The sequence below is a fragment of the Anomalospiza imberbis genome, chromosome Z (assembly GCF_031753505.1).
Source record: "Anomalospiza imberbis isolate Cuckoo-Finch-1a 21T00152 chromosome Z, ASM3175350v1, whole genome shotgun sequence".
NCBI classification, from domain to species: domain Eukaryota; kingdom Metazoa; phylum Chordata; class Aves; order Passeriformes; family Viduidae; genus Anomalospiza; species Anomalospiza imberbis.
This window is the reverse complement of record NC_089721.1, coordinates 51,664,612-51,952,969: the sequence shown is the minus strand read 5'-3', so window position 1 is coordinate 51,952,969 and position 288,358 is coordinate 51,664,612. Positions and strand designations below refer to the sequence as shown.

The 288,358-nt window shown below is 38.1% G+C and overlaps 1 protein-coding gene and 3 long non-coding RNA genes across 9 annotated transcripts; 3 read left to right on the top strand and 1 right to left on the bottom strand.

Annotated features, from left to right (window-relative positions):
• The first annotated feature begins 29,876 nt into the window (after nucleotides 1–29,876).
• On the top strand, nucleotides 29,877–34,720 carry LOC137464933 (uncharacterized). The gene is made up of 3 exons (XR_010994492.1): nucleotides 29,877–31,480; nucleotides 32,655–32,765; nucleotides 34,390–34,720. It is a non-coding gene; the product is annotated as an uncharacterized lncRNA (long non-coding RNA).
• A 99,908-nt stretch (nucleotides 34,721–134,628) lies between these two features.
• LOC137464579 (uncharacterized) lies at nucleotides 134,629–136,929 on the bottom strand. The gene is made up of 3 exons (XR_010994287.1): nucleotides 136,638–136,929; nucleotides 135,209–135,315; nucleotides 134,629–134,775 (listed from the first exon to the last, which is right to left on the bottom strand). It is a non-coding gene; the product is annotated as an uncharacterized lncRNA (long non-coding RNA).
• Nucleotides 134,699–137,576, top strand: LOC137464580 (uncharacterized). Its single transcript, XR_010994288.1, has 2 exons — nucleotides 134,699–134,862; nucleotides 136,925–137,576. It is a non-coding gene; the product is annotated as an uncharacterized lncRNA (long non-coding RNA).
• A 25,659-nt stretch (nucleotides 137,577–163,235) lies between these two features.
• ZNF608 (zinc finger protein 608) lies at nucleotides 163,236–248,152 on the top strand. 6 transcript variants are annotated; one of them, XM_068176900.1, is made up of 11 exons: nucleotides 164,596–165,365; nucleotides 165,663–165,909; nucleotides 166,865–167,911; nucleotides 201,014–201,269; nucleotides 236,743–236,830; nucleotides 237,306–239,754; nucleotides 241,523–241,940; nucleotides 242,484–242,656; nucleotides 243,563–243,716; nucleotides 244,961–245,042; nucleotides 246,082–248,152. In XM_068176900.1, exons 3-11 carry the CDS (start codon nucleotides 167,027–167,029, stop codon nucleotides 246,086–246,088), a joined length of 4,512 nt encoding a protein of 1,503 aa, XP_068033001.1. In that variant the 5' UTR covers nucleotides 164,596–165,365; nucleotides 165,663–165,909; nucleotides 166,865–167,026; the 3' UTR covers nucleotides 246,089–248,152. The 6 variants fall into 6 exon arrangements, with proteins under 6 accessions (XP_068033003.1, XP_068033002.1, XP_068033001.1 ...); XM_068176902.1 differs by lacking the exons at nucleotides 164,596–165,365; nucleotides 165,663–165,909 and adding an exon at nucleotides 163,236–163,447; XM_068176901.1 differs by lacking the exons at nucleotides 164,596–165,365; nucleotides 165,663–165,909 and adding an exon at nucleotides 163,469–163,803.
• The last annotated feature ends 40,206 nt before the right edge of the window (nucleotides 248,153–288,358 follow it).

Here is a 288,358-nt window from a genome sequence, read left to right as displayed (position 1 = left end):
AATTGAGCCGAACCAAAACTCATGAAGTGCAAAGAAAATAAGCACAGAGAGGGGCAATGGGAACAGTAAGCTAAGGAAAATCAATAATATTTCTGCTCTTGCTAGCAGGAATGAAGAAAAGGTGGAATTGAGCAACGTGCATAAAAGAAAAAATGTATCTTCCAAAACTCTTCCTGCTAAAGTCCTATCCACTCTCACACCTCCCATCTCATGGAAAGAAAGGAGGTCCAATGGAGAGAAAATAATTTTAACCATCTTCACCAAAACAAATAAACAAACAAATCAGGAATCCAAATGTGCTGGTTTGGGCTGAGGAAGGATTAATTTTCTTCACAGTGGCTGGAATGGAGCTATATTTTGTACTTGTGCTGAACACAGGGTTGATAACACAGAGATGTTTTGTTATTGCTCAGCAGGGCTTACACAGAACCAAGACCTTTTCTGCTGTGTGTGCTGCCACACTGGTGAGGAAGCTGGGAGTGCATGAGTGGTTGGGAGGAGACAGCTGGGACAGGTGACCCCAACTGACCAAAGGGATTTCCAGACCATGTGACACCACGCTCAGGACATAAAGTTGGCAGGAAGAGAGAGAAAAGGGAGAATGTTTGGAGTGATGGCATTTGTCTATCCAAGTAAGCATTACACATGATGAGGCCCTGCTCTCCTGGAGATGGCTGAACACCTGCCTGCCCATGGGGAGCTGTGAATGTATTCCTTGTCTTGCTTTGCTTGTGTACATGGATTTGGTTTCCCCTATTAAACTATCTATATCTCAAACCAAGATTTTTCCAGGTTTTACCCTTCCCATTCATTCTCTAATCCCACTGATGGAGGATGAGTGATTGTCTACCTGGGGCTTGGCTGCTGGCTGGGGTTAAGCCACAACACCAAACAAAACCCAAAACAAACAAACAAACCCAACAAAATCGTAGTCCTTTGACTAATCTTTTTATTATGTTGTGAAGTGTGTTACAAAAGAAAAAAGCAATTCTGTCCAGATCAGGGGAGAAAAAATTTCTTTTCTCCCTACAGATTGTTTTCTTAATGTTGTGGGTTTGCAACTTTTTGCAGAATATTTTACCTAACTTTCATCATAAGGAGCTGATTTAAAACAGATTTCCTATGGACAATATGCAATTATAAAGCTAAGCTAAGTATTAAAAAATAGAAGCAATCTGCAGGATTTAAATACAGTTAAAGATGTCATCACTTTTTATATGCAAGTAGCAGGAGATAAAAGAAACAAAGCTAAACTGATGCACAAGTGAGAAAAGTCTTTAGGATATTAAGCCAATTCAAAACAACATGGAAGTAATCAAAAGTCAGTCAACAAGCCAAATAAATCTTTGTAAAAGAAAACTACATATCAAATCTGAGGCAGTTTAAGGAATGGATGATGGTAGATATAATGTGCTTACAAATGAGTCTGTGAGATTATAAAGCAAGATATGAAATAATAGTGTTGGTTCAATCTCAAAAGGTTTGGAGGTATTTTTTGGCTAGAAAACCATCAAAATTTTGGCTGCTTTTTCAAATCTTCTCATGGTTTCAAGAAGTTAACAAACAAAACAGAGCAAAACCAAGAAAACAAAACAAAACAAAAACTACACAAAGGTGGAATATACACAGAAATCCTTGCACCTTCTTATTTCAAGTGTCTCCTTCCGCCTGTTCTGTTATATTTGCTAATGCTTCCCAGAGATACATAAAAAGTGATAATGACTAACATTTCTTTAAACATCTTGATTCCTAGGTAGCATCTCACTTATCAATGTTTACATGTACATATCCTTCCACCAGAACAAGTAGGTCATTTTTAAAACTTCTAGTTAGGGAAATATGTGTGTTATCACCAAATATATTCATATGAAGACATAGAAGATAGTTGATATTGAGGAAAGTGGATAAGTGAGGAAAAGTAAAACATTCAGATTTTTCTTTTTTAATGGGAATGAGGGAACAGGATTGATTCAAATAACAGCAAATTCTTAACTTATTATCAGAAGATGAAAATACAACAAAATGTTATGAATAGAGCTGCACAGGAGAAAAGGAAACCAAATGGATTACATGTTCTGCATCTGATTGAATTATGGGTAACACACAGGTGTTAGAGCTAAGGCTCTAGCACAGCAGCTCTCCTATAAAATGTGGAATTAGACTCTTAGAGGCTGAACCTAGACAGCACTGTGATCAGAAGTCCTGGCTTCCCAATTAACCTCACAACACCTTTTTGGTGCATGCCTAGAATGCTCCCAGCTTTCCTTTGCCTGCATTTTCAGGTCTTACCCCTTTACAGAACACGGCTTACATAGATTCAGATGTAGGAATGTTCTTTGCTGCTTGCAGTGACTCAGCTGAGTTTGGGACAAAAGCAGGAACTAAAAGGAGCCAGTAGGAATCTGAGGATGTCAAGACTGTGCCCCTAGATTTTGCCCCTATTTTTTTTGAGGGAATGGGCTTGGAGATGCCAAAGTAGTTTTATCTTCTCATTTGTCTCCCTTAGAGTTTCCCAAATATTTATCTCTTTTCCCTTTCTGAGATAGAGGCCTAGGTTGCTAAATCTCCAGATGTAGTTGCATGTCTGCACTTCACAGTATCTCTGCATTTTACTGTGTGGAATGTGGACTGTCTCCCTACCTAAAGTAGAGCTACAAGTACTCCAGATACCATTGGTTCTTCCTACTATCTGTATTTATATTTGACATACTGGCCAGAGCTGGTAGCTGCCTCCTTTTAATACTATCCAAGAATAAATTTTAGGATACTTTATGATAAAAGTGTTTATATACAGGAGAAAATTTGTGCACTTTGATGCTGTGTTAGTCATTTAAATTCTTTTTAGAGATCAGTGTTGCATTTGCTTAATGTTAAGATTGCCAGAAACGTAGCTCCCAGTCCATCACTGTCTATATTTTGCTCTTCTGTTCCAGTTGTAACTAGATGACCTTTAAGATCCCTTCTAGTCCAAACTAGTCTATGATTCCATGATCATTTGCTCTGAATTATTCTGTGAAACAGTCCCTCCCTCCTCCTGCTGGCTATGTAATAAATTTAGGGAGATTAACATCCTAAATTCAGTGCCTAAAATCAGTTGTGTAAATGTTGCTCTTAACACTGTTTCTGCTGTAAAGTATGTAAAGCAACTGCAAACACAGGGTATTACTCACTTGTTCCCAAAGTACTTTGTGTCAACAGTGAGAATGACAGCTTCCACTCAGAAGAGAAGGCCCATTGTATCCATCTGCTGTAATATCTAGGGAAACACCTCAAATTGGAAAGAGATGAGCCCTGGTAAGAAGGAAAATGCAGGCAGCAGACAGAAAACCATTGACAGTTTCCATGAACAGGAAAATTATGTAAGCTTCAAAGTGAGACCATGTTTAAAGCCTGCATGTATTTCCAAAGCTATTGCCAGATATCAGTTCTAGGAATCTGTAAACAGCAAAGACCACATCTTAGTTTTGGCTTTGCTAGACATCTCTTTCCGTGACGTCTTTAAAGGACTAAGAAGGAACTTGAAAAGTTTAAAAGGGTTATGGTACATGAGCATATTCTCAAAGTTTCTAGCAGCAAAAGCCACAAATCTAAGAACGTGAATTAAAGAACTCATGATTTCAAAGTGAAAGAGGATATGCAGCCAGTTGTAGCCAATTTAAAGTTATTTTTGGTGAGAGCTGTACTTTTATTGCACTCCTGGATTTACTCTTGTTGCAAAACATGTGTTCCATATTTTGTACGTCTGTTTTCCCAGATGCTTAAAATCTATTTACCAGCCAGACACATTGCAAAAAAAAAAAAAAATCATCCTTTGTAGGTAGAAAATGTGACCCTGTTTTTTAAATATGACATTAGGCATAGCTTTTTGTAATTTATACTTTTCATTACTGAGCATTTCCTTGGTACTGACTGAAAATTTCTATTGTGAATTATTGTAATTTTTTTCTACTTCTATTAACTCAGTTTCATTCAAAATCACTGACATCTATCAAGAGGGGATCACAAATCTGCCTGCTCTCTGCCATGAGTGCTGTACAATTGGCAGGTTATCTGTTAGACTCTTGAAAAAAAACTCAAGGAATTAAAGGTGCCAGGAGTTGCAAATAGGTGAGGTTCAGAGTAAACATCTTGATTCTGAGAGGACTTTAACAAATGTGAAATAGCTGTGCTCCTGAAAAATCTTGAAGAGGTAGAGGATGCATCCAAATGGTATTTAGGTAGAATTTTTCCTAACAGACAATAAGAGGACTCATTCAGTTCAGGTATATTTTAGGTGAAGAGGCCTTGTGAATTGTAATGTCCATGTTTGTAGCACAGCTGTATAGTGGTGGCATCATTCCAGATTTCAGAAAATTTTAGCCCATTTGCATAATACTCAAACACCAATTCTGTGAATCACTGTGGGCTGACTGGAGGCTAAGGGAATTTTATTTCTTGCTGTCACTCAGTTGAAAGAGAGACCTGGCCTTAAGAGAACTCCAGTCATAGAAAAAACTAACCACCACAACAGAAGGCTGATGATTTGTGGCTGATTTTGACTATCTTCTGAAATAAAGAGGATTTGGGAACAAAATTACAACAAAATATATGTTACTAATTTATAAACTACAGAACAAAGTGCAACATTCTCTTCTTTCTATTCTTTCTATTCTCATTTCTTTTTGTCATTTTTGCAGGTAAATATTCATAAAGTATTTATCAACAGCCTCATTATTTTTAACTAGAATATATTATGGAGACAGCTGAGAAGCAAAGAGTTTTCTGTCAGACTGTAGTTCATCTTCAAATGCAGTGTATACTGCCTTCATTACTGAGAGATGATTTTGCTTTTCAGGATCAGTGTGAATAATACCTAATAATAATGACCCATAATATCCAGACCCAGACTAAGAACTGCAGGAACAGCCTTCTATTGTTTTTAAATATTTTTTTTACCCCTTCTCACAGTCTATATTTTTCTAATTTGTTTGATGTTTTAAATATTTTATTATTGATTTAACACTCCTTTCCAAGTAGTGCAGAAAAGTCTCCAAGAGTTCAATGATTGTTTTCCAGGATTGCTCAGATTAGCCTGCTAAGGACAGGTGCTAACTTTCATTAGCCCCTGAAGAGGAAAAAAATTTCTATTTGTTGCATTTCTCACAATCCTCAAAATTGTGAAGACCAGGCATAAAAGTGTAATTTCGCTGGATGTTGCATATACAAATATTTCTATCATGCAAACACTTAAATACATGCTTGGCTTTATACACAGGAACAGTCCTATTAAAGTAATCTATTACTATTTTTATGGTGAAAAAAATATTTGCATTTAGAACTCTCCAAAATTAATGTTACCATTGTATTTTATAACTTAATGAACACGTATAATTTAAATATACTTAAGGTTTAATTGCAGGTTTGCCATTGAAAGAGTCTAAGAGAAGAGTTATAAAGATATTCCAGTAATCTGGAACCCATGGTAAACTCATTATGTTACTTGACATGGAGAAAACTTACGCCACATTATCTTTAATTTGATATGAAACCTACAGTGCATTACAGCATCTAAGTAAAATGAAAGAAGGTAAAGGCTATGCAAACAAAACCAAAGACTTTCAATTGGTCTTAGAAAATTAGTAGCTTTGCACTTGTTTACTAGGGTAAATTAAAAAAAAAAACAATCACCTTGAAACGTGTCTGAGATAAACAGCTGAATCCTCTTTCAGTGATCATAAGATGAGTACAAAATAAAATATGAAGTGTAACTTCAGCCCAAGAAGAAAATTTAAAACATAATAAAAATCCAGGAAATGCAACTGTGAAGGGCACTCTATGACAGGAAAATCTGTGTGACTGTACTATTCTCAGTCAGAGAGTTTTGATGCAAAAGCACATATAAATCCAAATCCAAGTGCATAAACAACTGCCACACTGCCTAACAAAGAGAGGATCATGATAATAAGGATGGATGTCAGTAACACATGCTGCAAACTCCAAAATCAGGTCAGAAAGCACATGCCAATATTGAACCTATGAAACTGCCACCAAAGTGAACTAGGCAGCATGGCAAACAATGATTTATTCCCAAGGTCTATACACTTGTATTCTGGATGCTGATATTTAAACAGAAGGGTTGTGTCAGGCTGGAAGGGATGATACAGCGCAGTTTAACAGCTACATTTCTGTTGTTACAGCAAGAAAGCTAATAACTGAGTATCTGTAAAGGCTTTCATTATTATTTTGGGGGAGTACGGGGATTTATAAAGGTCTTGTTTTAGCTGAAATTTTGAATTACTTAAGTACTTACTTTTTAACTGTTGTTAAGACTTTCTCATATGTTAGCGTAATATGAAATTAGATAAATGGATGTATTATGGGATGATTCAGGGTATTTCAGAAAAGTGTTTTTGTAATGATCACATGCATTGCTTGAAAAGTCTCAAAATTACACTGCCTTGTGTTACAAAAAGCTTATTCTTTCCGTAATGGTCGCTTGATAGCATGTGGGTGGAATGAGTGGTTCCCAGGGCATTAGCAAAGTGCTAGTATAAAATATTTTTGTTTTCTGTAGTTGTTCAGTATATCTTGAAGTAAAAGAGCTATTGTAATTGTAATTTGCATTTTCGTCATCATTCATTAATACCACACACAGTCACTTGTTACCAGAAGCAAAATCAGACACCTCTTTTACACTTAATATACCACATAATATGTCTGGGACAGAATGGTGTTTCTGTTTTTCTGAAACATCTCAGCAAACAGAATGCCTCTTCTTCGAGAATAACAACATGAACAGAGTTGGAAGGTACCTCTAGGTGTTGCCTAATTAATCTCCCTGCTCAAAACAGGGTCAGCTGTAGCAGGTTGTCCCTCAGGATTGTATCTCTTGATATGACAGCTACTCCAAGCCCTTGACCATCTTTGTGGCCCTTTGCTGGACATGCTTCAATATGTCCGTGTATCTCTGCTCTGGGCAGCACAGAACCTGACCAAACACCTTGATGAATCTCTAATCCACTGCTACAAGTTCAATTTAGTGTCCACCAGGAAACTCAAGTCTTCTGCCACCAGTGGATGTTGGTGTCTGGGGTAATTCCACCAAAAGTTCATGACTTTACAATTATCTTTGTTGAAATTAATGACATTTTGATCACTCTTTTTCTCCAGTATTCTGAGCTTCCTCTAAATGGTAGCACAAACATCTGAAGGTGGTCAATTCCCCTGGTTTTGTATCTTCTGCAAGCTTGTTGAGGGTGCACTCAATCCCACCAGCCAGGTCATTAATGATGTGGTTAAATAGTTCTGTCCTAGGATCAGGCCTGAGGGTACACCATTGGGACTGGGCTGCAGCTGGACTTCGTGCCACTGCTCACAAACCTTGGAGCCCAGCAGTTCAGCCAGTTTGCTATCCACCTCCTTGCCTGATTATCTAACCCCTACTTCATCATTTTTTCAATGAGAATGTGATGGAAGACAGTGTCAAAAGACTTGCTGAAGGTGAGATAAACAATATCCACTGCTACCCTCATCCATTAAACCAGACATTTCATTGTAGAAAGCTATTGGGTTGGTCAGGCATGATTTTCCCATTGTAAAGCCAGGGTAATTACTCTCAATCACCTTCCTTAATTTTCTCAGCCGTTTACTCTGAAAAGCACATAAAGGTTTATGAACTTCACCTTCATAATTATGATTAGTTTATAGCTGTTATGACATGGTAATTGTAAAATTCTTACACAAACCAATCTCAGCATTAAAAGCATGATCTTGATGTAAACATGGAGTGTGTGGTTAACAAAAAATGAGAGTAAGATGAAGTCCAGACAAGATTTATACTAAAAGATGGGTTTGGAGATGCTATTTGGAAACCAGTTGTCTATCTTTTCAGATATAAGAAATGTTTTCTTCCTCCTCTTTGCTGTAGAAGTTAAATGATTAGCATGCTGTGTTTGGCTACAGCTCAGCAACAGAATCAGTGAAAGATTATGATCTCTTCATAACATTGCTTCCTTAATCTTTCTAATCAATGTGGCAGTATTCCTGTAAGATTCTCTCTGGGCTAGCAGCTGAATGCTCAAGCAATGTGAGGTTGCAGCAGCACAGAAAGTTACATTGCAAAGAAAAATATTTTCAAATTAAGATAAATCTTGCTTACACACCATGGGAAAGGTTTGGGCAGTTCAGATAGTTCAATTATTAAAGTTATCTAGAACAGGCTGCAAACCCCTTCTATAAAAACATTGTCATATTTTTCCTCTCGCCTTACCAATTAAAACAGAACAATAAAACTATCTCAATGTTTCTTTCCTTTAACTATCTCTAACAATATAGAATATATTTACAGACTGACTGCAACTGTTAATCCACAGTTTGGTGTAGAGCTCTGCTCGCCCCTGTTTTTGCTGACTTCTGAGGAGTCTGTTTTCCAAAACAAATTTCCTTCTCCCCTCTATGTGCTGCATTGGAACTCTGTCTGCCAATGCAGACAGAGTCTACAAGTGTCTACCAGTGTCTACAAGTACTGTCATTAAGAACCCTCTGTTTGGGATTCACAATTCAAATGTTCCCATCATTCTTAAACTGAATTAGAAGCAGTTGTTTAGACAAAGAAGAGTTTCCATAATCCCCCTTGAATAAAGTTTCTTTTCTTTTGAGCACACACAATATTTGGACAAAGAGTAAGTTTTCTGGAATAACAGAAATCTTGAATATTACTGGATTCTTTAGATTCCATTTCTCTATTCTTAAAGCACCAATCAAGATTTTTCAATCTTGATACTTTATTTGAGAACTAATTCACAATGCAAGTCTTAAATATGGTCTAGATAAAATGGTTTGCAATTGCTTAAAGAAATCATGTTCAAAGAAAATTATAAATATTTAAGTCTATGCTTTTATTCTGAGTCCCACAGTTTGAAATTTTGTCTTAAAAATGAGGTAATTTTTTTTTCTTGACAAGGAATATGTAACTTGCTTTGATTAGGGAATATTGTTCATATGAGTTAGAGTGTGCCTCTGAAATTTTGTATCACAGATTTGTTATTAAAATTTCAAGTATCTTTGCAAAAGAGTGTCACTGTTTTGGTGAACTTAGTGTGCTACTGTCTTCCTCCTGATGTAGATTCCACCTTCAGTGGGCACTGGTGGTTCAATATTCAAACATTACCTTTTCCTTACTGGCATCCATCATTTTACGTAGTGCTTCTGATAAAATTGGCCACAATATGTAAGATCTCACATAATATTGTATTACAACTTTTCTTGGAAATTGTGTGTTGTAAAGGGTTTGAGAAGTTCCAAAGAAAAGGGAGCTTACCCTCAACCTTTGGCAGGTGGACATCCCTCAAGCTATTGGACACACAGAGCAGTAAGCAGATGATCTCTTATGCAGTGGTTGCAAATATTTTCTAACTGCGGATTTTACCCCATGTTTGTCATATGTCTTCTGATTTGGTGTATTGTGACATCATGCAGAAAAAAATAGCTGAAACTCAGTACTGTACTGCAATTCTTTACAAAGAAACAGAGTGTTAATAAGAAACAACTCTTGAGACACTGTTGTCATCCTTATTACTGAGCAGAATGTGTATAATCATACTGTACCACCTGATAGTCTTTCCTTGTATCACAGGGTATATCTATACGTTGTCATTCTCTACGACAAGAATAGGCGCTATAAATACAAACTGAGGACCATTTCAGTTCTGTCTTCCATTGCCCATTTGGGTGGCTACAGGCTTTGCTGGAAGAAAGGATATTTTTTGATCCAGAGTAAATATGGCTGAGATAAATTCATAAAAATGCACTGACATGTGAGCTCTAAAGCTGTGCACAGCAAGCAGAGCTGTTAAGTTGGGGATCACCAGGGATGGAGACCAGGCAGGGCAGTCCAGGAGCCAAGGCTCCTGGACTGCCCTGCAAGGCAGGTGGCACCATGCCTGCTCCCAAAGGACTCAGGCATCAGGAGTCCAGGCAGGGGTCAGGTGTGCTTGGGGCACTGGTATTTTTCTACACACAGGCAAAACTCCCTCATGGGTGCATCTCCCTGGGGAGCCAGAGCAAGACGTGACAACCCAGGGCAGCATTGCAGCATTTGATAAGTTCCTGTATATATATATATATATATATATATATATATATATATATATATATATATATATATATGTATGTATATATGTATATATATATATATGTATGTATATGTATATACTCATCCTCTACTGACGTTAAGGAAATTAAAGCAACAAATTAGCAGAAATAGACTAGTCAATGTCTCTTTTTATTAAAACTTATGTCTCCTATTGAAGAAAGGTCATCATCTCTCTGTTACACTATTAGACAAGCATGCTGACTCCAGAGGGCACTTACACAGGTCTGCTAAATTCCAAGCTCTCATTACAATCACCAGTGCATTCAAGACATGTGACAATTTTTATTTCTTTTCTGAAGAAAATGCCTACAGTGATGTATCTCTATAAAATTTTCAGTGTTCAGCAAAATGCATGTTTATTTTTGCCAGACAAGATCTAGCTTGGCTTAATAAATGTTCATGTGTACATATGTGGTTAACTTTTTAGAACAATAAATAAATAAACACAATGAGGCCATATTTTCTAAATTAAATGCCATTTCCTACAGTTCCTTTAGTGGACATACCTTTTTGCACATGAAGAGGAATTCAGACACTATAGTTAGGCAGAGATCAGAATCTCTATAGTCATTTTCTCTGAGCAGAAAACAGACATTTTCTTGTCATATGAACATCAGATGGCTTATTTCTATTTTTTTATTCAAAAAACAAAACAAAACATACCCCAAGCTCAAACATCAATCATCAAAAAAAAAACAAACAACAGCAAAAAAAAAAAAAACCACAAAAAAACCCCCAAAACAACAACAACAAAAAGAAACACCCCAACAAAAAACCAGCCAAATCATCAAGAAAGCCCAAGACTCGGGCTGTGCTGCATTGTTATTTTCACTTGTAACTAGAGTTACTTTTTCAGTTTTTTGTAACATTGTCAACATTTCATGCTCTCTCTCTCTAAGCAGTAAAGGAGACCTTGGAGATATTCGCGTGTGAAAGGTGACACAGCTGTCATAACAGAAAGTTATTAAAGTGTAATGTGTAAGTAAAACATTTAAATAAGTTATAATTTATGTGATTGGAAGGGGCCACTAAACATCAGACACTTGTTAATCATCAGTAATTCAGAACTACAACTCAGACTGGAGCAGAATACTGATAACTCTTTGCCTCAGTAAGCAAACAGGAAAAAACAAACTTTTTAAACAGGGAAAATTCTAAAGCATTAGCTCATAGTTGCCCTGAAGAAAAGAAATAATGACAGGTGATTTTTTCATGTGTGATAATTTCTTAAATTCTGCTAACCTCCAGTGACAAAATTTCATTTTGTTTTCTCAAAGAAATATAAATTCTCATAATTACCCAGAAAGTCTTGCATTTAACAGAAGGTAACTCAATTTGGCTCTCAATCTTGAGAATTTGTGAACTTAAAACTAGCAACTGCTTAGATATCTTTATCATGACCTTACAGTGTTTACTTATGACACTTAAAGTGTTTACTTACAAGAAAACACATCACCAGCCATTGCTGTGTATTTTTAGGGCCAGTTCTTCAAATTTTAAAGCAATGGACAAGGGAAGTAAATTTAAAATGTAATTTTATTCTGTTGGTCCCAGCTGTCAAAACATAGCTGTTAACAGAGAGATATCAATCAGCAACTGTTTCTGCTAGGAGACAAATTCTTAGTCCAACAATAATTTTATGACAAATCTGAATTTTTATACCATGTTTTTCTTGCAAATATTTCAGATGGGATACGGATTGGTCTTGCAATAAATAATAAAGAATGTTGAGTTTTCTGAGGATTTTTCCCCCTGGAAAACTGACCTGAATCAGCTGTTTAAGCAGATAGGGTCCAAGTCAGGTGTGCTACAGCAGATGCATGTAAGGACAGTTACTGCAGAGGGCTACTGAGGGGCAGGAAACCTGCTGGAAAGCACTGCCTCTGGGAGTGCTTTGATCAGGAAGGCCAAGTTTCAGAAGGTAAAGGAAGTAAAAGAGTGTGAGGGTGCCTAGATCTGAGTACCTAGCCACTCATGAGGACATTAAATTCCTTGAGGAGAATGGTGACATTTATTTTATTCCTGCAACCAACTTGTGCCAGAGACCTCATGCAAAAGGAACAAATCTCTGAGCAAATCTATTCAATCTGGGTGAGAAAAGTGTAACAAGTTTCAGTGGCTGGAATTAGGCAATTATAAAATGTTGGAGTTTATCACTAAGAACTTAGGCGAAAAATTACTATCACGAACCTTGGAATCAGTTTACTCTGAAATGATCTAGATGTGAATTTTAACTTGTTTCCAAGAGAAAGTCTATAATTTTTTGGTAAATATCTAAGGTAAGAAGTGGTTTTTGTTCCTTCCCACTTTGGTATCTTTGGAAGTGTTATACTTTGCCTTGAAAATATTCTTTCATGGACCTTAATTGTATCTCTCTCAGCAACACCATGGAGCTCCCTGCATGCACTTAGCAAAATGTCAGCATTTTTAAGACCACTAACCAAATGGACAGGAACACTTTTATTAGTTTTCCCTTCTCCTATTATGTAGTTGACCAACAGGCTTTTGGCAGCATTTTCTGTCTTTTCCTGTCCTTGTGAAGTAAGAAGGCTGGTGGAAGCACAGCCATGGAGAAAATACAACTTAGATTTCTGACATTTTCTTGTATTTAGAATGAAAAGGACCACATTTTTTGAGTGTGAAGGAATGCTTCCAACACACTAATCGATACAGTTTGGTAGGGCTCATCTGTGTAGGAACGTTATGCTTGGTGATACCTATGAAGCCTCTTCATTTAAGAACATTAATAGGACTAGTTTTCACTGTTTTTCCTCTCAGTTGTCAAGAGATATGGAGATCCTCAAACCTGCAATTGATTATTCACAATTAATTGACTCATTATGGAATTACCTATAAGTTAAAGCAAAGGCAAATCTATGGTATTTAGAAAATAAGGCTGGATAACCTCATCTAGAACTGCATGTACTTATGAATCTAGTTTTATATTTTCCATCAAGAATCTTAAAAATAATCTGGAAAGATAAGAAAGTTATAAAATTATAGTAATTTTCAAAGATGAATAATGATAGAAAGACAGAAAGACACTTGCTATAGATGAATTTTTCTGTTGAGAGAGAACTTACTCCAGGATAAATCTTATGAATTTTGACAGCTACTTTCAAATCCAGGCACTGCTTTTAATGTGAGGTTGGGTATGTTAATAAGATCTGATACATAATTTAGGGTTCTTAAATAATGTAAGATGCTTATCTTAATTTATGCAATTCCTTTTAAAAAGTATCAATATTCACAAATGTTTAATTAAACATATGAAAAAAATTGCCATCTTCAAAACATTCTCAGTAATGACAACCTGAATAGCTCTTTGACTGTCGTACCTGCTCTACTTCTCATGTTAAATTTTGAGAGAAAATTTCAGATATATGTGGCAAGGCTTACCACTACAGGTAATAGATGATTAGGACAACATTAAATCTTTGTGGAAATCAAGTGTAACTAATTTGCTGTAGGCAAGAGAAAAATATATGACATAAGAAGGTTTCACTTTACACAATATTTGCAGCTAGGCTGAAAAATGCAGGTTTTCAAACGTAAAAAATATCAGCATTAATAAGAGGCTATGGAATTCATAAAGGATTTTTTGTTGTTTCCCCCCATCCTCTGATATTCTTTCTGCTTTTTTTCCTGCCATCTACCTTATGGTCAAATCAATACCGTCTTGTCTTTAGAAACACAGATTTGTAGAAATCCTGACTAGTTTTCCTTCACAAGTGGGTGAAACTCAAAATAAAACTGTCTTCCAATCCATAAAAGAAAGACAGATCACGTTGGGTTTATAGAAGAAAACAAACCATTTTGTGCCTCTCTAAAGGATTCTTTATCCTGACAGTCCCTGCTCAGAAGTAACTATGGGAGTTACTTCTCACATAGTTTTCTCCACCGCAGGATAACCAGTTGACTTTTATGCCTGTGACTTCCTTTGTTTTAAAACTGCAAGTATGGTGCTTAATCATCACCATTTGCAAGGGTTTACAAAAAGGCATATTTTTAGAACAATTAGCTTCCTATGATGTAATGGGCATTTGAGTAGTGTCATGTTTTGGCCATTACTCTAACTTAAAACCAAAACAATCAGTAGATGATTTATGGCTGTAGGATTTCCTTTGCTCTCCAGAACATGATAGTCTCCCCCGTAATTCACTGGAGATTGGAATTTGTGATTTATAGATATGTTATTTCAATTTTAATTTTTTGTCTCAAAAATGAGAATTTCCAAGAGGGACACAGTTTCTCCCTCAGCTCTGTCAGTGAAAGAGCACTGGAATTACTCTGGCAGGTCGCAGTCATTCAAGAAATGTGTAGCACATTCTCATGAATTAATTTCCCTAATAATGGCTAAACAAATTTCATCTCTTCTTTAATGGTACATATCTGTCATACCTGGAACCACTGCTCTTTGGAAATATACATAATATTGATTCTCCTGGCCAGAACCAAGGGCACATACCTTCTGTAAAAATTAAACAGAAAAAACCTAAAAGGGCAACCTTATTGCAGGATGCTCCATTGTTCTAATTTTGTGTCCTTTATAATTACATAAAGTTGTTTAAACTAATGTGATCGACAGGTTTGTTTTTTTTTTTCTTTAATTATTTGGGTTTTGGATTTTTTTTTGTTTGGTTTGGTTTTTTGGTTTTGCTACTGGTTTTGGTTTTGTTTGGGTGCTTTTTGTGATGTTTGGTTGGTTGAGTTGGTTGGTTGGTAGGTTTTTTTTTTTTTGTTTCTTGTTTGTTTGAGTGTTTTAGTAATGTAAGTAAACCAGCATATTTTCCCTTAGTCTTCAAAAATTTAGTTTTTGCGGTTTTGTACAATGTATGCACACACCTATACAACAACAAACTTCTAGCTGTGGCTACAAGTTTGCACCTGTAACTTATGAAATATAAAACAGTAAATGGCAAGAGCCCGTAAAATCATGCTGTTTCACGTGGATCTGCCAGAGCACAAGGCTGGTGCCACAGGTGCCATCTTAGCCATTGAATTCAGTCCCTTGCAGGCACAGACCCATAAGTCACAATAAAGAGAGACTCCACAGAAACTTTGGATGTGTTGTGACACACCTACAATCATGAATTACAAAACTAAAACCCATAACAAATTCAAGACTGTAAAAAAGGGTTCTGAATCCATACCTGGCAATTATTTCAGAAGTACCAAAATGTTATGAATATTTCAAATAATATCAATATCAACATAGCAGAGAGCAAGTCCCTTCCTCATGTTGCATTCTCCGACAGATTGTAATACATCACAGGCATTAGAATTTGCCTTGCAATTTTATGTTCCATCTTCAAGAATTTTCTTCTATCATGCAATTCTTCCTGTAAACCTGGCTACCTTTTCATTTCTAACAGACAATACACACTTTAGCTGCAATTTTTTTTCTATTACATATATTCTCCTAAAATTTCTTGCTAATTTTGAAATACAGAATTTGAACTGAGTTGAAGTAAATTTTGTTTGAAAAATTGTAAGATCCTTTTCTTACATGTTGGTCCTTTTAATACCTCTTTCATATTGTTATTGTGTTTTAACCTTAATATTCTATTAGTACAACTTTTTTTTTTTAATTATTGGTCTAATATGCTTTTAAGAATTAGAAAGTTGTATCAGAAATGTTTTGAGATTTTTTTTTCCAGAGGAAAACTTTTAGAATGTGTGGAAATTTTCAGGATGCCCTGGAAAGACATTTAAGGCATTGAAATATAACTTATCTGCTTAAGTGGTTACAGAGCTTCTTCTGAAGAATATATGATGTCTATAATGATACCAACACATTCCAGAGGTTGAGGAACAGTTGGTGGCTTGAAGTGTCTAGGGCTACACAGGATAAGCAATGTTTGATTTTGAGATCCTTGGTAAAATTGAAATTTTTGCAACTTATATGTTGTATTTTCATATTTTCAAGACCATAAGATCTATAGATAGGCAGAGTGTTCATGATCTAAAATTATGCAATACACTTATGCTGGTCAAGTATTTAGATGCCGGTCAAGTATTTAGAATAGAGGAAATTTGTAAATACTACAAGTATAATTTCTAGTCTACCGAGTTGAGTAAAAAATTCTGTCTGGGGGTGATCAGCAATAACCCTGGAAAACTACGATGTTTTTGTGGCATAATCCTATGCATAGGCACCAACTCAAGTCAAACATGTTTTGTAATTTTAATGCAATTGTAAACACAGTTTTGCTGTTATTTCCTTTAACTCTAGCATCTGTGTTTGGTTGATTTAAATAATACTCATAATTCTCAAGTGAAACCACTAGCTAACTAAAGCCAGTTTATTAAAATTCTTGTGTTCTTTAAGTTTCTAAGCAATTTACAGAACATCAATTTATATATAGGAGGGGTTTCAAGCCAGGGTTGCTGCAGGGAGCAAGCGAAGATTATTATATACAATATACTATATATATATGCATATATATAAAATTATATATATATTATTATACAATAAATATATTATTATATACAATAATACACAATAATAAATCCACTATTGCTGCCTTTTCTGGATAAACAAATAGACTAAGCTCATTAAGTGTCTCAAGGCCTGTCTTATAGACAACAGACTTTAATTGTACTTATTTTCACAGAATCATAGAATAGTCTGAATTGGAAGGGACCCAGAAGCATCATCAAGTCCAACACTATAGTGAACAGCCCATATGGGTTTCGCACCCACAATGTTGGCATTATTAGCACCATGCATTGTCAAATCTTTTCTAAGTTTTAAACATCATTTTTAGAGAATTGAATGTGACATGCCAGTATACTGCTATTTACCATGTGTACAAATGCCAGTCTCAGTACTCAGATTTAAAATTTTCCCTATTAGGATATCTGCCATTATTGTGGCATTTGCTGTGCATTTTAAGCTGAGACTGAAGTCCTGTGATTTACCTACAATTAGCACATTTTTCCCTTTCTGAAGAAAAATAATACAGCACTCTTGGGACAGTTGGGGTGTTCTGTAGAAGTTCTTTATTCCTACTGTTTTGTGTCCTGCTTGATTTAGAAGCTGTGCTTAATAAAACTGATAATCCATTGCTTGAGGGCCTGCAGCTGGGGTAAAAGTTGTCTTACCCTGCAAATTCATTTGTGCAAATAAGTTGCAAGCAATGTCACTTCTATTTCACTTTTTGAAAAATCAGGGATATCAAGAGTGTTTTGTACCAGCCTTATGGGTTCAAACCAGGGCAGCTTTGCATAATATGGAGATAATAATCCTCTCAAAGACCACAGGTAATATTTGCTGGGCTTAAACTTCTTTAGACATCTTGCAGTGAACCCAGTTAGCATCAAGTACCAATTATGGATAATTATATTTCAGAGATTTTGGAAGAAAAGCTACCCAAACTGTGCTTTGGCTTGGCTTCATAGGACCACTTGTAAGTTCAATGTCTCTAGTTTAAACATAGCAATATAACTGCTAGCTTGTGACTTCCACGAGCCATGGCTTGCTGGAGGCTGGTGGAGCTTTTCACTGTAGACTTGCCTCCTGCTGCTGCATTGCCCAGGCACAAGCCTCAGGGGATAGGATCACTTCTTTCCAACACCTTTCATTGTCACTGACAGAGAAGAGGTGTTGGAAGGGCTGACACTGCTCTTCAGGTCTCTAGGTTGCAAGGAAAATAATTAAAATGTATAATGTCAGTGGGCATTTTTTTATTCTCCCTATTACCTGATTTTTCCACTTTCAGTCAACTTATGACTCTCAGGGTAGGAGAAACTTGTTTGCTATTGCTGTTCCAGTTAAAACAAAAGAACTTAAATAGTTTCTTTCAGTGGCCTGCTGCACAGCCTCCTGTAACTAGCTAATTGGCCTTCTATAATTACTGCCCTAGTTGAAACACATTTACTATTAGATGGTAGGTTTATGTAGGTCATCTGGTTTCTGGAAAAGTTGGAGTGTACTTAGGCATGAAACCCATTTGCCTTATCACTGACCTTTCTGATTGGCTAACATTTTATCAATCAAGTAGGAGAACTAGTTCTAACATATTTAGAGCTTTAATGGACAGTGCTGTGTGAAATAACAATCTTTCTCTGCATGTTCATTTCAGGCAGCTGTTGATGTATGTATGGTCATGCATGGGCCTGTGAAAGTTTGACACCCTCTGGGAAAGCACGGCCTCAAGCTGCAAGTCATGACCGCATTAACAGCTCAAGTGGGCATACACTTTCATTAGATGTATGTTGTTAAATGTTAATTATATTCTGCTGTTAAATGTGAACAACAGAAGTTGTCTTGCTTCTAGACGTTGACTTTCTGCTTTTTGGTTTATTGTTTAAGATCATCTGTCATACAGCATTCCTGTTTCCTCTCTGGATAGAGATACATATCTCAGATTAGAATTATGCCATAGTTTAATTGTTTTAGAAATGAAATTATGTTTACCATTAACCTGTTTTGAGATTAACTGGATGTGTAAAGAAACTTCAAGTTCTTCTGGTTCTTAAGCATTTTATTAACAGGATTTCTTTGAAATACAAAGACCAATTCTTCCATTGTCTCCCAAGATCATTAATATCTAATCTTTTAATTTGTTTTTGTTTGGTGAGAAAAAATAGTCCTTATCAATATGAAAAACTGTTAACTAATTGTTTTCCATTTTTATTTTCTTCAGTTAACTTTGGCTTTAAATTCAATACGAAGTTTTAATCTGATTTTTACCTTTGTCTGTAGCAACGTTTCACTGGGGTGGACCTATCTTAGAATCACAGAATACGCTGAGTTGGAAGGGATCTGTAAGGATCACCAAGTCCAACTCCTGGCCCTGCACAGGGCACCCCAAGAGTCACACCATGTACCCAAGAGCGTTGTCCAAATGCCTCTTGAGTTCTCTCAGGCTGTTGCTGTGACCACTTACCTGGGGAGACTGTTTCAGTGCCCAAACACCCTCTGGGTGATGAATCTTTTTCTAATATCCAACCTAAATTTCCCTGAAACCAGTTCAGACCATTCCCTTGGGCCCTGTCACTGTCACCGCTGAGAAGAGATCAGTGCCTGCCCTTCCTCTTCCCCTCACAAGGAAGCTGTAACTGCAGTGAGGTCTCCCCTCAGTCTCCTCCAGGCTGAACAGACCAAGTGACCTCAGCTGCTCCTGACACGGCTTCCTCTCCAGATGCTTCACCATCCTCAGGGCCCTCCTTTGGATGCTGTCTAATCGCTCCTAGGCCTGCCTGGAAATGGACTGCATTGTTTTTTATTATGTGCCAGAGGGGCACTAGAAGTCTCTTTCCTTCATTGGCAGTTTGAGAGTTAGAGGACTGAGAACCTGCACAATTATGGGCATAAAATAAATGTATCAGAGCAGGGCTCATTAGAAACCTATGTGTATGGCTAGTTGGGCTAGACAGTATTCTACAGTAATTTACAGATTTCCTTCTGTGCCAAGGTACCAGCCAGAAGCCTTGTATGCACACATCAGGATCCCAGTAAATTACACTGAGAGCAATCAGATAATGTTGTTAATATGACTCACTTCAGTGCAATTTCTTTGCTCCTCCCTGTATGATTAATTACAACCAAATTGATGTTGCCAGCAATGATTAATTTACAAGTTGAGATGCAGAGTAAATGAGCTAAGCAAAGCTGAGTTGGCATTGCCCCTCATTTAAGAAACTGCACAAGGGATCACAATTCACAGCTAACCTTGTGACCCATTACTGTATTTGCATAAGAATTGGCTGGGTTGAATAGCTGCAAATGTACAGTTTATTATTTTGCATAATAGCTGTTTAGAAAAAGAAATATTTAGTTTAGCTAAATCAGAAAACAAAGAGCATCAATCAGGCTTCTACTGATAATTTTCTATCTAATTCAAATTCATGATCGGATAATATGAAAATGACAAGCCTTTGATAGTGAACTGAAGATGAAGATCATATTCTTAATGAAATCCCTGAATTTCTCTGAGAAAAAAAAAACAAAACCCATAAATAAAACCACTGAATGAATGAATATATTACAATTAATAACTGCTTTTACTTTGTTGACAATAAATCTACCCTCTAGGAGCTACAATTACTTCCCATGTTGTATCTAAGTCAGAATTATTGTCTGTATTGTGATGAGAGACTGTCCTAGGGTGACTTTGTGATGCTTGTATCCCAATCGTCTGCTCTGTTTATGCTGGATATTATGTTCTGCACTTTTAAGACTGGTTCCAAGAGTGAAGTGGGGGAAAAATAAGCTCGAGTTTGTTATCAGAAACTGTACTTGCTGCCCCGCATTCCTGCTCCTGGGTTGTGTTGTCTGCAGCACAGACAGCAGGAGAGAGCTCTCCTTTGCTTTTAGTTTGGGTTTTTTTAGCTAGCTGAGGCAGGGAAGTTCCCAAACTGTGACTTTTTTCTTGGAACTTAGCCTTGCTCTGGACTGAAAATCCAGAAGAACACTGGGAGTTCCCACCTGTGGCCCACTGGGGCCCAGGATGCTGCATTTTCCAGCACTGGAGGGACTGATAGAGACTGAGTGAGCCGAGATATACCCCACAAAAAGGACTCACTCTGAATTTGCCATCTCTTCAGAACAGCAAGAGGTTCCATTATTTATTATTATTAATTTTTCCATGTTTGTGACTATTTTGCCTGTTAAATAAACTTCTTTTTTTCCACTTTTCTTCAAGAAAATCTTTTCCCAAACCAGGTGGGGGAGGTGCCACTTGAATCTGCTTTTTAGAAGGACCCCATTCAGAGGTTTCCTCAAAAGTTTGCTCTAAACTGGAACAGAGACTTACATTACTGGACATCACCAAGTATTTGAGCATCTTCCACATATAATTAATAAAAGTAGTAGATTTGAGGGGCTTGCAGAGACTCTTATGCCACAAAAATCAGATTTTTTAAAATCAATTTCTCGTGGTGTGTAAAGTGTACATTATGTAGAGGTAATTTCAAAACTTAGTCTTTCTCATGAAGAATTTTTGTCTGATGGCAAGTGTTTCTGATGAAAGAAAGGAGTGACCAGTTGCCTACTTTAGGCTCTTTTTCCGCTACTTTAACTTTTTCTCTTTTTTTAACAGAGATGTTGATTGAAAAATTAAGTACAATTTTACTCATAGCTATTTGTAGATACATAGCAGGGGAGCTCTTGAGGCTTTGAAATCAAGTGTTGAAGAGAGATAAGATCTGGAATGAGAACTTCTGCTCAGTATGTGCCTTTCAGAGAGAAAAGTTTTTCATCCCACCTCATGCAAATTAACTCAAAGAAAAACTCAGTTCAGATTATGAAGGCCTCACAAACCAGTGCACTAGAGGCAGTGCACTTATCAGTTCCTTTGCAAGTTCTATCCTTGAAGCTTCTGTTTCAGTACCTGCAATGCTGCCTGACAGCTATTTTCTAAGTGACTATTAATGCTTTTGAGTGTTCTGTGACAGTCTCAACAAAGGGAGCAATGCTAGGCTGAGCACCAGCAGGATGGATTAAAGATTCAAGGGCATACGTAAAAAGAAAAATATCCAAAAGCTTTGGAAACACCCAAGACAACATCCATGTGTGCTAGTCAACTCTTGCTTCTCTTGCACTCCATTTTTGAAACTGTTTGCCTAGATAAACAGACTGTCTTTGGACCAAGAACTGCTGTGTCCCATGAGAAATTTCTAACCCCTTTTCTGAGCAACTAATGTCTCCCTGACCCACTGGGTACACCCTTTCTTACCCAAAGAGGAATAGCTCCAGTAGGCAACATAAAGAGATGCCCATGAGAAGACAGCTATTGCAGCTATTGTTTAGTGGAAGTCAAACAAAGAATCTGGCCTTGTATGTTTTATACCTCACTAAGTATATAAACCCAATCTGTTTGCTATTTGGGTTTCACATACAGGCTTCCTCTCTCTGACACAGACAAATGCGTACTGCTATGAAATTCCTGGTATATATCCTCTCACAGAAGGGAAAAACTAACATTTTAACCATTGTGTGGGAGGGAAAGGCTACCTCCCATCTATCTCTAAATCTAATACCAAAAAGGATACAAATATCATTAACTGCCAAATCAACCTATAATCAACCTGTATGCAGTAATAAGAAAGCAGGCATTTATAATTTTAGATTTATTTTTAAATAGCTTACACTGTTGAATGCAGAGGGACATAGTACAGCGGAATATCTAGAATAGACTTTTAAAATGTCTTAGAATTACCTGGTCTGGATGGAAACCATGTAAATTTGAGTAGCAAGGTGATAGAAAATTTTTCAAACTGAAAATGGAACTTCACTACTCAGCTCTAGTTAATGATATATGGGACCTTGAATAGCCACACCTTAGTGGCTCCCTCCATTTAATTTTTGGTTGCTGAGAAATGCTTTTTAGTTGCTGTACATCCAGTATCCTAAAATTTGTAGCCCATGGGAGATACAATGCATCAGTTCTTGCCTTGCAAAACTTCTCTGAAGTCATCAGTTACACAGAGCACAAACTCCTATCAAAGATTATTAGGATGTTGACAGCACACATAGCCTACATTAAATTTTCAATTTCTTATTGGTAGTGCTTGGAAAAAAAAAAAACCTATTTTTTTTCCTTTTGCCCTTTTTTTCCATAAAGCAGAGAATCCAAACTGTGTTACATTTTGAAATGACAGTGTGTGTTAGCTCATTGAAATGAAAAAAGGCGTGTTCTCAGAAAACACACCACACACATTGTATGGATATATAAATACCAGGGATATATGCTGGCAATACATGACTCTGGTCGACCCTTCATCCTAGTGTGTGTTTCAGGGATTAAGAACTGCTGAATGAACTCCTATCTGTTAATGCTGGTTTCTGGATCTTTGGAGTTAGGCATAATGTCATTAAAAATAGGCAGACTTTTGTGTTACATCAGATTAAATTACTGGTATTTCTTAGCAGAGTGATGAGCTAGAGAAAAACAGCTGAGTTCAAAAACATCTGGATGTTTTAATAACAGATTTTGAGAAAATATACTTATCAAGTATTTTCGCCTGCATGTAGGAAAGAAATCTGTATGCTTATCTTTACATTCCTCCAGGTCAAATAGAACAATGAACAACTGGATTGAGATTACTGAAATTCAAGTCCTTGTTCAAAGCATAAATGTGTTTTCTGTGTCATTTTATGATATCCATGTAGCAGTTTGGACCTTGCTGACCTCCTTGTGCTGTTGCAGAGGCCATCTGTGCAGGTTCCCTGAGGGATGGGCTCTGCTGCAAACAGTTTGGTACACAGAACTCCCTCTCTCTTTTCAAACCCTAGTGCCCTTTTTAAACAGGATAAAAGTGAAACCCTTTCTTATCAAATGTAGACTATTTTACTGTTTTTCAACACAAGATATTTGCCACTTTCAAATTAGGTTCATTTTGTATATCCCAAGTCTGTCTACTTTCTGAATCTGAAGTGGGTAAATATAAGGTGCTCTCTGCACACACCATGTAGTCTCAGTAGGAATGCAATAACAGGGAGAGAAAAATTGAATCTGTACTAGCATCAGATTAATGTTTCTTCTAAAATAATATGGTATTAATAATTCATCTCTTTCACTATAGTAATGTCCACCTCTCACAAAAGAAACATCACCACAAATGGCTTCTAGTTCCTGATTCTTAGGTACACCTTGCCAAAAGCCAAAAGATTAAGTTCATAATAAATATACATTCTCATATGGGCAGTCAAGATTGAGATGAGGAACTTTCATTTCCTTATCACTTCTGCCAGAATCACAGCTCTGGATGTCAAGTTAAAGGCTTCTCCAGGGTTTGCCATCTATGCTGAGATTACCGTAACCTCTTCTGCATGGACATGGAGTTCCATTCCAAAGTGCTATCAGTTTAGATCTATTCAAAGCCGTTAAATCCTATTTAAATTAATACAGATTAACAATATTTCTCCTGAGGTGCATGTAAGATGCAGACGGAAAAGAATGAACACCCATTTTTGGATTTAAAATTCAGCACACACCAATGTCTTCTTCTTGGGAGCTCAAGAAATTTTGAGACCATGTTGGAGTTTTGCCAATGATCATTTTTTGTTGCATGCCGGGTTGGTTCAGTTAGAGGTTTAATAAATGTTAGTTAGGTTGGTTCTATGTACCCCTATTTTCCCCTCACAATGGTTTGCTCCAAGCTGTCTGCTATAGGAGCTTTCACCTGTCAATCTTGTGACCACTCCCCTTCCCCACAGAAAGTTCTGTGTCAATCACCCCACCTCTGCAATCCCATTCATCCCAGAACTCTGTACCCGCCTCTGTTATGTTCCCATAGGTTGTCATGTTCCGCATCACTCCCCTGTTGTCTGTCCCCATTGGGCGAGGGGGGCTCCCACCCCTCTCTGCCCGCCCCCTATTTAACCCCATGCTTCCTTTGTCCAAGTCGCCATTTTGCCCACGCGCGTGACCTGGGGACACTGCTGTGACCACCACTGCGGCCATGCAGGAAATTAACAGTTCTCAGTGTTGCTGGGCAGAGTGTGCATTCTCTCACCCTTTATCTCATCTCAGTGTGCAGCTACGAAGGCGACAGACCCATGCGGAGGCTCAGCCCTAGAGCTCCGCACACGCAGCAGCCCTGGTCTCACCAAAAAGCAGCGTGCCAGCTGGGCACCCCCAGCTGCCCGGGATCAGGGCAAAGAAAAACCAATGCAGCAATTTTTTCTCTCTTTGTGTTTATAATGCAAAAACACAACAGACCTTTTAGTAATCACAAGAACAGAGAAACAAATCCATAGAATAATTGTGTAAGCAAGCTGCTGAGTTTGTAGAGGTGGACATTCTTAACCTCCATGTATGGATGGCCCATAATGAATGTTTTCTTTTAGAGGAAGAAGGCTTCCCAACTAGAATATTAATTCCTGAGAGAAAATGCAAGGTATTTCTTTTTGTCCTGTCTCTCAGAGGAAAGGCTTATATGTTTACAACACCAGCAGAAAAATTGCTTTTTTGTGCTTTTCTAATATTAATTCAGTTATATGGCTATTTTAAAGAGCACAAAACTGCAAATGTAAAGCAAGGGCTACTTAGAACACTCCTTTTGAAGAACAACACTTCTAAAATTTTGTAATTCTTGACTGAAAAATTATTGTTATGTATTATACTAAACAATTCAGAGTGGAGCAGGTTTGAAATGGCATTTTGTTTCAACTTCTGTATTCAATAAGCAATAGCACCATGATTCAGCATCCACAGGTGGTCTTACAGTGGTCTCTTCACTCCTTGTGCAGCACTTAAATATTGTACATCTCCAACTACTCATATGGGAGTAAGATGTGGACATCTGAGGGCCTTCTATACTAATGTTGATAAAGACTCAGGTTTTTTCCAACAGAGAAATAATTTATACCCTTAAAATAATATGAATGCTACTATTCTTAGTAGAAACTGACTCAAAAAAACTAGGGTAATTACATATACAACAAATTCTACCTTGCTTTTTTCACCATTTATCACCAAAATCTAGTGACATACAAATCTCATTGGGTTACTGTAATCTGGATGTAACGGGCAAATTATTATGTAAAAATATTTCAATGTGATCAAACTAAATTAAAAATAGGCCTACATTAAATTAATAGGTTTATAGTGCACAACTGAAAATTAAGCAACTTCAACATTTTTATTTAAAAACAGTTAAATTAGTCCATTTATCTCATTCAAAGTGTATACTTTTTGCCTCCTTCAAGTACTGTATCAAATTAATTTGCAAACAATTAGCTTTTTTTTTTTTAATTCTGGTGCTCAGTAGGAAAATCAAAAATGTTCATTTATTTCTAAATTCATGTTGAGGTTTCAGCAAGGAGACTGAAGTAACCATGTCCTTGCTGTTACCTTATATGACAAAGCCTTTCCTTTCAGGTTCAGTGCTAGTTCAAGTGAAGTTTCAGGTTATATTCCTGCACTGTTGTAGTTTTTTCCCCTTGGTTCAACCCCAAACAAAAATGTGCTTACACAGCCTTAACTGTGAGAGTATGTAAACACAGAAAACATGACTATAAATATGGGGGTATTGAGAAATGTAACAAGACACATGGTATGGTGATCTGGGAAGAAATACAACCCTTGAGGCCTGGAAAAACTCAAGATTTGCATTACTCCTATTGAGAATCTTTCAAGATCTCTCCATATTAGAGCATCTAAATCTCTATTCTAGTAAACCATTTAATACAATATACAAATGTGGGTCTTTTTTATATTCTCTTGGCTGACATAAATATTAGTTTTAAATAAGAAGTTATGGTCATAATCTTTGGGTCCCAAGACAGATTCAGTCTTTTCTGGGAAACTATAAAAATATAGTTTTGAAATTAACTTGCACCAAGCTATCCAGGGTTTTTATTGTGTCCACTGCTAACAGTCTTGATTTCATAAGTAGAATACTAATATTTAAAACACAGATAAATTTTTCTAGATTATTCATGCAGAACTTTTTCCTCTCATATGAAACTTCATCGGCCCTGCTGGGCTTGTTATACCTCACTTTTAAGTCCTCACTGAAGCTAATGAACCCTATATTATATCGATTAGGTTACTTATCTGCATTAGAAAGTTTTAGAGGCATAATTTCTACTCAGTCTAATTGTTTTTTTCTCTGATAAATGGATGTAAACTGTGTTAAGGCACCGGTAGACATTGAATTACATATCCATCAACCTGTATTGCTCAACTATTTTTTCCAACAAGCTTGGAAAGTCTGCATTCCATTATTGCATAAAGAACCCGAAAGAGGATAGACTGAAGGAATCCTGTTTGAAATTAATAAAATTGAAAGTTTTTTTTTAATAAAAGTTCCTTAAACCTCTGCCTGCAGGAATAAAAAGAAGCATTCTGGTTTTTTATACATGGTGTTTTATTGAAATTATAACCTACCATCCTAAAGTGTGCCTTTTTCTGCCATCCTTAGCATTGGACTGAGAATTCTTCTTTTTTAGAAAGTTATTCTTTATTGTAGCCTCTTTATACTCAGGTTTTACTTATTTTTCTTAGTTCTGAATTCACTGTTTGTGAAACTACGCTCTTCCCATCTCCATGTAAATGGCTTCAAAAATGATGGTTGAATCACAAAAGAAAAGTCTTCCTAGGGCCAGTAAAATACTGGCTGCACAAACTAGCTCCAAATACAGTAAAATAGGCTGCACAAACTAGCTCCAAAGTCCATGAGCCCTCAGTGGCTAGTAATGGGTGAAAAATGCCACAGGAAGAATGTCTGCCTAGTTTTTCCAGTCTCGCCATTGTTAAGAGTCTGTCACATAGACAGAGAGTAGTGGGCTGAACCCAGACTTAGAACATCACATCTGGTTTTATGCTGTTAAACATTTATTTACCTGTTTTCTTAATTAAATGCTCATTCTTTCAGTTTCAGAGCTCCTTTACTCAGTACAGCACCTCTTCACCTCCCAGAGAGGGCCAACCTAGCACTTGATAGCTTGGGTATAAATATCCCTTCAGTATAGATGTTCTCCTTAGGAGGCCTTGTAGAGATGCAGTAAGCTGAAATCTTTCCTGTGCACATGAGAGGAGTCTGTGGCACTTGTGTTTCAGTAGGATGGGCAAAAAATTTGAAGTCAAGTGGCCACCTGTAATTTGATTAGAAACCAAAGTGGGCATCAGCACTGTCTCATTCAGCACAGAACAAGGCCAGCATGAATAGCATATACTTCCAATACTCATGGTGACTAATTAGCCATTAGCCCTGCATATCTATAGCCCTGAGAACTTTCTTGAGCGGTGGAGAATAGGTGTGCTTCAAATTCAGGTGTATGGTTTTGCGCTTCTTTATGTTTCTTCTTCCTCCTTCTGCTCTTTCTCTGTAGAAGAAAAGAAAAAACTAAACTGGACAAAGATTTGAAGATCTTTTGCTGCTACCTAGAAGTTTAGAGGAAAGAATGAAAAATACATGTTTAAACTTCTCCATTTCTTGTGAAAGTAATAAAAAAGTAAAATTATATGTCTTTTCAGACATGTTTGGTTCAGTCTTGTGAATTTTGAACATAGCTATGATGATCTTGATATAAGTCACTTTAAGTGAGAGGGCTTTTGCATTTTATTTTATATGCTTAGACAAAAGGCACACTTCCCATGATTAAACAAAATATCATTATACTTCCAACCCAAGCCATTCTATGATTCAATATATTTTTCTTAGGGCAACACTATGGCACCAGTACATGTAGGAATTTAATGAAACTCTTCCTCATGTAAAAAGGCTTGGTGTTTAGGGTATGAAATGTAATTTACCTTTAGCGAAAGGAGAGGATAAAGACAATTAGACCTCTTTTCTCATTGTTCATATTGCCTCAACCGAGAGTATTTAAGGAACCATCAGCTCTTGGTGAAGTGTGGCTTCTACACTTAGCTAGCATCCTATAAATGCCAGAAGATGGAGGTTCAAGAATGAGACTATAGTACATAAGAAAAGCAAAAGTCATGAAAGAAACCAAGGCCTAAAAGTTAAGCAGTTTGCAAATTAGGTATCCTCATCTATTGAATGCTTTCTTTGAGGGGAGAAAAAAATCTAAAATAACATTTTTAAACAAGGACAGCAGAAATGTAGAGACAAAGAATAAAGTATTTTCTTCTTAGTGTTTCACATCACTATCTCCACACTAATGTAATTTTAGCACCTGACTGAGCTGTGGGTTTCTCCAAAGCCAGTGATGTGGCATCTTGACAGCCCTTGGCTCTGTCTAAAATTCTTCAGTGACCCAGCTAAGCCTGGCAAACAGCATTGAGTTTAATTTCACATGCCACGAAGAGTGGAGGCTCTGTGAGTATTCTCTTTTCTAAGAAAATGATTTTATGATTTGACATCCTTTAGTATGTATGATGAGCAACAGGAACACTGCATTAATAAGTAGGCGTCTATCATTATCTAAAAATTGTTACTGCATCTTCTGCAGTGCCCTTTTTTTTTCTTCAAGACAATATTTAAATCTAATAGTAGCAACTAATGGTTGTAAAAAGATGAATGTAAGGATTTTTGCTAGGACTGTGGAGAAGCAAAAGGAATGAAAGAAAGACAGACCATATGTGTAGTATATTTGTTGTTACAGCTTGTACTCATTAAAACCATGTTTGTCGTATTATACATCATTGTACTTCAGTTGTAGTAAATGTTCCTTGTAATGCACTTTCAAGTACAAAAATTGCCTCAGAAAAGAGCCTTTAGGAAACTAATTCTATTGAAACCAATGAAGTGTTGACACATTGCCTGATGTGGATTTGTTTAAGGAGGCATATTTTGGGTTATAAAAGTACACTCCTTAAGGCAAAAATCAGTGACTGCTTGGTATAGTGACTGAGAGAACACTGCAACAGTATGTTCAGCAAGAAACCCCTTATTAATCCTTTCCTGTAATTCTATCCTATTCACCTTCCTCCTTGCCTGACTCAATAGAATTTAAAACCTGCTGTCAGCACAGTAACTAACCCAGAAACCATTCATTACTCAGTTAAGGCATTTGAAATGTTTGCTGATTTGTCCATGAATGGGAACACAGTGTAAATATGGACTGAGGAGAGTTTTTTATCCCTTGTCAGTTTAATTGCTCCTGTGTGATGTGTTCAAGTGTTAGGAATCATCAGGGGCTTTGACACCCTTGTCTGTTTGAACAGCCGTAGCATTTCACTGCATCCAGCCCCCGAGAAAATCCCAATTGCAGCTGAAAGGAAATATGCATTGTTTACTAAAATCTGTTTATTTGCCTCAAACCAGACAACTATCACTCCCAGCAAACTTCTTCTGCCAAAAGCTTCTTTCAGAATTACACATAAAAAGTAGTCACCCTCCTGCCTTCTAAGAAGGGCTCCAATGTGACAGAATTAAGCACTGTAATGATTAGAGGAGTAGACAATTAATTTAGTGTCTCAACTGCCATTATGGGACTTGTTTTGAATGGACAAAAAAAGCAAACAGCAATTTTTGGAGTATTTACCTGGTCCCTAGTAATTCCAGTCTTAGTGAATGACTTCTCTAGACTCAACAACCAGAAATCCAGTTGCAAGAAAGATGCTCAACTGGACTGCTAGAAAATGTATACATGTCAGTCATTTGCTTGATGTATTAGCACCATTTGGCAATGACATATCAGAAAGGCTGCAGGGGACACTTGGACATCTGTGATGAAGCTTGGAGGGCTGCTCCTTTTGGCAACACTGTGACAGCTTTTTGTACGCATCCTGGCTCACAAGTAGCAATATTTTTCATCTGGTGGAGTCTCTTGCTGTTTGTTACTTTGCCATCAGCAATACAGAGTGGAGAGGGCAGGTAAGTTACCATTTCTATTTTCAGTTAAATAATTAGCTCATTCAAGGGAACATTCCCCTCTTTGACCCCACCATTTCTTTATTTTCCTTCATAAACATTTCTAATTTTTTTTAAATACAACTCTCACTCTGAAAGCCTGTCTTTACACTCTGTATAACATTACCAGTGTTGCTCCTCGTGTTACAATGATGTTCACACACACATACCCACACAGCCCCAGCCTGCATTGTCCAGCATCAATTGCTCATACAAACCATGCAGCACCAATGGATCACCGAGACAAGCCAACAAATGCCATGCTGCCAATAGACCAAATAAATCATGGGGGTAATTTCTCGCATCTCAGGGTAACTTCTCCCAGGCTGAACGTGACTCAAAACCTTAAAGTCCTCTCTATATCAGGCTTCAAGATTGGTAGTGCTGAATTACTTTTCACCTCACCTACCCTGAAGTGGGTGTTTTGGACTGCAGAGGCACTTGTCCCTATTGAGCCTGGGCTTCTGATGCTGCTTTTATAATCCCACCCTCTGAGGCAACTGCAAAAGAAATTTCTGATGAGTCTGTTCAGCTAATGCCTTTCTAACTTCCAGTATAAAAGAGGCAGTACCTGCATTAATTATTGTCTAGGGCCATGCTAAGGAGTTTTTGCACTGCAATTTGGGGTTTCATGCTGATCCAGTTGACATAGCTTGGATCAATTTGACCCACTCCTGCAGTTGCTCTCCTTTGATCCAGAGCAGTTTGTAATTTGACCCATTCAGATGACTTTCTTATAATAGCCCTAGCAAGACAAAACCAAATCAACTCCATTTATCTTAATGGGCTTTTTTTCAGACATGAAGCCTTGCCGATGTTTTGTACAGAAGAAAAAGGAATCTGTGTATCTGATGGGCTTTGAAATGCCATCTGGTGTTTAATGTTATTGTGCTCTGTTCTCATAGTGCCTGTGCTGAATCATATCTTAAAAGTTCAACAAGCATTCACTCACAGTCACCATTCAATACGATTGTGTCATTATCAAAGATTTGGATTTATCGAACACAGCCTGCAAACAAAGTAGATTTTACAGACCCTTCTACCTGAGGCTCTGCTGACAGAAGTCTTCAGGTATGAAACCTATGTGCCTTACATCTTTAGCTGCCATTCAGACATACAACAATCCTCTTTAACCTCCAAAATTATTTTTTGAGACATAATTGTAGATGTTAGAAGAACAGGAAAGGCTTTTATTAGGGTTGTGTTAATCTCCTAGAGACTGAGTTTTTCAGATCCTACCTATTAAGATATAACTAAACTAGATTTCCAACACTCTGCACCTCTCCTTTTGAAATGATGCTTCAGATGTTTTCAATGCTTCTCCATTCATTGTTTCAATGACATTAAAAAAATACAAGCATATTTCCTTTTCTTACTGAAAAAGCTTGTATTACACATAGAAAGCAGAAAAACAGCTCTTCCCCTCCCAAACAAGATTGTCCACTAACAGACAACCTACATATGATAGACAGCTTACTAGCATAAGTGTTTTTAAATACTGTCCTCTGCTCCTTCCTGCCTTTTTATATATTACTACTATTATTATTCTCTGGACAGAATCTTAACATCCTTGAAGCCAGCAGCACAATTCCCAGTGACTTCAATAGGGTCAGGATTTCACATTCCATGTATTTAGTTTTTCACCCTATTTACTCTGAACTCCATTTTGCATTGCTTTTATTTTTGGGGGGTGGGGTTGTATCTGTGGCTTGTGTCTGCTTCTTTCATTTTTTCTTCCACTTCACCCATTTTTACTGAAGCACAATGTGAACCAAAGGACTTCTTGGATAAACTTTCAACACACCATTTCAAAGTTGTTTCATGTGATAGAAACCCAAACTTCTAATCCCTATTTTTAACAAAAATATGTACTTATCTTGTTCTGTCTTTGTACACATGGTCTCCCTACACTTATATTTTTTCCATGTAAATAGACATAGATGCATATTACTAATTTTTTCTTTAAATTAGAATATAAATTAATCAAGTAAATAATTTTTTTCACATTTAGTTAACTTAATAAACTTACAAATGTTAAAGCTCCTTTATATTCATTGTCAATTTTTCCTTTAAAAACACTTTAATTCCTGATCTTAGAGCTTTTAGAAAAACAATGTAGTATTCTGTTTGTATTTAATAATACAAATAGAATAATGTTAATAATGTTTGGGATGCTTTTGTATGGAACACAACTAATATTCATGAACTATTTCCCCTGAAATGCACTTTTGTTTTTATACCTCAGCGAACAGCTCTGTTTGAGTAAATGATCCATCCTTGACTCATTGTGTATACAGAGAGAAGATCTGCCTTTGATTGTTGTTTTAATAAACTGGAAGTCTGCCAGTGTTCTCTGGTAAGAGGAAGAGAGCATTAATGATACCACTGTGAAGCTTGTCCTTGTTTGGTCTTATACTAAATTTAACCCCCACTGATCCTTTTTTCATACTGAAATGGCTGTTCAGGCTAGTCAAAAAGCACAGAGTAGTAATTGCTGTGATATGAAAGCAAGAAAATTTTACAAGTGCCAAATGTAGCACATTTTTAATTCTTCTTATAGCACTTAGATGACAGTGATTAATGAGTTTGTTATCAATCAAAAACCTTCAGTTTGTGTTATCTATCAAAATGCTTCTCTCTTGCTGCCTGGTGCAGAACAGGATTTATGGTAAAGAAAAACCTGCCATCCATCCACAGTATCTAAATTTATCAACTCCACACATTCATGCAAATAGTGCTAAACAATAGATCTGTAGCTATCTGGAGATTTAAAACAACAACAACAACAACAACAACAACAACAACAACAACAACAACCTAACCCAAACAGAAAATAAGATAAAAGAGAGAAATTTTGAACTGCCAAAACAGTGATCTTAAAAAATAGATGAAGTTATTTCCTTCCAGCAGCCTGAGCAATAGAGTGTTCCCTTCATGCAACCAATTTCCTATTAAAACTAAAATATTAAATTGCCAGTGATCAAGAGACTTTGTTAGCAGTGCTCAGTAATATTTCTGATTGTTTTATTTTATTTTGTAGTTCTCTAGAAGTCATCTGCAACATATCTGATAAGGGCTATAGATTTTTATACAGAGAATTCATAATTGCTTTGCTTTGTTCTCTAGCTCTTAAGCTTTCACAGTGAAAACTGCCTGCACCTTGCATAAAGTACACTTCTCTCCATCTGTCAGGCAGGGAATTCTCTGTATGAGAACAGCAAATGCAGAAAGAGGAGAGGAACATATGGCCTGTCTTAGTCCTCCCACCCCTCCCCTGTTACCTTGTGATTGCTCTCTCTCATGCATTTACATTTTTAAATCAATTCATATAATGGTTTACCAACCACAGAACACTAGCCAGGCATTGCAGACATGCCAGTTTCTGCCATGTAGTGTATATTACTTCATGGTGTTTGCCCAAAAGGATGTGAATCACTTTATGTCTCCTAACCTGGTAGGGAAACCATCCGGCTTATTTCTTTTGTTTCACAGTTAATTCAAACTTTGTGCCTTTGACGTTTTTCAGAGCATGAAACAGGTGCAACAAGAGATTTTTGAGCCCCCTATTTTACATATTGTGGCCATGAGGCTTCTGAGGTAAGAACACGTGTTTTTCACAAAAATGCTTTTGTCACTTGCTATTATATCTGGTCAGTTTCCCACTCATGCAAAAATCTGGCCAGCATATCATGCTGTAAAATCAGGTTTACCAATGATCAGCAGCAGTGACTCGGTAAATTTGTCCTGTCTTTTTGCCATGCTGTACTCACATCATAGCCAAGTTATCATCAAGTTATCAACCAACACCCACAAAAATTTTGATATTGAATAAACAACTTGGGGTGGTTTTTTTGGGGTTCTTTTTGTTTCTTTTTTTTTGTCGTTGTTGTTTTTTTTTTTGTGGTTTTATTTTGCTACACTAAGCACAAACATAAGCAACAGCTGTCTTCAGAAGACAAAAATGTGTTTCTGTTTTCCAGGATTATTGGATGTAATCAAATTCATTGAAATTATGTCCTCTGGCATAATTCCAAGCACACATTGGTACAGATGCTTCAGCCATTTTTAAGGCCAGTGTGAGTTCAATATTTGAGGTTCTACACAATTAAGGCTCAGAGTGACCACCAGAAATTTCATGTCTTTTCTTTTAAGCTATTCACTATTTTTGTTAGTGGAATTAAGCAATTATGCTAGTAAAATCCGCTCTCTTTCATGCAGTCCAGAAAGCTTGCAGAAGGTAGTGGAAAAAACTTTCTGACTCAAATCCTAGGTGTGCTACCCAAGGGCAGTGCACTCCTGAATGTGCTGCTCACTGACAGGAAGGAACTGCTTTGTGCCTTTTTCTTAAGGACTTTTGGGAGGTAAGGTGATTATTTATTAGTTTTAAAAAATTACATATTTAAAATAACTTAGCATATTTCCTTGTGGAAACATTAAATTGCTTAGCTATGGCAACAAAGTCATCAAATGTAAGCAATTAATCAAGCATGAAAAGAAAGGGGGAATGGCAATATTAATTCGTGTACCTTTCAATCCGACCATTCCATGATCTTGAAAAAATCTAAAAAAAAAAAAAGCTGAAGCATAGTAACAAGAGATTTTTGTTAAACCCACCTGTAAATTAGTTAGTGAAAACTGACATACAAAGTGCCCTAATGGGTGTAATTAAGTCTAACTAGTCTTGGCTATTTTCTCAAAAGTGCAACATGTACAGTTACATAACATCCCTAGACGTACTTATTTTGTAAGGTGAAAGCTAAAAATGTTCAGAGAGATGATTTCTACTATGATAGCAATATTTTTGATGCAGTAGATTTATGTACTGTTGCTATTCTCTCCCATGCCCTGGTGACAGAAGTCACATTCCCTTCTAGCATTCCTCCTCCTCCACTTTTCATACTCTGTCATTATCAAATGCCTCCATCTTATTTAAATAACTTGTTTCTTAACCCTTGTTTACTGTTGGGAATGTAAGGTGGTTGAAATTACAACTAGAAGGATACGAGAGTGTATATGGATATGTATTCAAAACCATTAACTTTAGAGCTATTCACCCAATTAACTCAGTTGGAAGTTATTAAAAATATCGAACTTTTGCTCAAAAACTTTGCCTAAATTAACAATAGTCGACCTAATATATTAGAAATTATGCATATAATGCTACTAAATTTTCTTTTATTAGGGTTACACAATATCTAAAATATGGGATCTTTCCTGGTTAGGTGTGTGTCTAGATCTTATAGATTAATTTTAAATTAGTTATTTAATTGTCTGCCTAATGAGTAGGTAAAAAGCAGGAAAATAAGAATAAGTATGGATATGTTTGACTGAATACCATGGGGTGTTCAGCAACTAATTTGGAATATGGCTCCTTGGCTTCTATGGTCCCTCGCAGGCAAATATTCAGTTGTCTTGTGAGAAAGAAATGAGATTTTCTGCTAAACAAAACTGTTATTCCAGGACTGTGAGGATGTGGAGCATCAGGAATTGCTCTGAAATTGTTAAGGCAGGGGGGTGAATTTTCCTTCCAAGTACTTTTTCTGTCATATCTCCCTTGTGTTCAAAAGAGCAACCTTTTGAGCCTGTTGCAGAAGTGACATGATGTCACAAGAAGCTTCAGTTTAGACCCTGAACATTTTAAAGGGCAGGATGGAAATTCAAAAATCCAATATTATGGTCAGGAGAGTCAAAGGAAAAAAAACTTCCTCCCTAAGATGGAATCAATAAAACATCTGAACTACACAACAGAGATGAAAGTTGCTTTTCACCATATATTAGCTAAAATGGGTTCTGCTCTATGTGAAGTTTCATACTTGTGACTTCCATTTTTATCCAGCATACATTTTTAATTAAACATGAAAAAGCAATGAAAAATAGAGTACAATTTGTTTTGAAAAGCAGATTCTGTGAACTTTTTTTTTGCAACTAAAAATAAAGCTCAGTTTGCAAACTGCTTTTTTAAAACCTGTAAGGCCACAATTTAAACACACACCAAAATATTTCACACCGTAAGCAATAAAGAGGTTCTGGAGGTTCCATCAAAAACAAGTGATCCAAATGATACAGCAACAAGAAAAGATGGGTGCTGTGCTGAACCTCATACACACCAACAGGAAGGGAGTCCTTGGGGCTGTGAAGGTCAAAGGCCATAAGGTGACCATAAGATTGTCTGGGCTCACTCCCTGATTGGGGTGACCCGGAAAGGTGGAAAAGTCTCTCTTCCAACCCGTGCCTCCAAAGAAAGACTCAGTAGTCTTCAGTTGTCTGGTCTCAAGGTAGTTTATTGTATGTTATCTAAAAGATTTTCTCCCTGAACTGCTGAGGTCCATTCAGCAGTCAGGCAAAGGCACACTCCGACGCCCAGGGGGCTGGTGCCTTCTTTTATATCATACATTACATGTTAAATGTTTATGTTTTTTCCCCAGTGCCCATCACCTATATTGAACAGTGACTTTCTACTCTAAACCAATCTGTGAGTGCCAACATCACCAAGAACATGGAGGTTAGGAAGAAGAAGGAAAGAGGACAGGGCACACCCAAATCCCTCCATCTTAGAACTTCTGACCCCCATGTACAAAGCTCAGACCCCTCTGTACAAGGCCTAAAACCCCCCTGTACAGCACTCAAAAATTCTTCCTTTCACTTTGTGACTACTTCTACTATAATATCTAAACTTTTGTGATTTCTTGTTCTTCCTGCAAGGTTGGTAAATTGTTCCATGGATCAGGTTCAAAGCCACAGGGGTCTGTGGCTGCATTCCAGGGTCTCAGATGCTTCTGACCTGGGCCCGGAACATCCAAGAATGTCCAAGGGACATTCTGGGTTCCGACATAAGATGGTGGAATTCAGGATCCTGAGAAGAAGGAATATTAAATGTCCAAACATTCAAGGTCCGCTTAAATAGTATTGTAAATAACCTGATCTAATTGAAGACGTCCCTGTTCATTGCAGGGGGTTTGTATTAGGTTTTCTTTGGGGGTCTCTTCCTACCCCAATCATTCTCATATTTGACTCCATGGAAAGCCAGTGGAAACAGGCTACTTTTGGTGGCAGCCAGTGACAGAATAAGAAGCAATGGGCACAAAATCAAACACATGAGGTTTCCTCTGAACATCATGAAACACTTTTTCTTTCTTTAGGTAAAAAAGTACAGGAGGAGGCTACCCAGAGAAGTTGTGGGGGTCTCTATCCTTAGAGATATTCCAAAGTTACCTGATATGTTCCTGGGCAACTGGCTCAAGGTGGCCAAAGTGGGAAGGTTGAATCAAACAACCTTCAGAGGTCCCTCCCAACTCCAAACATTCCATGATTCTGTAAATGCAGCAGCTGTAATTATTTCCTTTTTTTTTTTTTTCAGAAGATTACTTATTTGCAAGTTAGTTAAGCTAATTTAATAGTAATAGATTGTTGTCATTTACAAGTGACATATAGCACTAGTTTTGCAAGCAGGTATGGCAATTTTGCTCCATATGTGTATGCAGCAAGCAGCAAAGATGCAGTCAAACATGGTATGAGAAAGACTTTTCCATTTATGACTTGCTATTTATACTGAGCTATTTCAAAATTCTAAATTCAAGTTTAATATGTAAGATATTCTAAATAATTGATAATGTACTTAAATAATTAATCACTGGAAAGATATTTTTTCAAAGAGAGTGTGCATCTCTTTACATTCCACAATGCTTGAGAAAAGGTGGTGGTTGCCTTTGAATTACTAGAGTAATTGTCTCTGGTGACATGCAGAGAAGCTTCACAAAAGCAAATAGCATTAAAAGGTGCCTCCCACTGATTCAGTGTGAGTGAATAACATGGATCACCACGTCAGAAAGAGTTAAAATATATATATTAGGGCATAGGCACTACAGATGCACTTCTCTTCTTAGTCTGCTGATTGAGCAAAGAATTAGCCGTGGGGGAGATGGAAGGAAGACAGGAAATCTTGTCTCATTTTACATCCCCCATCCTCAGCTTGGAAACACTCCTGCTCATAAATGGTTTTCCTATTTTTCATGTTCTGAAGTTGATGGCAAAGAGCTCTCCAGGGGGACCTTACAGCTGTGATGGTGTTTAGGTTGCTCTGGGCTCCCTGGGGAGATGTAGATGGGCATGCAGTGCTGGTGCCCAGATGAAAGCAAAAAATGGAATTTTACTTAGCATCTAGCAAGACTTTTGAAACTTGAAATATGATTTCTCAGCAGGTAACCTCTGCAATATCAAAAGGACAAATAGGCTAGGGGTGTTTTAAGGCATAAAGGTTTGTGATGAGAGATTTGTTATCCCACACAGTCCTTGCCACAGCACAGTGAAAATAATGTCTCTTGAAATTCATCCTACACTAGTCATTTATGCATTTATTTCTTCCACCCAAAGGAATGTATCTGATAAACTACCACATTCACTGTAACTGAAGTAAAGATTGTCTTCAAATTCCTATTTCATTCAAGAAAATGAGGAAATAGAAGATCAGTGCAGGGCAGCTTTGGTTAAGTCAGATGTTTGTGATCCTGATATATTTACAAGTTTCTATTGATGCTCCACCATAGGATGAACTAATGCAGTCTGTGTGTAAAGTAACATTAAGCTCAGAAATAAGTTTCCCCAGTTCAGGGCATGCATATATTAAGCACCTAAAACTTTTGATTACTTACTGGTTCCCTAAAGACCTGTTGAGGTAAAGAGCACACCAAAATGTTTTTCATTTCACCAATGATATGTGAAAACATAGAAATGTTCTCCTTTAGGCTAATTTTTATTCTGCTTTCACAGTTTATTTCTGGAGCTGTTAGAGTTAATTGTCTACTTCCTTTATTGTTCACTATTTTCAGAAATACATCTGAATTAATTCACATAAATAAAAGAGCTTGCAGACTGTATTTTACACGAGTTCCAAAAGTTACATACACAAAAACGTTTGTGCAAAACAAAATTACTGGAGACTGTTATTGTGCCATGCATTCTATAATAATTGCCTATTTTAGTGATGCTTGTCTTCTTTCACAGGCCCTTATGGGATGAATTTTCATTAAGAAATTGTTAAAAATTTTAAGAAACTATCTCATTTTTGCTATAGTAAAGTTTAGCAGGATGAAGACTTTTTTGTTTTACACTTTCTAGTTGGATTCTAAAATATGTTCAGTTTATACTAGATATTCACTCAGCCATAACAGTAGAGAATTCACATACAAGCTTGCATTAATTACTTTGGACTGCACTGGTTCTGGGTTTTGTTCACTATGTGGTTCACTATATATTGGCAATAACATTCAGCAAGATGAGCCAGAAGTACAGATTCATGGAAAATAAAAAGTAAAGCTACATTCTTAATCTAAAGCAAAACCAAAACAAAACCCTAAGAAAAAAAAAAAAAGATATAATGGGTTTATATGGAATTAAATTTTTTCAGATATTTGTATTACTCTTCTGATGTTGAATGGCGGCTCTATCCTGAAGAGACATCAATCCAGTACTCCCAAGGAGTTTCAAAACTAATCCTATCTTACTAGAAGTTTCTTTCACCACATTTCCCATAATTAGAAACATCCACTTCTGCATAATGGATACATGCTTGTGATTTACTGTATCCTTAAAGACACAGGTGTATTTTGTAGGGGGTACACTATCAATTGTCTTAACATCAGACATGTTTCATATAAATACATTATTTGCTGTCTTTTATTGTGTGTTTTACAAACAAGTTGAAGATGACTGCTTAAAAAGAATGATCAGCTGCATTTTTCATCTTAAATCAGCTGAATTCCTTACAATGACAATAACAGCCATGTTGAAGGTGTTGGACCTTGACTGTTGACCTGATAAAAGGATGATAGGTATGTTTTTAATCATCACTTGTCTTCTTCTGATGAATAGACTCTAAACTGATGTGTCCATATTATGTGTGATAAGGGCAGAATGGACTCTACCTTCCTTTAGAGTCTTACACTCCTAACAAATAAACCACCGGATTTTGTCACTATTTTAGGCAGTAACCATATATTCTTTGTCCATGCAAAGTACAAATTCAAATTTACTTCTGTCTATTAGAACAATTACAGTGGGAACTTGGACGTCTGTTAAATTACTGGTAATTGGGAAAGGAGGGCATCCTTCTCAAAGTCAGATGGGCAATGGAAAGCAAATTCCATGCCCTTTACCTATAAATATTCATGAAATTGTCTCACAAGGAGAGGTGAGTAGGGGGAGAAAAAGGTCCTCATAGTTTATAGAAATTATTTTGAAGCTTGAAAAAGATAGGCCCTGTTATGCCATACCCCAGCACTCATGCTCTTGTTGAAAACAAAATTAGGATACAGCATACAATTTCTGCAGGGTTCTGTTGGATGCAATTCACAACAGTCTAGAAACACCCTACAAATCCATTAAAGCCAGCTGGGATGGAAGAGAGCAGCTGATGTGAATGAGAATTCACCTTCAATAAGGATAAAAAGGAATTTTTGGGATTGTCTACAGGGTGTGCCTACATAAACCTAAACTTGTATAAAATCTCTCCATCCTATCTCTTTTCCATTTTCCATCTCAATAATACTGAAGTACTGAAAAATGGCTTGTGTAAAAATAATGGGGATGGTAGGGAAGGGACAAAACCCCAAAGAACAAAATAGAAAGGGTCACACAGAAAAACCTGCTCTGGACAGTCTATCCCTATTCTATATTCTATATTTTTCTGTCTAAACTTAGTCAATGCCAGAATATATTATGGCAAGTGAATTTGCATAAACATAGATGTTGCCCATAAAGGCATGTCCCTATAAAACAAATAAATTTGTTATTTGTTATTTCTAGATGAAAAATTTAGACTTTTTTGTGATTTTTCAACTGTGTAAAATGATGTTGAAAGGAGATTGGTTTTCACTGATGTGCATTTACAAACAAATTTAAAGCTGGTTTACTGAATCTCTAAGATCTACACATTTCAGCAGATGGTCTCTTGTGTGACATTTTTCCCAGGAGTGTCCAGGTGCATTTTACTACAGTGTATAGTATCAAATGAACAACCGCTTTCATGGCTGAGTAAGTATTTTCCAAAAAGGAAGACTGCTTTTCTCACAGATCTGATCTGTGTTTGTGGAATATGACACTACTATCAATTTCAGAACAGAGAAAAACCCACAGAAGCACACAAACTCAAACATGATAAACAGCAAGACTTAATCCTAATCCTATTCCCAATCAGTAAAGCACTTCTGACCTGCAGTTGAACTGAGATTTTCAGTTGAGGCAGAAAACCTCATTTTCTCATTTCTATTATTTTCTTCTAGAGACAGGCTGTTTAGAAGGGCTTTTATACCACTCACAATAACCTACTGTTAAGAAACACAGGCTACAAATCTGTAAAGTTGGAGTGGAAATTTCAATGCTATTATGCCTTTTGGAAAGGAGTGAGGATGTGTTTGGAGAGGTAATGGGTAGCAATTAATATAAATCAACAGTTCTGGCATAGCTAGGAAAGAGGTGTTACAGAACCTCTTCACTCTGTAGGTGACGATCTGGGGTGTTTCCAGAATTTCTTCAGAAGGGAGCAGATATATATGTGTGTGTGTGTGTATATATATATATATAAATACATATATGTATATGAAAATCTTGTCCTGACACACACACTGTCAAACTCCCCAGGTAAGGGCAGTTTTAACTATAAAAGGAAAAAAAAAAAAAAAAAAAAAAAAAAAAGTGTTACTGTTACTGCCATATAATATCTGAGTAAGAGTGATGGTTGTGTTATGAAGTAACCATGCTAGCAATTATAAAAAACAAAGAGTAACTACCAGTGATGTGAAGATGGGTTCTTTCTTCAAATTCATTATTGCCTTTTATCTGTGGACATAGCTGCATTTCTGAAGAAACTCGCCAGATTCACAGAGAAGGGTGTTCTTCAAGTACTACAGGCACACCATTTCTAAAACAAATACAGGTTTGTGAAGGTGGAAATACGGGTTGGCGTGTGGATGCTCTCTTGTGACTGAAATAGCCAAGCAGATTGTCTTCAGTTACACAGGGAACAGGTCTGCTGATTGGTATGGGGAAGCACAGCCCAGAGCAAACTGAAAAGAGGGAAAGAAAAAATTGCCATCTGGAGACTGAGCAGCCTATCAGATAAGTGGAGAGCTATTGAGAAATACGGAGAGCTCTTGTAAAATTACCCCGCTTGGAAATCTGACTGAATAGCTAAATTCTCCCTTGTTCCTGTTCAGACATGCTGAGCAGTTAGTGGTTTTAGAGATCTACAAAAGGCTTGTTTCTTTTGTTCTTGGTTTGTTCCTTATGTTTAAACCAAACAATACTTAGCTTTGAAAAAGTTGATTAATCACAGCTGTTAAATACCATGTATTGAAGAAAGAAATAAACCAAAGAACAGCTGAATAGTAGATTTCAAGGGAGAGCCTGACAAAATGGTACTCAGAAAGATCATCAAGGGTCAAAGATGTAGCTAGGGCAGCTGGTGAGCAACTAAAGCTTTTCAGTAGGACTCAGAGTAAAACAAGGACTCTTGCTGGCAAAAAAAAATCCCAAATAATTTTCATTTCATATGTTGTTTTTTCATTATTTTTATTTATTTTTCTTTTTTTTTAAGTGACACAGAATTGTGCAAGCTTGTGCTGTGCATGCAGCTGACTATGTGAAAGATGTGTAACCATGTACCTTCTCAAATCCAGTCAGAGGCTAAATGGGACAGATTCAGAATGCACCCTAAATCAAACAATTAACTCCAACTTGCTGTAAAAAGTCTGCTGTAAACATGAAATCTTTTCTAGAGCTGGACATGCCACACAGAGACAGTTTTGCTAAGTCCCTGGAACCACTTTTTTGTACTTTCTATTTTCGGAAAAAAGTTTCACCAACAGTTTTCATGTGGGCTAAGCAGTGAACTCCACCAAGGAGGAATCCTTTGAAGAAGACAAGCTGCTTCCCTAGGGAGTTCTGCAGGCAGAGGGGAAGACCCTTATTTCTTTCAGAACTAATATAACTGTGATTTTGCCCATGTGTGAGTGAATATGCAGAATCCAAATGTTTGCCCTTTGAAAATAAACTCCCTTGTCTTGAAATCTATTTATGGTTCCTACATAAATAATATGAAGCCTCTCTACTTATAGATGACTCATAGTTATATGCTGTAAATTGCATTTCTGTGACAATAAAGTGAGTTTGTAGCTGTTCTGTTGGCATACTGCAGAAAAGCTCTTTTATTTTTAAAAAAATCTAAAATTGCAAATGTTCTGAATTGACTTCATCTTTTTTACCTTTGATTTATTTGAGAATGAAATAATGAACTATGAACCTTTTATCTAACTCTAATTTTATCTCAGGAATTATTCTGTCCATCATAAATTACTATTGTTGTACTTTAGGCACAAATACAGCTCTATCTATTTGAGCCCATTTTACTGTCATCCTTCACTACAAAAGAAAACAGTACTGTGAATTTCTAGTTTTTAGCCACTGTTCCTTCAGTCAGTTTTGCTTTTCTTGTTGCCCACAATGCTTGCTTTCAAATCAGCAATTGTGTTGATTTATTGACAAACCACAGTTTACAGTAAATGTCATCCTAGGGTAACATTATCTGAAGCAGAGGTACTGAGTGACTGAGTAGGAGTTGTCACAGTGGATTATTCATACCATACTTCCCAAAACCTGCATACATCTTGAAAAGACCAAACCACCAAGGAATATGTTAATTTTTTTTTCCAGGTATTTATCATCTAGCTATCATCTAGGCTGAAAAGAAGTAAATTAGCAAGGCTAATGACACTGTAAATTCATATTTTACTGCACAGAATGCCTTCAGAATTAGACATGCACAAAGGTGATCTTCACAATTGTTCTTTTTAAGGTATATTCTATCTGAATCTGTCTTTGCATATGCTTGTGCAATTTTATATACCATCTTTGATTGATAATTGAAACACCCAATGTGGATTACATCCCGCTTCTGCTTGAGTCCAAATAGTTGCACCAACTCCAACCTGCCTAAGCTTCAAATGTCCATGTGTTACTTTCAAATATTGATACACTTATACACCGGTGCAAATAAGTAAAAGAGTTCCTTAACCCTTTGCACAAGTTATTGCTTTTCTTTATCCTAAAAACAAAAAATCTTATGCCTGGATAAGTTATATTTTAATAATTGGATTTTGCTCCTCAGCTGTTTCTTGACTGTTTTTAGCTATAGATGCAACAGAAAGAGAGTGCAGCATGAGCTTGTTTTGTAAACAAAGCAAGCTTTCTCCCAACCGTGGCAGTTATATGAGAGGAATTTTAAACAAAAGCATTTCCAGCAGCTAGATAAGCAAGTGTCTTGCTGAGAAAGATGGAAGGCTAATGGTAATTCTTCTGCCAGAAAGCATTGGAAAATAAGACCTGTCATCTAGAAAATGACAAAGCCATTTCTAGTCCCTGTAGACTAGCACTCTATCTTTTGCTGAACAAATATGCTGTTAAAGGTGTTGGCCTGCAAACCAAACACAGAAAAATGTCTCACTGGTATCAGCATGGAAATATTAATCTGTGTTTGAAATGTGTTATAATTACTAAATTGTTTGCATTAGGAATGAGCCTTCCTAGAAACTCTCTTCTTATAGAGATAGACAAAACACTAAATTGCTATAAACAAAATGCTTCTTTTCCAAGGAGCTTGTGAACAAAAGCATTATAAGGTGGCCAGAAGGGCTGAAGAATCTTGACCTGGTGTTGATTAGATCAGTGGCAGAACCAGAGATAAAGCATGAATTTCTCCAGTTCCCCATCTAGTGACCTGTTCACTTGAGCATGGAGGCTGATAAGTGATGACAGTCACATGCAAAATAGTTTGAAATATCCTATTTCCTCTGAATCTTTCTCTGGTACAGCATTTTACCCCTGAAAATCTGTATGCTTCTAACTGGGTAAGATTTTACCACTGCCCTTCTAACAGTACATTTTTTCCTCTCTCATTTACCTGCTAAGCTGGTTATTAAACAGAATGTTATATGTAGCTAAGTCTAAGAGATTAGCTGCCTATGTGGGTTTTTTAAAGTGATTCCCCTGCTCCTTCCTCCCATCTTTTGGTCAAAAGTATATTTTCTATTGATTACAGCTGGCCTCTGCTCAACCTTTTGTACAGGGCTGATTTAGATTTTCCAGTTCAGTCACAGCAGGAAAGATAAACCCTGAACCACATGATCATGTTGGCAGTGTCAGACAGTGGAAATGAAGTCTCCAGGGGATACCAATTGACATTTCAGCACTTTGCCTGCCAAAGAACAGGCTTGCACACATTAAAAAAAAAAAAAAAAAAAAAAAAAAAAAAGTTACAGAGCAGAAAAAAATTAAATTAAACGCCTTGAAAGTCAAAAGCACATTTATGTGTCTTTACGTAACAGATGGATACTGACCTTAGATACTTCCTGCCCTCCAAAAATATACCAGTCTAAGTTCCTAGGAATTATAAGTGACTCAGACATACTTTGAGTGGAGAATTCTATTTAAAAAGGGACTAAGATTGGGGTTTTTCCCAGTAGGAATTACTAGGATTCAGAGCTCTCTTACAAATTTAATTCTACAGTGAGCTTTATAATGCACTAGGCTTACATTTTTTTTCTACATTACACCCAACTTATAGCACCACAGCTTGATGGCTTCTGCTAGTTCTAATTCTCACAAGCAGCAAACAAGAATCTTCCTGAATGTTTTTGACAGAGAGAGGCTTTTTCTCATCTGTCTCCTGTATTTTAATTTTTCTTCAAGCTTTAAGTTACATTTCTTTTTTTCCAATTAGAAACAGAAAGAAAGTGTGAGAAAACAGAAGATCACATTCAAATCATACTAAAACCTCTGTTTGATTTCTCCCACCCCCTTTTCTCTTTCTTCTTTCTTTTCAATGACATTTCCTATGATGAGCTCTCAGAAAGAATAGCTATTGCCTCTCTTGTCAGTTTTGTTTTGTCAGCTCTGAATGCTGGGTCTTGCTTTGCCATTTTCAAGGTCTCTTTCAATCCCTTGAACACAGCTGGTGCTTCAATCAAGAGCTCACACCGTGAAGAAGTTGGCAGTTGATCCCCAACCAACTATGTGGAAGATACATAATATATTTCACAGTACACAGTGGAATACCCTTTTCATTTCATCATTGAGAGAGACTGCTTCACTCAGGAGTTCTTCTATACAAAAATATTAATAATGTCCCATTCTCCTCAGGGATGTGAACATTTGAGGGTTGAACTTCAGTGACCCCTGCTTGTCAGGTTGATGTGACTTTAACAAATTCAGTAAAGGAAGCCCTTTTGAGCCTCAGTTTATGGTTTTGTTAACTTCACATTTGAGAGCAGATTTTTTAATCACCTCTTGGAAGAATTTGTGGGAATTGAAGGCTGTGAAGAAAGCCTGTGGATACCCAAACATCACAGAATTGCATAATTGAACTGTGCTATTGAAGTACTGCTAAAAGAAATTAATAATCTTAACTTTGTTTTTAATAATTATATTTCAGTTATCATAAACACAACCAAGAACTCTTGCTTTAGCTTTTATTAATTGTTTCCTCTTTAGTGTATTAGTTGATGTCATTAGAAATTGTCACAGACAATCCCCACTAGTTAAAATAAGAATTGTAAGTACAAAACTAGGAATGTTGTGAGAATTTTTGCACCAAATCCTCCCTTCAGAAGGTAAAAAATGGCTGTCAGTGAAGCATGATGAGCAGGACTCACAGCAAGCAGGGCTTCTGTACAAGGATGGCTTATGAACCAGTGCCTTTTGCAAACTATCGTCTTGATTATGGAAGAAGGGATTGCAAAGGCCAGCACAGGAAACTTGACAACAGGTCTCTCTCTTCTAAGCTAGAGAGGATCTCTACGTTATCTCTCTCTACTTGCTGTGTTAGTCTGGTTCTGCAAAACACGTGATTCTCTGAGATGATTGAGAGTCTTTAGTTCCTATTAGCCTTGTTGAACTGTATTGCTTAGCACTCAAGCAAGAGAATTCATTCAGCTCTGTTTTCTTCTTATGCAGTGAGTTAAAGGAGTTTCATGAAGCACTTTCTTTCTTGATTTGCACATACAATCAAAAGTGATGTGCTTATTAGCATATTTGCTTTTAAAATGTTCACACTTTAAAGGTAAGTTGAAATATGTTAGAAATGGTCCTAAAAGAGAAACATTCACACTCTTTTTACATAGGATATAAGTATTCATTGTTATAATTCTTTATTTTAGGATAGGGAAAAACAAAGACACTGGGTGCTCTTAGAATTTAAAAGAATATATTGAAAAGAAAAAAAAATCCATCAAAGTGAATCTGAAGCCTGTTTAGGAATGAGTTTGGGGAACACTGAATTTTTGCTTCAAATACAGAAAATCTGCCAGATGGGGTCCGTTTTCTGCAACATCCAAAGTCAGTGAAATGTACAATATTTACAGAAAACAGGTTACTGTAGTGGTTTGATGTGCTTGTAGGACACTTTTTCTTCTTTTAAATTTTTTATATTTTCTCCATTTCTCCACTCCCTTTTTCCTTGCATGAAATGACAACCGTGGCTAGTTTAGCAAGTTAAAATGTCCGTGTGGGTTTCCTTTACTACAAAGAAGACATGCCACTGTTAGCACCTGATCTAACAACAGGCACACTGGTTTGATAGTTGAAAGCTGTTCAAGCTGTTCTTGGGCTTTTCTCTTTCTTCTTCAGCTCTTCAGAAAAATCCTACCTTGTCTGGGGTAGGATTCTCTCCTTATCTTAACACTCAGATACTCATTGCAAACAAATTGTTTTTCTCTTAGACAATTAAATTTCTAAATTTTCCCAATACTAGCCCCAAATATTAGTTCAACATTAGGTGAAGCGTTCTGCACACATGTAACAAAGGCTTAAAATCAGCACTCTAGACAACATTTGTAAGGGTAAGATGCACTGTCACTGTAGTGAGATTTGGTCAGTCTGGGTATGCTTTCAATAAAGCTAATGAATTGACATGAATAATTTTGCAATTACTTGACCTGAGGGAAGACTGTTCCCATCTTCAATTTCTCTAATTTTATTTTGAACATAACAATTCACCTTGTGTATTCAGTTATGTGTTGAATTAATACAGAAAAGATACACTATGTATATTGAAACAATTTAATATGTTTGCATGAAACAAATATTTTGGTTGTTACAGAAATATGTGGTGAATCATAATAAATTAAGATAAATAGTCCACTTTTTCTAATTCTGTACACACAGCTGACACAAATGGAAAATTCTGACTGAGTAGGAATTGCTGATGCCTCATTTCCAGGCATTTTAAACTTTCAGTTTTCAAACAGCCAATATCTGAAATACCTTATCTTAACGATAATAGCTTTCCTAAGAATTTAATTAGGTCATCTACAGGGGTTATCTTTGGCACTCTGAAATTAGCTTTGTTGCAGACACTTGGGAGGACAATTAGGACCCATCTTATTAGCACTGAAGGTTAAAACTCCAGCACTGTCTTGTATCAGGACATAATCTTTCATGATTCACAGCTTTAGTTCTCACAATGAGTTGCATTGGAAACAGTAGAGGGGGGAAGTGAAAAGGGCAGACCTGAAACAGCTAAATAAATATCCAATTTAAGGAAGAGCTTACAGACTTTTTATTCAATGAACCTAATAAGTATGACTTAGAAGAACAAAGAAGATTGGCAAGAATTGGTGAGGTACAGTTAGATGCAGCAAATTCTCTTAATCAAATTTCTAAAATTATGTTCAGATAACAGGGTATTTATCTGATTTTGAAGTACCTGGCTTTTTTGTTTTTTTTTTTTAGTCCAGGAATGTAAACTATAAACTGCATTTAGAATTCTTGTGGTAATCAGATATATTTGCTCAGAATGAAATGGTTTCATTTTCAGTTTGGTTGGGAAATACCATGCTTTGACAGCTGTACTGATATTAAGCATGAGAGTCATGACAATGAGTTTGTGCTCACATGATAACTATGGAAAAAAAATCATATCTCATAAGGCCTACTTTAAAATACACACTATATGAAGCAGATGTTGAACATGGCCTCTTTCTAGATTTAACATAATCAATTATTCGTAAAGATATTTACTTCAGAGAAATAACTATTTCATGAAGCTGCATTTTTCTGTGATAAAAGGAAGTGGTATCTTGCTTGCTGGCTATGCACAGCCTTTTCATCGGAAGCCTTCCCACGTGCATTGTGCAATAACAAGTAAAATGACCCTCCAGGGTCATGGGATAACACTCATGCTTTGCTGCCTTCTGGTTTTTTTTTGTTTTTTTTTTTTTTTTTTTTGTTTTTTTTTTTTTTTTTTTTAGTTGCACCTGCTGTGTGGTTCTCAATATAAATAGGGACTGCTTGCAGCAAATCACAGATGTTTTACACACTGGAAAAACGGGCAGGAAGCAATCACTATAGGAAAAGAGGAGGCAGTGAGGAGGACAAAGGAGGAAAGAAAACCAACTTTACATTTTCTTGGCATTTTCTCAGCATTTTCTCAGTGATCAGGCACTTTGCTGCTGTTGGTTTTTAGTTAAAATCTTGTTTAGCACATGCAGAAAAGACTTTGCTCTTACACTCTTCATGAACTCTAGACAATCAGGAATTGGAGATCTGGGAAGCAGGCAATGTTTGTTTGGTTTTCTTTTTAATCTATAAATAAATAAAAAATACAATAAAACAATGAAATTTGTTCATATTTCTAATTTGTTTTGTGGCTCTTAAGCCTGTCTTCATACAGTTTTATCTGATTTAATTATATATGTGTAGAGTTTAGAAACACAGCAAGCTACAGCAATTTATTTGAAAGGCAACTAACAGCCCTTTTGAGAAAGAGAAAATATTTTGTGAGATGCCTTTCCAAACATTACGTTGCTTTTATTTTGTGCAAAACCTTCTCTTCTCCCTAGTCTCTCCATGTTCTTTCACACAAATGTAGTATATTTCAGCTTTGGATATGGGATGTTACTGAATAACAGCTCCAAGACTAGAAGAAAGAAAGCTTGAATAAAAAAAATTAAAAAAAAAAGGATTTTAAAAATGTTGGCGTTTATGACGTACTGAAAACTGCAGATATGTGGATATATCTTCTGATACTGTAGAACAGAACTTCTCATCAAATAGTTTTCCATTGATCATAGGATCTTACCAGTTTTATTAACTTTGATTAGGAATTCCAGAGACTGATAATTACGAATAAAAAACCAAATATAACAGAAATAGCACATAAAACCAACTTTATTTGTGGATGGTTTTTTTGTTGTTGTTATGAGGGGCTGCTTATTTATTTGTTTGTAGGCTGGCTTTTTTCCTTCATATTCTAAACTTTCCATTGTCTTCCAGAATTACTGAACCATAAATTCTCTGAGTCCTTGCTTCAGGGCTTGTCCTATTCAGATGGGGATCCTGTGCCTTGGTCAAGCCATCAGGACACATTCCAAATACAGATATTTTCTCAGCCTCATTTGTTGTAGATGTCGGCGAACCCAATGGGAAGAATGATGATGTCTGACTTATTTCAGATGGCTGAATGATTTCTTTATTATAATTATGCTATGATACATTAATATACTATATAAAAGGGGATACTAAAAACTACATGCTACTCTCTCTAACTATCATATCTAACTCCCTCACAACTCGTGACCCTGTTCTCCAGAGTCCAGACACAGGTGGATCTGATTGGCCATCAGGCCCAAACAATCCACCGTGATCCAACCAGGCATTCGCTCTAGGTAAACAATTCTCCAAACACATTCCACATGAGAAAAACAAGGAGCAGAAACAGAAATTGTTTTCTCTTTCACTTCTCTCTGTGCACCTTTATAAAAATCTTGGGAGAGAGAGAAATGTGCGTGCCACACTCATTGTCTAGAGGTGCCTCAGAAGGCTGTGGGTACAAGGTTGTGGCTATAACCACCTTTCAGCAGTGACCTCATGGTTAGGTCTGAAGGATCATTGCCTCTGGGATGATTGTTCCAGTAAGTTTTTACCAGGTATGTCTCTTGACAGCACAAATCGCTGTTTGCTTGGAAGTAGCTGAGGAGCAAATACAAACTTCAGAATGGTTTAAGGACATGGACATATTATCAGGTTATCTCAGGTTTAGTAAAGAAAACATGCCACAAGTAACTAATCTCAGGTTCCCAAAGACTAAAGATCTGAAAGACGGGTATACTTCAGTTTTTTCCCCTTCACTGTTTACCATTTACTATTTCATAACTCTTCTGTGACTGTTTTATATTCCTATGGCTAAGATTAAGAAAGTGTTTTGCCTAAAGAAGGCCCTGAGGCAATATATGCTTTTCTTTTCCTTTGTCATGTCAGACATCAAACTATAATGTGTCTGCTTGGCAGGCAGGACTGTTGCATCGTGCAAAGGAAGAACATCATGGCAGGATAAAGTTTAACAATTTATGGCAAAAAATATGGAAAAAAATGGAAAATAGGAAAAAAAGTTGCCACTGTTTTTGCCTTGCAATGTGGTTTCACACATTTAGACATATTTGACCATTCATGCCAGAGGAGTGCTCACCAGAAAATCTAATGTCTTATATGTTGCAGCTGTATATAATGCTGTCTCTCTCAGATTTTTCTTAATCCAGATTACATTATCTACATTGCTGATTTCATTCAAGGCAGAATTTGGAACTGTGTGCTTTGTACAGTAAGAGATAACTATCTTCTGCAGGCTGATCTAATTGACTGGCTGGCTATAGGGCTTTCTGACAGCTGTGGTAAAATGAGTTTGTTTCCTGCAGAATGAGCATTTTGAAAGAGCAAATCTGTGTAATGTCCACTCAAGGGTCTTCCCTAATCTACTAGGGGAGATGTGGCCTCCCTTTTCCAGGACCATTTAACAGTGCCCTTCTCATCATACCATTCATTAGCCCTTTCACCAGCAAGGTATCTGTGCATACATTATCTGTGGGTATAATTTGCGAGGAATGAAGATTACTACTCAGCATGAAGAAAAACAAATATCTATGTGAAGCAAATATTCACCATCTTATTATACAGTATATTTGCCTTTCATAGTGTCTGGTTTCTCCCTTCTCAGCATTCTCCCTGGTTTTCTTCAGCAAAAAAAAAATCAGATTTCATCAAGTTTCTGAGAACTGAGTTAGTAAACAGTTCTCTGTATTTGGAGAAAGTACTGAAAACACAAGGGCAAAATCAGATAGCACTTTGCTCCAAGTAGCTGAGATGATGGCATTGAAAAATTCTTCTGGGAAGGAGGTTTCAGGGAAAAAATGAAAATTTGACATCTTCAGCCACTTTCAATAGAGTACTCTCATAAAAGAAAATTACTGACTGCCTGTATAACTTGCTACATTTCCAAGAATGCACATTCAAACCAGTCAAAAGCTCTTCTGTTAGGTTAAGGAGGCAGATTACTGTCTTCTTACTGACTTGCATAACTCTGGCATTTAACAAGACATGTAACAATGAAATAAAACTTCTTCAGCCTCAACAGCATATCTGTCAATATTTACCCATTTGAACAGTCAGACTAGTTTCAGGTAAATAAAGGAGAGGGAGTAATATCACTTTGAACGAAGAGTCCTACAAGGAAGAGGCCTTAAATTTGTACAGAGTACTCTAAACCTTTTGGTTCATAGAGAGGGCACGTCTTTGTCATATCCTTTAAAACTGCTAATCTTGGGTAGGGAGTGTATAAACTGTGTATTAAAAATATTGAATTATACTTTGAGACTGTAATTTTTTTATTTTAGTGTGGGAAAAGTATAACCATGCTTTGATTAAAGATACTACTTGTCAGTACTTGCATTTTTGTGAAATTTGATGTTGCAACAGAGGATTTTTTTTCTGTATGCCTTTTCGATGCACCTTTTAATGTAGTATGACTTGCCAATTTGTTTCCCAACATTACCTAAGAATTTTAATATACTTTGTAAAAGATTTTCATTCTTATCAATTTTAAGTTAGAATGAACTGGTTTTTGTGTGCTGGGAAGTGACAAAGGGTGGTTTTGTCAGACTGTGTCTGCACAACCGAAAGCAGGCAAAAAAGAACTCTTTCCAAACCAACTAGACCTGAACTTGGTCCAGACTAGAAGCTGTGTAACCACATTAGCATGGCTCTGAGCCCAAGCTAATAAGCCCTACTAAGAGGCACTAAAGCAGTTACACAATTTTTAGATCAGAGCTGGCTTGTTTCCAGCTACCTTGGAGTGTAACCAGGATGATCTCAGATTTGTTAGGAAAAGGCAGTAGAGACAGAGTCTCAGGCCCTCGAAACAAGTAGGCTTAACCTTTTTTATAAATTTGGTTTGTAGCTTAAGGTAAGAAAGAGGTACAGAACAGGCATGTGTGAGAACGGCATAGTTTAGATAGGGATTTAGGGTAGGAAATAAAACAGGACTTGTATACTACAGTTACTACTTATATAGTTACTATTCTTTCAACTTGTTCCATTAACAGATCAATTTGGCAGATGGTTTTTACATAACACTTGAAGGAAGGCCACAAAGGGTATGCTCATAAGACTTAGGCAAAGTTAGTAGAAAAATCCATGTTGTTTAGTTCTTTCATTTTATTTTGTCATTTGTATAAGACATATTTTTTATTTTTCAGCTCTGTTCAAAGGCACCTCTCTTCATTGTCTCCTGTCACTTTTTCTGAATGTCAAAATTCTTTCCCATATTAAATACTTATATTTTGGTGGCTAGATCTTGGGATGAATTTCTACTAGTTTAATAAAATAACTTTTTGCTTGCTTTTCTTGACTTCTTTTTTTTTTCCTGTCTGTCAGAGAGACTCAGTTCCTTGAGACCTCCTTCTCTTTTGATATTGGTGGTGTGGAGATGTGCTAGAGACAACGTCATCAGACCTAGAAAACCCTAAGTCTTCTGAGAGTAATTATGAGTATTCCATCTCTAGGCACCTGAATGATGATATAGTGTTATTCAGATGGCCACAGAACAGTTTTGGAAAGACTAGTTCTCTAGATATATACCAGCAGAGCAGAGCATCAGGCTCCTGTGTTTGTCTGTCATGCAATGTGACTTCTAATATATTTTAATTTAAGTCCTATTCAGTCTTCTATAAAGCAAATTCTTTAATAACTTGTTCTTCACTTAAATCACATTAACATTATACCCCTAAAAGTATTCTCCTGAGTAGTCCCATTTTTTAAAAAATTACAGTTTCTCTATAGAGAGGAAAGAGCATTTGAAATAATGTTGGGTATTTTGCCAAGTCTGTCAAAAGAGTAACATTTCCACTTTCTCAGCTCTGTCTCATTAAAATTGTATTCTAATTCTGTCTCAACTTGGTCTCCTTGCTTCATAAGTCATTGCCTGCTCATTACTTGTACTGTGAGAGATGAAATTTATTCAAACCTGATAGCAAGGATAAAGAATTGAAAGGCAGGCAGCTGGGAAAAATGAAATTAGCTTATTCTAATGCTTTTTTGACAGGATTTTTTTCATTGCCATGGGTTGCTATAAGTGTCAGTTTGGATTTGTGGTACTGTCTTTGTTAGGTTTGTGGGGGATTTTTTAAAACAGTCTTAACTGCTAAACTATGCTTTCCTTTGTCACATCCATTGAAATAATGTTCTGTGTCTGTGATGATAACATGGTCCAATATTACTTGCTACAGTAGTCTGTAATTGTTTTATCACTACAGTTGTCTAACAAAGATTAAATGTTTGCAATTGTTTTATAATAGATTCTTCAGCCCAGTATTTAGATAAACAGGATACATTTAGAAAGGTCTGGAAAAATCATAGACAATGCAATATAACTTACATGAAATTTAATGTGGAATACAGAGGGGAGCTGAGTTTTCTAACCCAAATATTTTTTTCAAGCTTTGAATGTCAAAAGAATACACCTAGGAATTTCTGATTTTGAATATAGAAGAGTATTAGAAGCAAATTGACTTAAAGCACAGCACTTTCCCATTATAAGATTGAGTTGTTAAGAAATTATATGGTCTAATTACTGAACTTGATATTTTTGACTACTTGGATTATGAACAGATATTGTCATTAACTAGCTAATTAAATTGACTGCAATAACAAGCCATAATTTAGAAATATGTTCTAAATTAATTCTTATATGAAAGCAAAGTCTTTGTTGATCTGTGCATGTGATTAATGTCAAGTGTCATGAATTAGCTCAGGGATCTTTGGTGCAGGAAGGGCATCATAAAGAGAAGTATATGTGTATTTGATAGAAACAGATGCGGTCAGAAGAATGATTTATATTTGGACAAAAATTTGATTTAGAAAATGTCAATAAGTATGCATACATGTATTTTCTGGAAGCATACAACATATTGGCTCAGTGCAGAGTGAATTATGTTCTTCTCTAAGGGAAGAAGATGATTTCAACTATGGTGCAACTGATTCTCTTACCCCAGAATCTTTGTGCTTACATTATTTTAATACTCTGCTACTCAGAAGAAAAACAGCATAGGATTCTTAATCTTTATACACTTATATACTACAAACATCTTTAAGAAGTTGGCTGCTAATATCTAAAATGGCCTGTTAATTAGGCATGGTGTTTTAAGAGTTTTAAGAATTTAAACATGGAATGCCCTACATATTGCATTTGGATTTGCAGTTCTGTCTTTGTTAGGTTTGTTTATTGTTGCTTTCAAATGCACACAAACTTAAATGTCAAGATGTACTTTCCTCTAGCCCATTATTTGAAGTAATGTTCAATATCTGTGTTCAAAACATTCACTGGGAGTACCCCAAATGTACTTTTAAGCAGAAAGTCTTGACCAGGATGCTGTGCAGAAAATATATGCTACAGCACCTACAAGCTAGATCAGTAAGTGTGGGGGTCTTTATTCTAAGTTTTCCTTTATTTTCCTATGCAATATTCATGGCACGCTGCTTCTAGAATTCTTGTTTCCTGTTTAGATGTTAGATTCTTTAGACAAAATGATTTACACAGGGAAGTAATTGTAAAAACACAGAAGCTACAGTCATAATAGCAGAAAAGAGAACTGTTATAGATCTTCAGGGAGAAATACATAATAGATGTTCCCATATAATAAGTCACCTGAACTGATTTCTAAACAATATTTGACAACAATGGGATAACAGGAGATGAATCTCAGAGGACTGATGAACTCAGTCTGCAGCAGTCCAAGCATCACCATTCTCAGTAATCTTAGCTAGGGACATTAAAAAAATAAAGTAATCTCAGGTATCAGTCCTCCCTTTAGTAATAAAATCCTGTAGGGAGGCAAGGGAGTGGTAGAACTAGATTTTTTTTAGTGACTTATCTTTGTAGAAATAGACAGATCCTTGGCAGTTTAAGATTTCTAGACTTAATTAAGGCATGGATTGATAGGCAGCTGTAAACTTTCTATTTCAAATATCACCTTAAAATATTTTTAACAGAAAAATTATAATTCTGAAAATCATTTTATATCATGCAGCTGTGTATGCTCACTATCATATATAATAATTCAGGTAGTGAATTATAAAGCTAATCTTATTTATCTTGCCCTGATACGTAAGAACCAGATTTTACATTTGTGATTCAAATAAAATCTCAGTGAATAATTGATTCTTCACTTTGATAATGAAAAATAAAAACATATACCATATACCATATAACATATATAATAAAGACATATACCTAGTCTTAACTGAAATGGAATTAAATTTTTGTAGGAAACAATTTGCTGAAAAATGTTGGAGTTGGACAAAATGTTTCTCTTCATCACATGGAAGCAAATCTCACAGCTATCAAAGTGGACTACACCTTGACCCTTGTGCTTCTTCAGACAAATAGACTAAATACTCTCCATCATGATTCTTACAGATTCTTACAGATACTAGGAAGCTGCAAGTCCTAAGTGCAGCTTACTAAGTGTGTTTTTTTGATATATTAGCCAACTTGAGGGATGGGTGCTGAACAAAATGCAAATTAAAGACTTTTATTTAAGAAGAGGAACATTAAGACAAGAATTAATTTGAAGAACTTGCAAAGCTTTAGAACAAATTCTAGAGGAAGGAATAGATGGAGGAAAAAAAGTAAGAGAGAAGTAAATGTAGTTGGCATTTTAAGTTACTTCCTGCTGGATTAACAACTGTGTCTGTTTAGAAAATTGCATGTATTACCAAAGGATGGATATCTATCATGACTATTAGTTTGCCAAGATGATATAGTCATACAATACAAGTGATATGAGCAAGAATTTTAAACAGATTGATGTTGCATCCCAGGTTTGGGTTCACATTATGGGTTTTTTCTTTGTTAGTTTTCCAGTTCTCTGTACCCTCGTGCATCCCCCGGGTTTCCCCCTACTCCTGTAGTTCCCGTGCCCATCTCCCCGTTCTCGCGGTCCCACTCACCCCAAAGTCTCGTGTCCGCCCCTGCCGTGTCCCCATTGGTCGCTGTAGTACACGTCATCACCGCGATGTCTGTACCCATTGGGCGGGAGGGCTCCCCGTCCGCCCTGTCCCTTCCCTATTTCATCCCACTCCTCGGCATGCTCGAGGCCATTTGCGTCCGTGCAAAGCTGGGATAGGCTGCAGCTTTTCCATCGCAGCTCTCGCAGCCAATAAAGCATCCAGCCGCCACGCGGACGGATTTGGACGAATTCCCTGCCTCTTTGTTTCTTCCCTCATGCCAACGGCAAAGCGCGGCCAACAGCCCACCCCGGAGCGCGACAGCAAAAGCACCCGGAGACTGTGGCGAGCCCCGGCCCCGACAAAAAGCTGAGACGCCCAAGCCGGGAATTTGGGAGCTGACCGGGGCAGACAAAAGTAAAGAGCAGCCGCGAGTGGCGCCCAACGTGGGGCCATGGACAGCGCAAGGCTACGGAGCAGGCGGAGAGTCACCACAGAGCACCCAGGAGCTGCGCAGAGAGAGCGCCGCCGCTGCAAAGCCGCGCCGCCGACCAGCGAGCGCCGCTGCCGAGATGAGCGAGCGCGATCCGCGCGGAAAACCGCCGCTGCCACCGCAGGGTCATGGTCCACGACGGAAAAGTGCTTCATGCTGGACTGAAAATGGGAGCAAGTGCCCCCCTGAAGTAAGTTAGTGACATCTCCGCCACCCACAGGAAAACACGCTGTGTTTTCCCACGTGGGACTGGAAGCACAATCATTCACGGCTACGGAAAGCCAAAGAATGGAGGCTTCCCGGGAAAGAAGACCCTGGTAGCAGCTTTTATTTGCGAAGATTCCGGTTTGGTGAGTGATTAGCCGTGGGGGGTACCCGGCTGATACTTCATGTGGGTGGGCTCTGCCGCGTTTCCGGGGGTACGGATCATGCAGCGCGCAGCGTGTGCGGCAGGCCACCGGGGTCTTTCGCGTTTTTTGCTTTTTTTCTTTCACCTTTTCTGCACCAGGGGTGAGGCTGTGGGTAGAAATAGCATGGGGACCACGCTATCTACCCAACAAAGGGAATTCTATACCCAAATTAAGGGGATTTTATCAGTAAAACATCCCTACCCCAAAAATTCAGTCAAGCAGTTTGTACGATGGCTCTGCTTTTCCTTTCCACGTGTAACTGCGGAGGATGCTCACAGAACAGAGTTCTATGAACAAGTAGGAGCCAGGTTAGCAGAGGGAATCGACAGGGATCCCTCTGTGAAAGATTGCTTCCCAAAGCTCCATTTGCTGATCTCGGAGGTTATAAAAGCGGGGTCCGCGCGAGAAGCGGCCAAGGAAAGGAAAGAGCCATCAGGCAAAACTGTTGTTTCCCCTGAATACATTTCCCCATCCTCTCCTACCCCTTTTTCCCCTAAACCAGGTAGGCAGAGGGGAGTGCTCCGCCGCTCTGAGGCGCAGAGGTTTCTTCTTCCCATAATCCCTTTGTCCCCTTTGTTCCCTGTATCCCCACCTTTGACCCCACCCCCTCCTGCTTCCCTGTGGGTGTGGGCACCGCCGACTCCAAGCATCGGGTTGCCACCCCTCCCCCTGTTCCCCCTCGGGTGGGCGTTCCCTTCTTCCATGTCCTGCCTGCTGCAACATCAGCCCCACCCTCCTCCAACAGGGAGGGCTCTGTCACCTCCGCCCCGCTGTCCCAGGGAGAAGATTCTCCCCGCCCTGTCCACCCTGTCCCTCGTACCCCGCCCCCACATCCTCCTGCTCCTCGGATACCCGGGGGGGAGGGGGCAGTAGGGGAGAGGGGAGGGGACGGGGCCCAATCTATGAAGTCGAGCAGTCGCTCCGCACTCCAGCCTCCTACGCCAGGGGAGGAGAAAACCCTACGTGGACACCCCTTCCCTATGAATCCATAAAAGAGGTCTGCAAAACATCACATGATTTTGGACAAAAAAGCCCCTTTTTTAAAGGCATTTTAAAAGCGACTTTAACGTCTAGAACCGTAGTGCCAGCAGACCTTAAGTGTCTGTTTAGCTGCCTGCTTCTCCCATCAGAATACAGCCTGTGGGAGAGGAGGTGGAAGAAACTGGCAGCAGACCTGCTTCCTGAAATCCTAGAAGGGCCTTACAGCCTGGATTTCGTGGAAGAACCGATCACTTTGGACCATCTTGTGGGTGAAGGAGAATGGAGTGAAGGGCAACTTCAAGCTCGGGGAATTCCAACAGCTGTGCTGGACATGTCCAGGGGTGCAGCAGAGCGTGCGTTCTCCTGGGCATGCCCACCAAGGACCCGACGGTTCCCTATACAGCAATTAAACAAGGTGTCGCAGAGCCTTTTGTAGATTTCATAGACCGGGTCCGGGCAGCAGTCGAGAGATGGGTGGAGAGACCTGAACACCGAGACGGGCTAGTCCTAGAAGTGGTGCACATGAATGCCAACACCATGTGCAAAAGGATCATCCTGTCGCTGCCGGCCTCACCAGTGCCGACCCTCGACCAGATCATCGAGGAGTGCACCCTGAAATCCCACCTGATAGAGGAGGAGGCCCCAAAGAGACCTAAAGACAAAAGCTGGTCGCATCTGCTGTTGCTCCTCCAAGGAACTCAGCTCTGAAGCGACTTCCATCCACATGCCGGTGCTTCCACTGCCATCAGGAGGGACATTTTCAGGATCGCTGTCCACTTTTAAGGACTATACCACCCGGGGCTGCGGGAGGAGGGAGGAGGGATGGGAACCCAACAATCCCAAAAAACTAGGAAAGGAGCACGCACTTGCCTCGCGTGCTGATAAAAATGAGGCAAGTCGTGGTGCTGCGAGAGGAGCCGTGATACACCATCTAGTTCCATCTGTAAGCGGCTGCCTCTCAACTACTGACATCAGGGAGCCTTATTGGCTCCGACTCCCCAGTTCTGTCCACTTTCGTTCCCAGGACTGGCATTTCTTCATAGCAGATGCAGAGCATCTATCACACATCTGCCGCTGTGAAACCAGGAGGAAGGAGGACCTTCTGAACTGCAGGTACCTCGTGGTCGGAGACACAAAAAGCACCCCACTGGAGATAGAGGTTCCTCCGGTAATTTCCACCCTTAATCCGAGGCTCTTCTATCTCGTGGCACACTGTGTCCATCCCCCCCTCTTCCTGCCTAAGGGCCAGGTTATTGCACAGGCAATTCCTATTCCTTGTGCTCTGTGTAATGACCTGGAACTCTCAGTCTTTTATGCTGGGAAGTTGGGAGAGGAAAAACCCCTCGTATGGTGTAAACTCAAGTGCGAGGGGCATTCTGCATACCTTCAGGGGATGTTGGACACAGGGGCAGACGTGACGGTCATCCCACCACATAAGTGGCCGTCACACTGGGACGGCAAAGCGTGGCCAACAGCCTACCCCGGAGTGTGACAGCAAAAGCGCCTGGAGACTGCGGCGAGCCCCGGCCCCGACAAAAAGCTGAGACGCCCAAGCCGGGAATTCAGGAGCTGACCGGGGCAAACAAAAGTAAAGAGCAGCCGCTGTTTCATGCAGCATTAAAAAAATGCCTCCATTTTGCCGTTCTCTTTGCTATTTCAGTTCAAATACACAACACCAAGGTTTTACTCGGTACAGAGATTATAAGCTCAGGAAAGCAGCAATAGGGTCAGATTTGCAACATTATGTACTGTGACAATATTTTTCCTCAAATTCTTTGTGGTAGAATTACCTATCCATTTGATTCTGAGCAGAAAAGTCCATACACTGCTAGTGAAACTGTTTTACTTGAAAGCTGTTATCTTCAGAGCAATCAGGACTTAACATAAAAAGCTTCTTAAACAGTAGCCTTTTTTTTTTTTTAGAATTACCTTCTAGTGAAATAAAACAGAAGAAATGCTGTTAAAGACCTGCTGCTAAAAGCCAGATGTCTGGTTCTATAGAAAGATGGTATCTTCATGTTTTGCACTAAACCAAAGAAGAGATGTGTTGATTAGGGAACCTACCTGATCTTCTTGAAATTTAACTAAGGCTGTCCCCAGTCCTGCTAGCAATATGCAACTCATTACTGTTCAAGCTATGGGCTCAGCAGTCAACACTTCACCAGGAAGACAGGAGCCATTATACAATCTAATCATAGTCTAAAGGGTACAAATGCAAGTGTACTGACCCTACAGCCTTCTTGAGGACAGTTGCCTGATTTCTGCTTGTGCCCATAATGTTGTGCATGTTTACCCACTCACTGACCATATATGACAGGAAGAGTAATGGAAACAGGTGTTGGGTGGCTGAGTAGCTGAGCAGCTGCACAGATCACTGTGACAAAAGTTGGTCTAATACAAAGAAGTGCTTCTGCAAGCAGAAAGGTGTTCTAAGCCGCAGACCATAATTATTGATAGGCCTGTGTATGAAGGAAAATATCCTGTCATCTGTCAGGGGAGGAGGTGTCACCATTGCCACCTTCTCCCATCTCATCTGCATCTTTTAAATCAACTGCATTACTTTGTGATTGATGTGTTGAGTCATACTTGGTTTCAGAAAAGGAAAGAAAAAGAACAAGGCTACAGGTTACCATATAACTCAGGGATAACCTTCAGGGTCCCCACCTTGTTCTGTGAGTCAGAAAAGTGAAGGGAGGGAGAATTTAAGATACCTCTACATTTCATGCCAGTGCCACAGGCAACACATATTCCTAGAAAGGTTTCATCCCAGAGTACTTTTTCCTGCTGCTTGAGGAAATGGTCATCTCTTGCCTTTGCTGAAACGTTCACCTGTCAGTCTTCTGGACATCTCGAGAAGGACAACTGGCCTCTCCTCTGAAACAATGTGACTAATGCTTTCTTGGTTTTACTGACCTCTTCTCAGTTTATTGTGACTTAAATAGACTTCTTTAGTATTGGTTCCTTGCATATTTTCTAAAGGTTCTTGTAGGTGTACATCTTGCTACAATGCCCCAGCCAAATATCATTCATCTGGAATGACAGCAATGTGTTTGCTCTAGCCATCATTCTGTCATTCAAGTCAGCTGCTGTTGCTCCTAAAGGCCACCAGCAGCAAGCGGCTACTCCAGCTGCTGAGGAGGTGGCCAAACCTTTCTCTCTCTTCCTCTCTCTGTGTCCTTCTATTAGCTCCTTTGCTGCTGTTTCGCATTTCAGTGTAGCAGTATAGCAAGACATGTGGTGGAGTTGCCGTTGTCAGCCCCATGTTTTGTTCCTCATTCAGTCTCTGACTTGGAACATGATCTCTGTGCCTCAGTTTTTACAGAGCATTTTACAGCACCCTTTGAGATCGACAGATGCAACAGATTATTCAGATACAACTTAGAAATTTTATGTTTTCAATCAATATATAAAAGACAGATATATATTCTAATATTATTTCTGGAAACCTTTATAAAATATCTTTGGAATGTAATTTGTGACCCTGTGAAAAATGACAGTTGGTTTTAAAGGCAGCTTTTGCTTTTGTCTCTTTAAGTGAAACCCTTTGTGTTGATGCATAGTTATTTAGAGAAATAAATGCAACTTTGTACGAACTAAGCTAAGGAAGCTTTAACATGAAGGGAAAGAATTATAGCACGTTGGGAATTTTGGTAGGAGCAGAAATACAAAGAAGTTGCCACATTTGCCTAAAGTGTGGTTATGAGTCTGGTTTGCGAAAAGACAAAAGGATAAGATTGGATAGTTACTTTATGAATGTGGATATAACAGAGAGAGCTCACTGGTTTCGTAGGTCTGTGTTAGATTCCCACAGCCCTGAACAAACAGCTCTCAGCCTTATATTTTCTAAGTCTTTGTCTTCCCACTTTGGAATTCTGACTACGGGCACATTACCAAGCCAACTGGATTCACTACAAAGCTCCAGTGTAGCTCTTTTTATCACAAAGATCAAGACAACAATTGTGTGCCTACAAGAAAAGAACAACTAAAACCATCAAGCAAACATTAAAAGAACAATTCTAGAGATAGTTGCCTTTGAACTGCAATAATGGGCAACATTCAGTCCTGAGATTTGAATTCAGAGTTAAAGGAATTCATTGCTAACTGCTTTTCCTTGTAATTATCCAAGCTGCTTACAACATATATTTTTAGCAGCATTAATTTTGTGCAACGTAATATTTTGTAGTTGTGCTGAACCCCACACAAAGGCAGCATTGTAAATCTGCTTTATAGAGTTAGTTTTGTTTATTATAGAGTTCGTATATGAAAAAGAAAGAAATCTAAATTTTGTGTTGGCTTCTCCCCAAACCACAGAAAATGGAGTATTGTTTTACAAGAGCTTGTTCTGAAATATCACTTCCCGACTGTAAAAGAAGCACGGTGTATTTACAGATGCATTCCACAAGCATGCAGAATGTCCAGCTGCAAAAATATAGTAGGAGTTGACCTTTTTTTTTCTCTCCAGAATAGCTGTTTCATACTTTTGGGAGACCTGAGGGGTGTGGGGAGATAACAATTTTAAAATAGATGCTTCATTTTGCAATTCCCCAAAAGTAACTTGAGTTGAAATCTGCCAGACACCAGTAATTCAGAATAAACATTCTGCCTGACAATCCCTGACCGCTGTTATTTTAGTCCTGATACCAAAAACTTAAACCAGTTTCATTAAATCATTCTGCACTGGTTTATTATTCTTCCCCCACCTCTGCCCTGCCTTTTTAGTAGATTACCTTTGGAGTCACTGTTAATCAGATGCCTGAACTGTTTTTTTTAATTTGAAGAGTGTTACATGATTTTAAAAGTTCTTCCCAGATATTTTGATCTTAATAATCTTAATAGAAGTATTTCAGAATATGAAGTGACCTGGAAATGCTGAATTTTAAATTGGCAATTTTGGCCATTGCATGAATAGATGATGAAGTATGTATGTGATGTGCAATTTAAGCAAATTAAATGTCATTTGTGACCCATAGCTGATGAAGAGGACAAAATTCGTCTCTCCACTGAAGTATGGACACATTTGCAGTCTTTCTTTGGCATCTTCACCTCCTCTGGTCTCAAGAGGGACGCAGAGATGAAATGGCAGCAACTTCTATGGTTCGGTAGAGAAACAATTAGCTGAGTGATCATTCCCACACTAAATATGTGTCAGACCACTTAGTTTCTCATTCTCACAGTTAAAAGGTTACAGGAACTCAGAATGGCTGTACTCTAAAGAGTTTTCTCTACTGACTTCAGGAAGTTAATACAAACTCCATGAAAGTTCCATCTGATTAATCTAGGAAGCAGATGAAGAAATCACTTCCCTTTGACTGCTTTTAGCCCTACATCAATCTAATATAAGGGAGTCCCTTAAGAATTGAATAAAAGAAGCATTAGTATCCTGGAAATCTGAGGTACAGGAGGACAAATTTTATATTTCCTAGTATTGGTTGTCCTGGATTGTGTAGTTCCATGTGACTCAAGTGAAATTTGGGTTGTATTTTGCACACTACATTATATAAAACAACCTTCTTGGAAAGCATTTCTCTTTTTTGAAAATGTATTTTTAAATTGGATTTACTTGTATCTGTTTATGAAAAAAAAGGAATGTATGTAGTATCTAGAAAATATGAACTATAAATAAATTGTTCATAAGTTTCAAGTGGGAAGCTTGGGAGTGGATATCCTCATTTTCTCAGTTCTGCTCTGGCCAGGCCTTATAAATCATGCTGATGTGCTAAGGTACCAACAGAAAATAAACCTTTCTTTGATTGGACTAGATTGGTGGTGTCCTCTCACTTTGGTGCAGCCTACATGTAGCATTGCCAAAAGCCATATTACTATTATTAATACCAGGAAAAAGTCTATCCTGACATTGCAAAGGTTCTCTGGTACACTCTTTTAGCAAGGACTATTCTGTTCTACTTCTTCTAAACCATTCTCTTTCATAATTGGATTCTTTTCCAGTGCAGTCCAAGAACTACTTTTCTGATGTTACACACTTCTGAGACCTTGTTCATTAGTCCTTATAAAGTTCTGAGAAAAGCTAAAATGAAAAAAGAAACTGAATGTTTATTTTTCCAGCCTGTTGTTTTAAGTTCTACAAATCCCATGTATCAACAAACAATTGGAAAACACACAAAACTGGTGTTTTTCAGGCAGTTAGCCCTGTCCATGAGGTCATACTAAGAATTCAGTTATAGTCTGTCATATTTTTGCGTCACCTGAAACAGCTGCATCACAAGCTTGTGTTTCATTTCAATTTTTCTCTGAAGGTAAGGGTTTCCTAAAAATTACACCACCTAAGAACTAAGCTTTGGGATTCCACTTTAGCTGGAATTTTAGTTCCACCCTGATACATACCTCCCCACGATGATGGGATATCTAGCTTCTTGGAAAACAGTACTGAGACTATCCTCTGTTTTTAAAATTATTTTCATTGGTAAATTACCACAAGTCCAGCCATCTCAGCAAATAATTTGAGTATTTTTGCAAGCACTATGACATGATAATGCAAGTGCATTAAATGTCCATCAAGTGCAATTCAGTAAAGGCAAACAAAATTAAATAATGTAAAATGAAAAGAAGTGGTGAAATCACATTATGTCACCACTATTAGATTTTTAGTAGATATGTCAAGTTTCTTGTTTTAAATTATCTCATGTTAATAGAAAGTTTTTTATTTTGGCATGTCTCCAAAAGCATCATAATAATAGACTAGCAAGGAAATTAAATATTATTCATATATGTATGTATGAGAGGAAAAAAATTTACTGTGACTTTAATATGCAGCTGTAAGAGGGGGAATTACCATCAGAAAGTGATCATATAATCATGCATTATTTATATTGCTATAAGAGACACATTTGGTATCCTGAGGTTTACAGTATTATTACATTATTTACCTAAAACTGCAAGTCTTCATCTTATTAAACATAAAAGCATTGACAGTCATTTTAAAATAATATTATCTCAAGAATACATATCTTTAGAATAGCATTCAAAGTTTTAAAAACCCAAAAGGCAGATATAATTTAGTCAATGTTAATTGCTGCTTTACTAATGGTTCATTTTACTGAAATGAACTCATTGATTTTAAAGCCTCCAATCAGAAATCTCATTAAAATAGTATGTAACCTCCATTTCAAAAATGAGAAGAGGGTGCTTCTGGGAAAAAAAATGAATAGTTGTCTAAATTTTCCAAATGAATTGCAGTGAAAAATCAAGACCCCACAATTCCTGTAAAGATTTGTAGGGACAGTATGTTTATTCAGTGCTGGATGCATGTGAGGGATCTTTTCCTTTCAAAGGACATGCATGCCCCTGAAAACTCCCGATCCTTTTTTATTACTCCGGCTAATTTACATATTCATAGAATTTCACTATAGGTTCATGCATATTCATTCTTCTGATTTCACGTTACACTTACTCAGTTTTTGTCAGGAAGTACAGAGAGAGCTCCTGGGTCACTCTGCACTGTCTGTTTCAAGGTTGGAGGAGTCTTTCTTATCTCTTATCTCTTTAGCTTGGAAATTTACATTCTTTCTCCTTAGCTGGGGCAGTTTTGCTAGTGCTGCAGTTACCAGACTAAACAGCATATTTTACTTATGTTAGCAAGCTTAAAGTGGCACATTTCACCTAAATCCAAATGGATTTCTACCCTGTTTAATTTTTACTGTGTCTCATTCCCCCCTTTCTCTGATGGTAAGTAAATTCTTTTACTTAATGCAAATCTTTACATTAATAAGTGTCCCTTAATGGTTTACTATGTATATTGGACCTACTAGGCTCAATTACAATAGCACAAGGAGTCCTCAAGCATACACAACCTTTACTAGTATATACAAGCACAGTTTTCTGATCAGTGACTGGATGAATCTCAAAGTGGCAGATACTTTGTTCAGTGTCAAGACACACATCTTGACACTGATAGTATTAATATTAATAGTACACATTAATAGTATTGCTTTATCCTAGTTGTTCCCTAGTAGCACAAGATTCTAAGTTTACTGTTTGCCACTTTTTGTTCACCTTTCGTGCCCACACCTTATGTTTTGAGGGGTAGAGCACCATTTTTCATTATTTAAACAGTGGCATTGCATACAGTAAGTACAAAGGCAGTGGCCACATTAGAAACAGGATCATAGGTCACAGATGCTTCTGAGATTTCTTTATATAATCAGCAAATTTACAGCAAATTTACCATAGTCCACCAGGATTGGAACTTTCTCTCAGAATCAATCGCATTATCCCAGACAATCCTTCAAATTTCAGTTGGAAAATTACTTTCACCACCCCCTGTATGATCAAAGCTGCCGTTACCTGCATCCAAAATTGTGCTTGTATAAAACTGAAAGCTAAAGACACGTTATTTTGAACCATACGAAGCACTTCTACTATTAACTTGGTTAATAGTGGTCTTAGACCCTGGCCTTTTAGGGATAACTCTAGGGGTTGTTTTAAGTTTGCCAGTCCACCCGCTGCAGTATTTTGGAGCTGTACTGTACTTAACTTGTTAATGAAACTATGAGAGCTAAAATGTTACTAATTATTTTAATTTCCTCTTCATTTTTGCTTTGTGTTTATCAAAGCACTGCTAGTACTGGTCATTACTAAATATGGGCTAAAGTTTAGACTTACACATTTCTTATTGGACAGAATTTACACCAGATTAGTCAATGGAAAACAATACCTGTATACCAAGCTCTAAACTTTTTGTTAAGAAAGAAAAAAAATAATAAAATAAGATTAAAATGTGTAGAAAGTGTAGAACACACTCAAACCATTGTTTTGTGCTTTTATGCCTTGAAAGCATTTTATATCTATATACATTGCCGACCTGGAAATCCAAAACTTAATTACATCAGGCCTTCAGTGGGATCTGTTTAAATAACAGGATATCCCACAACACTGTTTCTGGCAAGTGATATGGAGGTGCTAGAAGATATTTTTTGCTATGTATGGGAAGAAACAGCTCCTTGTTGATAGTAGAACTAACCCAACTGTCTATCATTTAATCCATTTGTGTCTTTGGATGTTTTATTTATAATATATGTGAAGTTTTTACTTTAAAGCTGATGTGGAAATGGGGGTAATTTCTTTTCCTTTTAGAGTGTAGGATATGAGCCCTGAGAAGTCTCTAGTCTCAGTGCTAGAGAGGACTGAAGGCTGGGAAAGATTCTGCACAGAGACAGATGAGAAGGAGAGCTATTTAATAACTTTTCCTTCATCACCAGTCATAGTAGCAGTAAAGAAGAAAAGAGACCTAGTGTGAAAACATCTTCAGCTCAGAATGAGAGGTCCAGGTACGAGAAGTGGCAAGTGTCATGTAGTCCCCTCCATTCGCTTGCAGTCCTGGATGAGCTACACTGCCTGTAGTCAGGTTAGAGACGAGAACCAGTCACTGTGAGATACACAGGCACCACCTGCCAAATAATCAGTGTGTGCTCACACAAGATTGTTGAAGCTTTCTGACTACTTTCCATTAAAAAAATGCCTTTCTGTTCATGACTTTGCTCAAAGTAAGGGGATAGTAGATCACATTTAAGGGGTGACTACCAAAGATCATTATGGAACATTCAGTGTGTGCATATATCTCCTGTTAACTGGAAATCTACAGCAAGCAGTACCCTCTGGGCTGCTTTAGGAGGAGTTGCCAGCAGGTCAAGGGAGGTGATCCTTCTCCCCTGCTCAGCACGAAGAGAAACACCTGAAATGCTGGGTCCAGTCTGGCCTTCCCAGTGCGAGGCACGGGGGCAGACTGGAGTCAGGGTGGCAAAAGGACTCAGAGTATACAACATGTGAGGAGCAGCCAAGACAGCTGGGATTGGTCAGCCTGGAAAATAAAAGACTGAGGGGAATCTCATTCATGTGAACAAGCACTGGGGAGCAGGGGTAGCTTATAGGGGTGAAGCAATGGTGCCCAGTGACTCTCTTCACAATGGTGCCCAGTGACTGGACCAAAGATATACGGCACAAACTGGAACTCAGAAAATTCCAATTAAGTTGTTTGTTTTGTTGTTTTTCCTCGTGTGAGAATGATCAAACAGTGCAACACGTTGCCTGGAGAGGCTGTGAAGCCTCTGTCTTTGGAGATATCCAAAGCCCTGTGCAATCTGATCTATCTGACCCTGGTTTGAGCAGATGGTTTCAAACTGGGTGATATCCAGAAGTCCCTTCCAGACTCAAACCTTCTGTAAATCTGCAACTTACCAAGAATTATTACACTGTGACACAATATGCTGGGGGAATACTTTCTTTTTTTTTTATGTCTAATAATAATATGATGCATACTTGTTTTGTCATTAAACTCAGAAGTATACAAATCTTCATCTTGACCCTTTTTTGAGCAATATTCTCACAAGACTTCATCTGCTTAACTTCTGGTCCTTTTTGTTTTGTTCCTGTACTTATTATAGGTGAAAGACTTGTTCAAGCAGCTGACCTTTCTCCTTTCTAGGAGAGTGTCAGTCACAACCGAAAGCAAAATAGAGTAAACTTTTTTCTTCCACTTATTTAATCCCTGTGTGGGCCTACCATTGTTAAGAAATAGCGTGACATAGCTTTGAGGCATGAGATGCAAAGGAGATATAGTAGTGCTCTGCCTGTACTACATGAGCAAAAATTGCCTAAGCACAGACTTACGACAGGAGCAGGAGGTGGTACCTTGGAGAGAACAGAAGTCTGCCTTGCCCCCCTCCCAACTTGTAAACCAATGCATGCCAAAGGAACTCTGACATTCAAAGCCAACATTGATCATAATGGAATCAACCAATTTTACCCAAAGCTTGTTGCATCACTTGGAGCTCAGCCTCCCTGCTCTGCATGCTCAGCGCTAATTGCCAACGTCTCCTTTCTAAAAACCAGTAACAGTGCTTGAAGACAGTCCTTTCTGGAATGTCAGTGTGTATGTATACTGTCTGTATAAATTTATCCAAACTACATGTACTGAAGTGACATTTTTAATTAGCATAATGTTTTGCTTTATTGCGTGATCCCAGAGAAAGTATCTCATTAATGTTTTACTTTTTTCCTTTTTTTTTCCTTTTTTTTTCTTTCAAAAATTATCACTCTCAAATAATTAGAAGCACTGTGGTGATCGGGGGATGTGGTGGTTTAGTGGCATTTCAAGCAGGCTATCACTGAGCTGGAGCCCTGTGAGGAGCTTTTGGATGACCAAAAGCTGGCAAGGGGGCAGCTCTAGGGACACCTCCAAAGCTCTCATCCTACCAATATTAAGTCCTGATTCTGTGGTTCTAAAATCCTGAGACTGATAAAAAACAAGCCTTTCTGAAGGTAGAAGGAAAAAATCAAAGATTTGTTTAGCACTTTAAAATCACAAACCATTTTTTCCTATACTAATGATATCTCAGAATAGAAAACATCAGATGAAAAAGGTGCAGTGTCATGATTTCCAGAAGAGTCATAAACACAGAAAGCTTATAAATTCTCTTTTTACCAACCATTTTTTCATTATTCTTTTTTTAAGAAGAGGTTTCCTGTTCACTTCAGGAAAAAAAGTTTACTTCAGTGATTCTCATGGCCTTTGCTTTCAGTTAACATTCCTGAAAATGAAACAAACAAAAAAAATCACTTCAATAAATGTTTATGGAAAACAAATAAAAACATCTCTGAATGCCATCAAAGTAGATACATTATTTTTATTCCAGCATATGTTTATGAATACTTTCTTGATGTATTCTGCCAGCTCTAGCCTTGAATTTGGACTTTATAAAGCATTTCCAAAATTCTTTTCCACTTCCTTCTGAACCACCATGTTTATTCACTCACATTGATTTGTGTTTTCCATATGTTATCTCTAAAAAACAGGATTCCACAAAACCATGAATGCAGTAAATCTCAAGGCAAATAAGTATTTGAAATGTTTTCCTTATTAAAATCTTGTGATATCCTTCAGATATATAAAACCTAAGTCCAAAAATCACCTACCAAAACTGTGCAATTACTGGATTACCAGTTACATAAAACAGCCCGCCACCATTTTAATGGTTACAGAGTCCTAATATTAACACTGGTCTGCCTGGGATTCGTGCTGGTTTTGAAAGCTGCATCCTGGCTTCTGACCACATTAGTGCAGTGTGGTATCTTTTCCTTTTCACAAGGAAAACTAACTATGTACAGCATTAATAATTTATACTCAGGAAGTAGCAAGGGTGATAAAGCTCTGACTGTCAGGCTTCCACAACTGCACAAGTGTCTTTGCATGTGCCTTGCTTCTGAAAGGAAACCCTTGACAGGAACATAGAGACTGGGTGTTAGTGTACAAGCATAGGCAGTGAGCCACCTATAGAGACATCTACATTACAAATCCTGTGTTACATGCGCTTGAAAGATGACTGCCTAAATTGTGTTGATATACTCTTGCTTATACCATCCTATAAGGCTAGATTTGAGCATTTTTTTGAATTGTGAAGGTTCTTTTACTTATGCTGTCACTTAGCTTATTTGCTTCAAGAATGTTAAAAAATGTATTTGATTAACAGCTGCATTATTCTTATTTAACCTCGTATCTGCTAAACACTTTTGTTGTGTTGAAATGTATGCTTAAACTATGCTGCTGTTGTTACAACTGGTGCTGTGATTGGTAACAGTACCACTCCAAGCAAAGTGGAGAGCATTTTTACTATCATATAGTCTACAGCAATCTCATCATCAGGATAAGACTATCTGTAGAAAGGAGACACAAAGAACAAAAAAATTACCTCAGCCTCATACGTTACTGTATGTAGGAAGACTCACTGAGTATCTGTACAAAATTGCCATTTTCGAAAGGCCATATTCTGTTTGCATTATTCTAATATCTTGAAAAATACACTTCTGGGTGTTTTTTTAAACTATACTGTAGATAACAATACAATGTTGGTGGTCTTTATTGTGTTTTGGGGGCGGGGGAGGCTATTTGCTTGAAAGCTGTTTCAAAAAAAATAATAGGATTATTCTCATCTTTCATTTCGTTTAATAATACACTACATACATTTGTCAATCAAATTATAATTACTGTCAGACCATAATAATGCATTTTAGTTTAGCCAATATCAGTCAGACCTGATTTATTTGCTTAATACAAATCTAATTGACTTTCAGGCTGCTCTTCTCTTTTCAGCTGTTAACCGACCAAGTACATCTTTAATTTCCAAGACCGATGGTTTGGTAGCAGTTGAGAGGAAGAATGATTTGCATAAGGCCCCAGAAGGGTGCCAAAACTCTTCACGCTTTAAACAACAGCCTTTATTATTCTGTAAGTGGATGTGTTGAATTTTCATGCTTTTGTTTCCAGTTCAGCCCTGACAGAAAGAATAAAGTAGATTTTGCCAGCACCCCTGCTGTGCCTTGAGGGAGAAATTCAATGTGCCTCATTTGTCTTAATTGGAGAACCGCCCTTAGCACCAGCTTTTTCTATGAATATATTAACATAACAGACAGAAAAGTCTAAGACCACCCTTTTTTTTTTTTTTTTTTTTTTGGGGGGGGGGGGAAGGGGAGAGGCAGGAGTATTTTTTATTTCTCTGAAAAATCAAAACTGAAAGAAGAAAAATCTATGCACCATATTCCAGTCTTCTTACTATTATTTTTGTTGTAAACCACACTATACAGGAAAAATGTATCAAGCCTACTTTATCTACTCAGAGTTGTTAGGAGCTGGGTAGAGAGAAACGTGATAAATATCATCCATGAGAGAGAGCTGAAAGCTGCTCTTTATTCTTCATAATGTACTAATCCTATATATTTGTTCTTTGGCTGCTTGTGTTGCTATTTTTTCTGATGGAGAAGATAGTTTTACAGAGAGACAGATGGGCAGTAACTAGGAATAGATCTAAGAAAAAACCCCACAATCTTACAAAAGTGAATTTATTAACAGCGAAACAAAATGCAGTTACCTCCATCATTTCAAGCCCCATATCTATTAATTTGAGAAATATTAAATTCATATTCACGTTTTTCATTTCATAGAAGAACTCTAAGTCTGGACAAACAATCTGTGCAGTGTAAATAATTTTTAAATCAGGTCTCTTTCAGTGTCAGATTGAACTAATGGGATTTAAAGGGCAGATTTTAAATAAAAGGTATTTAGTTTACATATTTTTATGACTCATATTAATCCTATATCTGTTAAATCAACCACCTATTGCTTGTACATGAAAAACATGAGGAAAAGGTAATTTTTGCTAGAGAGTGATTTATACATTTTCTTGGAAATGTAGCTGCTTTTTAGAAACTGATGAATCCATATTTAGTCTTGATATTTTTCCCTTGAGGCTCCAGTACACTGCATCCATCACATAGCCACTTAAATAAAAGATTTCCATGTGTGTTAGAATAAAGGTTTGGCTGTTTGTGGGGGTTTTAGGTATCTCATGGACATTATGAAAAATTAAAGTATTCTTTGGGGCAGGATTTTTTTCAGTCAGTCAACTGGACTAGTTAATGGCTTAGAGGTTTGATTCCAGTGAGAGCTGTGGTCGGGTTGTTAGCACAGACCCTGGAGAAATAGGAGACTCAATTCTGGTACTTACTCTTGCCTGTTCTACGTGGCAATTTATCAAAGCCAGCCACCACTGCAGCATTAGCAGTCTTTCTCACATCTTCCTTCTCCTATTAGTCATTATTGAACCATTTTTCTCCTACATGCATACCCTCCCTAAAATGTGTTCAGCAACTCCTGGCTCAAATTTTCTTATGTCTTTAAGAGTGATAATAGAAATGTTTTTTGCATTCTTGTGCAAATGGATACGAAGAATAACAATTTAGCATGATGTATTTCTGAAAGTATGTAGGTGTCTTGTCTTGATTGGAATAAGAGTTAATTTGTTTGGAAGAAAACGGTGGTCAGACCAATGACAGTAGGCATCCCATTCTGAGTGTTTTTGTTAGAAAAATGGCAATAGTAGTTTATTTATGATCTATAGTAGTTCACCTGATAATTCAAACTGTTTCACTGAGCAAACAACCCAGCAAATCAGAAAGACAAGCTTGTACTCATCATGTCTCTCTGTTTGCTCACTCTCTATTTCCAGTGTTCTTTGCTTTGGTTTCCAACTGGAGGCTTTTCAGACCTGCCTAGGTTAGAGGGGAGAACTTTCTAGGATATTCCTCAGAATAATTAAAGTGAGTATTCTCTTTGTCTATGCATTTCCAGGAAATCTCCTGGAGTATTTATTTCTAATGTGGTTTGTTTCATAGGAGAAAATTTTAAATCTCTCAATGCAACATAAACAGGCTGACAAAATATATGTCACTTCTAAGTAATGAGTTGGTGAAGGAAAATGCCATATCTCCACACTGTGATCTGAAAATTTCCTGGTTTAAGCAAATTGCAGCAAAAAATCTGCATGGAAAAATTCTAATATAGGTGGGACACATTGCAGGGTTATATTATTGTTATTTGTTATGGTGTTTGGAAGCTTCTATGAATAGCACCCTTTTGATGGATCAAAGCATCCTCTCACTTTTCATAGCACTAAAGCCTCTTCCAGTGCTGAACAAACAGATGGTCACAAACCAAGGAATGTACACTTTAAATAACTCTCTGCTGATTATTTGCATGTGTACCACACTGCACATTCACAACAAACCCTTGTTCTGTCATGTCTGCCTGTGATTTGAAAAGTGTTTGATTTCTAGAGTTTTGTAGGATTATGTGGTCCCCAGTAAATCAGATCTATTGTCAGAGAGGTTGTGGAGAGCAGTATTGGGTCCTTCACAACTAATTTTTTTCAAGCCCCTGAGTGACTGATTCTTAACCTAAGGACTCTGCTGTCATGTTTATCCATAGTGTCTCTGTAGATCAGTGCACTTTCCGTCCTTCTTGAACAAAATAAAGTGGAATAGCCACCCCTACTCTAAGAGTCCTTGGGGTGGAGTCCATACATGACAGCATTTGAAAAGCTGTTCAAGGGAGGAATAGTCACTGGGTTCCGTAGAGAGTGAAAGTTAATTGCTTTCCACAGATGGCAAATATATGATGAAAGACTATGTGGATTTATGTGGGAAAAGTAAGTGGTGTTTAATGGAGACAAGAAAATATCCACAGCTGGCTGATAAGAGGGAGCATACACAGAATTAAAAAATATCTCCTCTTATGAGTAATCCTTTGCTTGGGAATCATAAACTCAGCTCAGTATTAATGGGTAGGCTCTGCACATGTTTGTTCACACAACCACCCAGGTGGGTGAACAACTGTAAAAAGGAACATGTACACAGCTCAGATTTTTTCTTCTCCTAATTCAAAATGGTACCCACTTAAAAAAAATAGCTCTCTGCTAAGATTAGGTGCGCAAGCACCTAATCATCTGTTTCCAGTTATAACACTCCATTTATGAACTTTTGTGGATTCATGAGGCTGTCTGCATGTGCAGTGGACTTAAACATTCTCTATTCATCATGAAAATTAATAAAAGTCCCACTTGTGATGTTCACAAGGCTAACCCACATTGGTAGCCATTAAGTTCAATATTACCCTTGCAGAATAGTGTAGGAGGTAAGGATATGTTATGTGCACAACCAAAAAGAGGCCTTCACATGTTAAACACACAAACTGTAACTATTCATATGTAACATAAATAATGTTCTTTTCCAGAAGTATGGTTTTCAAGACATACCTGAATGAGGGTAAGATGGTGTAATTTTCACTGTTTATGAATAGGGCAGTGTGAAAATCCACAAGCCACACACCTTATGTGTAGCATCTGTGTCCCAAGAAATGTTCTCTCCATCTCAATGTCACACAAGGGTTACCATCATAAGTACTTATTCCTATGAAAACTGTGGAGTAAATAGACAAATAAAATGCATGCAGTGTTTTGCCATATTCTGAGCTGTTTCTTCAACAGACCTGTACTTAATAGAACATGAGATTTTGCTAAAATGTCTGAAATAATTGCAAACTCCGGTTTTAATCCCATGTTATATCTCTTTTTTCGCTGATGCTTGTTGGTAGTTTTGTGGGGGTTCTTTATGGTTTGGTTTGGTTTGTTTTTTTGCTTAAACAAGTATATGTTTCAACAAGTCCAAACAAAGAGTTTTAATGTATGGTTGTGCTGGGTCTGTGGCAATGAATTACGTAAATAAATTCTACAAGGAGAGATAAAAGCCCTTTCTAAATATTTTTGAAAGATTAAAGGCTAGAACATTTGCATTGGCACGTGCATAGCATAATTAAATCCTGTGAACATATTTCTAATGTTCAAAGGATGATGTAGTGGAGAAAAGGCTATGCTTTCTTTCATATTTTTTTCATTATTCAGGAGCTGGAGTGATATCAGTGCCTACCTGATGTCTATTTCTCAATGGTACACAAATAGAGCACTGAATTAAAAACTTAGTGTAAGATTAATTTTTAAACATTAATTGAATTACATGGAAGAAACTACAGTGATTACATAGTCTTGATTTATTAAGAGAATTACAGGAGTATGTATAAATATTGGTGCTAAATCATAGTCTGCAAAGACAGTTCTCTGCAGATGCATCCTGACAAATTTACTGCTCTTATCAAAAAGGATCTGGGACTCAGATCCCTCTATAGTGACTCATGTGTTCAGCTTTCTCACGGATATTTAATCCAGCAAGTTACTGGCCTGCCAGAAAGCCATCAAAAGACATTTGTCACTGGATCAAAATCAAATATGTATCCTGGCTGTTAAGAAGGGCTTTGTTGGACTAAATGACCGTACCATTTTAGACAGTGCTGCAAGATTAATGATGACACTGGTTGTCCAATTTTCACCCTTGAGGCAATATTACAGAGATGTGCCCTTTCTGTGCACCTGATGTTACGCATATCAAATGCATCATTCCTTCTGCTGTGTCTTAGTAATGGTCCATGTTTCCTGCTCCCCTCCACAGAGGAACATTAACATAGTGTGGATGTAATTTATCTTGGGAGGGGGGTGCTGCATAGAAGTGTACTTGCTGGAATTATATTATAAGGGTTAATCACCTAATCACAGAGAACACTTAACAAGTGCATGTCTCTGACAGAATGTGGCCTCTGGCATATACTTTTGAGCCAATGCAAATAAACAGCTCCTCCCTATCATCATTCTTCTGTTGTAAAAGGTATCAATGAGCAACTTGTCTTTGATAAACCTTATATTCTTCGACCTAATCCAAAGCCCTTGCCTCCTGTCTTTATTTTGTTGGGCCCTAATAGTAACTTTAAGCATAATTTCACAAAAGAATCAGAAAATAATATGCTTTATGAGGGCATTTTGCCCCATCCATACATTAGAAGACTGGTGAATAAGCAGCATGGCAGGCAGCACTCAGTATCTGTTCAGTGTTTTTCTCCTAGGTCGTAGGGCGAGCCACTCTCCAATGTTTCCATTTGCCCTGATAGCAACTTTACATGCAACTTCCAGCTTCATGATTTTCTTTTCACGTGGTACTGAGCTGCTTGTTCTCTCCTGCTGCTCATGTCAGAGACAGATGAACTTGGAGGTCAGCATGAAGAGAAGAGAGCAATATAATTGCATACCACAGAGGCCAGATATTTAGTAAAATCATGGGGAATCTTGTCAGGAAGCGCCATTGAAGTTCCTAGGAGATTCACCACTTTCCCAAAGGAAACTGGAAAATAGTATTCCAAAAGATGGTTGTTCCTTAACAATAAAATGCCAAGGGAAATAACCTGTCCCTATTTTTCCTTTTTATTCTATGATACACTTTCTCTCTCCCTTCTCCTTCTTAATTTCTTTCTATTTCTTTGTGATCCATCTATAGTACAAATTGTACCTGAGAAGTCAGAAAGTGCTCTTAATTTCTGGAATGGTCTTGTTTCTCTTTGTTGTTATGACACATAATGAAAATATCGCAAAATTCTTAGACATTTATTACACAAACACAGGAAGCCTCTCTTTTAGGCATGGTCCTCCAACAGTTTAACTCAACTAGTCAGAAAGTCTGATATGTTTTCTACAATATTATGCCATTTTGTGCACAATAGCTAACAGAATTTGTGAGTTCTGAATTTGAAAAATCTGTATGAAATATAAAGCTAATAAATATAGACATCAGTTTCTTGAATATCTCAACTTAACATTCATAGAAAAGAATTAATATCAAATGAAATTTTATTTTTTTTCTATCAGAAATAAAAAGATATATATATGTATGTATGTATGTATGTATGTATGTATACGCATCCCTATAATCCAAATACTTTTGCCTTCAAAGTGCATAAGAAAGAAGGTACTCACACCTATAATTTTACAGAGTCAGATTTAAAACAGCTGCTGAAGCAGAAAGTCCGAGGTCAACACACACATTTGGTACTGCCTTAGTGAACTGGCCAAGTTCAACTTGTGAGATGGGAACTACAGTCAAGTAAACACCAGCTGTCATCTTTCATTGTTACAAAGGTACAAATTAATGCACCAGAGGAACAGATTTTTGGTGCTGACCAGATAACTTTCTGTGATAGACACTGAGAGAAAGTTAATGAAACTAGGCTGGATGAAAACAGGTATTTTTCCTGACTTTCCCACCTTGGTATAATTTCTTATTTTCCTTTCCTGCTTCCTATTAGGATTATTACTATAGCAGTGGTAGTCTGAAGAGGAACTGACTTTTTCAAATTACTTTAGCATCTCACTTTCTTCCATGTTCATGGTTGCGAAAACTTCCAGTAGGAGAAACTTGGAGGACAAGCTTGCATGGGCACCTTCTTCTAATTCCAGCAGTGTTTAATATATTAGTATGGATCTGATAAAACCTATACCTGCAAATTTTGGGGTTTTTTTCACTGTAATACTGTAATCTTCAGACCTAGACACACTTTTAAAGGCTTCTCTTCTGAAATAATGCTAAAGCTGATATTCCTTAGAAGTCATCAATCAGGTTTCAGCTCCCATCTTTACAAATTAATTAAAACTAATTTCTTGTTTGGTCTGACCAGTCTTTAGTATAACATCTGAATAGTTCACTGTAAGAAAGCTAAACAATAGCTTACAAAACTTAGGTGTTTCTTTGTCTTGAAACATCAGTGGAAGTGTTGGCTTTCCTAAAAATCTGTACTAGGAATTTCTTGTATGCAATAAAAGCTATTTAGAAGAAAAAAAAAATGCTGCAGAGTGGTATCTATGAGAACTCAGAAATCTTTGTTGACACTACTGAATATGAAACTACTTTATCTTCCTGACCCCAACACTCAGACCAAGTAAATTCAGCTTTATGTTGTTGATTCCAGTAACAAATTAATCAATGGCAATCTCATCTCTGTAACAGCTTATTTTGTCAAGCTCAAATTTCAGTCATTTTGCTGACAGGACAAAGTTGTCCATTTCAAGGGGAGACAGAACTGAACTGTACTACTCACCCAATAAGCAATTCCTCACCAAAGTTTGGATGTGTCATATATACTACTAGCACAATAGTGTCTACTACATGTGTTTGAATAGTTCTCTTTGCAGTAAAATGTCCTTGTAATAGACTTTGTCAGTGATGTTCGGTTACGACAAAAAGCTACTGGCAATATTATGTTTTTCCTCAGTTGTCAGCTGCTGTTAAGTTGGGCAGTTTCTGTCTTAACTGATTCTGGGTATAGGAGGATGTATCATTAGATTTTCTACATAATGTGGATATGACAAGACTTTTCAAATCATTTTAGCCTCCACATAATTTAATATAATTTAAGTCTCTCATTTCCCACCTTGTAATTAGAATATATTAAACTGTTTCAGTGATCCTGAATATGAAAATGCACAGGCACTAAACTATTTTTCACTCTAATATTATCAAGTCTAATATTTTAACAGGAAAAAAAACCCTAAATGTAAATTCCCATTCTCTTTGTATAACATTTATGCAGTAAAGAATGAGTTGAGTATATAATTTTTCATTTTTAGATAGCTAGGAATAGTAATGCATGAGCTGCAGAAGAGAACATTAATCTCTCAAGATGTTAAGAAATGAAATGTCATATAGAGTGACTTGTTCTTCACTGGTCATTTCTCAGCATTGAGATTTTTCAGTTATTTCCCTTATAACATTCTTCATCAAAAGAAAAAATAAATCACACTTCTGATTATATTAGATTAGAGGAAAATCATGTCTCATAAATTGATTCAGATAATGTTTTTGAAGTTCTCATGTATCATTCCTTTCTTCTCATGGGTAAGCAATTTAAATTTGTAGTTCCCAAAGGCAAATGTTGGACAAGTGGAAGAGGATGGATCTGACAGTTTTTTACATTTATTTTACTATGTCACAACAGTGCTAATTTCTAAATAGGACAATTTAAAAAAAATATTTTCTATGATTCTGTTTTTAATTGAAACTAGCAACAATAGTTATGCAATGTTTTGGTTTATTTGTAGGCACGAGTACACACAGATGCATGCCCATGTAAGTTCATTAGAGTGAGCTTGAGGATACAAATTTCTGTGAGAAAAACATTTGGTTAGATCCCTTTCCTCGCTCTCCAGGCCTAATGCTCACAGGGGATCAAATCCTCCTCCATTTAGTAATTGTACCACTTTTTTGACACTGTACCACTGCACCACTGTACCAAATTTACCACTTTTTTAGCACTGCTTTTGCCTTTTTTTTTGAGGATCTAATTGGAACTTGAGAGATGTGGAGACTTTGAGAGAGTTTCTTGCATGGAAACATGAAATTCATTCCTGGAGAATAATTTGTGTCCTTTAAAGTGGGGGCTTTTTTACCAGGAGTTGTGAATTCGATGGGGTTTTATGAGCTCCCTGCAATGATAACATCCTCAGAGATATAATCCTGTCAAGTATTGACACAAAGCTTCAAATGACTTGTGGAACCAGTTTTGGATCAGATTATATTATTATTATATAATAGTATTATATACTGCTCTGACACCACATATATATAATGATGATGAAGTAAGAAATCTGTCATATGATGATGCATCATATTTCATATAATTAATTACTTTTGTTAAATTGCAGAAATTTAAGATACCACAGGTGCTCTTTAAACTGAACTTCATTTATTTCTGCACATCTTCTCTACCCCTTGCATAGTTCAATTGTAAAAACTCAGGGTGGCCTCTTCTGTTTAATTTTCTGCTCTGTTACTCAGAGACAACTCCAGAAATCTCTGCACAGTTTAGAATATTCAATAACAGTTTTGGAAATCTTGCCAGTCAGGATGTTTCAAATGTCATGGCAACGCAGAAACTGACCTGATTTCACAGAACGAACTGTAGAAGCATTCATTGCACATTAACTGCTCTTGTGTGGCTCAGTGACCCCCAGCAGAAAAATCAAGACCTTAGTGAAACTGGGCCTTCTGTCACATAGTTCTGCCTTTAAAATAGCATTAGCTCTTGCAGAAGTTCACTGTGAAAAGACAGAACAATTATAAGTATTGTAGTACATCATTAAAAGAGTGAAAGGCAAAATAATGTGCGTAAAGGAGAGTAACTTCCTAAAGCAAAAAACATCTGAGATATTTTGTGTAAGTAAGGAAAATCAGCAGGTTTACCAGGCTGCTAAAACTTCTTCATATACACAGTGCTATTGCCTTATGTTTGGTCTTTTCTCCTTTTTTTCCTTAGGCTTCAAGTGTTTACACTATATTACTAAGACACTGTGGGTGTCTTCTTTAACTCAATGGTGTCGTGAGCTGTAACATAGATGACAATTTAAGTATGTGTCAGAGAAAAGCAAGATCCTGAGCAGGATATCAGACTTGATCTTGAAAGCTTGTGTCTACCACTACTGAAATAGGTAGAACTTCAGTCATGCGCTTGTCAATGTGACCGTTATGCTTTTTCCAATCTGTGCTACCTCTGAATTTAAAAAATTATCAATATACTTACCTATTAGACTTGGATGAAGAAATATTCCTCTACAATAAATTGCTCTTGCTTGTTCCTACAATAGTCAGCTTCATGCCACATCACTTCCCTTTATACCCATAAATGCCATATCTCAGATTTGCTTTATTTCTTTTGCAAGTGACAAGCAATGGGGAAATTTATAATGCAGTGCTGACTCTTCAACAGTTGCTTTAATTTAACTGTTACTTCTTCTAACACAGCATAAAGAACTGCAAGAGACAAAGCAGATTTAAGCATTATATTGTCTTTGTGGTTGATCATAGCAACATAATTTCATGTTTATTCATAGAATTTCACATAGCATTCATCCTGCTTTCCCTTTTGATCTAAATGAATGTATCTTAGCCATTCTACAAAACTTTCTTCAGGATATGTTCTAAACCCCTGAAATTTAGAGCCTTTCCATTGATTGCTCAGGATTCTATGTTAGTTTTCAAAGACCAAAGAACAGAGTACTACTGAAGAAGAGAGGAAGGTGTAAATTAGCACATTCTTTTCTAATGCTTTTCAAGACATTTCTCCACATGCTTGTCAGTGGATGAAAACACTCATAGAGTTCATCATACACCTATGAATTGTTTGATGTTTCGTAAAAAATTATCCTAGATGATCAACAAATGGAAATTCACTTATCAGCTGCATGATGCTGGTGAATTCCTGTAGAGTTAGACAATTCATTGCTTTTATGGATGACATTTTATGTCTTGTCATTTGTCTTTGAAAAGCGACTCAATTCTGTGGGAGACAAATTTGTACGTTCCTCTTTTATGTTTCTTAATATTTTCACTTTCTGGAAAACCAGTAAGTATGTGGGGGTGGTATCACTCATCTATTTGCATCTTCTTTCTATTATTCTTTGTTTGCTGGATGGTATAAAATGTAACACATACTTGGGAATTTCTTTATACTTGGTGACTGTGATGTGACTATATTGTCATAATGAATCAAATTAATACAAAGACCTGTACTTTTCCATGTGGTGTGGGTGTATGGAGATTTTGAAGAAAATTAAATCAGTTTTATAAGAGAAAGTATTTAGCTCTGAAATTAATTTCACAGTGTCTAAAAGCTGCTCATTACAGCACTTGACCATGACACCCTGCTCTACCCTCCCTTTCTTGTAGTACTTGTGGCTGCTGCATTGGTATTCTAGAATTACTATTGTGTCTTCTTTCCCAAACTGAATTCTGTCTTGCACCTTTTTGTGGAAAGGATAAGGATCTTGTAAGCCCTTCTGTGTTACCACCAGGTGTTAAAAATGCATCAGTTCCTCTGGAACAGGAACCTTTTCTTGTCATTACAGGCTCATTTTTACACTACGGTAACTACTGTCTCAAAAATATTTACTGGCAACAAGCTAGTCACATCTAAGTGCATGAATAGTTGGAACTTCAGAGTTTAACTTTTAAAATTTTTAAAACTATTTTATTTTGTGTTCTTAGTGCATTTGTTTTTTCAAGACATTATGAGTTGAAATTTTGCTTGAGATGATGCTGTATTAAGAGCACCATTGTGAAAGATAGAAGGCTATGCCACGTGGAAGATTTCAAAGGCTGTAAAACTGTTGTACTTCTGTCCAAAAGGACATCTTAACAAGGCCAAGCAGGGAAAACATAACTTCAACAAGCTCTGGAACAGAGGAGCTTGGGAGAGCAGAAGGAATTTATCTCTTAATTCATAAGCTAAAACACATGACAAAGCAAAACATTCTACTGTAGTTCCTGAGGGTATGCAGGGGTTGAAGAGAGATGAAAAGGAATTAAGGGTGATTTTCAGAGAGGAAAAATGTTTATTCACACTATGCAAGGAAAACACATTGCAAACAGCTTTTGAGTTAACAGGAAAGTGTCATCAATTAAATGGCAATTTTACTGTGATGTTTATGTACATGTATGTATATCCATGCATTCATGCATAATATAGATACACATAAACATATACACCAATGTATGTATAGCACATATGCATTAAGATATCTCTGTAGTTCTGCCCATCCAAAAATCTCAAAGCATCATGCAAATGTTAACCACTATATTCTTAGTGTGATGCCATAAAATCATTTCAACAAAAAGGAAATTAAGGTACAAAGAGTTTAACAATCTTCCTCAGTCAGTACAAATCGAGTGTGTTTATTCCCTGCTATTACTAAACATAACAAAGCTATTGTCCTCTATTGCTGGTGAAGAATTGTGCTCTAGGAATGAAAGAAAACAGGGAAGCTACTTGAGGGTGGGAATGTCCGCAGAACAAAAGCTTTATTTTAAAATAGTTTTTTAAAATAAATATTTTAAAATTGAAAATAAAGTGAGCAGAGATGTGTGAGTAGAAATTACTTAGTTCCAAAGCTTTCCTGCATCAACTCTTAGTACAAAAGTGAGGCATCTGTCATGTTAAGGGTGAACTGGATCCAAGACTGAGAATTATTTGGATAAATAAAATAATAAAATATTAATTTTAATAATAATAATAAATAAGACTAAAATATTAATTGCAATCATAAGAGAATATCACAACCTTTTATTTTCTGAAGCTGTGTTTGTATAATGGCTCTAGAACATAATTTTTATGCGCAGTGACATATAGTTGTGTTTAAGGCAGATACTTGTCTGGCCTTGCTTGCACCTTTGCATGGAAGGAATACCAGGAAGAGGAATGCTGTGCAGTTCCATCACACAGTAAAGGGTTTGACCATGTTATACTTCCTGCTGCTCAAGTTTAGGGTAGATGGATGAGACAGGATTAGAAATAGGACGTGTATTGGACTTGCTCCCTTAAAAGGCATCTGTAGAACATATTGAAGTTTGTGTCTGTATCTTTGCCAATAGACCCAGTCAGTTGAATCCAGTCTAGTTGTCAGCAGTCCCGCTCCCAGGTTAACGTGCTCTTTTTTTGTGCTGAGATGACACTGGGATATTTATTTTACCATTTATTTTTCCTGAGCTAAATGGAACTGCTCTATAATTTCCTGATCTCTGAAAGAGTGGGAGGAACCAGGGGATTGATTATATGAATTCTACGTGAAACTTGAGGGAGAGATTTTTGCAAGCATACACGAGGAACACAGAAAGGTTTGAGTTTTCTTTGCCATGGACTTTGAGTTCTTCAGAAAATTGAATCAAAATCCAAGTTTCTTTATTAATTTAAGATCTTCTTGAGAAAGTGACAGATTGGCATATCTTTTCCAAATCTTTTGCCTATAATTTCTTCAGTTTCTTTCTAAATTGAACAATTAGACTTTAAACTGAAAATTTTAGCTTCTTTGACTATTTACATTTGTATCTTTCTCTGGGCATAGATCCAGCCATATAAAATAAACTCTCTGCTATTTCTTTATTTCATATGGTCTGCATTTGAAGGAGCAGTCTTCTTTTTCTGTGGTGTGTCAAGAATTTCTCAATGATCCTTTCTGCTCTTGTGTGCAGAAATGGGGCCAGTTTGTGACATAAAATCAGGAGTTCCTTGCAATCATATCTATTACTTTCTGACCTGGCACAGGTTTTGTCATTTCAGATAGTGTTTGTTTTGACCATTTCTGAATTTCTTTGTGTTTCTAACAATAATATTTCCAATGTTATTATTGTCCTTTAATACATACTTGTGGTGGTTGAGTATGTGCTCACTTACCACTTGCTTTTTTAGGATATAATTACATGGTTTCTGAGCTTTCATGTCCCAGACCTTAAAAAGGTCTTGTGTACTTGTTTAGCTTTAACTTATATGAGACAATTTAGGATTATAGAATAATTGTGAGGGACCTCAGGAAGTCTCTGGCCCAATGTGATGTCCACAGCAGGGTCAGCTCTGTGGTCAGAGCAGGATGCTCAAGGCTTCATTCAATTAGGTTTGAAACCCACCAGGGATAGAGACAGCACAAATTCAAAACCTGAAGTTATATACACAGCATATAAAGCAAATCAGAAATGTACATTTTTGCAAGACTACTGTTATAAACAGAGGTGCATGATGTTTTGGGATGCCATGTTGTAAATTCTACTAAACAAAATCATACTTGGAAGTTTTGTGTTGGAAATGATGAATGAAATGTATGAATGAATAAAAACTAATTAAGCTTACAGATTATCTTTAACAGAAAGGCTTCATATTAAAAAAAGCTTTTTGACAACACATGCATTTAAGACATCCATTTTTTTCAATACTGCTCTCTCTCTGAGGCAGATGAGTTGTTCTAACATCTCACCACCATTGCAATGGGTAGGTCTCACACTCTTTAGTTTCCTTTCACTTTTCCCACATCTGGCTGTGTAAACCCAACACCCTCACATACCCACTCCAGGACATTCCAACAAGTTAATTTAGTTAATTATATACTCTCTTACTCCCACTAAGTCAGTTTTCTACAGATTTAGTTAGCTGAACTTGCTCATGCACATGGACAGCAAAAGGAAGAATGAGGTATAGGGAGGATGAGGCTGCTTACTTCCCTGACACCATGACATTAGATTGATCATCATTAGAGGCAATCTACACCTCTATAATCCTTTATTTCTATTTTTAAATAAGTTTTTAATAGAACTTTTCATATAATTAAAAATTAGATTAAATGGGATAAGGTCTACAAATATTCATTTTGAATCAAGCACCATTGACAGTGTGCTTTCCAGTAAAACTCAGGTTTTGGTTTTGCTATGTTCTAGAAATGTCACTGGAATATATGTGTGCATATGTGCACACCTCTCTGTGTATCATGCACATATATAGAAGCATACCTGCATGAATAGTCTGTGGAATTCTCCAAAAATTTTGGCATTGTGGTTATGCCCTGATCCACCTCTGCAGAGTGTATGTAGTAATAGGTGTACACAAGCTGAAGGAAAAACTGCTCAATACTTCTGAAGACTAATTCTGTAATTAAGGACTAGTATAATTTAAAATGTTCATGGCACAGAGCTAAGATTGTGCATTCTGACTTGAATACTTAACCATGGTACCATAATATTCTCTTAAGTATAGATTTTGAGTGTAATAAAAAGAAAATCCTCAATGCTGCATAATAGTCACCTCAAATATTTATCAATTGTGAGTTGCATTCTCTTAGTTAGAAATTACATTCAGATTGTAAAGCCAAATAAGGAGAGATCTTCATGTCAGAATCAGAAACAGAACAGGGAAAATGTCAGCTGAAAATGCTTTTTAATGTGTAAAAAGCATTTACTTTTTTTACTCTCTCCATTTTCCTCCCAAAATCAACAAACTTTTTTACCTCTCTGTCAAGAAACAAAAGCCTAGAATCTCTAAAATAACTGAGGATTTAAAGGCAAGAGAGTGTCTTTTAATACTGAAATCCTTGATGTCTGCTTCAGCTGATACGTCCAAACCAATTCAAAAACTATCAGCAATGACAGATAATGAATTTTGAAGAAGATCTATCTCATTTGTTGGTTCCAGACACAGGGAGTCCATTGTGATCTTTTTAAGTTCAATGTGACACTTATTTAATCATGTTTTTAACTAGATCATTAATTGCAATTTGTTTCATTGTTGTTGAAAATTGTTCTCATACAATATCCTTAAGAGTTAGAGAGAAAATAAAATGTTTGATTTCCTGACAGTAGGAAAGCATGTTTAAAGATTCTCATTATTTTTTAGACTTCAGTCTATTTCCAATCAAAAATGGAAATATAAATAGAACTCTTTTCTTGTCATCCAGTACTCTTTTCCCATATTTAAAGGTACCAAGTGAGAGATATCACACAACTGAAGATGAATATCTGATTATCTTCTGTCACTGTTTCCCTGATGGAAAATAAAATCTCCTCATGACAGTTCACAATTATAGTAAGAATAGAAATTGATCTCATGAAGAGTCTGTAAGCTGATTTTGCCCATTTCGCTCTCATTAGTTTATTTCCTTGAGCCAGTGGGAAAGCGGAGGTTTGTAACCAGGTGATAATGTTGGGAAGACGGCATCAGTAGACAGCACGATCTAATCAAGACCATCAAATACTTGCGTGCATTTATCAGCTGCCAGCTAATCAGACACAGGACTAGGCGAGCAGTAGCCCCCGTCAGGACAGTCCGGGGCCGCTTCTGCCGCCTGCGCTGTGCCAGGAGCCCTTTCCCGCACACCCTCCCGCTGAGCCCTGCCAGGAGCTGCCCTGGCCAGGAGCACGGCCGGCTTGTGCTCACGGTGCTCCGGGGCACTCCATCCGTGCCAGCCGCAGAGCTGCCTTGCGTGATTGAAAGAGGATATATGCGCCAAGAATGCTTTTTCTTTTCTCTAATTTGGCTTGAAAACGTCATCACAGATCTATTTGCAGGGCAGGCTGGCACAGGTGAGAGTTTTGTGAGGGCCCCCAATGATGCTACAGTGCTCTCATGCAGGAGGCCAAAGTGGTGGTGAGAGCAGTGGCTGAGGGCTCTGAGCTACATGGCACAGCAGTGCTGTGCACAAAGCAGGGATTTAGGAAGAGGGAGACATGTGCAGACACATCATCCAGCATAATCTGCTCCAGTACAAAATTATTCCTGATCCGAACAGAACTAAAATGTCCACATCTGCACAAGGCGCTGTAGCCAGTTCGCTCCAGGGTAAATTGCCTGTAGAGGTGAATCCCAGCTCAGGGATTTCCTGAGAGTCTGCTGCTCGCTCTGCCTAAACTCAGTGTCAGCAGCTTTTAATCATATTAGCTGAGAATTAGTGCACGTCTCAATGCAATCTGCATCATCCACCGTAAAGAAATCATTATGAATGTGTAGTTTATTCTTTAAGGGAAAGATGGAGCAACAGAAGGGATCAGTCCGCAGCAATTTAAGAGTCCCGTGTCATTTCATCACAAAGTCAATAGCTCTCTTCATCCAAGGGTGAGAATGCTGCAAAAACAAACTGCTTTCTGTTCTGTAGTGACGCCTGAAAGAGCTTGCGCTGCAGTAATCCCAAATCCAGGGGCAATCTATTAAGAACTCAGCACCACAGACCCTGAGAATCAACTGATAAGCGCATTCTCCCCCCCACCTCCTCCCCCGCTTTTTTTTAAACTAATCCTCTTAAAGATTGTGCTAAGTAATGAAAGGATGGGATGAAAGAGGCCTTTTTCATTACTACCACATAAACCGCTTGTGTAAATGTTTCATTAACACACTGCTTGACCAGTGTTTGGTGCTCCCCGCCCCCACCGCCGCTATGGTTCTGCTGCAGCCTGCGAGGCGAAATGTGTAATTTACACATGTTTAAGAGAAACATTCCCACACTTGAATGCCGCACTATTCTTTAGAGAAGGAGAGACCTACAAAAAAAAAAAAAACCAAAAAAAAAAAAAAAAAAAAAAAAAACAACATTGTGGAGGACATTTTAATTTACAATTTTTTTTTTTTTATATACGTGCTTAAAATGATCTGTTACTTCCAACTACACAGGGATTGTGTTTTATAGTTTTGAGAGGTTCCTGTAATAGGCGCTTGTCTCTTGCAAGCACCCTCAGGCAAGATGACATTTATTAAACATGATGGGTTTGAAGAGATATTTATAAGTTTTTATTTACTTGGAGAAAAAGGGAAAGGGTTTCAAAGCAGGTTTACCCTTTTGTATGCTGAAATACAGGCAATACGTTACCTTTTAACCCCATGGGTACAGTCAACTTCTTCAGAGCAGTGTAGAGAGAGAAAAAGGTTCTAAATTGTCAGGTTAAGGCTTACAACATGTATTTGAACCATGTGTTTGAGGTAATTTTGCAGTATTTCCTGCTCATCTCATGACTGTACACATGAGGTTTTCTGTCCTGTAGTTAATCCTGTATACTGGCCGTTTTCATTATATTATTGAAACAGAAATAAGGCATTATTTTTCACACAGTTGTTATTTCTGTAGAAATAAACGGCACCTACACCATGCACGGCTTTCATGCTAACAATGTCCAACACAGGGCCAGCTAGATGTGGCACATCAACATCAATGTCAAGAAATTCTGTTGAAATCAATGCTGTTGCTCAGGGAAAGCTTTGCCGGAATTTCACTAGGTTTACACAGATGCCTCAGGAATGGATCTGGCACATGTTGGGTAACATTTGCATTTAAAAAAAACCCAACAACGTACCAAAAAAAAATCCACAAAAATAAAAACAACAACAACAACAACAACAACAACAACAACAAAAACAACCAACCCCAACAACCCAATAAAAACAATTTCTGTTTTAAACCAGTCTTTACTTACTAAGGAAAATGAGAAAATAACAGATCTGTTATCACAATCATCCCTTTTCAGATGGAATATGTGAAAATGTTATTATAATTGCATTCTACTTCCACTTCCCTTACCTGAAATTACATAAATAAATGGAAAATGGAACTAAAATACAGCAATCAGGTGTTTATTTTCAACCTTATCTTGTTGCATTAAAAATAGCACTTGCATTTCTATTAATTTGACAGTTACTCTGGTTAGTGCAAGTTCCACATTTAGTTTGGTAGATGTTAGTTTGTTTGCCACCATGACCATCATCTGGTTTCAAAGTGAATATATTCATTTGGATCAACAGTCCCTCCAGGGGTAAATGCTTAAACGTATTCAAGCTTCACAAGAGCTGAAAACATCAATACCTTCATAAAGCTGCTTTGATTTTTATTGACAAAAGTTGCGATGCTAATTCACATACATCATTGTATACTTCACTGAGCTTTTAACATGGTACTTGATTTATAGAACAAGTGATTCAATTTCTACAAAGAAATGGTAGAGTAAGTTGCCCCTCAGATTCTTTCTTTACCTCAGAAATGGAGGAAGTCAAAGGAAGACTCCTATTGCCATACATAAATTGCTCAATAAATGTTCATGTGCACTACATATTTTACTTGCTTGGTAACAGCTTACAGCAATGTAGATATGTCAGATAAGGGACAATCAATTATCTAATAATGTTGCTAATGTGACTGCAGAAAAACCATTGGATTATTTCTCATCAGAAAGTCTCTCTGAAGTACATTTTTTCTGCTGTACTCCGTACATAAGAATGAAACATTTTTTAATACAAATTTTTAAACTATTTTTCTCATTAAGAAACTATAATCATTGATCCCCCAGGATATCTTTAAAGCACATTGGTAAACCCACATAAATAGCATATATATCCCCCTACAAAAAAATCAGAGCACCTACATTTGGTATGAGTTTGCAATGTTTGTTTGATTCAGGCTTTAAAAATGTCTTCTGTAGATCATTTACTTTAAGCAGTTACAAACTGATAATAATAAAAAATAATAGTCCAATAGTCCAATAAACTGAAAGGAAAATATTAATTACTTTGAATGTATTCTTACTTATATTTTTTTACAATGAGAACAGTCAGCATCAGAATGGTCTCCTCAGATAAATGATGAATTCCCCAGTGCTGGATACTTTTAAACATTCAGCTGAACAGGTTTCTTGTCTAGAGCATGCTTTTGCAAAGTAAGATTGAAGCATATGGTCTTTGAGGTCCCTTTTCAACCTGGTACTCTATTATTCTCTAATTTTGTACTTTTACATCTCGGTAAAGTTTGCCTGAATGATACTCTTTCAAATTTTTCCTCGTTTGAAGCCAGATCCAACAAATGTATATACACACTGTCTCACAGAAACAGTTCTGTTGAATGAGGCAAATCAAAACTACAATCAAAAGTTCCCAGGAGTTTGGAAAACCTTGCATGGACTCATCAGTTGGGCCTCAGTGAGGGTAGGAATATTCTCACCACTGCCATTGGTAGCACACTGTCCTGGTGCAACCTTTAGCATAAAAAAGCCCAAATACTGCGAAGTTGCCCTGTGCTCATGGGGGATCTGAGGACATGCCTTGGGAACAGCACATTCCTCATCAGTGAATTTCCTATCCATCATTTTCAGGAGAGAAAGAGCTTTGAGTAGCAAAGCTATAGGGCAATCTTTTGTAGAATTTATAAGCAGTATAACTTTTACAGGGGACAGCTGAGCTTATTTAGGGGCTGAAATTGAAGGCTTGTGTCATTGTGATGGTACTGACACAAAAGCAAAGCAAAAATATAAAGAGCTGTAGAGCAATTACTTTGTCAGGATTTGCTGGATTAAGCTGTTCATAAACTCAACGTTTTTGCAGCTACAAGAGAACTCACTTTTAAAGGCAGATAAACTAAGAAAGCTTAGGCATACTATAAGGCCCATCAGCATCTCACAGTTAATTAAAGGAGTGAGTGGAAAGCATCAAGGCTTGCTCCCCTCTGCATGAATAATTCACTGCCTGTATCCTTTATTAAAGCCAGTTACTTCACCACAATGATTTCCAGCCTGCATGCATTGGTCTCAGAAATGAGAGATAAATTGCAATAAGCCCTGCAGCTATATTAATAAATTGAAATGAACACTTATTTGCTCATCTAATTAGAACTGTAGTTTTTTCCAAATTGTGTAGTAATGCATTACCTTGGCAGACAGTAACTGCTGCAAGAAATAATTAACAGAAACACTTTCTTAGGAAATTCTCTTTCACTGAAGATGAAAGTTTTGCTCCTGATTTTTTTTCCTTTAGACTATTTGTATTTAACTATTTTGCAGTAGAGATCCATTGTGTATTTTGCACTGCTAAAGAGGGGAAAAATTTTGTGTTTCAAGTGCCTGTAAGTATTCATAAATTTGCAAATAAAACCAGAGTGCACTAAGCTCTTTCACCAACTCACTTTTAAAGTTGTATTCACATGATATACACTTTGAATAATACTTGTAGAATTCAATAATTTTTTCAAAGCTCTGGTTAATGTCAAAGCCAAAAGCACTTCAAAACGAATAATTTACTGAATTTCCAGCCGTATTTGCCTTATGAAATCTATTACCTTTGTCTGCAAATCTCATCTTCAATTCTCTAACTTTTCTTCTTTTTACTTTGAAATATATTTGTTTACATTACCAGTTAGAAAAATGCATTGTCAAATCGTTATATGAGTGGGGGGCTGGCTGGTAAAATAACAGCTACCATATCTCCTTCTCTGTAGGTGCAGCTTGAATTATCAGAAGTTTAACTTTTCCACTCTTCAGCCACTCACAGAATAGAACAATGTCCAGGTGTCTGCATTAGGATTGCAGATTTATGTTTGTCAGTCCCATTTTTTTTATAATTGGTGCTAATATGCAAATTTAGTCCTCTTATCTTCTCCTTCCCAGAGCAGCATGCCAACAAGAGCTTTCCTGAGTTTGGCTGGAAAATGGCACTTGAACCACAGGGCCCTGATAATGTGTGCATGTAGGTATCAACAGAGGTTTCCCTGATGGTTTCCATAAATATCTCAACAAATATGAAAGAGAGAAGTATATGTGGTAATAAGTCAAATGATATGAAGCCCAGCTATTACTCAGACAGATATCACCATGAGGAAAGATGTCCTGGAGCAGCAGTGGTGTCCTCAGCAGTTTCAGCAATGCTTGGCAGTGGTGCATATCCACCACAGGTCAACACTGGGAAAGGCTGATGTTATAGAATAGGGAGAAAATGGAGATTGTTGATCAAAGGAAGGATCTTTCCAAACAGAACAATTTTATTTTCTTTCTTATTTTTTAATAACATTGAATTTGTCAGCCATATATGGCCATTAGATATGCTGGTTTTTTTAAAAAGCTGATATTTTCTGTAGTTAATTTGAAAGATTTTTGAATGGTCATGAATTGGTTTTAGGGTAATAATTAATCCATGGATATGGAATTAAAGAGCATGGCTGAGTTTGAGCTTGCAATTGTTTTTTATTTGGGGATTCAGGCACATAAAGAGATTTGAATGTGCAGTCTGCTTCCTCCTGGCATGCATTCATCCAGCATGGGAATGCAAAGCTTGTGTGTTTAAAGAAGCATGTCAAAACTGCTTTGTAAAGAAGGGACTAAAAAGCCCCAGTCCAAGTGACAAGCCTAAGTTTAGTGTGCTAATCATATTCATTCTTCTTGTAACTGAAGGAGCTCCACTGTAGAACTTAAATGAAATGAATGGTGTTTCAGACACGGGGTTAGTGATTTTATATGGTCAGTGTCATTTTTCTTCTTCTGGGAATTCAATTTGTTCCTATTATGCCAAGGTCACAGATTGGGAAATCTCAGACAACATTAGTTCTCTGCCTTTGATGCAAAGGGTCAGTGGATTAGTACAAAGGAGCATTAATCCAGTGTGCTGGATCACCAAATTATATTTAAGTCATTTTTAATGAATGACTGGGAGTTCCTATTAGTTTTCTTGAAGAAAATAGAAGCAAGCCTAAAAACAACTGCTTCATAAATGAATATTCAAAGAAAAGTATGACTTCAATGTCAGCTCTAATTGCTAGTTTTACCTTATTAGTAGAAGCTTTCTGCAGCTGAATTTGACATGCACTTGTTTGCACACTGTTAGTAGTCACGACTCAGTGAAGTCGTGTAATTAACACCTCCACATCATCTCAGGCAGTGAAAGCAAAGAGTAAAACAGACGACTCACTTTGTTTCAGTTTTGCTCTTGTTTTCTGATACAGAAGTACTTAAGAAGCGTGAGCTCGTCAGAATGCCATATGGAGTCAACAGAAAGCATAAAAAGGTTTTTTAGGAGGGAGTTCATCAAAGCTCATTAAGAGCTAAGCAGTAAGGCCTCATCAAGTCTCAAGTCATGGTGGTATCAGCCTTTGAGTCTGACTCTGTTGATGTCAGTCAAAAGACATTGTGTCTGCTTATGTAGTTAATTCCCTACACAATGCAGGGAAATGATGTATCAGTACAGTCGTTCTCTTCTGTGCATGACAGTGTCCACATTAAGGAAACTGTATATTTTAAGCCATCGATTGCACAACATATGCGATGAGTATCAGCATAAACTATGACATGAAAAATGCCTAAGTTTTACAGAATTTTCCATGCTTATCATTCATGTATTATTTGGGGTTAGAACATTTCACCATTTCCAGGTGTAAGCTCCTCACCAAAAGTCTAATATTCTTAAATACTTTTTCACAAACAGCCGTAGAACAAATTCACTAGATCGCAGAACAAGCACTTTAAATGAAGATGATTTTCTAGGCATTTGATTTCAGGAAAATCATCTTTTTAAGTGACCTTTACCTCAAGTAACATGCCTAATAAAATTTGGTGTTGTGTATAAAGAACCATTCCTTCTTTTTCCTCTTTTCTGCAACATTATAATCATTGGCAGAAAATAAAAAATAAACCCTCAAAATGAGAAAAAAAGCCCCACAATCCAAGATGGCTACAAGAATATTTTATTTCAACCTCTCAGTGCAGTCATTCAGTTAAGAAGTATTCCCAAAGCAATATGAAATCCAGTCATTAAATTATTATTGAGAGCTCGGCTGACTTAAATACTCAGATAATAGCAAAGCTTGTTTACTGGATGGAAGCTGGCCAAGAACATTTGAAGAATTAACATGCATGTGATATTTCCCACAATTATGAAATAGCCATTAGAGAAGGAAATGACTGAGTACAATTGAATCCCTCAGAGTTGCTGTCTTTGGTTGTAAGTATTTGCAGTGCTGATAACAGAGTCCCACAATTTGCTACCGTTTGCGTCATTACCACCTCTATTGATTTAACCACCCCACGTGCTCCTGCTTTATTATTTTGCTACTCAAGAGTAGCATCTTAAGTGACGGGGTCACAAATGTTATTGTATTACTGTGATTTCGAGAATTATTAAAGATGGGTCACTTCATTACTGAGATCCCAGAGGTGCTGTATGTGGCAGAGTTGCATTAGTTAAGTTCAGTGGAAGCTGGCAGGGGCTTACACATGGCTGGGACTATCTGTCTTTTACCTCAAGACTAACAATGCTGTTACTGATGCATTTTTAGGTACATACTGCTGAGCATGTTCAACAGAGCTAAAATGGGTTTATAAAAAACATCAGTGGGCCACCGCAGGTTCTTCAGTTTTGTTTGCAATAGGTCATAGCACAGTGCAGCTTGTCCTGAAATAGCATCCTGCAATGGTTTGTGTCCTTCAAACAGGATTTCTAATAATAGCGTCGCTTCTCACTCTTGGCACTGTCCCAACGGCTACAGACATCCAGAATGAAGCTAAAACTAATCTAATCAGAACATTTTTAGAGGGTATAGGCAGTAATCTGGGACACTCTCATATTCCAGAAATACTCCTGAAAGAAATGTTGCTGAACTGGTTTCAGAGTAAGTACATTCCCTTGTTTGATTTTTCCAAGACTGAAAGGAACTGAGTAGAAATCCCAGCCAAAGGAATAACTCACACAGGCATTTTTCTCTCTTTCTTAGACTTGATGTTGTTGTGGGCTCCAGAAAATCTGCAGTGATGGAAAAAGGATGAGTGGAGCTGCCTCAGCAGAAGACCAAAGGATGGACAAATTCATTTACACGTGGTGGAGATTGTCTTGGCTTGATTAGGAAATTACTACAAGAATAAACTACAATTTATTTTTATATCCTCTGTGTTTGTACTGGCTGATACACCAGTTTCATACTACTCCCTACAGAAACAAGGATTAGCCTTTCAGGTGGAGCAAGTCTATCTTTGCATCATAGGTGAGACAGATGGAGGGTGAGTTCCTCCTCTCACCACCACAAAGACCTGATGTAACCAGCTGTTACAGTCACAGTGGATCCCTGACCCATCTTCATCAGAAGGACCCCTTATGTTTATGTGTTCCACCAGCTCTCAGTATTTCTATTGAAAGAACTAAGGCTGTATGACATATGCAGTAGCTGAGGGACCATGCCAGTTAAAAGCCAAATTACACCTTTGTATTTACATATCATGCTGTATCTAGAATGGAAGCTCTTTCCTTTCATATTTTGTGCTATTAATGCCCAAGTTGTTATAGACTATACACTAAGAAGCTTGTTTGATGTTTAAAACACCTGAATACTAATAGTGGTTGCTCCAAATAGCTTACATCCATTTGGTTGGTTAACCTGCAAAAGAAGATGAATGGTTTAAAACCTGGTAACAAATATTTTTCAGCAAGGCTATTTCTACCATAAACTGTAATCAATGGTTAGTAAGCAGCAGCCTCTGGTTTCAAGCTCTGACTGATGATGAATTAACTATTTCTTAGTATTTAATAAAGACTTTTCACCAATCTGCATACAGAACATGATTTCCTCTGTTGGTAATTAACATTGTCCCCTGGGTGCTAAGTCCATATATCTATATCAAAATCCTTATTGGCAGAGATGAAAAGCAGAAAATTTAACACGATTTCACTAGAGATTTATGTTTTTGTTCTTTTAAACTGTTTACTTATAGCAAGTAACACTAGTTTTAAAGAATACAAAGTCTGGCTATTTAATGGCCTATTGTTTGCTGAATTATATCAGTTATACCGTTGAACTGCACTTTTTTTTTTTTTTTTTTTTTTTTTTTTAAATATACTGAGATCTCAAAAGCAAGAGTCTGGAAATAGTTAATGATCTACAAAAGTGAAAAAGGTAGGAATGAAGGTGGTATTTGTTTGATTTTTCTGAAAGCTAACTGGAGCTGGTTGGAAAAAAAACACCACAGAGCACTAATAAATATATGCCTTGTAATAGTAAAAGGAAAAAGGTACACCTAACCTTTCTAAATAGCCTTAGGGCAGAGGTTTGCTTTTCAATGAAAAGGTCATCTAGAATGAATTAAAGTCATTTTCCTGCTGTGGTCCAAGCATGTGGCTTCACTTTGTAGGTTAGAATGAAGTTGTTCTTACCCATGTATCTTGCAGTTGTAGTTTTAAAAAGTGCATTGCAAAAAGTTGTCATAAGTTTTCAGTCTGTCCAGGGAAACAAAAATTGTAATAATTAATATATTGCTTCCCAAGGTGAATCTTCTAGTTTGCCATTAAAGGTAAAATATTTTTATGAGTTAGTTATTTTGTGCTCTTTTAGGGACACTGACACTCTTCTGTCAATTAATACTCTATATATTTAGTATTTTTCATAATTTTCTATGTTAAATGCTTTAGTTGATATCTCTGCCTGAATAGAATAATCCAAGAAAATATAACAGCAGGATTTTGTGCTACTAGCATGACAAGTACAGACAATGGGACAGGACATATGAGAGAGAAGGCTTCTATATGCCAAACTAAAATATTTTTAGACAAATTACAGAATTAAATGTTTCCATTGTAAGGATTTGTTTTCAAAGATGTCATTTTTCCATGGTCTTACCCAAAAGACCATATCCACAAGGACATATACTCAGGAAATGAAATCAACAAAACATAAAAGAATTGCCTTTCACATGGTTTAGAGACATAATTTAAATTTTCCAAAGAGCTATCAGTGTCATCAAGGATAATGAGAAAATAGATTAGATGAGGAATCAACTATCATCAAAATTTCTCCAGAAGAGAACTTTACAAAGTATTCTAATAGCCTTTATCCTTCATCCTCTATTACCTACTGTGGCATCAACTGAAATGGTTACCAATGCAAAATTGTTTTGCATTGGTCAACATTTGCATAAGTAAAATGACCTTTTTTTTTTTTTCCTCAAGCAGCATCAAAGGAATGCTAGAATGCACAAACCCATGGCTGAGGCAACATGGATTATTGAGTGCTCAAGAAAATAATGCCCATGGCATTATTTATAATATGCCCATGGCACATTATCAGTTCAAGGCTTGAATTGTAAGGATGGGAGAACAGTAAATCCCTTCCTCCTAAAGTCTCTCATGACAGATATTCTCACTCATGGCATGACTTTCAGCTGTGCAAGCGAGGAATACTGATGGGAACCCACTGACTGTCTGAGCATGGCATCTGAATCTACTGTGATTTTGGTAGAACACATGATGTTAAGATTTTACAGATAAAAGCAGCTTTGGGGCTAGACTTCTTCATATGTGTGGAATATGAGAATTGTGACAAGTACCTATCAAACAATAGGTAATTGTCTATTTGAAAAACCATTTATTGTCTTCCTCCAAAATAATTTAACTTTCTTGCTTTATTATTATTTCTCCTCTCATTCTTTTTTGGAAATTTGCCCTTTCATAAAATATACGTCTGTGTGTTTTCATTCCAAAGCATTCCTCTGTTGTGGTTAGGTTCCACAGGAGGGTTCCAGCTTGTAAAGGTTAACTGTACAGAAATCAAGGCTTTGTGCATTTTTGCAAAGGTCACACTCATCAGTAGTTCTGGGAGGACTGCTGGGAAGGGCCGTAGTAAGTACCCAGTGATTGAACCACGGCTCCAGGTTTCATTTCCTTTAAGAATACTGTTACAATCACTGGTTGTGTCACTAAGAGATAAAGAGGCTGCTCAGTCACTTGAAATTCAATTTGTACATTACTCAAATCTGCTCCACCTCCTTCCTTCATGGTGCCTGGCAGCTGCTTGCTGGCACTCTGCATTTCAAATGCCTGAGCTGCAGGAAGCAGTTTAATAAATGGGATAGGTTTTGATGAATGTAACAAGCTGAAAATAGACAATGATGCAATGCATATCTCAGCAAGAATCATGGACTCGGATCAAATCTTTGTGTGCTGAGGAAGGCTGCTGTGTCAGAGAGTTCACCCAGAGATGAATATTTATGTTTCGATGACACCTTGAAGGTTCAAAAACTACCAATATATAAGATTTAGACCTGTAATCCTGTTAAGTCTCTGAGCATCTCCTACAGGTGACTGCCAAGTCATGAGGTTCAAGTCTAGATTAAGTATTTGACATTGACTGAGTTCCAGCAAGGGCGCTGTGCGCTTCACCACAGTGTTCTTATTTTTATATAGTGCATGTTCATCTCACTGATATAAATTACTTTTTTTAATCACTGCTTGTGAATAATTAAATTAACACTAGTTCTGTAATGAAAGCTTCTGATCCCCAAACTAAAGAATTTAATATTTCAGTGCATATAAGACATTATCTTGAAAATGTGTACTGGAAATAACATTGACTGTATATTCTGTCACAGTGGGTTGTGGATTAACAATGTTGCCAGTTTTTTAAAAAGTTATTACATTTAAAATGTCTTTCTGTGTTTATTTACCTTCGTTCTCTAAGTCAAATATACTATGATCCTATAGTCTCATTTCATACATTTCATTTTAACCTTGCTTTATTTTTATCTGGGTTATCTATGCTTCCTCTCCTCCTACCCATTGAAACCACTTCCCATATACTTCTGAGTCTATTGTTGTTTGTTTAAAATTTAAAAACCCTGAGAACTATAAATCAATAAAATGTTAACTCTCTGATAAGTCTTATGCCATGAATAACAAACATTTTCAGCCAGCAGTTTGCAAACAAGCCATGGGCTAATATTTGTTTGCGCAAAGCATTCAGCACAGAGGCATAAAAGATATTTTGTAAAAATCAGGATTAGTTTGCAAATTATTCCCATGCAGGAGAAAAAGCTGGAATCATCATCTGTTTCATACACAATTAATAACAAAAGCAGCTCTTGTAAGTATGCTGAGAATATTGAGATGCCATAATTTTCAGTGTTTGGGTTTTGGAGTATTTTTTGGGGTTTTTTTGACGTTTTTTGTTTTGTTTTAGGTTTTTTAATAATTAAAAACAGGGAGAAAAGAACCCCAGAAAATTAAGTTATCCTCTTTAATTGTGATGTGAGTCAATAGTGTTATGGGTAAAAAACAGAAGAGCAAAGCAAGTCTGATGAACACACTTGGACTTGGACATCAGTTTCAGAGCTGTTAGAGATGAAATAAAAAGGTGCATTCTGGTCTTGCAAGAGTTTCTACAGAAGTTGTTTGTTGTATTGAGATAACTTTTTAGGAATTTATTGAGAGAAAATGAGGGAATGGATATATCTGTTTACTTCTCATTTGATGTATCTTAGTTTTCCGTGTGACACACGTTTCTCAGAGAAGCAAACAATGTTTCCCATATCTGTGGGAGAAACATGCTTTATCTGGGAACTTATGTGGGAAAATAAATGGAAAACAAAAGCATGGCTGTGGCCTGTTTTTCAAAGTTCAGGAAGTAATTTCTTTCTGTTGGTGTATAAACAAGAATAGTACACAGAAAAGAAAAAGGATTTATGAGAAGGAGGAAAAAGGCAGTAACAGACATGTAAATACAAAGCAAGGTGTCCTCAAAGAAAAGTATTGAGAGCTTCAGTTTGGGGTTATATTTCTGTTTGGATTTCATCCTGGTAGTTGAAACACTGATCTAAAGGTTTATTTATGTATGCATTTATGCATCTATTTTTAATTTTCAGTGAAATGTAAATAATGAGGGAGCATTCATTGCAATTTTCACAGGGCAAGGTAGTAGGCATTTGAATGCAAGTTTTAATTGTAGAAAAAAATAATTAGATTTTAAAGATATTCAGAAATTATATCTAGCCGGTTCTTGAAAGGGTATCCATGAATATAGGGGGTGAGAGGGGGGAAGTGCAGAAATTAAGTTCAGAATTTAGAAGTCCTAAATGAAAGAAGCAAAATGAATAATTGAGTCACCAGCAGTAACAGACAAGGGAGGTTGAAAAGTGCTGATATGTTTCTCTTTGCTATGTGAAGGCTGTCCTAGTTTACAGCTTTCTTGTTCCTTGGAGTCACAGGAGGAGTACAAAATATGGTGTGGGCACGGACGTCACCCAAATGAAAGCAATTGGACTGGAATTGTCCTTAGTCTCTTTTTCACTCTTCTATTTATGAAGGTCACGTCAGTGTGACTTTTGTGAGGTCAAGTTTTCAATACTGGATACACACAATTACATCAGTGAGCATAAAAGAAAACTTTTATTTAACCTGTCTGGTTGTAAAATTTTTTTTAAGTTTCTTTCTTACTAAATTGTGTACTTTATTCCTTTCTTTTGTAACTCTTTATATTTTATAGTATGTCCTTTGAAAGTACTGCTATATGTGTGACAGGAATTATATTTATTACACACACACCCTCCCCATTGTGATAAAATATGCAATTATGAAATATCAAAATTTCTCAAAATGTTCACATTTTACAGTTAGTGGATTTAATCCACAGATAGATGAAAAGTTCAGCTGTTAATTGCATTCTTCTGCTTGATTGGTATTGAATATTTCACTGCCAATTGAGTTCTATACGACTCTTTTGGTGATTTATTTAATTTGCTTCAGATATAAAGCATCTCTTTGCTCAAATATAGAAGGTTTGCTGTCCTGTGAACTTCAACTGCTCTTGGTGTAACACTGAATAGCCAGAGGATATGTTGCATTTGAAACACTCCTATTTTGTTTATTTTTTCACTGTAATTATGACAAATATGTCACCTAAATAAACAGAACAATATGTACTAGTCTCTTACATAACATTTGTTTGCAGTGCGGTGCATTTTATATACTGCACTTTTAATATTATTCCAATTAATATTCCATCTTTCCAAATACTGAGTACTCAAACAATAATAAAGCCAGAGTGGTTTGGGTTTTTTTCCCCTTTCTAATACCAGAACTGCTATCTGATCTTTGTATTTTTAAAGGCAGAATTCATTATCTTAATCTTGTTAGTGTTCTGAGGAACTTCTTTATATAGCTCCAGTTTAATGTTGATCTGCAAGCATTATGTCTTAATACAAATGCCATCTGGTTCAGCTTTATATATTTGTGCAATGGCAACACCATGGAAAATTCTAAATCAGAGTAAATGTATTAAATAAGATCAGAGTACTTCAGCAGGTCAGGGTCCTGCCTGTTGTCAAGCACCAGCCAGTGTTTACCACAGAAGGTATCAGCTCTCTTGCATCTTTCTGTAGAAATGTATCTAACTGAGTTTTATTCCAGGGGAAATAATATAAATTTTCATTAAAGAAAATACTATATTATGACAGCACTAAATGAATCATCTTCAATCACTTTTAAAACAGATGATTTATTGTCTGCAGCTGGAAGGCTGTAAGTGAGGAAAATATTTTTGCTGTCAATAATGAAATATAGTTCATATATAAATAAAAAAATAAATCCATGTCTCTATCTAAGGAGAGTGTGTATGTGTGAGTGCAGGCATTTGTCGTGCCTGTAAATATATAGGTAATCTATGTACAAGAACATATGCATGTTTTGGCCACATCAAGAATACTCAATATTGCTTCCCTAAAGTAAACGAAAAACAAATTGACTAACCAGTGCACACAAAAATAAAATCCATCATAACAAAAAAGAATATTTTCTTGGAATTATTCATATTCACACATCCTTCAGTGAGACTTTCATTTATTGGGTAACATTGTGAAATGTCATTGAAGAAAAGGCATTTCAGTTTAGCCTTGAGCAAACATACCCGTACTAGAAGAACTATGTATATGTAAAGGCTTTTTCTTCTTCCAAAAGGGACCTGGTTTTGCTGTATTCATAACTGAAGCTAAGCTTAGGCTAGTGAGGTGCTGCATGATAAGAACTTGGTTAGCAAACACATTGAGCGGTTGAATGACTTGAATAGCAAAATCCCCAGCAGTGTGTTTCAGTGCAAACTGCATGTGTACTCTGCAAGGAGATCAATGCTTCGCCCTCATTGATTTTCGTCAGTGGCAGAACCAGGATTATGCACGATGTGAAACTGTATCCCCAGATATATCCAATTTGATTTCCTAGTCAGTGCTAAAAAAGTATAGTGTTGTCCTGAAAGCATAAGATTAGAGAAGTGTAACATATCAAATTTGTACTTCTGGCAAGCCTGCATGTTAAACAGATTCATCATCATATATCCTACGTGTCACACAATCCATTCTATAAAAATATTAATTTGGTGATATAGAGTACATATACATATACATATATGTAGATATATGTTCAAAAACATTATGCCAAAGAGAGAATTTCAAATGCATTTAATAAGCATCACTTTAAAATGTAGTATAGTTTTTCTTTGGTAGACTTCAGCTTTATAGTAAACACACAAAAAAAAAAGAAATAATTTCTTCAAAAACTTCATAGTAAGAATGTAGTACATCTTCAGAACACAAATAACTTTGTAATTTACAATGTATGCCAGTTTTCAAAAAGTAATAATTACAGTAAAATACACCAGTGGGAAATGACAGCTGACAGGAGCTTTGTTCTGATCTGCAATTTCCCTCTGTTTGTAGCTTCTCAGAGAAGCCATGGGAACACTATCAAATGCTGCTCAGCTTTACTTCAATTTGAACACAGGGATGAATTGAATTTGCTCAGCTCAGACTTTTCCTAAGCTATTTGTTGGTGGACATAGGCAAAACAAAAGAAACAGAGGAGCAAGAAAGAGCAGTGATGGCTCGAACAAGAAAATTTTCTGTCTTCAGCTTCTGCCATTCTAGTCTTTGAAGAAGCAAACACCACTCCCAGAAACTGCAAGCTGCTTATGGAAAAGGGTCAAAATAATGCATGTCCTAGAGAGGCATGTGTGTACTTTTTAGATATTTATCTGGAAAATGAGCAATGCCTACATTTTAAGATCACAGTAATTTCTTTCTGTCTGTGTTTATCCAGTGCTACCACTCAGCTAGGCTTGTATGCACATCTACATCAGGGCTTACATCATGCAAATTTAGTAACTGGCTACTAGGAAGCTTGAAGTTACTGCAAAATGAGACTTGGGGCTGACAAATCCACAAGGTTAATAATTCTTGGTTGAGCAAGTGGATTGGGTTTTTTAACTTATTTAGACAGGACCATGTGAGTGGATAGGTAGAGCAACTCTTGAAGGCATTACAGAAAAAATCTTTATTTCCTTAAGTTGGTGAAAGGAGTTGTATGCTACTTGTGAGCTAAAGAGTGGCAAGCAGGACACTGGAATACGTCTATCAAGTGCTGAAGATGTGAATAAATGTGATGAGAGAAAGCAATATCTTGGAAGCAAAGTGTTCTCTTAAACATGGGAAAGTATTCCTTTGTTATAATGTAGCGCAAACAAAAGCCTAGACAAAGACCTCATTGTTTGTTGTTTTTTTAGTCCTGGATATTTTAGTGGATATTAAATATTTGATCAGGAAAGCATTTATTAGTCTACTTGGCCTCTAAACATGAAACAAAATCCACAGGCCTATGCTCTTAAAAGATTTTGTTCTAAGTGGGCAGATAAATGCACATGTTTAAGTACTTTAAAAAAACTAGACCTTAGTTTTCATACAAAACTCATTGGAGGAATTGAAAAAATTTCCACTGCTCCCCGTTCATCAAGTATGGTGCTGCATTCTTGAAAAAACACTTTAAAAACATGTTCCTAAGGTGACTCTAGTTCCATGCTGAAGGTAGCCATTATATCGGTTCACTAAAAATTATCTTGTTACTTGGGAAACTGCATTTTTAGGACCTTGTATATTTGAACTAGATGATATCAGTCTAAACAAACAATGTAAAGTAATTTGATAATGAATAAGTAGGAGAATGCACGCAGAAAACTAACACCATTGTTTAACCTCAAAGCTATGCTAATAAGTAGGGTGATAGACATGAAACTCCGAATAATGGAGCTGTTATTCTAGCCCACCAGGCTGTCTCAGGGGACTCTTAAGTGGATTTGTTATGCCGTGACTAAATGTAGCTCCAGTCCAGTATTTTGCATAGCCTAAAGTATCTTGTTGCAGTATATTCTGACATTTATCTAACTAGATATTTTTTAGAAGAAAATATATTCTTTCAGTTAGAAAGGAGGCATATGTGCATGATACTACATACTATTTGTTTGCTTGCATGTAAAATGGAAGACTCTTCCAGATAAAATGTCTTTGTGAAATAGACTGCCAGTACAAAAATATCAGTGTGTCTGTTAAAAATGAAAAGGATCTTTTTGAAAAAAAAGACAAAAAATGAAAAATATTGTGAACCAATGAACATATGCATATGCACATGTGTTTGTCTGAACGAAAGCCGATGGCAATGCAGAGCATACTCCAAGAATTATCTGAACCCAGTTTAGGTTGGATTCATCTACAGTTACTTGGCATTGACTGGTTACTGTATTTCATTTATTTTTACAACAGCCACACTCTTCCAATAAAAGATCAAACAATTTTCATTGCTGGGTTGAAGTTTTTAAAAGTACTTGATGTTACTCTTAAATCTGCTCTCAGTTACAGCTTACTAAAGGGTCTAGCCCAGTGGTGGGTCTATAAATACAAACATAAACTGAAAAAGCTGTTTCCAAAGCAAAATGCACAAATCTGAAGTTAAGTGATTTTCACTCCACTCTATCTTGTTTATGCAGTTTCCAGTTCTGAAAGTGGGTGGTTATGCAGAATGTAAAAAAATTAAAAATCTTCTTTGTATACTGTGTCCAATTTTCTGTTGGCCTTTTACAGCTGAGAATTGCATTGCACTTAAAAAGCACTTAGATGAACTCATTCCAGTTTCCCATACATACAAAGTAGTGTGTTTTTAGATAAACTACATTAAAATTAAGACAGACAAGTAGGAGACTGTGTGTTGTGATTTTAATTTGATTATTGCAAGTTAACTTTTTATCTACTTTTTTACTTCTCCCTAAAAGTATTTAAATGCAGAGGACAAGAAAGAAACCATACAGCTTCTTTGGGGAAAAAAAAATGTTCAGTTTTTCTTGTCTTCTCATACCTGTCATTGCAGTATCTTTTCTGTCAGATAGAAACCTGATCTTCCAGTCATTCATAATCATTAAAATCCCTTTGTTTATTCTAAGAACATGGGGCTCCATTGTCAGTGCCTGGCATAATTCCAAATTAAGCACAGTGAAAACCCTTGTAACAACCATAACCCAGCCTAGTCCTAGCTCAGCTGCTATAGCAGGTGCCTGATCAGTAAAAATTTCACTGTCCTTTTTTTTTTTAATTTCACACACACACCACCACCACCACCACCACCACCATTTAACTAACAGACTGTATATGGAAGCCTTTTTATTTGAAAGCTACACAAGAGTGTGGTCCCATACAGTGGCTATGAGGAAGATCATTATTCTACTCCTGTCTCATGTCCTGGAGGAAAATTTCTTCCTCTTTTTTATTCTGTGTTTTTGCCCTCTCTATTTACTATCATACTTCTCTGTAGTAATTCTCGCAAAGCCTCTTGTTCAGCCACATGGTCTCTTACCCTCTGTATTTCCCTCATCCCTTTATTCTTAACGTATCCTGACCATCTTTGTGGCAGCACCACTGCTTCTTCTCCTGCATGACCCTGATTCCTTACTGCCCATCACACTCTCCTTGTTCCTATGCCTTCTGCAGCTCTTCCTCTTCATATTTCATGTTCAGGTTCACTTTCATGCCCTTTTGACACCAGAGGCATGAGTGCATAGCTGGCTTTGCATGCCCTTCACACCAGGGTCTCTCCAGACTCTCCTGGATGGATAATTTGCCTCATGGTGTATTGGGTAGCCATCTCTCCTAAAATCAGTCCCAGTGTGGTGACAGAAGCCTGCACATGAAGTTCACTCAGGTTGTGGCTCACAGGTTCAGGGACAGACTGGAGGGCAGTTAATTTGCTCTGACTGCATTTACCTCATCGTTTCTTCAAGTGCAACATTCTTCATTTTAGTGTGCTGAACCTGACATTGCGGACAGAGAGTATCCATTAATGTTCCAAATATTAGCCAAAAATTGCTACATATGGTTTTGCAACAGTTTCACTTTTTATCTGATCAAAGCAGATGATGGAAGGAGCAGTCCGCACAGACCGCAGGTGGTTTAGAGATTCAAAGACACAAAGCCAAAGTCTGCACGAAAAATGTGAGCACAATTGCTCAAGTGGTTATTTTATTCTTATATATGACCACCTTAATTGCACCTGCACAGCAGGTGCACTTCACATGTGCAGGATAAGAAAATACGACTCTAACGACCAAAAAACCACTAGCTACCTAGCGTGTCCTGCTCATTATGTACTGCATTAATGAAGGGAAGACAAATTGCCTTTGGTTGAAGCAACTTTCTTCATTCTGCCTTCATTCTATTTACTTAATCTTTTCTGTAAGAAAATCCTATCAAATTTTGCCAAAAAAGTATTACTGAATTACAGCTCAATTAACAGCCTATATTTCCAATCAGTAATGTACAGGTGTTCCAGTGTCTGGTTTTGGTGATTTGCAGTCCTAGGAATTATACAAGAAATGTCTTAAGCATATGGTAACAGTACGGATCTCTAACTGCAGTGCATTTAAATCAAACAATATCCTCATTAGCATCCAGGAAACAGAGCTGTCCTTTAATGTTCAACAATGCACCATATAGTGAATGGAAAGTTATTATGTTCCAGATGCAAATCGTTTCTTTCACTTATTTTTTTAGCTCAGTATGCAGTTAAGCATACCAGGGTAAATGAGAGGAAGACTAAAAATGCACGTAAATAACCACACATGTCAAATTATACCGAGATCCTTCAAATTATACCAAGTCCTTTAATTCCATAATGCTCAGTAGCACTAATTATTCCTTAAATCTGTGCTGAAGTGTATCTAATTCCCAGTTTAACGTATTTAGCCTTATATTTCTATCATTCTGGAGTGTATTATAAAGTCATTACCAGCCCAATATAAAAAAAGAAATGCTGGGCATGGAAGTAGTGATGCTGGAGACTTAAGTTGAGATGGATTAGTTAATTGTTTTCCTTGTTTATTTTCCTCTTCTTCATTAAATCAATATCTGTTCTACGTGGCAGGAAGAATTTGTACAGTATTTGAGTCAACACAATGAATTTAACTCATAGGAATTTGAATGCATTTCTTAGGCCTTCAGTGATATCTCCTTACAATATCAGTGCCACAGAGCAAAAAATGGAGCAGAACATGAAGACACGGCATAGCCCATAATTCATATTTCTGTAAGTGGAGGACGTTCTAATAAAATTCAGACACCTGAGAGGTATGGAAACTGCTGTGGCTCGATAAAGTTAATTGAGTGCCCTCACCCCCTTCATATAATACTGGTTGAGGATGGGGGTTGGGGTGGGTGGAGGAGGGGAGAAGAGATAGAGAGGAAATAAAAAACAAAACAAAGCAAAACAAACCACCCTAAAGATAAAAAAGATTTAACTGTTAGGTCTCCAGATTTAATCTTCTGGAAATTCCCAAAAAGTCTGCAAAGCTCATCATACTGCAAACAATTAGAGGCGGCACTAGATGTAGAGAATGAAGAGTGTACCAAACCAAAATAGAGTGGTTGATTGATTTGGTGTACGACTGAAGGCTTCTCTTTTCTGCAATCAATAACATAAACCTTTTCACTTTCTTGTCTCTCCTGCAGCTCCCTAATATTGTCTCTCTGCTGGGTGCTACACTGTTCTGGGAAAAGTTGCCCAATGTATTGTTCTGAGATTAGTTTTCTCAGGGACCTTGATTCTGCAAATAATTGTTACCAACCTTAGTGCCAGACAGAATGAAATTACCCTTTATGGAATTTAAGAAAATAATTTTGTTCAAATTATTTTCATGATCTGACTCTTAATTTTCCTTAACATAGCATTAGGAATGCTTCATCTTAAGTAATAAAAGATTTGCATAACAGAGCTTTTACATTTTATGTTAAGGCATTGAGACAGATAAGAACAATGAGGGACAGATGCCTGAACACAACATCATATGAAAATCTTCATTTATGCCTAAATCTCTGCAGTAACTTGATACTTAGGTTGCCACAGTGGTTATTTCTTCATCTGATAGCAGAACAAGGTAATTGTGGACGGCAGAGAGGAAATGGTAGGGGCTCTTCTGGAGAATGCAGCCTGTTGAAAGACAGAATGAACATCAGCAGGCAGATTTAAACAAAGACATGTGTGGGGCAAGAAAAGATTATGGGAGAAGGTAACACAACCCTGTCCTGTGATGCTTGAGCTGCCTAGAAATGCCTTCTCTTGAATAATCACCACAGTGGAGAAAAAAGGTAAAAAAAGATACATTTTGAGAAGATGGTAAGTGTTGGAAAAAGGGTATTTGGTATGTGATTTTCAGGGTTGCAAAATCATTCTATTTGAGATGTGTGTCCTCACATGGGTAAATTACAGCTGAGAATTTGATTTTTGTTGTGTGTTGGTGTTGAGGAAGGAAATCAGCTATGTCACCAGTTACGCATGCCCTCAACAAGTCTTTCTATCTGAAAAAAACCAAACGAATTTTCAAGTCTGTCATCTGTATTGGAGGAAAAATACTCTATCTTTTAACAGCATTATCTTCTTCTGCTGAGTTATTCCAATGCTTAGCTGCAGGGGAAACTAAAAGAATTGTGCTGGGTTTGGCTGGGATGTAGCTAGTTTCCTTCACAGTGACCAGTATAGAGGTGTGTTTGGACCTGTGCTGAACACAGGGTTGATAACACAGAGATGTTTTGTTATTGCTCAGCAGGGCTTACACAGAACCAAGACCTTTTCTGCTGTGTGTGCTGTGATGATGGTGAGAAAGTTGGGAATGCATGAGTGGTTGGGAGGAGACAGCTGGGACAGGTGACCCCAACTGACCAAAGGGATTTCCAGACCATGTGACATCATGCTCAGGACATAAAGGTGGGGGAAAAAAGAGGAAGGGGAGAATGTTTGGAGTGATGGCATTTGTCTATCCAAGTAAGCACTACACATGATGGGGCCCTGCTCTCCTGGAGATGGCTGAACACCTGCCTGCCCGTGGGGAGCAGTGAATGAATTCCTTGTTTTGCTTTGCTTGTGTACATGGATTTTGCTTTCCCAATTAACCTGTCTCTATATCAGCCCATGTGTTTTCTGACTTTTACCTGTCCCATTCTCTCCCTGATCCTGCTGATGGGGGAGTGAGTGAGAGGCTGACTAGGGCTTGGTGTTGGCTGGGGTTAAACCATGACAGCAACCCAAACAAGTTGCTTTGAAATCCCTGCTTTCAAGGTGAGGTAGAAGAAACAATGTTGTGACTTTGGTCAAGTTGAAATGTTAAGCTGCTGTCAGGTGGAGTTGTAAAATGTAGTGTTCCCATTTACCTCTCAACTTCAGAGAAAGAAGCATGCTGTGACATAGTGAACATTTTGATCTCTGAGAACTTTCTTCATATTTCAGAAAATAACCATGACCTCTTTGGATCTTTAAACTACAGTCTGGATAAAATGAAATGAACATGGAGTTGAATTTAATTTCTGATCTTTGTCCAGCCAATCTCAACATTTTAACCTTATCTCTGTAGTTGAGACATCTGAAGAAAAGTGTCTAGGGAAAGCTCCCAGGTGGTGACTCTTTGCTGGCACTTTGTGTGCCCTTTCAGTCATTTAGGTCTCACAGCTCAGCTTATAGCAGAATATTATCTCGACTAGAGCTTCAATGCACTTTTCTACATTTGCTTCCTCTGTTTCCTTCATCAGAAAGCCTGGCATGTATTTTGTATGAAGTCACTTTTGCACTGTCTGTGTTGCTCTGCAAAAAATAAAAAGCATAATTAAATTGAGTTTCAAATTTCCACATCTATTTCTGTGGTCATTCCTCAGTACATTGCTTTAAGTACACACTTCCCCAATAGCAAGTGGTGGAGAAGATTATTTGTAGATGGTTCAACATATATTTCCTTCCCTGATTGCTTTCCTGGCTTTTCTGGCCATAACTAATCAATAATACTACTATCTGAGAGATGCCAAAAATAATTTGGATACTTGGCTTTTGACAAAGGAACTTTGTCTGGGTGGAGGGAAACTCCTAAGTGTGAAGCCAATTAAAAAAAAAAAAAAAAGTTAATTCATCCTTCATCCCCTACCTTTGCAGGGTAGCCCTTTGTTTGCTGTGAGATCAAATGTGTTGCAAAACAGCATTCACTTAGACCTGTCTTCTGCCAGCACTGTTTTTCCTCCTAACACTGAGCTCCTCTTGTTGTTCTGCTGTTGCCACCCCTCTTTTGACTTTGCCTGTCTTCCTCTCAGTGTCTTCTGCTAGAACACAAGAGCTAAGCCTGCATTTGTATTTATAGCTTGCATTTAATTGAAAGTTTTGGATGTTTGCAATGAGAAAGTGAAAATTAAACAGCTGTGTCTTGACAGCTTTGGAAGTGCTGCTCATTGAACTCCCTGAGCAATTCAGAAAACAACTCGGCTGAAGAACAAAACATGGCTTATAAGGCTGTGTTACAGCAGTTGGAGGAAAACACTACTGCTATGAAGGCTTTATATCACTTTGCATAACTGGCATCACAACCTTTGTTTAATATTCAAGCAAGATTATACAGATAAAGAAGGAAGGCAAGAGGGAGGAAAACTTAAGCAAGCTATGGTTAAGACAGTCTAAAGGTCAAAATTGTAATATTAAATAAATCTTACATGCTTTTATAAACCTTAATTTATTGTCTACGTGCAACTGACATTTAAGCTTTGGGTTTAATACCAAGTACTTCAAAGTATTCTTGTAGAAGAATAGTCGATAACCCTCTTACACAGTATAATTGGAATTCTGCATGTTAGAACATTTGGTTTCTGAAAGATTTTTGTAAATGTTAATAGCTGTCTTTTAAAATGGTGTGTGAAATGCTATGAAAAGCAAAGGTTTAAATGTCACCATGTCTATAATTTTCATATTATAAAAACTAAATAAGCTTTTACAATATGAAAAATCTAAAAGGCCTGCTGCAAGTTTGAAGATATAAGCTAGCTCATTATTAGTTTTTTGAAACTGATATGACAGACACATTTTTTAAAACTGTGCATTTTAGTCTAAAATGTAAAGCTGAACATTTAATTGTCTGGAAGTGTTACTACTGCCAAGTCTTCCTACTTACAATCATTATCTGAGTCTGGCAATAAAAGGATTTAGCTGGGAAACCTCCTAGAGTGTTACCAGAAGCATTCTCTTCATATGGACCCACTGGCACTCAGACTGGAAACTATTCATATCTGTCTTGGTTGAGTATTATCTTTTGTACCTACTCACAGGGTGCTCTGGTACATCAATAGGATGGGAATGGAAAACACAAATGTTTTAAGGTAAAGTGTGCGTGCTTTTGCATTCCCTTGGGTGAAGCATGGTGCCATGAATTTTGGAGTATTAAAACTTGAAAAAAAAAAGAGGTTTTCATAGCCAAACCCTCTTCATTCTTTGTTAATAAAGTTCAATAGTGCAGCAACAAACATGCCACAAAAAACAAGAGACAATTATTTATGACCTATTTATCCTGCCATATTTCAATATATTTTAACAATAAAGAGGTAGTTCAAGACAGTCACGGTCTCAGCACTTTTTGACTGTTACCAAAGGTATCAATTTATCATCCTGCCTAAATCAAAAGGACAATACCATTTAGAAAATAAAAAATCCAACACATTATAAAGAGCAGATAATATAAACATAAATCACATGAAGAACACCTTGTCCTCTCATGTGCATTTTAGGAAGCCAAAACAATCTTTTCCTAATGTACTGTAATAATAAGGATTAACTCTAAGGAAAAAAAAAAATAAGATAAATCTTTGTGAGCTAAAAGAAAGAACTATTTCAAGTCTCATTGCAAATGGGAAGAACTATTTCAAGTCTCGTTGCAAAATCCTCACTCCCTAAGCTGATTTCTTTAAGTAAACTTATTAACAAGGTTTTTATTAAAAGAATGCATGAAGAGTTTCCACAGTTTTGGCACTCACATACAGGAATAAAACATAAAAGGGACAGACAGCACAGACAGCACATCCTACAGCAAACAGCTACACTATAGGGGACAGGAGCATACATCAGGAGAGACTCTCACAACTGGTAGTTAGTAGATTTATCATAACAGAAAAACTTCTGTAACTTGAGTTGCTGATGGTATTTAAGTACTTCCAGATCACAAACGGTATGTGACGTGTTTTAATGGCTTTTATCATACCGTGTGGGTCTCAGGTCTGAAAATTCTGGGAATGTAGAGGAAGCAAGGAGAAATCTGGGAATGGGTGGCAGAAAAAGCAGAGAGCATGTCAACCTTCACGTAGATAATGTCACCATTAAGGATTGAACAAAAAAGGATGTTCTACAAGACAGGAATCAGTATAGCATCATAAGGTCTAAAGTTTAGAATAATAGGTTTTCTGATATTCTTTTTCATGGTTTCTTATTACTGGCTGCCATGTTGATTCTATGGAACACAAGAATCTGGATCTATTTTTGTACATTTCTCATTCTCCTAAAAATTAGCAAAAAATAATATAAGGAAAACAGGTTATAATTTTGCAAGGTATCTTGTGTCCAGCTGCTCTAGAAAACTGAAACTCTATCAGACAGAAACTAAAGCATGGTTATATTGGTTTAGGTTTTATAAAAGATACAATAAGCAAAAATCTGAGACTTTTGTTTTTCCATCAAAGAATGCTTAGGGCACCGTAACTCTCAGCTATTACCTGTGTATATATACATATTACTGTTAAAAGGGATTTGGGATATATTAATTTATAATTTGCAGGCTTTTAATTCTCCTACTCGATACTCATATTATCATTCTAGGAATTTACAGCACTTGAAAATATGTTACACATCCTCAAAACCAAGCCACTGACCTTGCATAATGGCCCATTTTCTCCTGTAAGAAAATATTTTTAAAAAATTATAGGGGCAACATATAAGACAGCTGCTAGCACCAAGTTTCTTATTTACAATAACAAGGAAAACCTTCATCACATGCAGAATCCAGGTTAATATGAATATGCAGTAAATGTTAGCTAAAGTATATTATGTTAGAAAAGGACATTTGCTCATTTCACATCCTGAATGATGCATGACTTTATAATGCCATTTCTCAGTCTTTTAATTTTCCTTTTTTTGTCCAACTTCCATCTTTTCAGTCAAAGGAAATCATCAAGTGACCTTGAAATCTGCACTGGTATTTTCCTGGCAGAGAAAGAAGCTCACTTTTCTCATTTGCAAAAATGAATAACAATTTGATCATTCTTAAAACTTCTAAAAGGTTAATTATGCTCTCTCCATGAGCACTGAATAAAAACCTGCTTTATCTCTGCCCAAATGAAACCCACAGGGCTCTCATTCTCTCTAACTCTGCCTGGAGACGAAATCCTGCAAGCTGTCAATTAACTCCTATCAGCTCATAGATCTGTGTGAGCTGCAGATGATTTTTTCATCCAAAAACTATGACAGCTCTCATTTGCCAGAGCTGTTGGGTGACTTTAAAAAATTCACAGGAGGAAAGTGTTATCTGGCTTTGGGCTTGCTGGAGAGGAAAAGAAAGAGTGAGAAAATGAGAGGCAGAAAGGTCTTGGGTTGCGGAGAGTTCATTTCTAGCTCTAAGATTTCTGTCTGGTTGCAAAACCCCACTTGAACTTGAATTGCATGTTATAAACAATAATAGAAACTGAACATTGACATGTACCACAGAGATGTTTCCTTGAGTATTTGGGGTTTTTTTTGGTTTTTTTTTTGGGGGGGGGGTTGTTTGTTTGTTTGTTTGTTTTTGTTTTTTGCTGTTGTTGTTGTTGTTTTGTATTGTTGTAAAGTTACAGTCAGTCGCAGAGGAGATGATACTGGTAAAGTACAGAATAGGTAGAACAGGCACCCCAATGTGAAGTATTTAGCCTGCTGATACTATTTCCTAGTTGAAAAATGGCTTTTTAATTTGGAAGTCAGAATAGTAATCTGAAAAGGAAAGAGTAAGAGACCATAAGAGTACTGTGTCATTTACTGTGCAAGATGGATGTTACTTCCAAATGAATAGAAAAAGAAAAAATTGCACTGAGCATGCAGTGATCGCTATAGTTCCACCCAATTACTTTATTTTTGTAACACAGGGTAAATTCTTGAAGAGAGCTACAATAACTTGCAACAAAGCCATAGGAACAGGGGCTGATGGCTCTGTTTGTATTAGAAACTGGAGTTAAAGTAATTAATTTTAGATCTATTATAAAGTGATAGTGTTACAACTAGCACATGCATGGGACTTGGAAATCTGGGGTTTGCTCCTGGCCCTGCTTTGACCTGTGGAAAGCTATTCATTCTCCCACTGTGATACTACAGGTTTAGCTTTAAATACCAATGCCGACTCCTGCAGACAGAAAAAACCAGCTCAAGTGTATCTCAGCATCCACTGCTAGACACGTGGATCATTCAATTAGCAAATGGAAATAACAAAATTGTACTGGAAAGAAAAAGAATTTATTCATCTCTTTCATTCTCAATTTCTATAAATTGAGAAAATGGACACTCTTAGGGACAGATACATTGAAACCTTCTTTTGGAATTTTTTATTCTAAAACCTAAAAGAAGGCAGGAGTAAATTAATTACTCTTTAGTTATGAAAACAATTTGAGAGCTAATTTAAAAAATAAAATTAGTCCTGATGTAGACTCACATTTGTAAGATCTTCCTTTTCTGTTTCTGTCCTTTTTAAACTTTCCTGAAGTGATGAAGCTGCCACCAGGTAAATCGTTCTCAAGATTAGTTAGTTGACTGATCTCAGCACAGAGCAGGATATATTATCCACCAGAAGTATCTGAATTGTAATAAACTTTTACTCTGAATGTACTAGGAGAGTTTCACTGTTGTTAAATACACCAGGATTTCATACAAGTTCCAATAATATTAATACATGAGGGATTCCTGGACAGTCTACAAGCCTAAAATCAGCCTCAATCAATTAACAGAAAGGGGGAATCAATAGTAAATAAAGTGAGCTAAAGGATAACTATATTGAGAATGACTTTGAAAGAACAAATGTACCTACAGAGCTATCTACTAATGTGGTACCTGATTTTGGGGACAGTACGGGATTCCTTTTCAGCCTTGCAGTTTATCTTAAAAATTATTAGTATAACTACTCTGGTTTTGGCCGTGATAAAATTAACAATGTGGAATGAAATTATGGATCTTTTATTTTTGACAAATTTCTGAAACAGACTTCAATGTGATATATAAAAACACCTCTATGAGGATTTAACTTCTCATGAAGCAGCAGTACAAATCAACTGTCATGGAATATATGCTGTTTATAGGGCAATATTCTTCCACTTCTTTGAAAACAGTAATGAAAGATGCAAATTCACAATGATTTAATTACATTTTAAATGCATCAAGAAGCTGTAATGAAAAGATTTAAGTATGTTAATTATGTTATCAATATTACCTAATGCAGACAGAAAAGGAAAACCTACTAGGCAATAAGTAACTTAAACGGCTGAAATAATGTGAAATATTCAAGCATTATCTGATTTCATTTTCAGGTTCTAAAAAGTTAGCATAGAAATTTTCACCTCAAGATTCCCTACAGCAGTACACATTTCAAATTTGCAGAAAAAGTCCTGGACAACACAGCTGAGAGCACAATATCACTTACCAATGTTACAGTGGTAGAATAAATATAAGAAATTGGAATCCAATGTGTGAAACCTCTGAACACCTAGTAAACTATTACATACTTTTATTTTTTGACCTGTTAATCTGTGTATGAAGAAATACCTATTCTTGTTTCTTGTCTGTTACTTTCCTGATGGTTTTGTGTTACCTTCCTTTCTGTTCGTTTCTATCCCAGTTTCCCCAGTTGCAATGTGCATGCGCCTGGCTACTTTATTTGAGGTAATCTTGCGATTACTTTAGCTAGTTTCTACCTAAAGTAAACAAAATTCAGATAGATCAGTATTTGGGTTTTTTCTTTTTAGATATGAACCAGAAAAGTGACAGGAATAAAATAAGACTAATATAGGAAAAACATCAAATACTTCAATGAGACAAGTGTTTAAAAGTCTAAACTGCCAGTGGTACATGGCTCATCGCTATGGTATATGCAGTTCATTAATAGTGTGATTTCAGGATCCATCAGGTAAACAAAATCAAAGAAAGCACAATCAGGACAGTTCAGTCAGTTGAAATAGGCGACTTTAATCAGTCTGGGAGCACTTGGACTGGCTGAGTGTCCAAACAGTTCATTGGAGACTCAACGGAACACATCATGCTATGTGTTAAGCTGTGGCCTCCAAGAGAAGATCTGACCTCTGCCTGATGTTTTAAATGCCAAAAGGAAAGAATGTATATAGGGAACAAGGAAGATGCTTTTGCGTGGAGACTAATACTCCTTGCTGTGTTACAGATCTAAAAATTCTCCTATTACAGATGAACCAGTGTCACTCTGGAGTTCTCAGTGTGCTGTTTGTGGACAGAAAGACATCAACAGCCCATATGTGGGAATGCCAGCTTCTCTCCCCTTGTCACCAGCATGCCTCATTCCTCCATTTAGTCACTGGACTTGCAGGTAGGGTTCCGTTGTTATTCTCAGGCACTCATAGGACATTTCTTCAATATTAAATGTAGTTGGGGCTTTTAGGGAAAAAAAAAAATTGAAAAGCTCCTGGGACCCAAAAGCAGTGTCAACCTACTACATGTCTTGTCCTATGGAATCAGCACTGTCATCTGCTTTTATTTTGAAAAGTGGGGCAGAATTTGGAAACAAGGACTTATATTCAAAGTTTGCCGTCACAGGAGATGCAGTGCATCTGCAAAGCCCTGCACTTATATGCACCTGCCAGGTGCAAATGTGGACTTGTGAGGTTTCAAATGTTTCCTATTATTTGCCAGTCCAGTGTTTTAGATGTCAGTGCAAAACCACCTTTTATGCAGAGCTCAAAAATGCTGGTGTATATTCAAGTTTTTATTTTGAATTTGCATACCTTTTTTTTTAATGCAAAGTAGGAACATATGTACCCCTAGAACATTTCTGCAAGTGCTCATAAACAGAACTAGTAAGTACATTCAGCTCTTCTGCCAATGACAAACTGGTTTTCCTAATTTTCCATTTTCCTTGTGAGATTTTTTTGTCTAAAGGCATTCTGAATTCCAGATAATGTTTTATCCAGATAATGATTTGTGTAGTATTCCATGTTTCTAATAAATAGCTATATTTGTGGAATGTATTAAGGATGTAATCATGTTGTTATTACATTTTTATCCAGTTTCCATTATAATCAGGAAAAAATTCCCTTTGATTTCAAGAACAGTTCTAACAGACCAGGAGCACATAATTTTTTAATGCAATGTTAAGTGCTGCTGTTTGCTGACATTGTTTCCCAAACACCAACGATTGTTCACTGACCCAGATGTGAACTTGTTTTTTTTCTGCCTCTATTTATAGACACTCTGTTGTGCTTATCTATCCTACTCAGAGACCTATTTGACTTGCTGGGATGTTGTGATGGACCAAATTAGAAAGCCTGTGAAAATTATTTATAGCTGAGTGTGTCAAAATCAGCATTAAAAAAGGCATAAAATTAATATTTACATAGATCAGGGCCCTGTACTTTACATTCCTGCCATTACTTAATTGCTGGGAAGAAGTGTGGTACTTGAAAAAGAAAAAAAAGTAGCCACTTTGTAATGCCTAGACACAGGAACAGATGACATTCTCTGCAGCCTAGTACTTCAACGTGGCAAGGCAATGCAATGCACTGTGTTTCGGGAAATTCAGAGTCTTTTCCAAAAGCCTGTCCATAATTGTGTGCAAAGTTCCCTCTTGCAGGACACAATGACTCTTCTGCCTAGCAAATAAATCCTAGGGTTTTTTTATTCTTTTTCTTTTTTCTTTGGGTTTTGTGGGTTTTGTTGTTGGTGGTGGTTTTTTTTTCCCCCAACCTGACAAGCCTGTGAAAGCTGGAAAGGAAACAGAAACAAAATAGAAAGAGAGGCATTCCTATCTGCACTCTCCTTCAGATGTAATGATTATGATTATAATCAACAATGACTTTTCGCAGTACAGTATTTTTGACCACAGTTGGGTTCTACATGAACTTGCTCTTATACACATAAACACTGTTAATGTGTCACAGGAAAGCTGCGTGATTCAAAGTTTGAAGCTGCTGTTTCAAATTTTCCATGCCAGATGTGTTTGTAACACAGCCCCAACACTAAAAAAAGCTAGGTATACAATGATACCTAACTTTTCTACTTCAGAAGAGTTATTTTGCCTGTGTTAATGAGCACATGTCTTCTCTATTATTCATTTAATGAATGTTCAGAATAACTAGAGACAAACAATGCTCTCAGGAAATACATCAGTTCAGAAACGAAAGAAGCATTCCTATTTCTTTTGTTCACATTGTAACTATATTTAAAAAATCTCTGAGCTTTCTAACTAAGTGAAAATTTTGGAAAAGTCAGAACTCACTACCAGATAAGTACTTTTCAGTCCAAACTCAGCACAAAAGGTACATTTTATCAGGAATGAGATAACAGACAAAAAATAAAGTATATGCTCCCTAGTGACAGATGATATGATATCAGCTTTGAGGTCTGTCCTGTTTTCAGAACACTTTAAGCTGATTATCATTGTGGTCAAAGCTCAACAGTTGTCTTGAATTTTTGGAGGGTTATCTTCAATTGTGAGTGTTTTCCTGTGACACAAGGGATACAGAAACAGCCTCTGTGTGGGGAAGCATCTAAATCCTTCATTATTGCCTGTAGGGCAGTGTAAATAAAATCAGTGAAGAGTTTCATGGCAAATGCATGGATGAATATTTCGGGCTTCTTTTTTTCCCCTATGAATCTTTAGACCAGGTCAATGCACACCTGCTCCTGTATGCTCAGCAAAATGTATTGACGAACAGATCTGGTGGCTGTGCCCCATGCTGGTTCTATGGAATTATCACACTTATGCAAAATACAAATATATAAATATATGTTGGGCAGATATATTTTAAAATGTATTGAGCAAACAATTGAGCTGACACATTTGAGTAGTGAGCAGGAGAAAAGAGCAGAGTAGAGGTGAACACTGAGATAAGACATCCTCTTGAACTGGATTTGTCTTGACATCACTGCTTTTTTTGCAAATATTAAATCACATCCATACTGGTAACTGATGTATGTGACTGGCTTGGAAGCATAAAAACTGCAAAATGTGAAAATAAACCTGGTCATTGTCCTAGTGTTTTTACTAACATAGAAATCTGTGCATTTAGAAACTGCACACTTGAAGGTACATGACAGGTTGTGAACTTCACAGATTTGTGTCCCACAGTCACGCCATTTTCTGTAGACTGCTATTTATAACTGCAAATACGAAGCAAAATATTTCAAAAAAGATTTGAGGGATAAATGTCTAAAATAATTGGAATCATTTTAGTGCTAAAGTACATTTGACTTTAGTCAATACTAAATACAATTGACTAAAGTCAATACTAAATATTTAGTCAATACTAAATACTAAATACTTTAGTAAAGTATTTTTGACTTAAATGTCAGTAGATTCTTTGCAGAAGTGTTCAATGCCTGATCATTGGTTGCCTCTGTACTTAGCTTACTGATAACCGATGAATATCTGACTGATTTGGCCTGACTTGGTTCTCAATTGATTATATTTATTGCCTGCTTCTTCCATCATTTTGAGATTATTTCAGGCAGATCTATTGCCTGAAAAATACAGGCTCATACCACTGTCCAGACAGTGGGAATAGGGACAACTTAGAAAGCTATAGTACTCTATCTTCATACTCAGTAAAGTCAGCTGTAGAGAGAATCCTTACAGCTTCATGCTACAACCATTAAAGCTGTGGTGGATGGTCCTTCTCTTTTCTGTACAGCATAAAGGATTTGAATACCACAGGAGTTGCATCTCCCTGGTCTGTCTTGTGCTCCAGTTTAGGATACAGTTTCTCTCACTGACTACAGAGAGTACCTTTCCCCTCTGCTGAGAAGTACAGAGATGATTTTACTGCACAACATCCCCCTTGCCCATCAGATATGTATTAATACACTTGTAGGCAGTCACTGTGTGCCATACAAATTTTGACATTATACAGAGCTATCTGGAAGGGTTTTAAGCCAGAAAAAAAATGTTATAATGGATATCCATAGCAACTTTCTTGCACAAAGGCTATTCCATGTGTGAAAGTATTGTCTTTAAAGAATAGGGAGGCTTACATTATATTTAGACTAGGACAAAGACAAATGCACCAGAAAGGCAGCATGGCCTCTTGGAAATTGTTTCTGTGTAGGCAAGAGGAGAATGTCATGCAGTGTTGTGAAACTGGACATGGGCTATGTTTTGTGCTGTGCAGAAAATTGATTGCAGTCTTCTGAATACATTTACAATAACATTTGCTGGCAAAACCATTAATCTGACTGTACTGACTATTGTGCAACATCTACCTCTTCAACATCTGTGAACAACATATATCATTAAATTACTGTGCTGTAAGAAACACTGTTAAAAGCAGATTTTAATGGTTATTTCTTAGCAGCTCTGAGGGAGCACTGGCAATCATATTGTTTCTTCACAGGAGCTAGATGGCTTGAATCACTCAGAGAGGCTTTGCAGCAGTGGAAGATAGGTTACTGAATTTAAATGATCCAGTACAATCATTAGAATTCCTGAAAATGTCTACAAGTCATTGCACACAGGTATTTTCAGATTACCCCTTGAATACAGGAAGATTGGCAATGAAAAAAGAAGAGATAGATATGAAAAGACTTCTAGGCAGCCTTTCTCTGTTACAATAATAGACCCAATTCTGGAGTTGCTAACTACTTTTTGCTGCTATTTAGCAGTTACAGCTTCAAGAGAAATAAACAGCACATACTAAGAAAAGCAAACCATTGTTGCATTCATGACCCTATACCAAACATACTGAGTTTGACTGACTGGCATGCAGATTTGTTTCATAAACAAAAAGTAGTGTTTTCTTTCTAAACAATTCATTGTGAGCAATTTGTCATTGCAAACAGCTTCTGGCAGTTGACCAATTCCTTTCAGATAATCCTTCTTTAAACCAACTGGCCATTAAAATCTTGCCTCCCAACAATCAGCAATTAGTTCCTAATGAATAATTTGTCTGGATTACTGTATTTACTGGATGAGATGGAATGAAGCTTGTATGTCATAAGCAAAATTGTTAACACTAATTTATCATTTAATTGATTTTCTCCTCATCTAAAGAATCCTGGGTCATTTTTAACTCTCTCTTTTTCATGGGCAGCAACTGAAGCCATAGCATTTATGGAATGAGAGCTATTGATTAGGTCCTACATACACATACTTCAGATTTTAGGTCATTATTTTCCTTTTATTGTGTGGAAAAAATGTAGTTTACAATAAAATAAGTTCATAGAAGCAGTAAATAATTAGTATTTAAATTTAGCAAAAAAAATACGGAAAGAACATGCATGCATCACAATAAATGTAATGTGATTAATGCTTGAAAATAGGTAAATAGATATTATGAGTCTACTAAGTTCATATTTCTGGAATGTGGAACTACTAATTACAGCTTGGAACAGAAAAAATGAATATTCACATTTATACTACATTCTTAAAAATCTTTAAATATGGCTTATATTTCTTTCTTTTACTCTTTTTTTTCTCTCAATCAGCAGATTTTTATTTTTCTTTTAATGGCTGTTAGGTGTGTTGAGTGAAATCAATTTATATTAGCTGTATGCGTCAACTGTCTCTGAAAAAAGAGTTAAAAAGAAGGACCTGGATTGAAAAGTAGAACAACTGAAGTTCAACTCATATTGTCATGGTGATCAATTTTTGTTCAGCTTCCTGTGTTCTCTGTGGTCTGAAGCCGCATGTGCAAGGTGTGACTCCATTTTCTCATCTGAAAAATGAAGACACTAATCTTTCTGATCTCCCAGGTGATGTCTGATGCTAACCTCATTGGTTTCTATGAAAGCCATAGGTAATTTGGAGATGAGAGCAACAAAAAGGTCTATAAATAAGATAAAATAAAATTTGTGAAGGAAGCATTGATTTTAGTCAGGACTGATAATATTTCTTGTCAATACTGACATATTAGTTTCATTTTCCATTATTGCTAGATATTTTAGTTAAGGAAAAAAGTATAGCCTCTCAAACAGAGTTCGAGAGGTCTTATTTATTGGACTATTCACCAAATTCCAGTGGCTCTGTAATTCCAGGGTAAGTTTAAAAGTGTTATATTATATAAATATATACAGGAGGTGTCTTTTTCTGTTTCAGCCTTCTAGACTACAGAATCAAGAACACAAACATCATAACTAGTAGAAACATTTTCCCTTGTAGAGAAATATTCACCTCTCATTTGTTGTCCATTCATTTATCTGTGCTCTATGACACTACAGCTTTGTTTACGTACTTTTAAAGAAAGAAAAATTGCATGAAAGGTATATTGCCTGAGATAATTAAGGCTGTTGCAATTTTCAGACTTTTCTTGCATTGAAAGTTAACAAGTCAATATGAGTTTGGAAGGTTAAAGGGCTGGAGATGAGGTCAAGCCCAATGTTAACATAGTGTTTCTTTGTTCTTCTGGTCTCACAATTCGTTAATAATTACTATGGAATGGATCAAAGTACCTGAAAAGAATTGCATTCTCACTGACAAATACTACAGCAGTGACAGCCAAAAAAAAATAATTAGACAGCATGGAAACTGAAAATGTTGGTCTAACAATTTCTCTTTCATATTACCAGGTTGATCCTTGATACATTACTGCACCTGAATCACAGGGACTATACTGTACCACAGGGACTATATTTTTATCCACGTCCATAATCCTTTCTAGCAATTCAACAAGGTATCTGTAGTAGAACAGCTAATCAAAAAAGATCCAGAGAAAAACACTGTGTTAAAGTGCAAGACAGCCTTAACGCACTTTCAACAAGTGCTAATTCTCAGACCAAATGGCAGCCACAAATCTGCTGGAACTGGTGGCAGGGTTCACCAGAAAGCCAGTTGGCAGAGTTAAAAACACGTTAGCCAGAGTCTCATTACTAGGTCCTGAAGAAAACAGAGGAGTTACAGGTCCTTGTATTGAGTGGCACTAATGTATCTTCATGTGAAAGTAGTCTTAAAATCTTTTTCACTAAAGCCAGCAAAATCTACAGTGTGAAATACCAGTTGAGAGTATTTGATCCCAGAGGAATTGTACAAGATTCTCACCAGAATGAATATGTGCACAGAAACATATGATGCATTTGTTCTACTTTTCAATTTTCTCATATATTCCTGAAATTAAGCACATGCATACCCATACACGTATGCATAATTTATAATTTATATTTATGCTTAACTACATGTCTGGTTTCTTTCTGTTATCCAGATACCAATACTGTACACAACAAGACTCCCTGAAAGACACTACAAGAATAATTCTCTAAGGAAAAATAGCCAAGAGGTATATCCAGGACTAATTTCTTTCCTGTTTTGCTCAGAGTAGGATATCTATGATTTTGTAAATCATGTAGAGTTTTCTCTTATTTACCTATGTTGTTAATGTTTATTCAAGGATAAAAAGTATGCACTTTTATTCATATTTATGCATCATTGAAGACAACGGTTACTTAAATGTTAAGGACAATTGAAAGCTTTTTATGAGCACAATCCCTTTTAAAATAGAATGCACTTAATTATAACTTTTATATCCAAATACAGTTCTGACAATTCAAAAGCAATTAGTAATAATAGCTGATTATCATATGGTTTGCATCATGGCTCTGTGTGTTTTAAATCTCCTACTTCCTTCAGTACGATCAGTGTTTGGGGCTAATCTCTCCCACGTGAGTAATGCTATAAAATTGCCTTCACTACAGGGCAAAAGAAAAATTGTTTAAGCAAAGGTAGAGACTGTATAAATCATAAACCACTCTCTCAGATAAAGGCCATTAGGTAGGTCTGTGTACAAATTTGACACTTTGTTTCCCTGCCTTTGACAGCCATTTAGAAAGGCTTAAATATACAAGATCTGACTAAAGCTTTCAAAAATTCATCATAGAATATTTGTTAACCTTGTTCTCCATGATAGCTGTAGAACAAAGATAATACTCTTCAAATGGAGATAAATTACAGTCTTTCAAAAGATTATCACCAGTCTTAATCGAGTTTGCTCCTATAGCTGAACGGTCAGTGACCTTGTTACTTGCACAATAAACATACCTGCTGTTTTACGCTCACAGGGAGCAGGTTTACTCCAACCAGGCGGCTGAGAACAGCTCCACAGGTTTGTTATGGTTCTAACTTCTGCAGATAAGTTAGGAAATCCAGCTGGTTGAAGGACAAATCTTTCAATTATTTAAATAACACAATTTGTGAGACTTAGTTACTAATTTCTAATGGAGCTTGTGTATACAGATTAGCTGTTCTACAGACATGCTGAATGCTCAGCAGATGTAAATCAGCATGGCTCTGGAGATTTCCAGGGCACCACATTATACCTACTGCCACTTCAGCTGAGAGGCTGGCCAAGCAGCTAGCTGCCCTTTCCTTCAGCAACAAAGGAGCTCTGAACAGATAGCGAGGGATTCTTAACATGTAGCCATGTGCCTTTTCAACGTCCTCTTTTTGGTTTTATTTTATCTCAGTTAAGAGTACTTGTACACCTCCTTATTTGACATAAACATTTCAGCACCCATTTTTCATATTATAACACATTGGCTTGACAGGAACTGAACTGCAGGGAGTTGGCACTCGAGCCAGTTATGCCCTGGCTCTCTTTCTTTGCAGAGATGTTGGGGTGGAGATCAGATTTTCATTATCTCCTAATGGCATTAAATCCTGCACTGTATGAATCTGGGACTGTCCATACCAGCTCACACTCAGCAGAATCAAACTAAACATCACAGGTTTAATATGCAGTTTTTACAGGGAGAGCACTTTTTTTTTTCCTTATTAGTAACATGACCTTTATTGGAATCAGCACCTCCTGATGTTGCACAATGGCGCAGCCTGGTAAAGGATGAAGCTGGGGTGAAGGAACTGCCCTGTATTCTCTGAAGCAGCCTGTGCACTAGTGAGCAGAGCTGTCTGAGCACCGTTCAGTCAGTCCTGGCATGAAAGTTAAGCCAAGGCCACTGTAAGATAAAGCATTTGGCATTACAGCCACTACCTACATTGGAGCTATGAGACTCTCTGCTTTCTTCTCTTCTTTTTAGTTTAAAAGCTATTTGGTTTACTGAGTATTTTTTTCATGTTTTTATGCGGAAAAAAAGGCCCATTGCAAATGCTGCTGAGTGCTGCAATGTCTCAGTGACAGTGGAGGACACCCAGCACCACACAGAATCAGGCCATTAGAAAAGGCATCCTCAAGAACTGAAGAAAAACTCCAAAATCCCACAACCCCAAAAATTTTAAAAAATTAAAAAAATAACATTTCTTAAAATTGCAAACAAGGAAATAATAATATTTTGCTTTCATCCTAGAATTTAAAAAATATTTCAAGGACAATGAAAATAATAATAAAAATTAAAATTTAAAACCAAAATAATGTTTTTGCTCTTTGATTTTCCTCTGCCCTTTTTCATATCTGATTGGTCTCCCCATTCTCATGGTTTCTTTTGCTTCTGTGATTATTAAACTGTCCCTACAACTTTTCCTTATATACTTCTACAGCAGGCTTTGGATAAAAGAAATAAAAAATTCTTTGAGGCCTTTCACTCATTTACTCACCCTGCTGCTATATGAGTTGATTATCCCAGGAAATGGTTAATGGTGCTAACGTGTTTTTATACACTACAGCAAACCCCAGGATTTCACTGTTGCTTTTGTAAGTGAGGTCATGTGATTTTATTTTTTTAGGGGAGAGGAAAGAGTCTGTTTTAATCATATGGCTATGAACTGAGCTTCATTTTCTAAGAAAACAGCACATGAGACTTCCTTTACAAAAACAACAGTAAAACCTTAGATCCACACGGTGGGTTTTTTGTGGGTTTGACACAAAATTATTTTGCATAACCTCAAAATTATGCTTACAAGGCACAAATAAGACAAAGCTAAGCAGATTCCAGTATTTATCTTTTTTTAGCTATGCCTTGGGGTCAGCTAGGTTTTGCTTTATGAAGAGATAACTGTGAATAATCTCTGCACCCTCCTTCCCTTGCTTGCTCTGTAAAACAGCCTAGGGCCCTTGGCAGGACTGCTGCATTTACAGAGGTCACCCATTACTTGACTTGTTTTGGTTTGCAATTACCAGCAAACCCCACCAAGCTCTCTGGGTCTGAGGATTAGACTGGATTGCATGGCAGCCATGCAGGCACATTAACTCCATGCCATCAAGGTATGAAGAGCCGTAGCATCAGTCACAGGCCCCTTGTTCAGCTGCTTTCCCAAGCTCACAGCCACATTCCCCAGGGTAAAAATCTCTCACCTGCAACACTCTCACCCAGGAACTGCAGTGGAGTCAAGCGGGCCATCCACATCTAGCCTTTGCTGACCCTTTCAGGACATTGACAAATCTCTGATGTGCTACTTGAGGACTACACAGTTGTCTTAACACAGGGCTTCTGAGGGCATCTTCGTTGTAGATTTTGGCTAGCATATGTAGCCTGGTGAGGTATATTAACACTCACGTAAGTCTGTGCAAACAGGAACTTGCAGACCCTAGGCTTACAAACACAAATTCTGCAGGTATCTGGAGGGACATACATACTTTACTTATGCATCCAAATCAGCTACGCTGACCACTCTTTTAAATTTACTCACAAAGGTCTTGTGAAATTAGGTGACTTAATTTTATAGAGTAAAAAGCCGTGTTTTAAGCTGAGTGTAAAAAAGCTGAGTGCTGATGGTTTTCAGCTGAAACCTTCATTTTGAAGAGCAACCTCACATTAGCAAGGAGCTGCTAGAGAAGAAAGCTTTGTTTTCTTTGCAGAGGTAACTCTGAGAACTTCATCAGAGTGCATCTGGGCACAATGATAGCACACTATTTAATACTAGTGGATAAACTAGCAGAGGGAGACAAAAGAAATTGTGAAATCTTGTGTAGTGGAGAGGCTTTTATTATGCTACACATCTATTGCTTGTGACACCTGAATTTCTGCAGGTTTCCAACCAGTACATTCTCTTAATCAGTAACCATAATAGCGCTATTTGTTTGCACTCCCATATAAGAAATTAAAATGGAGACTAGAATTGTCTTTGATCTTCTTTACTCTTTTCCTGTAATTTGTTCTCCTATTGTTGTTCTGTATGAAAGGCTTGCTACCTTGCTACAGCAAAGTACTTTGGGGCAGGTCATACATGTGAAGGCTAGGACTCAGTGCTTTTCTGTCACCCGTAATTCCAACAGAGTGGGTGATGGCCCAGCCTTCAAGTTCCTGCCACTTCCTGGACAAGAACTTCCATCATAAAATACAGGCTGAGCACTCTACTGTTTTAAAGAGTCAGAAATACATTGCACATGTAAGTGCATATCTTCTCTAAAAAAGACTGAGCATGTGAATTTGATATTTGCAGGTGGGAAGTTACATAATTGTCAGGAGACAACTGCATGCAGCAAGACTGATCCGATCCCCTCTCAGCTATGGCAACTCACAACAGGTTAAACAAGATACCACATGCAAGGTTTTTCTACATGATTGCACATTTTACCTTTCAAATTCTAACCTGAAATGTCAGTGATAAATATTTTTGTTTGTTATACAACTCTAGTGGTGTAGTTGTTTTTACTATTCCTCTTCCTTTTTATTATTATATGTGGTTAACCCCAGGATTCTAGACGAACCTTTGTTTGTTGTATTACACGTGTTAATTTTGCTTATTGCACACATTTTTCCCTTTGCATGACTCAAAAATAAGGCACAGTGAATATGTGGCAAGTAGCCACAGCTAAGAAAGAGTCTAGGGATCCACAGAGTTGTTTGTTCAAAGGACAGCCAGGACAAAATTGGTTTGCAGAGTTTTTTCTTTGACAAGAAAGCATTCTTTTACAGAAGCATTCTTGAAACCTGGACTGTAATCTGTCTCATGGAGAATGTTTGCTTGCTTGCTTCCTTCTTCTTTTTCACCACCTAAATCACCAAATGAAAGGGTATTTATGGTCTAAAGAACTCATAAGCCTTTTTTGCTGCAGCTATTTCATTTAAAAGAAAATAATATAAGATTACCAGGACCACAAAGTGGGAAGAGGTTGTCTAGAATTTTTTTCTGATTCTTTCTTCTATGTGCTGTGCATATAGGCATGGAAAGGGACAAAGATAGACACAACACATCTTATTAAACAGATAATTTTGTTATATTAGTCCACAAAGGCAGAGCTAGAAGACAGTGGGACTAAGTAAGTGCATGGAATACTAATGTTAAAAAGGAGAAATATAAACAGGCAAAGCTAATTGCAATTGATGAGATTACCAGGGAGCATTGGAAGCTGTTAAGTCAGAAAGAAAGGAGGACAAAGAAAAAGTAGAAAACTGAAAAGAATGCAGACAAGCAAAGCTATAAAGGCTAAAAGCTGTAAACAGCAAGAAAGGCACTAAAGAGGAGAGCAATTAAAACATTTATGAAAATAATATCAGGCCATTAGTGATTTCACTGTTAAAAGAAGGATTGGCTTTGTCTGATAAAATGAGGCTTACATCCACTTATTAAGCAAAGAGCAAATGTGGATCATAATGAAAATTACACCACCTACTCTGTGGATAATGATCCAGTTTTTTCAGAAGTTACAAGAAAAGTGTTAAAGGAAATTGAAGAAATACCTTTTCACTCAGTGATTGTTAAAACTCACCTGAAGAAATTATTCTGAAGTTTCTTTTCTTGTCTTTCTGTCTCCTATATGAAAAGGGAGGAAAATTATCATTCCCAGTTCTTAGACTGAAGAGCATCCATCATAGACAAGTCTGTCTATGATGCCATTGAGTCCAGGAGGTGAGAAAATCATGCTACAAGCTTGAATTTCCAAATGAGCAGACCAAGCTTTATTGCACATTGTTTGGTGTATTTTCAATTCTATTTTTCCTCATGAGCAAAGCATAGAAAATTTGAAGATGGCAGATATGCTCAGACATTAATTGCTGTTTCAATTGCTCTTGTTCAAGATGTCTCAATAACAGTCTTGTAAACCACAATGTGAAACAAAAATTCAATTCTGGACATTTTATTGGAAAAAAATGGAGCAAATCAACATAATTAATAGTACTGCAGTATTTTTAATCTTGAGAAATGCTTTAAAGAACCACTTAGACTTTCTTCAGACAATATATCCAGCATAGATTTGTTTTCCAAAAGGAAAAATCCCCCAAATTGTTTTAACTAATTATTTTTAATTATTTACATTTATATTAAAATAAGTAAGCTAATAATGAAAATACCTAACTAATAAAAAATAAATTAATATAGTTATACTAAAATATGATCTACAAATAAACAGTAAAATAAAATTTATTAATATTTATTTCAATTTTATCTTTGTGTTATTCATTCATTGGCTTAGGGATTAGATGAATGTCCATTGAGTCTGAGAATACCTCCCTCTCCCATTCTGGAAAGCTCAGGATTCAATGCCTAGTGGGATACTCTTGCCTGATATCCAAGTCACACTTTTGAGAAGCCATGCTGAGAGGCACCTCTGGCCTTTGTACAAAAAAAGTGAATTATATTATTCCTGGATTTTATAAAGTCTTCAGAGAGATTATATTTGGGATTAAAGAATGCTGACTGAGAGAAACTAGGACAAAGAAGAAGCTGCAGAAGTTTTGGCAACTATATAAGAAATCACTGAAAAGATTTTAGCATCCTTGCTCACCCCCTCTGAAACATTTGCATGCCTGCATTTATTGGGAAAAAAAAATAATAGTGTCTGTTCTCATGCATATATGATGTTCATCTGGACACTGCTTTTTCATATCTTTTTCATTTCCCCCAAGACTTTGCTGATTCACTGCTTTTATTTATAATAAATTAAAAATATTTTGTCCTGACAGATACTTGAGATAACTACACTTCATGGTGTGAGAACTGGGCTGTCACTTATTTCTGTGGACTTCCTAGTATCCATATTAGCTCCTGCAGAATTCATAACAATATTTTATTCTATAATTTGGGGAAAACAACAGTATGTGGAAATCTATTTTTGAAAGGTCTTAACTGTCTATTAAGCTGGACAACACCACCAGAGAAAATTAATCACAACTTTCTGTGATACATCAGTTGTGAATTAATTTATCTAAAGTGGATATTGTTTTTTATCAAACAGCCTTTAATTAACAGAAATCTTACAAAGTATGCTGGAACACAATATGCAGATCTTCCCTACATACATTTTCTTCTAGGTTTTCATGGCATTTTTCCTCAGCAGTCTCAAGGTTCTTCAGCCCAGTGGTAACCACTGCTTCTTTTACAGCAGTGAATCTGAAGGCAATTTTTTCACTAAAATATTGAAGATGTCCACTAAACAGTAATTCCCAGCTTTTTTTTTTTTAAGTTATTAATGTTATTATGGTGTAATTTCCTGCTTGTGTGAAAGTACAAGCAAGCAGCCAAGGACAGATGGAGGAAAGAACATCTCAGCTTGTTTCACCACCAAACATGCAATGCAATTATAAGCTGTAGTACATGCAGGTTACCTGTCTTTTAACTTCAGTGAGGCAAACATGAAGAAGACATGAAGTTGTGACTTGAAGCACTGAAATAAATGTTGTAACAGCAGAAGTTGGGCCATTTTCTGTTTCAGTCTGTACGGGAAAGGTGGCATTTTGCCTGCTGACAATGTGCAGGTGAAATGGCAGAGAAGGATCAGTGTGAGCACATGCTGTTTATTTTAGTGCTTCCAGATGTGTGTACTTGGAAGCTGCGTTTTCTCCCATGTGATCAGAGGTCAGGAATCCCTTCGAACTACAGCACTGGCAACCAGCGCTGGCAACCAGCACTGGCAACCAGCACTGTTAAAGCAAGTCTTGATGGAATTTATGGAGATTGAGATACTTTTGGAAAGACATCACTGGAGATTCAGGGATTGCCCACACTGAGATGTTTTGGAGTCATCCTTAAGGATAATTTCACCTCCTAGTTTTCTATAGGTTGTCACAGTCAGGTAACAATTAGCCTGAAAGGAAATCATTTCAGTTCCAAGAGCAGTTTCTGACAATAAAAGACTTTGCAGAAGTTTAGCCTACTAGTTTCATCCACGTCCCATACTGTACATTCATTACTCTTTGGGGCACACCACAAAGTCTTTCTTAGGTATTTAGCAAGTCTGCAGGTTTCTAAGAGAATGAGCTGAAGATTATAGGAGACTTTGCTGATTTTTTTATGATGTGCTATTGCTGGACCTTCTTCAGGAGTCTGTGAGAATCTGTTAACAGGAAAATTCATAATAGGCAATTTAATGAATAAGGGATTTTACTGGGAAATACTACATTTTCTGATTGAGTATTAAGTTTTAGAGGATTCCAAGAAGTCTGAAGAGTTACCAGGAAATAAAATAAAAATGAATTAAATAAATAATTTAAATCAGTAAGAGAGGAAAGTACAAAACAAGGTCAAGTCTGGATTGAAATGTTTAACATTGTTTAAAGAGCTCCATCACTAACTCTTCCCTTGACAGGCTTATTCCTACAGCAAATATTTTTTGAAATATTTCTTTCCATGTGGCATTACCATATGTTTTATATTGCTTAGTTTTCCATAAACAGAGCACATACACACATTTTACAGGCTATTGATCTTTTTCCTGTTCTGAACAATGTCTATGAGAGTTTTTCTCCTGACTTTTATGGGAAAGACTTTTGGTTTTTAGTTTTGGTTTGCTGTTTTCTGTTTTTTGTTTTTTTTTTTAAGAGTGAACTATATCATGTCCTGTTGGTATTTTTTTAAGCTATTCTTTATAGTGACTAAGTAGAGTCTAATAGACTTTCTTGTTTGGAAGTACTTCTGTCATTCAGCTATCCCAAAGGCTCATTTCAGTAAATGAGGTCTACCCAAAGCTCTGCTACAGTCACTGAGGTCATCTGGGACACCTCAGCTTTTTGTGGCTAGTACACATCAAGGCCTTGCTTGTCATCTCTTCATGCACTGAGACCACCAGTTTGAACACTTCCACTTTTACCATGAGAGATATAAAGTAGGAAAACTACATCTCATAAGGTGTGCAGTTTAGCAAGGGGAATCACAGGCATGAATGTATCTCTGAGCTGCTGTCAGACACAGTTAGACAATTAGCCATCGGATTTTGTTTGCTATAATGTCAGCTTCCCTTAAGTAGAGAAGAGCTGAGGGAAGAGACCACAGAAGTATGTCAGGAGGTTAAAGCCGTACTATGAGGTCCATATGCCATTCCTGCTGCTGCAGAGGTCTCTGCCTTCTTAGCTGCTAGCTGATCCTCTCCAGACTCGTGTCACCTTGCAGACAGAGACACCACAAGTGCTTATGTGCTGTTCTGTAAGCTGGGATCAGGAAACTGATACACCTCAGAGACTGCCCTTCTCTGTCTCCATGTGTTTCAGATGGATCAGTTTCCTTGTCTGCTTTTAGTCTCTGCTTCACAAGTGCTGCTTCTGGCAGGCTGCTGGTCAGCACAGTGGAGGGAATGGGCAACATGAGGTGTGCATAGGAATGGTTGTGATTTTGCAGTACTGCCAGTTTACAGGTGCCCAATCCTGCAGCCTAAGATTGTCAATAAATGATAAGGCTTCATGACACAAGGGTTCCATGGATTCTTTTGTCTTATAAATTAGACATGACTGAAAAATTCTGTATACTACTGGTACAGAAATTATAAATAAAGTAGGAATGGAAACACACAGGCAATGCAGACTTAGAAATAATTTACCAGAGCTGCATTTTTCTCCTTTCTGTCTCTGTTCACAGCATGAAGTCATTCAGTTAAGCCCTCTCTTTATTAAAATAATCTCTTCTTAGCTGTATAGGATGGCCTTTTCTTATGATCTGTTCTAATGACAGAAACAATATACAATAAAGATCATATGTGGATGCAGGATCTCCTTTGTCAAGATTATCCCAGGTAATGCAGAGGTGCGCAATTAATATATCTGTTCAACAGAGAAGACTTTCATCATGTATATTTCTACTAATTCACAAAAAGTTATCATGGTAGGGAAACACTAGAAAGGGAAAACTGATTCATATTGTCATACTCTGAAAGGATTGTGTGCAATTAGTAGAACAGTAATGAGAAAGTTAACTATTATATTCCTCTATATTTCTCCACACAGACTATCTAGCTGATTATAACTGGAGGATTGTTACCAGAGGAACACTTTTACAAATGCCTTATTTCCCATGACCTGTCCAGGAAAGACCTGTAAAGTTCATTTGTACTTAAGGAAAGAGAAAAGAACAGAATTTTCCATTACAATACCATCCTAAACCTTCCTTTTAGGGCCATGTCTTTCAGAGTAATACACCATGATGATACACATTAGAGAACTCCCACTTCATAATTATTCTTCTAGCAAATGGTAGCCACTGGAAAACAAACAAACAACCCAACCAAACAAACAGAGAACAACACCACCCACGGTTGCAAAAGCTTATGTGAATCATTTGAATAGCATTTGTCTCTAGTAAATATCATTGTAATGAAAGAAAAAAGTGGTGCCAACTCATACAACTGATTTTAACCTCTGTTCCCAATGGGTCAAATGTTGACATGGCCAGGGAGCTGTCAAAGCTGGTAGGGCTAGAGGAGTGCAGTCCACTGGGGTGTGAACAGCTTCCACCATCTAAACAAATCCCTATTTCATGTTGACTCAGCTGCTCTTGAATCCTCAGTTTGTTTTGCCTTGGTGAGGTCTAAGTTTTAGGACCTTGCCTAGAGCAATGGTCTGTTTACATGTGATTTTTAAATGTTGGCTACTAATTGTATTGTACTTGAAGAGACCTGAACTCAAAGTCTTGAACAAAATTTTATGTCTCTTTTCATCTTACCATGCAACAGTAACACCACAAAAAATAAAAAAAAAGTCCTGTTGCTTGTCATGGTTGATAAAATAAATATGTTTTTCAATCCGTTAGTGATATAGTGCTTTCAACAGAGGAGTGAATAATACCAGGTGTTCTGTGGGATAGAGACATTGTACTCACATTTCGTTTCATAGGAAACCATGGAATAAAGCCATGTTTGCACTCTATAGCTGGAAACAAAGAAGTGTATACTCTTGAACTGGCTGCCTTCAGTGTGAAATGTGGAATGAGAAAGGTTTTGTTTACTGTGAAGAATGTCACTACCAAGTTTCTTAATCCTTTGTCAACACCGAGCTAATTCAGCTTTCATAAAGACAAGGTAGGACAATGAGCAAATGGATCAGTTACATTCTTCTACTATCGCACTACATTAACATTGGAGTTTACAGGTTGCTCTGCTGAAAGGGCTGTCTAAAATTTATGTTTCACAGGGATTTTTTTAGCTAAATCATTGGCAGACTATGCTTTAGGAATACAAACAAGCAACGGAAGATGTCTGTGAAACAAACATGATGGTTTTGCAGTGATCTCAGCTGTGCAGTAATAGCAATTAAAAGCTAAAATATCTCAATGGTCACTACAATTAATGCCATTAAAGTAATTAGACCCAGCAGCTGTAGGGTCAAATAAAGACAGCTCTGTAAATGACAATATGGCAAATGAAAATTACTGACATTTTCATCTAAATTTTATTCCCTAAATTATCATCTTAACACTAAATAAATAAAGCTATGATAATTCAAAGACAGATTACAGACGGAAACTAGCGCAACTACTTGCTCCAGAATGTTAAAATTTAAATGTAATTAATAGCCTTTACTCACTGTCTCTGGTTATACATGGCATTTCTCATTTACATTCCTTTGCAAGATGCTGACAGCACTAAACATCTGAGAAGAAAGATCTCATCCACTGGAGGAAAATGGTTCTTCATGTTATAGTGCTGATAATGGACATGGTTGCTGCACTGTTCTAATAATAATGACCAGGAAAAGGAATGTGGGAGAGGGAGGCTCTATGCTGTTTTCTTTTCAGTTTTGTGTTCCAAGCCTTTCCTGGAGTCAACGTGAAATGTAATTGCTCTTTTGACCTCTATCTTCTCTCTCCCTAGGTCTGAGGAAGAGCTACACTGGTTGATTATTGCAGGAATGAAAGGCCCTCTGACCTTGCCGACCGAACGCCTTGCTGCTTTCAATGTTGCCCATTATGCTGAAGGCAGGCAACTCCTGGAGAGAGGCTGAAATCTACAGGAGCACTGCTCGCCGGGCAGGCTGCCAGCAAGGGCTTCAGCACACACGGGAAGCCAGCTGGGGGAGGGAGAGGGGGGAGACTATATCAAAACATTGTTAGCACAGGGTATAAAGAGCTCTCAGATGCTGATCACAGATTGCTTCTTCATTAGTAAGACTTTACACCATCCACCTGAAATGAAAAGGAGCAGAGACATAAGGGAGAAAGAAGAGTACAGTGATAATGTTTTTACAGTGGAATCTGGCAGTCATTAAATTTTAAAAAATAAATAAATTAAAAAGCCAACAAACCAAACAAAAAAACCTGAGCCCAAGCCCACAATTTTCACAAGAGTAGACAGATTGTTGCTGTATAAGGATCCATTGAAAATACTCCTCCAAGGAAAACGGGTCAAATATTCAGTTGCTATAACTATGCTAAACTGGAAAACATTCACCATAAAATCTTCCATAGAATATTTCTGGAGCTGTAAAAGGTTGGAAAACATACCAAATGCTGTGTTTGACAGATTCTCTCGCTTTTCATATGTGCATGTTTTTATATTTACATATATTTCAGAAAACCAGAATTCACAGAAGTAATAAGATATTATTTGAAATTATTTCTTATTACTCTGACTGTAACTTTCATTGCCCTAAACCAGCCATAATGACTGGCTGAATGAGGTTTGTAATTTGACCCAAAGTTAATAAAGAGACTCAGGTGGAGCTCCTGAAGGGCACTGATAGTTTGAAGACAGCCCATTTTAAATGAAGCTGCCCAAAAAGATGTTCATATAACATGGGCATTTCATTTAGAAGCTGAGTTTATCTCAGCAGGGCCATCAGTATTTCAGTGTCATCATGACTTGAAGACATGTGTGTCTTGTGTGTCTCTAGTGACTCATACCACTCTAATGGTCTAAGCTAATGCATCCATCTTGCCTTCCAGTGGGAGAGCCGCTGCCTTAGGACGACAAACACAGCACACATCATGGATCCAGTGGCCACGCTGCACATTCCCCAGCCATGACGGCTTCCTGCGTGTCCTGCCAGGCTGTGGACAGCGGTGATGGCTGCTCTTTGTGGCAGCAGAGCCAGAATATGCTGGCAATCCCTGCACTGCCCCTTGCCATTCCCTGTCTCTATTCTAGAAAGCAAGGCACATGCCATGTCTTCACAGGCACTGTCTGCCTTGAGAAGCTGGTTTTATCAGGTCATTGCTGCTCAGAAAGCGAAGCCCTGCACTATACTGATGCTGTGCTGCTGACCAAGAAGCCTGGAGGAAGAAAGACAAATAAACTGGTTGTAAATCATGACCAGAACTGGGAATATATTCTCCTCATTGCTTGGGCCAGAGTGTTTGGACCAGCAAGGGAGAAACAAAGAAAATTTAAAAATAGTTAATGACCTTTATTTTTAGAAGGAATGCTACCTATCAAGATGGCATGGAGGTGATCTGAGTTTATCTAAGTTTATCACCAATACATTCCATGCAGTTATATCTCTAAAGGAGCTCCATATCATCAAATTCCTGATTCCTTATTGGAATTTGTGACTATGACCAACACTTTCATTCAACTTCTCTGTGATAAATAAATCTGACTGCATACCCCAAAACTTTCACAATAAGACTTGTTCTCCAGTCTTTCAATTTATCTTCTAATTCTTTCCGCATTTTCTCTGGAATATCAACAGTTTACTTGAACAGAGTGCTCCTCTATGAACTACAGTACTAAAAATATTTTGAACCTTATTTGAGAATCACCCAGCTTTGTTATTCAGTTGACTATTCCCCATAGGCCTCCACTCATTTTCAGAGCTGCTGAAGTCCTCTACTCTGAAATACTGCCTTCTATTATTCGTTCCAAGCTGAATTGCTATATGGTAGGTCTGGTTCTTTTCTCCTTCCTTTTGTTGGAAAAAGAATAGCCATAGTGTTGTGTGAAAATGAAATAAGCCATGCTTTAAAATACTATGTGTAAAGAACCTGAGTGAGCAAATATAGGGGATCCTTTTATGCAGTTACCATACCTTCAATAGCTTTTCTATTGAATAAAGACAGATTATATTCTGTATTTATATTGTTTTATTAACATTTTACCTTATATAAAAAGGGCATTCATATTGAATACTATTTTTGCTATTATTTTTATTAATGCCCTGTACATTTCAAGAAGCAGTTGCCAGGATTAGTGAGGGAAACGGGAGCACATTGTACAGGCAGAATTGACATAGTAACAACAATGAAGCCAGGTGACCAGGAGTCTAACACACAAATGAGAGTAAATATATTTTCTTCAACACACTAAGGAACTGAGGACTTTTTTCCCCATTCTTTACAGAGTTCAAATCCCTGGCAAATAGCTTGTTGCAGCTCAAGTTATTTTGTTTGGAGAAATCTAAAAAGGTTAAGCCAACTAACACCATGAAACAAATGGATCAGAGGTATTTGAGCCCTGGAAAGTCAAAGTATTAAATAAATTGTAAGTTCATAGTGTGCCAGTTCTTTGTTTTCATTGTTTTAATTTGAAAGATGAAGCAAAATACAACTACATTAGATAAAAACATAACAAAATAAAAAGGTATGAGTAACACGACATGACATATATAAAATAGTAAATAATTGTTTTCACTCAGCCAGTTTACACAGAACCTCAGCAAATCAGCTTATTTTTCCTGAAAGCAGTTCAAAGAACACAAGCTACCATTTGTACCCTGTGTTTTTTGCATCTTCCATGCTTGCTACCTAAATGCTTTGTATTGTAGATACAAAATAGGAGTTTCGACTGTGCACCTGACCACATATTCAGTGGATTTTGGCTGTCTCGATGGGTATAGTTCTCCACAATACAAGCATCTGCTTAACATAAATGGCTTATGAACATCAAGGCCTGCATGTACTTTCAAAACCAAATGTTCCTGAATATTTGGTTTGCAATGCTTTGCACACATTAGCTTGAGGTAGAGATCCTTGTTTTGCCTGCAAATCAGGCATAGTAGGTACTCAGCCTAGAAACACATGATACATCACATGTTCTCCTGCCCACCTAGATCTTCACCCTATGAAAAAATAATAGTAAGTGTCATTTTTCTAAAATGTGGTGGCGTGTTCACCATAAAATCACTGGTAGACTAAAAAAAAAATATATATATTTATAAATTACGTAGTATAGCTCTCAAAACAACTTAAGCAAGATTTTCTCTTGGTCCAAGAATGAAAACTGAATAACACTTTAATTGAAAGACACAAGTGATTTTCCTGTGTGTGTGTGTGTGTGTGTGTGTGTGTATTTTGGTCTATAGTCTCTTTGGAATTATCTTTAAACTTTTTAGGAGGTTTTTTCTCTTTGTTGTGATTACCATTTTTCTTATACATATGACACTTTCTACGCCTAAAGCTCAAAATAAGGGGTGTTAGAGAACTTCATAAAGATGACCAGAGTGAAATCCCTGAAAAATACATAAAAATGCCTATCGGTCAGACTCAGCAAGATGCTAGAGTTTTACTGTTGTCATTGATCTGATCTGGGAGAGATGATAAACCCCTGGAAAAATTATACACTACTAAGGCCCAAGTGTGTCTATGGCTTCAACAACTGGGCTTGATGCAAACATGCAATCTAATTCTTGCTCTTTGCTTTATTTTAAAGGTTGGAATGTGGCATTTCAAAAACATAATGTCAGATAAGAAAAAGGGTGAATGTTAAGGGTTTACCGAATATCAAATTTCATCCAAGGAGATGAGAAAGACATAATTTCTGCAATATTTGCTAGATTATGGCTTTTATTTTTGTAGGAAGACTGGCTGGCAGCTCCTTGTCAGCAGACGGGTAGGAGTACAAGAAGACTCCTTGTGTTCAGTATCAGCAATTCCTGTTTTATTTGCATTTGAGGGAGCTTTTTCCATGGCGTATTCATTTGCCAGTGAGTTAATATGTCCCTGCATAATCAGATAAGAATGGAATAGAATTACTAATGATAAGAGGAGGTGGAATAAGGGCATGCCAGTAGAGCAGCCTTTCCTTCACCCACTTAATCAGAGTAGGTCATAATTTCAACTATCTCAAGTTTAGGTTGGTCTTATTTCTTTTCCCAAGGTAGGAAGGTTGGCTGTTTGATGTTTGTTTTTATGGGTTTTTTTCCTCTCAAAGGTGATTTTAGAAAATTAAATGCTGTGAATTGGCTATGACAGCTACTACTTCATTCTGTGAAGCTGGAGAATACAGAATTTATACTTGCATCTAGAAAAATAGATCATTCACCTAAAGCAAAGAGAAGAGCAAACTAATTAAAGCAGAGTAAAAAATACTCTCTGTGAAGCATGAAGTGAAAATCAAAAAAAAAAAAAAAAATTAGAAAAATGCTGGTCCCAGTGCAACATAGTATATGCAAGTCAATAGCCATACTTGCATTAGAGTAAATGCAAATGTCATAAGACTTTAGGGTTGTAATGTGCCATTCATGAGGCAGCCTGCACAGTGAAGGAAGGAGGACTTCCAAACAGCTTTGTCAGCGGCTATTGTGCCCCTGGGGGTCAGCAGCTACGCTGTGAGCAACAGTGCGTGAGCTGCCCTGCCAAACTCGTCGGTGCTCAAGAGGTGGTGCCTTGACCTCAGTCGGGGGGTCACGGCTGCACTGCAGGGGTTTGTATTGCAGCCAAGGACAATCCTCCAGGCTGTTTAGCAACGCACTCGTGGGCCCTCCTGTACCCTTTGGAAAGGGGCACAGTGACCAGCAGAAGGCTGCAACGCGAAACTGCAGCATGTTACAACACCCCACAAAACCCCACGAATTTACCACTAGTAAATTCATCCCTAGGGCTATCTCTGGACAAACAGCAGTACAAACACCCTTGAGTTTTATGTTGCATTATTACTTCTAAGCTTCTGTAACTCCACATAGATTATCCCTTCTAGCTGAAATACTTTGTAATGTAGATGAAGCTACTTTTGAATCAAAGAGAGACAGGTATTAATGGCCAAGATGCAGGAAACCAAATTTTAAACTCATGTATGATGTAATTTCATTTGGATTAACTAAAATCCTAATTTGGTTTTCTGTGGAAATTCTCAGTGAACTTATTGAGCTACACCATTTAAACACAACAGCTAGTGCAGAAAGTGGATATGTCATATATTCACCAATTCTGCTTTACAAATTTCATTGTGATTTTAGCATAAAACTTTGAGTATATAAGCCATGATATATTAATAAGTGTCATGAATATGCATAGAAGCATATAAGCAGTTTGAAAGAAAAGGGGAGGAAGAAGGGGGAGAAAAAGAAAATGAAAAAAAAAGTGCAGGGGTAAGGCAGGGGGTGGAAAGGAATGGAAGACAGGGAAAGCAAGGCAAAGGAAACAGTCTCTAAACCTGTATTATGTGCCAAACCTTAAACAGTTTCTTCAGCCTAAAGCATTCCTGTGGATTTTGCTCGGGCCCCTTAAAATTCTTAGACATTTCCTATTTGAATATCATCTGCTCAGCAGGACAGATAAGCCAACTATAAACTATTCTGCCTAAGTGACATAAACTATATGACCTTGCACTGGCCTTTGCAAATGATCTGGACCAATGATGTGTTTAATTGGGAATTTAATGATCAAAATAGATGCTCCTGTGCTTTTCCAATTCACAATTATGTTCTTCTGCTTTTACTTCCAGATAACTCTACTGACTTTGAGGAAGTTACAGTTAGAACACAACTTAAATAAATAAAAAGGCAGATCAACAGGCCCATGAAAATGTTGCTTCTGGAAAAAAAGAGCAGGATTTACACCACCATGGAAGAAGCAAATCCAGATGTAAAACAAGGTAAGTCAGCTGAAACAGCCTCCCCAAAAGCAGCACCAATCACTGAGATATGTTTCAGCCACTGACACTAAAAGTAAACTTTGAGATTGCAAACCCTGTTGAGCACTGAAGAATGCTTGATCCCATCACTGAAATCACAAGCATCTCCCTCAACCAATACATCCCAAGAATCACCTTAAAATTACAATACTATAGTCTCTTCTGAAGAAAGGCTACATTTGATGCTACCAAGTTCAGTGTTTCTAGTTACTTTTCTTATGAACTCTTTTTTTAGTAGCTTAATTGCAAAAAAATTTATAGCTATCTCAGCTGAATGAGTTTTTTTACACTTTGTCCATCACTGTAGGGCTTGAACATTTAACACTGTCTTGAGAAATATAGCATAGAAAGTTAATGGGGTTATTCATTCATATAGAAATATGCTTCAGAAATCACACTCGGAATTCAGATTATATTTAAAAATTCTAGTTCTTTGACTGATTTCAAAGTTACCTTATCATTAGCAAGCCACAGAAAAGATGCAATATGCAAGACATGTGAAGGTCTGAGATCCAATACAGAAGACAGAGCAAGAGGGCTCATCTCAGACATTATTTAATGCAGAAGTGCTAAGCTAAGGACATCTAGCCTCTAAGGTAGATATTCATACCAGATGAACAATCCAAGTAGGATCCTTATTCTAAAGACAAAAACCTTACAATAAAAGTCATTGACCACGGTATGGACAATGTGTTCAGATCACAGGGACATCAGAAGAAAAAGGTTCTGCTTCAAGTACGGTGTGCTGTGAACATATTTTACTTTTCCACTGGCTTCTACTGGTGCCACTGAATTTCATTTTTTAAAAAAGGCATTCTGACTGTGCTCCCATTAGTATGACAATGATTAATTGGTAATTCTTCATTCACTCATGGAGTTTATTTATGTTAAGCAACTGATAAAGTGACAAGAACTACATGCCTCTGATTTTTAAATATCATTTTGTTCCCTTTGTACTGAAGATTCTTTTCAAGCATAATACATCATTTAGTGAATCAGTAAACATATAAGAACCTCGGGTCCACACAAAATTTTCCAAAAACAGGTGAAACTATCTTTAGTACTTCAACCTTCCCTCAATCACCTAAGGGACTGGTGTTGCCCTTCAGCTATCCAGACAATATCTGGGAATGTCTGTCATCTTTAGAATATAAAATTCCAGCTCCACCATACTTGTATGAAAGCCAATTCTGCATTTTTCCCTAAGCCATAGAAAATGTCAAAAGCCGTAAGGCATAATGACAGAGTTAGAGTCCATGCCGTATTATTTATACACATTAAGATATGTCACAGCAATTGTCTTACATAAAGAAGGCCAAGTAGCTTGTAATTTTAAAGGTCTTCAAGTGGATATATACATGACAATGCCTGTGAAGACCCAGTAGGTGTATTGTGCTAGGAAAACCTCTGTGAGTCACTTCTTTCTGCAGCTGGCAAGAGGTTGTTACAAAACCTTGTAGGAATGTCTACAAAGTTGTTGTCAGGTAGCCAGAAAAAAAAAAAAATCTTCATTTTAAGAAGGATTTATTCATTCACATAACTAGACTTCACAGCTGTAAGTGGCTGTATACTTCCACTGGTCTCAAAGCTGCTGCATGTACTTATTGAATTGGCCCATTACAGTTTTTTGTGCTGGTCAGACCTGTCTAGTTTTTAGTGCAAAGCAGAACAATTAATTTTATTTACACAAACCACTAAGGGCCCAAGTTCATGCAAGCAAAGATCTGTGTTTATGATCTATATTATCAAGTCTCTTCCCTAAACTCCATCAAAGACATGAAGGCAATGAGATACAGAGTCTTCAAGAAAGTTGTGCTGAAATCTCTGAAACACAAGGATTTTGATTCAGCAAGGAGGATGAACATCCATTCCTGCCTATTCATAAGCCACCAGAAGGTTTCTGAAAGAGTGAACTTGCTTGTAGAAAAACCACAAACTGGATCCTCTGTGGAAACAGGATAATCTCAAATAATTGGGCTATGGTTTCTGTGACCGCACAGTGAGATGGAAAGATCAGACTTCCAGTATGTGGGCAACCCTCTATTGCTTTGTATCTGATTGTTGCTGCCCAGGCAGCTTCAGGGATCTGCAGGGCTGTAGAGATTGTAGAGATTGTATAATAGGTCCAGCATTCCTGGGGTTGAGCTTTGTGCACTGTCTGTTGGAGTCTCTAAGAATGGAGACCTGCAACTCCATGCTCTCAGGTGATCGTGCACAGGAGTAGTAAAGAGTGAGGAGCACTCCGAAACAAGATTCATTACCCTTTTGTTTTGGTCAATTCTTACTCAGTTGTGAAAAACAAAGTGATCACCTTTCTGCTTTCGAAATGTATGTGGTGATGAAAGACATACATAAATACTGCCAGCAAAGTTAATTTCCCTTTTTCTGCTGTAGTGTGTCATGGTGACCTACAAAAACATCCAACGGGTAACAGGGAAAACACAGCAAAGAAGAGGAGATGGTGTTAGCAATCAGGTGTTCAAATATTTGTTCTTTCTTTTTCTCCTGTTTTTTGTCAAACAACTGCAACTCAGAATTAAAGTATTTGATTGCAAAGTCTTGTGTATCATTCTGTATTATTGGTTCTACTGTATTCCTTCAGCAGGGCGCAAAAGACATCAGTTACTATTTGCAGGTTGGGAAATGTATATATTTGTTACATCTTTCCTGAAAGGCTTAAAAATAAAAGCATTTCCATTTAGCTTATTAACATTATGCAAATGACAACATAACTAGTCTTGATTTGCTGCCACTACCTTGGAAATATTTAAATATTATTATTACTGAGCTCGAGCTTTCAGTTTTATCTCGGAAATTTATGCTTTTAGGCTCAATTTATGCTTGTCAACAAATAATGATCATAGATGTGAGCTGGTTCATAATCCAGAGGTACTAGGTTACAATGCGTTGCCATGGAAACTGTGTTTTATTGCATTTTCTCTACTTGATTTAAGACATTTGACAATCATAGCAACTGTTTGCCTGTCTTCTCATATCATAAAATATTCAAAAACACAAACAACCTATAGGAGACATTCACACAGTTCTTAGACCTCACCATAAAAATAATAAAAAAAAGAAATTACAACCTTATATTTAATAGAGACCTTTTCTGAATAGTTTATCTCACAGAATGCCAAAGAGTGTTGGAAAATTCAATCAGAGGTTAGTCATCGAATGAACCTGTCTTGCCTGTGGTTCATTTTGTTTATTGCATCATATATCTTTTATGATCACTGGGACTTTAGCCTGAAACAGCATTTTCTTTAACAAGAGCCATGTTTCCTCTAACGTTGTTTATTTCATCTGAAACATTACTCTTTGAAACCACAGTACATTTTCAATTGAGCAAAGGTCTGTAACAGAATACAGCATGTCTGTGTTTATTCAGGATCGTGAGTAAAAAATATCCCAGTTCATGTAACATTAATCACTTTGCCAGTGTTCAACTGAGGTCATTGCCACATTCCTAGCAGTATTAAGCCAAGTCAAGATTAATCACGTACATTAAACCCTGCAAGGAAAGCATGTGCAGCAGATCTGAAATTAGACATTTGGTGAAGGACTAAGAGAGCACTGTAACAAAATATGTTAGCATTATTGTAGCAAGCTTTCAGAACAATTTGAGATTTTTACCTCCCGTGCTCTTGTCAGCTCATCTATATTTAAGGCCTTGTTGCTCTCTCCTTCATTTAGCCCATTTTTAAGAAGTTCTAAATAAAACCACTAAAATCCTTTCTAGATTGTAGGAATTATTTTGCCACTTTTTTATTCATTCATATATTTTGAAAATGCATTAATGAATTATTTTGTGACTGAAATTTGGCTTCTGAGATTCTTAATAAAAGAAGACAAAGGATTTTACAGTTGGTAAAATCCTGAGATATTTTCAGAGAGAAAAGTTAATAATCAAATAGTATTTCACATCAATTGTCTTTTATACTTTCACTTATTTTTGTATGTGCACATACATCAGTGCCATAAAGCTTCACATTTTGTGCTGATTTTGCTGGAAGTGTAAAAGATGCATTATACACTATGCCTTTATGTTCTACATGGTAGACAGTTAGAATTTGTTTGTTCATTCTTGTAAACTTCCATTAAACATTTGTTTGGTTTTTTATGTCACACAATCATAAAAGGATAATTGAAGGACAAATAATTTCCACTCAAAACCCCAAGGAGAAAACCCCGTTGTGACATGAGGTTTACAGTCAGTTATTTCTTTCTTGAGAATATATTGACATGTCAAAAAGACTAGATTCATGTTTTTAAAAAAATTAGGAAACTCAGCAATTCAGCAACATAAATGGGAACTAAACTGCTGAACTATAAAATTAAACAAAGCACATTAACATTATTTTGCCATTCTGCAATGGCTTAGTGATGGCCTTCAATACCAAATGCTTTTTTTTTACCAAAGATAACAGAAATTTTGTCATACAGCAACATCCAAAACCTGGGCTTGCCATAATTAACTATGTACAGTTGTGTCCTTATACAGCAGTACAGGGTCACAGAAGTATATAAAACATGATCTCACACCACCGACTCATCCAAACACACAAAACACTCCCAGCTGGGGATGGATGGACTGTGCATTGAAGGCAATCCTTCTCTGCTTGGAAAGTTCTCCACAGCCTGCCTGACTTCTGTGAACAGCAGGAGCAATATCCTCACCTCAGGGTCCTGAAGAGAAAGGCTGTATCCTACAGGAAAGGTAAGAGGCATTTCATCTTGACAAAATCTCTCTGGAAAAGGATGCCTAGCACCAGTTTCTGCAAAGGTTAAGACATGATAGCATTTTTCATCTCCTTCTTTACGAACCTTCACTCAGCGAGAGTGGGCTTTTTGTAGTAGACCAGCACAGAAAGCAGTGAGAAAGTTTAATGCTTCCCTGCACTTAGAGAACAGCCTTCCTTTTGTGGATCATCAGAGGCAATGGTCACAGCTGAAGGCAGGAGATGCTTCTAGTAGCAATGACATTTATGAGACATCTGTGTCATGTGTGTTTGCCACAACTATATGCTGAACTGATGTCTGGAAAAAATCTTCAGATCTAAATGGCATATATTCTTGATGTTCTTACGTAGAATTAATCTTTTCCTTGTGGTTGTGTGTGAGGTTCCTCTCTGCTGCAGAGGCTTACAGCATAGGATAAAAAGTCGGCCGCCCTCCTTAGACATACTATAGCTGTGAATTTTCACATTTTTTTAATAGGTCTCATATTTGCTGTAGGACTTGGGAGTGAATTCTGTGGCCTTTGATGTTCCAGCAGTATGTAGAATGTATATTCTATGAACCTCCTAAAATACTCATTGCAAGGTTTTCTGCAGTGGCAGGGATTGGGATTTCTTACATAGTGTCCTCTCCAAATCCATACTCCAGGGATTCAGTGATTTTGACTGTTTTGCCACAGAGGTCATGCATGACATTTGATCTTGTTCTTCTCCATATACTACCTGTCTATCTAGCAGTTTGTCTACTAGGTGTCTGTAATATTTTGGCTTCTGCTTCATTGTCTAAAAGAGTATTTATGAGAGATAAACACATCTGCTCAGGTTTTTTTTAACGCTTTGTAGAAAATAAAAGCTAAGAAAACTTACCAAAAAATCCAAAAGACAACATAAAAAAGGAGTACTGGTCTCTCTTTTTTTGCCTTTTGCTCCCAAAAACTTTATTACTGCAAGTGAAAAGCCAACTGGAAGGATTTTGCATGCCTGCAGTTTATCAAACTGCACATGTTTTCCCTGGAAATCTGTTTACCACTGGCTTTATTCAAGACCAAATTCACAGACTTACAGAATATGCTGAGTTAGAAGGAAGCCACAAGGGTCATTGCATTTAGCTCCTGGTCTTATGCAAGACATCCCAAGAGTCACACTATGAGCCTGAGATCATTGTCCAAACACTTCTTGAACTCTGTCAGGCTTGGTGCTGTGACCACTTTCCTGGCAAGTCTGTTCCAGTGCCCAACCACCCTCTGGGTGAAGAATTTTCCTGACATCCAGCCTAAACCTCTCCTGAAACAATCAGGTCCTGTCACTTTCACCACAGAGAAGAGAACAGTGCCTTCCCCTCCTCTTCCCCTCACAAGAAGTTGTAACTGCAGTGAGGTCTCCCCTCAGTCTCCTTCAGCCTGAACAGACCAAGTGACCTCAGCCCCTCCTCACACGGCTTCACCCCAAGGCCCTTCACCATCCTCATGGCCTCCTCTGGACACTTTAACAGCTCAATGCCTTTGTTGTGTTGTGGCACCCAAAACTGCCCCCAGCACTCGAGGTGAGGCTGTCCCAGTGCAGAGCAGAGCAGGACAATCCCCTCCCTTGCCAGGCTGGTGATGCTGTGCCTGATGCACCCCAGGACACGGGGCCCTCCTGGCTGCCAGGGCACTGTGGTCTCATTTTCACCTTGTCATCAGCCAGGACCCCCATTTGTACCTGTGTGTCCTGGGGTGACAGGACATTTTCATGCTTTGTGTCCCAATTGTGTATTCCTGTTCCCGTGCTCTCAGTTTGTTTTGCCTATAGCCGTGTCCCTCCCCCGGCTGCTTGCTCTGGCTTGCTGCTGCTAGCTTTAGGCCCGCTTCGCTTGCTCTGCTCTCTTGCTTTTGTTTTGTTTTTTCTTTGCTTGCCTTATTTTGCCATTTTTCTATCTTTGTTTTTCCCTTCCTTCCTTCCTCCCCTTCCCTGAAGACATCGGACCTGCTTCGGACCTTGATTTGGGAACGTCAAGGAACTCCTCCGGAGTCTGCATGACAGAGAAGCTCAGCACCCTCCTCAGCAGACTGCCCAAGCCGTTTGACCTCTCTTGGACTGGTGAAAACGTTTGTTGTCATCTCAGGCTGCTTTTCTTGTGTTGGGGAGTGTTTTTTGTTCTTGCTTAATAAACAAGTTTTTTCCACTTTTCCTCCAAGGAAATTCCTCCCGAACCCGGTGGTGGGGAGGGGGGAGGAGTTGTGGAGGTTTGTTTCCTTTAAGGGGCTCCTTTGGAGATTTTCCCCTAATTTGTCCTAAACCAGGACACTGTGCCATTGGCTTTAGGTGATGCCATAATATTATGCTAGAGTAAAAGAATTCACATGGTTAAAGTTTCATCACCATAACAACTTGACAATATTTTTCTGACTCTTTTTTGATCTGTTTTGTTTCATGTTTTTGGGTTTGGTTTTTTTTGTTTGTTTGTTTGTTTTTTTTGTTTTGTTTTTGGTTGCTATTTTGTGGGAGGGAGGTTGTTTTGGTTTTTTGTTGTTGTTTTTGGCTTCTTTTGCTGCTGCTGCTGTTGTTTTTGTTGCTGGGTTTTTTGTGGTTTGGTTGGTTGGTTTTGTTTGTTTGTTGATTGATTGATTGACAGATTGAATGAATTCCTCATACTCTATTACAGATTTGGAATGGATAGTAAATCTATGCCAGTCCTAAAAGTAGGGATGCCTCTTAGAGATAATCATCCATCTCAACTTTAGAGCTAAAGAGACAAAATGAATGTTTCAACAATGCAACTAAATGGTCCTAGGTTAGTAAAATTAATCACAGCAAAGATAAGACTGTTGAAATCTTCCGTGAAAAAAAAAAATGAAACTGTGGCTTCGTGTGTTTGTAGTAAATGCTTCCCAGACTGATGCACTGAATGCCAAGGGAGATACCACACAAAATATTTCTCATGGTTAAGTCTGATTAACAGGTAAATCAACAGCCTGTGCAAAAGACCTGGAAAAGGCCAGTGGGTATAACACAGCAAGAAATCAGGTCACTTTGCATTGAGCCCATGTACCTGAAAGAAGTCACACAAAATTTACATTGAATTTCTAAGATTTCTTACAAATTTGGAAGATTATTTTGTAGTCAACAGCCTGAATATTCTCTCTGACTTTTCCAAATCATTTTCTATTCAAACCATTTACTGCCTTCATCTCAGCTCATCATCTATTGCATACATTGATTTCACAGCCAAATCTCCTTAGTTTGCTATGAAAGCAGGTTTATTTCTTCCCTTCATTTGCTCAGGATTTCCCATGTGTCTCTGTGAGTTCCACCTTGATTTCTTTGATATATTCTTTTCACTGCAAAGTATACTGTTGTGAATTTATAACACAGTCATTCTTCTGCACTAAATCCTTCACAATGCTGATGCTCTAAGGATAGAGGCAGATAATTTCTTTTTACTGCACCTGTGCCAGAGGAAGGGATTTCTATCACTAGGTAGCAAAACTTTTTAGCTATTCCTCTGAATGAGGTGCTTTCATAAGTATATCTTAGCCTGCTCTTGAAAAAAAAATGAATGGGAGCTGGTTATGTCTAAAATGTGGTTGTTTTGGGCCTTTTTTTTTTTTTTTTTTTTGCAATTCAACCCATAGATCTGGTGATGGTAGGTCTCTGTCCTTATGGTAGAGTTGTATTAAATGGTATAACATAATTTCACGGCTTACTGCAATTAAAAGGGGTTGTCTTGTGCTGTTCAGGCCTCAGTTTCCTCATCCTTACTCCCACCTAAACTGTATGCTACCACTGAGCCTCTTAAGAGGTAACACATCTGGTCCTCTCTGACTGCAGAGTGCACTCATTCAGTTCACTGAGCCAGCAGCAAACTAACCCCACAAAACAGTCTTGTTGGCTTAACAAACTCCACCGACTCACTTAGGGGTCAAATGACTGCCAGATCTGTGCAATGGAGAGGATGAGACCACACAACTTGAAGGGCTGCAGAAAAAGTGGGAAACCCGGGCCTTAGAGAAAGGAACTTCCTCTCTTGGCAGCAGCAAGCAGTTAGAGCAGCTGAAGTGTCTGTCTGAACTGCACCCTCACCGTGCACAAAGGATGCCCATACGAGAAAGAGTGCAGTAGTGTGCTGTAAAGTCACACCCCTGCATACTTTGCAGTAACTTCACTTAAGCCGTAACTCTTTTGTTCTGTGTTTGTTCTCCAAATTCCCTCCCTGCAGGCAGGTAAGGGAAGTAGCTTCAGCTAATCCCCTTAGCATACTTATTGTCTGTCTAAAGTACAGTCATTATGTTCAACAAGCCTCCATTGTAACGAGTCTGGGAGAGAGAGGACACAATCCACGTGACTTGGATACCCATTTGCCAGGGCATTCAGAAATACAGAAAACCTGCAAGCTCACCACGCCAACCAGAAATCCTAAATCTTACCCGTTCACCCCATCGCTGCATTAAGTCAGAGTTCAAATTACTAGACACTGATTAGGTGGGAGAAAGGTTTGCCAGAAAACTTTTCTGGCTGAATGCACATACATTGCACAGCAGAACATGTCGGGCCTCTCATCTAATTAATTCTGTAATTAACAGACATTGCCCTGTTTTGGAGAGATCAGCCTTTTTGTGAGCCCAAGTAATGCCAGTGACTGGGACAGAAAATGTGGGTTTGAATTAAATTTTCAGTGACCAGTTTTGACCTATTCCCTTCAGTAATTAGCAAGAATATTCTACAAGAATCAATGGCTTAACAACAATAGAGGCAGCTCCAGGATATTACTATTGGGCTGTAAACAACCATTGCAGATGAAATAGAGTTATTTTCTAAGTCTATTGTGACTTGTTTATCACTGCACTCCCATGTCTCTTCCCAGCAGTAACTAAATAGCATCTCTTCCAGGAAGAGCCCCCTCTAAATCACTTCTGGTGAAATGGGTTCGACTACTTAAGCAGTGGGGAAAATAGTTTTGCTAATTTGCCTCATTTTGTTTGAAATTATCTAGAGAGTGCTCAGGTGGAGGGAATATGATGTACTGTCCCCAGGCAGATGATGAGCTGTATGTCTTCACTGGCACAGCTATTTGTGGAGCACACTGTTTATCTCTACTGCTGCTGTCTCCCGGGGAGACAACCAGGGATCTCTTCAGAGTAAGAACTTTTAAGGTGCATTTAGACATATATCAAATAAGCCATTAAAACATTATTTCATTTTAATGATTTGTATCTGCAAGAGGACATAAACTAGTAATGGCTTATCAAACTTTACAGTTCAAGTTATTTAAAAAGACTTCTGAATTGTAGGTTTTTAAAAAACCCATATGTATATGTATATTATATGTATATGTATATGTATGTATATAGATATGTGTGTATATAGGTATACACATGTAGTCTTACACTTATATTACTACAGAAAGAGCTAAAACCAACTATTTTTTTGTTGTTGTTGTTTCTCACAAAAGAAATGGTTCACTCATGTTGTCCGGTTTGAAAGTTTCCAAGAGAGCTGATTGCCAGCAATTATTTTGTTTTATGATGCATTCTTTCACTCTGTATTTGGTTTTGCTCATATGGAATACTCAGTGCAATACAAAGGTTTGTATAGGCTTGGAATTCCTAGATTTCTCTTCAAAGCTTGCTACTATTAACAGAGATAGCTTGAAAAAAAACTTTTCCATAGCTACTGGCTGCTCCTGAAATGCATAACAAGATTTTCAAGGAAAAAACTACCCATAAAGAGAAAAAATAATGAGAGGACACTAATTTTTCTCATTCTGAGTAGGAGGTATAATGTCTTTATAAAGTAATAATTAAAAAAAAATACAAAACAATGACTGGTGCCTTATCTGGACCTTCCAGCTGTACTTACCCCTTTTGCATTACCAGTGTGCATTCTAAGGTTATGAAAAACCATGAAAATTGCATCTTAAGAGGAGTTTTATTCTTTTTCCTAGGATTTGATTGAAACAGACAGCTACATTTTGTGTATATATAATTAGGCAGTAAAATAGGCTTTGAAAGCAGATTTCTGTTTAGTATGTGAGTCACACGCACAACAGTCTTTCATTCAGCAATGAAAGACTGATCTTTTTAATGCCTCAACTCACTCAACATGTTTTCTGAATGCTACATCTTGCAGGAAAGAAAAAAAAAGAGAGAAGGAAAAAAAAAAAAAAAAGAAGACAACCCAAGCAGCTTTAAAGCCATATTTCTCTCTTTCTTTCTGTTTTTTTCCTTGTTTCCCCAAATGAAAAACAATCTGAAAAGCCAATCTAGCTAGTCTGTAGTGATTTAACCTTATGACAAACTGATTTTTATCGTCTTTCTTTCCAGATTGTTGTCCAGGGCAGCACTGAATGCTGCACCAGCTCTAGGCGTATCTAATCCCTCTCATAAAAGGCCATTGTGGTAGTAAAACTGAGCCCAATGGCTTTTTCATTCTCCACATCTCAGCTCTCCAAAGTAATGGCAATGGGGTCTCCTCTTCATGTTTTTCTTTTCAAATGCATAATTTCTCCTTTTAATAAGGCTAAAATAGACAGAAATAAAAGGAACACAATCACATTTTACTCAAAGCTCTTTCTATAAATACCTTCTGGGTAACTGAACTTAGGAACAATTATCTGTATTCTGAGTTGTTGGAACACTGTGTGAATATAGCAAACTATTCATGAAAGTTTCTGATCATTATGAAGTATGTGAACATATTCAAATTTTAGGCACTATGACTTCATATTTTCTGCCTAAGGTCACACTGGCATTCTTCATCATCCTAAAGCCTAAGGATGCAATAAAGGTAGTGCTCAACACCAGGACAGTTCTCATACTTATTCCTTGCAAGTAATCATGTAAAAGCAATTACCCACTTATTTTGTGCATTTGCAATGCATTCCTCTCAACAATATTTTCCCTAAACCATAATCTATGTATGTTTACAAAGAACAACAAAGAAGGCTAGACAGTGAATATCCTCTGGGGATAAAAAGTGTATTTTCCTTTTTTTTTTACTTCCCCCAAAAAGCCTTGACCTCGGTGCTAAATGTTTTCATTAACAATATGTTAACAGATTATATTTCAGAACCAGTTCACCATTTTGAACAGCAGTATGAAAGAGTTGGCCTGCATTTGATTACAAATTTTTATTTGATCTCAGAGGAATGCTTTTAACCAGCAAAATACAAAGTGCTAGATAAAATTATTTAGAGCCAGAAACTGTTCACATAAACTCATTTCTCCAAATAAAAAGCCACTGCACTTTAATACACCTGATTAATATTGATATACTTGCAGATATATTTTTATAATACCATTAAAATTAAAACCAAACAAATCTGTTTAAATAATATAAAACTTTGATTCGGGCAAAATATTAATACTTTTTTTTTTTGAGAGCATTACACTTCTGCCCTTAAACTTACAGAAGTTTAAAATGAAAAAGTAAAATTTTATAATGAGAAACATATAATTTATTCCTAAATTTCAAATCTGGAGACAAAAGGAAGGAGAGGTATATAGTCTGCAAAACAATATTCCATAGGCCAGAGCCTGGAATAATTAATAAGTATCCTTGTCGTTTAAATACAAGAAATCTTCTAGGTGTTCTTGATTAATATCTACTAGAATACGCTCTGTAGAAGCAGTGATCCTCACAGGATTTCTTTCAGTAGTACATCTGTAGGAAGATGGTTGAAACAGCACTTCTAGCTCCAGGACACCACAGGCTTAGGCTCCAGAACAATTTCTAAACATCTCCTAAGGACTCAAGACTTCTTTCACAAGAATTACAAGAAGCACACCAGGTTTTTCTTTTTTCCACATCCCCAGTGGAAGTTCAGAGAACAGGACAAAAAGTCATGCCAGCTTAAGGGTTTAAAAGCACAGAGGATCTTTACATAAGGCAGATAAAACTGAGACCCCTGTGTGATTCCTGGGACTTGTCATTCTTTTCTCTGGTCCCAAAGAAGAGAGCAGTTGCAGTCACTGGAAAGTCTGCTTTAATAACAGCTATTTGCAGTACAGGTCTAAATCTAATGCAGATGTTCTTAATCACATTACACTTGATCTCAATATGTTTAACAAATACAGTCCTCAGGGCACCCTGAGTGATTACCCTGTAAGGTAAGTAATCACTGTTACACGAAATTACAAATGAGGAAGCAGAAGATTTGTGATGAGAATACCTGCAGGTTTCAAAGTCCAGATTGTGCAGAGGCTCACCAGCTAAACAGACCACCTCTGACCTCTTGCCTGACACAAACAGTGCTAGGTCTGAGCACACACCACTGCTCTAAAACAGAGAGATGTGAGGTGTTCAGTTTAGCTACAATCACAACTTGCTTCCATTAATATAAAGAATGATCAAGCAGATATGATTATGTTACTTTCTTGTACTACAGCTGTGGTGTGCAACACCAGCTATGTTTCATGGCCCCTGCTGTGGTACAACTCCTGGAAGTTGTATATAAAAAGGTGCATAACAAGTTATACACATACCACATATTAACAGAGCAAGAACTCACTGAAATAACTTTGCATGTTGTGTAATATAGTCTAGATTCCCAAGTGTTTTACTGCCTTTAGTGGGAAATTCCCATTGCAAGTTTATTTTTTTTTTAACTTGATATTTCTTACTTCTGTCTTGGTGCATTCCCTGGAGTTTTGGTTTGGTTTGTTGTTAGTTTGTTCTTTGGGTTTTTTTTTTAATTTTGGGCTTTTGTTTTCGGTTTTGTTTGGTTTGTTCTGTAGTTTGCTGTTATTGTTTTTTTTTTTTTTTTCATTTTCTCTCTTATTTACCAGGCTTCTTTCTAAATTAAACATTTGCAATCATACCTCTGAAGAAAATCTCTAAAAGCTGGATGGGTTTTCTCCTCAAATGTCTATAGTGCAGTTCTGCAGTGTTTCAGTTAGCTCCATGGAGAATGAAAGGATTGAAATGAGAAATGTGTCACCTGATTGTGCTTCATCATCAACAAAAAACATAGCTGTGTTGCTTTTGGCTAAAGGAATCATTGATGTTTTTACATTCACTTGTTGGTTTAGTTATTATTTCAAGGCAAGATGGCCAAATCACAGAAGTTGTCACATAATGATTGTGAGACAGCTGAGACCAGACGGCCCCAGGTTCCCCATCTTCTGTACTAATCTTCCATTTTTGTATTTACATTGTCGTCTTTACTGTCTCCCTCTCTTGGTCTCATCACCCCCTCTCCTTCTCTCCTACTGGCTCAATCCTGTTTCCTCATACTGCTTTTAGAGCAGGTCCCTTCTTGTGTAGTTGAGTGTACAAAGCTTTCTTTGTGTTTCTCTCCTGCCCCAATACAGCAAAGGAAACAACAAAAGAGCAACAAGGACAGTCAGGAAAGCAAGAGGTCACAGTTGTTTGCTCTGGTACACATAGAGATGTTCTGGTACACATAGAGAGGGTTATTCTCTCCACTTGTAGCTCCAGTAGCTAACATATTTAGTTTGTTTAAATGCTTCTCATCCTGATTATCAAAATCTTTGGTATTTGTGTTGTCCCAGAGCATAGGATTTCTCCTTCCACACCTCTGCAGTTCAAACCTACAGCAAAACAGACTCTTAATTCTTCTCTGGTGGATTTTCAAGGGTCATTCATCTTCGAGCACCTTTCTGTCAAAAATGTAGCAGCATGTTTTCCTCACTCTTTCCACAAGGATGATATACCTAACCTTGGCTCTTAAAACTTTAGGAGTTATTCCTCACTTTACCAGACAGTACACATTATGACTGTTAGTCACCTTTATCTTATTCGTGATTATGCTATCTGATCTTATATCTGGCCTATTCCTTCTGCTTATTCAACATCATGCTTCTTGCTCTCCTTTCACATTGGGAAAGTCCCTCTCAAACCTGCTTCTGCTGCAGACTCCTTACGCCTAACTGGCTACTCCTCTGCCAATTCCATTTCAAGACTCATCTTTCCTCTCCCTGGCCTATGACTCCTAGCCTTTCCTCTAATAAAGCAATCCAATCCTATTCACTAAGCCTCAGTTTTATTTCCCCATGCTCATTTGTTCTCTCTGAAAATGTGAAGTATTGTACCCAGCCACTGGCCTTTTGTACATTTTTCACCTTAGCAAGACTACAACATGGACACGCTGTCCTACTAAAATACTGAAACTGCATCTATCATTTCTATTACAAATTATAATGGACTATGAAACATTAAGCTTAGGCTATGACAAGACTGTAACAGATTTCAATGTATTGCTTGTTTCCCAGAACACGCTCTCTATTATGAAAGAAAAAAATGTTTTTAACGTTATCTGAATGTTTATACAAAGCACTACATAAATAAATATGCTGTTTAAAATACTTGAAAAATTGACTATCTATACAGTGAACTGAAGGCTATACTCATGTCTAGGTAAAAGGTTTGTAATTCAAATTCTACAGCAGAACATTGGAGAGCTGTTTATTTACAAAACACAAAATATTTACTGGATCATTCAGTCCACTCCAATGCCAAAATGGAGTAACTACCCATATTATTTTTTTTAGTGTTTTTTTCAGCCTAATTTTCAAGTTCTATGCCATGGGACTTAGGAACTTCCTTCTTATTTATTCCTTCCTTATTCATTTCGCCAATTAGCACATTTCACTGATAGGATTTTTATTTATTTATTTTCAACTGTTGCTTTTCTCTTTTCCTCTTTTTTTTTCTTTCATTTTTTTTTCTCTTCTACATTTTCCTCCACTTTTATTTTGTTTTGTTCTCTTTTGTTTTCTTTTTTTTTTTGTTATCTTTTCTCTGTGCTCTCAGAAGAATAGTTTTTATCCTGTTTACCTTTTACACTCTCCCTGTACTCCCAAATAAATACACATATGCACATAGAGGCTCTTTCATAAATCATTCCATCTAGTTGTCAGGTCATCTTTGTTGCTCTTCAATAAATAACATAGCAGCACTTTGCTTCCATATAGAAACTATATTTGTATGCTGAAACATCAGAGACACTGACCTCTAGATTAGGTATCAAACTGAGACTCCTTGTGAATATGCAGATAAATGCAAAAGAGTCTATGGACTGTTCTAAAGAAGAAAGAAACATTGTCAACATTGCCTCTGTAAAAAAAAAAAAAAAAAAAAAAAAAAAAAAAAAAAAAAAAGTGGTATCTAACAAAACTATCTGCCAAGTGTATAATGACTCCTCTGTAGTTTATATCATCAGTTCCCACACTCTGGTCTATGGATCACTGGCAGTCAGCAACACTATAATAAATTATCCACAACTAATCTGCAGAGCTAGTAGTTTGTCCATAGAAGTTTGAAAGTTTATCCATAATACCGTGGGATATTCTGAGATTTCTGAGGATGCACTAACCCAAAATTTTCGGATCAGTACAATTTTCAGTGCACTGCTTTCAAATCTTGTTATGAGAAAACTTTCACAAGCAAAACATTTTTTTGTACAGGAGACAAACACCACTCATTGTTTACGTAATTAGTCTGACAAGTAAGTCCTGATGGGAAATGGATTTTTGCCCTTTCTTTGGCACAAGTTGAAGAGAACGATGGGTTTATCTCTGCAGACATGCTGTCTATAATGCCGAGATCGGAGGCACGGATACGTACCCGTGCTCCTGCACATGGAACGCGGGAACAAAGGGAGAAGTGGAGAGAGACTGCATGAGGGGAGGCACTTAAGACTTTGCTACAAATGACGGTAGGCCTAGGTGGCATTACTGCAGTTCGGCCCGGCAAGTTTAACCCCAGGGCTGCCAGCGGTGGTGGGCCGGGCCGCGGGGGCCCGCCCCGCTCCCCACGAGCGCGGCGCCGCCGCTCCCCCGGGGCCCGCGCGCGGAGCCCCCGCCCCGCCCCACGCGCCACCGACCAATGGCGGGCCGCGAAAGCGATTTCTGGCGCGCTGATTGGGTGCCGCCCGCTCGGCGGCCGGGGGAGCGGGCAGCGCGCGGGGCCCGCGAGCGCGGGAGGGGCGGGCAGGAGCCTCTCCTCACGGCGTTCGCGGGCTGCGGCCGGCCCGGTGCAGCGAGACTGGCGTCGCGGGCCTCCGCCAAACAAAGAGACTTGCGACGGTGATTCTTCGTTGCGAGTGCGATGCATATGTCTGGCAAGGTAAAAAAAAAAAAAAAAAACAAACACAACAACAAAACCAAACCCGACAAAAACCAAACAACGCTCCCAACAAAACAAAACAGAAATTGCACAGGGACCAGGAGGGCGGGTGAATGATGATCTCTTGGTATTATTAGCGGTCTGCAGCTGCACCAATTAAGTACGGATTTCCTATTTTAGACAAACAGCACTAATTTATTGGCCTTTTGTCTGTCAGTTAAAATGCACAGAAATACGAAGTTGTAATCTAATTTGGCGAGCAGGTAGAAATTAAGGCAGAAAAGCCACTAAATCACACAGCGGGCCCTGACTGCTTTTTGAAATACCGACATTCTCAACCTGACAAGACAATGTGAGTTCAGTGATCTTTTTGCATCCACTCATGGGAATCGGCTGCGGCAGATTCACCCACGGGCCGGCGAGCAGTCTTGCTGTAATTTCTGCCACAGAAATGGATAAATAAAACCCTGCTTCAGCAACCATGTGGTATGCTGGACAGTCTCCTTCCCTGTAGACTCATGCACAAAAGCTGGTAGGGAATGGGGCGAGAGAGGGGACTCCCCTCCGAAATTTGTGATATAAGGAGGTTTTTAAGGATACTTTGCTCATCAGTTGGCCTCTGTGGTTAGTAACCCTCTGTGGTTGGCTCTTCCATGACCGTTGCTTTCAAAAATTAAAATGATGTTGTAAGGCAGATAAAGCAGAGGCACTTTTGTAATCTCTTCCAGTGACTGCTCCTTGGCTAGTTAACAGACCATCTATTCAGAAGCAATTTTCTTTGGGCTGAAATTATGTGCTGACCATAGCAGATCACTTCCCATAATACCCCTTCCCCCACCCAATGCTAAATACAAACCGTCTCCTACTCACTGTATAATAATGTGAAAATGACTGTAATTTTGTAGACGAGAAGCAGCCCAAAGTGAAACGTGTCTAAACAGAGGTTGATACTGAAAAAATCAGGGCCATTACCTAAATCTGAAAAATACATACTGTAAGGAAACAGGAATAGTGATCCACGACTAAGTAGACTAAAAGCTTGGTGTTGCTAATTTTAAAATTTTGCTAACCAGCGAGTGACATCACTCAAGAGCTACCCCGGGGAAACTGTGATTTTCGGTACCTTGTAACATTATGCATGCCCACTCCTTCACAAATTGCACGTGCTGGGCACAAGTGTCCCCTCCCTGGGGGGAGGGTGGCAGGGTCTCCATCCGTCTCCGCTGCTACACCGGCTGGGAAGTGGCCGCTCACAGGTCCTCCTTGCAATTATCTGTGCGTTGTCCCAACGCCCGGGAGGGAGAGCAAGGATGTGTTCACTGTTCACACCTCAGTATTTCTTGTCTGTGCTGCACACATGCCATGAAGGTTTTTTTTTTTTTTTTTTTAGCTTCCTTCTCCCCCTTTGTAATGGCTTAAACATTTAATGTGATCAAGGGCCTCCTTGACAATGAACATATCCCTGCTAATAAACCCTTCATTATCAGCCCCTGAAGGGGAAGTATTTTTACACAGGAGAAACGGAGCAGTCTCAGACCGGGCAGCCTCAAGGCTTCCCAAGGCAGCGGATGTTGGTGACCCCAGTGCCCGCGGCGTGAGGGGCTCACAGGACCTGGAGGGCAGCCTCTTCTCCCGGGGCCCCTGGTCACAGTGACCTGGTGGCCATAGCGCGGTTTTTTCCCCCACTAGTCTTGTTTCACCTTCTGCAAAGCCCCCGCAGCAAAGCCAGGTGTGAGGGGGGTTTGCTGCTCTGGTAGCTCTCCGCTAATCGCCCCTTTGATTGGGAAGCCTGCAACGCGGGGACGTTGACGCGCGTGATTTGCTCAGCTGGACGAAATCCAAAGAGGTATTTTGTCACCCTGTCATGGGTGTGCAGGACATCGTAAATGCCACGCTTTGACTTCTTGCCGGAAATTTTGACTTGGGCGATGCGTACGTTTGGCAAGAAAAACATCCCGTATCGATTTTCACAGGGAGATCAGTCCCAGCAAGATCAAGGGGAAAAGGAAGGGGGGGGGGGGGAAAAGTCAAAGAGAGGGAAAATGAAAAAAAAAAAAAAAAAAAAAAAAAAAAAATAGTAGATCGTACTTAAGGGCATGAGAAGGAGCAGGGTGTCTGCGGGGCTAGTGCCCCCCACCTCCTGACCCTCCTGTGCCCGCGGGCAGCTGCCGCCGCCGCCCCCATTCCATCCCCGCCGTCCGCGAAGGGTTAAATGCAATTTAACGCAGTGGTGTAGCATAATGGCTCCCAACGTAAACAAAAGGAATTATTAAGGGGGATATTTTCGAGCTACACAAAGCCCGATAGGGAAGATTTGTGTTACTAATTCCTGTGAAAGGATGTTCACGTGGTAGTTATAGGGTCGCTGGCATTCACACTTCAGTGCATGCGGCAGTAAATCAGCAGTCTGGAAACAAAAGGGTTATTTTCTGCTCCCCTTCCTTCCGAAAAAGAGGAAGGAAAAAAAAAAAAGGAAGAAAGAAAGAATAAAACCCGACCTGTCTAACTTAAGCCATATTGTAAAAATGAACATGTAATAAAATACATGAGGAGCTGAAAAAGTGAATGCAAGAAAGAGGACTGATCGGAGAGCGGAGCAGCGCCTCGGTGACCCCCAAGCAGAGGTGGGGGTGCTGCCCTACCCTAAACCTCCCCTTAGCCCCTTCCTCCAGACACTGTTTGCTTTTCTCCTCCACTAAGCACGAAAATAATCGCACATGTGTATCAGCAACCCCCTCTCGCTGGCTTCAAGCTGTTATAATTTTGAATGAGGGGGCATTTAAAAATTATGACTGAGATTCTAAATTGCCTCTTTGAAACCGGCACAGAAAAATCATTCATCATGGCTTCGAAAACTGCCCTGAAATTAAATTAAAACGAAATGAGGGAGTCTTCCTCCCGTCGTGTGAGTCTTGGCAGAGCTACACTCCACCTTGGTTTTCTATTTTTTTTCCCCCTCCTCCCCATCTCTTCTTTTTTTTTTTTTTTTTTCCCTTTTTTTTTCTCCCCTCATTTCTTTTCCTCTCCCTCAGCTTTAAATGTTATGTAGGATAATTGAAATGGGAAACACGATTTTGTATCTGGCTGCAGCAGGGAGGCTCGGTGTAGGCTGCGGGCTGCAGAGCGCGGGGCTGCGTGCGTGTGCGTAGTGTGCGTGTGAGTGCAGAACGTGTGAATGTACAATGCGTGGGGGGGTGGGGTGATGTGAGGGTACCGGCTGGGTGTGCAGTGTGTTCGGGGGTGCAGTGTGTGCGGGGTGAGGCTAGCAGGCGTGTGTTGAGGGGTGCAGTGTGTGCGGGGTGAGGCTAGCAGGCGTGTGTTGAGGGGTGCAGCGTATTCGGGGGTGCAATGTGTGCGGGGTGAGGGTAGCGGGCGTGTGTTGAGGGGTGCAGTGTGTGCGGGGTGAGGCTAGCAGGCGTGTGTTGAGGGGTGCAGTGTGTGCGGGGTGAGGGTAGCAGGCGTGTGTTCGGGGGTGCAGTGTGTTGAGGGGTGCAGTGTGTGCGGGGTGAGGGTAGCGGGAGTGTGTTCGGGGGTGCAGTGTGTGCGGGGGTGCAGTGTGTTCGGGGCTACAAGTCGCGAGTGCCCGCGGGTGCCGGGGGTGTGAGCGGGTGCGTGTTTGTGTCTCTCGCCCTCGCCGGCAGGCCGGAGGAGCGGCGGGCCAATGGCAGGGCCCGGTTTCATAAAAGCTGGGTGCTGATTGGCCGGCAGGGAAAGGGCATCGCGAACAAAGAAAAGTCCCTCTCAGGTACCGCGCGGAGCGAGGCTCCCACTCCCCCGCCTCGGCCGCTGCCGTGGGGGCAGCGCCCCTGTCCCCTGTGCTTCTGTGTCAGCCTGTGAGGGGACAGACACACATGCCGCGTTTGCCTTCTCTGCCCAGTTTTTATTTTATTTTGGTTTCCTTTTTTTTTTTTTTTTTTTTTTTTGTCGTTGTTTTAATTTTGTTTCTAGAAAGGAAGGTTCATGGTATCTGGTGCTCTCTTCCTCCAAACACAATAAATCTGTTGAAGACATTAGATTTTTTTTTTCCTAAAATAAAAAGCGGCTGCAAAAACACACTCAATGCAGTTAGAAGGAAAAGGTCAACTCGATCCAATACAGACCGTAAGTACGGTTGCGTGGTGTGTCTATAGCACTTAGAGGGGATTTTTTTTCTCTGCAAACGGGAATGTTAAGAGAGTTTTGGGAGTTGAGATAACTAGGATTCTTGGGGATTTTTAAAGGAGGAAAAAAACCCCAAAACAATCCCACAAACAGGGTGAGTTATTTGAGGGAAGTAAGAGGGTGAAAGCACTGTAGTCACACAAATCATACTTGACGGTGCACTTGGGGGGCGTTAAAGTCTAGTGCCTTTTTTGGGTTTTAACTAACCCAGGGTGGGGGACGGGGTTGGGGGGGAGTAAAAGTGACACCATTACAGCCAAGTCTGCATTACTTCCCCGCCCCCCCGGGCCCCCAGAGCATTGCGCTCGTTAGCAGGAGCGATGGGCCACCGACAGAGCGGGAGGCACCTCGCATGTCACACCGAGACACCAGAAACGCGAGGCTGGAGTTGGGGGGTGGGATGGTCCCTCAGCGGCTGGTCGCTTCCATCGCCGTGTCGTTCTGCCGGCCCTGAGGCGCAGGGAAGGGAAAGCCCTGAGGTAAATGGGCCACTCCGGGGAGGTGGCGGGGGGCTCGGCGGGGCGTTCCTGGGGGGCACCCCCGGACTCCAGCAGAGGCGGCGGGGCAGGGCGCGGCCCACCCCGCTGGGTGTGTGAGGGGCGGCCCCGGCCGCGCTCCGGCCCCGCTCGGCGGCGGCCAATGGAGCCCGGCGGCGTCACGTGACGCGGGCGGCGGGACCCGCCGCAGCTCCCCCTCCCCCCGCCCTCCCGCCACCGGCAATTCATTACGGCTTTTAGCTTCCCATCGCCGGCTAATTAAAAATACTAAGCTAAAGCTCCGAGACCGTCTGACTTGGGGAGGGAGGAGGGAGGCGTAGGGAAGGGGTTATAACAGTAGACTGCGAGGTTTGCTGAGACAATAAGGTGGGAGCGATCTGTCCTGACAAAAAGGTCGTCTGCTTTATCTCCTCGGACTCTAATTACTGAATTACTTACCGCATGACTGACTAGCCCAAGCTCACGGATTTTTCGTTGTTATTATTTTTTCCCCCCCGAGACAGCCATTCGAAACTGATACGTGCTTTTTTTTTTTTTTTTTTTTTTTTTTTTTTTTTTTTTTTCTAATTCCTATTTTTAAAAAGCGCTGATCTAACGCTGGTGGGGGAGGGACGGACAGAAGATCGGACGGGGACAGGCACCCCCCCCCCCCCGAAATCTTACCCCTGGGAAAATTTAGTTCGTTTGAGAGCACGCAGTCCTTCCTCCACTCCCACAAAATGTTTTGATAACCGGTTTATCAGATCAGTGATTCCCCCCCTCCCGCTCCTCCTCCTCTTCCTCGCCCCCCTGCTTCCCCCTCCCCCCGCCTCCCCCGCCCTTTTCCCCTCAAGTTACTTCAAGAAATCAGATCTGTCAGGACGGGCGAAAAAAATGCCACTTCCCAACTAACAGGCGGAATCCAGCCCAGATTTTCAGTCCTTTCTTCTTTTTTTTCCTTCCTCCCTTTCACTAATTTATCCCGATGTTAGCACATTCTGTCTTGTAACACCCAGACGCCTGTAGGTTTGTTTCGTGGGATCATTACTTAGTGATCGGGATGGCTCCCAGGTCCGGGGCTGAAGACGGAGTGTGAAGTTGGGGAAACATTTTTTTTCTTTCTATTTTTTTTTTTTTAATATTATTGTGGTGATTATTACCTCTCGGTGCTTATTCAGGAAAAGCAAACAAACAAAAATCTGGTCCTTGATGCTTCACTTCTGAATGTGAAATATTACCTCCCAGCTCGTAAAGTTGTGAGGCACAGCTTTTTTTTTTTTTTTTTTTTTTTCCTTTTTTTTTTTTCTTTTTTTTTTCTTTAAGCAAGGACGAAAAAATCCTAGACAAAAAAAAAAAAAAAAAAAAGGAAAGGACTTCTGATCCGTGTGCCAAAATAGGGGGAGATATGTTATTGACCGATTTATACTGGCTGAGATGATACTTGCTTTCTACTTCTTGATCACTTGCTCTTTAAGTAAAATGAGGCACAGAGTTGTTGCTGAGACGAGTGGGAAGAGTGGGAACAGCATTTTGATTTGCTGGTTTAATTAAAAATGATAAAGGATTAAAGGTAAGCATTATGCATATATATGTATAATATTTCGGCAGTCGACTGTAAAAGGGAGAGATCCCTTTAAAAATCGTTTTAACTAAGCTTTGTCAAACACACACTCATTTGCGGTCACTGAGGCCACCTTGGTACAGATCACTTAAAGTGTATGTCTTAATCAGTTTCCTGTACAGTCAGTAATACTATATTTAACAGACCTAACAATTGTGTGACCTAGGAATACATTAGAGCTGCTTTTAGAACTGTTATCTTAAGGATATTTTTTTAAAGAAATGAGAATTTTTATTTCTTCTCACATTTTTTAAAATTTTAACCTATGGATTTTAATATTTTCCAGTAAACATTTGAGTTTGTAGGTTGTTGTTTTTAACAGAAGGTGTATTGTGGCATGGAAAATGAGGTTTCCCACTTCCCTTAGCACTCTCCTCCCCCACTCCCCCCAAGAGATTAAGTGGAAAGGGGGGTTAAAAGATAATACAGGAGAGTCACAAAACTTCAAGGGTCTGGTTTAAAGCCACAAAATCCATGGAATGCACTGAAGAGTGAATCCATGTCCTTCCTCTTCTCCTTTTCGTGCCTAAGTGGTGGTCCAAGGGGTTAGATTACAACATGTGCTCCAACAGCTAGGCACCACTTCTCTGACTGTATTTCCTGAATTTTGTGGATTTAAATAATGTAGATAAATTTTTCTTCCTTTTTTTTTCCTTCCTTTTTTTTTTTTTACTTCTTTTTTATGGACATGGCTCTTAAAGAGAGGTTGTGGATGTTGGTATACAACTAGATTAAATGTGCTCATTATAAAAACATCACAGCCACTGTCTCTCGCTTAACAAATTTAAGAACATGGCAATGCTGAATGTTTTTGCTCCCCCCTACCTTGCCCCCTCTTTATTGAGTGACGTTGTATTATGGTAACACCCAGGCAAGAAATACTTGACTGTTTCCCTCCTCACAGGACAACGTGGATGTGGACTGCAGGTTGTGAGCCTAGACACACCTAGGGGAGGAAGACAAGAAGAGTTGAACTTAAGAGAGAGCCCAACGGAGATAAACGAATGTCCCCACATCTCCAAAGAAAAGTTCATCGGATTTTTACTCTAGAGATCTTATCTTCAGGATGTCATTGAACACTTCCACTGCAGGAAAAGGTGTGGATCCAAATGCAGTTGACACATATGACAGTGGTGATGACTGGGAAATCGGTGTTGGGAATTTAATAATCGATTTGGACGCTGATTTAGAGAAGGACAGACAAAAATTTGAGATGAATAATTCTAATACCACCACCAGCAGCAGCACCAGCTCCAAGGATTGTGGGGGTCTGGCTTCCAGTGGGGTTAATGCTACCTCAGCCTTAGCTGATGGCCTAAAATTTGCTTCTGTGCAGCCTTCTGCTCCCCAGGGGAATTCCTCTCACAAAGAGACTAGCAAGTCAAAAGTGAAAAGGAGTAAAACTTCTAAGGATGCTAATAAATCTCTGCCTTCTGCTGCCTTGTATGGGATTCCTGAAATCAGCAGTGCTGGCAAAAGGCAGGAAGTCCAAGGGCGCCCTGGAGAGGCAACTGGCATGAATTCAACACTGGGTCAAAGTGTGAGCAGTAACCCAAATGGCAATAATAACAACACCAGCAACACCACCACCATTGCCTCTTGTGGGAAAAACAAAGAGGAGAAACCAGGTAAAGCCCCAAGCAGCAGAGGCTCCAAGCGGGATAAGGATGCAGGAAAATCCAGGAAGGACAAGCAGCATGACCTGCAGCAGGGCCACCCCAATGGCAGTGGGGGTGGCAATAGCCAAATTCCCTCTGGGCATCTCTATGGCTTCGGGGCCAAGGGAGGCAATGGTGGAAGCAGCAGCCCCTTCCACTGCACCTCCTCTGCTGTGGGGGAGGTGAGCAAAAGTACCCCGGATTCAGGGTTAATGGGGAACTCTGTTTTGGTAAAGAAGGAAGAGGAGGAGGAGGAGAGCCACAGGCGAATCAAGAAATTGAAAACAGAAAAGGTAGGACAAAGCTCCTCTCCACCTCTTCTGTGTTTTCCCATATAATAAGTGTCCCATGAGTGTCTCATGACTGTATGTCTGGCTTCTCTGTCTTTGCTGTGTGTTTGCGATATGTATATGTCCTTCCTCCTTCCCTTAAAAAAAAAAAAAAACAAAAACCCAACCCAGCGACCTCTTCGCTACATGGAAGATACCATGTTTCCAGTGTGCTGCTCTTCCTTGTGATTATGATTTCCTCTCCTGTCTTCAGACCTAGAGAACGTTTCTGTTTTGTCTATTCGTTTTAATTGCATTTGCCCGGAAGGAGAAACACAGAGATGACCCTGACTAAGCTGTCCCCAGTTTTAGCAGAGAGCAGCAGTACCAGTGGGATGGCATGTGTTCACAGGCTGGGGCTGCATAGCTCAGGCTCCAGGCACAGTAGGTCTTGAATGTGCTGACTCTACCACAGCATCAGCAGGCATTCGCGGCTATTCCTCTCCCAAAGTCTAAAGGAACCCCTCTCCCTTTCTCTGACCCTCTGCCTAGAGCTGAGATTGTGCTTGGGGAGGAAACAGGAGCTGTCGGCAGAGACTGGGGCTCCGCCGTTGCGCTTCGAGGAGACACAGGATACTTATCGTGTTGGGGTCTTCTGTGGCACTGTAGCCCAGAGGCCCCAGAAGCTGATGTAGCGACTGGGAGGAAGGAGCCAGCAGACAGGCAGTGCCTCTTGTCTTCTTGGAAGGAGGATGCTGGGAGCAGGGACATGCACCTTGTGCTGAGAATTGTGTGTGCAAAACAGCTTTTGGAACAGAGTGGAGCCGTTTGTCTCCTGTCTGGAGGAGTTTTCCTCTCAGCAATGCTGGCTCTTGGATTTGAACTGCTTGTTGGTTGAACAGTTGAAATGTGTGACAGAAATCAGATGGGAATGTGTGGTTTTATTCCTTTCTATTTCGGATGCTTTCTATATGAATAGATGGCCGCTACTCTATTATTTGGGAAAGGTGGAGTGAGACCTTGTTGTCTTTTGTCAACTGCTGGTTCAAGGATGTTGTGGTGTTGGTGGGAGTTCAGTCCCTAGGGCAGAAGCTATCTTCTGGGTCCAGAGGGTGAGTGTTGGCCCAGGATTACAAGTATGGTAAATTCTACAGGTTGTTAAACAAAGAGAACCTGCTCTGCTTGAAAAATAAAGCAAACCAACACCCTCCAGATAAACAATTTCAGGGTGCTAAGATTGTGGCTGTATTGTCAGCTGTTTGTCCTAAATTACCTGCTTTTACAACTTCCCCAGTGAACATTCAGCAATGGGGAAACTTTCAGGTCTGTGTTAACTGTATGGTCTGCAAGTGTCGGGAAGGGCTGAAGGTCTCAAGGAGTGGGGAGTTATGTCTTCTTATGACTGGTTACCAGCTTTTTGTATTTCAGTCATGAAGTTTTTGTAATACTAAGTCGACTGAATGATTAGATTTGGGTGTTTATGATAGCAGATATTTGTTAGTACTGGTAGATAATTCCAAGGGATTCTGTTCAAGGCAAGGAACAAATTAAATTTCATATTGTATGCATATTATTGCTTTTAAGATAGCATATCTATGGATGAATTTGAATGAGCCTTATGACCTTGTCTAAATGCAGATGAGAAAACGAGATTGCTGTGTAATTCATGTGTATATGTTTGCATTTTGATTTATGAAAAGTGCTGTTCACGGCAGAAAGCTGTCCAAAAATCTCATGGTCTCTTTATTATCTTAGTACAGTAGGCATTTACTTCTGTTGCCAATAGTCTTCAAATTGCAGTTCTCTAATCTGTTTTAACTATCTAGATAAATTGCCCTAATCCAGTCTTCACAATGGCTGTGGTTAAAGAGTCAGAGCCATTTGATTGGATTCAGTGGCTGCCTGGAATGTGGGAGGTACTGCCCTTTTGAAACCCCCTTAGCCTTTTAATCTCTCAGCCAAATGTTCACATTCAACAATTTTGTTTAGCTGGCAATCTGAACATTTCAGTATCTCAAAGGCTGCTGCCATGGCAACGGAGATTAGAGGGTGGTGTGGTTTCTCCCATTTTTGTGTTCTTTCAACTCTCTAGTCACACAGGAAATTGTATGAAGAATCTATATACGTGCGAGTAATCTTATGTGCAATGTAAATGGGATGGCATGCAAATTCAGAGCAAATACGTATGGAGGAGTTCAGCGACAGTGGCACACTCTGTGTGTTGTTGATGTCGTTCCAGGAGGAGGTCTGGAGCTTGCATTTCCAGCAACAGCCGCTGCTGTTGGCACACACCGACGTTAATACAGGCTTTGCACACCAGAGTCGTGCAGCCTTGGCCATTGTCTGGCACAATGGTGTGCTTGCTTGCTATCTTAAGTCCCTTAGCGTTTTTCTTAGCCAAGAATGTTCCCTTTTATAATAATAATAATAATAATAGTAATAATAATAATGATGTTAATGTAGCTTGTTGGTGATAATGGTTGATATTGTAAGTCCAGCCATTGGCAACAATAGTAACATTCGAGTGTTTTATGTTTGTTGATCTGCCTTTTTTTTTTTTTCTCAAATGATTAATTGTTTTTGGAAAGAATTCTTTAAAGGTTTTAGATTGTTGAAGTGTTATTGCTTTGAGTGTTTATATGCTGAAACATATATGCCATACTTGAAGAAAGCAACTTGTATCTGTAGATAAATACATAATTTTCAGCCTGCATGTTGAAATCAATGTTCAGTTATCTTGCAGTTGTGCAAGACATACCTCATGAATTTGGAAGTTTGCTTTTAGATTCGGATGAGTTCATGACTGCTGATTAAAAATCTACATGTTTTTATATGTGGCGTGGAATATAATACTGCATTTGGTTGCTATTTATGAAAAGCTTGGAGCAGATTCCCAGGAGTTGTATTCACTGTTTAGTTTTCACAGCATGCTTCAATTCTATTTTTAGTCTATTTATTATGTTTCCTTGCTGCAGAAAGTCATGTAAAACATGATAAATTGGATCTTACGAAGCCTAATTAAATCAATGACTGTGTTCTGCTGGCTCTTTTATGCAGAAACCGCAAGTATGTTGTAAAAGTCACCACTCCCCTAATATGTGGATAAAGTCAAAGTGTGCTGTAATTCTAAGATGTTTGAGCTATATTTGTGCAGTCCATTTTGTGGCTAAGCCAACACTGACATGTCTGAATAAGTATCTTTGACAGGTAGGCTAAACTCCTCCTAAGTTTTTTGGTATTAAAACCTGTCTCCATTTTCCATTTCTTATCCATACTGTTTTTAGCACAGTTACTGACTGTTTGTCAGCATAACTCATCATCTGTTCCAGCTAAGTTTTTTGGTTTTTTAACAGCTGTTACATTGAAAAGTGTTCAGAATAGCTACAAAATTTGCTTTGTATGCATTGTGAGGAGATTTTGGAATTCATTCAGTCATAATTTACTCTGAGATATGGGAAGACTTCATTTGGTATGTGAAAAACAGTATGTTTATATGAAATTAATGCAGAAGATATAAAGCTGTAATCAGAAGGGTTTAGTTACAGTTCTAAATGTATCAGTCTAGTGATACTCCAGGATGGAATTTTTCTCTTTTTTTTAGCTTAGTGCTTCTCATTAAGACTTCATTTTACATTTGAAAGTTTTCTTTAGTGAATTAGCATGTTGGCTAGTATTATTTATTTTATCCTCACTTTCCTTGTTGTGTTTTAGTGTTAGGATTTGATAGTTTTGTATGCCATCAGGAATCTCTTGAGTGAATTTTACCTATTGATGTAAATCATTTAAGTACATGCTTTGATTAATGATGTTATGGAGATATGCTCTTCATGTACTTTTCTTGCTGGCCTTGTGTGTAGTTTATTCACTGTGAAATAAAAGGGCAGCGAGGTCACTTGCTGTAATTAAAGAACAAAGTCTATTGTTGTTTGACAGCAAACTGTTTTGAAAGCTACATAAGGGATTTAGCTGTTAAAAACATTGATAAGTATGGGTGTCTAACAATAAGCACAGCTCAAGGTTCTTAAACTTCTGTAGTGCTGTCTAGTAGTGTGACGGTGCTTTTTGAGCTGGGTGAAGAGGTGTTGCCCTTTTGGCCGAGGAAAGCTTTCCGTGTGAACCTGCTGACCTCTGCCAATATGTATGACCAGATCTTCTATTGAATTCCTGTGCAAAGCAAGAGTTAGAGTAGCACAATGGAGGCTGGTCTAGAGCATCTATCAAACAAAGTAGGGAAGCTGATAACCATATTTGGAACTATGGGAAAAATATTTCACTTTGGGCATTAGTAATTTTACAATTTTAATAACTTCATAAATACCCAGTAAAGAGGAAAAGATTGATTGTCCAGATGTCATGAGGTTAACCGTGTTCTCCATGTTAAAGGGCTTTCCTGCAAGACTCTTTTAATTATAGCTATATAAAGACTTGTTTTTCCAAAGTAGCATTTTATAGTCCAATAAATGAAATGTATGTTAAAAGTGCTAAGCAAAATCTCCCGTAACCATAGAGGTGTTCAATAACCAGATTCAAGTAACATGGAAAGTACCATCTGTTTCTAGTTTTCAGCATAAGCCCAGGAATTGAAAAGCTGAGATTTGCTCGTATTTTTCTGACTCTCTTTCTTTTTTAAATTATTATTATCATTATTTTAAAAAGTTCACCTGGCACTTTATAGAAGCTTTCTGAAATGCAATAATACAGGAGAGACTGTGAAAACATATGTTCATACATACAGTTAACCAGTTCCACTTTCTTTTAAAGAGATTTCCAGAAGCTCAGTCATTGAAGAATTTATAATAGTGAATCACTGCCTGCAGGCAAACACAATAAGGGTCAGTTCTTCAAACGTTTTGCTATTGAGGTAGAACCTGATTTACCCTGTCTTTCCTTACGAAGTAAAATGAAGGGAAAAAAAAAAACCCACAATCGCCCCAACAACAACAATCAAAAAACCCACCCCAGCCTCTCAAAGGATAACTTTAGCAAGCTCTTATCAGGCACCTAATTGCATATGATAAAACCATTGAGTAAAATTTTCCGTGCAGATTTACTGCTGTTCAGAGAAGTGTTCTAGAATTCTTGATAGAGAGAAAATCACTCTTTTAAAGATAACTTGTTCTAAACTGTTAGGCAACGAGATTCTTGGCTGCAGCCTATGAGCCCTGGATAAAACGCCATCCGGCCTTTGTTTGAGGTCTTTTACTGAAACTAATGACTGGTCTTGTGCCGCCCTGAGATAAATGACATTATCTCTGAGTGGTCTGACAGGAAACAGACATGTTAATGGTGAAGCTGCGGGGAGGATCTGCTGTAGTTCTGACAAAAGAGAAAAGCTTGGACCCCTGGTTGTGATCATTAACACAGAATGCATTCCTTCATAATTGGAAAGCTATTTTATCGACAACAAGGTAAATCACGAATCTGAAATCTGTAGGGTTTTTTGCGTGCTCAAACTAGTGCCTTTTTTTTTTCCTCCACCGTGTAAGAAATGGGTTGTCTCCATAGTACTAACATTAATGGGAGGGCCTGGGGTCTGCCTTCTGTTAAATGGACATATCTTTTGCACGTTGAATGCAGGTTCCCCTTTATGTATCCTGTGTTATCCATGCTATTTGCATTTTTAAAAGAATAAAAAAAACCCCTTTGTTTCTTCACGTCTTATACTCTTATTGATACATGTGATACTGAGCATGTTTCACAAGCATCATCAGGAGCATCGTTGCAGAAGTACTAACATTTCAGCTATCCTTCACCTTTACTTCTGTTTTGGATAAGGACATACTTATATTTTGGATTTCTGTCACCAACTCTTGAAAAAGGTTGGGTTTCTTCTGCAGCAGTTCAGGCCGTTTTGTGTTACTGCCACATGGTCCGATTTCTCAAATACAGAATTCACTTTTTGAGTGGCATGTTCCAGATTTGTTGAAAGATATATAGTTGGAATTGCTGAATGTAACCGGGTTTTAGAGTCTACTGTGGTCTGAGCTAAGATACTTTGTACAAATGATCCAACAACCAGGTTATTATTTTTACAGTATTCTTAACATTGTACCAGCTTTATATTGTACTTATATGATGTTCTAAATTCACATGGGGATATACTGCTATGTGCCCTGAATGGCTGGAGATTGTCTGACTTCTTAACTGTGCTTTATTTTTTGCAGCATCTTGCCCTCAGTCCTCACACAGGCTCACACCTGTGGATCCATGGATTGGCTTCAATTCAAGAGCTGGCCATATTGTTTGCTAAAAACTAGCATTTATTTTAGTGTGTTTACATATCAAGGAGGTTTTTTTTTATTTCTTAATAATCACAGAATATATGGATTTTTTTTAATGTGGTCTGTACATAACATTTCTTGTTGGGTGAAAGACAGCAAAACAGTCTTTCATGAAAATATCTGATGATGTCATAATTGCAAAAAGTAAATACCTTTCTAAAAAATCAGAAAAGTTAATCTATCTATATATCTATAAAAATTCTGTTTTATAAACCTCTTCCTTTTTCTTTTTTTGTAGCACTATTTCTGTCCAGTGCAGCTTTTTTCAGTGCAGTCTTTCACCAGAGTGAACAATAACACAATCTATAATTTTTTAAACTTGCTTAAAAATATGTTTGAAATGTGATAATTTTAATAAATATAATTACCAGTTGTTATAGCAGGATTTGAGGGGTTTTCTTAAACGAGATTTAAAATCACAATTAAAAAAAGTTATTATTACATTCTTGATTTAATACCATAATCTACTGAAGGCAATGAGTAGCCATTTGGACAAAGAGGAAGGTCAGAGAATGACTTTTGGTTGTGCTGTAGGATTTCAGTAAGCAGTCTCTGTTGCACTTTCTCTTTTAACTCTTACAAAATGGTCTTGGCAATTGGAACAAAGCCTTTACATTTGAATGAAAGGTTGTAAAACTATTCAGAGAGACTTGACTGACAAGAAAGTTCTTTGTAATTTCTTTTTCTTTTTTGAAAAAGCTGAGAGAAACATCAAGGAGTGGAATAGGAATAGGTAGTTTGCTCTGACGCCCCATGTACACGAATGTTTTCATAATATATATGCTTATATATTTGTAACACTACTTGATTAGACAGTTCAAGTAAGCGTTCAGGTCAAGTTGCATGCAATGAAGTAGGAATCATGTCTGTATAGATAGGTTTTCCAGCTCTAGGGCCACTATGGTGTTGATTAAATTTTCTGAAATCTTAAGCCAACTCTGCAAGTAAGAAAGTTGCATTTAGTGACAGAGATTTATAATATGTCTGCTTTTATGGTAAGCTGACAAATACTGCTAAATCTTAAGGTGAAAGCATCAACTTCTCTAGCATCTGCCTGTAATACCTCTTAGGAATTAAATGTGAAGCTCTTTGTTTTACTAATTTTGAAGTGAAATTATGCTACATTCAGTTCTATGTCCTTTTTGATAAATCTTTGTCAGCAGACCTTCAGAAAAAAATACCAAACATTTGGTTCCTTTATCTTCTCACAGCCTCCGATGCTTTCTAGCCTAAATCCCATTTTTGTGCACACAGTTTGAGGTGTTTGTCTCCAGAGAAACTCCATCAAATAATACTGGAAGGAAAATAACCTCATGAGGGTGTTTGAAGCATATGCCAATAGTGGCATCTGAATGCAGTTTTTGCAGTCAAAAGAGCAAACTAAAATCTATTGATTGTGGTTACTTGGTGTTTTCAAAACACTAGCATTCTAGTTGTTGAGTTGTCTTGTCATGTTAAGCAAGAAGCAGATGGCATAACACCACAGAAGTGTACTTTTACTTAAAGAAACTTTAGAGGTTTTGATGTGTTTTCTTTTCCTCTTATTTCCCCAATGGCTTCTTTTTATTGAAGAGTAACATGAGGAGACCTGGTAGCAATTTTATTGCTTTCCCATAACAGTTTGAAATAATAGGTTGGGCTTTGGTTGCCAGTCAAATTTCTACCAGTCAGCTTCTTTTTTTTTTTGATTCTGTTTTTTATCATATGGCACTGGAATATAAAAAGTATATGTTTGTAGTTTGCCCTCAGAAACTGGCTTTTTTTTTTTCCATGCTTCAATTAGCAACAGAAGACTAAGCTCCAATTGGTCACGCTTTGGTAAACTCTGAGAGCTTGCTTTCTTCATTCCGATAAAAGAAAGTGCCAAGTTTAGGCTGTGTTTCCCAGGAAATTTTGAGGCACATCTGGCCTCTTTAACTGTGTTCACTGGACAGTTTGATTTTGCACACATTTAGTCATTTGCATTATCCATTGAATTAATTCAGCAGTTTTGTTAAGCCCATCCCCCCTGCAACACAAGTTCATGCTATTCAAATGCCACCTTTATTGATGAATTTCAGTGATGCTGACCTGAACTCTGGTAAAAGTAGGTCTGTGGGTGCCGTGGTTGCTTGTTACCTAAGCATAGCCTTCATAGTTTTCACCACTTCCCTCAACCAGTAAGAAGAGTGAAAAGCAAACTGTAATCTTTCCCATAGTGCACAGGGCCAAACCAAATTACTTTTGGATTTCCTGTCACCTCCTTGGCTGATTTCTGTGGATGGCTTATGTTAAAAGCAACAATAATGTTTGAATTGGAAGGGTTTGGTCTTCGGGTTTTCATTCTTCATGGAGAACTGTTTATTTGAGTGTGGTTCGCCACACTACACGGATAGTGCTATCAAATCTGTGCTTTATTATAGGCTTGTACCAGTGAAGTAATGGCAGTATTTGCATGTTTTAGGGTTTCATGTTCTTACCAATTCTTTCTTTTTGAAGGAGGGAAATGAAACTAGATCTCTATCTCTTCAAAAAAAGGTAATAGTTAGAAGCAAATACAATTAGAAGTGGACCTTGTTACTTCGTTGAACTTTTTGCTGGTTGGAGTTTTAAATCTGATTTAGTAAATGTTGAGGCATTTGTTTAGTTAGCTTGCCCTGACTACAAGGATCTAATATTCCAAGAGTATTTATGGATACAATAAACACATTTGACATAAAGTTTTTAATGTTAGGCACTATATGTTGTATTTCACTAGAGTTCTGGAATTTGAAGGAAAAACACTGCTGCATTTTGAGGACAATGAAGGTGGTTGTTCCACACCCAGTTTTACTGAAAACATAAATTGATGTTTCTGTTCACATTAGCCAATAGTAAGGTGCAATATTACATAATAGTGTTACTAGTTGCTGTTTAAGGAGAGGGTTATGCAAACACATGTGTGTGTACATATATCAATATAGATATTCACATATATGCTGGAGGTGTGTGTGTACATATATACACATATACACACATGCACACACATACATGTATGTACAAAAATAGAAAAAAGAGCTGCTACTGTTTTATAAATACAGCAACTGAGTTTTGGCTAATAGTTTTATTTACATTTCGTGTCCAGATCTTTTAACAGTCTTTACTGTGACGCTGCAACGGATGCCAAGCACTGAAGGAGAAAGCTAGCAGCTGTTTCCATTACAGCATTGGTACATTAGCCTCTGCACATTATTTTCATATTATGATCTCCTCCAACCTTTCCTAATCACCCCCTAAAAAGGCTTTTCCCCTTCTGCCTCTGATTTATCTGTCTGCAGGGTTCTGTGTTTTTCTTAGCTTTAAAAATGTAAAATCTGTGTGTGTTTTTTTTTCCCTAAGAGCTTAATGCTTTGACTCTTACTCACACTGAGCAAGGGCTTACTGTCCTTTTTCAACTCAAGTAAGTAGTTCCTTGTGTTATGTTTCTGTAATCCCTTACTTGAGATGAGTCCAGGTTGCAGAACAGGACCTACTATGACCAATTATATTGTTCTTGCAACAACTTGAGCCACTGTATGATTTATAGGTTTTTTTGCATGCCAGTTGAATAGTGTTTTGTTCATTCTTGCTCTTTCCTTCACCATCTCTTTGAAAATAATTGTTTCATGGCTGTATGCTCTTATTGCTGAGATATGACTGAAAACTGCATGCAGTACAGTGAAGCACATTCATTTTCATCTAGTACCCGTTTATTGCCTTGAGCACTGTAAATCTGTCAGCTCTTCACGATGCTTTCACCTCTTTCTTCATTTGCTCCAGCTTCTAGTTTGACAATGTTCCCCTGAGGCAGAATTCTAATCTGCTTCCAATTAGTTGCAAAATGTGACTCAAATTTCCACATTATGGCTGCTGTTTTACTTGCACGCACACATCTAGAAACAAATTAATGCTCTTGAATATTTATTCTTTGGCCTTCAGATTTATTCTAGGTGGAAAAATTGCCAACTACATTCAAACTACATTCAAGATTTATATTTTTTTCTTAAAGTGATATATTTCTAAAGGTTTCAAATGCCTCTTACTGCTTCATTTTCACAAACCCTTTTCAACTGGTTGGTAATTTTTGAGGGTACATTGTATTGAGATAAATTAAACACGTAAACAATACACATAATTAACATTTAAATATGGATGTGATTGCTGTGTTAGTTCAGGATAAGAGGCATTTCTTTTCTGCAGGATCAGCACAATTTTTTTTGGAACCTTTAAGTAGTTTTTCAGGATGAGCATGCATACCTGACACCTGTCTGGCTGCCACCTCTTATCTGCAACTTCAGAAGTTGTCATTTGGCTGGGGGGAGGCACGGGAGACTCATTTGATCTCTGGTGAGTCTTAATAGGTACAGCTCATTAAAATCTTTTTGTGTGTCCTTTTGTATGGATCTGTGCTTGTGTATGCATCCATATGCATGAGTGCATGGGTGTATATTTAAAATAGGATACCTTAAATTAAGAGGGTTTTCCTGTTGTGTTCATTCTCCTATGAGTAGCTACAGTAGGAATATGTTATATTCAGTGGGGAAAAAGTGAGATTTTGAGTGGGAAGTGTGGAAATCAGGACTAAAACAATGAGGAGAGGACTGGAATCTAAGGGGAGCTGGAACTTCATTCCTTATTCAGGCAAAACTAACATTAGATGCTCTGTGTCAATTCTGCCTGTTGTCCATCTACCTCTAATACCTTTTCTCTGTAGTTGCCTATACAGAGAAACACTGAGTATTTAATTCAAATAAACCAGTAGCTAAACCTGTAGATGAAAATCTTTAGTGGAGATTAGCACTCTAAAGCCTGGCAGATTAATGTCAGCAGCATAACAGACTTTAAATAGGCTTGCAGAATTTCATTGGAAGTATATTGCTGAAATTGAAATGGCTAAGTACCTGTCATTTCTGAATGTGATTTACACCTGTAAATTTATCTATCCACTTACAGTACTTTACTTATTTAAACTATTAAGTATTAAAAACATACAGACATGTTTTTAAAAAAATATTTAATTGTCTTTACTGTCACACGTTGAGGTGGTAGCCTACAAATCCCATGTTGCATATAGAAATATCTCCATGAAGGCAAATACATACATGTTGTGTTCTGGTTTTAATCCCTGAGAATGTATTTTCCAGAAAGAACAAAAACTTAAAAACAGAGGTAAAGGAAAATTATCTCGATGTTATTTTCTTTGAGTCATCAGTGACTTTTAACTGCAGAGATGAAAAAGGTAACATGTTATTTACTTCTCTGAAGGTTTCACTTACTCTAGTAGACTGCTGTGATTCACAACATTGTTCTATGAAGAAACAATATTTGCAAACATTGTGAAATGCTGCAGTAGCATGGCATTTTTTTTCTCATACAACATCAAAGTATTTGAGGTTCAGCTTTGTAGCCATGGTGAATCACAGTTCCTGTGATTGTCAGTTTTTGATTAAAAAGTACATAGTCAATTTAAATTTTAGTGAAATATATGTATTTGTAGCTTACAATAACTGACTTTTTAAAGACATGCCGAGTGAATAACCAGGCCAGTACATAAAAAACCACGCCCTCACATCATCCACATGTATGTGTAAACACATATAAACATGCAACCACACATGATGAAATCACAGTGCTTCAGAGAAGCATTAAATGCTTTTGTTGATAGCTTATAGTTTTATAAACTCTGAATAAGCTTATTGCCTTTTAACCAGCACTAAATAATAGAAGAACCTATGAGACTCCACATTGGACAGCAGCCAAGCAGCCAAAGAAAGAGAGGGAGAAAAAAAAAAAAAAAAAGAAGTGAATGGCTTAATTGTAGAGCAAATCATTTGTTTACGGATTAAGACCTATTTGGTAGCTAAATCCTATGGACAAGGAGGTGAAAGAATGAGGCACTAAGGTACAGGAAATGAGCTTTATATTTTGTGCCTAAGTCCTGCTATTTTTGCCTCCTCCCAAAGCAGAGGAGGCAAGGAAAAAAATGAATTGTTTAACAGCAAAGACTGCTGAACAAACCACACATATTAAGTAGGAACAAAAGAGTGGGAGAAGGGAAGTGTTGGTGCACTTACGTGCTGACAGGAACCTGACAACTGGAGCTGCTTCCAGCTAAGGGGCACCAGTCTGTGGCAGGAGAGCTGCCCTATTTTTTTTTCCTTTTGAATGGGGTGGGGGAGAAATGCTTCTGTTAATTTGAGCAAACATAATACATTTTCTTGAACCTGTCTCCCCAATATGCCGTGTGGTTTGTTCACTAGAACTGCCTACCACGCATTTTTCTGTCTTGCTTTTTCTCTTCTCTCCTTTTAATAGCAAATTTTTTTAATAGGCCTTTGTTTCAGTATCATAATTAATTAGTTGACAGTTCAAATGGTTAGAAGTTCTTGTGGTTCCTGCTTTATTGTTGTACAACATTTTTTTAAAGACCCACTTACTGATGGCCTGTAAATTTGAAGATATCATTTTCATGAATCATTGGTTTAAAGATGAAAGCCAAGAAAGCATTATAGTAGAATTTGAGTAGCCTCTGCGGTAAATGTTGTTTAAACTTCTTCAGTTAAAACTCACTTTTTCAGTAATTTTCAGCCTTTCAAAATTCTTACCTTCCGAGCTGAATTTTCTATGACTCCTTCTCTTCATCACTGCTGTGAAAATGAATTTACAAAGTCAGAATAAGGAAATAGGTCCACAGGTCATGGAAAATAAAACATTTTGTTTTACAGAACATCCCTGCTGTATCTTGGTTGGCAAAGCCTTCTGAGAAAACAAGTCATGATTATTTGTGTGGAAATAGGCTTTGATTTGATCAGATCATAAAATATCTGAAGAATATGTTTGGCCTATGTAAAACAGCTATTCAATTTTCTGTCTTCAGTGGCTGTAGTAAGCATGGGGAAAAGAGTAGATATAGCTGAGTTTGGTAAGTTGTGTCTGGTCATTTCTAGTAATAAAATACGTTTTTACTTTGACTTATAATAATAATAAAAAAAAACCCACATAAAAATGGGCATTTTTTCCCCTTTGGCTATGTTTGTGTAAATAAAAATCAAAAGATGCATGAAAAAAAAAAGTCTTTTCAGTTGTTCTTATTTGAAATCCAGTAGAAGAACAGGAAAGTTTTTAGTGTGTAATTATACTATGTAATTTCCGTGAGGGAACAAGGAAAAAGTTAATGAGCTTCAGGTGTGACCTTTTAAGTGCTTGGAAATGCTGTGCCTTGTTTCTTTATATATTGCTTGATTGAAATTCACTGATGTGATACAAAATGTTGCACTCTGCTTATGTATAAACGAATCCAGAGTGTGTTGCCAGTAGTTGTGCTGTTAACAATATATCTCCCTCAAACTAGAGTCTACTAAGTAGCAACCTCCGGGAAAGTATTCTTAATAGCGTTGCTTGCTTCAGATTTAGTTTCTGGTGCATTTTCTGATCACAAGAATGAGAGATAGTGCACGGAAAAGCGCTCCTAGCTGCATTCCCTAGTAACAGGCCACTTCACCCATCCCATTTTCAGGCATAGAAGCCAATTGCTTCCAAATGAGCAGCAGAATGAGCACAGACATCTCTGCAAGAAGAATGCTGCTGTGGAGGTTATGTAAGAATTGTGTATTTTATGTGCCATGTATTAATTATAAACTTATTTGTGTCTGTTTATGCCCCTTTGGATTCTCCCTTGGTTCTGAAATGACTGTGTCTGTGGGAACATTAAACCAGGCTGTTATTTGATATCTGTTAGGTAGAATGACCATTGGCATATTTGAAGTGATTGAAAGCAGTGATCTTAGTGACTATTAGAGAACTTTACATTATGTGCATGGTATTGTGATTTTTTTTCACACTGTAATTTAAGACCTGTATAATGTGACTGGCAGAACTATAAAACCAGTTTGTAATAAGAAATTTGCAGTAGGAAAATTTAAGGCAAAATGGTAGTAATTTTTACATCTTCTTACACATATATAATTTCCTTATTACTATTGCTTCTAATAGATTCACAGTTGGTCTTCAGACTGCAAGTTAAAAATTATGACATTGAGATAACAAGTGAAGTTTCATAAATTTTTCAAAACAAAATTACTCTTTTTTTTTGGTGTGTTTGTATATATATGCAAGGCTTAACTACCAGTAGACAAATTCATTCCAAGGTAAATCTTTAATTTTTGATCAATGTAGTGAAGTAGGACTGTATTTTTCTTCATCAGTAGTACCTTACCAAGTGCTTGACGGATTTAATAAATTTGTTTGTATCTTGGCAGGTTAAAAACCAATGATGAAACAATGTTGTCCTGAATGTGAGTTTCAGTTAATTCAAAAAGAAATTTGCATTGTAAATCAACAATTAGACAAAAAAAAAAAAAAAAAAAAAAAAAAAAAAACTTAGGATTTAGATAAAGTTGATAGAAATTTGGGTTTTTTTTGTTGTTGTTTTTGTACTGGAAGCCAAGGAGCTGGTAAAAAGGAATTGCTGACACTTTAGCTGATTAGGATAACAATAGCTCTGGATAATATTTATGGTGTCATAAGAGCTCATCTTTCTTATAATTATGTTTATCAACTTTTAATTCTTTACAGAAGAGCCATGCTAATAAAATATTATTTTCAAAATTGAATGGGGAGTGAGTGGTGTAATTTGCACTAACAGATTTCAGTATTTGTAGGGGGCAAGCCTTTGGTAAGTTTAAGTATAGAGGTCAGAGCAGTTTTCTCTGTCCTGTTTGGCTTGACATTATTGCGCAGTCACTGTGTTTGCTTTTGTGAATAACAATCAGCTCTGCAGATGAGGAGTGTGACACTTGTTGTTCATTCCTGTACTTTCAGTATTTTCAGTGTTTTGACCTAGAGAAGGTCAGTTGATGTGGAAGTTTCAAGTCAGTATACCAGCTTTGTCAAATAATTAGGTTAATTTCTTTTAGTCATTACTAAATTTGTAAAGCTTTTGCTAACAGACCAGGCTATGAGCAGAGAGGAAATATTACTTAGAGGTCAAATTAATCTCATTTTAAATTGCAGCTTTATTTAAAATCAAACTTGTAGCCCACTTTAGAGTTGAATTACTGCATTTGTTGGTTTGGGGTGAGAGGAAAGCATAATTACACATCTTCAGAGTAGGAAAACATATTTCCTTTGGTTTGGTCTAAGTTAAGCTGCACTTAGAGAAGCCAGTATATCCAAGATTAACTCCTCTTACAGCACTACAGAAGTTCTTCAGTCTGGCTTTTCCTCTGTGGAAGTGGGCTATGGTAAATCTTGTTTTCTTCAGTTCTGGACACAAAAAGTCACGTTTTTACTCAGTTCTCCCACAAAAGGTTTTGCTCAGTGCTCATGCAAGTGTGTCTGCACAGGTCTTGGCTGTACCTTAGTTTGTGCATCTGGCTAAGCAGTGAAGCTGTATGTGGCATGGGTAAGAATGGAACCGTGCCAGGACAAAACTGGGAGCTGAAGACCAGAGCATGCCTCAGCCTGCAGGTATCAGTGGAAGTTTTGTTAGGTTTCTGAAAATTAAACTTGAACTGTAATCCCACGTGTGGTTCTAACAGCATCTTCCCAGAATACTATCAGTATATATTACTGAGGAGTATTTCTACAAGGTGTGCTATTCCCAAGCCTGCTTCAAGCAAAGGTCCAGGTGATCCACAATAGTGTGCTTTTTCTAACTTAGTGTCCAAGTTGATTGGGGTGAAAGGGGAGGGTACACAAACAATGTGAATGGAAGGGCAGTGATCTCCAGAATAGGTCTGATGAGGCTGGTGATGAGTACCTAGCTTTGATACCCTCACTTCTATTTAACTCAGCTGTAAAAGGATATATGACTGCAACCTAAATCTATTGAATTTATGTGGGCATTTAGGCTGAGGTTTGGCATCTCCTGAATAAACCCCAATTTACTAAAAAAGTAAGCACTACATTGCATGTTTTCTTCATGAAGGCCATTACTACTTTATGTATAATTCTTTCTCCTCTTTCCCACAAGATGAATGATTATTCGGATTTTTTCTTGAATTTGTGAGATACTTTTGTTCCTTGCACATAGTAGTGACTTTTAATATTTTTCCCATCTTATTCTACATTCTGTGTTAGTAGAAGAGGTGGAATGTAAGAATAAAAGTTTCCTCAAGACTCCCCTGTTCATTTGACAGGTTGTATATGAAGTCAAGTCTCTGGTTCCGTGGTGTACTGTATCTGTCTCCCCTGTTGTTTCTGTGAATTTATCAGATTGTTACTGAGAGAAGTATTTCCAAATTAATAGGAAAATGTGTTGTGAAACCGCAAAAATGTACAGAAGTCTCGAGGGTAAGCTGTGTATCTGGAACACTTTGTCAGGGCTTTCCTTTTTTAAAAGCTTCCATTAACCTGCAGGGACAGCACTTGTAGGAACCTAATTGCTGAAATCCCAGTCTCTGCTGTCCTGCTTTGCAGCTCTCCATCTTTGTAGCATCATCTCTTTAGCAACATTTGAAATTCTTATCTGGCTGTCTGATGGCTAGGTGCTCTGGATATAACTAGGAAGAATATCACAGATGGCAAGAAGGACAGATTTTTTGAGCATAATGGTTGGAGTTGGAACTGAGTCACTTGATATAAATGAAGCTCACTTAGATGAAAATTTACACTTAAGTTCCTCAGGGGAAGGTTTTTTTTTTTTGTTTTTTTTTGTTTTTTTTTTTTTTTTTTTTTTTTTTTTGTTTTTTTTTTGTTTTTTTTGTTTTTTTGTTTTTTGTTTTTTTTTTTTTTTTCCAGTGGTGGAAGATGAACATCTGTTACCTGGTCATGAGGAGTTTGGGATTTTGTTGCTGTTGTTCTGTTGTTGTTTGGGTGTTTGTTTTTTGTTGTTGTTTGGGTTTTTGTTGTTTGGGTTTTTGTTGTTGTGGTTTTGTTTTATTTGTGTTTTCGCCACAGTTTTCATACCACCAGACTCTGGAAAACATCTGCTGTAGCTGGCTTGAGATAAGAACAGCCTCATCTATATTTAACAGTCTGTTGTCCTTCGTTGGTCTGTCGATTGTCTTGTGTACCCAATGAATTAATTTATGATAATCTATCGAAATAGGTAAGCATACAGTTACTAGTGCAGGGAACTGCAGGCTCCAGGTGTGACATTCTTTTCCTCTGTGTTTAATAACATGTTAGGGAGCTTTCCATAAGATATTTAGTGATGAGGAAATTAAAAATCACCTCTTTGTAAAGGAATAAGAAGCAAGTGAGTGTAAGCCTTTGGCAAGGGAAAGACAGTCTCTCCACTGACTGTGTTGCCCATCTTGTGGCACAAAAGTGACGTTTGCCTTATTTCTCTCTGTGGCCTAGGCCACATGCTATTGATGGTGCTGTGTTTAATGCTGAAATGTAGCTTCTAGTAACCATTATAAATCAACAAACATTTCTAATTTCCTTCCTGTTAGATGTGTTTTCACAGTGCAGAAAAGGCTATGGCACTAATTGCTGAAGAGTTAGTTTTTTCTTCAGTATGCCAGCATTTCCATATAGATGCATATGTGTGTAGTTACTTGGATTTCAAGCTACTTTCATCAAGAGCATCCTAAGAAACACAAGAGATGTGTATTGACTGTGTAAGTACTGAGAACTGAAATCAAAACATTATCTTTCTTTCCTGGTTACAGTTAACCTCTAGTTGAACTCTTAACTACTCAAACTGGCACCGGCCCCATTTCTTCCAGAGCTTCCATTTCTTCCAAATTTGTACATACAAATATGTGGGAGTTACTAGGATGATGACAGATGCCATTTACAGGGCAGTGGAGGGCTAGCTTGATTGACCTGATGTGAGAAATGCGCTTTAAGTAGTTGTAGAGACAAAGGTATTTAACGTGTGAGGCAAACAAGCCTAGTAATGACAGACGGTTCCAGACGGTTCTCCTTTGTCTAGCCTAATTAAAGGTCCAGAGAGTTATTTTATACGCCATGTATTGTGCTGAGAGCCATAGTTACATAAAACTAAACTTAAAGAAGTGTGCATAATTGCAGGAAAGATTTTCGTGGGATGGGTGTGGCTGCAATCTTGAGCATAGAGAAAGGGAGGGTGTCTCTGGTTTGCCTGCAAAATCTGTGGTTAATCTAGGGGATAATAATATAGCCTTTGATTATCAGTTTCAAAGTACGGTGACATACTGTTTGTTCCTAAGCTGTTAACTTTCTGAAAAGTCACTGCATCTCAGTTAATTAATGATGTTTATAGGATCAGCATGTTGTTCAATAAGCAAATCCTTCACAATAATTAAAATGTGTGAGTGTTATAATCTTAAAATGCAGTTATCTGACCTTTTGAAAGAACGGCTTGTGTGCTACTCTGTGCCACTGTTACATTGAATTAGAAATAAAAATCTAATAATGAGTATGTTTTCTCTGGAGCGAAACTAAATATGGAGCTCTTTTTCCTGTGTGTCACTGCTGTTACAGTCAAGGGTATTGTCAGTGTTAAAATTTAAGTACCACCTCCTCCTCAGTGTGATGACCCACGCTTAAGGGGAAGGTGGGTCATCACATTCACTCATCACCGCTGAATAAAGTTGTTTTTGATTGTAACTTTACAGATTAGCAGTTCCTTAGTTCCCATATTGCTCTCCAAAGCACAGGGGTAGCCTAAAATGGCTGCAGATTATGATGTATGACTGCTCTTGTGAAGCTGCAGCTGTGAATCTCAAAGAGGATGTAACCATGCAGAATCGCTCTTTTAGATGGTCATTAGCGCTGCATAAGTACAAGCCTCTTTTTCAGACAGCATTTATTCTTCACGGTTCTTCTACTAGTATGTGATGGCAATGTCATTTGCCAAGCATTGAATAACAATGAATGTTTTATTGAAGTACAGTATTCTGAACCAGTGCTTTTTTAAAGCTGTTTAAGTGCTTAATTTTCGTTTGACTGCTCCTTTTCATGCAAATGTGAGTGTAGCAGAAAAATCCAATACATTCTACTCTCTTGTGCTTGTGTGATGTATTGGACTAAGCTTGTGTGAGGCAAAAGGACACACAGCATAATTTATCAGTTATCCACTGGTATCCTATCCTATTCCAGTTTTAGTTGTCTTTTCTTTATTTTGTTTAGAACAAACACGTGCAAAAAAACCAAACCAAACAAAAAACACCCGAAAATTTTCTGTGTGATACTAAGGAAAAAAACAAGTCAAGAAACAGTCTCTTCATTGCCTCCAAAATTGCCCTCAGACAGAGGGAAAATTAAACACAGTATTATTTTTTTTAAATGAAAAGTGGAATTTGGTCTAAAGATTTCAATGCATGGTGATTTCACTCGTCTTCCAAGAATCGAATGGCACTAGGAAGCATTATGACTTCATTTATGAAGGGCAGGTTTTTAATGTGGTTAACACCTACAACTTAGGCAAGATTTTTTGAATAGGCTAGCATCTCCTTTTTGTCATGAGGATCTAAGGGAAAGCTCATGTACCTAATGTGCTTTGTCCTTTCGAACATCTGGCGCCTTGTTTTGATTTGTGAGCTATCTTGAAAATCTGGCATCAGTTCTGGGGTTTAAGTTCTAATTAAATAAAGTACACCGTCTGGCCATAAGCTTTGCAATACACTGAGGAAAGGAAGAAGGGGGGAAAAAGCCATCTTCATTTTGTAGTCAGTGGAACTGAGATGGTGACACCATAGAGTTATTGAAAATGGTCAATATATTTTGATACTAAATATTTCCTTCAAAAGTGGCTTTTAGTGCCTACACACAGACCAAAACAAATGTATCTGTGATCTCAGAATTCCTAGGTTTTAAGACCACAAAGCAAGTTCTGACATTATGGCATGAAAATTAGCCATTTAATGCCATAGTGTAATACATGGTTATATCCATTCCTGTATTATAATCAGACTCTTTACCATGATTTAGGAATGCAAAATAAATTTCAGTTGTTTGAGGGCAGATCAACAGATACTTTGTTTGTTCTATGGAGCAGTAAGCAAATACTCATCAGAATTCAAGTGCTGTGACACAAATTTTAATAAAATGCATGGTCATTCTCTTCTAATTATAAATAATATCAAAAGCAAGTGGTCAGTCTTCAAGAAGTACTCAAATTAATCCAATCTAGGATAGCTTAAATATGTATTTCTTTGCTATGTAAGAGAGGAGAATTTTCTATATCACACCTATTGAAATCAGAGAAGGTTGTGTTTATCCAATTCTTCTTGCTATTTTTTCCTCTGTAGAAAAGTTAGGTTGAAATATAAGAATGTGTATGAAGTTCTTTATTTGTATTCAATGATCCACTAATTCTACCTCTGTATCTCAGGTGTATGATTTTTCCAATGTCTGTATGTGTGTGCCTTCTTTCTCTATCCTCAAACAAGCAATGCATCTTCAGGTATCTTTGATCCAGTCCTTTTTGGTTGGCCATTAGTCATATTGATTCTTCAGTGATAAAGATTTGTTCTCAATGCAGTTTTAACAGTTCAGCATCAAGGTCTGTCTCAGAACCACTGTTGACATAACAGAATTCACAAAAACGTGTAATTTTGCAAAAATACAAACTCAGTTATACGTTGCCTTTTGTATATGAGATAGGGAAAGGAAAACTGAGCAGGTTGGTTTTAATGTCCAAGAGGAGGGAAATTTCAGAAACAAATAAAAAACGAAGCATCTCCCTCAAAATTGAAAAATAAACATGTCCTTAATTTCAGTATCTGAAAGTGGTATTTGAATTACTTTGTTCACAGGTAGGCTTTGAACTAAAATACTGTTTACATACATACTGAGAAGTGTTGTCAGCCGGGGCACTTTTTATATTCCTGCTTTAATCCATTTAATCCATCCAAGAGTCAGTCCAATGAGAAGGAAAGGAAAGGCAGCAGAGGTGTAATAAACACTGATTTAATTTTTACAGCACAGTACATTATAGAACTATAAAATTATGTGATTAGCCAACTCATTAACACTATCTTAAAGCAAATAAGTGTTTAGAGCTTGACACACTTAGTGCTGAAAACCTTTCTAATGGTAAATTTGAAAAGTAACCAGTGTTGCTTGGAATAAAGATTGTGCTGCTGTGCATCATCAGGAGCTCTGTATTAGGGCTGTCATCCAGTTATTCCATTCTAATGCATTCCCTGTTTTACAGCACTCTTGTCTGTACTGTTTTGACACTTCCTTGAGAGTGGTGCCGTGTAGAACCTGCAGAGCACTTTGTACAGGACTGCCACAAAAATAACTTAATTGATTTAAGTACTGCCCTCCACTTTATAAAAGGGTTTCTTTTCACCTATTCTTTTGTTCAGTGTTTATTAGTAGTGACTTAGGGGGCATAGTAAGAGCCAATATAAGAGTCATTGTGGTCACCTAAAGTCTGCTTTTCAGCTAGAATCCTATTGATCCAGATGCTGTGTTAGTTGTTTATGCTCTTAACATTTTCAGTGATGATTTAAGAGATCTAACCTGAATATTCCCATATTTTTGTACAAAGACTGATCATGGAGTTCTTTCTGGAAATGATGTATTTTAGCTGACATTTAGAAAGTCTTGGCCCCTTTTGTAAGAGTCTAAAAATATATAAACAGTGTCTTTTTAATTTGCTAGATACTGGGAGGCCACTCCCTTGAAACTAAACTCGTGTCACTTGGTGCATTATCTTCAACATTTGGTGTTACTTTGTATTAGTTCATCATTCAAATTTGAAGACAATGTTAGAGAATGCCTGGAAAACAAATTTTGTCTCAGCCAGCTTAACAAAAACACGGCCTCTCAATAAATTTAACTTTTTTGAATCAGACTTTTTTTGGTCATTATCAGTTATACATATAATGGTTTAATAATACATATAATGGTTTAATCACTTTCTTGTTTTAATGCTGTGCTTATAAAGTTACTGCTTTGGAAGAAGTCTGCCTGATGAGTGTTTCCCCAGGTTAGCTTTTAAGCAATTGAATTGTAAGATCACATAGAACTACAGAAAGAGGGAACACTGAAATTAAAATCTTGAGGTGTTTTAGGGTGAAGCTCATAGCATGGTGCTCTTTTTTGGGTGTATTTCAGAGATAATTTTTTAAAACAGATGATCTATTCCAAAAACACATCTCGGACAAGATAAAATATATTTCTAAAATTGTGTCAGCCATTAAGCTACAGGTGATCTATCTTTAAGGGCCTGTTGTGTTTGAGACATTGCTTTTGCTATGGGAAAATAAGTATAAACCTGAGTGAACAAGGGTACACTCACACACAGTATCAAGCTAGGTGATTAAGCTCACTGATGCTTAATCAAGTAAGTTTAGGATGTTATATTTCTCTAGCAGCATTTGCCATCTGCATGTGCTGACGGAATGATTGTGGGAGAGAGTTCTGTCTCCTTTGGTGCAAGGCTCACAAGGTGCAAGGCTCACAGGTGCAGCTCTGAAACTGATTTCAGACTGAGCTGTCACTGCCATACTTTCTCATGGACCTTGTACAATGAACTGACACATCAAGATGAATACCACCAAAAGTATGAGATGAGTTGTGGGATTTAGGTCAGAACCTACAAGATGTAAGACTGTATCCTTGGTTAAAATTGTCACTACAGGTGTTCCTGGAGCAGTAAAGCTGTGGAAGCTAGCATTGCTATGGCTGCCTGAACAAACAGTCTGGGACTGATACGTCCTTAGGCCAGCTGTTTACCAAAGGAGGAGTTCCACAATATCAATCTGTTGCTTGCCATACTTGGTGCCTTTATGTGCTTCCTCTAGTAGTAAAGACCCTCTTAACTGTGTCAATTTGACTAACAGTATGCCATCCTGAATTAGGATATAGGATGTGTGGTACTACATGTAAGAAATGTGGAGGGAATGATTTTCTGGACGACCACAGCAAAGTGGGAACTTTTAAAACTGGTTCAAGTGAGAACAGAATATGTATTCTGGCGCTGTGCCTAAAGCTGCTGCCTCTGGGACAGTGAAGAGTCTAAAAGGTTCCTGCTTCTTGCTTCCTCTTTGCTCAGAGGTTAATTACTGGCAGTAACTGAGATAGCTTTTATAAAGGTAGCTCTGGAAAATCCCCACAAATACATTCTCTCTTCCCTTAAATACACAGTATCGGCAGGATTGGATTCAGGTTGTTTGCAGCCATGCTGTGAAACCTCGATATTTTTAGACCCTTGAGTAGAGCACAGAGAGGGAAGACAGTGAAGGGCTAAACCATCCTGCTGAAAGCACTACATTTAAAATGTCAGCAACAAGTTGTTTGAGGTCCATCTTTATAGGTATGTTTACTTTTGTACAGGGGAGTAACTGTTCCCTTTGGAGTCACATTCTTGGCTTGTTTCCATTCATTTATATACAAGAAAAGAAACCTCTAGTCAACCACACTCCATGGAAGTCAATGAGAAAGGCATAAGTGTGTTTTTTTTTTTTTTCCTCCACAAGTTTGAAGACACACATAAACCTGAAAATGTGTTGGTAGTATTTCTACTTCAGTTTTTCAAAATCATTAGCAATACAGAGTAATGCATGCCTTGAAGTCTGGTTAATTTGTATATAATGGTAAATAGAACTGTTTTTTTGGATGAGAAAAGTCATCAAACACTTCTGTGTATGTTCATTTCCAAATATCTGAATAATAGTTGCAGGATTGATACATTCAGGAAAGGAATGCACAGAAGTTGTTGCCTTTGTCCACCAAATAGAGCTTTCCAGCCTTTCAAACTTCACATATGTTAATGAAAAACATTTTCTGAGAAATTGGCAGCTTCATGCTTTGTAGCTAATGCCAGCTTTTTTCATAGACCAGTTCAAGGCAGAGCAAAGGGAAAAATGCCTTGTTTTAGTGCATGGATTACTCTGACAAGCTTCCACATCGCCCCTCCTCTTATTAATATTCTTTTTGATGTGAGCTTGTAAAACAGAGGATTGGCTGTTAATCTCTGGGATCTCAAGGGCTTTTGGCAGTGGCCCATAATTGATGTGTTCACATAGCTGTTGTCTGACTACTAATGATTAGACAGCAGTGTTATCTCCCAGCTAAATCAGTGTTGCTTATAAATCACATTTGAAAAAGTGCAGTTTCATTTCTTCAAAGGGTCTGTACATGTCTACATAGTTTGATACAACTGCCAGAGCCATTTCATTATTTCGTGACAGCTTAGATTAGGTTTATTTTTAAGAGCAAGATATTTGAATTTCTACCAAGCACTCAAAAATGTTTCTTTCTGTTTGTCTTTGTTTTAAGCTTATTATGCAGAGGGTAGAATAGAAAGGATATGCACGGTTAGGGCAGATCATCCTAGAAGGTGCAAATAACTGGAGAAAATAACACATGAAAAGCGGAATACTCAGACTGTCAATTTCTTTTTCTTTATTTGAACAGAAAGGGAGCTTTGTTTGTAGTATGTGTTGATCATGCTGGTACACTATAAAAATAGTCTATGAGAGTATAAGAAAAGACATAGGCAAACACAAGGCATTTCAACAATGGCATCTGGGATTTTCGGAATGAAATCAGGTCCTTTCAGCATACCTCCCTTCTTTTCCCGCAGAACAAGAATGAAAAATCCTTACTAAAAGTCTTAAAATACAAACTTTTGTCTGTGTTTGGGTTCCTAGAAAGCATGCTAATGAGGATCTTAAGGTAAATCTAAAAACTAAGACAAAATCAACAGGTAAAAATGTTGTTGAGATAGGGACATGAAAACAGAGATCTCAAGGTGACCTGAATTCTGAGCCACTGAAAGGATAAGATTTTTCTGTCTGTTAGGTAGCCTCTAATCAGATAACTTGGGTGCTGATAGAGTAGATGCTCTCATGAAAAAGTACTAAGATAACCCTAAATCTGGATTTATCTTCTTGCCCTAACTGAATGGCCTTAGAGTTGAGGCAAGTAGGTAAGCAAATTTTGAAAAGTTTTTCTTGCTGACTCGGGTTCTTGTATTTGCCTTCACATTGTAAGATTAATCCTTCAGTCTCATTGCTAAGGGTTATTGGAAACTTTGTGTCAGAAACTGGCACAGTAATCTGGACGGAACAGGTATCAGTGGCTTCCTTCCCTCAAGGATTATTTTCCTTTAAAAAAAATCTTTACTGTACATGTATTATTTTCAGATTGTTTTTAGAGCTCTTATTTGAAGTGCTATCTACTTTTCTCCCTGCTAAAACAACTATTACAGTCCAGGCGCTGCCCACAGGTACGCCTCAGTGGATGTACTCTGGAATTATACCAGTGAAAGTGTACACCAGCTGGGAGAAAAAAAAGATTTGCCATAAATTGTCTTTCCTGAAGATACTGTGAATAGCTCAAACTGCATTTGAGAATAAAAATTTTAACTACATATCCAACAGTGGGTAATTTCAAGGAGAGCTAAACAATAACACTTCAAGGTTTTTTTTTAGTTGAACTGTCACAGTGAAAAGGAAAGCTGAAATGTCATTTTAGAAGCTATTCCTTTAATGATTTGCTAAATAATCATGAATGTGTATGTCCCATTCCTGAAAGTAATAATAATGTCTTCTTCTTTAAATAAAATTAGGACACAATATCCTACACTTGGTAGTGTTTGTAGCTAATACCATGAATAGTTAAGGTCTAAGGAATGCAGAAAAAAATCAAATTGATATGGCTTCTACAACATATCAAAAGGCACAAGAAGGAGATCTCTGAGGCAATAGTACAGGAATATATTTGTCAGAGACCCACATGTCTTGCCTAAAAAGCATAAGGGCTTTTTAAATTAAAATTTTTAGGGTCTGTAGACCCCAATAAATATAGAGCCATTAAGTCAAATGCTCAATTTTCAGAACATGCTAAAAATGCCACCCATAAGAATGTAGTCAGGTCTGTTAAAGCTTTTAGTATACATAGGTCATCAAGGAACTTCTGTTCTGGAGGATTACAGAATGTCCTTCACAGTCTTTTGGAAGAGAAATTATTAATTTAGACAATTTTTCTTAACAAAAAATTATTGAATTCAGGAAGCAACAGCCTCAGTCATAATGTCTGCAACTTTGCACTCGCAAAGTGAGTGGTCAACAAATGGGTAAAAGACAGCAGTGGCTATTGACATGCAGAAAGTCATAAAAGTACATAGAAGCCATTCTTCTTCTTATTTTTGTTGCCGCTTTATTATATATTATACTGGAGTCCTGGAAAAACTCACAGTGTTTTATTAAATGTCTTCTGTACTCCAGAATGGCTGAAATGGCAGGTCTTCCACCAGACTGTGGTTGCATCAAGTAACTGAGACCATCTTTTGGAAGTGGAGAACTTTTGCTTTGGAGTCATAGGTCATTATTTGTTTGGACATTAAGAATGAAAATTCACAGTGGAGCAATTAAGCGATGATGCCATCAAGTTAAACATAATCTTCCTATATACAGTTGAGAATGAGAAAATTTTCCTGGGTCTCTTGTAGTCTTGATCTGTCATAGAGCAACCATACTTCCTTTCTCAGGTTGAAGTCTCACATGTATTAGAAATAAACATAGGAAAAGTGAGGAAAATATTTATTTATAATGCCATGAGACCTATGTAAGCCAATACCATATCTATTTTCAGGATCGTAACCCTGAAAGGTTGAGTGTAGCAGAAACTTTGGAATAAAAATAAGTGATTGCCATTGTTAAAACAAAAAGCTTGTAAAGGCTCATATAACTTCATAAAGCAGTATCTAACCTTCACCATCAAGTGGAAATGCCTTGTTTTTTACCATATTCAGTTGCATGACACTGACAGATACTGGACATCATTACATAGTTTCTTTCTAGCCCCAGAGAAATTTCTTCATTTACTATTCAGAATAAATTCCTTTCTTGATTGTGGAATAGTGTACCTCTCTACACAGGATAGATATCTTGAGCGAATTTTAGTACTCGTTCTTTTCATATTAAAGCTTAGCAAAGATTAGTGGCTGACTGAAGAAAAGTTTGGAAATGCAGATTGACCAGGAGAAATCAAGATCCAATGCAGTAAGGTGTTCTAGAGACAATTATCTCAACAAATGTGATTTACATAGGCTGAATGAGGAGAAATGTCTCTACAAGAAATTTGCAGGTGGCGATCTGGGCATCCTCCCAGAACTCTGCCAAGCATTAGAATTGACATAGAATTTTTCACAGACTCAGCCTTGGCAAAAGGCTGTCACTGGCAGCTCTCAAATGCTAATCTCTCTCACAGTAAAATGGGTGAATAGGTTGGGAAATCCCACTCATCTGAGCTAGAATAGGAGATCCAAGATAGGACAAGGCAGTTTCCTTGCCTGTTGTTCAGCACTGTTGTGTGGCATTAGAACCTGCTCAGAACTTTGACTTTTCATCATAGTCTTTGTTAATACTGTTCTAAAAATAAAATACTAGCATTATTATGTCTGTGGAGGTGCTGCAAATCCATAATGTCACATAGTCACATAAAGTCTGAGGAGGTCTGGAGGTCACCACATAAAAAGAACATGCAACTGTCAAAAGATGAATTTTCAGAGTTTGTGCCGGTTAATGTGGCTGATGCAAGTGACAAAGAATATCTTTGGTACAAGGGAGATTTTTCTTCCTTGTTCCCTTTATTGAAAGCTTAGTAGCAGAGTACGTTTTAAGTGGCTTTTTTTGCTTAATAGCAACTGTTCAGAATATTGAAATCATTCCAGATGTGAGTGATTTGCTGCTTTACTGGGAAAAAAACCTGACAATTCTGATAGTGTCTTTTTTGCACTCTCTAGCTACTTAGCTGATTGAAGTGGAGAAGTAAATTTTAAGAGTGGGAAATACTTGGAAACTGCAAGTAGATGCTACTTGTATTACTCAGTTCCACGCAATTACGCATCAGGTTTCTTGTTTATAGTACAATATTTGTAAAGCACAAATATATTTTTTAAGAAAAATATTATTCTCAAACAAAAGATTCAAAGTGTAATATTTGGATGAAATGTAGGCAGTTTGAATCACTTTTTCATTCTTTTATATTTAAGCTCTTGTGATTCTCAACTAAGTTCACAAAAATAAGTAATTTTCTTAGTACCTCTGACCTTCATGAGCTTTGAACGTAAAATATGTAATAGAGATGTCTGTCCTATGGCAGAAATTCCTTTCTACATATATGTCTTACAGTATTTCTTTTTTTTCTGTGCTGTCATTTATGGCATTGACCTTTTTCCCCCCCAACAATTTGATGCAGAATATTCGAAGAAAACAAAATACTAGTTCTTTTAAGCATGATGTCACAATGCTTCTGAGTTGGCCTCTGATATGATTTACAGGCATGAAATACTGAACTGAGATGCAAATTAGATCTTTCAGACAAAATGGAGATTCTTCACAGTAGTAATTCCTTTTACATGGTAGAATATGAAGGAATAGCTTTAGGTTTTGAATATGTAAATTCTCTGTGGGGCAAGGTCTGTAGCATGAGGAGAATTATCTGGAAGTACAGACATAGTTCTGAGCACACAGACATTTTTCTCATGTCACATTCTCCCATATTTGTTATCTTCCAAAACAGTTAGGTTAATTTCATTAAAATTTCTTCTGATTTCTGATGCTGTGCATGAGATTACAATGAGGTCTTCTGGAGTCACTGTTGCTTTAGAAAATTAAGATAGAGGCAAATATACTTTGTGTATAAACAAGCTAGTGTCCTTTTCACCGTTAAATCTAAAGAAAGCAATTTGTAGGATTCAAAGCTTCCAGATAGGGCTGAATTCCTTTATTTCCTGTTTTCCTTTCCAGACATACTGATTCTGTGATGTGTTAATTCATAACTCTAAAGAACTTGTCAATGTAATTTTCAAGGCTGGAAGATTCTTAGTCCTTTCTGTCTTTATGTTGCCATCTCATAGAGGGAGGACTAAGGTTTGCAAAGGGCCAGGCTTGGTTTTTTTAGTTAGATCCTATAATAGGATTCACATCTTCTTTTCACATTCTTTCTATTAGAGCAGACATTCCCACTGGGAATGCTTACAGTAGATTTTTCCTTTTTTCACCATTTAAAAAGTGGTGCTTTCTGGGAAGAGCTTGTACTTAGCCTGAAACCTGCTCCTCTGCCTTTCTCCTGGCTGTGTTGGTGGATGGATTAAATGGCTTTTTTGGTATGTACATTTCAAAATCACCTGGTGGACAACACTGCAGTAGTGTATGACTCACTTTGGTCTTAGATAGGTAGACTATGTTGTCACTGAGATATATCTTCAAAGACATACCTTCATTAAATCAAGAAGGTGAGTTTTGATACACAAAACTTGATTCCAGCACGTAAAGTGCCTGAGTAACTGAATAGCTTTTTATTAGAAAGTTTTGCCTATTTCTTGTTGATACGATATTTCCTTTCTCTTCCATATGTGCTTCCTCCTACTGATGAATGTTATGCAGCCACCAAAAAAAAACAGACTTTTTTTTTTTTGTTGTTTTTTTTGGTAAATATTCAGATAAAGGATTGCTCCAAGGAGCAGTGACTACATTGCTTGGCAGGCGGTCTTCATTTTCTGTGAGCTTTCTGCTACTAAGCATCATAGCTCCCTGATATGAGCTCCCACTTGGCAGTGGAAAACTGCTATGAATAACACTGTAGATTTGTAGCCTTTGTCACCAATCAGTTCTCAAAAGTTCTTGGAATTAGGTGAAGAAAATATTGCTTGAATATTTCTGTCTTTTTGTACTCCTTTGATTGTGTGTCTAAAGAGAGTGTTTATGTAAATAGCCTTCTTCAGATTCAGATTTTCAATCTCATATTGGAATCTCTTGTGTGATAAACAGCAAGGCTACTGCTCAGTATGCGCCAACACCTGGGAATAATAACGAAAAAATAACAGTGAGAAACTGCAGAGCATCTGTTCTTGACATTAACTTTCCTCAGTTTGACAGACTGCCACCACCAGATGTTAGTTTTATGTGCCTTTTTTCCACTGGAGATGGCGGCCTTCCTGCCTCTCTTTGCCTCTAATAGCTTACATCAGTGCCCTTTGGAGAATTCATGAAAACAATTGTGTCACTACAGTGATCTCTAAGAACCACCACTTTGCAGTGCTGTTATGATTATCAAACAAGATGGGATAATTTTAAAACATGGAAATTTGGAGCAATGTTTAAGCCTATTGTTTTTTTTTTTTCTTGTGGCTAAGGTCATACTTGTGCAATGAACATGTATCTTGGAGACAGTAAGTGTCCACTTATTTCTCAGCCAAAGGTTTAATGCTTTAATTTACAGAGAAACAGCCCCGTTTAGTGCAAGCACCCCTATTTGGCCTTGGCCTGAATTAATGTTTCTAGTGGAAAACATGAACATTTATTAGCAGGTCTAAATAAACCAGAACTGAGCACAAATATTTGTAACAAAGAACTTAATAGGATACACTGTCAGATCCATGCTTTTGCTAGCTCCCCCTCACTGTTTATAATAGTCAAAAACAGAAAACACATCTGTCAATTTAGGTCATTTGAAACATTGGCTAGTTTAGTATGACCACAGAAAGCACTTAGGATTTTTCCTCCTCTGGTTTTGTGATAACTCTATTTTATGGAAGAATGATGTTGTATGTGTGGTAGGAGGTTTTGCACAGCTTTACAGAACACCATGTAAACTCTCAAACAGGCTATTCATCAGCATTTCTTGGGTTTATAATGGGATGTGGTTTAGCTTTTCCTAAGTGCTAGGCTCCATTTACCTGCTGGTTATTTACCCCGGTTCTCTTCTGGTTTGAAGTAAAGTATGTTAAGAACTCCTAAATGGTGCGGGGGTACTTGCTGACCTGGTTTCACTGACAGATCACCATTACACAGCCAGTGCCAGGCAGCAAGGCTGTGTGCCATCCAACCATGTGCCTTCACTTGGCATCAGGCAGCAGGAGCTGCAGAGCACAGGATCAGTGTCTTCCCACGCACAGCATCCACAGTTGTGGTTTTGTGTGATGTGTGCTATTAGATACTGCAAGTAACAGCTGCTGCTGAGGGTCAGTTGATATTTGACTTTCCTGTGTGCATTCAAGTCTGCTCTGCAAAGCTTTCTGCCTGTTCTGTAACTCCCTAACTCTCTTGGCATAAAGAGAAGAATAAAGACATCATTGCTTGAGTGCATTGTTCTATGCCACAGGAACTGCTTTAACCGGTAGAATTTTGATGGTATTAGTAGGTTTTTACTCCTTAGGGATGCTTTTAGTATTTATGTTTTGCTTTGGTTTTAGTGTTGTGGGTTTTGTGGTTGGTTGGTTGTTTGTTTGAGTGTATGTTAGCGAGTTTTGTTTGTTTATTTTTGTTGGGGGGGTTTTGTTTGTTTGTTCTGTTTTCTCTTTTGTTTATTGGGTTTTTTTTTTTGTTTGTTTTTTACTTACCTCTAACCTGAAGATTTCATTCCCTTAAATGAGGAATACTTGGAGAAGACTGTGGTTATAGGTCCTTCCCCGCTCCTGCTTAGTTCTAACATAATTGAGATCAGAATCTAGACTGGTCATACAAAGATAATACAAAACATTTTACAAAGTTATTGAGAATTATTTAGCACACATAAGGCTTGCACATACGATCAAAAGTCTTGGTGCTCAGTTCGCTTCTAAAAATAATGCTGAAAACAACATAATTGTTACAAAGGCCAATGGTAACAATTGTTACAATTTTTAAAAAGTTCTTCTTAATTTGTCATTTTATGTTCTCATAACAAAGTGTCCATCTGATGAAGTGAGATGATCTATGATACATATATAATAGCTTTTAGTCTGTCCTTTTCTTTGTATCCCCCTTTTGCTTTAGAAAAAGGAAAATTAACTTTGATCTGTGTTAAGATACATTTGAGCAAAAGCCTAGATGGTGTACAGTGAGTCATTACATCTTTTCTGTTGAGTCTTCTTATGAAGTCCAAAATTAAAAGCAGCATAGTCATGAAGACATTTGATCATCTATTTCAGTGCAGCTAAAAAGCAGCTATTTTAAAAAAATCATTAGGTTGAAGAGTGATTTCTCTGAGAGTGGTATCTGTGATCCAATGGGCCAAATGAGTAGGAGTTCCAGGTGGTGTAGCTAGTTGACTTGACACACTCATATGCTTATCTAGCTGTCTTTCATGGGACAAGGGACCTTAGAGCCAGAGTGAAGTATTGAAAACCCTCAGCCAAATAAAATACAGAAAGTACAGAAAATTTGTTCCTGAGTAAACTGGAAGTCTTACGGGAGAAATAACTTCTTCAGTTCATATGTTGATATTGTCCCTGTGAATTGTATTGTGTTCAGACTGATTGTCAGGTGAGATGCATTCTTCTACATATACATTTTGGAAACCCTGAGAAATTAGATGGTTTGGCTCAATTCTTATAAAAGTCCTCTCTGTTATTCCAAATAGAAAGATCTAAATGCTATCTGTAAGATATTAGGTGGATCATCCTAATGTATTTTAAATGCTTGGATGACAAGAGATTGTATTTGCTAGCATATGGATATTAGAATTGTTCCAGTTACTCATTTTTCTATGATACACATGAAAGATTAGCATTTGTGTCTTTGTACCTGTCTTTGTAAATATTTTTCTGTAAACAGAAAATGAAGTTCCCAGTTAACAAAATTAATTTCCATCCACAAATCAGTCTTTGTCAGTGCCAAGAAAAAAGTAAACTTAATCCTTGTTGTAAAAATATATTATTTCATACTAACAGTCTATGACAACAGGGAATAATCTAGTAGAAACTTAGCAAGTTGCCTTGTTTAGCATGTATGATAGATATTTTTGTACTTAATTTTTCATGTGCGGCATTTGTGCTAATGCCAAAAAAATTGAACTCATAAATTACCTGTGATACACCAAATCCCTACATAAAGAAATGCTGTCATGGCAAACCGGACTTTCTATAACTTTAAAAAAAAATATGTATTTTATTTTATATTATTTTCTTTTATTTTTAGTTTTTTAACTCTCACAACACCATTATAGTAAGTTTGTCTGTTGTTTTCAGGTTGATCCCCTGTTTACAGTGCCTGCACCTCCACCTCCGATTTCCAGCAGTATCACACCTCAGATTCTGCCTTCCTACTTTTCCCCATCTTCATCCAATATTGCAGCACCAGTCGAGCAGCTTTTGGTACGGACACGTTCAGTGGGTGTAAATACTTGCGAGGTTGGAGTAGTAACAGAACCTGAATGCCTTGGACCCTGTGAGCCTGGGACCAGCGTGAACTTGGAAGGAATTGTGTGGCATGAAACTGAAGAAGGTAAATTGTTTTTTCCATTAGGTATGTCTCTGAGATATGTTGTCAAGAGGGTATATGCTGTATCTCCCTGGGTGCTAGCTAAAAGCTTGCTAATCTGTTGAGACATTATTGTATGCTATAACATTCACAGCTTTACAGTTCAGCTAGTGAGCTTTTATTTTGAAAACAAATGACAGGTCTTTTTATTATTTAAAGCAACTGTGTTTTCCAAACGACCTACCATGTAACTGCAGCTAATAATAGAATTGTTTCCTCTTGCGATATTAAAAAAAACATATGAAGAAATTACTAATAGAATAGCATAAATGTGCTATTTAAATGTAGATCATGGGTGGGTGTTTGTGTGATTGGAGTGGATATATGAATAGTTTAGATGAAAACTTAGAAAGCTGAATATTTCAGCTGATAAGAAATGCCACCATTACATAAAAATAGAGGCCCCAGAGACCCTGCAAAAATTCAGTTTGATGTGATTATTTTTGCTTTTTGGTTATCTAAAATATGCTTTAAGAGGAAAGCTTTCAGCCTTGAAGGAAAGCGTTTCATGTGGTGAAGAAGTGCTATCAAAACCAGATTGATTTCTTTAATATCCTTTGAAGACATTTGTCCAAGTAGCAGTGCTGGAGAGCTTTGGGGAACACTAAACGTTGATTTGCTATGATTTAGAACAAAGTAAGTAGGAAGAGGATTATGCTGTGATATGCAGATTTTTCCATTTTGGATTTCAAAAGCTCGTTATTAAAATACCAACTTTCTCCTGCTAAAAATACTGGACGTGTATGCTAAACTTCTACAATTTTTCATTTAATAATAGCAGATGTTTTCATTTATAGCTGTGTGAAAATCTTCCTGTGATAGTTATTACATTTCTTTTGAGGATTATTTAATTTTTAGTGATCTACCTTCCTCAACACTGAAAACAAGATTATTTACAAAATGATATAATGACAGAATGCAGCAATGTATCGCTTCATGATAAATCCTGACATGCTTCAGACCATATGCACAATGGCATTTCATCCTTTGCAGTGATATATAAGACCTCACCAAAGTGTGTTATGCTGTCCTCTCAAAAATCAATAGAGAGAGTCAGATTTACTTGCTTTTATATGCTTTCATCCATCCATCTTTCTCTCTGTGTATGTCTACAGCAGATTCATAAGGTAGATTGATCCTTTTAAATTGTTTTTAAAGCACAGTATAAATTCTGTTTTAAAAATATCCCTGCAGAGATGACTGCCCTCAGCAACTCCAATCTTTCTTGACTGGCCTGTATTAACCAGAGTTGGAATGTGTGGGTGTTAACTGTGTTGACATGAAAGAGCAGTAGCTGCTAATAGTGTTATTCTTGCTGAATAAACTAAACTTCTGACCCCCAGTGAATTTAAGAGGCCTTCCTTGCGAAAGGTTTGGCACCAGAAATGAAGTATTAAAAAAAGTGCATTGTGGTCAGGGTGACATTCCATTCCAAGAAAATAATACAAATTTGACTGTTTTATCCCAGAGTCCACAATCAACACTGTATTAAGAAAAATTAGTTCCTAATGATGATTTTTGCATTTTAATTAACTTTTGATGTTTGGAGCACACGTATAAGTATATATTTACGTGTTTTCAAACTATGACATGTTCATGAAAGCAGCTATATAGAAGCTTGCACAGGACCATTTCTGCCAAATTCTAGGAAACAGCATACAGATGGGTCTTCTTTTTATCTTTAATAGAAAAAAAATTATTATCAGATACTCATTTTCTCAAGTTCTGATTTTGACTTTAGGGCAGAACGCAACCTTTCCTGAGCTGGTGTAAATCCACCTTACTTTAATCAAAGTCTTTGTAACTAGGCATATCAAAAACCATCTTGACGCTCATGATGACACACAATTTTTTTGTGATTTTCATGGGTTTCTTTAGTTTTCACTCCCTTTACTGCTTTCCAAAAGTAAACAGAAACAACCCACGTAAACTGATACTTCTTTGGCTGTCAATATATCCCATGGCTTCTTAACATTTTGAAGAAGTGAAGGAAGGTATGAACATTTTTAATGCTGGCTTGTGTTTTGAGATATTGGAATTATTTTGTATCTAGTTTAGCCACTCTGTAAAATGAGTTGTGATGTGATAAGGATAGGCTTGTAGGCTGGCTGCATACTCATAGGAACCAAATGTACTGCTGAGCAGACTTCATGTGCTGCAGCAACTAGTTGTGGGAATGCAAATACAGAAAGGATGTGGTGAATCCAGTTATTACAACAATAGTAGCCTGAGTGGAAAAAGATGAAATCAAATAGTTTATGCAGAACTCATTATTAGCATAAATGTAAAACATACTTCATAAAAGAAAAGGTATATGCTGAGAATTCCTTTATGAAGCTATCTGAAATACCCAGTTTTCTTTTACGTATGTTGAGCAAGTTGACACATTCTGTTGCATTTGTTCTTTGAGGTCAGAAAAAGGATGATGTTCAGGCTTATGAGTCATATTTTTAAGATAATCTCTTTAAGGGTGGGGGCAGGGGAAGAAAGCAACACTGGATTTCAGACAAAATTCTGAAAGAACAAAAAGGGCATTGTTACAGTTCTTTTCATCACTTCCTCACCACTTTATTTAGTTGACTTGATTTAATAAATCAGACAGATAATTTTTCCCAGAGTGTTTTAATCTTTAGAGGTGTAGAGGGCAGCTGGCATCTGAAGTCTGTGATATTTAATTACAGGGGGTGGTAACTAACCATAGGTGGTTACTCTTACAATTGACTGAGTTATCACATGGTTTTCACATGAACATTTCTCAGTTGCTCCACTATGCTTTGTAGTGTTTAATTGCTAGTATGTATGCCATAGGCATTGTCATCTGTATAACAACCTTGTTTGGATATAACTTGGTAGTGGGTCCAAAGTGGTGGTAATGGCAGTGAAAGAGAGCACTGAAGGGACTGTCTGAGGCTATCCTGTGGGAGAGGAAAGAGCAATTATTATGTGGGCAAGTCAACCTGAAACTGGCAGCTGATGTGGATATTTGATACCAGAAGATATCTGCAGTAAAAATCCTTCACAGAGAGCAGCTTGGTAGCATTAACTGGAGTGTGTGTTTTCGTTTGGTTGGTTATTCTGATGTTCTGGGAAACAGCTGCTAAAAGTCTCTATTGCTATACTGACAAAAAAGTTTATCTTGAATCACATACTTGCTAAATTGTGTGATTATCTTCTGGGAAAACAATTTCTACATGAGCAATAATTGCTTCTTACTGCCTGGAGGAAATAAAAATGACCCAGAAAAAAAGGGAAAGCACCAACCAACTTTCTAAATTGCTTAGAGCTCCTGTTTTTGTTCAACTTCTCACACGCAGTTGCCCTGGGTCACGTCCTGGTTTTGGTTCTGCATCTAGTAGTAGAGTATGCCTTTAGGTGGGGTCCAGTAATTCTGATGATGTCTTCTTTTCCTGAAAACTGTGTAGGAGACAGCGCTTGCTGCCTTTGTGTGCAGAACAAACTGTCTACATGTGGTGACATTCTTCCTCTTTGTGCAGAACGGGTGCAAGCTGCTGCTGTACAGTAACAAATAATGGGGAAATGAGTTGTGGTTTTTAATCAGTGTTTGCTTGTTGGTCTTTACAACCTGAGACTGGTTGTCCAACAGAAGAAACAGGGACCTGCTGGATCTCAGAAGCTTGATGGGATAATTTCTAGGGTATTCCAAATTTGTCATAGCATCAGTTCTGACAATATTTTGTAGAACTTGTAGAGAAATTTAGTAGAAAGGAAAAGGCTTAGATGACAAAAGACATGCTGGTATTTGTTGTGTATGGTTTTCCAGCCTGCCACTTATGCAACTAATATGCATAGTTTGTTTTGAAAATGTTATCTGTTGCACAGAGCTGATGTGGATTCCTCTCTGCCTTACTATGTGGTCTTAGTTTTGCAAAGACTACTTTAAAACAACAGTCTGTTTTAAATATCTTTGTTTAGATACGTGTTTGTGCATGTGTGTGTAAGTAAGGCTGTGTATGTGTCAACAGAAATAGAATTAGAAGAATGAGTAGTCTGGCTTTCTGTTACTCCTGTTAGCAATTTTTGTGGTTTAACAACTTACTTTCACAAATACAGAGGCGTGATCAAACAATGAAACTTGTAATGGTGAAAACCATGTCAGATATGTAAGGAAACAAATGTAGAAATTAGAGATTTTCATCAAAGAACATTACAACAATTCACAAATTTAGAGAAACATGTTAAATTACACTTTTGCCTTGAACTCAAGCAAGGTTTATTGAGAGAGGCAATATACTTTATTAAAATAAGTGCTACAGTTATAAAGAACAGGTTTGCTTTAGACTGGGTGCATTTATATTTCTGTGTGATGTAGACCATTGATTTGCCGGGTACGGGGGTTGGGTATTGTTAACTACCATATTTAATTCAGAATTGTGTACTTATATGACCGAAGCATAAAGATAACTACTGCTCAAAAATCAGGCTTTGTTATGTCAACATTACAGAGAAGCGGTCTGTGGAGATAAGCAGGGTTTTTGGCTAGCTACATCAACAGAACACCTAAAATCCAGGTGTTTTCTCCTGCTGCATGGGTTGTCTGCTGACTGAGTATGAACATCACCCACTATCAAAATGCCATCTGTCAAGAAAAAGCCTTTATTTGTATTTACATTTTTACATACCATGTTTAATTTTTGCTCTTTCTACTGTATGTGATGCCAGACCCAGCAAACCAGTGGATTTAAGGAAGCCTTAAATATGTGATTTTTCTATAGACTTCCAGCTGTCTCATTGTATTATCGCAGGCACTTGGATTCTGACGTGTATTATGTGTTACATAGAAACTCATAGCAGAAGAGATATGCTCTGCATCTCACAGTGGAAATCCACAATCTTGCATAAAAATGTTTGTGGTTTGTGGGAGCTCTACCTACTTTACAGTGGGAATCTGGGATGTTCACAGACTATCTGAAACAAGTTTCAAGAGTTGTAGGATTCATACTACGAGATAGATTTAGCTGTAGTTAAACCAAGATTTGTCATGTCTGAAGGGGCCATTTTGATCGTCTCAGCTGTTTGCCTGACCTTATCAGAGTATGCACTTGTTTAGGGACATTAATTTTTTTTCTAACTGGCTTCTACACTGTTTCTTGTGAATTTCCTTAAAACATAGAGTGCTGGCCAGTGTTAGTGCCAAGGAATGCCTACTACTTGTAACCTGTTTTATACCATTTTCATCTTAAATAAATGAAGCAAATAGTAATTTTAGAGTATCCCCAGAAGCCTCTCAACTGATTTTAAACCATTGGGACTGACTTTATGAACCAGGTGCACATGGTTGTGATGTAGTTTCAGCGAGTTGCCCCGAATCAGCTGGGTCACAGTAACCAATAACCTTTGCAGGCTCTTTGTTCTCAGCAAACAGTTCATAAATCATGTCAGTATAAACATCAGTGAAGCAGAAATTCAAAATAGGTTGTGGATGGTCCCTGCTGGCAGAAGAAGGGAGATGGGAGATATTTTGACTTTTTTGAGTTTTAATTTTGATTCTGCTGCAAAGACCTCCTTTTCCCACAAATTTCAATTAGTCATTCATATAAACATAAATTTAAGTTTGAAGCTGTTCGATTAGGTGATGTAAAGCACCACAGTTTAGTGAACAGCTGTAAAAAGAAAAAAAAAAGAGGTGAAAACAGAACCTTTGTTAATTTCCAGGATTTCTAAATGCAGCAGAGAAGTTAAGGTAGCTTGTCACCCTTTCCACTTCTTCCCAATACCATTGCTTCAGATTTTTGAAGACTTCAGACCAACACTGGAAGAAAAGCACTTAGGAAATTTATGCTGTTAAATGTTAAATTTGGTATTTAAATGTCAGCATTCCTCCTTGAACATAAACACTCCACAGGGTCTAGCCAGTGCTAGTCCTACAAATTTGTTTAGAGAGGTTGTACACCTCTGTTGCATGGAGGAATGTGTGATTTTTGTACTGACTAGTGCTTCTCTTGTTGGTCCATTCTTAGTATACTGATGTAATCTTAAGCAAAGTGTAGCTACAATGCAGTCCAAATAACTGACCAAAAACATCAGAAGTGTCTTATTTACCCCGGGTCCTAACAGGCAGCTTACCTAAAGGGATCTGGCAAATGCCGCATTTTCCAACTGAGTGAGAATCTGGGTGTAATTCTCTTGGTATAACCCAAAGCAGAGAATGAAAAAACTTAACAAATTCCAGACAGTGCTTACATAAAACTCTGCATATTGTCAGACTCCTACAGAGGAAGACTCCCTGTGCTGCTTGTACATACTTAGAAAATTATCCCTTTTACAAACAAGCATATGGGGGCAGGGAGGGTGCCTGGAAAAAGGAAGGAGGATAATTGAGATTGGAAACATTTGCTTGGAGCTATTTGAATGTGAAACTGAGCCTGCTCAAGCAGTGAGGTTATGAACACTGAAGGAGCTGCTTCAAGAAAAGCAACAGTTTTGAGCATTTATTGCTCAAAAGCAAAATCTCAGTAGCAACAGATTGCTTAGAAGTGAGACTGTTCCAGTACGAAATACTTGCAACATGTGATGTTTGGATTTATAGATAGCAGGGGGAAAGATGACTGCTAATGAAGTGTGTGTGTGTGCATCCAAGTGTTTCCTTACTAAATAAATACCATTGGAGTAGGGAATGAAAGCACAACTGTAATGGCATCTATAGTTGGTGTGCTTCAGGGATTAATCCACTTATTTAAAGATGTTATCTCGGTCAGTATTAATCTTGTGCATATTTAAATAGCTGGGACAAGCTGTTGTATTCCAGTTTTGCTATACTCCTAATCCGCACCAATCTTGTGCATTAGTGAATGAGAGGTTCTCTCGGTTGATAAGACTGCATGTTTTTTACTAATACAGATTAATATCAATTTTAAAAATAATCCTTTTTCTCCACTGTTTGAGGCTACGTCATGAAAAGCTGCTTTTGGTATTGGGATTAATTTTGCAGTACCAGATCAGTGGCTGGCCTAACAAGCAGCTTTTCATTTTTTAAAGAAATAGTAGTCACTTATATTTTGGTATCCTGAGGCATATTTGTAATTCTTTCTAGTTGCTACTGATGTAGTAGTAACTAGCAACTCATCTGGAATTTTTGGTGGGAAGTAGCAATCCAAAAAGCAGGAGGAAAAGCTCAATTAAAAATTTTGAACAGTGAAGAGCCTTTTGACCTTCAGGGTTAATAAAAGATTACTGCTTATGTTTTTGTTCTAGAAGAGGGAGGCAGGAAACACAGAGAAAGAAAATGTAAAGCTTGAGGAAGAAGAAAAAGAGTATACATAAAAAAGAAAAGCTTAAGGGAAATAGCTTTCTTGATTTAGTCTGAAAAAGTAAGTCTGGATTTACAAAAGCAAGTGTTGCAATAGAAAGAACAATTGAAGTTCATTAATTTTATATCCCCAAGTGCTATGAAATTTAGGGTAATAAAATCCCCTAGAAACATCTGGGATGAAAAACAAAAGACCAGTATTAGAGCATTTTGCTTTAATTTGGGTTTTGGGGGTTTTTTGTTGGTGTTAGGGTTTTTTTTTTTTTTTGTGGGTTTTTTTGGGGTTTTTTTTGGTTTTTTTTGTTTTAAGGAGTATCAACTAAAGCAGAACACTTACACATCGATCAAAATTAGCACTGGTTTGAGTATACTAGCTGTAAATTTAAATATTAATAGAACTTAAAGGGGATATAGCTGTGGAAATAAAAGAGTGTAGAATTAATTGTTAAGGGCAGATTTCTTTACCTGATTATTATTTAATCAGAATAAAGAAGGATATTTAAGAAAAACCTTAAACACCTTCTTTTCCCCTAATTTTTTTCCCCTCTGTTTTAAGATGTTAGTTAAGTTTATTCAGGATATTTACTAGGCCTTCACTTGGGTCAGTACTTCGTGCATTTAAGTGATTTTGTTTTGTTTGAGTTTTGTTGTTATTTAAGTTTGAGTGTTAGGGGGAGATCGGGCTATTTGCTATTTCTGTAGTAATTTAGTTAACAGTATAACGATCTCCGTTAATAAAATGCAACTGACATTAGTTGTCAGGAGATGGCAATTCTGTCACCAGCCCCTAACACTGAGGGTAAGTGTTGTGGAAAATTAGTTTCAAGCAGGGGTAGTTCCAAATTAATTTTCAATTAATCTAGAGGTGGGTTTTTCTTTTTTCCCCATCACTTAAAACTTCTTCATTTAAGTCGGTTGAAGCAAGTGATTATGTTTCACTGCCTGTTTACTTTCCCCTGCAGTCACCAAACCTGTACTTCTTAACCTTGCATTCATATTGAGCTGCCTTTTTGTGGATCTTTGAAAGCCCTGAGGCTATGTGACTCGCTTTAGCTGGGATTTAGAAACAGTAAGAAGTCTCAGGTTTCACTAAAAGAACTGTTTTCCTTAGGGAAGAGAGAAGCTGATGTCACCTTTTAGCAGAGTATATGACTTATAGTGTGTTACAGCTTTTAAAAATAAGCTTACATTATAGGTTATTCTCTACAATTTTCTGAAAGTCCTAAAAGTTAAGACTGTAGGTTCTGTGGAGAAAGTTTTGCAATAAATTAATATTGAGAGATTTTGTTCAAATGTCACTCTCACCTTTGACAATGAAGGCAGTACAAGTTTGTCTGCATCCAGGCCAGTTTCATCCAGAAGAATCACTAGCTGTTGGTAGACTTCATATAGCTTCAAACTAGGAAGAATCGCTGGTTATAAGACTGAGCAATTAAAAAAAAAAGTTAAAAAAAAAAGACCCGGGGCCCCAGCAATTTCCAGCCAGACTCCTTTATTTAGAAGTGATATAACCAGACAGAAGGCCAATAGATGCTACTAATGTTCATTCCTTTAATGAAGATCAGATTATTTTTTGCTGAATGCTGGAGAGGATGGCATCCCCAGATAGTTGCCCATATTTGAAATAGTCTTTCATTTTTCTGTTATTGTGTAAAAGAAAAAAAAATCCTTGATATTCTTATAAAAATTTAAAATTCAGCATTTTTAAGCACATGTGACTCTTCAGTGGAAAAATAATTTAGTGCTTTGACAGTATCTAATTTCTGAGATTTTCAACTTCATCAATTTTTTGCAAACTCCCCTTGGGCCCATTTCTTTCAGGGTGCATATTACTGAAGATAGGAGTGAAAGATCTGGGGTCTGAAGCATAATTACATAGAAGTTTATTTTTCATTAAACTGCATAGTCAAGGTTGGTTAAAAAAAGATATGTCCAGGAAAATGTCCAAATATACTTCAGGGGTGGGAGAAAAGGCAGCAGCAGTATTGGTGGTGGAAATGTTGGTGGAGATATATATATATATATATATATATATATATATATATATGTATGTGTGTGTGTGTGTATTTGTGTGTGTGTATATATATATTTCTGTTGTTGGGGTTTTTTTGTTTTGTTTTGTTTGTTTTTGTTTTTTTTTTTTTGGGGGGGAGGATGTATGTATCCCAAAAGCTGGATAGTCTGGTTTCCTTGAACTTTCCTTATTCCAGCACCTAAACTTCTGTCTGTGAGCCTCAGCCGCTGCGCTGGTGTGTCAAGGTGCTGCCACTTGCTGAACAGGGAAGCTGTAGGTACCAGCTGACTTGAGATGAGTTTTGAATGACTGCCCCTCCCCTGCAAACACCTTCCTGATGACAATGGGGATGAAGTAGTATAACATTTTAGTAATTTATTTGATGATACTCACTGAAGGTTCTTCTGCAAGAACTATCAGTTTCTCTGCTGGATAAAAATTAAAGGCAGCACAGAGGTCCAGATTTAGTAACTGATGCATTTTCATATGAAATATGAATGGATAGGCTAATGCCATTTCTTTTTACTTTGATTCTGCCCACACAAGTGGCACATGCAATTAGTATAAATGAGGGGGAAGAGGGACTCTTGAGGGGCTGGAGTAAATCAGTAGCTGGTTTTGCTTCAAGGCAGTAGGTGGTGATTGCATTACAAATGATTCTGTTGGTCTAGACAAGCAAGTGACAGCAAATAACTTAGAGAAAATGTTTTTGTACCCCCAAAGCATTATCTTTGAGAAGCACAGTTAGTAATGCTGTTGTGAAAAGAAACCTCCATTTGGACAGACAGCTTGATGCAGGCAAAGCTTCTAATTTGTTTTCAGCTTCAAGGAGATTTAGAGTCTTTGCATCTTTGGCAGTAAAACACAGTGTAATTGTCTCCTTTCCCCTTAATCTTCAGTCTAGATGCATTGGCTTAATGTGTCTAGGAGAGGGCTGGAATGTTGACTGAATTAGCTGCACCAGATAGCTTACCCTAACAGGTGAGGAGAAGTTATTCCAGCACTCTTGACTTTGTAGTATGAGAGAAGAACACTGGCTGTTCTTTTCATTGTTGCATCTAGTGGCAGAAACCCTTTTAAGCAGAATGGAAAATAAATTGTGGGGCATGAAAGGGAGTTGACAGGACTAATGTTCTTGCACTGGCAACATTACTCAGCTATTAGAGGCTCTCTGTAAATAACAGCTTTGCTTTCATCTATTTTCTGCCTCTTTCTTTCAGAGAAGTAATTTTGTAACACTACAATTTTTAAGTACTGCAAAAAAAGCTAACTGTGCACCAGGAGATTTGTTTGCATTCCTATTATTCAGTTTGGCATTGTTGGTGGGCAGCAGCTGCTTATGCTTTTGGAATATGTGCCATTAATATACCACTGGTTTAAACCTAGCTCAATTCACCAAAACTACAATCTTCAGTAAAGGCATGTTTGAGTGTCTTCATCTTCAGTAAAGGCATCATTGAGCAATTAAATTATTTAGTCAATCCAGTGATTAAGCTTGGGTCAGCTTTGAAGGGTAAATTTCATTACTGGGATACATTCTTGGCTATGAATGAATGCATGAATAATCTGTCTTTGAACCTTAAGATGCACAATAGACACAATAACTCTTGAGTTGAACTCTTGAGAGTGGGCTGATTTATGGGCAGCTGTTGAAAGTGCTCCTAGTCAAATTATTTTTTAATCTGTGAAGTAGAAACCTGTAGTATGTTAATTACTGTATACCATTCCAGTGGTAGACGGAAAAAAGCTGTGCAAGTTTTTATGAGGAGTTTTTAATTTATAAATTAAAGATTAAAAGGAAAAAGTAATGATTTTGACATGGTACATTGCCATAAAATGAAAATCACTTGTCAGGGCTCCAGCAGACAAATAGCTGAAGGCATTGTTGACCTCAGCTGCTCAGCCAGTTGATCTGTGTAAGTTGCCTCCCATTTAGCAGAGGAGCAGTGGGGATTGTGCATGCTCCCGGTGCCAGCAAGTTCACAGACCTGCGTAAGCCAGCGCTACTTTAATTTACATTAATGCTGTGATTGCAGGTGACCAAGGAGCTGACACACATTTATTTCTACCTTCCCTGTTTCAAGGTCCATAGCCTCAAGAAGAGGGCAGGCGCTGATGTACAGGAGGGGGTAGCCAAGATTCCCTACGCCAAGATTTGGCCACGTTGGTCTGCTGGAGGGCACCATTTGCTGAAAGGGTCAAGAGGTCACTTTTGTGACCAGCAGTAGTAACTTGGCATGGCACCTTTTCAATGCTGGGGAGGATTGAAATCTCCTTGTCTCAGTACCCCTTTCTGAACTATTGTGTCTACATTACACAGGGTTTACTGATTGTTGTAAGGCGTTCTGAGTTATTAAAATTGTGTCATGGAGGTTGGGTTTTTTTTTGGAGTTCTGAGAATTAGTTACAGAAGGAGGAATTTGATTTTATTTTCTTTCAGCTAACAGGCCAAACAGATGGGGAAGCAGACCTGGAGTGGTTTTGCTGGCTGGCTGCCATGACTCTGTAAATTTTGATTTGTATGGATATGTAACAGTTTTATTTTTCCCTTTTTAGAAAATGTATGCCTGTAAGTCTTTGAGAAATTAATCACTGGCTTCCTGTGAAATGTGCACTTGTAAAACAAATGTTGTAGCAGTATGCCATGCAGACCCTGTGTTGTGTCAATTAGGAAATGTGACATCAGCAAACTCCATAGACTGTTAAAGGCTAAAGCACTTTTCAAAGCATCGTTCATTCACAGCTCTCCAGAGAAAGAATTAAAAAATGTCAGAAATTTGAACTGCAGTTCAGTACAATTTTATTGTTTTTCTTTGGCATTCAAAAGGCACAGGGCTTGTAATTCTACCCAAATGAGAATTTTAATACCATTTGACCTTGCACTGTTTTGTATTTGAAATTAACAAGACATTCATAGTTTCAAAATATGTAGTAATAACCAAGTGTGAGTTGATCAAAACTTGGATATCCTAAATTTAAAAGCTGCAAGGGAGAAAGAAGAAGAATACAACCCATATTTCACCTTTGGTCTGTCCCTCACCACTTCATCCTACATTTGGCACTTCCTCACCAGAAGAACCTGCAAGGAAAAGTTACTAAAGCTATTATTAACTGTGGTATTGATGGTGATGTAGCCACTAATTACACACCAAGAGGGCTACATTTAACAGTAAAAAATGCTAGAAATTTAAGCACATGTCAGACAGCCTGGATCATAGTCTTTATTTTTTTGTCGCTTTTTCCCTGGAAATTTTAACTGAGTTCTTTACTACTCACTCAGCATTTGGATCCTTGAGATCAAAAGGCCTTTCCTTAAAAGAATTTCATGTTGTTATTTAAATGGCAATTGGATCTATCCTCAGTTCAACTGTGAGTATTTTAACTTCCGTAGATTTGGGATTTTCATTATTTTCAGTTCTGTGCTTCTAATGGAGGAGGTGATTTGGGCAATGACAAAGATTAATTGCAAATTTGGAAGCTAGTTGCTAGTGACAAGAGTTTAGGAAGTCACATAGACTATTTGAGCAATATGTGCTCCATAATGAATGATTTTGCTGCTCTAATAATTTTTCCCTTTTTTACTGGTGACTTTTCCATCTAGAGTAGCTCCTTACTGACAGATTCATATTTCTGTACAGAGTGGAAAGTGAAGTATACATAAATTACGGGATTTTTTAAACTCTTTGCCACCAAACCTTTGGTTTAATACAGTACACTCTCAAGAAAATGTCATAGCCATGAAGTGCTTAGCTTCAGAAGGGCAGTGCTTGAAGACTAGCAAGCTTTGGTGTATACCTTCTATTGTAATCTTCAGTACTTTCCGGTGAAGAAAAAATTATTTTTACATCATGTCTTTGGGAGACAGAGCCAGTATTTTGCTTTATTCCCTACTCTTTGCTGAACTGGACTTCAGTTCCTCTCTTGTGAAGTCTTACCACCTTCAGCTGTCAGTGTGATGAAGCAGCATGAAAATTGCTATCATTGTTATCCAGGAAAGGCACTTTCCCAAGGGAACATATTGCAATATGATATCACTGTCATCATAGTAAGTAAAGTACTACTGAAGAACATGATGAGACACAACTGTATTTCCTGTACTTGGTGACTTGGTTTTCATTTTTCTATGGGGAAAACCCAAAACACCCTCAGGTATAAATACTGTTAAAGTGGCTAAGCTGTATTCAGGATTAAAATGTCCTTGTGCTAAACATTACACAAGAACCTGCAAACCTGAATCAGAGAAACAGATAGCTGAATGTGACAGCTTTCAAAATGCCACAGTACAATTTCTATGTGTAAAGGAAAGAGGCATCTGCAGAGTCAACAGTGGGGTCTTTGTATTGGTGCTATAGAACCAAGGACTGCGTTAAAAACCTCTGGTGCTCTCCAATAATATTAGATGTACCTTCCCATTGACAAGCTCATTTTCTTTAGACCACCCAACATTACATTGAACTTGCAGCCCTGCAGTCTCCTTCCTACCCTCCCCCAAATGTATGGTGCATGTGTATTCATGTTTTTTGCTTTCTGCTCACGGAGATATCCAGCTGGGAAAATATAGTGTGTACAATACTTTCTGCTTTCAACTGACATTTCTCATAAATTGCAACAGAAACACTGCTATCAGCAGCTAAATAGCAGGTATAATACAGCTCTACATAGCAAGTCTCAGCAGGACACAGAAACTATGGTTACCAAATTTCCAAAGAGAAAGGGTTGGGAGGCAGAGTTTTTATATAAGAATAACTGGGGAAGGGGAATGAGAAACATTTAAAATTGAAAGCTGCCTTAAAAAAAAAAAAGGCTTATAGGAGCTGACTCAGTGGCTTCACATTCACTTTTTGCTGAATTGTTGTTTTAGAAGACCTCACAAGAGGTTTCTATGACAAGCAATGCAAAACAGTCTTTCCTAGTTGGTCCTTAAAAACACCCCTACCCTCCACATATATTCCTTTAAATACTTTTTGATAAATACGTAATACTTAACTGCTACTGTAGTATAAAGTGTTTATGGCAGAATGCCTGGGTCAGCCACAGTGCATTTATGGTTTGATGGAAATAGACTAGTAAATATCATTATGTTCCTAATCACAGGATTCAATAAGTTTCATTTTGCCCTCAGCTCTATTCAAACTCAAATCTTGACTGGAAAAGGCTAGAAAACAATCTCACAGCATAGGTTGGAAAATTTATCATAGTATTTATTGGCATAGGATTTTTTAGTTTTTTTTCATGTATGGGTTTTTTGTTGTTTTGAGGGCTTTTGTTGTTTTTGGAGTTTTTTTAGTTGGATTGGAGAGGATATAATGCTGGATGAGATCTTGTTTATCACAGGTTGGTCTGTTCTTTGTGACCGTGGTAGTAGAAAGGACAGGAAACAATGATCTTAAATTGTGGCAAGAGATATTCAAGTGAGTTATTAGAAAAGCATTTCTAACAGCAAAGAGAATGAGGCTGTGAATTAGGTTGTCTGGCAGCTTGTAGAGTCTTCCATTAAATAAAAACCTATATGAACATTTTTCAAGATATATGCTGATACTGCTTCAGAAGTAGGAGCAGCGTGGACTGGTCAGCTACTGAAGTTCTCTTTGCTCTTAGTCCAATTCTGAGAACAGGGTACTTTTGGGTCTAGTTTTCGTTTTGTGTTTTTGTTTTATTGTATTGGTTTGGTTTGGGTTTTTTTGTTTCTCACATGGAGATTTCCTAGGAAATTAGGACATGATGTGTCACATTCCTTTCTTTTTCCCCTCAGATTAAAAATTAGTTGAACAGCATTAGTGAAATATTTATAAAAGGCCATAAAAAGGAAATTGTTCTGCCTAAACAAAGACTATATATAAATTATAGTAGACAGCTATTAATCAAGGGCTCGTGGGAAACAAATATGAAACAGAGTACAAGTCTCTTATGGACAGCCTAATGAAGACCAACTGTTGACTCCATACAGCTAGACGAAGAATAAGGAGAGAGTGCAGGTACTCTGCTGGGAAGTTACCCCTGTGCTTGACTTCAGCTTTAATTTTTCATACCAGTATCTAGCTGGAAAATACCTCATCATTTTGAAGGATATTTCTCCAGTAACCTTTGTGTTTTGCAACACAATCTTTCAACGGTGTCTTAGGAGGAGTGAGGGAAGGCAGTGTTGTAAACATAGTACAGCATATTGAGATACAACAATGCCATCAAGTCTGAGGGAGGCACGTATATAACACTCATCTTCCTTCTGTGAGGACATCTATTGGTTTCAGTTTGGAGAGCAATGAGGATATACTGCTCTTCTTCAGTTTATCAAACTATTTTCAATTGAATGTTTTCTAGCAGTAAATCTTCATTAACATTTTTATTTGTTTCTTCTAGGGGTATTGGTTGTATGCTGAGTTTTGCTTGGAGAGAACAAAAAAAACCCCCAATTCTTCAAGGTCTCAAAGACATGGCCAGGTCTATTTTATTTATGCCATCCATAAGACAGTTGGCAGACAGTCTTCAAGAGACAGAGTTTCACTCTTAGTCTTCCCACTTTTCTCATTCTTCCTACCATTCAATGGTAATAGTATTTAAGGTTTTCCTAGGTTTGTGTTGTTTTCCTTGTAGCTGATTTCCCTGTGACAGAGAAACAGCATTAGTGAGCTTTACCACTGTCTTGATTTGAAAAAACAAGTGTCTGCTAAGGAGAGCGAGATCCTCTCTTGAAATGGAAAATGTAAACTCCATCCCTTCAAATTATCATAATTTTGAAATTAAGGGACTCTCAGATAAAGATATGCGAGTAGGAATAACAGTTATTAGAAAAAAAAAAAATGCAGTAATACGAAGCAACACTGACCAAATCAGAAAACGACCTGACACCCTGTGGGTCAGGGTGTTGGTAGCAGTCCAGTTGAAATGATGGCTGCAATCCTTCTGGAGTGACAGGTGTGGTTCTGTTGAAGCAGTGATCCTGTAGAAGGGTGTAGTCTTCCTTTGAAGATCCAGTGGTGGTGTGGATGTGCCTGGTCTTCCTCTGGGAATCCACTGGGAAAATGCTGACTGTGGTGTTCCAGAGCTCAGATTATATCCAGGTAAGAATTCTTGGCTCCTCCCCCTGGGCAGAGCATCTCACAGTGGGATGCTGTAATTTTATCAGTCATGCAGTGACACTCAATGGCCCATTAACAGAAGATATTTCCTGGAGGGAGGATTGGTTGTGGAAGAGATAAAGAAAACTGTCCAGTTAACAGAAGATAACTTCCAACCTCTAACTGATGGTAATAGAATGCACACCCCCAGCTACATCTTGCATTTCAACCTTAGACAACCACTAATGCTCTCTTTGATTCATCCTTCATTTGGGTTTTTTCCAAAGTCTTCCCTTACACTCCTGCAGTTTTATGAAGTCTAAATATCTCATATGAATTTCTCAGTTGCTCAGCCACATAGTTTTGTCAAAGAGCAGTCATTATCCATTTTGTTATCTAACCATGAATCTCCTTGGCTGTAAGCAACTAGCTTACAAATGTTTTATGTTTTTCTCTGTCCAGTGTCTCTAAAAGAAAGAGGATGTTATCTTACAGACATCCAGAGAAAACTTCATACTTTTCGAATAGTGTAGGCAGATAATTTACTAATCTCCTATTGGGAAGACCTTTAAGAAAAAAAAAAAATCTTTAACAAATAAGTTCATACCTTTTGATTGTGCCTGCTACATTCTCTAGGCTGGACAGGTGAAATGTAGAGTCAGAAAAGTAAGTTTAAAGTTATTTAGAATCGAGACACAATTTCATTCTTTGTGTCTCAATGATCCTTATGATCATTGTGAACCTCTGAAATCCAGATAAATTTGGAAGATTCTTTATGAAATGCCTTTGCTTTCAAACACAAAGAGTGAAATTGGCTTAAACCTTACTAGAAGTATTCTTCCTTGACTGTCATGTGATGGTTAAATATTGGAGAGAATAAATTATCTTTTTACTCTCTGAGTGTTTCTGACAGCCTTCTGTGGAGTACAGCATCCTGTCCTTGGAGGTCTATGGTCTCATTTTCAACAATTCCCAAAGATACTGGGAATGGGTATATTAAACCCCTTAAGCAAGAAATATCAGAGAAAAAAATAGGTCTAAATTTTTCTAAAACACTGGCTGTTGACTTGTGAAATTTAAAAGTACTTGAAATAAACACAGTGGATGTACTTTTACATGGAATAATTTCTGAACTACCTTAGTCAGTCTAGCTACTGAAATAATCACTTTGCAGTCTTCTGGTTTAAGGATGTTTTGCTTCCAGTTGCCAGTTTTTCAGGTTTGTCAGATTTTTGATTTGCCTTTTTTTGTCTGAAGTACAGTCAAGTCTTTGGACTAATCCATAGGTGATTAAAAATAGTAAAAAAATTCAGAGTGAGTACATGAAACTTTTTGAAAGGAACAGTTGTTAAATTGATATTTATGAAATACAGATTTTTTCATGAGCATGCTTATATCCTCAGGATCCTATCATGGTAAACAGTGTACATATAGTCCTTATGAACTTTTTGGTCAAGTTTGCATTTCTAATGGAACAAATGCAGATTCTGGTGTTCTTAGAAATAGTCCTTAGTCACTTGGCAGTTTTATCAAGGGAAAAAAAGGCCTTTTCAGAGGACAGAAGCTCAAAGTAATACAACCTTGCAAATCTTACAGGAAAGTTAGAATGCTAGAGTTTCGGGTTTTTTAAGTAGTCTGGTAGCCATTTTATGTAGTTTCAGATCTTTGTTAACAAGAGTATATCAGTTTCTGTTATTAAATCTGCAGTCTTCAAATCTTCATTGGTGTCCCTTGTTTCAAAGGCAAGTTTCTTCCTTCCTTAGAGTTTTCATAGATAATTGTCATTTTCTTTCACAAAATGACATTTATTTTCAACCAGAACTGGAATAGCCTTCCAGAAGAAAACATCCCTTTACCAGTGGACACCAGTCCTATTTTGTTCAGCTCCCAAAAGAGGCAAAAAGACATCTATATTCTTGTGTCCCTGAACAGTTGAAACAAATGTGTGGCCTTACATTGATCTCCAGTACTCTTTTCTGTCTCTGTCACAGGGGAAAGTCTGTGACAAGAAATGCAGCCTCTAAGCAATTATTTTAATATAATACTCAAAGATCATTGAGAGAACCTCTGAACACAGTGAAACTGTGAGGAAAAGGTGCCACAGCCTTGGCTGCCTTCTGGGTGAGGAGAGAGGCTTCTGCTAGAGATTTGAAAAAGGCAGCCAACTGTCATTCCTTTCACACCTTCCTGAAGTGTTACAAACTTCTTGTTGTGGCATCTGTTGTTACTGCATTTGGTTGTCTACTGCTCAGAGATGCAGTTCATCAACAGAGAGCTCATGGTTGGAGACATATGGAGGTCTGACTTTTTTTCCCCATTGCCAACCATCCTTTGTCAGTGCTGGTTTTTTTTTTTTTTTTTTTTTTTTTTTTTTTTTTTTTTTTTTTTTTTTTTTTTTTTTACCTAATGAAATGCCCTGAATCTGAGAGATTCTACTTTATCCTTTCTTTTATTTGGCCTTAATCTGCTGGTGAATATTGCACAGGAAGCATAAGAGAACAAAAAGCAAGTACAGTATCAGTTTTTGCTAATTAGTTTTGTGGTTTCACATGGTCATCTTCATGAAATCATAGAATATGCTGAGATGGAAGGGACCCACAAGGATCATCAAGTCCAACTCCTGGCCTTATGCAGGACATCCCAAGAGTTCCACCACATGCCAGAGAGCATTGTCCAAATATTTCTTGAACTCTGTCGGGCTTGGTGCTGTGACCTCCTCCCTGGGGAGCCTGTTCCAGTGCCCAAGCGCCCTCTGGGTGAATTAACTTTTTTCTAATACTGAACTTAAACCTCCTCTGAAACAACTTCAGGCCACTCCATCATGTTCTGTCACTGGTCACCAGAGAGGAAAGATCAGTGCCTGCCCCTCCTCTTCCCCTCAGGGGGAAGTTGTAACTGCAGTGAGGTCTCCCCTCAGTCTCCTCTTCTCCAGGCTGAACAGATCAAGCAACCTCAGCCCCTCCTCACACGGCTTCACCCCAAGGTCCTTCACCATCCTCATGGCCTCCTCTGGACACTCTCTAACAGCTCAATGTCTGCCCCCAGCACTCGAGGCGAAGCCGCCCCAGTGCAGAGCAGAGCAAGACAATCCCCTCCCTTGCCTGGCTGGCGATGCACCCCAGAACATGGGAGTCCTCCTGGCTGCCAGGGCACTGCTTACTCATATTCACCTTGTCATTGACCAGGAACCCCAGACGCAGGACCCTTCCTGCACTTATTTCTTCTGTCCAGCCTCTCATTCCCCAGTGTCTGTACATCCAGGGTTGTCCTGTCTCAGATGCAGAATCCGGCACTTTCCCTTGTTAAACTTTTTATGGTGGGTGATTACCAATCTCTTCAGGCAACCTTGTCTCCTGAAATGTAAGAATCCTCTTCATAAGGTGGGTAGGTGAGTTGAAAGATACTAACTATATAAATAGTGTGGAGAGCCAAGAGCAGAAGAGCAGTCTTACCATGCAATTATCTCCCAGCCAGTAGGAGGGTGAGTATCTACCCCAGTGTACCCACACAATCTCTAGGGGTATAGAAAAAAAAATGCCTTGGCTAAATGCATTTATGAAACCACATTCACGGGTTAGGATTGAGGGAGGCAGATTTTATAAGGATTTGACACATCACACTGGCATTTCATGAAAGAGGAAGTCCATTTGAGATATGCAGATTATTCCATGTAGTAAATGATGGCATCATTTCCCCTGCTCCCATCCTGACAGAAACCATTAGCTGTAGTGGATTAGCTGCTGTCTGAGTGGAAGTTGTTCTGACAAAGACAATCATGTAAGGAGTGAGCTGTAGTTTTATATTAGGAGAGAGATGAGAAAACTAATGCATCAGAGGATTTGAAGAGAAAGAATAAAAGATTCCCAGAAACCTTGCTTTTGTGGCCTGTCAGAAGCAGCTTTCTTCGTGTGGCCAGAAAGAACATAAATGACAATAAAACATGGAGTGAGGAGTTGTACTTAATCTGACTAAATGCTGTACATAAAGTCTTTATCAGTCTTTTCTGCTCCTGCTGTTACAGACATATATATTAAGGCATTCAGTTCATTTCCCCCTCCCTTTTGTTATTAGGCAGGGGTTGCAAATATTCAAATTTGTTGATATTTTCAGTATCATAAATAGAGATATTTCCCATCCTCCCATCAGTTATACTGCATTACTAAGCACTCACAGAGTAGCTGTGATTGAGTTTATAAGCACTGTCATCACAAAGATGGGAAATGAAAATGTTTTTTGCCAAAATTTATGAAGACATAGCAGGTGAGGTGTGGAAATCAGAATTAGGCCCTTGGGGCTTTTGGTCAGTATGGTGTGCTCTCCAGCACAAATCTGCATAACAGAATGAAGGGAAGGATCTTCTTCATAAATTCTGTTACAAGGAAGTGAAACAAACCACACAGCTTGAAATAAAAACTACAAAGTTTTTATTGCTTTATAAATTTTATTGAGACAGAAATAAACCAGTTTCCTCTGTGTTTTAAACAGAATCAGTTTGTGTTTTTTGACACAGGGGAAGCTCATCTGTGTTCGAGAACAGATCTGTTTTCTGTTAGAAAAGGCTGCACTTCAGAGAATTTTTTAACGGTATAATTTATTAGCTTGGTGCACCATGTTTAAGAATCTGTGGTTTGGGATTTTTAATTTAGCAACAACAGTTTTTTCTACCTGGTTGGTTTTATGATAAACAGTGAAGTATCATGAAAGAGGTACTGAAACCAGTCTGAGTGACAGCAAATGTACCAAAGTCAAGAAATATTTATCTGCATTTCCAAAAGTTTATCAGCACATTTCCAAAAATTTTTCAGCATTCACATTAGGTTTGCTGCTATGTTTACTGAAGCATTTGAACTATGTTTTCCTGCTCATTTAGGGAGGGCTGTTCAGTCATGGGCATCTTATGTTGTGGCAAACTTATTCCGGATTGTCTTTCACCTAAGCTGTATTATTAATTAACGGTTTTAAGCTGCCCTTACACATGCAGAACTTACACAGCTTTATTTGTGTGCTTCAACACAGACATGTCCATATTTGAAATGGAAGCTTAATGATCTGTGACTATCTGAAAAATGAAAACATATAGGCAGAGCCCTTGAAACTTCACCCATCTTTTTTCTCTTGTTTTTACAGTAATGATTGTACAAGAAGGGATTTGCATCTCTGAGCAATGAGTTAAATACTTCCAAATCTCCTTGAAATCAGTCTTGTGTGTTCATGCATGCAGACTGAAAACCATGACTTTGAGATTTACGTTCTGTGAATAAAATTTACGTTCCCTGAAAAGCAAAGACGGCTGTCATTTCATGCTTCCTAACCTTCATTGTCTTTTTCACTTCAGCAGAAGCCCCGTGCGCCTGCGCACAGTCTTGAGGAACAGCTTTCTGCTCTGTTGATTTTTGTTTTATAAAAGCCCTGTTTTCTTTATTGCGTTTACCTATTACATCTGTAAAATTAGTTTAAGCTGTGACAAATTTCTCTTCTGGGTCCAGAGTATGAATGAAGAACGGCCATCAGGCTGTTGGTAAAAGATTTGTTGGCTATGATTGTTCATTAAATGGTAAGGGTCTGTAGGTGAGGCTAGCTGTCTAAAGCTGCTCTGAGTAGGTGTGTTATGGGCTGTATTTAGTGAATATACATCATCAGGGAGATAAATGTGCTTCAGCAGCCTTTTGTTTTGTTCAGCTAAAATGGGTGTTGATTTTGGAAAGCTCAGCAAAATCACTGTCATTTTTCCAAATTAGATATCATTCAGAGTGCCCATGAAAAACAGCATTTAGGTTAAATATAGAGCATTAGTTGTCGGCTTTGTAAGTTGACAAGAATAGCATTACATTTATTTCCCTTAAAAAAAAATGCTGAAGCCTAACGCAGTGCTTAGAGTGAGAGCTAATTGACATCACTGTAAATAAGAATCCTTGCACACTACAAGTCCTGTATAGTCCCAGGTGCTGCAGTGCTTACCTTTTCACACTGCTTGGCTGCTTTTTTTTAGTCACGTTTTATATCCCTGTAGGGACAAGAAATTTAATATCAGTACTATTTAAAAGAAAGGAAATAAAAGAACATTTGTAAAGATAAAAACTTGAGTTACTAATATTGTGACTGTTCGTTCACAGTGTCTACATAAATAAATTGAAAGGCCCACTGTATTTTTATTATGCTATTCCAGCACCACCAGTGCTTACTGTTCTGTTTATTCAGATGTCCACCAAAATAACTGTGAAACTTCATTTTCACCACAATCTGAAAACAAGGTATTTGATGAACGGTGAATTATGAGTTCTTCTCATTCTTCAGGGTGTAAATATGCTTTCAGCTGAAAGCCAGGGTGGGAGTGGAATCCTTCATTTGAAACAACCTTTTAGTCTGCTCTTCATCTCCTCTGGTTTTGTATGAAAAGCCACATTGGACTGAATGACAGCTGAAAAGGCAAGCTGCTGTGTGAGAGGATTTAGCAGAAGGAAACTACTGTTCTTTCAGCTAGTACCTTCCAAGAAAGCTCTCTGGGTCTTATACCAGTTCAGTGCACTTGTGAAGTCAAAGCACTAAAAATATGTGGATGAAACAGTTTAATTGAAAATATGTCTCACTGCCTTAGTATTGGTGTTCAGGTTTAAGAAAGTAAATAATTCTTCACTTATGGCTACCAATTTCTTGTCTGTAATTTAAAATGAGATGATAGTTTCCTAAAAGCTGAAGTTAGAATGGCAGAATCATCTAAGGCTACAGCTAAGTTATGTTAGTTCTGAAAGTGTTTTTCCATTTTGAGCACAATGTGATATTGATCTTGAAATCCTATAGGGTGACTAAAGAAGAAAATATCCATTTATCCACAGTTAGCATAGCACAGCTCCACTAGGGATATTTTTAATCAAATCTGTTATGGTCACTGGTTTTCTAATACACAAGCTATATTATGGTACATGACAACATATGTATGACAATTCAGTGTGACTGAAAGGTTATTCTTCTTGGTGTGCATAGAATTATCTTCCAGAATCTTTCTTATTATGTAAAGATGACAATTCTGTCTGTTTCAGTGTTATACCTTTCTTTCACATAAGTCTGAGTCTAAGGACTGATCTTTGTTACCTGTGATTATTAGCAATTAGGAATGTGTTGCTTTCAAGAAAAAGCCTTTGGGGCCATTGTTGTACAGCTCAGAGTCAATAAAATCTGAGCTGCTCATAATAGCTTTTCTTTCTCATTGAAGCCTTGGACTTGCTCTAACTTCATCAGGGCAGAGGAAGAAAAGAATAATGTGAACAATAGGAGCCCTGGAGTTTGATTGGCCTAATGTGAGGAGGCTGTAAAAGCTGTCAGGAAGCTTGATTGATTGGCTCTTGGGCTGCAGTCCTCAGTGCAAAGCAATAATGTTCCTGCCTCTTGTGAGAGGGCTGGATGTGTCACCTGGGGTCAGACCTTATCATCCTCAGGGGCTAACATTTCAGATGAGGACAAAGTACAGTCAATAATTAATACAGAGATTTGTGTATAGATTCAGGAGTAAAGTAAGCTTTATCTTGAAACTGTTTGTCTGACCAAAGAAGTAATTAAGTCATGTCTGAAAGTCCAGTCCTTCCTTCCCCCCCTCCCCCCGCCACCGCCTCGCCCCTTAGTGACATGGGAAAACAGTCTCCCAGTATAGAAATATGTGTTTCTGTCATTGTGCTGGTTGTACTTTTGATGAGGGAGAGCATGCCTATGATAATCCTTTAAGGGATGTTACATTGCCAAGAGAAACACATAGATTTTTAGCTGATTATATTAGGTTTCCTAGCATCCTTTTTTTTTGCCTACATTTTATGCAACACTGGTCTCTCTTCAGTGTCTAAATAGTTTTGGTTCTAAACCTATGAGGGTCAAAGGTTGGTCAGCTCCAGTGCATGAAAAAGCCAAGAGAAGCTGTAGTAGAGGCATACATCACAGAAGGCCTGGGTAAACTAGCCAGGCTGCTATTAATAAGTGGAGAAACTGGGACAGCATGCACAAAGGATACTTACAGGAAAATTGCTGAACCAAGACAAGAGACATTTCATTTTGACAAGAGAAGGAAAGTCTCATAGAAAGTATACTCATCTTTAGTGGGTACTCATTTTGCTGGTAGCTTGGCTTTGCATTGCATCAGTATTGTCGAGCACCTGGAGTAAGCTAGCTGGTTAACTAGATGTTTTACTAGTTAACCCACTTGGAAGATAATTAAAAACATAGGAAAGAAAATCATGGTGAACTTCTCTGCAGAATTTTGACACCACTGAAATAGGTTGAGTAACAAGTAGCTCACTTTTGTTCTGTCCCAGCAAAATTACTACTTCACTTCAGTAGATGCTAACAAAAGCCTTTTTACCTTACTTCTGCTCAAGGAGAACACTGTTAGTCACAGTTCATTAGGCTTGTTTACAAAACTGAACTGGTATCTTAAGTGTGTTACTGAAACACTTCTGACTGCTGGGGGCATCTTTTCCACCACAAAATTGCAAGAATTTTGTAATTTTGCCTACTATTTTTCAAAGAAAATAACTAGTTTGTGGTATAAGAACTGCAAGAATTATGTAGTTTTGTGTTTTTCAAATCTAGAAGGTGAAGTTTCAAGCATAATTTGGTTTATAATCTGTTAGCTATAGTAACAAAAGACCTTAAAATTAGGTTACACCAAATCCTAAACCCTAGCAATTATGTAGGAAGAAGAGCCCCAGATCGGTAAGGTTTTTTTATTTGTTCTTTATTATACAGAGGAAAAATGGAGTGCTGGGCCTGGCCACACCAAACTGATTCCTTTTTGATGCATCAGTGAGAAAGAGAAGAAAGAGATTTCATCATTCACACTTGCAGTTTTCATAGAACTCCTGTGTACACCCAATGCTTATCTATACACCACTTTCATCGTTATGTATTTTGCCATAAGGTTTCTTGGTGGCATATTAAGATCTTAGCAGAGTTTATATCCCTAAATATAAAGGATGTGTCCCTGTGAGTCCCACAAACTCAATGAAAGAAGAGGTATTTGTCTCCTGTTTGCTGTTGCAAGAAAACCTGAGGGAGTTCTCCAGATTAAATCCCAGATGTTTTTATTTCCCTCCCCTTTGTCTTGGATGTGTCTGTTGTAGGTGTTTACTTACCCTTTTCCCAGGCTGGAGACAATGAAATCTTCATGAAATCAGTGAAGCTTAATACAAAGACAGAGAAAGATGTAAAATGCAGTTCAGTAGATTTCAATGTTTTCAGCTACTGCTTTAAATTGCTGTTTTAAATTCTAGTTAGTGGAATAATGGAGAAGGTATCATGTCTACTAACTGCAGTTGGCCTTTGTAAAGAATGGCTTTGTAAAGAATGGCTTGTTATGATTTACTGAGGCCCACAGCTGGCTGCCAGCAGAGCTACAGGAGTGTGTTCTCTCTTGGGCCTGGAAGCTAGAGATGAAAAGGATCCAAAGCTGGCACAAAAGCAAATAAATGCTTTGACTTTAAATAAAGGATCATAATTTATAAGGAGCTCTGCTTCTCAGTCCCAGTGAGGTACATGGATCAGCAGCAGCTCTTTGAGGTCGAGCAGAATTGTCTGTCTGGCTTGACTGCAATTCTGGTATCTGCACTCTACAGATTTGGAAGAATTTTCATGGTTTGGGGATTGGAATTGTTTCTTTGTTCATGCTGTTTCTTTTCCATAAATTGTCTCCCTTCTGTCTTCCATTTCTTTATGTTTCATTAGCTACTCTACTGTTTGATAAATAATTGTACCAGTGTTTGCACCTGGAAGCTCTTTATCATGATGTACAGCTCTGGGAAACAAATCACCAAAGACACCTGAAGGTTTATAGGTGCATTTTGGCATCTGTTACTTGCTTGGGATTTGCTCATCAAGTTCCTACAGTAGCAGAGTTCAGAGCTGGGAGACAAACTTCTATTGAGATGCCCTAATACTTGCTTTAGGAAGAAAAAAAAGTCGGAGCTCCTTAAGAGGTTCTGGGGGTTTTGTCAGATTTTTTTTTATAGATACACACACATGCATACACGCATAAATTTATACCAGCTTCCCCATTTCTGCAGCTGTTTCTTAACAGTCTGCTGATGAAAACAGTATTTCTGTGGTCTGGTGTCTGAGAAGAAGAATGGAAATGAGGCAGATAATTCTTAAAAGGAACTCCTGAATGCTTGTCTGGGTGAGAAAAAATTGGTTTGGTTTTCCCTTTTTTTGGCCCTACTTCTTGCATTGAAACAATAGCTTTTTCCCCCATGCTCCCAACTTGTTTTGCTTTGCTATTTACTTGCTCTTGAGGGAGAAGGAGTTTGGGAGAGAAGTAAGTAGCTGAAGAATTCCTGTAATTAACATAAAGTGCAGGAAGCAAGTGTGACAGATTAGTTGAAAAGCCCTGTATTCTGTTGCTTATCTCAAGTGACATATGGTCCTGGAGTAAGAGCAAAGGCAGTGGATTGTGGGGCTTCTTTTTCTTTTGCTCTACAGGAAGTCAGAAGAGTGTCCATATGTTCAACAGGCCAGCAGCATAGGAGCTGAAATAACACTCCTTGAGAAGTGAGTGGGAAACTCAGGGGATTACAGAACAGTATTTCCTTCTTCTAAAATTGAGACTGTGACACTTTTCAGTGTCAGGCTATGTGAATCACAGTTATGATTACTGAAGTAAAAAAGAAAAAAAATCTACTAGAAACAGAATACTTTATTTCAGAAACAGATACGGTTTTCTTCAGAACACACAGATGTTAAATGATTTTCATATTGCATTTTTAGTATCAGCTGAAATAAAGTAAGACTACAGTTTTATTCTCAAGCTGCAGTGAAACAGTGAAGTTTTTCAGTTACTCTGGCCAAAGAAAAGGTAAGGGCTGCACAAAAACTAGCTCTGTAGTTGTACTCCAGAAGTCAGAAGCCTATGGTTAGTTTATAATAACATTAATTGCACATTTTCTTGTAAGCACTGCAGTCATGTAGTGTGACATTCAAGAGGTGTAACAGCAGTTTATCCAGAAGTTTTCCTAATCCTGCCAAATTCTAATCACTTTGATAGAAATCTGGCAGGAGAAAATTATGTGGGTTGCTGTGGTTTCATAGTTTTCAAAATCACCATTCTAAGTAGCTCATATTTTAGTAGAACTGTTTAGTTGTTGATAAATCAACAAGCCAATCTGGGACCAATCTGATGCAATTTCTGGGGTATTACCCAGTCTTCATTGATACTTTTATTGGTCTTTTAATGAGTGTGAAATTTAGCCTTATATTTGATTAGGATCATTCATATTTCTTTTGGCTTTTAATTTGTATTTAGATCTTGGTCACTGGTTATTTGTTAGGCAGACCAGCTTTAGAAGAAATATATGCAATGAAAAAAAATGTAACAGTTATTATTATAACTAATAAGGGACATGAGCTCTTAGATTAGATGCTGTCCTATCTTCCAGAACCAACCTGCCCCCTGCATTTCAGTCATAGCTTTGTCCGGAGAGTGTCATTTCAGCTAACCTCAGCTACATGTCTTCCAAACATGCTGGGGTTTTTTTTATACTAAAGCTGGAAAAGGGTAATATTGCTAGGGAGGCAGGAAAAAGAAATGAAACCAGAACTTCTTTTAGCTGACCGATCAACTGAATATTGACCAGCTGTCTTCATGAGAAAGAAATAGATGGTGGTGTATAAGCTAGAGTCTAGTTTTCCAAGAAGTTCAATGATTTCCCCAAATCAATTCAGCCCATGAGGCTTCAGAACAAAGGATGCGGGAGACATGACAGTGATGGAAGTAGCTTGTGTTCTTTTGTGTATTAAGCACATGGGCTCATGGGGAAACAGGATTTCTTCAGTTATGGCAGTGTTTATTCTTTTATATGCACTGGGATAAACTTCTAGATTAAGAAAATCTATTGCAGCAATTATTAGGTGGGATTAAAAAGTTGTCTGCTTGATGGCCCAGCTCCATATTTCCAAGAGCTACTCCTCACTGTATAATTCTTATTTTTTGAATGCAAATGGGAGTATGTAATGCAAATCCAGGGAATAGGTTCTATAAAACAGCTATTTTTAAACTAAAGTGGTAGTTCCTACTTTCAATATTACCTTTATTTTACCAATGACTTCATAATGAAAAGAAAAGAAAGGGTATGACGTTCAAAGTATCCATGAAACGTAGGTTGTCATTACTCAGAACTTAGTGGAAATCACATAGAAGTGATCTTACTCTGTTAGGCTGCTGCAGAAGCTATTGTAGTTTGTAGCACAGCTTTAGCCACCAGCAGGGCAACATTAACTAAAATAGCAGGGTTTAGCCTCTCAGTCGCTAACCTTTAAATTTGCTATGCTTTCATAAAGTACAGAATACAGAATTAACACTACAGCTAAGCACCTCAGTGGTTTATGACTACACCAGCAGTATATCATTGCTTCTTTTCCTTGATGCTATCCAATCTTCTCATCTTCATTGCTGTACAGTATTTGTTCAGATAAATTCCAGTGCCCAGGATGACTAATTGCAGATCTGTGCTCCAGATGGTCTGATTACAGGATGTGGTTAAAGTGACTTTTCAAACATTCTCTCCTGCAATAGTGCTCTTGGAAAAAAAAAACCAAAAAAAACCAACAACAAAACAAACAAACAACAAAAAAAAAGGCCCAAAAATCCCACCAGCAAACCAAAATAGAAAAAGCAAACACACCAGTCTTGCAATTTCAGGCCACCTGACAATCATTACATTCTCAGGCAGGCTGATGTTGATGCCTGTTTCATGTGCACCTGCTATAGATGTAGTTAAGTTCTTGTGCCATGCTAGACAGAGAGTGTGATTAAAGTAGTAAATAAACTGTATGTGTCCCAGATCAGCATTCAGTGTATAAGATGTGGCTTCATAGGTAGAGTGTTTACTGTTAATTTTAGATTGCTTTCTGGATGGAATCAATCAGGGAGGTATAAGCCATTTGCATTGCAAGTCTAATATAAAAATTGTTCTGTATTTTTTATGCTCGGATGAATTGCAGGTGTATATGTGAATGTGGGATTGATGATGATGTGGCAGATATGGTGGTTGTGAGGCAAATGAGTTGTACTGGTTTTACTAAACCAGTGGCAACAAAAGAGCTTGAGATAATCCTAAGAATATAGATTTTCATCTTGAAGCTTTTTGCATTTCATATATTTTAGCTATTGTTAGAGATTGATGTCAAATAGATACATGTGGGACCAAAAAGAATTGCAGTGCCAGATGTGGAATAAAACATGTTTAATCGATGGAGGTGGTGTACTCATTGATGACAGATATGCCATGGTTTGACTGTCCCAGTCATGTCTGCATTATTTGTGCTTGGCATGGCAGGGACCAGAGGCAAATTAAATTTGACTTGCAAACATATTTGTGGATTCACTAATCATAAATATACAAGGAGTTGATTATGCTGTAGTGTTACAAGTAATACTTATAACAGTAATCAAGTAATGATGTGACGCTTCTCTATAGCAAGGTCTACATCTCAACCTTGAAGAGCTACTATGCCACAGAGATTTTTGCTACAAGAATTTATCATATTAACCTTTTAAAGAAGTAATCTTACTAAAAAAAATTCTGGAAAGTGTAGTACACTTTAGAGATCTTCCTCTGGCACCAGGAAAAAATTATTTTAAAATTATACTCAGGATAGTAATGGTAGTAGGCAGAACTGTTAATTTTGGAATTTTGACCACAGAGGATTCCACTTATGTTTAACGCTAAGTGACTTATGTAACTCTTAAAATATACATGACTTGTCATACATACATGACTTCTGATGACTGAAGAGTAGACAAACCATTCCTAGTTTTGAAAGATCATTTAAATATTCTTCATCAAATTAGTTACAGAAGTGTTCAGAAAGACTTTTTGCAGATCTGGTTTCTCCAGAATTTTACAAACACTTTGGCCAGCTTCTCTACTAAAAGTGAGGGAGCAGCTCCTTTTGCAAAAATGAAGGCTTACCCTTTCAGATAACTGGTCTTCTGAGTTCCCTGGTAAAATAATCAGTTTGCACTAAACCAGGATTTTGTAGCATTTGCTGTGATCTGAACACAAAAGCAGCCCATACTGTAAAAATTAAGTCAGGCTTTCCAATCTGATTAATTTCATAGCATTTACTTGTATTGGAATTTGAACATGTTTGTTTTCTAAAGCCAATATTTTTAAAAGTTGGTGGTTGCATTTAAGGTAGTGATGTGATAATTTGATTCCTCACCACATGATCTCATTTTCAAAGTTTTGAATACAAACATAAACATTCTTGGCTTATGATCATTGCAGAAAACAGAGTCAAGAAAACAAAGAAATTAGTATTTGTTTTAGACTAGGTACTTAAGGGGTTTTTGTCTTTAAATGAAGGAAGGTCTGCAAGAGTGTAGATGAATCTGCTAAATGTGCAGTGCTAGAGTAATCCATATGAACAAAATCACAACAATGGTGCTGAAAATGCCTCTGATTGTGATGTTTTTATGTCAAAATAGCACATCTTCATTTCTTAGCAACAGGTTTAGTTACTTCATTTCTAGCTTGTGATGACATATTTCATTCTGTGAGAAATAGTTAATAGTAAACAGCAAATTTTGGTTCTGGCCTTTGTTATGCACTCACTGAAAAGGAGGAAGAAGGGACGGGGAAGAAGAGATACATCATATCCACAGAACTCATAAAAACTGTGGTTTTTGCTGTAGGTTTCTGAAACTAGTTTCTTACATACTACTTTTGTGATATGTGACCTTTCATTCCATAATAAAATTCAAATACAAATTGTCACAGTTGTTTTGTACGTTACCTATCAGTAGTGCTTATATTTGGTGCTCTTATAGGCATGCATTAGTTTTTCCTGCCTGAAAATTTTTTGCTATTAACATTGTGGTTATTATTATGATGAGTTACGAAAAAGAGCTCATAATGGTACACATACTGTGAAGGAAAGCAGCAAAATACAGAATCTTGTCTTGTTCCTAAAAGGCTGACAATATTTGATGTTAAAGGAGGAGCTTCTATTGACAGTGGTGGGCACCAGATGACATCCTGGGTGCACCACTGTCATACAGTAATGCTTTTGCATATGATCCTGCCTTAGCTAATAATGACTTTTGGCAGAAAAACTACAGTAGGCGAACTGTAAAACTTATGGGTAACATTACCCAGTTTTCTTGCATTATAACACCATTTTGTAATTCCCACACATAAAACATTGTCTACTTACTGTGTCTACTCTTTAGTGACAAAGAGTAGCATGGGTGGTAACTTCAGAACTTTTAATTTTCATATTCTTTTTTTGCTTTAATGTAGGACATATGACCATGAAGACTGCAGAAAATATTGCTTATTTCAGATATACTGTAACTGTGAATAGTTGTATAGTTTGCAAATGGAATGATCAACCAAATTAAACCTAGAAATTTATACCTGCATTTTGGGGAGATAAGTTTTTCTCTACTATATCCAACTCTTGTAAACTGTGCTCTGGTAATTGGTCAAACTCTTTAAGATGACACCCTTAGTTGCTCAAAGAAGCATTTGTGTTTAGTATATATTCACTGTTGTTTGATCCAACCTCACAAGAACAGAATTAGATATTTGACTAAGTTTCCTCCTGAATTAGAATCTTAGAGAGTCCAAATACCCTCTGGTACATTTCATTACAAGAACCTGATTTTTTTTTTCCCCATTCTTCAGTAAGGGGTATTTAAAAAAGTTTAGCCTCTTGGACTTTTTTTAAGGTGAAAATGCACCTTTTGTTTCAGACAGTATGAAACCTGTGGGTTCCTCAGACTATCTTTGCATTTTCTCTCTTGTTCAGGCAATGTTAAATAAGTTATTGCTACATTATATGTAGTCTGATGTAATAGGAAGTCTCATTACAGGAACTTCTTATGATTTAACACAGCCTCCGAGAGGTTTGATCCTGTGTGTGATGTGTTCCTTCACAAGATGGAGGGGGTACATGGGCACACACGTGCACAGAGAGGAGCTGGAATGACCCAGAGAAGGGCTAGCGCATCCCTGAGTGCATGGCAGTGTACTCAGAGGTGATACTGGGAGTGAGCTGGACACTGCTCTAGCATTGCCTCTGGCAGGCTCAGCAGAGGTTCTTGGTTTGACTTTTAATGCTGTGCCAGGACAAACAGTGCACCCTGATTGAGAAGAATAATCCATTCTCTTCAGCACTGCATCAAGTACATTTTGTGGATTACCAACTCAGTCATCTCCATTTTCATTTTCTGGTGCTTTGGCCTAATAAGCCTCTCCCAGTTGCACATTTCCCTAGATCAGTCCAACCTCCCATGTTACTTACATTCTCCTCACCCATTTCTAAGATAATCTTAAAAGAGTAAGCAAGTTACCTTCCCTGCCAGTTCTGTGGAGTCTTATGTGTGGCTGAGCAATGTGCTGTCCATTAGGGAAATGAAATGTATTCCTTGCCACAGCTAACACAGCATGGAGATGAATATTCTCTCCTACTTGGACAAGACCTTTGCTAAGCCTAACAAATTTAATGAGATTCTATATGTAGCAGATTTAAGGGAGGAACTTACTTGTGTTTGCTTTTGAAATACTGACTTTCTTACACTGGAAGGTCATTTATATGTCTTCTTAGAATTATTGAAATATGTATTGATTTCAGAGGCTTTTATTATTTTCACTATTCTATGCTTGCCCTCTTTTCTGTCAATAGGTAACAAATTATCCCTAGGTCTGGTACATAAATAAATTAATAAAGTGCACATAAGATAGGCAAGATTACAATTATCTCAAGGAAGATGAAGACATAGGTGAGAATAAAGCTTTATTAACACATCCCCACAAAAAACCCAAAACAAAACAAACAAACCACTTATACAAAAAAAAAAAAATCCAAACTCAAGAAATCCCCACAAAGTAACAATTACTTTTAAAAAAAATTATAAAAGTGAGCTAGCTGAGGAAGAATAAATGACGGCTAGTTCTTCAGTAATACTCCATGGGGTATCAGAGAGCTCTCTTTGCTTGGTACTTTTGGGAGACTGGACAAACACTGGTACGTGAGCTGTGCTGCTTGCAGATAGATGGGCTGCATGCCATAATACAATTTACCAGTGGAAAATAATCATGATTTTCACTTAGAGCCTTACAGAGTCACAGATGACAAGCTGTTATAGTGGAAGAAAAGCATCAAGGCTGCCAGAGAAACACCTTTACAATCTCTTTTCTCTAGGCTGTGAATGGCAAGTGGGAACATGGAGTTGCTCATTGTAAGAAACCCCATTTCCACCAACAGATATTTCCTCTTGGATGTACTGGGTTGTTCTCCTCTTCCTCCTTCCTGGACCCCAGCACTTTCTGGCTGGCTCCATGCCTAAGCAAGGGGCAGCGTAAAGCAGCCTTGGTGTCTTTGCAGGCTGCCTAGTTTGCAGAGGTCATAAAAATACAGCATGGCATTTTAACCCTGATCACAGAATCACAGAATCAGTTAGGTTGGGAAGCACATCTGAGATCATCGAGTCCAACCTATGACCCAACACCACCCTGTCAAGTAGACCATGGGACTAAGTGCCACATGAAGTCTCTCCTTAAACATCTTCACTGTGGTCCCCCAAGGACTTGACTGACACTGGCTGGAAGTGCATTTGTCTTTCATGCTTCAGACCAGTTCACTCCAGTGTGCAAAATTCCAGTTGCCTAATTGCAGTGAAAAACCATATGGGGGATAAATTTAAAATCTGTTACAGAGTATTTTCAAGGAATTCCCTTCCTCCCTGGTACCTCCACTAACAACATTTAAAATACTTCCCTGCTGCTAAAAGACCCCTAAGGAAATAAACTGCTGCTTGTGTGTTAACTTCACCTCAGTGCAGCAGAGAGGGACAGTTTTAGTGCAAAATTAGAAATTGCACTGGTAATACAAAGCAAAAAGATGGGCTGGAAACGTTCTGGCACAATGCCATAATCATATCTGTTACAGAGACACTGCAGATAGAATAAGGGAAGTGTAGTGGGAAAACAAGGCTGTCAGCTGTGAGTTGGTGTCTTCACACCTCTCATAAATTGGGAACATTCTGTATTGTGCCTTTCTTTGTTAGATAAAATATATTTCTTATTTCAGTGTGTGTTCTAATGAGAAGAGATGTCTGGTTCAATAATACTACCTTCTGTTTATCTGTGGGAGTTAATGAATTAAAGAGGTCATTATGCTGGCTAGTCCATAAACATGATGATAAATTATGTGAAGGGCAACCTGAAAACATTTGAATGACATTCCCCACATTTATTTCCTTGTTACTTACAATAACCTTATCATTCACAAATTTCATAAGGATAATTCAAATAAAACAAAATTAGAATTCTGCTTTAGGCAGGCAAATTTGCATTTAATACAGGTCGTAAGTGGAAAAGCAATTAAATTACAGTAGGATTTTTAAAGGATTCCTCTTCCTGTATAAATATATATTGCAACTACTCCTACCTTCACTGTGGTATGATTGAAGTTTCATATCTAGCCCCTCACTTTCCACAGAAACAAAAGCAAGGCAAATAATACATTTTTTGAGTTGTATCTGCTGAACAAAACTTGTAGTGCATACATGTATATGTTTGTGTGTTTGGATATGAGTAATTTCAAGTAAATAGAATCATCATTATAATATTGTTCAAAGCAAAGCAGATTATTCTTCTCAGTCACCTTCTGATTTAAACACTGTAACTGGTGCTTAGTTTATGCTGGCTGGCTGCCAAGTGAAAGCAATTATGTGCAATAATAGCAAAATTAAGAGGTGAGTGTTGCTGTTTTACAGCAGGACATGGCAAAACCCATTTCCTTCTGTCAGCTGTATCTTGATTACACACACTGTCACACAGGCAAGCTGTCTTACACACACACACATGCGTGCACACATTCTTGCTCTTTGTCGTTTGCAGTCTTTCCTGTGGGTTTTAACTTGAGGTCACTGAAACCAGAAAAGAGGAAGAATATAGACCAGAATGTTTGAAAGCAAATGAGAGTAAACATCTTACTTTGCGAGGGAAGGACAGGGAAAAAAAATAAAAAAAGAAAAAAATAAAAGAGCAAAACAAAAAGCCCATTCCAATTATTGTTCTAATGTGTGATAATACTTTATTTTTTGCTCACTGACAGGTGTCCTGGTGGTAAATGTTACATGGAGGAACAAGACTTACGTGGGAACACTGTTGGACTGCACAAAGCATGACTGGGCCCCTCCTAGGTAGGCAAACATTCTGAGTCTGTTTTTTCTCTGCTGTATTTTAACCCCTGGTCTCAGGAAAGAGACTGTACAGAGATTAATAAAGCACAGCTGGTTATAATTGAAAGCATGCACAAGTGAAACTAGTAGTTCTCTCTTCCAGACTGAAATGTCGGGTGGAAGCTCTTCTTTATTTTACTTTTGTATTTTTGAGAGGGAAGGGGAAATACATGAGATTCATTCAGAGAGTAGTTCATTTCAAAATGAATTTCTTTAAGTTAGGAAAATTTTTCGCTCCATTGTTCTAACGAGGTGGATACATCCTTACCATTTTTGTCCTTTTTTAATGACTTTGCCTTTGACACTGTAATATTCTCATTTGTCAGAAGGACATCTTTCCTTTAACATGTGTGAAGGCTCTCTTCTTACAGGACATGGTGCTGTCTTTTATTTTTTCAATTCAGGCTCTGGCTGATGAAATCTATTGTTTGTACAGGTTTTGTGAATCACCAACAAGTGACCTGGAAATGCGTGGAGGACGGGGCAGGGGAAAGCGGGCAAGATCCGCTGCAGCTGCAGCTGTACCTGGGAATGATGCGAGTTTTGCAGAGTCCAGAGGACTTCAGAGTAAAAATCGAGGCGGTGCCAATGGGAAGGGGAGAAGGGGCAGCCTTAACTCAAGTGGGCGCAGAACACCCCCAAACTGTGCCATGGATGAAGTCAAAGCCAGCCCCTCATCCACAAAGAGGAAAACAAAGCCTCCTATGGAGCTGGATTTGCACTCCAGTTCAGAGGACAATAAGTCTGGAAAACGCATTCGTACTAACTCTAGAAGCACTCCCACCACCCCACAGGGGAAACCCGAGACTACTTTTTTGGACCAAGGCTGCTCTTCCCCAGTGCTGATTGACTGTCCTCACCCCAACTGCAACAAGAAGTACAAGCACATTAATGGATTACGTTACCATCAGGCTCATGCACACTTAGACCCAGAAAACAAACTGGAGTTTGAGCCTGACAGTGAAGACAAAATTTCAGACTGTGAGGAAGCACTGAGTAATGTGGCACTTGAATGCAGTGAGCAAAGCACAAATTTGCCAGGCTTTGATCCACTAAAAGCACCGACATCTCCTTCCTCCATTGCTACCCCAGGGACTCCCAAGGGAAAGAGGGAACTGACCAGCAATGGCCCTGGTTCAGTTATCAGTTCCAAAACTGGCAAGAATTCTGGCAAAAAGAAGGGTCTGAACAGTGAATTGAACAGCCTTCCAGTAATTTCTAACATGGCAGCCACACTGGATAATTGCTCAGTAGCAGATGGAAATTTGCAAACTGAAATGCCAAAATTGGAGGCTGAAGGGTTAATTGACAAGAAGAGTTTGGGTGATAAAGGCAAGAAATCGAACAATTGCAAAGTGGATAAAAACCTTTCCAAGCTGAAAACAGCCAGGCCCATTGCCCCAGCACCAGCACCAACTCCTCCCCAGTTAATAGCTATACCTACTACAGCCTTTACAACCACCACTACAGGGACAATTCCAGGACTGCCCTCTCTAACAACTACTATTGTTCAGGCTACACCAAAGAGCCCTCCACTGAAACCCATTCAACCAAAGCCCACAATTATGGGAGAGCCAAGCACTGTAAACCCAGCTCTCACATCACTCAAAGACAAAAAGAAAAAGGAGAAACGCAAGCTGAAGGACAAAGAAAGCAAAGAGACAGGCAGCCCTAAGATGGACTCTAAGCTGGGGAAGCTGGAGGATTCAAAAGGGTCTGGAAAAGACTTACCTGGACATTTTTTAAAGGACCATCTCAACAAGAATGAAGTGCTAGCTAATGGACTGTCAGAATCTCAAGAGAGCAGGATGGCAAGTATTAAGGCTGAAGCTGATAAAGTTTACACATTCACAGACAATGCACCCAGCCCTTCCATAGGAAGTGCCTCCAGGATGGAATGCAGCACTTTGGTGAATGGACAATCTACCATGGCCCCACTGCATGTGTTGACACAGAATGGCGCAGACAGCACGGCCACTAAAACCAACAGCCCTGCTTACTCAGATATTTCTGATGCAGCTGATGATGGTGGCTCTGACAGCAGGTCAGAGGGTATGAGGTCAAAGGCCAGCTCTCCATCAGATATTATTTCTAATAAAGATGGTGTTGTAAAAGGACATTCTTCAACCACAGCACAACCAGCTCAAGCAAAAGATTCTCATTCTCCCTATTACCATGGCTACGATCCTTACTATTCCCCAAGTTACTTGCACTCTGGACAGGTCAGTGCCCCAGCAGCTGGGAACAGTGGTGCTCCACAGGGGCTGAAAATTAAAAAAGAGGCTGAGGAAGAGGCTGAAAAGAAAGAGAAGGCAGAATCTTCAGATGCCAAGAAAAGCGAAAGCACTTCTTCTAATTTGCAGCCACAACATCAGTCAGTAATAACTCAAAGACACCCTGCACTTGCTCAGTCACTTTATTATGGACAGTATGCCTATGGGCTCTATATGGACCAAAAGTCCTTAATGGCCTCCAACCCTGCTTACAGGCAGCAGTATGAAAAATACTATGAGGACCAGAGACTAGCAGAACAGAAAATGGCACAAAGTGGGAGGGACTGTGAAAGGAAGAATGACCCCCCCTTGAAAGAGATTGGGAAGGATGACAACAAGCAGAAGAATATTCCATCTGCCACTATTTCAAAGGCCCCTTCAACTCCAGAGTCCAGCAAAAATAACACTAAAATAGGGTCATCAGTTCCTAACAAAGGTGAGGAGACAAGCAAATCACAGATCCTTTCCAATCACCAACAGCAGCTTCAGTCTGACACTTTCAAAGCCAAACAAATGGAAAACCACCAGCTTATAAAGGAGGCTGTGGAGATGAAATCTGTTATGGACTCAATGAAGCAAACAGGAGTAGATCCAACTACAAGATTTAAACAGGTGAGATCACAGGAAATGGAACAAGAATGTCTTGGTTTATCTTTTAAGTTGTGAGTTTTTCTTTCTGATTCTGCTACGTTCTTCTTCCTCTGCAGCCAAACAAGCTCCACTGTCATTTTTTCATACTGGATTGTATTGTAGTCTGTGAATAGACCAATAAACCTTCCAGTTAAGCTGTTTGAAAAGCCCAAAAAAATAAATTAAAAGGTCTAGTAAGGTGGTGACAGAGCACAGGCTTAAGATCTGAACAGACTATTTTAAAATATATACATGAATAAAATAGAATTAGATTTCTCTTTTAGATGTGAATTCTAAGAAGTTTGTTTAGTTCAGAAATAAGAATTTTCAAGCAAAATAAGCAACTTTCATTGTGAGAGGACTTAAAGTACATTTGAAACATGGTTTGAAATGTTTCTTTTTTTTGTTAAATGACAGTTGGCATTTACTAAAGATGGGTGAGCTGCTTCTTTGAAGAGTTGGCTTAAAGCACAGCTCTTTATCTTAACCCAAGGTGACCTTTCTGAAGCAGTTAAGTTCCCCTTCTCTCGTCAACCAACCTCAAGCCCCTACAGACCTACACAATGGATGAAATCCTCTTTCCATTGAAGTCAGTGATAGTTTTGCCATTGACTTCAGTGGGACCAGAATTTTATCCAGTGGCTTCATGCTGACCCTTGTAGATGTCACATTGCCTTCATTTGAGGCAATGCAACTGTCTCCGTGCTCTGAACTAGAGCATCAGTGCTTGATGCTTTCATTTTCTGGTGTTTGGTACATCCCAGACTTCACCTTTACAGATTGTCTTTTAAGGTACAGTGGGATCAGGGGAATGGGAGTAGAGAGCTCTAAAGGAAGTGGGATGGTACAGCCCTAAGTAGGAGAAGATTTCTGCTGATTCAAGTGAGTATTTGAACCAGACTGTCCAAGCATTTAGTTGCGTGCTTATATTTCTGTGGCATTTGCCATAAATGTCTGTCAGTTGAAGAAAATGTTGACAGTTAGCTCTTTCATATCCTATATTAGAAAAAGAAATCTTCCTGCTACTTCTCCGTACTGATTTGGTGTGGTGTTGTGAAGAACTTCCCTCTCTAGTTCTGAAACATGTTTATAAACTGGTCTGTGTAATACTTTATTTAAAAAAGCATTAACGGTGCCCAGTACATGTTCTTTAAACCATACCATCCTGATCCAATAAATACTTGCCCACCTGTAACTTTACAAACTTAAAATAAGATTGTCAGCTGAAAAAGTTTGCTTTAATATTTTACTTCCTCTGATTCCTGGATGTTTGTAATACTACATTAGAATCTTGCCATCTAGATCAGCTTTTCATGTGCACTATTCCAGGTATCCTAAGTAGTCTGGCATATCATTAGCCAGCTCTAATTTTGTGGTTCACAGATACTTTTTGCTCTCTAGTGGGAAAAGTCTCTCTGTGGGCTTTAATTAAAATGTTTTATGAATAACATGGTCTCAGAACTTCATTACATTGCACATGTATTTCATGATTAAACTAGTTAAAGGCATGAAGAAGGATATAAGATGAAGCAATTGAATTAAATTTTGATAATAGACTCTTGCTCCTTCATGGGAATATTGGTTTGACTTTGAGCTTGAGGCACTCTGGCAAGCAAAGCTCTCCTCTATGTAATGAAGATATGGTATTAAAACAGCTATTAAAAATACATTAACTGAAACACAGGAAATATCAATAACAAACTTAGTTCTATGTCTAAGTTCAGAACAATTTTTTTCTCCTCTTTATTAGGATCCAGATTCACGAACGTGGCATCATTATGTCTATCAGCCCAAATACCTTGATCAGCAAAAATCAGAAGAACATGATCGTGAGAAAAAGTTAAAAGAAGACAGCCCTAGAAAAACACCTAACAAAGAAAGTTCCCTGCCTAACCTTCCTGTCTCATTAGCAAGCATTAAAGAGGAGCCCAAAGAGGTCAAGCGTTCTGATTCTCAATCAGTGGATGAGAGCAAGATAAAAAACGATGATCAAAAGACTCCTGTAAATTGGAAGGACTCTCGAGGTGCTAGAGTAGCAGTTTCCTCACCAATGAGTCAGCATCAGTCATACATCCAGTACTTGCATGCTTATCCGTATCCGCAGATGTACGATCCAAACCATCCAGCCTATCGCGCAGTCTCTCCTGTCCTAATGCACAGCTATCCTGGTATGTATTCCAAAACCCGCCTTGCGCGCTAGTTAAGATTTGCATCCTCAGGTTCAGTAAAGCTTGCATTTTAATATTTCTGTTAGTAGCTAGGCTACATTAGAAGCTTCATGGGTGACGTTGTGTTGCTTGTGCTTCCACTGGGGAATGTTCTGTAGATTAAACTGGTTTAATACAAGATGTTCCTTTTATGAACTCTCAAGTTGCTCAACACTTGACAGTCTGCTGTTGCTGTTAGACTGACAGATAGTTTATTGCCTATAAAAATATTCTAAGCACTTACTGTCAGAACCATTATACTTACTATTCCTTTTACTTTAAGAGGACCCATAAATGTCTGAAATAGTTATCAACTCAACCCTCTTTATAACCTCCATTCATCAGGGTAAATTAGGTGATGAAATTGAAGAGCAGTTGTGCCATTTGGTAGTCATGTGATCTACTTTTGACATAATTGTCAGTTCTGATATTCTCTTCTCCTACCTTGATATAATCAAAATGTAAAATCAGTAACTTGATGTGGTATTTATTGTTTATCCACAGGGGCCTATCTCTCTCCAGGATTTCATTATCCAGTTTATGGGAAGATGTCAGGGAGAGAAGAGGCAGAGAAGGTCAATACCAGCCCGAGCATCAATGCAAAATCAACCACTGAGTCCAAAGCACTGGATTTGCTCCAGCAGCATGCCAACCAGTATCGCAGCAAGTCACCTGTTGTAAGGCTTCATCTGTTCTTACTGGAGAGTGTCACATACAGGAGGCGGTAGAGGAGGAACATAATTGTGGGAAGCACACAATCTGGCATTAAGCTATGAGTGCATGATTCTTCTTTATAGTACTGCTTACAATAAAAGCAATTTATAGTCAGAATGCTTCTGTGGCATAAACTGGAAGTAACACATCTAACACAGTTCTGTGCTGAGGTTTCCTGTCTTGAATAGACTCATATAGAAATACAGATTCAGAGATACCTCCTGGTGCACAGATTTTTGCAGTTAAACAGGAACCTCCTGTTTGGAAATATAATGAAATGAGAAGTTGGGCTATGGGATTTGATAATATCCCCTCCTTGTATTTGCCAAGAATCCACATCTTCCAAGTAGCCAATTACCAGCCCCCATATCTGAAGATTTATAAACAAGATTTACAAAGTTGGGACAAATACTGTTATCTCACTTTCAGATAAGTTGTTGCTGGTTTTAATTGTGAGCAAGTCACCGACTCTCATTCTATTTTCTAAAAGGTTTTTCTGCTATTCAGTCAAACTTGATTCCCAGAGAGCTTTAAAAGGTTGAGCATTTTCAGCAGCTCACCTAGGTTGCTCAGGCATTGGCAAGCCAGCCGAGCTTCAGGGACCCCAAAACTAGAAGTCACCATGGTGTCTTCAAGATGCTGTGTGTTGCCTCAAAATCTTTGTGATTTGGGAAATCTTCCATTATCCAGAAAGATTAGCTTGAGATTAGAATCACGTGCACATACTCTGGTAGACATACTTCTTCAGAAAAAGTGATCTTCATTATTTGTATTCAAAAAGTTTTTGACAGGTAGTGGCACATGGTTTTGTTGTGATTTCATCCCTTTTAAAGTTCTCACGTCAGTTTTCTTTCACTTTCTGTTACTAGCCTGTGGAAAAATCACCAGCTGAGCGTGAGCGGGAAGCAGAAAGGGAGCGAGACCGCCATTCTCCTTTCAGCCAGCGGCACCTCCATACACACCACCATACACACGTTGGAATGGGCTACCCTCTTATACCTGGACAGTATGACCCATTTCAAGGTGAGCAGAAAATTGTCAATGGGTGGGATTAGCTTGACTCATGGAATTGTTGCCTTGACACTGGAAATTATGCCTACATTAAGCATTTTGAATAGACAGCCTGCTGTTAGAACAGAAGTGCTTTACATTTAGGAAGAAGGCTTGAAAATTCACAGCATGTAGTAGCAATAAATTAATAGTTTCATGTCTGAGAAATACCAAGTTTTGTTTCCCAAAGTGGGTGTCAGAGCATTATTAAAGATGTACCAGTTAGGCTGTCATCTACATGAATGTTTTGATTCCTCCTGCAAACTGACATTAACTGTCTGAAAGGCAGTAAAATATCCAAACCAAACAACCTCCTTTTTGTATAATTAGGGTTGTGTAAGCAATGGAGGAAGTGTAGCAAAGACAAAAGCTTTTTATACTGAACATATTTTATGTACAAGGCATTGCAGTCACAAGGGTTTGTGCTCGTTATAATTTGACTGCTTGAAAGAGGACTCTTTGTATTTTGGCAAATGCCATGCACAAAGTTGCAGTCAGGGAAAAAGCAACACAGTGAGATACAATTTATTCTCCCTAGGTTTTATACCGGTCTTTGAATGTTTTTTCTCTAACTGTGGACTCTAGCTGAATTAAAAGGAGGTTTTCTCCCATGCAGCAAAGTATGTGCTACCACAATTGGTAGCTAAATGACATTTCTTCTTTACATTGACTTAGTGCCTAAGCACTTATTTTTCCTGTGTAAAAGTCTTGACATTTCTCAGTGTGATTCAGTGATTCCATATGCCTTTTGGGATGCATTATGCTTGTTCAGTAGCAAAACTGTAAAAATGGTAAGTTATTATGGAAGTATTGTATCCTGAGTGGCTGGCATGTTGTTTCTGTAATTCACTTTGACCTTTGTTTCTTGTTTCCTAATACCTATTATTTCTACTGAGCTTCTTATTAATGAACTCTCATACAAACCACTTAGCATCATGCAGTGCTGTATTTGAAAAATAATGCAGTAAGTAGAAATGCTGTAATTTCTTGTAGAATATCTATCAAAGACAATTCAGTTTATTACAGAAAGGTATATTGATCATACTGGGCAGACTGTCTTAACAATGTTGCCTGTAATATGTGTTATTTATGTAGTGATAACCCCCCTGCATTTTCTGATTGTTTGCCTTAGAGATCCTTCCTACCATTCCTCTGACCACAAAAATGCATTAAAACCAGAGGTACATCAACATTCCTTTGTTTCTTCTTTCTCACAGGATTGACCTCTGCTGCCCTTGTTGCCACTCAGCAGGTGGCTGCACAGGCATCTGCATCTGGTATGTTTCCTGCACAAAGAAGGTAAATACCCAATAAATTATATATTGTAACATAGAGAGGAGAAAGCAAATCACATATTCTTTTTAGCCTGCTGTGTGCATTTCCTTGTATGACACAGTTTTTAAGGTTGAGGAAAAACTTTGTACTCTGGGTTGCTTGCAGTTTTGTTCTCCTTAGAATGACATTTTGTCCTTAGTTGTGTTCTTTAATTGTAACATAGATCATTAAGAAAGAGCAAACCTTCTGAGATTTTCCATGGAGTGTGTTTTAAGGATTGGTATTAAGATAAAACAAGAGATTATGAAATATAATTTATGAGATCCAAATTTTTAATAAAATGAGTTTAAAATTAATGTTCAGTTGGCTCCATGCATGACCACAAAAACTTAGGATTCTATCTATTCTGCAAGTCTGCCTGGCTTGCTGATGTTGCTTTTAGAGAGGTCTGTTTGGGAGCCCATGAGAAATGGTTTTGTATTTAAATTGCACACCCATGTCATACCTGCCATACATGGGTATTCAAATTAATGTCATACATTAAGTTGCATACCCATGTCAGGCATGTCATGACATGCCTGAAAGCCTCTCAGTTGTTTACTAGGTTGTCAAGAGGAAAACTTCTGCATTATAATGGTCCCATATCGAGTGAAAATTCCAAAGCATCTTTTAACACTAATGTTTCATTCATTGCTGCCATGTTAAGACTCAGAGTTTAATGTATCAAATAGAACTGTGAAGTTCCATGTTCCGGGTGTCTGTCTGAAAGCTGATGCTGTAACAAGCAACCTTTAGCTATAATTATTTGAGTAAGAAAGGTTTGTAGCCCTGGAAGAGCAGATGGATGATAGGGTATCAGAACCCAGAAGAAAAATCCTGGCATAGGTTACTTCTCAGGATGTTGTTCCTGGCAGGGGAGGGATGAGGACAGGGCTTGCTGTCTTTTATTCTTGGGTTTGAGAATATGTGTACAGATTTCATTTCATGATGCATTCAAGGTGCAGGAAAAAAAAGTGTGAGGAAAGGATGCTGCTTACTAAAACCTTCTTCTTTCTCTTTTCAGAGAATGATGAATTTGGGGATGAACATTGTCATGTGACTGGATCACATGAGGAAGCGCTTTATTACAGACATCAGTTCCATGGTGTTAATTTGAAATGCCTTAATGGCAGGCAAAAACCAGTCATTTCATTTTTGTAAATTGCAGATTTTATCACAGAGTAACAAATGTTGCTGTAATTAGACTTCTGTTTTTATATATATATATATATGCGTATATATATATATACATATATATATAAAAATATATATATATTCTTTACTTTTTTTGTATCAGTACCAAGGCTCGCACACAGGGTCTGCTGCTAAGTTGCGAACCACACACTAAATGGAGATATGTATTTGTCATGTTTAGAAGGCGTTAACCGCAAAAGGCTGTTTGTTTCTTTTCTCTTCTTCTTCCTTTCCTTTTTCTTCTCTCTTTTTTCCTTTCCAATTGTAAATAAATAATGTTATGTATCAGTGTGCCTGAACCTTGCATACCCTTCTGGTATTTCCCACAAGCTCTCAGAGAGGCTAACTGTGATGACACTTTGGTACAATGTAGATGTCTATTTGGTGGTTCCTATTAAGATGCATCAGTGTAAAATGTTACTGTATTCACTGTTTCATTGTAATTGTGTATTGTGAAAAATATACCTTTGGAAGGCATGGGGATTCTAGTACCACAAAAACTGTGTTGTATATAATGTATAGATTTTAAATGGAGATAATGAGCATCTGTGAATAATGAAATGTCTTTTTTGATAATCTTGAATGGCAGATAACCTAATAGCCTGCATATGAGAAGACATCTGTGATTGTTCTATTACTTGAATAGTCCTGCAGTCTTTTTTTTAATGTTTACAATTACCCAGATTTAGAGGAGAGACTTTAATGCCATTACCTGTTTACTTGTTTTATGCTGTAACCTAGTTTATTTTATGTAAAACCTATATCAAATGCTTTCGTTTTTTTACTTGCCTTAAATAATTTGGCAATCAGAATAATTAAAAACTTTGAATTTTTTTTTTTTTTTTTATTTCTTGGTGTTCTTGAGCACATCTTTGAAAGATGTGTCATAGCTGTAGATAACACAGGGTGCAGCAATGGCACAGCTCCTAGTCGTGCTCCTGCTGGGCCTATGCCATTGTCCTCTCCCAGCAGGCAATGCAGGGTACAAGCCAGATGGCAGATGGACCTTTTTCTGTTGACCCTGATAGGCTCAAAAAAGGCCCATGATAACACTTTGGATGGTATTAGTGGAACTGAAGTGTCTAATACCTATTTTTAGAGCAGCTCTGTATGCTATAAATTATAGGCAATTTTTTTCCTATTATATCTGTATTACCCTTCCACCCAAAAATTAATAGATGCCTAAAAACAGAGGACCTGTCAATTAAAAAAAAAAATCCTTTGCTGTGTCTAACCTGTATTACCACAAGATAAATATTTTATGTGGCTACATCACCTGTTTTGTTACAATGCAGTTAACACAGTACACAGTAACATGAAATTGCTAATCATGATGTGAAAAAAAATCAAATTTACTGGCCAGGTTTTTGAGGCTTTAACTTTCTTCCTTTTCTGCATATCCCGGTTACATTGATTGTCAAAACTGTTTTTTTAAGTTTTCTGGTTGTTTCTGTTTTGTGTTTGTTGGGTTTTTTTTTTTTGACAGGGTGAATTACTGCAAGTTAAAGGTTGTTCTTGAAGTTGGTTCCATTTCTTCTACCTTGTGAATACTTAATACAGAAGGATGAATTAAAGATTCCCAACAGACAAGCACACTTGGACTTTTATATTACTATGATGAATCTGCCATTAATATTGCTATAATTGTTTTATTTTTATAGGCATAAAATCAGTTCCCTTAGTGAATAGTTATAAGGTTTATTGATTTTTACTACACATCATTCATCTGTGGCTTACTATTATTGTCTTGTTCTGAACACATTCAGAAGTCTCACAGTGGTGACATACTACAAGTTAGCCTCATAAAAAAATGGGAAGGAAGGGGTGTTTTCTTTGAAAAAGGGGATATTGTGAATGCAGGGCTCTTGAAATAATAAATGCCTTATTACTTCTATAGTAAAGGCTCAGATGGCTTTTGTGTTGAAACATACCATTGACTTTTATTTTTTTCTGCCTAAACAATTAATGCTACCACAGCAAAATAGGTCTTACAAATTCACACTGTTGGTGATTTTTAGTGTGGTTTGAGTGTCATAAGTAACTGGAATGAATTACTCTAATTGATACAGGGTAAGCAACAGTTAAAATTACAATCAATGTTATAGTTTTACTGTATCCTTGAAGTCTGTAAGAGTGGCTAACATCTCTTGCCATTTATTGTCTTCCTCCACTTAAGATTATTATGTCTTCCATTTAGCTTCATAGTCTTCTTTTTGCTTTAACACTCACCATACTCACCTCCCTAAAGGCTGAGCCACAGTGAGTGTCACTCTCTAGTTCAGCACTCCCCAAAGCCAAAGGGTGTTCCCCCACACATCTGAGCACTGATGTGCAGCTGGCAGGGTCATTTCACCACTGTGTGAGCATCCAAAGGAAGAGCAAACTGAAGCAGTAGTAAAAGGAAGATGATTTATACACCTGGGAACTAAGAACTGCAGAGGACGGTGCCTGAAAAGGGGCAGAAGCATCATGGTACAGATACATTTGCACTGTTTTCCACAGGATGGGATTATACTTTTTGCTACGTCTAGCTGACCTCTACCACCCTGCCCTTCCACAGCAGCTAACAGTGACCTTGTTTCTGTCTTGCATCCAAACGTTGCTGGATGTCTTGCAAAGGTGAAGCAGAGCTTATGCAGTACACTCATTTGAGTTTCTAAGTCTGTCCATGTAAATGCAGCTAGAGAAATGAAAGGTCTGTCAGTGCGAGCCCATCACCAAAAACCCAGCCAGGGAGCTACTGCTTGTGATGCTTGCAGGGGGAGAAAATAGATGTGAACAGCAGAGGCGGTGCTTTTTGAGCTATCATGTAGCTCTAGGGGCTGAAATAGAACAAAGGTCTAACCAGCTGAGTTGGCTGACTACCAGGACTAGCCTAGAGCTGGTGAAAATGGGGGCTAAGAGAAACATAATTCAGTTTTGTAATTTTAGAATTCCCTGGTGGCCTTGGGGAACACCTGAGAGGTCACAAAGCTAGTTCTGTGCCACACATCCCCTCCTTGCTTCTGATAGGTGCACTGGTTGGGCTTAACCATTTGATCTTTAGTTACACTTGTCACTCTGCTGTCAGAGCAAGGACCCCCAAAGGACATGAATTTGTAGAATCCCTGAATCCATCCTAAAACACACACAAGGAATTGTTGATATTGGCAGAAAGAAAGGACACTATAGTCCCCTTCTACAACTCTCCACCCTGGCTCTTCTCAGAGAACCAGTGAGAGTCAGGCAGGCAGTCTAATTCATATTCCATTCCTGGCATCAGTCGTGTCACTGTCACAACTGACAGAAGTACTGTCCTTATGTTTCTGTCTCAGAATCTCACTCTAGTGTTTGCTTGCTACTCTCGCTCCTTATTTCTCATCTCCCCTCTCTGTGCCACTTGCCAGTTTAAGGAGCCCTCTTACATCCACCTGATACCATGAAAACTCTATTTGCACATCTAAAAGCTTTCTGCATACATTTGTGGGTTTGTCCCTTGATTAGTTCTCTCTCTTTCCTTTTATCACAATTCGTCTGTTGACCTGCATCTTTATCTTAGTCTGTGTTAATGTATCTTGCCTCTCTTTAGCCTAGACAGAGAACATATTTCACTTCAAGTTCATACAGTGTAGTTCATATTTATAGCTACCTCTTAATAATAGCAACAGCCCCTCATAGAGGATAGTGCAAGATGCCATGAGTAGCTATGACTGACCACTGGTTAACAAGGAGCCTAAGGTAACTGACAAAAAACGTTACAGTTTTCAAAGGTATTTTGAAACCATCCAGTGACTCAAAATTGTGAATGATACGAAGCCCACATAGGAAGTCTGAGCCTTTATCTCCCTGCATCAGAGGGAACTGGAGACATACAGTCATTACTTAATATGCCAGCTTTGTTCTGCTTTAGAAAGAGAGTTCTGGTTTCACTTTTAGCACTTTATGTAGCTCTCTGCACTAAACACCCTATAGCATTACTGTGAAATACAGTTCTCCCTCGGGAAGATTTCTTTTTTCTAGGTCAGTATTTCCTAAGTTCTCATAGCTTCAGCCTTTTTGCCAACATTTGCTTTTTTTCTGTCTCTTTTTTCCCCTTTTTTTTGTCATTCTTTTTCTTTTCTTTTCTTTTGGAGGAGGTCAAATCTCACTGTTACCAAGAAATGCAAGAGGTTTTCATTAAGGAGAGGAGACATCAGTTGAAGCTGTGCATGTTCCAGTGGTGGGGAGATTGACACCCTGTAAAATTCTTACACTAGCTGTTAGTAATTTCTGTGCAACATACACTAAATAGGGCTTTCAACTTCAGTTGCAACTCTGAAATTTCTCATGTGGACTGATAAATTAGCAAACTTAAAGGTTTAGCAAAGGTAATTATTACTTGCAGCCTAGAAATATTTGTCATGAAGAAAACTTAATCTCCACCTTAACACAAGAGAAAAATGTTCTAGGAATATGAAAGTGTAGATTTTGTTACAAACAAATGAATTCCTGCAGACCCAGCTGATACCTGTAGTTCACTTCCAGTAGCCTCACAGATGTTTCCGCATTATTCCATGGCCATTTTGAATGGTATAAAGATGTATAATAATTAATTATATTAGATCTATAATTTCAGTTTGCTGACGAGAGGATAGTGCTTGCTGACTGCTTTGGGCATAATGCTACAGGACTTCCTCATGAAAGAGTGCAGCAATGCCTGATTAAAAGTAGAATTAGATCAGTAGGCAAAGGCTCTCTGAAAGCCTGTTTAAACCTTTAATACAGGAGACTAATTTTAAAGCATCCATCTTGATACGTAAATTACTTTGGTTCTTTTAATTGTTTCCAAGGCCCTGAGGGTATTAGTAAGCCTTGCTCTCCCTGCCCAGCCTCCCACGGAGCTTCCTCTCCCCACCCCTTCTCAGTGGCCCAGGACTCCCATTTCAGTCCAGGCTATTAACCTCTGGCTCAGGGACACGGATGCCTTGGGATACAGCTGTAGCCTAGCAGTCTTTCCCCTTTGCTAGGGTTAGTGGGGTGGGACCTACCAGGCTCCAGGAGCCTCCAGCCCCGACTGCACCTTTAGAATGACTAAGAATGTGCAGTTTCTGCTCTTAAGCGATTTGTGTTTAGGCTGTTTCTTACAGAATGTTATGCAGGAAAAGGGCTTTGGTAAGACCCCTGCTAATATTTTTTTTAAATAAACAAATATAAGGTTAAAGAGGATTTTTTTCTTCATATGTTTCAAAACAAACAGTGGAAATGAGGTGTGGAATAAAAAGCCCCATATTGAAGAGCCTCCTGCATAGTTAAAAGCCACCATGAAAAATCAGTCCTTTTTTTGTTCCCTATATTTTAATCCATCTTTCTTCAACAGTATAAACTTGTATTTGAGAGTCCAAGTGACACTAGAAGTAACATGAGGATACAGGAGCATTTTTTCCTTCTCTCCTTCCAGTAGGAGTGACTGAAAGGGACAGTTAGCTGTAAAAGGAGCTGGCTTATACGTGTACTCAAACGAGGCACCTTCTGTATACAGAACATGTTTCTCATTAATGAGCTCCCTATTCAGCAGTGGTCAGCTCTGCTGCCTGCTTCAGCAAGCTGACTATCTTCTTCCTTTGAAGTTCTGTTTCCCAGAAGAGAGTGGAAGGAGCCACATCAAGGGCTACATGGACTGCAAAAAGAGCAGGAATTTCTGCTCTTCCTTTGCTTATAAAAACCAGAGCAAGGCTTGCTTTTTATAATTTCCTTTTGTTCATACCTTTCCCCACTCTGTCACTAAGTCAACTTAAGTATTTGCAGTGATGAGCCTCATCAAGCCACTGATTTTCAAGTAGAGCTCCAGACAGAAAAGGTCATTAAAATGTCAATGACAACATGTTTCATGCCGTGCATTGGAACATAACAATTTAATACCAAGCTTTGCCACAAGTATCTGCAGCCCTAATTCATTATCTTCCTGATTGAAAAGAAGCTGGTTTACTTGAACAGAGAAATCACCAAATCCTCAGACTCTAAATGACTTGTGGCTTTCCTGAAACCAGTTGACCACTTTCACTTTGATTTGTCAGGAGTCTGTCCCCATGTTTGGATTTATTTCCCCAAAGAAGTTGTAGAAGAAACAACTAGAGAAAGAAAACACTAAAAATAGCAAGACAGAGTCCAGTTCTTTATGCTAGAACACCTCTCATTAGGCTTTGGCAGACTCTTCTGCAACTCAGATAGGGAATTGGTTCCTTGAGGCCAAGCAAGTAATTGCTATTTGGTATAGCTCCTTCCTTCTTCATTGAGCATATGTGCTCTCTCAGATGCTCATGTACTCACTGTCCCCTTTATTACAGGGTCACATATATATGCCATATGCATGATTTGATGCCAGTTTGCTTAGAGGTCTCTTTTGTAGCCCACTGGCAATAAAATAGCTCTCCAATAGCAATGATTGCTCAGCTTTGGAGTTTTGTATCTGCACTTCACACTAGATCACAAGCTTTTAAAACCTTGTCCTACTTCTTAAAAAGATTAGTGAACATACACTAAAATCCAGTTGTATTAAAGGAGAGCAGGATATGTACATCAGTATATTGGCCTGGCAAATTATTCAATGTGCACCCAGAAAGGGTACAGAACAATTAAATCTGGCCCTGATATGTAGGGAGGATAAGAGGCATTGACATAAAAGTGACTTGGGAGAAAACTTCTGAGTCTGCTCTAAAGATTTCAGTGCTGTGCTCTGTAGAGACATACAGGGCTTTAGAGAGTTGTGGGTCCAGCAAGGTCACCCAAGCAGCACAAGGAGCAGTGGTGTCACATAAGTCACTGAGCAGGAGCAGGTGAGTGCCCAGACACTGACACTACAAACTGCAGTGAGTCCTAGTAAAGAAAGCTTGTCATTGGACAGGCAGACTTTCACGGTGGAGTTAACATGGAGCAAATGCCCTCGGGGCAGAGCTGACTGTTCTGAAGCTGTTGAGTGCTTGCTACATGCCACTGGCTCATGAGCTGATGAGCTGCCCTCTCCATGTGCTCTGCTTTCCTCAGTCGCAGAGGCCTGCAGCATCGAGGGACAAAGTGTTTACAGTCTGAAGAGAGCCGAGTTACCCTAATACATCTGAGCAACTTACAGAGAGTAAGATGGGATAAAGCATGGGTCAGTCTTAAAGTTCAAGCATGGCCTTGACAAAAAGTTGTCTTTAAAGAGCACTACACCTGTCTCATTAGTGACATGCCACTCACCTGCCCCAAAGGACATGATTTCTCCTGTTTCGGGCTGCTATACAGCAAGAATACACCTTCTGTGTCTGCCATCTGAAGGGAGAAGTAAATGATAGAGAAAGAGAACTTTATTGCAGAGTAGAAAATTTTCAGTCAAGGGACTGTATGTGACAAACCAGAGGTGTGTGTCTCCAGTTACACTTCCTCTCATGGTAGTAAGTTGAGACCTTTGGTATGGTTGTCTTTCATTGTTTGTTACCATTATTAATTCTTACATTCTTCTGGGCCCTGTTAAATGGCAGTATTGGATTACTAGTCACCAGTGTAAAGGGCCCTTGTCTCCTCATTAATAGGCTGATGTGTGTTTAAGAAGCCAGTTTGAGTATTTTTCACTGTAAGAAGGATATTTCTATCATGGGATATGTTGTTGTATTTGCCTTTGTACTTGCTTTCGTTTTGGCTGCTCTAGTTTTAAATATTAGCACTTCAGTGTGCAGCTTAGATGAGCTCAGATGAATCTTCAGGATGCAGTATTTCATATGTTCCTAAGCTCAAAATTGGTACTATATTTTCATATTAAGTGCCCTATATATTTAGTAATGTTTTACAGTCTTTGGTTTTTTTTTTTCTTGTTGTGGTTTTGTTTGTTTGTTTGTTTGTTTGTTTTAAACATTTTTCAATTGAAAGAGGAAAAGAGGCTTGCAGGAATTCAGCCTTGACATTTTGGGGCCTTGCCCCCCATTTTTTCAATAGGACAAAATTAATTCCCCATATTCAGGATTTGGTAGGATTTGGTAGCTGACAGGGAAAACAAATTTCAAAACAATCATTGATTTAATGAAGACAACATTTATCAATAATATTATTACCCCTCTGACTCATGCTAAAACTCATTTGACTAGTATACAGTGATCAATAGAATGCGAATTGAAAACCTTCTCGATTTTGAATCTGCAAGGCAAACACAGGACAGTTTTCAGGAGGCTTTATCAGAGTGGCTAAGAGCAGTTAGGGATGCAGACCAGACCGCCATCTCCCTTTCACAACCCCCACACTCCTTTTAGATTATGCTTTGCCCCTGGGTCGCTGCTTGAATTTGCTATCCATTAGTCCCTAGTGATAACATCAAGGTCAGATGCTCTACTTGAATCCACAGCTGAATTACCCATATCTTCTGACACCATCAAAAGCAAATTGCTAGCTAATCACTAAGGAAAGGAGACAACAACAAATAGTTCTGTGACCAATAAGGCTAATAAAGACCACTTTTCAGTGGATCTCTTTTCTCTTCAGACCCTCAGATATTCAATAAATAGTGATCTTCTTAATTTTTCCTACATGAGACCACTAACAGGCCATATCTGCTTTGCCTTTTTAGTAATACTTGTCAAAGTAGAGATTGTCTTCGGAGTATGTAGTTTATTTGCAACTGGTCAATGGGCTCAAATGTTTTGTGCCAGGGAAAGGTTGTAGACTTGGTGTGGTCACAGGAACTTAAATGAGAGCTTTGCAAGGGTCTTCTCTGCATGGCCCTATTGTGTGTGTCTCCTGAACAGTTACAAAGCTGAAAGGTGGCAATGTGTTTGAGAGCATCTTCTCCCCTCACAAAGATGGGAGGTGTTCAGGGCCAAGCCTGGACCCTTTCTGGAAATAAGTCCACCCCACTGCCTTGCACCATGCTCTGCACCACAAGTAAGGTGCAGAACATCTCTGGCCTAACAGCTGTGGTAAACAAAAGTAACTTGTTCAGAATTTAATTAGTCTTAGGGTAAAGTTATGAAATAGGGAAACTGAAAAAAGCCCAGTTAATGCATTGAGTCTTAAATCCATCAATAATCATGAGAATATATAACTTGGAAGTAGTCGATTATATTTATGTATTTAGCTATAGGCTTTTTGTGTCATTATAATATACACAAAGGCAAAAAAGGAGCCTGGATTTCAGAAAAGCTGTAGTCTCTTTTAAATGCTTTTGGGTGCTAGCAAACAACAATTAATTTTGTAGGTTAATAATAAGCTAGTTGAGGTACAAAAATAGAACAAAGTTATTTTTGAAAGCTCTGGGTATTAAGCACATAATGGTTTCATTATCTAAAGTTCAGTCACAACAAGGACAAAGAAATCCCTCTTATGTATGCTGAAGAGCTTTTCAGTTTTGAAAAAAAAAATCAATACTATATTCACACTAATATTGGCTTGCATAAAATATTGACTGTAGTCACACTGGTGGTTTTACATAAAGACTTAAAAGCAATTTTGGATGTCTGAAAGATTCTAATTGTTTTTTCCTTTTCCTGAAAAGTAATGAAAAGACGACTAAAAAGCAGAACTATATAGTTATTTTATAACTGGCACTAACAAATTTCACCAATTACAGAGTCCATTCTGTAAGCAATGAATGTGTGGCTCCCAATTAATCTAGTGTACCTCCAGGCAAGGTCTAAATCAGCTGGATACAGCTAAAGCAATTTGCACACAGCTAAAAGCAAATTGGAAAATAAGTGTTCCATGCTACTGCCTATCTTTTCAAGCCAAATACACAATCAGTATTCTGGCAGCAGCACTCTGTCATGTTATTTGCAACTATCAATTTTAATTATAACAATTATTGATTAGTTGGGAAAGTGAATAATCTAATGTTCAAATGAGGTTGGCGCGGCTGCTGGAGATCATTTTTCGCTTTCATGCACTTGTACATTCAGTGTTAAGAAACACCATGCAAAGAATATACTTCCACTACTGTGATGAGCTCAGATAGATACCATTGAAGGTGCAGGTGTGATTTCTTTTTATTTTTTCCAGTTTGTTTTCAACAAGCATCCAGTTTTAGGATTCACCATTCTGCTGTGCAGAAGGGGTAATATGAATTGAATTAGGGTGTGAGAGGACTAAGTGAAGAACATAGGCAAATACTTTCAAACTTGGGCACCTAAAATCAAGCTCTTATTTTCTTACTTAACCACCCAGAGTGCTCCTATTGCCCATTGGCATGGGTTATTTTTTTAACCTATTTACTTTTAGACTCAAGCTGTTCTTTTGTAGAACAATGCTTCTCTTGGAACAGAGAAAAAAGAAATATCCAGCCCTAGCTGAACTAACAAGAACATTATGTGTTTCAGCTAAATAAATAGCTGGGGGAAGAGGGCATCCTGACTTGAGCAGTTACAGCCACAAAGGCTGAACATGAATTCTCTGAATCCGAGTTCCTGGTACAGGTTCATCTCCACTGCTAATCAAATGCCCTGTGTAGTGTTTCTGAAGACATTCTGTTTCCATTTGAAGTGACCCAGTAAACACTCCATTAATAATTACTGTGCTCCAGAGAAGCCTTTCAAGTGCACTGCAGCCTGCCTCTGCTGAGGCTGGGGGAGAACACAGGAGTTTTCTCATCACACGTGCTCTGCTTGCCTCGTGGCTGAACATGCCTGCTGCACCTGGGGACACATCCTGCAGCATGGCACAGAGGTGGCACCTGCCCCTCCCGTGGGCAGGCTGGGCACAGCCACACCACCTGCCTGGGTGCTGCTCACACAGGCATGACTTCTGTGTATTAAAAAGGTAATGAAGGTAGCTGGTGGTAGTAATATCCCAAAGCTCTGGGCCACCACTGAGGTCAGATGAGAGGGATCAGATCCAGGATCACAACACTGCCCGTTTACCTGCTTTTGAGTTTAAAGCAGTGTACTAAGTAAACGTTTTTTGTGCAGTTTTGCAAATAATGGTCAGTGGATAACTGATGTAGTAGGAGACTCATCACACTGTTGCTGGGAAACTGTGGATGGATGTGAAACTGGGAAGGTCAGCTGCTGCAATTAGTTATCAAGAGAGAATAATTTCAAAGACCTGCACAAGGATATAGCTATGAAACGCCCACTGTCTTGGCAAAGCCTAGTACAGCTAATCATCTGCTTTGAAAATGCGAGGGAATGCATCCTTAAGTTGTACAAGAAGATCTCTCTGCCTATTCACCAGGCAAAAATATTGTGCTTACAGTGCCTTATACTGAAATGGAAAAAAAGAAAGGAAAAAAAAAATTAGCAAAGGCATGGAAATTAGTCCTGAGTGTGCTAAACATGGGAATGCAAGTGTCTGATAACAAAAGTAGTCTCTGAGAAAAAAAAAAAGTGAGATGCTTAGAAAAGTATGCATATATTTGAGATATCTGGTGATCAGGTACAGCTTTGGCACACATGCACACACAGTTAGTGTAATACTATTTTCTGGCATGCTTCCTGGTTTTGTCTTTCTGAACTCTTTTGTTTGGAGTTTAAAATATTTTATTCTGCCCACCAAAGCTTCCAACCTGCTCACCTTAGTACTGCACAAATACACTTGCAGGGAGAGGCCTGTCTCCAACAATTTCATTATTCTTTTCTTTCTCTTTGTTTTGTTGAAGAAAAAAAGCCCCACATATGGAAATTTCCTGTCTCGTAGTATTTACCACTACAAGTACTATTCTAATAGAGAATCATGAAAGGTTATAGACTTCAATCCTTTAACCTGCTGTAAAATAGTATGATTTGTATTTTGTTAAGCCATAAATTGATAGTCACATCTTCTCTATTATTTAAAACATAGTATTAATATTAAAATTGCCGTGTCTGTCCATAACTTTGGGATCGGGTATGTGCCTCAAGGGATCCTGTTCCATCTGCAATAAGTGCTTTTCACTTCAGATTAATATATTTTCATTTTCATTTGTCCTGTCAGCCTATGCAGATGGAGCAGGCCTCAAACCACACAGGGTCAAGTAGGAGCCCAATTAGGCAGAGTTATTTTTAAGTTCTGGAGGGCACAGGGTCAGCACACTGGAGAGCTTTAAGCACCTAAAGCTGTAGATAGGTGTCTCATGTATTTTCAGAAGTGCTATCACTCTGCAGTCAAGGGGAGCTAGGCATCTGGTAACTATCTTGAAAAGCACGTTTTGAGATTTCTGCAAAGAGCTTGAATTCTTTTGGAAATCTAGCTTCGCCTGCTGTAGGAATGTTCAGAACACGTTGTTGAGGCCACCAGTGGTTTCATGTTCCCAGTGTCATCATCTCAGTTGTGCTGATGTTTATCTGCGGCGTTGCGTTCTGTCCCCCGGTCCCGCGCAGCTCCAGAGAGCCCGGCTAAAGACACTCTTTCTCTCGGTGGGACCTGGAGCGCCGCATGGTCCAGGCGCGGTGGCGTTCCGCGCACCCGGGTGGGCTGCCCACGTTCTGCTGCTGCGCACGAGGGACGAGGCAAAGAGGGAAGGAATTGTCCACTCTGTCCGTGTGGTTGGCTGGAGAACTTTATTGACGCATGGAGCTGCGACGGAGAAGCGCAACTCGCTCCCCAATGCCGCGTGGACAAAATGGCCCTGAACAAAGGAGAGAGTGGGGTTTTATAGAGGGCAGTCCAAGGAAGACGGAAGCCCCCCTCGCCCAATGGGGGCAGGCTATGAGGGAGTGACGTGGACCAGGGTGACCAACAGGGACGCAACAGGGGCGGACATGGGGCTCCAGGGTGAATGGGGTTGCAGGCACGGGGTAACTGACAGGGAAGTCTCAGGAAGGAACGGGGGGTGGTTACTGGAGTTGACCCGAAGCAGACCACCGTGGAGGGAACAGGGGCATACAGAGGGGTACACAGAACCGACTAACTAACATACATCAGAATCCCTCATCTGAAACCAACCCCAGGATGAAACATTTATCCTCATGGCTGGGGCTCCTGCAGCAGCCCCTGGACATGCCTATGTTGTTCAGGAGGTCACATGTGCATCGGCCATCCCAGGAGTCCAGAGTGCTGTGTGGGGAACTCATCAGGAAAGAGGGAGGCCAACAGCCATGGGTGAGTCAGCTGCACTCAGGACAGCATGGGGATCTCTGATAGATCTCTTGCCTGGCCAAAGGAAGGTCAGAGAATATAAACTCAACCAGTTTCCAGGTAGCCCAGTCATCAGAACTGGCTATGATTAAATGCCTGGAGAAGAGCAAGAGTAGGGAATGTTTCAGTGCTAATGCTCCTCTATCTTCTGACAATTTTCAGTCAGGGGGTTTCTAGTGTAGTTTCTCTATGCAATAATTAACAAACATTTTTTCTTTTTTTGCTGCCAAAGGGCTTTTTCAATCTCCTCTTCAATTCAGTATGAGCTTTTTGTATCCAAGATGTTCCTCCTTTGCCAAGGATTTTCTCACATGCATTGCCAATCACACACAGACTCTCTCTATGTCCTGGATACAGTCCTACTTACCTTTTTTTGATGACCAAGGATTCTTGTACTGGAGGAAACAGCAAAATAATTTCTTTCCTAGACATCCCTCTATACCTATCATGATTTTATAGTCTCCAATATATTCTACCTTAAATCATCTCTGTTCCACACTAAGGACTCCCAGCCTATTTTTTTTCTCTTCTTCCTTTATGGAACTTATTGAACATCCTTACCATTCTTGTTTGAAACTTTTCTATTTATAATATATCCTCTGTAGATGCAGGGATTCATATCTATCTTTCTGCTGTAGAACATCCTATTTATTCCTGTCTTCCTAATTTTAGCTGGGTAATCTTTCCTATGTGTGTTTTTATACTTCTTTAAAAGGCATGGTGAAGGTGCCTGTCAAAAGCTTTGTGGAACACCAAATAGGAGCAGTCTGCTTGAATCAGCCTTTTCATATACATGAGTCCCCTGACTGTCAACAGGTTTGTGAGGCAGGGCTTCCTTTGCCATAAATGGTATACAGGAACCAAGCTTAAAATGTTTCCAGCATGAAAGAGAAGTAGTCACTTAGAGCTAGAGGCACTCTGACATTTTAATCTAATGCTGTGAATTATCTTGGGATTTTAGACACACTTGGAATACAGCAGATGACACACAGTCCTTAGGATTTGTTTTAGGAAACAACTTAAGAAAATGAGAAATGTGTACCCTCGGCCATATTTTATTAAATCTACCTCCTTATTTTGCTCTTAGAATCACAGAATAATTTATCCTGGAAGACACCTGTGAAGGTATGCAGTCCAACATCTAGCTCAAAAACGTTTTGATTAGAAGAGGTTCTTCAGGGCTGAAGAAATTCATCTTAAAGGATAGAAATCCCACTCCTCTCTAGGCTTCTGTTCCAGTATTTCATTATCTTCATGGTGAAAATTATCTAGTTGAAATTCCCCATGTTCCATCTCATATCTTTTGTCATTTCACCCACCCCTGGGAAGGGTCTGGCTCCACGTTCTCCTCATCATTTCACCATGTAGCTGTAGCCAGCAGTCAAATCTCCCTTCCTCCTTTCTTTCTCAGGTCTGAACACACTTAGATCTTTTTAGCCATTATGACCTGATGCATTGGTTTTACAGCACCAGCAGCAACAACGTTTCAGTTCTTGTTCCTAATAATGAACGGGACAGGACCAGGATGTAAATGTTACCCACACAGAGTTGGAATAAATCCTTAACAAGTTTTTTAATTAGGTTCCTCAAAAACAGGTGGTTAGATCTAAAGAATTTCACTAGAAGTCAGCAATTAATTAATTCCTGAAGCATTGGCTGAAAGTAGTAATATGTACAGTACGTATGAGGGCAGAGAGCATGTTCACTACAAAGTTAAATCCTAATAGAATAATCACCCCAGAGGGGGTCATCAAAAGCTAGTAGAAATTAAAGCAATGCAGAATGCTCCAGCTTAGACTAAAGTGATTTCCATCAGATCAGATCTGAAAAGACCAGATGAGGTTTTAACTGCTAGTTTGCATACTTGGGGTCTTACAATATCCAGCAGCTGTGTGTGTTGCTCTTGATATTCCTGTGGTTCCCAGCAGAAGGGATGGAGCTGTACAGCAGGGTGGCAGAGAGAGCCTTCACCTCAGTGCTGGGAGTTTCCATGTTAGGTACTATCACACTCAGTTGTCTGCCATTACATTATTTCACATCTACAACCCTACCACGGAGTAAAATGGCAAGGTGAGTCTTTTCAGTCTGCTGGTGATACAGATTCATCTCTCAGTTGCTCCACAGAGCACACAGAAGTACATTTCCTAGAGTCTGAGTGTGGTATGGGGTAGGTAAAGGCAAATCAGCTGAAATCAATCAGGAGGATAGCAAAAAAAAAATCTCTCCAGAACAGCTGCTTTCATAAAATTCCTGCTATTTTTATAGGAAATACAATTGGCAACTCATAAGACACTGACCACAGCAAATCCAGCCCTGACTATCTGCTTAGATTGGAATCCAGGTCTGAAATTTAAAATATTCAGAGATAATAATTTTATTCCAGCTGTGTGTCCTCACATCTGCAGTTATGAAATTTATTGCAAATCTTTTAGTTAAATGGTATGCTCTGTCTCACCCCTGGAAAACGTACGGTTTATTCCAAGCCTGTGATCCTCCCCTGCAGTATCCTGTGTCTGTAATCCCATTGGCCCAATCTGTTCCGTGCCCACTTTGAATCTCCCTGTTCAGTGTGCCGGGGGGACGGTTCTCTCTCTCTTCGCCGGCTCTCCTGGCTGGTGCCCGCTCAGCCCCTCCCTCCCCCTTCCCTTTCCTCCCTCACTCCCCTTTCCCCCCTCTCCCTCAGAAACCATGCTGCCTCCCGGGGGTAGGATCCCCAATAAACCCTCATCTAATGAGCACCCGCAGAAGCCGTGTGGAGTCTCCTTGCTGCCTGCTGCTACCAGTGAACTCGCAGCCTAGGGGGGCACCCTGGGGACACCACAGAGGGTCCCCCCAAACCTGCCGCAACATTTAGTGAGTGTCAAAAGAGGAACAGTGCTGCAGATTATAAACCAGGTTTGTTTGGCAGTCAGATACACAACAGCAGCTAGGTGCTTGCTCCAGACAAGAAGATCTGCCTAAATGTATATTGATTGCTATGGCAGGAAATGTGGGCGAGTGCTCATGTGTTTGGCATACAGTTTGGTGACCTTTACACCTTTAGGTGCTATCATTCTGTTCTGGCTTCCTCTCAAATTCATTTTAGCCTTGATAGAAGTTTTGTTGGGCTCCTGGGCACAAAAATCTCCTTTAAGAGAATATTAGTATTAGAATATTAGTATTAGAATATTAGTATTAGTATGCGTGCGTGTGAATGTGTGTGTGCACGCAGAAGAAACAGCTCTGCCTAAAGGGGCCAACAAGAATGTGATCCACTAAATATTTCCAGTGTCAAATATGGCATTGTTTCCAAACTGCTTATGCTTCACATTTTTCTTTGTTTCTATTTATTTCAGAGATAGTAAGATGAATCTGGTATAATGGTTCTTCATCTTAGTTTTCAGAGATAACAATACTAAAAATGCAAAACAATATCAGTCAAATCTGGACAACATGAAAAACAAATAATAAAAAAAAGAGCATCCAAGGCTGACCTTGGCAACATTACTGCTGAATGTGACCCAGTCTGAATGATGCATCCACGCAACCCAAGAATTTAAGTCTCTTACAAGTGGGTTTGTAATATGACAGAGTATTGGTAAGATCTTTTGAAAAAGATGAGAAAAATGCATTCTGATGTGAACTTTAAATGACAAAAGGCTCATTAAAAAGCTTGTAATTAGACCAAATTTCACAGTCAAGTGCATTTTTTTCTCTGTTTTTCTTATTTCTAACATTATTGGTATGTATACATATTATATGTTAGTCTACTTTTAAAACTTTATGTGTAAGATATTTAAGTATATATACATGTACATAAATATGTAAAACTTCAACTGATTTTCAGACATTTAAATACGTGTTATATTTTCAAAGGCATAAGTGAAATAAAGTTCACTAAGTTGTCCCTAAGTGCAGAAGCTTTAAAGGCTGTTTTTGAAATGTCAGTTGTTTTTTTGATTGAACAGATAAAGAATGTCAATGTACAAGTTGCGAGCTGCTGTTGACCACTTGCCCAGAGTACATCCCAGCCCTGGCTGATACCTGTGGCAGGTTTCCCTTCATGCAGCAGGAGCAGTGGATGCCACCACTGTCATCACTGCAGTGAGGGTGTCACTCTGCCTGCAACCTTCCTGGCACACCAGGCACAGTGATCCTCTGGGAAGGGGATCAGACAGCACATGCTTGTGGACTGCTGTGAGGTGAGTCTTTATTTGGTTGGAGGACAGTTTTTAGGTTTTGGGGGCTGTGTTGGGGTCTTCTCCTTCATCAGTATTTCTAATTTTTCTAGAGGACTTTAATAAGCGTATATACTGCCTTTCAGCACGATTAGCCAATACTCCAGGGAGGTCCTGCTGCTTTTCTTCCCCCAGAAGCATCACTCAGTCTGAGGGAGCAGTGCCAGTCAAGGGCGGGCTTTGAGACAGCTGGAATGGCATTTTCTTGGTAGAGCAGCCTCCTTTTGCGTATTTACGTCCTATCTCCCAGACATCTGCTCATCATTTCCTTGAGTGTTTGGATACGGTAATGCAGTGCACATTTTGAGAAGGTAGAAGCTGCCACCACCAGCGAGGTTCAAAGGGATGATGCAAATGTTATGGTGGCCAAGGTTATTTTCTTATACTGACTCTTTCTTTTTGCTACTTCAGCTCCACTCCACTCTCAGCAGGTAAATAGTATAGATTTATATTCACTGTGTCAGAGATGCTGACCTCCCCAATGAATTCAAATGCATAACAGTGTCAAAGAAGATGCAACTTGGCCCAGTGGACAAAATGGAGTGTAAAAAATATTCTTCCATTCCCATAGAAATTAGTGGAATTTGTTTACACTTAAAGTAGGGTTGACTGTGGTTCAATGACACTGAATTTCACAGATTTGCATTGATTTGCTAATGAGCAATTTACACCACTGTTTTCCTGCCTTTAAATTTGACCCTTTCACTTCAGCTTGAATTGATGATTACTGTGGGAACAGAAGGAACTGGATTCCCTTCTCTGGAGTGAACATAATTCAGTGAGCAAACTATAAAAGAGTTTGACGGGAAAGTAATCCAAGGATAAAAAAAGTCACCAAAGAAGCAGAAGAGTGTCTGTCTGGTAAATGGTCACAGTGACTAGTACGTGATCCCTGGCACCCCTAAATATTGGGGTGCTGCCCCCTTGTCCAAAGTAAATGCTGTGGAAGAGGGCTGGCATACACAAATGTGATTTTAATAAACTCCTGAAAGGTGCTCTGAAATCCAGCCCTCTTCCCCTAGATCCTGTGAGCCTGTCTTCAGGGACCTTCGGGGATCTTGCAGGGAGCAGAGTGGTGGGTTCCAGGGTGCGGGACGCCCTGGCAGTGGCTGCAGGGAGGCCGAGCCCGAGGCACAGGCGCGGAGCAGCAGCCCGGCGCCGGGGTCGCGGGAGCTGGAGCCGGGGAAACTGACTTGATCCGGCTCCAAGGAAAGAAAGCCCACATTAGCATGTAAGCAAAGGAAGTCAAAGTGATCTCATTCATAGAGCTTTCTCCCATCTATGTCAGGGGAGTCGGTCCCCACAGAATAGCCTGTCTTTCTCCGGGCCACACAGGGCTGTCTGCCTAATTTTCCTCATTCTTAACCTTTGCCTCTCCATAGTACTGAAGTGCAAGACAATGCCAGGATGGTGCATTCTTCCCTTATATCTTAGCTACAGTGCTGACGGAATGGCAGGGTTAAAAATGTTCACACAGCCGTGGGACAGCTTGAATTCAGGGAGCTGTTCTGGCACTGCCTTTCTGAGCTGCAAGGACTCACCAGCTTGAGTATATGCATCTCTGTCTAAGCCTAACTGTAAGCTATCGAGTTTCAACTGATGGTAAAAAATAGCTTCTAAATAATAAAACTCTCCAAAGCAAAACTTTCATCTAATACTACTAATTGCCTTTGAATTAGTTCTTCTCTATAATGCCATGTTAGCACAGTGGCACATTAATTATTAAGCAATATTTAAATCATTCTGACCTAAGTAATGTATTCATTTCCCACCTCTATTAAATAGGAAATGTCTCTTGTACTATGTTACATTTTTAAAATCTTTATTATTTAAAATAACATTTTTTGTTTGTCTTGTCACCTTACCTAGTTGTGAATTTTTGTGAAGAAAATGCTGCAGTTGAACTGCAGGTTCAGAAGAAAAGTATTTCTCATATTTTTTATCTAGTAACTAATATTTTTTAAAATTAGGCCTCTTAGCAAAGTTTTTGGGGTTTTTTTGCTGTATTGTTGGACAGCTTAGCAAATTGCTTTTTGAAGAAATCTAATTAATTATATATGACATTAATAAACTAAGTATTCATAAACTGTATCGATTGTGCCAACATAGGCCTTGAATCCTTCTCACTATTGAATAGCTAATATTTACATTCCTCTGGAAAAGAATGTAGTTTTGCTGTGATTTTATGAGCTAATTGTACAGTGTAGAAGGTGAAATAACCTTGCCTAAAAGTAAAGGCAGGAATATACCACAGTCGAAATATATTAGCCACAACTTAATTCCTTTACTATTATTCTACCAAATCTATTTCTTCTTTTAGCATATATTCAAAATACGGCTTTGTTATTTTGTAAGACCTCTTTTGTGTTGTCCTATAGAAAATGCACCCAGGTATCTGTACTATTAAATTTATCAAACAAGCTTTCCCCTGGGTCTTTAAGGTGCTCAGACAAGAGATTCAGCTTCTGAACAGAGGCACCCTAAGATGTAAGCCAATACCCCCTGCCTGCATAAATAAATCCTCCCAGGCAGCCGAACCCCCAAGAGATGTGAGTATGTTCTCATGGAGGGCAGGCTCGTGAAGGTGCTGACTTCACAGCCATGCAGGGCTTCACAGTGGACAGCACAGTGTTGCACGTGTATGGAATTTCTGGGAAAAGGGGAGAGGCACAATCACTGGTCCTTGTCCTAACACATGGGCTGAAGACATTCTTCACAGCTCAGACAGGATTTTTCTTTTCTTTTCTCTCTACAGCTCTCCAGTTGTTCCTCAAGCTCACCTATAGAATGCTATAAGACCCAAATTAATGTCTAGAGGGTTTCCTAGGTGTTATAGGAGCAACTGATTTTGCTGTGCCAATTTGCATGACCTGCCAAGTGCTACACACAAACTTAGGAGGCTCTTCCTTTGTGTCCTTCCACTACACGTGTGTTAAACTGAAAACAATTACATGGAATCACAATTAGATCAAAGCAGGTGCATATAGAGGATGTCACAGGCTTTGCTACCGTCCCTGAGAAAATTATGGGATAGGTCCTCTTGCAAGCTATTTTATCTAGTAACGTGGAGGGCATATGGAGCTCCTCAGGGCGAATGCTGGGACCAGCAGTGCTTAACATCCTAATAACTGGCCCAGATGATAGCGCTGAGTGCACCTGCTGCTCCAGGTTTGTGTGTGACCTGACAGGAAGAGTTGTACATACTCAGGAAGGAATAGCCACTCTACAGAGAGATGAGATTGGGTTGTGAAGAGATGTGCAAGGTTCAGCAAAGGGAAACATGAATTCCTGCTTCTGGGATGCAGTAATCCAAAGCAAAAGCACAGGCTGAGATCTGTATGGAGGGGCCCTTTAGTTCCTGGTGGGCAACCAATCTGAGCATGAGCTAGGGGTGTGCTTCAGCATCAAGGCAAGGTAATCTTGGGACAGATGAGAGCAAATTTTATGCTTGCTGTCATATCAGTTTGAAATATGCATAGTCAGACTCATATACCATGTCTGACAGGACACTATTTCTTCCTTCTCAGATTTCTCTTTTTTAATTACTTGTTCCATTCTGATGCTTCTGATGTTTATATTTCAGTTCTGGACTCTTGCAGGACTTTACTGTCTTCCTCTGGATTCCTTACTTCATGCTTTTTTGCATCTAGTTCTATGAAAAACTATTTTTTTTTCACTGAGATGGTATTTTCCCACATATACTTCTGACATTTAAATCTCCAGGACAATATTCCCTTTGTGAGAAAATCCTTTAACTTCATAACCTCAGCCTTCACTAATATTTGCATTCATGTTGGAACTATGCCCTTTCCCCCAAGCTGTGCATTTCCCTAGGTGACTAATAACTGCAGAATGTCCGAGCATTTGATGGATTACAAAATTGTTTATTTGACCCCCTTGTAGGGCAGGATTGCAATGAATATATGGAAGGATATCTGAATCTTGTGTCTCTAGTTTGTGAGACAAATTTATTCATCTTATCACAACTAATGGAAAGCATCATGATATTGCTTAAACATAAAAGCCTTCAGCAGAACTTTCCAACACTAAGTGGGAGGCTCTACAGAGCAGTGATAGTGTAGTTTTGATGGATGACTCAACAGAGTAGACAAATAAAATCGTCTAAGACAAGACTTATAATTGTGAAGCATGAAAATTTTCACAATATCAAGATAGTAGCATCTAAAGAGGGTCCAAAGAGGGCTATGTCTTTGTAAGAGGATTACAGTGCAATTTTAGAAATGTCTAAAATTTGTTTTAATTAAATTCTAAGGTCAGTGATTTCCTAAGTCTGCTCACACTCTTCAGCAACAGGAAGGTTTCTGTGTAAGTACAGCTGGAAATCTTTACAAAGATTTAAATCGATGCTTTCAGGGGAGTGCGGACAACCAGCTGTTCTGCATTTGGCACTTTCAGAACCACTATAGCAAACTGCAGTTTGGGTTTGATGAGATTGGTGTGAGGGGAACTCACCCCTGGAGACAATCAGAGCCTGGGTCACAGGCCCTAGCCAGGTTTTGCTTGTTTTGTTTTGTTTTGTTTTTTCCCCCACTCTCAATTAGTTCAGGGCTGGTTTTTCACTTTTGCCTCATGACTATAACTAATACTTTCTATGGGGATACTTTCTAGGTGAATTTTCAGTCTTTTGTTTCCAGGGGGTTTTGAGAATTTATGCCTGCTGGGACTTTGATTCACACCTTCCACTTCTTTCCATATCTGAACTGCCTATGATCCTCAGCTGCTACTATTTTCTGAAAGGTAGTTTGGAAGTTGGCACTATTCAGCAATGAGCAAAAAGAGTAGCTGTGTCACTGGAACACTTAAGAGTTACTATTTTATTCAAACTGAAGTATTATTCTGAGGAGATCACCTTTTGGGTAGGAGAAATGTTTTTCAGGCATGTGACATGCTATTTCCAATGCCTGTATATCACTCGTGAAGTAATGTCTATACATCACTGTGCAAGAAAACAAAATGTTTTGTCTGTATCTCATTTCAGGCTCTGTTTCAGATTCACTGTCCATGACACTTTCCTTCTGGACTATTTTATTCAGCTTGTGCTATAAAACCAGATGCCTAATTATTTTTAGCCTGAATGTAAGAAGTGGAAGAAGATGTTTTGTTTGCTGTCTTTGCCAAGAGCAGTTAGACTGCCTAATGGAAGCCATTTGTCTCAGTCTGTCTCTGAGAATTAGGTTTGAACATTTTGACCAGAGTAACAAAGTGGTGAGTAACATGACAGGTGAGGAAAAGTCTAGCAGGAGATGTGTATCTTCTCCAGGCCTACCTGCTCTTTGTCCCTACTTCACTGATAAAATGATCTTGGAAAACTTGAGAGTAACAAAGAAGAAGAAAGGAGAACAGCTGCCTGAATTAGATATTGAGCCTGCAGAGTCACTGTGGGAGGGATAAACTCTGTGTGAGAGACAAACACAGGTATTCTTGTTTCTGATATGGTTCCTTTATTGTCCAAGAATAAAGTGTTTTAAAAATTCCTTCCTTGTTCTTTTCTTTAACAATGGTTTCTAAGGAGAAACACTTTGACAAGAGCGTTGTGAAAGAGGACCTCTTTCACGAGAAGATTATATGAGCTACCAAGGAAACTTTGTAATGGAGGTCTTCTTCCCTGACTTGTTCAAGACCCCATTCCCAAGTGGAAAGGAGGCTCCCAACAAAGCACAAGCACCCCCATTACATGCAGGTGACACATGAGTAGAAAATATGTGGGATCATTTGTGGGGAAATCACAAGACCCAGACCCTGGGTAGACTGACTGCCAGGCATGTGGTAAGACTCAGCCTGTGCTGTAGTGTAAATAAAGCAAGAGGTGAAAGGGCAAGATGGGAGAATAGCATTTCTGTCAATGTAAACGTATCCTCTGAAGCACTACAGGAAAAAGGACCCCATCAGGAATGAGAGGGTGGGAGACACCATATGTTGGGTAGGAAAAGATGTAAGATTAGGATGTAGGGAAATCCCCTGATGAGAAAGAGATAAAGGAAGGGATTTAATAGCAAGGAAAAAGAGACCTTGGTGATAAAGGATAAAGAAAAAATAACGTGGTAGGAAAAAAAAAAAAAACAAACAAGAAAAGAAGAGTAGAATGCAATGAAAAGAATCAGACAAAAGAAAAAATGAAAGATCACAGGAAAAGGAGAGGAAGTGTGTGAGTCAGTAAAGGGTGACAGGCATAAAAGCATTAAAAATAAATGGAAAAGAAACACTCCTTTCAGGGAGAAAAAGAACAAATAGTTACTGAAGAGAGGCAAGAGAACAACATGCAGAACAATAAAAATCTAAGATAAAGAATACAGATATGAATGAAATGAATCATAACTAATAAAAGATAAAAGGAGGGGAAAAGAATGAAGAGAATAAAAATTAGTCAATATTTGGGAAAAAATAGATAATGGATTTTAATTGTATTTATTTGCTTGTCTATATCTAACAGTCTTTCTGTAAGAGGCATATCTTCTGAGATTTTGGTATTAAAATCAGTGGCCATCTATAGAATAATGTGCTGCATTTATCACATTTTGTCTTTATAATTCTGATGGAATAACATGTACTAGTGCTACATTAATATAATCTGAGTCATAAAAGGAATATATAAGAAAGGTTACCCTATAGGAGAAGTGACCCTCCCCCCAGATTAATTATTCTAATTGTTTTTTCAGAGTATAATTGAATTTAATTCGGCCTTTTTTAATTAAGGGACCAAAAAAAAAAAAAAAAAAAAAAAAAGCTTGTCTCCGTCTGAGTCCCAGTTTTTTTTTCTTACAAGCCAAATGTTTACAGTTCATGTTAAATCTGAGGGTCACATGCCCTGCTCTTTTGCACACAGCAAAATCAGCAGCTTACATTTAAGATGTTTTGCTTCTTTTCTGAGCCTCTTGCTAGTGTACTTAGCAGAGAACGATTAAAACCTGTTCTCTGTTAGAACTGTTGCAGTGTTTAAACAAGGAAGTCTGTGTTTGTTTAAGAGAATGGGGAAATGGTTATCTTGACAGATTAGACTGAAAAAACAGGGCAGCCACAGTCTAGCACAGATGTCCAAATTTGCCACTTGGCTGGTTTTTTGAGGTCCTCTAAACAAAACTTTCTTGTGTGTTTGTGCTTTTGCTCTGTTTGACACCTGACTGAGGAATGTGATTAAGCACTACTGCCAGGGATTACATATCTCTCTTGAGCAAGTGTTCACAGGGCTGAAGTTTCCTCATGTCTAACCGTGTCATAGTGTGCTATGGGAATACAAGAGAAACATCTCAAAATGGATTAAAGCCCTTGAAAAAAGGTTGGATTGTAATGAAATGACTGTTTTGGACAGAAATTCAGTGAACATTTTTTTGAGCTGAGGTTTCGAGCATCTCCATTCTCTTAGTGACAGAGAACATGGAAATGAGAAATAGATAATTTGTCTGTGAAATACTGAAGCCATTTCCAAGACACATTGCAGTCTCCCAGATATAAAGCACATTTCAGTGAAGAAAAATGTTGCATCCTTAATCAGTGTGAGATGATAATTTTCTAATACATTTTTTCTAATAATTTTTCTAATACATTACTTCCATGATAGAAAAAGCACTTCCAAAGCCACCAACACTGAATTTCTTTAAAACATGATTATCTGTAAATGAAGTTTTGCTTGGTTTGATTAATGTTAAGCTGAAAAACAATAACAAGTACTTGATGGATAAAGCCATCTGCTTACCAGAGGAGCTAATTACATTGATCAGGCTCGTGTGTGTGTGTGTTTGGGTTTGTATTTTCACAGTGCCACATGAGAAGTGCTTTGATTGGTGTGTGTGTTCTGTGTATCACATACATCCTGGCCATGTACACAAATTTGGTATACACTGTAGGTCCCCAGAAATATGTCACAACTCTGGGCCAGATCCCAAAAAAACCCAGCTGTGCATGGTACCTGACGGCGGAGATGTATATATAGTATTATAGCAATTGCCATTGATTCCAGCCTTCAGAAGCACTCTGAGGAACTCCATCTTTATATGTTTGTGTTACTACAGCAGTTTTTGGAACTATTAGTGGTGAAAATACTGTTAGAATGAGAAATCTCTTTTTTTGAGAAATTACTGGAGATATGTTGATGAGTTGTTTAGCGCAGTGATGTTGGACAGACATTTTATAAAGCATCTCTGGCAGAGCAATTCATGCAAATCTTTTGTCTTTTTCTTCAGGCTATCCTATATCTAGGATACATTCAAGTAATGTTTTACCAAGATTAAAGATATATATATATATATATATATATATATATATATGTACCTAGCATAAGTATTATGCACCTGATAAACACATAATACATTATGAATGTGAAATGTATGATAAATATGAAAACAAAACTTCTTTGGGATTCAAGTTTCCATACAGCTAAAAGGACCCTGTAAGCAATGGAATTTTATGACCTGTAGAGTTGTTCTATGGCTTTGATGAAAGATTTTGATGCCTGCTTTGATAATAGTTTAACTTGCTTCAGCATCTGCTGAAGCATCACGACACTATTTAAATCTGTCATGAAATTGAAGCCACAGTCTAATTCCACCTTGAAACTTATCAAGTGTTTTAACTTTTTGCTGAGGAGCTGTGAGAATTTTCAGCCTGACATCAGAAGAAATGTGAGAAGGCCAAGGACCTTAAGGGAGAAAGTGTTTCTGCCAGGAGACTCTTATTTAGTTGCTGATAGGCTTTTATCTGTTTCTTTTATCACCACTTCCTGATTTTTGTTTTCTTTCCAAACCTTGAGCTTGCAAGTTATGATGGTTCCAAAGTTATGTGCCAAAAATTCTGTGAGAGCAGAGATGAGTAAACTGCTTATGACAGAAATTTTAGCTTGAAACCTCTGACTTCCCACAAGGTGCTTAAAAAGTCTCAGAATTTTTATTTTGTGCCTGCGCAAGTGTGAAAAAAGGGATTCTTTGCCAAAGCAAAATGAGAAACTGTACTAGTTGTTTTTCTTTTTTGTGCCATGGTGTAGAAATAATTTCACCACCTTTGCATGGCGAAGAAAATGGGAATCGAGGTTAGTGCAGCTTTTTGCCTGAGACTAGGAGGTGAGTTCATATTTAAATTCGTAGAATAATACTACAACAAATAGTAAAACACTCTATGTAATTACTTGGAAAAAGTGTTGCCTGAAATAAAAACTTTCCAAACGGTATTAAGAGTGATAATGTAAAAAACAACTCTTTAATGAAAGCTTTCAGGGGCACAAATGTGGCTCTATGGACACATGATAAGTATTTCTACAATTTTTGTAAGGTTAATTAATTCATATATCTAGCAGGTGCATCCAATAGGAGAACAGTGGTCCCAATAACCCACCCTTGGGCCAGCCTCTTGGAGTTAGTCCAGGGGCTTCTTAGCCCCATTTCTTGTTGTATCTCTTAAGTTCTGTTGGAAAACAAGATGTCCTTGTCAGAAATTCTCTTCTTAAGAATAAGATTAAACATAATTTCAATAATGTGATAGTAAGGGCTAGCTTATTGTGAGAAAGGGCAGGAAAAGTGCTAGATACCGTACAACTATGTATTAAAAATCTACAAATATTTGAAAAATATACACAAAGATAAAAATCATTAGTCATCACAAGAAGTAGTGTAACTGTCAACAAAAAAAAGAACAAATGATTAAAATATAACACATTTTCTTCTCTGATAGGGCATTGGGAGAATAACATGAGGTGTTACCTATCTTGACTGTAGTTAAGAGACAAACTATGTCAATACATAATTTGGCTGTGTATTACACAACACTCCCAAACACAAGCAGGAGAATTGTGGTGTTGTTAAGCTGTTGTGGAGTAGGAAAAAATGTGACTGGTAGTCTATATTTGGAAAATAACTATCAACACTTCTTGGTCATATTAATGTGTGGACTGAGAAGAGACTCCCATTCAGCTCCTCTGAGACCACTCTTATATTAATCAATAACTTCCATATTGAAATAGGGTATATACTCTTTAAAAATATATTGCTCCTCCCAAAAGGGGATGGGATAGGACTGGACTGCTGAATAATCTTCACAAGCTGGAAAAGTATAGTGCAAGAGATATGTGAAACATGATGCATAGGTGAGGAAAATAAACTTGTATGAGTAGTGGTTAGGTAATGACTCTGTAGGGGTTTATCATGGATCAAAGTGAACAATGTCAACAATGTCATGCTCTTGTGAACACATCAACACATCATGCTGGGATATGAAACAGCATGGAACACATTAACTAACAATCCCTCTCCACTGAGCAGTGGGGGAGAAGTCAGCTCTGTGCCCTGCCTGTCTTTTGGCCATTTACACTTCAAGCTGTGGTCTGAGTAGAGTGAGTCTGAGGGAGAATGGGAATTGCTAGAAATGGAGGATTTCAGTTTTGAGAAAATCTGATCAGAGGCAGAAGTCTTAAAACAAAGGAAAAAACTTCCAAAATAGGAAAGCTACTTTACTTCATGGCTGTTGTAGAAAGACTTAGAAGTTAAGGCATGAGGTTCCAGCGAGGGAGGTTTACATTACTCTTTAGAAAAGGCAAAGTGTTAAGGACTGTCTTAGGGGGTCTTATAAAAATTATTGTAAGCCAAAATACTGGTTATATAGGCCATCAAGATAATTTTTGAAGCATTGTTAAGGTGTAAGGTGTAAGCTCTGAAGGCTATTTCCTGCTTTTATGTAGCCAGCATATATACATTAAATATATATATATATTTTTAAAAATAATATTTAGATCTCTATAATAAAAATGTCACGGTGATATCTACACATTCCTAGGGAGGCTTTTTAGTTTGCACTTAAGCACGTGCAAACACCATAGTTGCTTTAGTACACTAAATGATGATGATGATGATTCTCTCTTACCAGGAGAACATTGGCAAGAATGTTGGACATGAACTTCCTGCTTCCACTGAATCTTTTTGTTATGTCTGCAGGTTTCTGGAATTGCATGGGATGGACAGGGCATTTTCCCTTTAGTTTGTTATGCATCTATTGGAAAAACATTTCTGTTCTTTTCCAGTTTGTTTGTTTGGGTTTTTTTTAAATCACAATAATTTGTCACAAAGATTTACACATGCTGACTTCCATGGTTTTTTGTTTGTAGTCCATAATTGCAGATTGCTGGGGTTTTCATCTCTCCTGAAGTAGGATGATCTCTTAGGAAAAATATTTTACTGTTGAATTGCCCAATGCTATCTTGTAGGACCAATTAATTAAGCTTTGCTAACTTTCTGTAGCATTTAGTGCTCCTTGATTTACCGTAGATACAATCCTTTTGTCATCCTGCTCTGGACACAAACAGCTCTCCACAGAATCAAGTCAGCTAGGAATATCTGAACTGACTGGATTTTTCTCATCTTCTTTTTTCAACTTGATAACAACTTGAATACAGGTTGCAGGAAAAGTATAAGGCTGTGAAAGAAATATGCTGGTTGAGCTGGAAAAATGTGTAAAATATGATTTGACTCACTCAGATGCTGCTGTGGTGACTACTGACCTTCGTTGTATTTCCTGCCAGTTTTCTAAGTAAAATTAACACAGAAGGAGTAGATTTACTCCCTAGAAAGTTTCAGAAGCATCAGAATAAGCCTCCTACTATTTCTGTACTGCTAAATTAAGGAGACCTGGTGTCATGGTTTGACATGGAAGTGAATTCTTTCAGGAAGTTGGATCAAACCAATCAGTGGTCAGGTTTGGATATTGGCACCTGAAGTGACCACTGAAGATAGGGATACGCCTCTGAGAACACAGGGGGTTAAAAGCAGGGAACTCCCAAGAGCTCGCTCTCTTTGGTTCTGGTCAGGGTGCTGTGCGGATCTCCCCTGCCCAGCCATGGGGCTGGGTGGGGGAGGGAAAGCCATGAGGCCTGGTCGAGGTGAGCTGAGGTGTAGAAGGACTGGAACCGAGCCAGCTCCTGTGGATGGAAGGGTGGAGAGAAGCGGAGATGTCTTTTTCATTCCCCCCGCAGAGGGAAGAGATAGAGAGTCTGGACGGGACCTGTAACTTTGCTGGCGCGGAGGAGAAGGAGAAGGGGGGGGAAGGTGCCCAGCCTTAGCCTTGGGAATCGGCTGCTGGGCAGAGATTTCAGCCATCCAGGGAGTCTGAACTTTTAACCTTTTCCTGAGAAATGAAGGCTTTGTAAAATATTACTCCTCCTTGATTTGAAGTAGAAGAAAGACAGTCTGGGATCCGAAATGATAGAAGAAAAAATTCTTGAGTTAGGAGGAGATGATGGAGTGGCTTGTGGCTGGATTTTTCTTGTTAGCCATAGACTGAACCAAATTCTCCTGACAGAAGCTGCACTTAGGGGGGTGCGTGGGTGAGCCAAGAGACCTGTTTCAGTGATTACCAGCAGAGGAGTAGAAAGAACGGAGGAGAGTTGAAGAAGGTAGGGAGAAGCCCTCTGTCTTCGAGGAAGAAGAAGAGGAGAAGAAGACCTCTGTTCTTGGACCCTCAGCCCCAGGGGAAAATGGGGGGGACAGTAGTCCCAAGATGAGAAGCTGAACTGTTGTCTCTTTTGGTCCGTGGCAAAGCATCCTTAAAGGAGCCCTGTGAGCAGTCTGTCCATGCACGGTGGTGAGAGCACTGTGACATGGAAAGGAGAGTGTCACCATGGCAGATTTTCTCCGGGTGGTTGCCATGTGTGACATGGAAACACAAGGGTGGCAATTGTGTTTCCTGGGGGGTCTGTGGCACAGGAGAGACTCCTGTCTCCCTTGAAAGATTGAGTATTTGATTATCTGAAGGGTGGCAACTTGATCAGGATCCCGGGTGGGGTCTCACTGTTGGGTTTGTTTGGAAATTAGGTGGGAGGAGGAGGGGTGTTTTGGAAGGTCTTCATCCAGGATTTAGTGTTTGTAGTTTTTATAGTAGTAGTAGTTTAATAAAGTTTTTTTTTTTTTTCCTTTGTTATTAAGCTTAGGCCTGCTCTGCTCTGTTCCTGATCATATCTCAGCAATTATTTAGAAAAGTACATTTTCATGGGGGCACTGGCATCGCGCCAGTGTCAAACTGTGACACCTGGGGACCATGCTGGGCACTAGGTTTACCCATCCATACTGACACAATGCCAGGACTCCTTCATCCCTTCAGTTTTGGCCCACATCATCTGCTGGGCCAGAGATGGTCCTATACCCAAGTTGTAGGTTTGGATTTGGTTGCCTTGTTTTGAATGATAGCATAATTTAGAGGAAAGAATGTGTGCTGTTCTGTGTTGGCTAGAGAATGGCCTTGAGTATACTGAATTTAGTACCACGTCTTAGGCCATATGTCCTGGAAAGACAGGAAGGAATTTGTGTTTTACTTCTAGCAAAGAAGTTTTATACTTCATGGTAAAGGTCAGTGCAAGGTCACGGTGAAAAGTCACCTTGTCCTCTAATTGTTTGCACAGTGACTACCCTTCCAGTCTGCACAAAATCTACCATCTCCCAAGCAGTGCTTGTGCTGTTGAGAGCACAAGTATTCACTAGTGATAATGACAGGAAAAAGACATGGAACTTTGTTCTTTTGTGTTCAACATTTTTGAACAGCACTAAAGACAAAGGCTTAGAAATTATAGCTGATCTTATATAGCTTTGGCCCTGCTCCTCTCTTGACCATAATCCTAAAGCTAGATCACACTGAGACTCACACAGGGCCACCAAGCCATCAGAAAAACTTTTGCTTGTTTTCTTGAAAAGAAAGCAGATTTCAATTTTCTGATTGTCAGGGAACATTTGTAGGTAGCCAGAGCACTGGTTTAGGGATGCAGGCTGCTGTTGCTGGGTACCTCAGTACAGGATGCTGGGTCCCAGGAATGCTGCTACACACCTGTTGGGACACTCAGGCTTGGAGCATTGATGGTGATGGAGAGCTGCAGCGCCTGTTCTCCAGCCCCAGCCCAGGGACTGCCCCAACACTCTGTGGCCTTGAGCCAGGGCAGCTCCAGGGTGAGCTGTGGGGCTCAAGTGTTAGGGTGTCCCAAGGGATCGAGGTGCTCCAGGTAAGAGAGTTGTGGGAGGAGGTTGCAGCCACAGGGGTAGGTGGGCACGATCTTCCCAGGGACCTCATGCATGGTGTGCTTGCAGCTCCCAAGGTGAGGAAGGCTGGAAATCTGTGGCAGCTAGCAACAGAAGGAGACCTTTCCTACCAGCAAACGTGTGTTTGCAGAACATGACCAGTGTCCTGGTGTCAAAGAGATCTTCTGAGGGACAAGGCATCAGAGGTGGCTGAACCAAAGCCAGCATCATGAGATGCTGGACCAGCTCCTACTTCTTCCACCCAGGGGTGTACAAATAGTGGTGACCATGGATGGAGGAATGCAAAAAGGTCATGGAGAACAGAGAGGAAAAGCTCAGTGCTGCTGTGAGGACTGCTTATGCATCCCAGCGAGAAGGCTGGCACATAATTCATGAAGTGTAAATCTTTTTGCTTGTTTCCAAATATACTCGTCTATCAGGCTCCAAAGTCCAATTCAAAATCCATGCTGTGTTTACAATTGAGCTGGTAGCTTTAACAAAATAATCAGGGAGAGAGGGAAGGAGACGTCTATTGAAAGGGAAAAGGGAAAAGCAAGAGTGGAAATGTCCTTCTAACTTGTCTCAAACCAAGACAGGACTCAGTAAAAATAATAGGAAAGTGAAATTTTTCTCTGCCTAATTAATGCTCCATTAATTCTAAATTCTTAAATAAATATGATCCACATTGCTCATGTCTGTAACAGTCCTGCTTTACAATGCTTCAGCACATAGGCTGCTTCATAGTCCAGTAAAGAAAACCCTAACCATATGAAAATACTTAAATGACTGTACATTTTGGTATGTTACTGCCTTTTTTTGATTGACGATGTGAAATTGCACACCTCATTGCAAAGTAATGCTTTTAACTTAAATCAATTCTAAGTGAACATGTTTTTTGCATTTATGCTTGTAGTTTGAAAAAAGTGTGTCCTAAAAAAAAGTACTGGCTTTTAATTATACAGTGAAAAAGTCACCGGAGATACTTGCATGTCTCAACCAGTGAACATTTACCTGTATTGTCATGCAACTGCTACAAGTTTAGGGCTCAAAGAGCTGCTGTAGTCTTAATGAAGCAGTTAATGATGTGTGAATTATAGATTCTGACAGCCTCTTTTTAATAAAATCAACAGGACTGCATCCACAGTCTACCATAGCTGCTAAACAATGACAATACTGTCTGCTAGACATAAGGCAATATCTTTAAGTACCATTCTTGAATGCTTGTACTGAAAAATTCTCATCAACATAAAGAGGAATGTGAGCAATGAAGAACAAGCTGATATACATGACACTTCATTTCTTTCAGTCTGGGAAAGAAATGCACTAGCCACAGGGAATTCGCAAATGAAGCTTCATGTAAAGCAATCTGGTTTTCTTTGTTAGTGTAACAGCATTTCTACGAGATCCTTCACTGAAGTAAAGAACAACATAATGGATAATGGACTCTAACAGTCGAAAGTTTTCAGGACATTTTTTGTTTTGTTTTGAGACTTTTTTTGAAAGCATGTGAATTTTATCTTCCCAACAGCTTTCAATGAAAAATTGTAGCTAGCTGGAATGTGATAGTTCCACACCTATATGAAAACAGGCACTATATATAAATATATATTTCAAGGGATTATTTCCATACATTCAGCTAATAGAAAAAGAATGATTGTTGCAAGAATGAAAGGGCTCTTTTAAATTTTTTTTTATGTTATTTTTGCTGATCAGTCTTAGAGCTAGCTAACAATTTGGGGAAAAGGTTATGTTCTTCTTGTGTATATTTTCCATAAAAAATCTTTATTTTCTGATAGATTGAAACTAAACACCAAAGTTTTTGAAAAACCAAGGTATTTAATGTATGTGTTTGCTCTTGTTTATGTTTTTTTTTCCCCACAAAGATTTCAGGCACCTGTCTTTCTCTCACTAACTTAGCAGATACCGAAGTAAAGAAAAGGGAAAAGATCCAAGTCACATTCTCTAGCTCATGTAATCACTTCATTTGCAGTCTTGGTCCAGGCAATATCAGAGCAACAAAATAACAAAGGTAGAAAGAAACTGGCATGTGAAAAAACCCTTGAACACAACCCAGCTACAAAAGAAGGAATCACCTAGCCTGTTATGAACTTGTGAATATATTCAGGGTACAATAAACCTGATCTGCTGGACTGAATTTACTTAAGTGAAATTTTTGCTACCAGTAAAGAAACTACAGTCTGTAAAGCCTGTTGCAATTGCTGTGGGCAAACAAAGCAGGATGACTTGCTTAGGGAAGCACAGCCAAACATACCCCAGAAGTTCAAAGTCTGTTTTCCTGTGCTGCTGCAGCTATTTGTACAACAGACATTGGCCATTGCTATACTCTTGAGCAAAAATCTTGGAAGTGTTTTCTGCATTTGTACATTTCCACTCCTCTCTTCTTCTTTCAATCTATGTGTGCACATCTGTCTACTCAATCTTGTGAATAGACAGATGTGCAAACATATTCATTCAAGCAGGTGTGTTTATGTCCTTATGTGTATCTCAGTTTCCAACACTTCATGCCCCACCTCACTTCTGTAATCTTTGTTCCACCTTTCTCAGTTAACATTTTCTTTAGACACCCCAAATAATATCCTGTATCCTCTGGTCCACTCAGCAACTACGGGGAAAAACATGATTGCACATCCCTTATGGATTGGGAGACCACCCCTGCCAGTGGATCCATTTTTCCTCCCTGATCCACTCTGAATGCATGGGGGCAAATTTGATGCATGGAACAGATGCTGGGGAAGATGGTGAAAAGAAAGGCAGACAAGCTGTTGATACCATTAATTTTCTTACAGGTGAAGACTTTTGGATGAGGACAGGCCTTTCCATCATTTCTCTCTTTCAGTGCAAACCAAATTTTGTATGCAAGAAAACCAATGTGGAGAGGGTGGATGTACCTCTTGGGGAAAAAAATTATATATCCAGTGCTCTGGATAAAATAGAGATGGTGAAGTAGTGAAGTGTTTTGAAATCATATCCATGGGAGCATCCCAATACCACTCATTATTTTTGATATTACTACAGTAGTGAAAAACCCAGTAGTTGAGACTCTTTATAAGACAGAATCTCATCCTAGTAGCTACTGTACAGCTTCTTTTACTTGTCGCATTATTAGTATCAGTGTCAGCAAATTTTTGAAAAGAAGCAGTAGTAAAACTGCCATTGGAGAGGGGCTGGGAATGTGCTTGCTCGGGAGCACGAACAACAAGAGCTGCAACAGAGTAAATCTCCCTCCCGTGTAACATGCCTTCCACTTCAGGCATCCTGAGTGGTGCCATATGCTGTCAATATTCCTGTTCACAGCTGTCACTTCCTTGGAGAATAAAACACCACAGCTCCTGGGAAGTATGGGAAGGGCACAGATCTTGAATTGGTAGTCTCCAGCACTGGAAAATCAGTAATAAAAGTGAAAAACTTAATCTGTGGACAAGATCGAAGCCAGCTTTATCTTTTTGGTGAAAAAGCAAAAAATGTGCTAACAGTTTACTTATTTAAGATTTTTTCATTTAATATTACGATAAATATCACAAGTAGTATTGGTTTTCTTTCCTTTTAGGCCACCTACCTAAAAGACAATAAGAGATCCAATCATGCAATGATCATCTGCTTCATTACCACACAAAAGAGGTTTAGAAAAGCTTAGGATAAGCGATGGGATTTCTGAGCATGTTTCTGAGTCAAACCTTAGATATTTCTAAGGTTTGCTTACAATCCCTTGCCTTTTCAGCAGTTAGACTTTAGAGGACCTTGGAGAAAGACAGGTCATTTAATGATTCAGTTCTAATCTATAATCTATTGATATCAGCAAACCCTGTGCTTTCCATAAACCATATCTCTAAGCAGGGTTCTTTAACTACAAAAATACTGGCCTATCATAGTTTTTCAGGGTGATTTTTTTTTTTCATACTGGTACTTTTCTTTTGTTTCTCAGTAGTTTACATATTCTTCTGTTGCAGCATTCAAGAAATCATTGTGAAAGTGTGTCTTGCACTGCTGATTGCCTTAGCTTCTTCAGAGCAGGCAGTGTGATCTACCTGACTACAAAAATGGCAGTATTTTATGATCGCAACAGAAAGAGTTAAAAGGTGAAAATCAATAACACCCAATAAGCTCTTAAAATGCATAGGTGCTTTCATTGCTATTAGTGTTTTTCAGGGTTCTGAGGGGGCCAAGCAGGTTTCATATGATTCAGGGACTTTTAAAGTGGCATCTCAGTGGCCTGCACTGCTGTTTCTGTTATGTGCTGTTTCTGAAATCTCATTCAGGCTGGTGCTGTAGGGAGTATAAACTAGCATGATGCCACCAAAATAAATGCAAATCTGCTTCTTTTTGCATTGAGAAGCTTGCCTTAAGATAAAGCAAACTCAATTCATGTCCCATAATGACAAGATAATGCACCACATAGAACCACTTTTAAATTTGCTTTGAGTAAACTCAAATGAAGAAAAGTGTGTATCAAAATATCAAAAAAAAAAAAAAGCACCATTGAAGGGTTTGGATGAGTCATTCAGTTTCACCTGAGAATACATGTAGATAAAAGAGTGTAGCTTTGATGGAGGCACTAGTGAATTGGTTATGTTTCCATAATGACTTCTTTACATTATTGAATACAATGGGAACTTTAAGGCCAACTGCAATAACAGTTTCTCATGAAAAATTAACAAAGAATTTATGGAAATGTAGCAAAAGTCCCAAAGCAATTAGCTTAGATTCCTCTGGAGTCTGAGAAAAGCCTGGATAATTGCAGACAGAAACTGCATAAAGTGGCTATTTTCATTATCATAGGATACAGAAAGTCCATTTTCATCACAATGGGACATAATGATGTTAAAGCTAATATGGAGATGTGTTTAAAGAGGCTGAAGCACAGTTTATAGAATGGTTTGATTTACATGGCATTCAGATCCATATTAAAGATCCTTCCCTAAGTGATGCAGTGTTTTTTACCAGGAGTCTTCAAGCCTTTCTGCAAGGTAGGAAAGTAAAATAGAATGCAGCCTCAGGAAGCTAAATGTATATTACTAGTAGAATGCACAGGAATTAGTTTAATTTAACTTGAATGGAGAAAAGGGAAATTGGGATTCAAACTGGTAGATAAATACAGAAATGAAAGTACTCATTATGGATATATGTTTATAAGCTAATTCTGCATAGTTTTGAAACAGAGAATTTGTGAAGGTTAAGGTCATGTAAAAATCACCCTTAAAATCATAAGAACATTGCTGAGAGCACCTGTAACACCTCCTCAGCCCTACTTCATGTTTTGTCTGTGAGATCTGTTGAAGCATTTTGTTTTATTTCATTTCACTATTCTGCACATGGTGTGTTCTCACAGATCTAATTACTCCTCACATGAACTGGAAAGTCATATTCTGGTTGGATGCCCATGCTCAAATGATTTATATTACATAACACAAGCAGCCTCCCATAATCACAGTTGTCCTTTGCAATGTCAGGCACTTTGATCTACACAGTATTTCTGAAAAAGACCTCTATAAATGGCTGTAGGTAAAAGTTTTCTGTTAAAGCACAGAATAATTGCTACACTATTACAGTACAGCCGTATGGTCATTGTGTGGGTGAAGTTTGCATTAGTCTCCAAGGGGATTTTGAATACACATTCAGGCCTTATATGTTATCAATAGCATACAGATACAAATATATTACAAATAGCATACAGTCTAGCTGTTAGGCTTGATTATAATCTTGTTCATATCAGTGTGAATCAAAGCAGCCTTGCCAATGTTTTGCATCAGTGAAAGTCTGAAGTACAGATGGGCTAGCTTTTTTTTCCCACTACTTTGCCAGTTTACATCTCTCTGAACACTGATATATATTGGCATAATTGTATTTTAGATCTGTTTTACAGTAGACTAAACATTATTCATGTATGCTAATGCATGATACTTTTTTTCTCCATGAATTTTTTGCTAATTTTTGTCTCATATGCAAGTGAGAAGGACAAACGGTGTCAGTGCTTTAATTAGCAGGGAGTTAACATCATAAATCAGAATTTATGGATAGCTGCTTATCACCTGCATGAGTACAAATGAATTTATCTACATACCCATCTGATCAATTTTATCTGGTTTCCTGTTTTCACTGCTTTAAAAAAAAGTAAACATACTTCTAAAAAGTTATCTATTTTATCCTATTGTACAGTTGCATTAACTGCTGTATGAGACTGATAAGTAATAATGAGGCAATGCTTCAATATTGCAAATGTTGTGATCTCCTTTTTCCCCAAAGACTGCTTTACAAAAGGAAAAGAAAAAAACAAAAGAAATAAAAAGAGAAAAAACCTGCCATATTAAAAAAAAAATCTCTACAAAAATATTCCTATAAGCCTGCAATGACAAAAATCCAATTTGGATTCACTGAACCACAAGCTTATTTGTAGCTGTGCTGAACACAAAACTGACATTAAACACCCTTGGATCTGAAACTTCTGAATGGTTTTGGTACCAGTAGGTCAAATGAAATCATTGCTTAAGGGCTAGTTTAAAACTACTTGTAACATGTTTTGATTTACAGATTATCAATTCAGCTGAGCAGCAGAGGAACATATTCAGGGAATCACATAAACAAATACATTCAACTGTACTGCAGATTAACCTAAAGTGACACATTTATTTAAAAATCTGCCTACTACTTGTCCTCATTGATTAAATGCCCTTAAGAAAGTGAGTCTGATGAAATAGAAGCCATTAAGATTCAGCACACCTCTTCCACTCCTTTTGATGGTTGACACATTCCCTGGAGTGGGAGATTGGACGGCTGATAAGCTAACACTGAATTATAAGCACTTTGTGCAATGTCACCGGCAAATGAAAGATCTACTGTTTTGCTTGCAAAGCGACAGTGCACCTTAACAGCACAAAAATATACATGGTGCAGAATTATTCCATCTGCTGTGCTGGGAATATAAATAAATGTAATGTATGTGTGTGCATCTATATACATCATGAGTGCATTTTTATGGCAGAGACCAGCTCACAGTGCAATACAGCTTGCTTGGAGGCGAGTACCATTGATCAGTAAAACAGGAGTGGCTGTTTCAGTGTTGTCAGAAAGCCAAACAAGCATGGTGTGATATCACCAATGTACTTCTCTCAAAGTCTCACTGGGCTCAGGAGGAGATTATACTTGAGTTTTAGAAGGACCAGATGAAAACAGTCTACAGATTACTTGGAAAATGAGCGTTGGAATTTGGTACGGGTCTGCATAACCAAACAAAGAACTACAGTCTCCAGCATTTTCCCGAGCTTGGTGTGAGCTATGTCCTCTCTGCCACAAAAACCCCAAACCAAAACTAAACCACTGGATGGATCTCTAAATTGTTTTAGCTTATTGTAGCTACAAGCATTACATAGATTTTATTTGTAGGTAGGTAATTGTGAGGTCCAACACCTGCTGTCAGCCCCTGTGTTGTTAATATCTTATTGGTTTCTCCTGACATGTCTTATTCACTTTGTTGTTCAACACATCTGTGGTGCTAAGCCAGTTTTGACAGCTTCAGATCAGTTCACCTACTCATCTGGGTTATTTTGGGCTCCAAATCAGTCAACTCTACTGAACAATATATATATTTTGAGTCATGACATGGGACTTTCATGATTATTAAGAACAGTTGTCGAGGAAAATGTTCTTAATAATTGTGAAGATCCTGCAGCCTGACAAGCTCTGCCCCTAAACACATCAGTCTAAACTGGCAGGAAAAGGAAGCGCTAGAGGAGAATGTGTTTAAACAAATAGAAAAATCAAGTACCAGATTATTGTTAGTTCCATGAGCTTAGTGGTGATTTGCTACAACTTATCATTAAAAATAATTTTTGCTGAATAGGAGAGTTATGAAACCTGTTTTCCTACAGACCAGCATGCTTTATCCTGCACAGTGCCATCCATACAGTCTGTGCTGCCTCTCTACTCTTCTGCTGACCCCATTGCAAGGGGAGCAAGTCTGCTCTGGAGCAGCTTGTGCGCTGCTGGGCAGGCAGCTGCTGTCAGGCAGTTCTGGCTGTCGCTGAGTACGGCCACTATTCCCCTTCTTCTGCACGGGCACTGGGAATATTTCTGTCCTCTACCCAGCTGCCAATTTTCACACAAGTTCTAGGAGCTTTATTATCCTAGATTTCTACCCTGCTTTTAAATTCAATGGAATTGGCGGAATTACATCATGTCTTTTCCTCTTTTATTACTCTACCCACAAATTTCCCTCCTCTGTTTCCTCCTGGCAGTTTTATGCCTCAGAAATATATGAAGAAACACTCAATATACCCCCCCACATACCCTATGCTAAATACAGCTACTTGGCATAGCTGTAAACCAGGACTCTAAATCGTGACATTTTGGTGCTCATGGCAGGGAGGACAAATAAAGAATGGACTGAAGTTTTGTGCAGGTGAAGAATGTTTAGGGTGGAGGGACTGATAAAAATCACAGATAAAAGCATGTGCTTAATCAAGTGGGTGGCCAGGTATGTGGCACAGAACGACTTTTTTCAGGCCATCACCTTTGCCTTAAAAGAGACAGAGAAAGTTGTTAGGGTATCTCCTGATATTCAGGATTTAAGTATCTCCTAGAGTGTCTTTCTACAACAGAACACTGATGGAGAGACTCAGCTGCCTGCACAAGGATGGCAGGGATATGGTTTTCCAGATGGCACTCCAGAAAGCCACAGGATTCCCAAACTCTGACTTCACCTATGCACAAAGCTAATGGATATCTCAGACACATGAATGTCTGGGAATGGACATTTCTTAACAGCACCTGTATGTAGGCAGTGGAACTCATCCCCAGATTCATAAGCAGTTCCATTAGTGTGGAAGGAGAAAGTGGGATTGGGGCTGCTGGGTAAGTGTTTCACTTGGGGGTTCCACTTGTGAGACCACACCTGGAATGTGTGTGGTCTTGCTGTCTTGTTTCAGTTCCCCAGTGTATGGCACCTGTGGGACCACCAGGATGGTCAGTGGGCTGCAGCATTCAGCATGCTGTGAGAGCAGGAGGGAACTGAGTTAAAACCAATTGGTCTTGGCCCTGAGAAGCCTGATCCAACAGGAATGCATCTGACCTCCCTGCATCCCTTCCCTGCCATGCAAGCATATGAGACCCATTCCAGAAGGACAGTACCTTAGGGCTGGGCTTGCTCCCCATCGTGGGCCAGCAGAAGAACAAGTAGAAGGTTGTGGGTCATGAGCAGAGACATCCAGAGATACTGCTGAGCCCTCCTCATAGCAGCCAGATGGCCTCTGGGCTCCCAGCTCATGCTGCCACTTGGCCTCTGCTGTGGGAAATACTTTGCTATCCTGAGATGACAAATATGTGGTGACGTGGGACACAGAATTTTACCATCTGAAGAACAGTCTTTTCCTCACATTTTGACACTATAATATCTTGGTTTCAAATGTAATATCATGGAAAAGCTTTTAAGAAGCATCAGTATAATTCCTTAGCAGTTGCTAAAAATTCACAGGGAGGAGTTCTGGCACTCAGACCATTTCTTATCTAATAGCTGTTGTGTGAGTGAACCTTACAATAATTTTTATTCGGCTGCTATTGCTGTTTTGAATAGTCTAGATTTACTCTGTCTACCTCTTATGGTTTCTGAATGGTATTGGGATACAAAGATAACTCTATAATTATTTATTTGCCATAAAGAAAATCATGCACAGCATAAAAAAAAAAAAAAAACAAACAAAAAAAACAACAAACAAGAGACTGCACAACTCCAGCATAGTAAGGTTACATCACGTACTTGACTGATCCCAGAAAACCAAAGACATGCATGAAAAAATCCCAAACCAACCCCACCAAAAGAAGCCATTATTGTCTAATGATATGTTATGGTCTAAACTCCAGCCAGCATCCAAGCCCCAGGCAGCTGCTCACTCACCCCTCCACCAGCAGGACTGGGGAGAAGACTGGAAGCTGGAAAATTCATGGATTGAGACAAAGACAGTTTAATAGGGAAAACAAATCCGTGTACATAAACAAGTTAAAATAAAGAATGAATTCACTGCTTCCCATTGGCAGGCAGATACTCAGTCATCTCCAAGAGAGTAGGGCCTCATCATGCATAACACTTACTTGGGAAGACAAATGTCATTTCTTCTCCCACCTTGATGTCCTGAGCATGATGTCACATGGTCTGGAAATCTCTTTGGTCAGTTTGAGTCACCTGTCCCAGCTGTTTCCTCCCAACCGCTCATGCACTCCCAACTTCCTCACCAGTGTAAGGCAGAAAAGGCCTTGGTTCTGTGTAAGCCATGCTGAGCAATAGCAAAAAACATCTCTGTATTATCAACCCTGAGTTCGGCACAAATCCAAAATACAGCCCCATACCAGCCAGTGTGAGGAAAGTTAATTCTATTCCAGCCAAAATCAGCACATGACAAAAGCTGAAATATTCCAAAAATTACTGAACATGCATCTCGAAAGTCCCCTTTTACTGAGATGCACATTGCCCTGCTCATGATTTTGACTTAAGAGGTCTTTTAGCACAATAACAAGTTTTAATCTGTTGAAGCCTTTGTAGATAGTGTCACAGAGAGAAAAGATGACTAAATATGATTTTATTTCTTCCTTCATTTGACTATATCCTTGATATATAATCTATAAATACTGCTGAGAATGTATATTTTCAGAGAATAAGGGTGTGTAAACACATATTTGTTTGTTCTAGAAACACAATGAAAAATGGTTTTTAATACTTATCAGTATGATTTTCTTTCAGAATGTTTAGGATTCAGAAAATATGACTGTACTTTGTAAATTATAGCTTTGATAACTGTATGTAGGTATAAACTGCAAGAAATTTAAAAGGAAATCTTATCCACTTAGCCTGTTTTATCATACA

Bases quoted from the DNA above. Each gene is read 5' to 3' on its own strand.
- ZNF608 (XM_068176902.1), top strand. From the start codon at position 167,027: ATGTCATTGAACACTTCCACTGCAGGAAAAGGTGTGGATCCAAATGCA. The intron at 236,831-237,305 runs GTAGGCAAACAT...TTGTTTGTACAG, and splicing joins CATGACTGGGCCCCTCCTAG to GTTTTGTGAATCACCAACAA. The intron at 243,717-244,960 runs GTGAGCAGAAAA...TCTTTCTCACAG, and splicing joins ACAGTATGACCCATTTCAAG to GATTGACCTCTGCTGCCCTT.